This window comes from Macaca nemestrina, chromosome 3 (assembly GCF_043159975.1).
Source record: "Macaca nemestrina isolate mMacNem1 chromosome 3, mMacNem.hap1, whole genome shotgun sequence".
Classification (NCBI taxonomy): Eukaryota; Metazoa; Chordata; class Mammalia; order Primates; family Cercopithecidae; genus Macaca; species Macaca nemestrina.
This window is the reverse complement of record NC_092127.1, coordinates 157,802,250-158,021,328: the sequence shown is the minus strand read 5'-3', so window position 1 is coordinate 158,021,328 and position 219,079 is coordinate 157,802,250. Positions and strand designations below refer to the sequence as shown.

Here is a 219,079-nt window from a genome sequence, read left to right as displayed (position 1 = left end):
GTACTGTAAGGGACCCGACAAGCCAGGTATGCAGTAATAACATTAAACTCAGTAGTAGAGGCACAGTCTCTGCCCACCAGAACATCAGCTCAAAAGGCAGAACTGATAGCCCTGACAAGGGCCCTATTGCTAGCAAAAGACAAAAAAGTCAACGTCTGGCTGGGCGCGGGGCTCACGCCTGTAATCCCAGCGCTTTCGGAGGCCGAGGCGGGTGGATCACGAGGTCAGGAGATGGAGACCATCCTGGTTAACACAGTAAAACCCGTCTCTACTAAAAATACAAAAAAATTAGCCAGGCATGGTTGCGGGAGCCTGTAGTCTCAGCTACTCAGGAGGCTGAGGCAGGAGAATGGCATGAACCTGGGAGGCGGAGCTTGCAGTGAGCCGAGATCACGCCACTGCACTCCAGCCTGGGTGACAGTGTGAGACTCCATCTCAGAAAAAAAAAAAAAAAAGTCGATGTCTACATGGATTCTAAGTATGCCTTTGCTACATTACATGTTCATGGAGCTATATATAAAGAAAGAAGACTTTTAACTGCAGGAGGCAAAGAAATAAAGTACAAAGAATAAATTCTACAGCTCTTAAATGCTATGTGGGCTCCAAAAAAAGTAGCTATTATGCATTGCAAAGGGCACCAAAAGGCAGGAACACTAGAGGCCAAAGGAAACAGAAAAGCAGACAGGGAGGCAAAACGGGCAGAAGTGACTACCCTGCACTGTAAAGAGGAGATCTTAGCTTTGCCTCTCCTCCCAGAGCTTCCCCTGCCAGAGGCCCCAAATTATTCTCCAAATGAAAGGGCGTAATGTGCCCAAGAGGCTGGAAATTACATTGAAGGAGGATGGTGGAAATTCTCAGATGGGAGGCTAGCCATTCCTGAAATGGTAGCCCCTAAGTTTATAAAACAATTCCATCAAAGAACTCATATTTTTTAAAAATGGCATTAGAGACAGTACTTAGATGCCATTTCTGTGTGCCACGGCTCACTGTCATTGCCCGAGCCGTTTGTGAACAGTGTCTAACCCATGTTCAGAACAACCCTCGGCAGGGGCCTACCCGGCCCCCAGGATTTCAAGAAATAGAGGCCACACCTTGTGAAAACTTGCTTCTGTACTTTTCCGAGCTGCCCCTAGCAGGAGGCTATGGGTACATGTTGGCCTTTGTACCTTCTCAGAGTAGGTCCAGGCTTTCCCCACCCAGACAGAAAAGGTGCAGGAAGTAACTAAAGTACTGATAAGAGACATTATTCCCAGATTTAGACTGCCTCTAACTCTAGAGTCAGACAACTGGCATTTGTAGCTGAAATAGTTCAAGACCTAACATGGCTGTTAAAAATAAAATGGAAATTACACACAGCCTACCGGCCACAAAGCTCAGGAAAAGTGGAGCGCATGAACCAGACGGACACGCAAGCAGCTACTGAAGAAATATTGCCAGGAGACTTATTTGAGATTAGATCAAGTCTTGCCCATGGTCCTCCTCCGAGTCAGGTGCACTCCCACTAAGCAAACTGGGTATTTGCCCGATGAGATTTTGTTTAGCCGGTCACCCCTAATCATAGGTCAGATTAAAGGTGATCTCCGTGAGCTACGAAAACTAACTTTGAGAAACCAAACACAGGTTTAGGCATAGCCATGTAAACAGTTCATAGCTCGGTACATGAAAGAGTACCTGTAAGTCTAACAGACCCAGCACACCTATTTAAACCTGGGAGCTTTGTTTGGGTTAAAAAAATGGAATCCAACCACTTTGGGACCCATAAGAGATAGGCCCCATACTGTAATCCTGTCCACTCCCACTGCTATTAAAGTTGCAAGAATCATGCCTTAGATCCACCACAGTCGGCTGAAACCGGCGGCCCAAGACTGGTAGAGCAGCCAGCAAGATCCAGACCACCTGACCCGACTCATCCTGCGACAAAACCAAGCTGCCAGTAGAGACAGCAGCCCTGCTCTGGTCACTCCGGAAGCTGACCAGTCTACGCACGGTGGAAGCTGGTAGAAACAGCAGGCCTGCTCTAGTCACCCCAAAGGCCGACTAGTCTATGCACGGCTGAAGCCTGAAGAATCATCATCAGGGAAGTAAATGTAGCCAGAAATCTTAAGTCCAATGACTTTCCCTATAATATTAATTGTTTTGCTGTTGTTCTGTCGCTTTAGCCAACCCACTTCTCTGGGTAAACACCTCTTCTGTCCATGCTAGATAGAAGCATGCCAATCCTTGTTTTGCTCTTGCTAGTTCCCATATCTATGCTAAAAAGAGAAAGACTCACAGAGGAACGCCCGCACTGCCTGCTACCACATGGTTAAGAAACACAAGAGTTAAGACTTTATTGTACTATACATATTATGAGTGAACAGGAAACCATCTGGGGACTTGCATGCACAACTAGACAATTTATTCAGTCTGTGACCCAAGAGATGGCCAGCCTTATATATGCTATAATCCCAAGCTCATACCTGAAAACCAAGAGAGTCCCCAGACTCCCTCTTCAGAGGTTGGTTTTCGTCCTTTGGTGGATTTAAAACATAAATGGAAGTGGTGCTGGTTATATTAAGTGGTTGCTTAATACTCCCTTGCCTCTTACCCCTGCTTGTCAGAAGCATTCAATCGACTATAGAAGTCTTAGTAGACGAAACAACCACCACTCGACTAATGGCTCTAAGTACCAGCCATTGCTAACGGAAGAAAATTATGCTGCCATGAAGAATTAAATAATAGTGACGCTTTCTATTAAACTTTATTTATAAAAAGCATCAAAGGGGGGAATAAGGCAGAAATTAGAGAAAGAAAAAATAAAAACTAAAAGAGAAAAACAAGTTTTCCTGTATTAGGCTGTCTCATCCCAAAAAGCAGTAACAGACAGAGCCCAGGCCAAGGTACGCCCCTGATAACACTATGTAAGAAGTCAGGACCCAATAGTGCTGGAATTAGAGTCAGGAACCACCATGCCTGGCCCATTTTAACCATGTTAAAGTGTACAATTCAGTGGCATTAAGTACATTGCCAATGTTATGTAACCATCAGTGTCTCCATTTTGACAACCGAATGAAGTCCAAGCTCAGTGTAGAGTTCAAGGCCTTCCACAATTTGTCCTTGGTCTAATCTTCCAGTCTTCTCCAGCTATTCCTCCTCGTACTCCCTTCAACTCCAGAAAAAAGATAACTTGCGGCCGGGCGCGGTGGCTCAAGCCTGTAATCCCAGCACTTTGGGAGGCCGAGACGGGTGGATCACGAGGTCAGGAGATCGAGACCATCCTGGTGAACACAGTGAAACCCCGTCTCTACTAAAACTACAAAAAACTAGCCAGGCGAGGTGGCGGGCGCCTGTAGTCCCAGCTACTCGGGAGGCTGAGGCAGGAGAATGGCGTGAACCCGGGAGGCGGAGCTTGCAGTGAGCTGAGATCAGGCCACTGCACTCCAGCCTGGGCGACAGAGCGAGACTCCGTCTCAAAAAAAAAAAAAAAAAAAAAAAAAAAAAAGATAACTTGCTTTCCCTAAAAGCAGCCTGAATCTTCCTGCTTCCATCTTTTTCTTCCCATTGCTTCTGCCATGGACCTGCCCATTCGAACCCACCCTTCCCCTACTAAGATCATGTCTCTCCATTAAGATCCACCTCAAATGCCACCCTGCCTCTGGGAAGCCTTCCTGTTTTCCTCAGCTGGAGTAATCTTTACCTCTGTGCCCACACAGCATTTTAAAAAATCATTTATGGCTATTTTCTTGGTTGGGCCAGTTATTTGTGTACCTGCCTCTCTTAAGACCTCTCTCATTCATCTATGCCCTCTGTTTCTTAGCATCGCACAGTATCTGCCTTATAGTAGGTGCACAGACACCTAATTTGAAATATTATTTTTTGAGACGGAGTTTTGCTCTTGTCCAGACTGGAGTACAGCAGCATGATCTTGGCTCACTGCAACCTCCACCTCCCGGGTTCAAGCAATGCTCCTGCCTCAGCCTCCCAAGTAGCTGGGATTACAGGCACATGCCACCACGCCTGGTTAATTTTTGTGTTTTTAATAGAGATGGAATTTCTCCATGTAGGCCAGGATGGTCTTGAACTCCTGACCTCAGGTGATCCACCCGTCTCAGCCTCCCAAAGTGCTGGGATTACAGGCATGAGCCACCGTGCCCGGCCCTAATTTGAAATATTCTAAGTAGAGTTACTTAAAGGTGAGTACAAATGAACTTACTTTACACATTATACTTAGACCTTACCTTTGCCAGCTCAGTTGTCTTACTGAACCCTCCTCCACGTCCCCTATCCCAAACCTCCTGTAGAACCTCAGACCCTTTCTAATAGCTAGGAGTCCCCAGGAGGGTGGAGGCCACGTGCTCACTTCCATTTCAGCTGCTCTTCAAGCAATTTTGCTTTAGCAACCTTCTGATTACTTACTTATTCATTTATTTTTTGAGATGGAGTCTTGCTCTGCTGACCAGGCTGGAGTGCAGTGGCGTGATCTCGGCTCACTGCAACCTCTGCATACCCGGTTCAAGCCATTCTCCCGCCTCAGCCTCCTGAGTATCTGGGATTACAGGCACCTGCCACCAGGGCCAGCTAATTTTTGTATTTTTAGTAGAGATAGGGGTTTACCCTGTTGGCCAGGCTGGTCTCAAACTCCTTACCTCAGGTGATCCGCCCATCTTGGCCTCCCAAACTGCTGGGATTACAGGCGTGAGCCACCACGCCTGGCCAATTTTTGTATTTTTTTAAATAGAGACAGAGTTTCACCATGTTGGCCAGGCTGGTCTCGAACTCCTAACATCAACTGATCCTCCAACCTTGGCCTCCCAAACTGCTGGGATTGCAGATGTGACCACTGCACCCGGAGCAAACTTCTGATTCTTTCCTTGAGATGCTACTTCATTATTCTGTCTAAAGCCATTGGTGCTTGTTCTTCTCTTTTCTTCTACTTCTTCTTCTTCTTCTTTTTTTTTTTTTTTCTGAGACAGAGTCTCACTCTGTTGCCCAGGCTGGAGTGTAAAGGTGCGATCTTGGTTCACTGCAGCCTCCGCCTCCTGGGTTAAAGTGATTCGCCCTCCTTAGCCTCCTGAGTAACTGGGATTACAGGCACCCGCCACCATGCCCAGCTAATTTTTGTTTTTGCTTTTGTTTTGAGACCGAGTTTCACTCTTGCCGCCCAGGCTGGAGTGCAATGGCGCAATCTCTGCTCACTGCAACCTCTGTCTCCCGAGTTCAAGTGATTCTCCTGCCTCAGCCTTCCAAGTAGCTGGGATTACAGATGCCCACCACCATGCCCAGCTAATTTTTGTATTTTTAGTAAGATGGGGGTTTCACCATGTAGGACAGGCTGGTCTTGACTCCTGACCTCAGGTGATCCACTTGCCTCAGCCTCCCAAAAGTGCTAGGATTACAGGCGTGAGCCACTGTGCCTGGCCACTCTTCTTAATAATGTTATTACAATACCTCTAAAATTAGGGTATTTTCAGCTTCAAGTAAGAAATGTCCTATTCAAACGTGTCATTAAGAAGGACATTTATATCACCAAACAGGAAGTGGGCTTCAAGGTTCATTGATTTGGGGACTGAACAAAATAATTGAGGATCTAGGTTTTCTCCTTCTGTTGTCTCTGCCATCTTTGGTGTTGGCTTCACCCCGGTCTGGTAGGATGGTGGCTGTGGCTGTCACAACCAAACACCTGTTATCCAGGCACCATATCCAGCCATGACATCCAGAAGGAGGAGAGAGGGCAACTTTCCTTGTAGCTGTTTAAGGAATGTGTCCCAGGAGCCTTACAAACAAACCACCCCTCAATTCTCAGTCGCCAGCATTGGTCACAAGGTTGTTTCTGAAGCAATAATTGGCAAGAAAAATCATCAGCAAAGGAAATATGTTAAACAAAAGTAAGATGGACCATCCTTGGATCTGAAGGTGAGGTAAGCAGGTGGGGATGAACATCTGAACACTGGGGCTCTGTTAGGAATGAAGAAGGGAGAATGGATCCTGCTCGATGGGCAACCAACAAAGTCCCCCTAACATTTGTGGAGTGTTTACTGTGTACCACACCCTGTGCCAAGTGCTTTACACTCTTATCTAACGTAATCCTCACAAATGGCCTTCTGAAGCGTACTGTATTATCCTTGATTTATATATGAAGAAATTGACTTAAGAAAGTTGACATTCTGGGCCAAGGCCCCATTTCTACGAAGTGGTAAAAGCAAGATTCAAACTTGATCAAAAACTGGAAGCTACCATTGTCATAATAATTCAGACAGGAATCATTAGTAGATGCTAAAACCAGTGGATGAAAGTTTAAAGGAGTAACAATATTTTTGTTTGTTTTGTTTTGTTTTGTTTTTGAGATAGAGTCTAGCTCCATCATCCAGGTTGGAGTGCAGTAGCACAATCTCGGCTCACTGCAGCCTCAGCCCCCCCAGGTTCAAGCAGTTCTCCTGCCTCAGCCTCCTGAGTAGCTGAGATTACAGGCGCCAGCCACCACACCGGGCAGTTTTTGTATTTTTAGTAGAGATGGGGTTTCACCATGTTGTCCAAGCTGGTCTTGAACTCCTGACCTCAGGTGATCCACCCACCTCAGCATCCCAAAGTGCTGGGATTACAGGCATGAGCCACTGCGCCTGGCCTGTTTCGTTTTTTAGACACAGTTTCACTCTGTCGCCCAGGCTGGAGTACAGTGGTGAGATCTTGGCTCACTGCAACCTCCACCTCAAACGATCCTCCCATCTCAGCCTCCCAAATAGTTGGGACCACAGGCATGTGCCACCACACCTGGCTAATTTTTGTATTTTTAGTAGAGATGGGGTTGTGCCAGATTGCTTAAGCAATCTGCCTGCCTTGGCTTCCCTAAGTGCTGGGATTACAGGTGTTAGCCACTGCACCTGCCCTATTTCCTTATTTTTTAAGGAAATAAAACTCCAGTAGCCAACCTCCCAGATGGCTCCCAGTGATTATCACCTCCTGGTATCCTTGTCTCTTCAGACAGTGAATAGAACTATCTGGTTAAACAATAGGATCTTGTAGAAATGATGGGGTATGATTTCTGAGGCTAGATAATAAAAGACATTGGAGGTTTTGTCTTGTCCTCTATTGGTTTGTTCACTCTTGGAGATGCCAGCTTGCTGTGCTGTGTCATGAGGATCTCAAGCAGTGCTATGAGGAGATCCAGTTGGCAAAGAACTGAGGCCTCCTGTCAACAGCCAGCACTAACTTGCCAGTCATAGGAGCAAGCCATCTTGGAAGACAATCTTCCAGCCCCAGTCAAGCCTTTGGATGACTAAAGCCCTGGTTGACATTTTGATTACAACCAGACTTTGACCCAGAACCATTTGGCTAAACTGTTCCTGAATTCCTGACCCACAGAAACTGAGATACCCCTGAAGTATTTAGGAGAAAAGGGCATCATGTCTCCAACTTACTCTTTTTTTTTTTTTTTTTTTTAAGACAGAGTCTTGCTCTGTCACCCAGGCTGGAGTGCAGTGGCATGATCTCAGCTCACTGCAACCTCTGCCTCCCAGGTTTGAATGATTTTCCTGCCTCAGTTTCCCAAGTAGCTGGGACTATAGGTGTGCACCACCATGCCCGGCTAATTTTTTGTATTTTTAGTAGAGATGAGGTTTCACCATGTTGTCCAGGCTGGTCTCAAACTCCTGACCTTAGCCTCCCAAAGTGCTGGGATTACAGGCATGAGCCACCGCACCAGGCCTTGCAACTTAATCTCAAATTGTTCAGGAAAAAAAATTATATAAATATAAATTTTATGTGTGATGTATATAAGAAGGATAAAACAAAGCAAATATAATATTAATATTTACAGAATGTGAAGGGTATACAGAATTTTTTGTACTATTCTTTCAACTTTTCTGTAAATCTAAAATTATGTCAGAATTTAGGGTTTTCTTTTTTTAAAAACCAGCGATCTTTGATCTAGATCTGCCCTTCAAAGATATTTTGGTCTGTATAGTATAAAAATTTGTTTTTAAACATTGTGCCAACTCTTATAAATTGAGAGATTTTATATAAAAATCCAGATTTTTTTACAAAAATTAGTCAGGCATGGTGGTGGGTGCCTGTAATCTCAGCTACTCAGGAGGCTGAAGCAGGAGAATAGCTTGAACCTGCGAGGTGAAGGTTGCAATGAGCCAAGATTGCACCACTGCACTCCAGCCTGGGTGACAGACATTCCATCTCCAAAAAAAAATCAAACCACCAAATCCAGATTTTTAGCTTTTTCTTGAGAAATAGGAAGATAAGGCACCAGTGACAAGTACTGCATAACAAAGTATTGGCTTAAGTCTGCATGACAAGTATTGGCCCGATGGCTGGTTAACTCTTTGCATTTGAGAATGACTTTTACCTGGGCACCTTTATATATCCAGAGAAGCAGAATGACTAATATTAAGAGTTGGAGAGAAAAGTCACATAGTCTGTCCTGAATTCTGGTTCTGCCACTTATTAAGGTGTGACCCTGAGCAAGCTGCTAAATCTTTTGAGCCTTCTGCCTGCAGTCTGAAACACAGGATCAGAACTTACCTCAAAAGACTTAAATCAGTCCTAGAATCACATGGGGAAGTAAAAAATGAAGTGAAACAGAGACTTACGTGAGGAACAGATGAGAAAATGCACCTAAAGGACTTTGCACAGTGCCTGCCCAAAATGTTCAGTGTTCATTACTGTCCCTTTAGTGATTTCAGAGCCTACACGTGGTTCTGGTGCAGTGGGACCAGCTTGTTATGGTGCTAACAGGAGTGCTCATTGCCTGCCAGTCATTGTGCCAATAAGATCTTGGTGTAAACATTCATCTCATGTAATCTTTATAACAATTCGAGTTAGAGATGGATTATCTGTTTTACAGACGGGAAAAATAAGGCTTTCGGGTAGCTTAGCCAAGAAGTCTTAAGTGGAACTGTAGGAGAGAAAATTGTAGGAGAGAGATTTTGTTTATATATTCTTTTGTATCTATGTGAATGTCTTTTTATCATGTCCATATGTTATTTTCAGTTTTAAGTACAGTTAATAATCTTACCAATATTCATCTGCCCTACCAAAAATATATTAGCTAATAAAAAATCGAAACTTTTCCTGGGGGTAGGGATCAGGTATAAACATTTAAATATATATATTTTTAAAAACTGAAAGTTTGTATCATTAAAAAAAATTGTCTTTAACTGGTTGAGGAGAGAAAAAAGACTAACCATCTTCATTTAGCTTTTCACATGAAGGTCTCAAATTGCTATTAAGCTACATGCCTAATTACTGAGTTTTTCCTCCCATTTCAAACAGCAAGTTTCTCTGGCTCTATGAGCCCTCTTTTGCCCATTTTCCTCCATTTACCAGTAACTTGTTTTTATTTTGAGACAGGGTCTCACTCTGTCATCCAGACTAGAGTGCAGTGGTACAATCTTGACTCACTGCAGCCTTAACCTCCTGGGCTCAAGTGATCCTCACACCTCAGCCTCCCAATTAGCTTGGACTACCGGCACGCATCACCACTCCTGGCTAATTTTTTGTATTTTTTTTAGAGACAAGGTTTCGCCATGTTGCCCAGGCTGGTCGTGAACACCTGAGCTCAAGCGATCCACCCACCTTGACCTCCCAAAGTGCTGGGATTACATGCATGAGCCACCACGCCCGGCCAGTAACTATATCTTACAATAATTGTTTACTTATCAGTTCCAGGCATTGAAACATCTTGCAATTTAAAACATGTACCTATTTCTTTATTTTCTTTTTTCTTTTTTTTTTGATACAGAGTTTTGTTTTTGTTGCCCAGGCTGGAGTGCAATGGCGCCAGCTTGGCTCACTGCAACCTCCGCTCCCAGGTTCAAGCGATTCTCCTGCCTCAGCCTCATGAGTAGCTGGGATTACAGATGCGTGCCACTATGCCTGGCTAATTTTTTTTTTATTTTTAGTAGAGACGAGTTTCACCATGTTGGCCAGGCTTGTCTCAAACTCCTAACCTCAGGTGTCCCCCACCTCAGCCTCCCAAAGTGTTGGGACTACAAGCATGAGCCACTGCACCTGGCACAAGTACCTATTTCTTTTTTCTTCTTTTTGTAGTTCTTTCAAAGGATTTATTTGCTACAGAATTGCTTCATTCCACCAATGAGATGAACTCAGGATTCCTTTGTTTAAAAGGATTTTGCTTATTGTTGTATTTTTACAGATTCGGCAATATCCAAATAGCAATTCTTAGGCTGGGTGTGGCGGCTTGAACCCCGGGAGGCAGAGGTTGCAGTAAGCCAAGATCGTGCCACTGCATTCCAGCCGGGCCAATAAAACAAGACTCTGTCTCAAAAAAAACAAAAAACAAAAAACAAAAAAAAAAAGAAAAAAAAAAAGAAGCAATTTTTTTTGCCAGCATTTGGCATGTCTAGACAAGAGTAGAAAAAGTTAGAATCTATAGCATTAGATGTCTAAAAATAGAAAAAAAAAAACATTGGCCGGGCGCAGTGGCTCAAGCCTGTAATCCCAGCACTTTGGGAGGCCGAGACGGGCGGATCACGACGTCAGGAGTTCGAGACCATCCTGGCTAACACGGTGAAACCCCGTCTCTACTAAAAAATACAAAGAAAAACTAGCCGGGCGAGGTGGTGGGCGCCTGTAGTCCCAGCTACTCGGGAGGCTGAGGCTGGAGAATGGCGTAAAAACCCGGGAGGCGGAGCTTGCAGTGAGCTGAGATCCGGCCACTGCACTCCAGCCTGGGTGACACAGCAAGACTCCGTCTCAAAAAAAAAAAAAAAAAAAAAAAAGAAAAAAAAAACATTTAAAAATTTAAAATTCCTCATTTGGACAAGTGCCTAATTCTATCTGCTTTAGCATACATCTTCCTATATCTTTGGATTTACAATGCCTTTACTAGAATATAAAATTACTAAGTAAACTACAAGAATATTTTCAAGCAGAAATGTAAAGCAAATTCTAATTAATAAACTCATCCTCACTTCAAAGTCTTATGAGTAAAGGCTCACCTTATGTTCGAACTCTAGTATTTGTCTTTTTCAGAGGTATGCAGACTTTCCTAAAGGACCAGGTAGGAAATATTTTAGGCTTTGCCAGCCAAGAGGTAAAGTTGAGGATATTATGTAGGGATTTGTATAACCATTTAAAATGTTTGTGCTTTGTTTGTAGAAACGGGGTCTTACTGCCTAGGCAATAAGTTGCCCAGGCTGGTCTCAAACTGGCCTTAAGTGATCCTCCCTCTTTGGCCTCCCAAAGTGCTAGGATTACATGCATGAGCCACCATGCCTGGTCAAACCATTTAACATGTGACCATGTAAAAATATAACAACCATTCTTAGTTCACTCGTGGCTGGCCAGATTTGACCCATGGGCTACAGTTTGCCAATGTTTATTTGCTAAATTCCCTCCCTTTGTTGCATCATTTGAGAGAATATAATATCCTTTTCTCTAAAAAGTGAGGTGTCATTTTTTTTCCCCATCCAATGTCAGGCTGTCATGACTCAGTTACTTGTGCATTGACAAAAATTACACCCATACAGTTGTTGATGGAGAACGTTTTATTTATGGAATTTTTATCTGTACAGATGCTTCTGTCCTCATCTTTATATTTGTCTCCCTCTTCTCACTGAACTGCAAAATTCCTGAAGGATGAGACCTGGGCTGTTTAATGCAATCTGTACATTCTCAGCAGAGCACAAGTATCAAATGGACATCGGATACATTTTAATAATGATCTAACACAAGCAAAAATAATCACTGAAAATATAAAACTCAACAAGAGACATAAGAAAAAAAGCAGACGGAAAACAAAAAAAAATTCTTATTTTAGAATGATGCTATACGTAACTTGTAAAATATTTAAGTTTTTATACATGAGATTATATTGGTTTCCTTAAAGAAAAAAATTACAATTAAGAATGGAAATTAAAATGTAAAACCAAGATAAATATTTTTGGCTTTTGGACTTAAAAAAAAAAAAAGATTAGTGAGGAAAACCAAGAAATAATGGGGAGAGAAAGAAACACTACTACTAATTTTCTCTTTATGATTAAAAAAAATAATCTTTTAACCATATTTGGGGTGACTAGAAATTAACAGTGATGATCCTTTTGAGTTAAAAAATCAGTGACACATTTTATTAAAACAAAAGGAACAAAGGAACTTTAACCAGACCATACATGTAAAGGCTATTTAGCATAGCAATTTCATGGATTCAAAATACATCTTTAATGACAAGCAAACCAATAACCAGGAAAAATGAAGACTGTCCTTCCCTTTATAATGTGATATTAAAGTGCGGCCTGTGGACAATTTATAAAGTGTTTGAAGTTTAATTTTTATTTTACAAAAATTGACACTATTAAAACCAACATGATTATCTTTCATTCATCCAATAACTGAACTAACAGTATTATAAAAATATGTAAAAAAATTCTAGATTCATAATTACCAGATATGCTAATACCCATATAGCTAGTATAAATCTGATGATTAAAAAAATAGTTTTGTTTCCTTAAAAACACTTGGTTCATTTACCATTTAATATCAGATAGATATTTGCTATCCCGAAGTACCAAAAAAAAAAAAAAAATCACAAATAAAAATGGCAATCTCTACACTTTAGGTTTCTTGTTAGGTGGATCTTGAAGACTAAACTTTGGAATTTCACCAGAAGGAGCATATGGAATTCTCTTTGAAGACACCTTTTTGCCAATTGTTTCAATCTGAAAAAAAAATTTTAAGAGAACTATTAATTATATAAGTGTAAGAATTTACAATGTACCGAAATGGGAGCAGGGGGAATCTAGATTTTTTTCTTAGAAAAGGATTCTCAAGTTGTCTGGGTTGCTATGAGAGATCTTTGGTTTCTTCCCTATTTTTTGTTTCTAGAATTAATCTACACTTCATTTTTTTTTTTTTTTTTTTTTGAGACGGAGTCTCGCTCTGTCACCCAGGCTGGAGTGCTGTGGCCGGATCTCAGCTCACTGCAAGCTCCGCCTCCCGGGTTCACGCCATTCTCCTGCCTCAGCCTCCCGAGTAGCTGGGACTACAGGCGCCCGCCACCTCACCCGGCTAGTTTTTTTGTATTTTTTAGTAGAGACAGGGTTTCACCGTGTTAGCCAGGATGGTCTCGATCTCCTGACCTCGTGATCCGCCCGTCTCGGCCTCCCAAAGTGCTGGGATTACAGGCTTGAGCCACCGCGCCCGGCCTACACTTCATTTTAATATTCATATCTAGACTTTCTCACTCCTGCCATTCCCACACCTGACTCCCTCAAAGTCGTCAATTATGTGCCACCACTGTCTTTAGAAACATGCATGAAATTAACTGACCAAATTCCGGTGAGTTCATATTTTATTTCAAACTCCATTCTCATTTCAATTTCCCTTGTACTAAAAATCCTGCAAAAGCTAACAGCATAATCTTATTTTTTTTGAGATGGAGTCTTGCTCTATCGCCCAGGCTGGAGTGCAGTGGCACGATCTTGGCTCACTGCAACCTCCGTCTCCTAGGTTTAAGCAATTCTCCTGTCTGCCTCCTGAGTAGCTGGGATTACAGACATGCACTACCACGCCTCGCTAATTTTCGTATTTTTAGTAGAGATGAGGTTTTACATGCTGGCCAGGCTGGTCTCGAACTCCTGACCTCAAGTGATCTGCCTGCCTTGGCTTCCCAAAGTGCTGGGATTACCGGCATGAGCCACTACGCCCTGTTTGTAACAGCATAATTCTTTTTCTTTTCTTTTTTTTTTTTTTAAATCGAGTCTCACACTGTCGCCCGGGCTGGAGTGCAGTGGCGCGACCTTGGCTCATGGCAGCCTCCGCCTCCCAGGTTCAAGCGATTCTCCTTGCCTCAGTCTCCCAAGTAGCTGGGATTACAAGCGCCCGCCACCACACCAGGCTAATGTTTTTGTATTTTTAGTAGAGACGGGGTTTCACTATATTGGCCAAGCTGGTCTCAAACTCCTGACTTCGTGATCCACCCGCCTTGGCCTCCCAAAGTGCTGGGATTACAGGCATAAGCCACTGTGTGCTGCCAACAGCATAATTCTTAAGAATTCAGACTTCGGAGTCTGGAATCCTGACTGGCACTTGCTGCATTACCTAAACTCTCCAGGTCTTTCTTCCCACTTGTAAATTGTGTTACCACCACTTAACTCAAAGGGTTGTGGTAAGTATTAAATTAGGTAAAGTGCTTAGCATACAACAAGCCAGCCTTCACTGAATGATAATCAATTTTTGTTTTGCCTATTACATTTTTCATTTATTCCATATATTCAAAATCATCATCTTATTAAAAATACTACTTCAACGGTCATGAATTTATCTCCCCTCCACAGCAGAGATAAATATACTACTCAATTTTCTGTCTTTTGAATTATAAATTAATATTTAATTCTGACTCATACCACAAAAAAAGGGCTTCTGCTTTATATTAACCAGTTGTCTTAGTGACTTACACATTCTCCTCATTTAGTGATTCCATTCCTAATTGTTTTTTTAATCATCACTAGGAAAGTTAACTTTTACAATAACTTAAAATCATTTAAAATATGTATTTCTCTACATATGTTTCCCCTTAGATGAGTAAAACAGGAATGACAGAAAATGTGTCTATGCCTTGCAAATAACCTTTTAAAAATAACATTCCTGAGTTTAGTCATGACCGGGGAAAACCGTCATGCTGTTACTCACTAGGGAGGGGTGGAATAGAAGAGTCCCCAAGGTCTTGGATGGAAGAGTTCACAGACAAGGATGCCATTTGATTCTTTCCACAAGCAAATCTCTCATGAAGGAGAAATGGGCACTGAGTTCTAAATAAGGACCTTCACCAAGTTGGTGAGAGGTTTAAGAGAACCAGATCAGATATTTTTGAATAGCAGATTAGGCCTTACTTGTACCTCTCCAAGATAGCTGGTGCTGAGATGTGTATAGCAAGCTATCAAACACTGCTGCTTTTCTGCTCTGCGTGGGCACTACGTTGACTGCAACCCCCTGGCATATTTTTTTATTCTCCCTAACTTACTCCACCTCCCCATCCTCCTATCCCCATATACACACTGCTCTAAGGAAATGGAAAGTAGCTTCTTATTAATACTTTTGGGACTCCTTGGAGAACTGAAATAGATGTAACATACAAATACACTGTTCTGGGTGGAGGCTTCTCTCAGCTTTCCAAATGTTCCATAATTGACAAGCTGTTTTTTGTTTTTTGAGGCAGGGTCTCACTCTGTCACCCAGGCTGGCATGCAACGGCATGATCTCAGCTCATTACAACCTCTGCCTGCCGGGCTCAAGTAATCCTCCCACGTCAGCCTCCCATGTGGCTGGGATTACAGGCGCAGGCCACCACGCCCGGCTAATTACTATTATTTTTTTTTCCGAGATGGAGTCTTGCGCTGTCACCCAGGTTGGAGTGCAGTGGTGTGATCTTGGTTCACTGCAACCTCCACCTCCCAGGTGTAAGCAATTCTCCTGCCTCAGCCTCTGGAGTAGCTGGGATTACAGGCATGTGCCACCACGCCCAGCTAATTTTTGTATTTTTAGTAGAGATGGGGTTTCACAGTATTGGCCAGGCTGGTCTCGAATTCCTGACCTTGTGATATGCCCGCCTCAGCCTCCCAAAGCGCTGGGATTACAGGCTTGAGCCATCATGCCCGGCAATTTTTGTATTTTTTTTTAGAGACAGGGTTTCGCCATGTTGGCTAGGCTGGTCTCAAACTCCTGACCTCAAGTGATCCACCTCCACAGCCTCCTAAAGTGCTGGGATTACAGGTGTGAACCACCATGCCTGGCCAGTTGATAAACTTTGAATCAGAAGCGGGCCAGTACCATCGAAACTCCCATATATTTCATTCAGACCCCTCACAGCACTGGGACAGTGCTGAGTACTCAGGAGGTATAGGATGAACACCTGCTGATTGACCAAGACCTCTTTCTTTCTCTACCTTTAGATCACAAATTTAGGGAGGAAGTAGAATAGTCAGAAAAATCCCAAAGGGACTTCCTAAAGAACTGACATGTTGTCCCAGAGTTAGGTTACTGCTAAGGAAAATAAGAAAATTCTAAAACCCACACAATGGGTTTAAAAAGCATATGAGCACTTTCCTAATTGTTGAAATAAACTTCTGATATTGATTTGGTTCCCCAAAAGAACTGCCCTAGAACTTCCCTAGGTGTCATCTTAATCAGCCAAACATATTCTGACCTGCTGTGATGGTCTTTTGATGTCAACTTGACTAGATTATAGTCCCCAGTTGTTGAATCAAACACTAAAGACCAAACAAAAAGAAGAAAAAGGGTCCAGGATCATGATTACCTGGAAGCCAATGGTTTGTAGTTCATTGTGGAGCCCATCCAGGACACGCCGTCCATCGAAGATAAAGGCTGGCTTTAGCATTTTTTTATGAATGCGTTCATAATCCAATTCCTGTAAAGACAAACCATAGGAACAATTAAAACACATACATGAGCTGGGCGCAGTGGCTTATGCCTGTAATCCCAGCACTTTGGGAGGCCGAGGTGGGTGGATCACGAGGTCAGGAGATCGAGACCATCCTGGCCAACATGATGAAACCCCATCTCTACTAAAAATACAAAAAATTAGCCAAGCGTGGTGGCAGGCGCTTGTAGTCCCAGCTACTCAGGAAGCTGAGGCAGGAGAATGGCGAGAACCCAGGAGGCAGAGCTTATAGTGAACTGAGATGGCGCCACTGCACTCCAGCCTGGGTGACAGAGCAAGACTCTGTCTCAAAAAAAAAAAAAACACACATACATGAACACATACTCAACCTTAGCTGATAATGGAACACCTCTAGAATTTTCCTTAGTATCATTTCTGTTACCTTACCTTAAACATGTCCCACTCAGTGCAAATAACAACAGCATGGGCACCATCACATGCTTCATATGGATCCTTGGAAATGGTCACGAGGCGGGACACTGTAACAGCAACAACAAAAAAACAGAAATAAGGAGTTATTTGACATTACAGTAGTTTCCCCCTTATCTGCAGGGATACATTCCAAGACCCCCAGTAGATGTCTGAAACTGTGGAGAATACTGAACCCCTATATATACTTACACACATACTTGTTTTTTGAATCTGATTGCCAAAAGTTACTAAGTGACTAATGGGCGAGTAGCATGTGGAATGTGGATATGCTGGACAAATGAATGATAAATGTTCCAGGCAGGATGAAACAGTACACAATTTAAAACTTATGAATTGTTTATTTCTGGAATTTTCTTTCTAGTACTTTCAGACTGCAATTGACTGCAGATAACTGAACCCATGGAAAGAAAAACCACACATAAGGGGGATAGTACTATAGATACTCTAACACTAGGACTGCAGAAGAGTTGGGAATAATCTGATTTTAGCATCAGTGGGAGTGATGGTGGCAGGCCCCAAAATCTGCCTTGGAATCATCTCCTTGGAATTTTGGGGCTTTGTGGAATATGTTGGAAAAATCAATGGACCAATCCACAGCTGATCACTTCAAATCAGTGTTGATGACATTATGCCTAAGACTTTAATTTCAGAGAAATGAGGTTTAAAAGAAGGCCTACCAATGATATCAATGATAAAACTGAACAACCTAAGGTTTCGAGAAGATAAAAAGTTTTAAGGTCTGTACTCAAAATGATTCATGAGACTCAAAGCCTTACCTTGGTCATCCTCTGAAACACCTGGATGAGAAAGATCCACAACTATTTGTTCCCTAGGTACTTTTGGATCATATATATGGAGGTGTGCGCCTTCATCCATCAAATATTTGCTAATATATATACTAGAGGATTCTCTATAGGAAAAAAAAATCAGTATTGCTAAGCTTTACATGGCATTATATTCTAATACCAGGGAGTTTAAGATACAGGTAAAATTATATTTCCTTTTTTTTTTTTTTTTTGGAGACAGAGTCTTACTCTGTCACCCAGGCTGGAGTGCAGTGGTGCAATCTTGGCTCACTGCAAGCTCCACCGCCCGGGTTCATGCCATTCTCCTGCCTCAGCCTCCCGAGTAGCTGGGACTACAGGTGTCCACCACCACGCCTGGCTAATTTTTTTGTATTTTTAGTAGAGATGGTGTTTCACCATGTTAGCCAGGATGGTCTCAATCTCCTGACCTCGTGATCCACCCGCCTCCACCTCCCAAAGTGCTGAGATTACAGGCGTGAGCTACCACGCCCAGTCAGGTAAAATTATATTTCTTAAGCTGGTGGAGTGGTGAAGATATGGATGTTTATTTTTATTCTTTATATTATATATATACATGTATTTTATGCACACATCCACCAATCAAAAAATTAAGATGTACACATCCACCAATCAAAAAATTAACACAATCTCAAAGGGCTTGAAATATTTTAAAAAACTGATACCTCGTATCACCAGTGTCCTTTTTGAATGCAAATCCCAAAATAGCTATCTTCTTATCAGTTACTGTATTAAACAGACTGTCTATGATCCGGGAAGCAAACCTCCTCCTTTGGTAGTCATTCATGTCTATCACCTGAAATTACATGTACAATTGTGCAATGATTAGTTAAAAGAGGTACGGCCTATGACACACATTACTCAGAGTTTTATGGTGAGTGCTATTGTACAAATACAACACTTACATATAAACAGGAGGCAAAAATTAACCAAACTCTAGTGCCTGTGGATTTAAAACAAAACAACAACAACAAAAAAAGAATCACCCATCCCCTTCCTTAAAGCCATCCTAGGCCAGCAGTGGTAGCTCACATCTGTAATCCCAGCACTTTAGGAGGCCGAGGTGGGCGATTGCTCGAGCTCAGGAGTTCAAGACCAGCCTGGGCACCATGGTGAGACCCTGTCTCTACAAAAAATACAAAAATTCACCAGGCATGGTGGCATGTGCCTGTAGTCCCAGCTACTTGGGAGGCTGAGGTGGGATGGCTTGAGCACAGGAGGCAGAAGTGGCAGTGAGCCAAGATCATGCCACTGCACTCCAGCCTGGGTGACAGAGCCAGACCCTGTCTTAAATTAAAAAAAAAAAAAAAAAAAGCCATCCTAAAAATTTGTAATTTAATTTGGCTTGATTTTCCACGTATAAGGCTAGGATGGATGCAAAAATTGGAGTGCACAACCAAGTTTTAATTCTAAGCGCATTTCAGGTTCAGCTATGAGACCAGCCTAAATAAGGCACATAGGAAACCATATTCTCCTTAGCCCGTGTCTCTAAACTCTGTGGAAACAAGCTATAAGCAATCAAACCCCAAAGTATTCCTTCATTTGCTTGTGCTCCACTATTTACAAAAATTCAGTTTCAGTGGAAAGTGAGCAGGGAACAAACAATTATGGTTCTAGCTACCTCTGGATGAACCATACCACCACAAATATTTGACAAGGTTTTTAATGAACTAAATGTTATACGAGAAGAGTCTCCGATCACTTAATCTGTTAAATTTAGGTTGGTAACCAGGTAGGCAAAGCAAAAGAAATTTTTTTTTAAGGCTTTAAGCTTCCAGGGACCATCTCAATCAAACCTTGAGAGCTTAAGCAATTAGCCCAAAGTGCTGGAAAATCAAGAGTTTATCTGCAATTTTCACATGATGAACAGTGAGATAAAGCCATCATGATGGATTGACTGGAATGACACTAAGTGTATCTGTTTTCCCTTAAAAATGTGCATTTCTGGCTAGGCAGGGTGGTACGCCTGTAGTCCCAGCTACTCAGGAGGCTCAGGTGGATCACGTGAGCCCAAGAGTTGGAATCTAGCCTGGGCAACTCAGTGAGATCCTGTCTCTAAAAAGTAAAACATTTTAAAAAAAGAAACGTGCATTTCTTTAGATTCCCTCCCATATCTACTGCTGAAACCTGAAAAATTATAAACTCAGGGGGAAAATATTTGGGAAAGGCACATATACCAACTAGTAATTGGGACAAATTACTTAATATCTCTGTGTCAGTTCCCTCATCAAATAAAGGGGATAATGTTAGTGATGAGGATTAAATGATACTGTATGCGAAGTGCCCAAAAGAGTACCCAGTACAGGGTAAGCATTCAGTAAACATCAACTCTACTTCCCAGAGCTCACTTAATGCTTCCAATTTGGGAAGGGTTTCTAATTTTAGCTCTGTGAGTCTGAAAGGTTCAAAACAAATAACAACAAACACAAAACCACTTGAAAGCATGACAATATAGGTTCTGTTTGGTTTTTTGAGATGAAGTCTCGCTCTGTCATCCAGGCTGGAGTGCAGTGGCGCAATCCTGGTTCACTAGAACCTCCGCCTCCTGGGTTCAAGTGATTCTCATGCCTCAGCCTCGCTAGGCCAGTCTCGAACTCCTGACTCTCAAGTGATCTGTCCACCTCAGCCTCCCAAAGTGCAGGGATTACAGGTGTGAGCCACCACGCCCGACCAATGTTATAATATAGGTTCTTACTTTACTTTGATTTTATGCCTTTCAAGACAGAGAAGAATTAGGCTAGGTTCACTGGCTAACACTTATATTCCCAGCACTTTGGGAGGCAAAGACGGGAGGACTGCTGAGCCCAGGAGTTTGAGACCAGCCTGGGCAATATGGTGAGACCTTGTCTTTACAAAAAAATTTTTTTAAATAAAAAAATTCGCCAACGTGGTAGTGCATTCCTGAAGTCCCAGCTACTTGGGAGGCTGAAGTGGGAGGACTACTTGAGCACAGGAGGTCACTGCAGTGAGCAGGGATGACACCACTGCATTCTAGCCTGGGTGACAGAGTGAGATCTTGTCTCAAAAAAAAAAAAAAGAGAAGAATTATAATTAAGGATAATTGTTTTTGTTTTACTCTGGGAGCAAATTTAGCTATAAAATTAGAATACTGGTTTATCACAAACTTCCATCAACATTGATTAGCAGGAAAGATAAATTAAAAACACAGATACCCAATAAATAAACATAAAATAAGCAAATTGAATATACTAATGTTTGACTTCCTGGAATAAATAAATTCCATCAAAAATATTTCATGGACAAAAAGTGACATGCTTAATGAGAAGCTAAACAGAAATTGCTATTATTATTGCTATTACTATTATTATGTTAGAGACAGGGTCTCACTCTGTTGTCTGTGCTACAGTGCAGTGGAGGGATCATAAGTCACGGGAGCCTCCAACTCCTAGGTTCAAGTGATCCTCCCACCTCAGCCTCCTGAGTAGCTAGGACTACAGGTGTGCAGCACCATGCCTGGCTAATTTTTAAATTTTTTGTAGACATGGGGTCTCACTATGGTGCCCAGGTCAGTCCCAAATTCCTGGCCTCAAGTGATGCTCCTGCCTTGGCTTCCTAAAGTGTTGCGATTACAGGTGTGAACCACTATGCCTGGCTAAACAGAAATTATTACCTATAAAGATTAATACCTGCTGCCAATAACGAGCTACTTCTGGCAAATTCAGAGCCTCACAGAGATAAACCAAATTCAGAACATCCTTTTGGAAGCAGCTCCCACCAAACCCTACAGAAAGAAAAAAATAAACAGTATTTTCATGTAAGAACGAGAAAACTCAATCATGTGACAAATTTCTTTATACTAAATCAGAAACCTTATACTAAGATTTTTTAATAATAAAATTCAGATAGATAAATAATAGGCTTCTAAATTATGTAAAATTTGCAGGCAACAACTCCACAAGTAACTTCCAAATAATTTTCTAACTAAAGTTTCATTATGACTACGTTTAACTTTTTATATTGTTTCCTTTTATCTCCTATTTTTTTCTCATTCATCTAGTATGACTGCCCCACATTCTTTACTCCAGCAGAGGGTCAGCAAACTTTTTCTCTTTTTGAGACAGAGTCTCCCTCTGTCGCCCAGACTGAAGTGTAGTGGTATGAACATGGCTCACTGCAGCCTTGACCTCCCAGGCTCAGGTGATCCTCCTACCTTAGCCTCCCAGGTAGCTAGGGCTACAGGTGTGCATGACTAATTTTTTTTATTTTTTTGTAGAGCTAGGGCTTCACCATGCTGCCCAGGCTGGTCTCAAATTCCTGGGCTCAAGCAATTCGCCTGCCTTGGCCTCAGTCTCCCAAAGTGCTGGGATTGTAGGCATGAGCCACTGTGCCTGGCCTGGGTTAGCAAACTTTCATGGCAAAGGGCCAGACAGTAAATATTTCAGCCTTTGTGGACCATTCAGTTTCTGAGGAGACTATTAAACTGCCACTGTAGCTCAAAAGCAGCCATAGACAATATGTAGTCTAATGGTCATGGCTGTGTTCCAATAAAATTTATTTACAAAAACAAGCTGTGGACTGGATTTGACCCAAGGGCCATAGTTTGCCCACGCTTGCTCTAATGCAATGCAGTATGCAGTAAGGAATAATATGGCTTTGGAGTTAGAAACATCTGGTCACTCAGTTGCATGACTTCGAGCAAGTTGCACAAATTTCCCTGGGTCTGAAGCATCTCTAAAAAAGAAAATAACAGCATCTTCCTAACAGGTTATAAGGATTCAGTGAGATATATAAAGCACTGGTACCAGCAGATAATATGCCTTCAGTAAATAGTAGCTCTCTTTATTAGAGAAAAATTTGAATTTACCAACACTGGCTTTTAGAAACTTGTTTCCAATTCTCTGGTCCATTCCAATTGCTGTTGCTACCTCTTCTACATCAGCTCCTGTTGCTTCACACAGAGCACTTATGGAATTAATGCTGCTTATTCTCTGGGCAAGAAAAGCATTTGCTGCCTTAAAAAAAAAACACACACACACACACAGAGAAGAGTAAGATAGGCTAAAACAGCAATTTTACACATCTAGTTTATATTTCATTGCGTTGATGCAAATTACTGAGGGAGATACATGAGATACTGATGAGCTCAATTTGAGGAGACAATGGATGGGTTAGAAAGGGAAAATGTTTTAAATTAGAGAGGACCGATGATTAAGAAAAAGGGTAAAGAGAAGGAAAGAGTGATAAAAACCAAATTACTATTTTAAGATTTCATAATTTTTCAGAATATTTTATACCCTGATATATGATCTCCCTTGTGAAAATTATTTCATAATTTAAACGTGCAAGAATATGATCTTCAAAAGCATAACCTCTTACTACTATTAAAAAAGTATCTGTGTAGCTTATCAGGCTTAAAATAAATAAGTATTTGGCTTTAATTTAATGGAGAGTTGAATGCTATATACTAACCAGTTTGGAAAGCTCTGAAGACCAAGTATTAGTGGTGAGGATCTTTTCTCTGGGAACCCAGTGCTCATATACAGCACACAGGGCCTGCACAGCTCTCTGGCCCTCTGGAGTTTCATCCCCTCCAATCAGTACCCTGTCTGGGTACTTTAGGTCATTGATGGCCGTTCCCTCTGCCAGAAACTCAGGGTTGGACAGCACCTAGAATCCCAATGTAAAGGAAAGTTTTAAGCTAGAATTAATTTTGGGCAACTTTAACACATCAGTATTTACATAAGAACAACCAGATTCTAATGCTTCATTTTTTATACCTGTAGATTCAAGTTGGGTTTTGTGTTTGCATCAAATATGCGACGAATACTTTCTGCTGCCCGCACTGGAACCGTGCTTTTCTCAGTCACAATTTTGTACCCATTTGAGTTTTGCACAATGCGTCTAGCACAAGCTTCAATATACTTCAGATCTGCTGCCCGGCCTTTCCCCATTCCATAGGTTTTTGTCGGAGTATTCACCTGATGAAAGTATATGGGATAAAGAACAGAGTGCCTATGAGATAGGGATTTCAAGATATATCCTGAAGTCCTGGTTAAAGTGTGGAGTTAACAATCATTAGTAGTCCTGATTTAATCCTCTGTTAGTTCCACAGAAATAATACATTTTATAAATATAATCATCAGAAGAAATAGCTTGAAGCATCTAGAGAACTCATTCAATAAATTTTTGTTGGGAAGCTACTATCTATATGCCAGATAACTAGGGCAGGCAGATTCCAGGTAAGCCCCAAAGATATATAAATGAATGAGACAGTTATCCTAAAGGACTTCACAATCTGAAATGAAACATAAGCCTTTTCTTATTTCTTATTCTCTTTCTTTATTGTATTAATATATCATTATAGTCCTTAAAAATAAATTTAAAGTCTTTTTTTTTTTGAGATGGAGTCTTGTTCTGTTGCCCAGGCTGGAGTGCAGTAGTGCAGTCCCGGCTCACTGCAACCTCTGCCTCCCAGGTTCAAGCGATTCTCCTGCCTCAGCCTCCCAAGTAGCTGGGACTAGAGGCATGCGCCACCACACCCCACTCCTTTTTTAAATATTTTTAGTAGAGACAGGGTTTCATCATGTTGTCCAGGCTGGTCCAAACTCCTGACTTCAGGTGACCTGTCCACCTCAGCATCCCAAAGTGTTGGGTTTACAGGCGTGAGCCACCGCGCCTGGTCTCCTTTCTTATTCCCCTATTTTTATAGTCCTATATCAACAGTCTTTTAAAATATTGCAATATTATTCACAAATACTTTCTGAGCTCATTAAAGCTAGACATTATCTATCATCTTCAGGATACAGAATACTATGTGGACAAAGACTTCCCTTTTTTTTTTTTTTTTATTTTTAAGACAGAGTCTTGTGCTGTCACCCAGGCTGGAGTGCAGTGGCATGATCTCGGCTCACTGCAACCTCTGCCTCCTGGGTTCAAGCGATTCTCCTGCCTCAGCCTCCTGAGTAGCTGGGATTACAGGTGTGCCACCACGCCTGCCTAATTTTTGTATTTTTAAGCGGGGTTTCACCATGTTGGCCAGGGTGGTCTCAAACTCCTGACCTCAAGTGATCTGCCTGCCTCAGCCTCCCAAAGTACTAGGATTATAGGCATGAGCCACCACACCTGGCCAATGGACGAAGACTTTCCTTTAGAGAAAAAAAAAAAAAAAATCATGAGCCCAGAGTCTAGGCATTTAGTTTTGGATTACATGTAACCTTGGAGAAGTGTGGCTGCCTCTGCCTCAATGACCTCATTGGAAAATGAGGATAGCAGGCTCTCTAAAAACTAACACATGAATGTTATGATGCTCTGACAAAAATGAAAGTGCTCTGAAAAGTCTAAAACTTAAAGGGAATAGGAATTATTTTTGAACTAATAGTAAGTAGTACTAACTCTCTTCTCTTGATGAGATTATAACCCAATGGGAGACTAAATAAAGGAACCAAGTGAAAATAAATCAAAACTTGAAGATTGAGTTGAGGTATGAAAAGCAGGAGGAAAAAGTTGTTTATATGCATGGAACAACTTAGGGCAAGAGTTAGATGTAATGGTGTACAGAAAGGCAGACAGCTCATGATGTAGGGTGAAACTGGCTAGAGATGGGAGATGACCAGACAGCTTCCTCTGATAAAGGAGCTTTGAAAACAACAGTTGAAAACTGATCGCTACAAAATAATTCCTGTCTGGCATTCAAAAACAGATTATTTTTAAATGTCCTTTCTGCAGAAAATTCTTCTATTACCATTCCAGGCTCTGGTCACCTAAAAATTAGACTAAGTAACTCATTGATTTTTTTCCAGGTACCTAGCTACTCCAAAATATTTTCTTTTTTTTTTTTTTTTTTTTTTTTTATTTATTTATGCCTCTACTCTAAGTTTCTGCAAGTTTAAATAGCTTAAATAGGGGATGGGTAGGTAAATCATAGAAGCTGCATGCATCAATTTCTCTGAAATTATTAAGGAGGTCAAAAAGAAGAGACTGAATTTTTTTTTTTTTTTTTTTTGAGACAAGGTCTCCTGTCACCTAGGCTGGAGTGCAAGGTACAATAATGGCTCACTGCAGCCTCAACGTCCGGGGTTCAATCAATCCTCCAACCTCAGTCTCCCAAGTAGTCAGGACTACAGACACATAGCACCACGGCCAGCTAATTAGAGACAGGGTTTCACCATGTTGCCCACACTGGTCTCAAACTCCTACGCTCAAGCGATCCGCCTGCCTTGGTCTCCCAGAGTGCTGGCTGGGATTACAAGCATGAGCCCTTATGCCCAGCTCATAAAGATCTTAAGTCAAATAACACTGTCACTCAGCTTCCAACTGGTGATAGCTATATCATTACACACAGAATATTTGAACAGATGGTTACTAGGACAATAAGATGTAAGTTGCTTTGGTTCAAATAGTGGATTACTAGAGTTTAATCTCAAGTGTTGGTTCTGTTTTTTTCATTATAAAGCCACATTATGAGGTAAAGATGTCTGTTGGTTAGCCTGATAATCTAACCAACATATGCCAAGTTACAAACAATTAATGTAAAATTCATTTAGAGAGGAGATGCCTGTAAGTTTGCAAACTGATTTTCTTCATCTCACCTCTGCCAACCACTGGAAACAAGAAATAATGATAATATGAAATATATTATCATTACATGTGCTTTCATGTTACCAGAATTTCCTAGTTCTTTTTTTTTTTTTTTTTTTTTTTTGAGACAGAGTCTCGCTCTATTGCCAGGCTGGAGTGCAGTGGTGCGATCTCGGCTCACTGCAACCTCTGCCTCCCAGGTTCAAGCGATTCTCCTGCCTCAGCCTCTTGAGTAGCTGGACTGGCACACCACCATGCCCAGCTAAATTTTGTATTTTTAGTAGAGACAGGGTTTCACCAAGTTGGCCGGGATGGTCTCGATCTCTTGACACCCACCTCGGCCTCCCAAAATGCTGGGATTACAGGCATGAGCCACTGCACCTGCCCATTTCCTAGTTCTAAATCTCAGAACTTTGTTTGAGTTTACTTGTTCAATGACTTGAAATGACATATTTGATCAGATGATTATGGGGTTTTGTGAACTGTTAGATAAAGTCACAACCAAAATTCAACTGGACAACTCTATACTCAGCAATGTTGAGGCTTAATATCAATGGATTTACTATTAAAGTATGATGAAACTTTTATATAGACAAGAACACATTAAAATTCACACAGCAAAGGAAAATACTTACAGAAATAAATACAAGATCAGCTTCTTTGATGGCATCATCAATATTGGTAGAAAAAAATAGATTTTTTCCTCGACAGGATTCTACCACTTCTTTTAGTCCTGGCTAGAAAGAAAAAAGACATATAGCTTGCCAGTGATATGAGATAACCTAATAGTATAGAATTACATTTGTTAAAGGGGATGGTAACATTGTAATTTAGAGGTCTAGGTTGTGCTCAAATTACCTTTGTGGAAAAGTTAAGGATCATATACCAAAGGCCATAAGTGCACATCTCATTTTTTAAATAGGGACAGGGTCTCACTCTGTCACCCAGGCTGGAGTGCAGTGGTGCAATCTCAGCTCACTGCAGCCTCTGCCTCCTAGGCTCAAATGATCCTTCCGTCTCAGCCTCCCAAGTAGCTGGGACCACAGGAGCCACCAGGCCTGGCTAATTTTTGTATCTTTTTTTGGTAGAGATGGGGTTTCGGGGTTTCACTGGGTCGTCCAGGCTGGTCTCAAATTCCTGGGCTCAAATAATCCTCCCATCTCAGCTTCCCAAAGTGCTGGGATTATAAGAGTGAGCCACCATGCCCAGCCTATTTTATTTTATTTTATTTTATGAGACAGAGTCTCTTTCTGTCACCCAGGCTAGAGTGCAGTGGCATGATCTCGGCTCACTGCAACTTCCATCTCCCGGGTTCAAGCAATTCTCCTGCCTCAGCCTCCCAAGTAGCTGGGATTACAGGCATGCACTACCACACCAGGCTAATTTTGTACTTTTAGTAGAGATGGGGTTTTACCATGTTGGTCAGGATGGTCTTGAACTCCTGACCTCAGGTGATCCACCTGCCTTGGCCTCCCAAAGTTCTGGGATTACATGCATAAGCCACCACACCTTGCCTATTTTATTTTTTGATACAGGGTTTCACTCTGTCCCCCAGGCTGGAGTGCAGCTGCATAACAGCTCACGCAGCCTTGACCTCCCAGGCTCAGGCAATCCTTCCTGCTCTTCCTCCTAAAGTGCTGGGATTATAGGAGTTAAGTTACCATGCCCTGTCTCATAAGTATACTTTAGTAAATAAAGCAAAATGGAAATTGCCATTAAACTTGCTACAATCAGAAGAGCAGCTCATTTAATGCTTTGTCATTGTTTACCATGTGCCTTACTCATAAGAGTTAACTATTAACTGTGAGTATCAACACAATTTTCAGAAAATTCAAGGTCCTCTTTGATTTCAAGCAAATATATGATTTTGCATTGTCATTATGAATGCACATTTTTACTCCCAATAATTCAGGCCAATACAACTGGCTGTGAAAGTCAATTTACTCCATATATACTTAAATAAATATACATTTTTCTAAGTCCTTTTGCAAGGAACCCTTTAATTTTTAAAAAATTCCCAGTTTAACAGGAGATATATTTATGTTAAGAATATGGAGGGGTATAAAACCACTTAACAAATATTCTTAATTCAAGCCTAAATCTGATTGGACCTGTACCTTTAGACCTAACTACCAATTTACATTAAATAAAGAATAAGTTGAAAAACTCCAAGGAACCCAACCAGCAAAATCTAGACTGAAAAATTTCTTTTTTTTGAGACAGAGTCTTGCTCTGTCACCCTGGCTGGAGTGCAGTGGCACCATCTCGTCTCACCGTAATATTCACCTCCCAGGTTCAAGTGATTCTCATGCCGTAACCTCCCAAGCAGCTGGGATTACAGGCGCACACCACCACACCTGGCTAAATTTTGTATTTTTAGTAGAGACGGGGTTTTTACGTGTTGGCCAGGCTAGTCTCAAACTCCTGGCCTTAAGCGATCCACCCACCTCAACCTCCGAAAGTGCTGGGATTACAGGCATGAGCCACTGTGCCTGGCCTAGACTGTGATAATTTCTAGCCAATAAACAAACTGGTTTATTCAACCAATAGATATTGCTTGAAGCCCAACTATTGTGGGCTACCAGCCTGGGCAACATGGCGAAATCCCATTTCTATGAAAAAAATTTTTAAAAATAGCTGGGCATGGTGGCGCGTGCCTGTAGTCCCAACTATTCGGGAGGCTGAGGTAGGAGGATCACTTGAGTCCAGCAGACGGAGGCTGCAGTGAGCCAAGATCGAGCCACTGCACTCCAGCCTGGGCCACAGAGCAAGGCCCTGTCTCAAAGAAAACCAAAATTATCTTTTAGAGATACATGATAAAGTATTTATGGATGAAATTATAAGTAATCAGCATGGTGGTAGTTGGGAAGGGAGACTGGCCATGTAGATAACTGGTGAAACAAGATGATAGACACATAGAGATTCATTGTACTATTATCTTTAATTACATGCTTGAAATCTTCCATCATAAAAAGCAAAAAACAGACCTAAACCACTGAAGCTCACTCTTAGGGGAGAAACTTCAAACAATATCCATCCATAATATTATGGATGTTTAGAAAACTATATCTATAGCAAAGTGAAAGCCCCTTCAGGGGCCATAGGTCTGGCATTACATATAGAGGCAACTCCCTTTTCTTCAATGGTTCCAAGGTCTCTTAACATAAGTAACTGGAGGATGTGAAAAATGTACATTTGAATTTCCATTAGTTTGATTAAAATAACGGGACAAGCAAAATATATGAACCACTGCAACCATAAATATGATGTCACCAATCACAGTAACAGGTTTCCTTGGTTATTTTGGCTAGATTCTAGAAAATGAGGGAAAAGTTTTATAGAGTCGGGATTTGCAGAGAATAGAATTTAATTCAGTCCCGTGTATAATCTCCTAATATTTAAAGTTACTAAAATTAGAGCAATGCAGAATTCATATACATATAATAAAACTTCAATAAAGACTTACATAATTTTACTAAAATCAGTGGGATCTTTGTAGATCTCCAAAACGGATGCAGAAGCAGTTAATAATATAGGTTCTATCTGTTATTAGGTTCATTATGTAATTATCATAATTGGTATATAGAATGTATATGGTACTTTTAATGGAAGAACTCAAATTCTTTCACAGGGTAAAATTATCCTCAGTAAAATGAAAAAAAAAAAGGCAAATTATCCATTTTTTTTCTTTAAAGTAGTTATTAATTTTTTTTTTTTTTTTTTTTTGAGATGGAGTCTCTCTCTGTTGCCAGGCTGGAGTGCAGTGGCGCGATCTCGGCTCCCTGCAACCTCTCCTCCCACACTCAAGCAATTCTCCTGCCTCAGCCTCCCCAGTAGCTGGGATTACAGGCGCGCACCACTACACCCATCTAATTTTTTTTTGTATCTTTTTTTTTTTAATACAGACGGGGTTTCACCATGTTGGCCAGGATGGTCTCGAACTTCTGACCTCAGGTGATCCACCTGCCTTGGCCTCCCAAAGTGCTGGGATTATAGGTGTGAGCCACCACACCTAGCCTACACTGTATTTTTTAATGAACAAAGTTTAAAAAGCAATATCTATTCAATAAATATGGTAACACAAAAGGATGTGTTTTACCTGTTAAATATTAACAGAATCTACTATTTTCTCAGTAATTCATGTAATGAGAGAAGAAAGAACATTAACAGTAAGTCAAAGCCCACTGTATGCCCTCTCCGAGTCACTATTGTTCCCAAATTACCATCATGCTGACTTCTATAATCATAGATTAGTTTGCCTATTTTTGAACCTTATGCAAATGGAATTATACAGTATGTACTCCTTTGTGTCTGGCAACACTACTTTTGTAAGATTTTAACCATATTCTTTTTTTTTTTTTTTTTTTTTTTTGAGACGGAGTCTTGCTCTGTAGCCCGGGCTGGAGTGCAGTGGCCGGATCTCAGCTCACTGCAAGCTCCGCCTCCCGGGTTTAGGCCATTCTCCTGCCTCAGCCTCCGGAGTAGCTGGGACTACAGGCGCCCGCCACCTCGCCCGGCTAGTTTTTTGTATTTTTAGTAGAGACGGGGTTTCACGGTGTTAGCCAGGATGGTCTCGATCTCCTGACCTCGTGATCCGCCCGTCTCGGCCTCCCAAAGTGCTGGGATTACAGGCTTGAGCCACCGCGCCCGGCCTTAACCATATTCTTAAGTGCAGGAGTAGTTTCCTTGATTTTCAACACAGTAACAGTATTTTGTTGCAGTATTATACCATAATTCATGTAGCCATTCTTTTTGTTTGTTTGTTTGTTTTTTAAGATGGAGTCTCACTCTGTTACCAAGGCTGGAGTGCAGTGGTGCAATCTCAGCTCACTGCAACCCCCACCTCCCAGGTTCAAGTGATTCTCCTGCCTCAGCCTCCTGAGTAGCTGGGGCTACAGGCATGCGCTACTACACCTGGTTAATTTTTGTATCATTTTAATAGAGACAGGATTTCACCATGTTGTCCAGGCTGGTTTAGAACCCCTGACTTCAGGTGATCTGCCCACCTCAGCCTCCCAAAGTGCTGGGATTACACTCATGAGCCACTGCACCCAGCTTCATGTATCCATTCTATTGCTGATTAATATTTAGGTTGTTACTTCTGTCCTTTACTGCACATATGTATGCATCTTTGTTGGATATACACTTGGAATTGCTGGGTCACAGACTAATAGTTTTTTTTTGTTGTTTTTTCGAGAGAGGGTCTCACTTTGTTGCCCAGGCTAGAGTGCAGTGGTACCAACAGGGCTCACTGCAGCCTCAACCTCCTGGGCTCAAGTGATTCTCTTGCCTCAACTCCTCAAGTAGCTGGGACCACAGGCACATGCCACAATGCCCAGTTAATTTTTAAATATTTTGTAGAGACAAAGTTTCACTATATTGACCAGCATGGCGTCGGCCTCCAAAAGCGCTGGGATTACAGGTGTGAGCCACCGCGGTTGGCCTTTAAAAAAAAAAAGAAAGAAAAGGAACAGGGGTCTTGCAATGTTGCCCAGGCTGGGCTTGAACTCCTGGGCTCAAGCAATCCTCTCGCCCAGCCTTCCAAACTGTTGGGATTACAGGCGTAAGCCACTGCGCCTGGCCTTATTTTCAGCTTTAGTAGATACTGTCAAACAGTTCTGCCAAGTGACTGTACCAATTTATATTCTTACCAAGCAGAGCATAAAATTCTAACTGCTAAACACTTGGTATTGTCAGTAATATTATTTTAACTATTCTGATGGGTATCATTATTCTTATTTATTTATTTACTTATTTGGAGACAGAGTTTCACTCTGTTACCTAGGCTGGAGTGCAGTGGTGCGATCTCAGCTCACTGCAACGTCTGCCTCCCAGGTTCAAGCAATTCTTTCACCTCAGCCTCCTGAGGTGCTGGGCTTACAGGCATGCACCACCACACTTGGCTAATTTTTGTATTTTTGGTAGAAACAAGGTTTTGCCATGTTGGCCAGGTTGGTCTCGAACTCATGACCTCAAGCGATCTGCTCACCTCGGCTTCCCAAAGTGCAGGGATTACAGGTGTGAGCCACTGTGCCCAGCTGTATTTTTTTTTTCTTTTTATTTGGAGATGGGGGTCTCACTATGTTGCCCAGGCTGGACTTGAACCCCTAGGCTCAAGTGATCCTTCTGTCTCAGCCTCCTGAGCTGCCAGAACTAAAAAGCCATGCCACCACGCCTGGCTTATTTGTGAAGACTAGAATATACTGCTGGCAGAATTCATTACTGAATGTTTGGATATAAGTATGGCTTACAGGGTTTCAAATGACTTGCAACCCTGTTATCAATATCAGCATTACAGAACTCTCCATCAAGTTATCTTTCCAAAACATTTTTTTAAATTACCCTAAATCGAATATAGTAATATATATATATATTCTTTTTTGAGACGAAGTTTTGCTCTGTAGCCCAGGTTGGAGTGCAGTAGCGTGATCTCAGCTTACCACAACCTCCACTTCCTGGGAATAAGCGATTCTCCTGCCTCAGCCTCCCAAGTAGCTGGGATTATAGATGCGCGCCACTGCATCCAGCTAATTTTTTATATTTTTAGTAGAGACGGGCTTTCATCATGTTGGCCAGGCTGGTCTTAAACTCCTGACTTCAGGTAATCCGCCCGCCTTGGTCTCCCAAAGTGGTAGGATTACACTTGTGAGCCACTGCGCCGCCAATATTTCAATCCTAAATCTGATTCAGATATAATAAGTAAATCTGTGTTTTTGAGTGACTACTACTCTATGGGTGCTTTTTCATAGATTCCCATATCTTCTATTCCTATAGATAGCAGGCAGACCTATCTTAGAGATAAAACTGGATTGAGACTTTCCTTCTAAAAGTCTAAGGCAACTAAAGTCTATGGTTGATAACAGTCATAAATAAATAAGCTTTGGCTGGGTGCGGTGGCTCACACCTGTAATCCCAGCACTTTGGGAGGCCGAGGAGGGGCGATCACCTGAGGTCAGGAGTTCGAGATCACACTGGCCAACATGGTGAAACCTCATCTCTACTAAAAATACAAAAATTATCTGGGAGTGGTGGTGGGCACCTATAATTCCAGCTACTAAGGAGGTTGAAGCAAGAGAATTGCTTGAACCCAGAAGGCAGGTGTTGCAGTGAGCCAGGATCGGGCCACTGTACTCCAGCCTGGGCAACAAGAGCGAAACTCCGTCTCAAAAAACAAACAAAAAATAACCCAGCTTTTCTTGGGGAAAAAAACAAACATATTAATATTAGCTAGAAAATGCTACCATCAAATTTTCAAATGCTTTCCTGTTGAGTTTCAAAAGCATAATATGATGAACTCTTTTTACAGTGAAATATCAAAAATAAAAAAAAAAGGAAACCAGATAGCTCAGTAAAATAGTTAGAAGCATATTTTTCTAAATTCTGTAAATTCACAAAAATTTTGAAATTCCAGTTAAAAAGATTTGTGGCACCAAACTCTAAATATGAAAGATGCCATTTATCCATCTAAGGTTTATGTGATGTTAGTATAATAATCCAAAAATATATTAAACTTATATTAATATTATAAAAGTTTTATTTATTTTATTTTTACAGGATACCACTTTTTAACTTTATTATAATATGGTAATGATACTAACAGACAAGATTGGAAAATAGGGAAGGCGGCCAGGTGCAATGGCTCACACCTGTAATCCCAGCACTTCGGGAGGCTGAGGCGGGTGGATCACCTGAGTTCAGGAGTTCAAGACCAGCCCAGCCAACATGGTGAAACCCCATCTCTACTAAAAATACAAAAATTAGCTGGGTGTGGTGGTGGGCTCCTGTAATCCCAGCTGCTCAGGAGGCTGAGGCAGGAGAATTGCTTGAACTTGTGAGGTGGGTGTTGCTGTGAGCTGAGATTGCATCATTGCACTCCAGCCTGGGCGCCAGAGCAAGACTCTGTCTCAAAAAAAAAAAAAAAAAAAAAATGAAAACAGGGAAGAGAAAAAATTAGCCATAATCTCACTGCACTAATACAACCATTCTGATAGACTTCTTTCTGGTCATTTTTCCTACCCACATTACCCAAAGTAATGTGTTCTAATGTCCATATGTTTTGTATCCAGATTTTTTTCATTTAATTTCTTATCAGTTACAGTTATAGATTTTATATTAATAGTGCATATAAATTATTTAATAAAGAAAGTAAAAAAACAAAGAGCATAAAAACACAGAGTTGTTTAATAAGCTTACCTCATAAATAGGAAGTGTAGGAGAATTCCATGCATTGATTCTTGATTCATTGACATCAACAACCGTTACCCTGATTTCAGGACACATACGAGCAATGACACTACAGGTGGGTCCTCCAACATAGCCTGCACCGATGCAGCAGATCTTCTTAATTTCAAACATGATTGTACTAGAAGGAAAAAAGTAAGACTGTTCTAGTATTGAAAACAGAAAATTCAAAGAAATCATATTGTACTTTATAAAAACTGTCAAGGTGACAGATACCTGGAAAGATTTCCTAGATTCACTCTGAGGAATTATGAAAATAGTGATTTAAAAAATAACATTCCAATTGGATGACCTAGCCTGTTCTCAGCTGCACTAGCATGAAACATATGGAAATAATCACAGTAACTGATATTACTGAAAGGGAGCCACAAAGATTATAATGACCTAATATTTAGAAAGTAAAGAATCAAAGCAAAACATTCCTTAGAGCTATAATACACTAGGACAACCTTGATTGCTGACCGAAAGTTCCAGGATGAACATAACTGTACAATTTTTGCTTAAATAAATGCTAGTGTACAAAGATGTGTTTATAACAGGTTTAGATTACAATGATATGGAATAAGATTAGTTCCACAGTCCAGAATTGGCCTCTGAGATTATATGCCCTACACACTACTTTGGCTTTCAAAGTTTACTTTTAGGTACTAGGCAATAATCTTAAACTCCATTTCAACTTTAATCAGAAACCATAAGGTGGTTAAAGAAAATGTAATTTCTGTAATTACCAAAGCTGTTACGCAGATTTTTTTTCTTTCCAGTGCCAGCAGAAAAGTGGGTTACACAGATTTTGATAGATTTTCAAAAGCATTAGGTGAACTGATTCACACTAATCAACATGGCAAGGAACTGATTTATACATAACTATGCTCATTTATCTGTTATAAGGAGAACTGTCCAACTGATCAGATTCTTAGAAGCAAAGAATGCTTTTGCCTTGCCAAGACCTCAGACATCATCTAATCTAACCCACTCAGATTCCAAAGAAAAGGAAAATGGTAATCACAGAGTTTAAGAATTTTTTAGTGTACTCCTGTATGGATCAGAGAACACACTCTGGAAGGCTGGCCTAATTTGAAGCCCTGGCAAGAAGAATATCCTTATTATGAAAAAAGACAAATCATATACTTAAGATTATCCAATTCCTTTTGGTTTGAATCTGTATTAAACAATATTCTAAATTTTCATTTAGTTCTCTGGATAGATTTCCCTACTAGAAGAAAACGAGCTGACTAATCCATGTAAGCATCCTGGACTGTTTGTAGCCTGTGTTAATAAACCACTAATCTGGCTTATACATTGATCTTTAGTGGTACAGATATCAACTCATGGAGTCTGATCCCTCATGACTTTTTTTTTTTTTTTTTTAAATGAGACAGAGTCTTACTCTGTCGCCAGGCTAGAGTACAATGATGTGATCTCAGCTCACTGCAACCTCCGTCTCCTGGGTTCAAGCGATTCTCCTGCCTTAGCCTACCGAGTAGCTGGTACTACAGGCACACGCTACCACGCCCAGCTAATTTTTGTATTTTTTGTAGAGATGGGGTTTCACCATGTTGGTCAGGATGGTCTCGATTTCTTGACCTCGTGATCCGCCCGCCTCAGCCTCCAAAAGTACTGGGATTACAGGCATGAGCCACCCTGGTATTTATTTTTTTTGAGACAGAATCTCACTTTGTCACACAGGTTGGAGGGCAGTGGCATCATCTCGGCTTATTATAACCTCCACCTCCTGGGTTTAAGTGATTCTCGTGCCTCAGCCCGCCAAGTAGCTGGGACTACAGGTGCATGCCACCACACCAGGTTAATTTTTGTATTTTTAGTAGAGAAGCGCTTTGCCATGTAGCCCAGGCTGGTCTGGAACTCCTGAGCTCAAGCAATCTGCCTGCCTCAGCCTCACAAAGTGTTACGATGACAGGCATAAGCCACTGTGCCAGGCCCCTCATGATTTTTAAAAAACAATGAAAAGAAATAGAATTGGCCGGGCTCGGTGGCTCAAGCCTGTAATCCCAGCACTTTGGGAGGCCGAGACGGGCGGATCACGAGGTCACGAGATCGAAACCATCCTGGCTAACACGGTGAAACCCCGTCTCTATTAAGAAATACAAAAAACTAGCCGGGCGAGGTGGCGGGCGCCTGTAGTCCCAGCTACTCGGGAGGCTGAGGCCGGAGAATGGCGTGAACCCGGGAGGCGGAGCTTGCAGTGAGCTGAGATCCGGCCACTGCACTCCAGCCTGGGCGACAGAGCGAGACTCCGTCTCAAAAAAAAAAAAAAAAAAAAAAAAAAGAAATAGAATTTTGGTAAAATAGTAAAAATGGACAGAATTTTGAATCGTATGATTCAATTAAATAAAGCAGGCCGGGCACGGTGGCTCAAGCCTGTAATCCCAGCACTTTGGGAGGCCGAGGTGGGTGGATCACGAGGTCAGGAGATCGAGACCATCCTGGCTAACACGTGAAACCCCGTCTCTACTAAAAAAAATACAAAAATTAGCCGGGAGCGGTGGCGGGCGCCTGTAGTCCCAGCTACTCGGGAGGCTGAGGCAGGAGAATGGCGTGAACCCGGGAGGTGGAGCTTGCAGTGAGCTGAGATCCGGCCACTGCACTCCAGCCTGGGGGACAGAGCGAGACTCCGTCTCAAAAAAAAAAAAAAATAAATAAATAAAAATAAAAAAAAAATAAAGCAATATTCTTAGCCATATGAAATAAATTTTTAAAAATTATTTATTCTGGCCGGGCATGGTAGCTCACGCCTGTAATCCCAGCACTTTGGGAGGCCAAGGAGGGTGGATCACCTGAGGTCGGGGGTTCAAGAGCAGGATGATCAACATGGCAAAACCCCGTCTCTACTAAAAATACAAAATTAGTGGGGCATGGTGGCACCTGTCTGTAATGCCAGCTACTTGGGAGGTTGAGGCAGGAGAATTGCTTGAACCCGGGAGGCGGAGGTTGCAGTAAGCTGAGATCATGCCATGTTGCACTCCAGCCTGGGCAACAAGCATGAAACCCCATCTCCAAAAAAAAAAAAAAAAGAATTATTTATTCTGAGTAGATAATGTTCATATGGTTCAAAATTAAATCTTTTGTAACAAGGTATACATGAGAAGTTTCACTCCAACCCCTTCCTTATCTACTTTGCTATCCCCTACTTTGCTTCCACACAAGCAACCCGTTTTCTTGTACATCCTCCCAGCTACAAGTACATATACATATATTCTAATAATTTTGTTTTTCTAAATGCAATAGAATACCATACATACTATTAACACCTGGTTTTTTTCACTTAATTAAACCCAGCATATCTAGAATACCTAAAAAGTAGAATCTCAAAGTAATGTTGGACCAGAGGATCTTTTAGGGTTACCATTTAATCTCCTAGCCCAAAAGTTATTAGGGCAGCCTTTACCCTTAATCTCAACCAGGACAGGTTCTGCTAACACATTTATTAAATGAGAATCAGTGTCTACTCGTTCTAGTTCCTGGACTTAAGGAGTTCAAAGTTTAAGAAGGCACAGCCAGGCTAACAGTGATTGCTGCTGCTCCCTGCTGTATCCTTGACTCCTAGAATAGCAGCCTCTCAATGATTATTAATTGAATGAATGAGTAACTCTCCACACAGGCCTCTCTTTTTGAGATGAAGACTTCTGTGTAAACAGCTTTAGTTCAGATTGCCGATCATAGTATTTTTGCAGTAATTGACCAGAATACTATCAGGTTCTTTTTTTTTTTTTTTTTTTTTTTGACACAAGGTCTCACTCTGTTGCCCAGGCTGGAGTGCAATGGCACAAGCTGGGCTCACTGCAGCCTCCGCCTCCCAGGTTCAATCGATTCTCCCACCTAGCCTCCCAAGTAACTGGGACTACAGGTGTCCGCCACTATGCCCAGCTAATTTTTGTATTTTTTGGTAGAGACGGGGTTTCACCATGTTGTCCAGGCTGGTCTCAAGCTCCTGACCTCAGCTGATCCACCTGCCTCAGCCTCCCAAAGTACTGGGATTACAGGCATGAGCCATCGCACCTGGCCAAGTTCTTTTCCTGAGTTACCTAAAGAACTTCAGCATGTTTCCCCGGAGTTACTTCTTATCTGCCTTGATTGTGAGACCACATTTCAACTTGCTTTACATACATCAGTTGGGTTAGACTACTGATGGCCGGTGAACCTGTATCATAGAACTGGATATGTTTTACACAAGCTTTATTTGGGGTATTCTCACCTTGCTATTTCCCATGAAATACGGCTTATAGATGACAATGGGAAAATCAATGAAGAGGCTGATGTATGATCTGTGCAAGTCCAAATAAATGGTCACTTGGAAGTTTCAATAAAATCTTCAATAAGCTTTAACATGGAGTTTGACATAGTGTTAGTGACACATCTCGCATGACACAGATGTCTTCCAATTCCATTTTCTCTTTTTTTTTTTTTTTTTTTTGAGACGGAGTCTCACTCTGTCACAAGGCTGGAGTGCAGTGGCACCGTGTTGGCTCACTGCAACCTCCATCTCTTGGGTTCAAGCAATTCTCCTGCCTTACTCTCCTAAGTAGCTGGGATTACAGGCACCCACCACCATGCCTGGCTAGTTTTTATATTTTTCGTAGAAATGGGGTTTCACCATATTGGCCAGGCTGGTCTCGAACTCCTGATCTCAGGTGATCCACCCACCTCAGCCTCCCAAAGTGCTGGGATTAGAGGTGTAAGCCACTGCGCCCAGCCCCATTTTCTATTTCTACTTTTATGTACCCTCTGGCACTCTTATTCTGCTGTCAGAGACATGAGAGTGTCTCCTTATTAAATGGGTTATTTTGAAATGAGTTTTTACCTCTGTATTTTGGGAGAGTCACAACAAACCAAACCATTCCAAAACTACTCTTCATGTAAAATTTCATAAATTCAAATAAACATTTCAACCCAGAAGGGGTCACTAACAAATAACAAATGCCCTACTACAATCTAAACAGAAAATAATCCTTCTAGCCCCAGCTCTCCACAGCATACTTTGCATAGGTACCCAGGAGCTAACGATAGGCATTATAGTTGGATACATCAGCTTCAAACATTTTAATCATTTCCAGAAATTAAACAGTAAAAGACGCCTGAACAGAGAAAAATATTTAATCAGTAAGAAAGCCGGTATTAATTTTATGTCTAAGGGTTATCATGTAAAGCTGTGGAAGTAAACAAGAAGGAAGATGGATTATGCTTATCCAGTTAATAGATTTTGTTAGAAAAACGAGTACAGCAATGGGAGAAGAAATGAGATCTTTTCAACCAGGGTTGTCTATCCCTTACCTTAAACTGGATCCTGGCCACTAACAAGCACATCTCAGAGCAGACAGTCAGCTCTTTGATTTCCAGAATCCCCCTGAAGAAAGACTACTGTTCTCCATTTCTTAGGGGATTTGAAGAAAATCAAGGGTTCACTGTGTCTTTGAGGACTGTCGATAGACAACTACTGCTCTGTATGCCCATGAATAGATCCCTACCAGCGAACCCCTCTTTTCTCCATACTAGAATTCATAACCCTACTAAGTTATCTTCCTGTATATTTATAGGACGTATAATTTTTCAAGATCTCACACAAACATGGTCTCCCGAGACACCCAGGAAAGGCCTTCCCCGACATCAAACAGAGTAATTCTATGGTGTGGGGGTCCAACAATGGATTCCAGGACATCCCAGATACATATCACGATAGTCTCAGGATTTTGCTTTCAAGAGGGCTTTCTGGCTTCGTTTCTGTTTGGTTTCTTAAGAGAGGCGGCAAGAGAAAAGCAGGAGCCCCTCAGGTGAGCAGACTCTTAAACACAAACAAAAGACTACGATTCTGCGGCCAAAATGTGGTCCCCAACGAGAGAACCGCTTCCTGTGGTGGGCGTTCGGCTTTGGAGGCGGCAGGGAAATCTCATCCAAGTCAGGAAAGTGGGTAAAAGCAGAAAGAGAAGGGGCTGGAAGACTCGCGAGTCTTGAATAAGAAGCCCAGGCTACCCCATCCCTAGGACAGCAGTTCCAAAATGCGGTTCCCGCCCTAAAGCCCAAAGAGACGAAGGTCGTGAGTCGGGAAGCCCGGGACCCAGCGCAGCGAGCAACCGGGAGCAGCGCACACCCCAGCCCCGCTCCCTCCACATCCCGCCCAGACCTGGATCATCCCGCACGGGCGGCGGGGCCAGCCTGGGAGCGGCGCTTACCCACTTCCCAGCAGCAAGCGCAGGGACCGCTCTTATCCCGATCGTCCGGACAGCACCTTCCTATGGGCCGCGCTGCCGCAGCTTCTCCACCCGCGCCCAGCTCCGTCTGAGCTCCCTCTCGGCGAACGCCCCTCCCTCAGGCTGCCACGCGCTACACTCCTGAGTCCCGGGCCTCAGCCCGTATTTAAAGGCTTCTGCCTGAGAAGGCGGAGGCTTCATTCCCCCGCAGCCAGGCCCTCCTGGACTCTGCCCTCAGCCGCTTTCTAGCTCCCCCTCCCACTACACAAGGCCCAGGGCCGGGTCCCTATTTCCTACAGGGCCCAGGGGCGGGGAGACGGGGGCTGGTCCTGGCGGGGAGGGCCTGCCCCGCCCCTGACCGAGCTAGGCAAATCCGCTTGGGCCAGCTCAGCCGCTCCGCCCCTACCGCGAGCGGCGCTGGGCGGGACTGCGTGCGTGGCGTGTCCGCTGGACCAGGGGACTGGGGCAATCGGAGGTGTAGGCCCTTTGCTCGCCTACCCGGAGGTCGTGGGTAGCGGAGGGGTCAAGACTTGTTGTCTAGCAGCCGTCTCCCCGCCGCCCTGTCCTGGCCGAAGCAAAGGCCGCGTGCGGTCCGCGTCTGCCAGGCTTCAGGGCTGCGCGGGTACTGGGTGGGTGGTGGGCCGGGCGACCGGAAGATCCTGGCCGCCTTTCCGGTCGCCTCAGCACCCTGGAGCGCAGCCCTCGGGTTTCGGTCCCCTGGACTCTGCAGGTCGGTCCCGGTGGCGGATTATCCTCGCCCACAACCTCGAGGCCCCTGGGTCAACCACGCCTTCCGGGCCGGCAACCCAAGGTTTAGTCAGATTCCTCCAGACCCATCGCTTCTGGGAAAGAGGCGCCTCCCGTCAGGAGGATGCTGAGTTCCTCATGACTGGACCAGTGAGTGTCCACTCCCTGGTCCCTGGCGGGAGAGGCGGGACCCCCACGCCCTCCCGTTGCTCTTTGCAGAGATGTTCCTCAGGCCCAGTCCGGGATTTGGGATGTCTGTGCATGCTGTGGAGCAGAGAGTATGCAACATGTAAGTGCCATGCGTGAGGAAGAGTACAATTAACCTATGGAGTCTGCTCATTTTTAATATGGAGGGCATTTCTGTTCCTTTCTTTCGCCACTTCGAGGTCTTTTTAACTAAACCTCAAATCTAAGATATAAGAAAAAAAAGCCAGGCATAGTCATGGCCTTTTATTTCCCTCATTAAGGATTACATCAGGTGACGTAAGCCATTTTAACATACATCATGAAGAAAATGATTAGTAATTTATAAAGGCACATTAAAATACCATATAAGTCACGGTTTTCTTGATAGGATCATGATGGCGACTTCAAGAAAGTCGTTGAATGTGGATGAAACAGTTTGCTGTGGATTGTAGCACATGTAGCAGGATATGTAGGCTGGCTTGTTGTTTGTTTTGAGACGGAGTCTCCCTCTCGAAGCCCAGGCTGGAGTGCAGTGGCGAGATCTCCGCTCACCGCAACCTCCTCCTCCCGGATTCAAGCGATTCTCCTGCCTCAGCCTCCCGAGTAGCTGGGACGACAGGCTCCCACAACCATGCCCGGCTAATTTTTGTATTTTTAATAGAGATGGGGTTTTGCCATGTTGACCAGGCTGGTCTCAAACTCCTGACCTCAGGTGATTCGCCCGCCTCGGCCTCCCAAAGTGCTGGGATTACAGGTGTGAGCCACGGTGCTTGGCCAGTAAATATGTAGGCTTTCTACATTCTATGCAGTTCAGTTCATTCATCCAACAAATATTTAATGCCTGTTGTGTGTCAGACGTTATCCTAAAGGCTGAAGATACAAAAGGGATTAAGACTCAATTCCTTTGGCCGGGCACGGTGGTTTACGCCTGTAATCCCAGCACTTTGGGAGGCCATAGCAGGTGAATCACCTGAGGTCAGGAGTTCCAGACCAGCCTGGCCAACATGGTGAAACCCCCCCCCCCCGCCTCTACTAAAAATACAAAAAGTTAGCCGGGCAAGGTGGTGGGCACCTGTAATCCCACCTACTCAGGAGGCTAAGGCATGAGAATTGCTTGAACTCGGGGGCCGGAGGTTGCAGTGAGCCGAGATCGCACCACTGCCTTCCAGCCTGGGGAACAGAACGAGACTCCGTCTCAAAAAAATAACCAAACAAGAAAGACTTATTGCCTTCTTGCAAAGCTGACAGGTTGAGTGGAAGAGATATATAAAGTAATTGCAGTACATAAGTGCTATAGTAGGGCATCTTTTTGAACTTGGGACATATGTAGATTTAAGTTATCTAATACAATTTGCTTTGTAATAAAAACCACTTATCTATGATTAGTCCCTTCATTTTGAATTCAAAATTTTTCTATTTAGTATTCACCTCACTTTTTTTTTTTTTTTTTTTTTTTAGTATTTTGGTAGAATCAGACTCTTCAAAATGGTTAATAGGATTTCAGAAATTAAATCAATTATCAGTGCCAGCTAGAATGGACCTTTGGATTTAGGACAGCGGTTCTCCAAAAGTGAGCTGGGGACTGTAGACAATCTCCGTAGTTCTTTCTGGGATCCATGAGGTCAAAACGTTTTCATGTGTTGCTTGCTTTTTTAACTCTTTTCTCACAAGTGTGCAATAAAGTTTTGTGGAGACTATAATGTGCTATCAAAGCAGATAGAATTAAGCTGTTTTTTAAGTCAGATATTAGAGATTACAAAAATGTAAAACAATGACAATCTTATTTTTTGTTTTTAAAATATAGTAATTTTTCATTTAAATATGCTATTTATGTTAACACGTAATGGGCTTATTGTCAATTTTAAGGAATTAATCTTTTATATATAATCAGTTTTCATATTTAATATGGTAAATACCAATAGTTACAATCCACATGAAAAAAATTTGTTTGACTCTTCAATTTTTAAACATGCCAAGGGGTCTTGATACCACAAACTTTGAGAACTGCCAAGGTAGGCTAGTTATTTTCAAATCATGTTTCATGGAACCCTAAATCCTCTGGTAGTGTGTAAGAAATCTGTGAGGATAGAGAATTTAAAAAAAAAAAAAGGAGTAGGAAGTTAAAGACAAAGCTCTGGGTCCCCACATCTCCCCATCTTCCTCTAATGGCAGTTCAACTTTTCTCTGTTTATCTGGGTTTTTTTTGTTTTGTTTTTGTTGTTGTTGTTTTTTTCCTTGAGACAGTCTTGCTCTGTCACCCAGGCTGGAATGCAATGGTGCAATCTCAGCTCACTGCAACCTCCATCTCCCAGGTTCAAAAGATTCTCCTGCCTAGGCCTCCCAGATAGCTGGGACTACAAGTGTGCACCACCACATCATGCTCATTTTTGTGTTTTTAGTAGAGACGGGGTTTTTGCCATGTTGGCCAGACTGGTCTCAAACTCCTGACTTCAGGTGATCCACCCGCCTCGTCCTCCCAAAATGTTGGGATCACAGGCATGAGCCACCATGCCTGGTCTGTTTATCTGCTTTTTATATCAATTAGGTAGAGACTCGCAAACTTGAATTATTGACTACTGTGCACCTACAGGCTCAACACCAAGTGGAAGCTGACAACGCTTGGGGCTTCCACCCTCTGAAGCAACAGCCCAAGCTATACCTCAGCCCCTTTTAGTTACAGCTGGAGCAGCTAGGACACAAGGCACCAAGTCCCTAGACTGCACATAGCAGAGGGACCCTGGGCCCAGCCCACAAAACCATTTTTTTCTTCCTAAACCTCCAGGCCTGTGATGGGAGGAGCTGCCACGAAGATCTCTGACATGCCCATTTTCCCCACTGTCTTGGTGATTAACATTCAGACCCTTTCACTTATGCAAATTTCTACAGCCAGCTTGAATTTCTCCTCAGAAAATGGGATTTTCTTTTATGTCATGTTGTCAGGCTGCAAATTTTCCAAACTTTCATGTTTTGTTTCCCTTAAAAACTGAATGCCTTTAACAGCACCCAAGTCACCTCTTGAATGCTTTGCTGCTTAGAAATTTCTTCCATCAGATACCCTAAACCATCTCTCTCAAGTTCAAAGTTTCACAAATCTCTAGGGCAGGGGCAAAATGCTACCAGTCTCTTTGCTAAAACATAACAAGAGTCACCTTTGCTCCAGTTCCCAACAAGTTCCTCATCTCCATCTGAGACCACCTGACTGGATTTCATTGTCCATATAATTATCAACATTTTTGTCAAAGCCATTCAACAAGCCTCTAGGGAGTTCCAAACTTTCCTACATTTCCCTGTCTTCTTCTGAGCCCTGCAAACTGTTGCAACATCTGGCTATTAATCCAGTTCCAAAGTTGCTTCCATATTTTTGGATATCTTTTTAGCAGTGCCCCACTCTACTGGTACCAATTTACTGTGTTAGTTCTTTTTCATGCTGCTAATAAAGACATACCCAAGAGTAGGAAATTTACAAAAGAAAGAGGTTTATTGGACTTACAGTTCCACATGGCTGGGGAAGCCTCACAATCATGGAGGAAGATGAAAGGCATGTCTCACATGGCGGCAGACAAGAGAAGAGAGAACTTGTGCAGGGAAACTCCCATTTTTAAAACCATCTATTCACTATCACAAGAACAGCACAGGAAAGACCTGTCCCCATGATTCAGTTATCGTCCCTCCCACAACCTGTAGGAATTATGGAACCTACAAGATGAGATTTGGGTGGGGACACAGAGCCAAACCATATCAATCATAATAAGGTTTTGTTTGGGTAAAATGTAAGCCTTTCCCTCCCCTCCCCTCCCCTCCCCTCTCCTCTCCTCCCCTCTCCTCTCCTCTCCTTTCCTCTCCTCCCCTCTCCTCCTTCTCTTTCTTTCTTTCTTTCTTTCTTTCTTTCTTTCTTTCTTTCTTTCTTTCTTTCTTTCTTTCTTTCTCTCTCTCTCTCTCTCTTTCTCTTTCTGTCTTTCTGTCTGTCTTTCCTTTCTTTCTCTCTCTCTCTCTCTCTCTTTTCTTTCTCTTTCTTTCTTTCTCAGGGTCTCACTTTGTCACCTAGTTTGGAATGCATTGGCATGAACACGGCTCACTGCAACCTCAACCTCCCAGGCTGAAGTGACCCTCCAGCTCAGCTTTCAGAGTAGCTGTGATATGGTTTGGCTGTGTCCCCACCCACATCTCATCTTGAAACCCAGTGGAAGGTAATTGAATCATGGGGGCAAGACTTTCCTGTGCTGTTATTGTGATAGTGAATAAGTCTCATGAGATCTGATGGTTTTAAAAAGAGTTCTGGCTGGGCATGGTGGTGGGCACCTGTAATATGAACTACTAGGGAGGCTGAGGCAGAGCGAATTGCTTGAACCTGGGAGAAGGAGGTTGCAGTGAGCAAAGATTGCACCACTGCACTCCAGCCTGGGCAACAGAGAAAGACTGTGTCTCAAAAAAAAAAAAAAAAAAAAAAAAAGGAGTTCCTCTGCACAAGCTCTGTCTCTTTGCCTGCTGCCATCCATGTAAGATGTGACTTGCTTTTCCTTGCCCTCACTATGATTGTGAGTCTTCCCCAGCCATGTGGAACTGTAAGTCCAAATAAACCTCTTTCTTTTGTAAATTGCCCAGTCTTGGGTATGTCTATCAGCAGCATGGAAATGGACTAATACAGTAAATTGGTACCAGTAGAGTAGGGTGTTGCTGAAAAGATACCTGAAAATGTGAAAGTGACTTCAGAACTGGGTAGCAGGCAAACATTGGAACAGTTTGGAGGGCTCAGAAGAAGACAGGAAAATGTGGAAAAGTTTGGAACTTCCAAGAGACTTGTTGAATGGCTTTGACAAAAATGCTGATAGTGATATGAACATAAGATCCAGTCTGAGGTGGTTTCAGATGGAGATGAGGAACTTGTTGGGAACTGGAGCAAAGGTGACTCTTGTTATGTTTTAGCAAAGAGACTGGTGATGTTTTGCCCCTGCCCTAGAAATTTGTGGGACTTTGAACCTGAGGGAGATGATTTAGGGTATCTGGTGGAAGACATTTCTTTTTTCTTTTTTTTTTTTTTGAGATGGAGTCTCGCACTGTTGCCTGGGGTGGAGTGCAGTGGTGGGATCTCGGCTCACTGGGTTCAAGCAATTCTCCTGCCTCAGCCTCCCGAGTAGCTGGGATTACAGGCATCCGCCACCATGCCCGACTAATTTTTGGTATTTTTAGTAGAGACAGGGTTTTGCTATGTTGGCCAGTGGAAGACATTTCTAAGCAGCAAAGCATTCAAGAGGTGACTTGGGTGTTGTTAAAGGCTTTCTGTTTTGACCGGGTGCGGTGGCTCACACCTGTAATCCCAGCACTTTGGGAGGCTGAGGAGGGTGGATCAAGAGGTCAGGAGTTCGAAAACAGCCTGGCCAATATGGTGAAACCCTGTGTCTACTAGAAATACAAAAATTAGCTAGGCATGGTGGTGTGCGCCTGTAGTCCCAGCTGCTTGGGAGGCTGAGGCAGGAGAATCGCCTGAACCCAGGAGGTGGAGGTTCCAGTGAGCCGAGATCATGCCACTGACTGCAACCTGGGCAACAGATTGAGACTCCATCTCAAAAAAAAAAGGCATTCAGTTTTACCAGTTTTATAAGGGAAACAGAGCATAAAAGTTTGAGAAATTTGCAGCTTGACAATGCGATAGAAAAGAACATCCCATTTTCCGAGAGGAAATTCAAGCTGGCTGCAAAAATTTGCGTAAGTACCAAGGAGCCGAATGCTAATACCCAAGACAATGGGGAAAATACCTCCCGGACATGTCAGAGGTCTTCATGGCAGCCCCTCCCATCGCAGGTCCAGAGGCCTAGGAGGAAAAAGTGGTTTTATGGGCCAGGCCCAGGGTCCCCATGCTGTGTGCAGCCTAGGGACTTGGTGCCCTGCATCTCACCTGCTCCAGCAGTGACTGAAAGGGGCCAACATAGAGCTTGGGCTGTTGCGTCAGGGGGTGGAAGCCCCAAACCTTGGCATCTTCCATGTGGTATTGAGCCTGCGAGTACATAGAAGTCAAGAATTGGGGTTTGGGAGCCTCCACCTAGATTTCAGAAGATACACGGAAATTCCTGGATTCACAGGCAGAAGTTTGCTGTAGGGGTGGGGTCTTCATGGAGAACCTCTGCTAGAGCAGTGCCAGAAGGGAAATGTGGGGTCAGAGCCCCCACACAAAGTCACCACTGGGGCACTGCCTGGTGGAGCTGTGAGAAGAGCACCACCGTCCTCCAGACCACAGAATGGTAGATCCACCAACAGCTTGCACCGTGTGCCTGGAAAAGCTGCAGACACTCAATGCCAGCCTGTGAAAGCAGCCCAGAGGGAGGCTTTACCCTGCCCAAGACCATGGGAATCCACCTCTTGCATCAGTGTGACCTGGATGTGAGACATGGAGTCAAAGGAGATCATTTTGAAGCTTTAAGATTTGACTGCCCTGCCGGGCGCGGTGGCTCAAGCCTGTAATCCCAGCACTTTGGGAGGCTGAGACGGGCGGATCACGAGGTCAGGAGATCGAGACCATCCTGGCTGACACTGTGAAACCCCATCTCTACTAAAAACTACAAAAAACTAGCCGGGCGAGGTGGCGGGCGCCTGTAGTCCCAGCTACTCGGGAGGCTGAGGCCGGAGAATGGCGTGAACCCGGGAGGCGGAGCTTGCAGTGAGCTGAGATCCGGCCACTGCACTCCAGCCTGGGTGGCAGAGCGAGACTCCGTCTCAAAAAAAAAAAAAAAAAAGATTTGACTGCCCTGCTGGATTTCAGACTTGCATGAGTCCTGTAGTCCCTTTGTTTTGGCCAATTTCTCCCATTTGGAATGGCTGTATTTACCCAATGCTTATACCACCATTGTATCTAGGAAGTAAATAACTTGCTTTTGATTTTACAGGCTCATAGGCAGAAGGGATTTGTCTTGTCTCAGATGAGACTTTGGACTGTGGACTTTTGAGTTAATGCCGAAATGAGTTAAGACTTTGGAGGACTATTGGGAAGGCATGATTGCTTTTGAAATGTGAAGACATGAGATTTGGGAGGGGTTGGGGTGGAATGATATTGTTTGGCTCTGTGTCCCCACCCAAGTCTTATAGCTCCCATAACCCATGTGTCCTGGGAGGAACCTGGTAATTGAATCATGTGGGCTGGACGCAGTTGCTCATGCCTGTAATCCCAGCACATTGGGAGGCCAGGGCAGGAGATCTCTTGCGATCAGCAGTTGAGACCAGCCTGGCCAATGTGGTGAAACCCCATCTATACTAAAAATACAAAAACTAGCCAGGCGTGGTGGCGGGCACCTGTAATCCCAGCTACTTGGGAGGCTGAGGCATGAGAATCACTCGAACCTGGAGGCGGAGGTTGCAGTGAGCCCAGATCACACCACTGCACTCCAGCCTCGGCGTCAAAGTGAAACTTAGTCTCAAAAAAAAAAAAGAATCATGGGGGATGGGTCTTTCCCGTGCTGTTCTCATGTTAGTGGATAAGTCTTACAAGATCCGACGGTTTTAAAAATGGGAGTTACTTCTCTCTTCTCTTGTCTGTCGCCATGTGAGAGATGCTTTTCACCTTCCACCAGGATTGTGAGGCCTCCCCAGCCACGTGGAACTGTAAGTCCAATAAACCTCTTTCTTTTCTTTTTTTTTTTTTGAGACAGAGTCTCGCTCTGTTGCCCAGGCTGGAGTGCAATGGCATGATCTCGGCTCACTGCAACCTCTGCCTCCCAGGTTCACGCCATTCTCCTGCCTCAGCCTCCCGCATAGCTGGGACTATAGGCACCTGTCACCACACCTGGCTATTTTTTTGGTTTTTTTGGTTTTTTAGTAGAGATGGGGTTTCACCATGTTAACCAGGATGGTCTTAATCTCCTGACCTCGTGATCCATCCACCTCAGCCTCCCAAAGTGTTGGGATTATAGGCGTGAGCCACCACACCGGACAATAAACCTCTTTCTTTTGTAAATTGCCCAGGTATGTCTTTATCAGCAGCATGAAAATTGACTCATACAGTGATCCATTACCAAGGGTAAAATTCTCCTGAGTGCCAAACAAAGAGATAAACTACATTTGAGTTTTGGGTAAGTCCCCTATAATGATGAATCAAGAATCCTCAAATCTGTCTTGCCACCCATTTAATATGTATTTTTGTTAAGGCTGAAGTTTAGAGTTAGAATCAGGACATTTTGGCCTATTGAGAAGTTCTGAATTCCAACAGAAGATGCCATGTAAATCAGCGAATTTGATTCTTTTAAAAGGAACTTATAAAATTTACAAGATTTATTCAATAAAGCAGTTCAACTTTGGTATATCAGACCTTATAATGAACCATTTTTCCCACTTCATCTTATGCAATCTTTAATATTTTCTATTTTTGTCAAGGATATTAAACCTACACCTGGAAACATATTAAATGCCAACTTAAAATGTGAGAAGCTTTGGCAGAACTCAGACCCATTTTCCCAAATTTCCAAGCTGTTTAATCACACTGATTTAGACACTCTGGATAGCAGCTGGGATTGTAGTTATCTTTATGCTTTGAGCTCTCTAGTTTTGTTTGCAAGTCTTATAAAATATCTTGCTGTTTCTGCATTGTGACATTGCTGTCACTAGTGGCTTTACCCAAAGATTTGTTTACAGATAGAGCCAAGTTAGTTTAGGTGAAAAGGTACAAATCAGAGCTTAGTTTCCCTTGTCTGATGTTTGTTTTTGCCAAATAGAGATAAAGCAGAATTAAATGGCACCAATGGTTTGATTAGTTGAGCAAGTGATTAGAGTGGGAGGGACATATATGAATACTTGTTAATGGACAGCATCAAGATTGCTTTGCATTGCACTGCTAGAAAGGTAAAGAATTGTGTGAGGCAGTTTGTAGTTTTTAAAAATTCTGGTAGAGGTATACAAGCAAGACCACTTGCAGTGGCTCACACCTGTAATCCCAGCACTTTGGGAGGCCAAGGCGGAAGGATTGCTTTAGGCCAGGAGTCCGAGACCAGCTTGGGAAACACAGTGAGACCCCTGTCTCTATATTTAAAAAAAAAAAAAAGTATACAAGCAAAAAAGAAATTATGGGCCTAAGGTAAGCCAGTGGGAGTGGATGCTGCAGTTGTATGGAAAACAAGATTATTGGAGGATAGGTCAGGGACCGAGTATTGGAAGTATTACCTACTTAGATATTGATATCACCAAGAGTCACAACAGGAAGATTATTGAAAAGAGAGGCAGAGTTCAGTGCTAAAATCTTCAAGGAGTGAGGAAGACTGATACAGAGGTATACACAGTGGACCACTGAAAGATAGGATATCATGTGGAATACTCTGCCAGCATGAGCTCCAAACAAGTTGGAGAGTTTTAGGGAAGACAGAAGAATAGCAGCCTGGCAGCCAAAATAAGTAACAGATAATGCTTATGCTACCTCTACATTCTTTGTATAGCATTTGGGGAAAAAAATATAGCTCCCCTTTGAGAGGGCAGCGGGAGCATCAGTGCTGATAGGAGATGCCAGGTTTTGATGAAGAGAATATTCAGAGATTGCCTTTAATCTCAATAATTTGGGAGGTTGAGTTGGAAGGATCACTTGAGCCTCGGAGTTCCAGACTAGCCTGGGTAACATACTGAGACCTCCATATCTACAAAAAAAAAAAAAAATTAGTTTGGCATGGTGGTGTGCACCTGTGATCCCAGCTAGTTGGGAGGCTGAGGCAGGAGGTTCACTTGAACCAAGGAGTTTGAGGCTGCAATGAGCTATGATGCCACCACTGCACTCTAGCCTGGGTGACAGAGCAAGACCTTGTCTCAAACAACAACAATAAAAAGCTGTTCCCTCACCCTAGACCCATATCTCACTCAAGAGACTACCTCCATTTCTCTGCTCCTTTTGATTGTAAAACTTCCAATTACTTGTACTTTCTTTCCTTCCTTATCCTGATTTCTTTCATTAACTATTCTGGTGGATTTTCATGCCCATCACTCCACCAACACATTTTATTAAGTTCACCCACTAATAATTTCTGCCAAAATGTTCAATTTTCCATCCCCACGATTTGACTTAGCAGCATTTGATGTTGAACCCCGGCTCTCGGAGATTTGCTTTCTTTTCTGGGCTTCGAAGACATTTTCTTCTTTCACTGGCTGCTGCTTCTCAGTCTACTTTGTTGGCTCCTCTTCCTCTACCAGAGCTCTAAGTATTGCATCACCCTAAGTCCTAGTCCTGTGACTTCTTTTCTGTATCTTCACTCTCTCCCTAAGTGATTTTACCTAGTCCCAAAGATTCAAATACCATCTACATTTGGTTGGCCTTTTTTTTTTTTTTTTTTTTTTTTTTCTGAGACAGGGTCTTGTTCTGTCTCCCAGGCTAGAGTGCAGTGGCGCCATTTCAGCTTACTGCAACCTCTGTCTCCCAGGTTCAAGCAATTCTCGTGCCTCAGCCACTGAGTAGCTGGGATTACAGGCATCCCGGCTAATTTTTGCATTTAGTAGAGACGAGGTTTCTCCATGTTGGCCAGTCTGGTCTCGAACTGTTGGACTCAAGCCGTCTGCTTGCTGTGGCCTCCCAAAGTGTTGGGATTACAGGCATGAGACACCATGCCTGGCACTGATTGGCTCTTAATTTATATTTCCTTTTATGATGAAACCTTAGCTCCACACATTTCTATCCAACTCTCTACTAAAGATCTCCACTTGGCTGTCTAGCAGGCATCTCAAAATCATCACAGCCAAAAGCTGAATTACTGAGTTTCATCTGTGGCAGTGACTTTCAGCTGACCCCATGAACCATATATGTTCTTTCTCTAGTAAAAGAATCCCCAAATTTTGCTGCGAAGATATTGTCCCAAATGAAGACTACATTGTGCAGCCTCCTTTGGGTATTGTCTTGTGACTAACTTCTGGCTAAGGGGATAAGAAATGGAAGGGATATGTACAGCTTCTATGACAAACACATTGTTTCTATGACAAAACATTTAAATAATGAGGCCGACCCTCCATATCTCCCTCCCCTCTTCATCCTCCTCTAGCTGGAACATTAACCCAATAGATGTGGTGGTGAACTATCTTTGACCATGCAAAGAAGTGCAGCATTGGGTGGACCATGCACAACCAGTTTGAGAAGCACTGCTCTAGGGTTGGGGGAGCAATAATAGAAAGAGTGTAGGTTCTGAATACCTGAAGCATACATTTTAGCTCTAGACTGCTTATATTTTTGTTACGTGAAAGAGAACTTTTAATCTGGTTTAAACCACTGGATCTCTTTATTCCAGCCAGTGAATCTATATCCAACTAATATTTACTCCCAATCTGCTCTTTCCCACCCCTCATTCCCTTACTGTAAACCTTTTCTATCTCAATTTATATCATTAGTTGCTCTGCCCCCAAACCAGATGTCACTTTTGTTTTCTCTTTTCCTTCCCCTTCATAGCCAGGCCGTCACAGTGACGTATTGGCTGTACCTCCAAAATATATCCCAGATCTGATCTCTTCTTATGATTTGTACTGCCACAACCTTAGTCAAAGCCACTAACATCTCTTATCTGAACTCCAATGGTTTACTAGTTTTCTGCCTCTCTTCTTGATACAATGCATCTTTCTACATAGCAGCCAGAGTAAGATAAAATCATAAATCAGATAATATAACTGCCACTCCCTGTACCAATGGCTATATTTTATACTCAGAATAAAATCCAAAATCTTTATTTGGCTTCCAAGATCCTACACCTTACTTCTGATCTCATCTTGTACCTGTCATTTGATCTTCAGTCCCTTGAAAATGCCAAGTCTATTTCCATTTCAGGGCCTTTGTGCTTGTTACTATTGTTTTTTTCTCTTGGAAAACTGCCCAGATCTTTGCTTAGCTGAATTATTCAGAGCCCAACTCAAATATCATCTCTTTAGAAAATTCTTGGCCGGGTGCGGTGGCTCAAGCCTGTAATCCCAGCACTTTGGGAGGCCGAGACGGGCGGATCACGAGGTCAGGAGATCGAGACCATCCTGGCTAACACAGTGAAACCCCATCTCTACTAAAAAATACAAAAAAAAACTAGCCGGGCGAGGTGCTGGGCGCCTGTAGTCCCATCTACTGGGGAGGCTGAGGCAGGAGAATGGCGTGAACCCAGGAGGCAGAGCTTGCAGTGAGCTGAGATCGCGCCACTGCACTCCAGCCTGGGTGAAAGAGCGAGACTGCATCTCAAAAAAAAAAAAAAAGAAAAATTCTTTCAGAGCCAGGTGTGGTGGTGCATACCTGTAATCTCAGCTACTCAGGTGGCTGAGGCTGATGGATCTCTTGAGCCCAGCAGTCTGAAGCCAGCCTGGGCAGTATAGCAAGATCCTGTCAAAAAGAAAAAGTTATTTCACCATGATTATATTTTAATTTCTCTTCAGCAATTAGAAGTCACTGAAATTAATTTACCTTATTTGTTGGCATTTGTTGGCATTGTGCAAGTAATGCTTGCACCCAGGAGGCAGAGGTTACAGTAAACTGAGATCACACCACTGCACTCTAGCCTGGGCAATAGGGCGAGACTCAGTCTCAAAACAAATAAATACATAAAATAATTTTTGGAGACAGTCTTGCTCTATTACCTAGGCTGGAGTGAAGTGGCGTGATCTCGGCTTACTGCAACCTCCGCTTCCTGGGTTCAAGTGATTCTCCTGCCTCAGCCTCCTGAGTAGCTGGGATTACAGGGGTACGCCACCACGTGTGGCTAAATTTTGTATTTTTAGGAGAGACGGGGTTTTGCCATGTTAGTCAGGCTGGTCTCGAACTCCTGACCTCTGATCCGCCCACCTTAGCCTCCCAGAGTGCTGGGATTACAGGCGTGAGCCACCATGGGCCCACAAAGCTATTTTACTTAGCATTTCTTTTCCCGATGCTAAATTGGGAACTACTGACAATACTATTGACAATACTAAATATATTTTTAAATTATTTTACTTATTTTTGAGACAGGGTCTCACTGTGTCACCCATGCTGTAGTGCAGTGAACCATCACCCCTCACTGCAGCCTCAACCTCCCCAAACTCAGGTGATCCTCCCACCTCAGCCTCCTGAGTAGCTGGGACTACACGCATGCACCACCATGCCTGGCTAATTTTTAAACTTTTTTGTAGAGACGGAGTTTCGCCACGTTGCCCAGGCTGGTCTCAAACTTTTGGGTTCAAGTGATGCAATTGCCTCAGCCTCCTAAAATGCTAGGATTGCAGGCGTAAGCCACTGTGCCCAGCCCCCCCCTTTTTTTTTTTTTTTTTTTGAGACAGAGTCTTGCTCTGTTGCCCAGGCTAGAGTGCAGTGGCACAATCTCAGCTCACTGCAACCTCTGCCTCCCAGGTTCAAGTGATTATCATGTCTCAGCCTCCCTAGTAGCTGGGATTACAAGCGTGCACCATACGTGGCTAATGTTTGTATTTTTTGTAGAGACAGGGTTTTATTATGTTGGCCAAGCTGGTCTTGAACTCCTGGCCTCAAGTGATCCACTCACCCTGGCCTCCCAAAGTGCTTAGATCACAGGTGTGAGCCACCATGCCCACCAACCTATTTTTTATTTTAAAAAATTGACAGCATACTAAATGTTTGTAATGCAAATGATAAAATTGCTACAATGAAAACAGAAGAAGGTGAGAATTAGATGAAGAGTTGATTAAGGCAACTATGAGTCACTGTGTTAGGGCATGTATATTATGAAAATTATAGCAGAAGTGATAAAGGGTGACAATTGTTAGCTATCTTCAGTGAAAAGCTCTTTGAATACTTTCTTTTTTTTAATTTTACGAATTTTTTTTTTTTTTTTTTTTTTTTTTTTTACAGAGACAGGGTCTCACTATATTGCCCAGGTTGGTCTTGAACTCCTGGGCTCAAGGGATCCTCTTGCCTCAGCCTCACAAATTGCTTGGTTTACAGGCATGAGCCACAGTTCCTGGCCTCTTTGAATATCTTTAATGCTTTTAGAGATTAGCATCAGAGAATTATTAATACTAGAGGGCACAAGGAATTAGCCATTGCCAGTGGACACCTACATAGGTGTGACTATGTGACTCAGTTTTAAAAACATTTTGACCCAATGAAAAAATTCCTTGGATGTTATAGGGGACGAAAATTGTAAGTCCTATTCATTCTTTAATGGAGAAACTAAAATTTATAATATTACTTTATTTAGCCCAAGATTTTCTTAAGCTTTGCATTTTCTAATTCAGCTTTGGCTTGCAGAATCATGCTTGAAGTTTGAGACTGCCAGCTTTCAACAGGCAGTTACTAGTGAAACTCTTTGGAAAGATGAGAAGATGTTGACATAAGTGTAATGTGAGACAAAGCAAAGTAAAATGTAATTTTTAAGTAAACATTGCCGAGTGTGATGGTGGCTCATGTTGCTGTCGGTTGTTATGGGAGTGAACGAAGGGGGACGAATGCAGAAATGAAGACAAAGACAAAAAGAGTATTTTTGGAAGAAGGGGTCAGGGGGTTCCTTGCTTCTAGTGAGCAAGGGCCCTGAGCTTCTACAGCCATTCGTATTAGGTAGAAGGAGCAGGAAGGGAGAGGTAATGGTTGGTTAGCTGCTTGATTTATCACAGGTACACATAATTGCTTTCTTTGTACAACAAGCTTCAGATGTTTCTATAGATAATCACAAGGAACACTGCACTTGGGGCATGACTGCCCTCAGCACCCCTTCTGGTGGCAGACACAGTTGTTAGTTTTCCAACATCCTGCTTTCATGAGAACAGTTTTCTGTTTGCTCATATGGCCTCCAGTGGTATACTGAGTTGGTCACAACCCTCATTCTTTTGGCCTGTAACATCTCCCCCTTTTTGTTTTTTCATTATTCGAATAAAGGTAATTGCAGGTTGTGCAGCTCTCAATTGCCGTTTCGTGGTCCAGCTGATTTTGCAGACTATGAACAAAAAACAAAAACATAATATTAATCCCATAGTTACAAAAAAGACATTGAGGTGCTATTTGAAGTAGGTCCAAGGGTTAAGGCTCTCTAAACCTTGCTGGAATTCTGCCTAAGCTTTTAAAGAGGACTGAAACGCTTGAGTCTACTTATTCAAGTTAAGGATTTTACTTTGTAAATCATTAATATCAAAAGTAACATTGGATGTGAAAGCTCCCTGTAAATGGGCTTTTACAAGGCTCCATGGATATTCACTTTGGTTATATACCAAATTGGTCACACAAATATGAGTATGATTAAAATGACAATGCAATTGCTGCTGCAACTGCAAATTTTGTACTTGTTCTCCTAGCCACAGAACAGTAGTCTTTACATTGCCACTTCTGTGTGTATTTCGGTGTTAATTTTATTTTGAAGCATCCATCCTGGTCGGCTGTGCATGTCCAGTTTGCCACATATTGAGCTGTTTGAATGGAGCTGTGCATTGCTATTGAGGACATCACAACAGAGGTTATTAATGTAACTAAGGAGACTACAGCAAAAATGATCATGCCTAAGGCTCTATGAGCACGATGAGTAAGCTGAGTAAAAAGGAGTTTCATAAGCTGTAAAGCGGGGGTGACTGCCCAAGGATTAGATAAATTTATAGGAATTCATAATCTGGAATGCAACCTAGAATTCTTAGGGTGGATATGTCATATGTTTGTGTTGTGCTATAATTAAGGCGATATAGTTGACAGGAATCACAAGTGAATTGGGCATCATCTACCTGGAGTTGGTTCTTTTTTGCTGCTAAGAAAACATAAGGATTAGCAACACAAATTGTAAATTGAGTGGTAATATTTTCTACAAGGGTAACATTAAAACTGCATTTAGCACAATTACTGTTATTGGATTGTGTCCCAATCCAAATGCTGCCATTCATAAATGGGAGTGCTGCTTTCCATATTGACTCCTGAATTGGACCTCTCTTTCCTTGATAATGCCATTGAGGCAAAGGTGGGCTAAAGCCTGAGCTGTGTCAAGCAATTTGGGCAGCAGATTGAGATTGAATCCCAATGTGATGTAGTGAGGAGACGTTAAAGTTTTGCCACCAGTGCCAGTAAAGTTCATGCCATGAGGTCTGATGCTCATGTCTCCCAACCAAATGACCACAGGGACCCCAATCAATAATGTCTCCCATCAACATGGACTGTTGTCTAGCTAGGGAGCCAAGACACTGGGTCCAAGAATGGGGGTTAGAATTATCAAAGGGAGCCCATTCTGTATAATTAATACAATTTGGGTGATGGGGCCGGGAGTGATTAGTAACTACACCAGTAATATTAATAGAGCTAAGGCCCAATAGGTACATATATTTTTCATGGTAACTCAACCATGCCTGGGATTGAATTGCAAGGCAACTGCAGTTGAGTGATGTATCCTGGGTGATGCATAAAGGAAGTCCCACCCATGGAGTGGTATAATTGATACCATTGTTCTGAGAGTCTAATTGCTCTGTGTCAGGGGGAGTTAAGGGTCCTGGTGCCCATGCTCCTTGGTCATGATATATATCAGGAGGAGTGTCACTCCAGAGTACCAGTTGTACCACTGGGGGGGTTAGGAACGTATGCCCAGTATGTTTTTGCCTCTGCACAGGGAAAACATAGCACACAGGATATTACAGCTAGCATGGTCATAAACATGGAGTCAGGGGGTTTTGTCTGACCCTGATGCTCTAGCAGTTTCTCATCTTCTTGTGTGGTTTTCTTGATCTATAAAACACAAGCATACCCTTGTCCCCATGTCAGTAAATCTACCAGGCCTTTCCATTGTCCTTCTTCCAGGGATTTCCATAATACTTTAGAGGGAAACTTTCCTTTTTCCCTCTAACATTTGCCAGTGTCATCCTACCAGAGTCTTATCTGTACCAGGAGTTAAAACATTTAAAGTAAATAATGCTAAATGTAGTATTGTTTGAGGTGGTAACTGGTCTCCTATAACCCCTTTTTGTTTTTTCAACATAGGTTGTAACATTTGATGTGCTGCTCTGTAATTCCTTGTCCTCGAGGGTTATGAGGAATTCTTGTTTTGTGAGTGATTGCCTATAACTAAAAAATTTTGAAAAACGTGACTAACATAAGCAGGTCCATTGTCAGTTTTTAATTGTTTAGGGACCCCCATATGGGCAAATGACAACAGACAATGTCGTTGGACATGGCCAGCTGTTTCACCTGTTTGACATGTAGCATGCAGCTTATGAGAGTAAGTGTCTATAGTCATATGAACATAGCTAAGTTTGCCAAAGGCTGCTATATGTGTTACATCCGTTTGCCGGATTTCATTTGGAGCTAAGCCTCGTGGGTTACATCCTTCTACGGGTATAACACCAGCGACATGCTGACAAGTGGGGCAGGCTTGCACAATAGCTAGAGGCTGGCTTCGAGGCAGATGAAGCATATGAATAAGGGCAGAGGTGTTTTAATGCAGTAATGAATGAGAGGCTTGAGCTTGCTGAAACACAGAACCAATCAATTTATCTGCTGTATCATTACCTAGAAATAGTAGTCCAGGAAGTTGTGTGTGAGAGCGAATATGAGAAATATGAAAAAGGAGCAGCATGAAAGCGAACAGCTTGCTGAAGTCTTGGAAACAAGTTAAACAGTTCTGCTTTTAATAGCGGCAGTCTCAATGCGACTGGCTACATTTACAACATAGGCTAAATCACAGACAATAGGAGAGGAAACAGTGAGCTGTAAAACCTGAATAACTGCCATTAATTCTGAGCATTGAGCTGAAACACCAGGGGTTTTTATCATTTGAGTATGCTTAGGTCCATAAAATAGATGCTCAGCTTTGGAAGAGCCATCAGTGAAGTAAGTCCGGCCGCCTGGAATAGGTGGGTAAAAGGGTAAACTTTATAAAATTGCAAAACTTTGTCTGATGGATAATGATTATCTATAATTCCTTTGCTTCAGCCAACATTGTGGAGCGATGAAGCTCAGTTCCCACATCCTGACAAGCTTTGAGAAAATTTCCTAACCTTTTTGTACATCTCACAGGTGCTAGTGCACGTTTACAATCCGTGTTTGCATTTTCAAAAGCTAGTTAAGGTTAGCATTTCTGTAGCCATGGTATGAGGAATCTGACGCTTCACTGCCTCTTGTAATCTTGCAAGAAAATGTGTGTAGGGCTCCTGCGACCCTTGCATGATATGTAAAAAAGATTGTACTGGGACCCTTTCCTCTGGAATTGTGGCCCAGGCGTGTTTAGCAGCCAAGGCACACTGCTTATAAGCAGCGTCTAGGAGTGCCATTTGATGTTCCAGGTCTGAATAGGGGCCACTACCTGACAGCATCCTCTGTAATGTCTCCGTGTCCAGCAGCACGATTCTGTCTAGCCTGGTCTGCACACAGTTCTTGCCAATTTGAATTCCATGTCAGGTATGCACTAGCAGACAAACAAGTGCAAGCCAAATGCTTTACATCAAAGGGTGGAAGGCGCATAGTGCCAAATACAGATTCTAGCAATCCTAAAGTAAATGGGCTTTGTACTCCATTGTTAACTACACTAGCTTTTAATTCCTTCAGCAACTTAAATTCTAGTGGGGTGTGTTCATGTATAAGCTGCTGTGGATTATTTGGATCGGGCCTTACGGAAACAGGAAAAGCACAAGTTCCTAAGGGTTCTCCAGCTATAGCAGCAGAGTGTAAAATTCTTTGTATTGGGGTCTCTATTTCTGCTACTGAAGGAGGCAGTTTAGATGTTTCTGCTACTAGAGGGGGCAACACAGGCCAATTTTCATCCTCCTGCTTCTGTTTATTATTTTTAATTGGTGCTGTTGGGGGAAAAGATTATTTCAAATTTTTAGACTCTGAACATGACTCCTGCTGTCTAGCAGAATAAGGAATGAATAATGGCAGAAGAATAGTATGAACTAAACTCCAAATATAAAAAAGAAAAGAAGTAGCCAGATTCTTCCCCCATGTTACCCTGATTCAGAAACTTCTCATTCCCAGTACCTCTTTAGGGCACTGACTTTATATCAGCTGCCGGCAGACTCTTCCCAGTGTTTCTCGTTCTGGTTCTTCTTGTCAGTTTCACTTTCTCTGCTCTAGCAGACCTTCACTCACGTCCCTGTCCCGGGTGTGACTTGTCGCTGTCGGTTGTTATGGGAGTGAACAAAGGGGGACGAATGCAGAAATGAAGACAAAGACAAAAAGTATTTTTGGAAGAAGGGGTCAGGGGGCTGCCTGCTTCTAGTGAGCAAGGGCTCTGAGCTTCTACAGCCCTTTGTATTTATTAGGTAGAAAGAGCAGGGAGGGAGAGGTAATGGTTGGTCAACTGCTTGATTTATCACAGGTACACATAATTGCTTTCTTTGTACAATAGGCTTCAGATGTTCCTGTAGATAATCACAAGGAACACTACGCTTGGGGCGTGACTGCCCTCAGCACCCCTTCTGGTGGCAGATGCAGTTGTTAGTTTTCCAACATCCTGCTTTCATGAGAACAGTTTTCTGTTTGCTTATATAGAATCCAGTGGTATACTAAGTTGGTCACAACCCTCATTCTTTTGGCCTGTAACAGGCTCATGCCTGTAAAGCCAGCACTTTTGGAGGCCGAGGCAAGAGGATCACTGGAGCTCAGGAGTTGGATGGAGACCAGCCTGGGCAACACGGTGAAACCCCATCTCTGCAAAAATTAGCCTGGTGTGGTGGAGTACGCCTGTAGTCTCAGTTGCTCATGGGGCTGAGGCAGGAGAATAGCTTGAGCTCCAGAGGTGGAGGCTACAGTGAGCCATAATGGTGATGCTGCATTCCAGCCTGGGTGACAAAGTGAGACTCTATCTCAGGAAAAAAAAAAAAAAAAAAAAGGGCTGTTAGATGAAAATGAAGACAAACAACATTTTCAAGGATATAAATCTTAAACCATTTGTTGGGGGTATAGGCTTTAGTGTCAGATTTCCATCTGTCCTATATTTTGTAACCACAAATTGTCCTGGCTGGATTAATTGTAAGGAAGCCCCTTTAAACACATCTAGACTTCCAAAGTTTGTTTACATACTAATTAGTTGTCATGAAAAGCTGCATTCAACCCAGGGTCTGAGATGCCTTTTGTATATAAAGTGCTTCTCTTTTTGACACTGACTGAATTACATACATAACAGATTCATTTATTTAAAAACAATTTAAGAGGCTTTTTCTATAATGCTGAACCTGCTGTGTGGTATTTGTGTTTAATTCTGGTCAAAACTAATAAACACTGCAATTCAAAACCATTAATCATCAAGCATAGACCAACTATCTGAGGTTATGAGCACATATTTAAGAGGTTAGACTCTGGCATTCCAGATACTGCAAATAATACTTTTCTCATTTCTAAATTTCCTAGAAATAAGTGGAGATTTGTATAAGGAAATAATACTCTTTAAAAAATTTATTTTTGACTCAGGATCTGGCTCTGTTGCCCTGGCTAGAGTGCAGTGGTGCCATCACAGCTCACACAATAGCCTGGAACTACTGGGCTCAAGCCTCCCTCCCACCGCAGCCTCCCAAGTAGCTGGGACTACAGATGCAGGCCATCATGTCCTGCTAAGTTTTATTTTATTTTTGTAGAGACAGAGTCTGTGTTGCTCAGGCTGGTCCTGAACTCCTGGCATCAAGTAATCCTCCCACCTCCCAATAAAACATGTACTGATGGTCGGGCATGGTGGCTCATGCCTGTAATCCCAGCACTTTGGGAGGCCAGGGCGGGCGGATCATGAGGTCAAGAGAGCAAAGACCATCCTGGCCAACATGGTGAAACCCTATCTCTACTAAAACTACAAAAATTAGCCAGGCATGGTGGTATGCACCTGTAGTCTCAGCTACTCGGGAGGCTGAGGCAGGAGAATTGCTTGAACCCTGGAGGTGGAGGTTGCAGTGAGCCAAGATCGTGCCACTGCACTCCAGCCTGGCGACAGAGCAAGACTCTGTCTCAAAAAAAAAAACCCCAAAAAACCCGACAAAAACAAAAACCGTGTATTGATATGAAAGTTGTTTTATCCTGGCAGGGCACAGTGGCTCACGCCTGTAATCCCAGCACTTTGGGAGGCCGAGACAGGTGGATCACGAGGTCAGGAGTTCAAGACAAGCCTGGCCAAGATAGTGAAGCCCCGTCTCTACTAAAAATACAAAAATTAGCCAGGTGCGGTGGCAGGTGCCTATAATCCCAGCTACTGGGGAGGCTGAGGCAGGAGAATTGTTTGAATCCGGGAGAGCAGAGGTTGCAGTGAGCTGAGATTGTGCCACTGCACTCTAGCCTGGGTGACAGAGTGATACTATGTCTCAAAAAAAAAAAAAAAAAAAAAAAAAAGTAAGTTGCTTTATCCTTAAAACGACATACATTGTTTTCACCCCTACATAATCCTTGCCTCCCAGACATCTCCCCACTAACTTCAGGAGACATCTTAATTTGGCATCTGATGGTTTGAAATAGTTTCTGTAATCAAATCCTGAATAAAATCCATTTTAAAGCCTACAGAAAGTTAAGAAACAAGTCTAAAAATTTGTTGAAATGTTTACTGAACGAACATAATACATTTGTCTGAGAAGAGATATGCACACTAAAGTCCCCTACAAGCAACTAATGGGAAAAGATCACACTGGTAACTCCAATTTTTAAAAATATGGTCATGAAAGATAATTGTAGTTGGTGTTTATGAATCATCTTTTGGGGGAAAAGCCCCCAACAACTCTACAAATTGAGATCCAGAACTGAGAAAATCATCAGGTGAAATACCAGGACCAAAAAACTTATTTTATTTGAATTCCACTTTCTGAGAAGAAAACTAGTATTGTAGCAGTCATTTAATGAAAACTTACAGTTTCACTGAGGATTCAGATATCCGTTGACATGTACATAACAATCTTTAGATTGAATCATAAAAAGTTGACTGTCTACAAGAAATTATTTCACAAATTTATCTATTTTAAATAACACTTAAGTTATTACATACACACTGACATCAAAATCATGCCAGAGCAATGTTACTACTTTGACATGTTTATGAGTATTCATGATCTTTAATGTCTGGACACATTCTAGGTCACAGAACAGAAGCAAATTTTCACTTTTGTGTGTTTTTTGGTACAGTGACATGTCTAGCTCCTTTTCAGCAAGATATATCTGCTTAAATAATTAACACTATTGGATATTAGTCCCTCAAAGCAAATGTCTATTTTATCTGGTATTCTAGGAAGAGAGAGAGAGACAGAGAAAGAAAATAAACAAAGAAATGTGACTGCAATCTAATTTCCAAGAGAGAAGCTCTACTTCTGAATACTGGCCCCATACTACGTATTTTATAAATATTTTTCTCACAACTTTTCTTAAAACTTAAGTTCTCTCTTAGGAATGTCTTTAGTTAGGTCTTAAAAAGAAACTGTTTAATATAGGATGTTAACACCTACTAAGCAAAAGATGCTTGCTTCTCTTCCCACAAAAGCCAAACAGAAAACAAAGAGTGTTACTAATATTTTCTATTTATTCATTAATAAAAAGTGCATAGTACAAGCCCTTTATCCCAATCCAAGTACTCAGAAAAAGATTAACAATAGACCCTGGATGGCACAGACATGATTTAAACATATAAAAACAGTAATTAACATTTAGCATATCACACGACCACTTTTGCTTTTAACAAAGCAATCTTCACACATTTAGAAATATAAAACTAAATTTACTATTGCAAGAACAAAAATTTAACCCATTGAACTGTAAACTCTTCATTTTTCCTTCTTCAAATTACTGTTTTGTGTCTTAAACTGAGCTGGTCAAATTTGAGCACATAATTCATGTAGAGTGACAGACTTTCATTTGAGTGACAGACTTCCAAGGTTCCTTTGAAAATTTAAGATACTGGTAATTCCATAAACACTCCCACACCACATACCACAAAAACACTAAAAGTAACCATAGAATAGCTGTATTCAATAATTATTTTGGAAAATCCACATTGTAAAATAGGACTTGCTGACCATGGGACAGTGCTTGGATAGATAACATGAAAAAAATGAAAAACATTTTTTTTTTTTTTGAGAGGGAGTTTCACTCTTGTTGCCCAGGCTGTAGTGCAATGGCATGACCTTGGCTCACTGCAACCTCCGCCTCCCAGGTTAAGTGATTCTCCTGCCTCAGCTTCCCAAGTAGGTGGGATTACAGGCATGCACCACCACACCCAGCTACTTTTGTATTTTTAGTAGAGACGTTGACCAGGCTGGTCTCAAACTCCTGACCTCAGGTGATCTGGCTGCCTCAGTCTCCCAAAGTGATGGGACTACAGGCATGAACCACCATGCCCAGCCTGAAAAAAATCTTTTACTAGAAACAGTTCCAATGTTAACCTTTTCCACATGGAAAACAAAACAAACAAACAAACAAAAAACAAAACAACCTCCCACCATTATTGTGCATAAAACAAAATAAGCTTTTTTACTTTTTTCTTTTTGGCAGAGACAGGGTCTTGCTATGTTGCCCAGGCTAGTCTCAAACTCCTGGGCTCAAGCAGTTCTCCTGCCTCAGCCTCCCAAATTGCTGGGATTACAGGCATGAGCCACCATGACTGGTCTAAAACAAAATAAATTCTTAATGACGTTTGTGGAATATGTTTAAGAGTCAAAACTGTGAAAACGTAAGCTTTATCTTTCTTTTTTCGCAGATTATTTAAAAAGGATTGTAGCCACAATTCAGGTGAATGTTTACAGGCCAAATAATGACTTAAGAGTGCTCAATAAAAAGGCCACAGGTAGAAGCTTTAAGAATTAAATAGAATAATATAAATTACTAGGTCAACAAGAATATTTCATGTATAGTACACTGTTTCAGGAATGCAGAGAAATTTTACAAGAAACCCAAGACTAAATACTTCATTAAGAACACTGGTTACCAAGTAAATAGATGGTTCATGTAGGAAAAAGCTAATACACATAGACGTAATGTCAACTAAGTGCATGTGACAGAAATGAAGAACTAGGAATAAGAATCTAGATTTTCCAGTCAGGCACGGTGGCTCACGTCTGTAATCCTAGCACTTTGGGAGGCCATAGTGGGTGGATCACCTGAGGTCAGGAGTTTGAGACCAGCCTGGCCTACGTGGCGAAACCCCGTCTCTAACTGAAGATACAAAAAGTAGCCGGGCTTGGTGGTGGGCACTTACAATGCCAGCTACTCGGGAGGCTGAGGAAGGAGAATCGCTCGAACCCGGGGGTGGATGTTGCAGTGAGCCAAGATCGCACCACTTCACTCCAGCTTGGGCGAAAGAGCAAAACTCATCTCAAAACAACAACAAAAAAGAATCCAGATTCTTAGGTGTAATACTAGACATTCTGTGTCCAAGTTTCAGCCACTTCTTCCAATAAAGCCTTCTAAAGTCTTTTTTTTCTTTTTTTTTTTTTGAGACAAGGTCTCACTCTGTCACTCAAGCTGGAGTGCAGTGGCGTGATCTTGGCTTCCTGCAACCTCTGTCTCCCAGGCTCAAGCGATTCTCCTGCCTCAGCCTCCTGAGTAGCTAAGACTACAGGCTGTGTCACCAAACCCGGCTAATTTTTGTATTTTTTGTAGACAAGGAGTTTCACCATGTTGGCCAGGCTGGTCTCAAACTCCTGACCTCAAGTGATCCACCCACCTCAACCTCCCAAAGTGCTGGGATTATAGGCATAAGTCACTGCGCCCAGCCCCCAGAGCCAATTTTCAATTATTTGTGAGCCATAGATTCAGTGACTACATCAGTATCTCTTGCCAGGGATTGGCCTTCTAGCAGCTCAGAGAACAGATTGTTAGGATATATATATGGGCAAGCCTTCTAAGTTCAAGAGGCAAGAGCAGAAAATGGAATGCTATAGGGATTTAGCTCCATCTTAAGCCATTCTGGCCCTTTCTGCTCTACTTCACCAGCTGTAGAGTTAGGAAGGCTTCCAGTAGGCCACAAAAACCTTTATTCTGTGGGGCTCATTTATCCAGGATTTAACTTACCTGTGTTATGTTACCCATCTATTAACACACGTAATTCAGAGTTGGTTATATTATTTCAAGAAATTGAGCACAAAGCCAAGATGTGTACAAGGAGGAATTCAAACAATCAATATTGGATTATATAACTAAAAGATACCCTTACAATGTTTATGATCTAGAATGTAATCATAATAAAGGGGAAAAAATCTCTTATGAGTATCACAATTGTATCACAGACTATTAAACAGTACAATGATACAGAGAATTTATTCAGTTCATACAAGTAATTTACCAGATCTAAACAGTGAATAGACTGACCTAAGGGGAAAAAAATCCTTACATTGATAGCAAAATATCTTCTAGCCCCCATAAATAATCTGCAATCATTTGCTAGGAAAAAAACTTCATAACCACATGGGTCATGCAGACATTTTAATTAATTTATTTATTTTTAGACAGAGTCTCGCTCTGTTGCCCTGACTGGAGTGCAGTGGCACGATCTCAGCTTATTGCAACCTCCATCTCCCGGGTTCAAGCAATTTCCTGCCTCAGCCTCCCTAGTAGCTGGGATTACAGGCACACACCACCATGCCTGGCTAATTTTTGCATTTTTAGTAGAAGCGAGGTTTTACCATGTCGGTCAGGCTGGTCTGGAACTCCTGACCTCAGGTGATTCGCCCGCCTCGGCCTCCCAAAGTGCTGAGATTACAGGCGTGAGCCACCGCGCCCGGCCCATGCAGACATTTTTAAGTGCTATTGGTATTCACTTTATTTCAAACTGAGCAAAACAATACAACCTTTTACTTTTTTATACATTTCAAAATTTCTCTCATATTAACATTCCTTCCTACCCCAATCCATCCCATCACCAAACAGGAATAAGATAAGGAGTGAAAAAAAGATGTTTGTTTCTCATTTTCCTTCTTTTCCCTTGAAGTAAACCTGTTATTTATTAAAATTTTTTATAGGCCAGAGGATAACAAAGGACTCAATGGAGTAAATAAGTAAATAGGCATTCAAATATCAGTAACCTAACAGGCCCTAATACAGCTTTAAGATTTTATTTTTATTTTTATTTTTGAGAGAGAGTCTTGCTCTGTCGCTCAGGCTGCAGTGCAGTGGTGCGATCTCAGCTCACTGCAACCTTTACCTCCTGGGTTCAAGCAATTCTCCTGCCTTGGCCTCCTGAGTAGCTGGGATTACAGGCACATGCACCACGCCTGGCTAATTTTTCTGTATATTTAGTAGAGACAGGGTTTCACCATGTTGGCCAAGCTGGTCTCAAACTCCTGACCTCAAATGATCCGCCCACCTCAGCCTCCCAAAGTGCTGGGATTACAGGTGTGAGCCACCGCACCAGCCTAAGATTTTCATTTTAACAGGCAGTGTTAGAACAGAAAAGAAACTTCCCAAGAGGCACTCATTTTAAAAATAAATTATAGCTTAAATTATTATGTGGATTATACCAGCAAAGGCAGAAAGAATTAATGTTTTCCTCCTTTCATGAACCTTGTAAGGCTAGTGTTGAGTGGCTTACAAATGTTATATAATGGACTGTAAATCATCTGCCATATTGATCAATCATGTTTATTTAAGGTTTTCTTAACATTAGAGATTTTTAATGAGAGTATAAAATTAGTAAACAACCATTTCATTTTTTTCTCTCTTCCTATTCTAGCCACATAAGCCAGTTTAATCCATGACACAGATTTCAGCTGTAATTTGCAAAACAATCCAAGAGCTACCACAGTCCCCAAAACTACAGAAAACTGCCATCCACAAATTAACTACCAAGGTAAATGTAAATACAACGTGGTTCTAATTTTCTTTCATACAATCCCAGACAACCTCAAATAACTTTATAAATACCTCATGAAAAAAAGCAATTTAAAAAGCTATCAAATTTAAAATATATAAATGCAGACCTCTCAAATTTCCTTCAATCAGGCCAGAAATTATCACAAACATTATAATCACAGTTACAAACAGAATGAGTGGAATGTTTGTAAGTTTAGGACAACCAAAAAAGCCCCATGTAACTTTTTAAAAATATAATCATTCACTCAAATATACTGTAAATAGGAATGGCAGTAACACAGGAAGCAAAAATAAACTTGCAAGTGAAATTTCTAGAAGCTCATGAAAACAATACCATCCCATATTGCAGATACAAAAGGAAAAACAGTTCTAATGGGGTTAAGAGTACTCTGGTCATCTTCGTTCGTTTGGTCGTGCAAGGTGTTAACTATTTTCACTTCCCATATCACAAAGTTAGTCCACAGGAGGAGCTGGTGGATCTTGTCCCTGGCATTAGAAAGAAATAAATTATTTAACTGACTTTTAAAAAATTTAAAATTTTTAAAAATTTATTTTATTACTTTTTAAAAAATTGACTTATTAAATCCCAGTGCAACCAATCTAACACATAGAGAAAGAACTGAGCAGCAATGCCCCCCACCATCCCATCCCAAATATATGCTTATTTGGACTTTTCATATGTTTTTACACGAGGGAACACTAGATTAAATAACACTGTGATTTTCCACCATTTGTCTCATTTTTCCCTGTAGAATGGAAGAGAGAGGGAATCTGTATAACAGTGATGTTATCACTCCTGCCAGCAACCACATTAGCTGACACACAGTCTGCATTGCATTAATATGGTAATTTTCAAAGTGTCACAGATATAATACTTGCAGGATTATGCATTGACATCTTGACTGGTTAACCAGGAGAATGTAATGGTAAAATTTCCAGGCTTGCTAAACAATTCCGGAATTTTTTTTTTTTCTTTTTTGAGACAGAGTCTCACTCGGTCGCCAGCCCCAGGAGTGATCTTCAAACTAATGAAAGTATCTTCATCCCTCTTGCTAAGGTTGATTGGCTAAGCGAAGTACTGTATATTTAAAATGAAGCTAGGGACTTTTGTTTCTCAATACTGAATGTCTACGAGGAAGCATGTGGCTGCAGTTGCTTCTGGCAGTCATCCTATGACCCTAAGGGGAGCCCATGTTGGAATGAAGTTGATAGAGGAAAGAAACTGGGTCTTTGATGACACTGTTAAACTTTCTTAACACTGACTCTACCTCTGAATTTTTTTGATGTGTAAATCAATGAAGCCACTTGTTTTTTAAACCGCTTTGGATTGACTTTTGCTAACTTGCAATAGAAAGCAAGTGAACTATAAAGGAAAGATCAGAGTTTTTAAGATTCTCAAGATTTTATTTATTTACCCTGAAATGATGTATGAGGCCCGAGTTGGGGGTGATCAGTATTTCTACTTGGAATTAGTCTCAACACATTTTCTTACTTATTCCTAAGATAGTGGAACTACTATTCCTAGAAACACTGGCCTACAATGAATTAAGGTCCAGGAGAGTATAATCTTGCATTTCTGTCACTTTAATAGTTTCTTTTTTTTTTTTCCTTGAGACAGTCTCACTCTATCGCCCAGGCTGGAGTACGGTGGTGCGATCTCGGCTCACTGCAGCCTCCACCTCCTGCGTTCAAGTGATTCACCTGCCTCAGCTTCCCGAGTAGCTGGGATTACAAGCATGTGCCACCACGCCCGGTTAATTTTTTTTTGTATTTTTAGTAGAGACAGGGTTTCACCATGTTGGTCAAGCTGGTCTCCAGCTCCTGACCTCAAATGATCCACCCGCCTCGGCCTCCCAAAGTGCTGGGATTACAGGTGCGAGCCACCGCACCCAGCCCATTTTAATGGTTTCTAAATCAGATTATTGAGAATTCTATTTCTTTAGCTCCAAACATTGAGGAAGTTACTCTTTGATATGAAAGTAACAAAGCTATACAAAGAAAGTAAGAAAGACGGCTAGGGAATAAACACTTTATCAAGACAATATGCAAGCTGTTTTATAAATACTCTTTTCTCCAAGAAAAAACAAAAATACATGTAAAGCTTTTTATATAGTGCTAATAATGCCTTCTTTCTTTCTTTCTTTTTTTGTTTTTGAGACGGAGTCTCGCTCTTGTTGCCCAGGCTGGAGTGCAATGGCACGATCTCGCCTCACTGCAACCTCTGCCTTCTGGGTTCAAGCAATTCTCCTGCCGCAGCCTCCTGAGTAGCTGAGATTACAGGCATGAGCCACTGCCTCCGGCCTATAATGCCTTCTTTCTTAAAGTTAGCATGCTATGTATCTTTTTTGTGTATGTTTTTCTTTTCGATTTTTTTTCTTTCTATACTACATATGTTCCACTCCTTTAAAAACAAAGCAAAACACTGACTAATTAACACAGCATATTTGCTTTCTCTTATATAAAAAAATGAGTCTAACTGAACTTCTGATATCAACACCACAACATTGGAGAAAAGAAACAATTATTTCAGGAATTCCACATGGTAAAGGTTGGAAAAGAGAATTAGTGGGATAATTTGGTATTCAACAAGTGAATCTGGCCAGGCACGGTGGCTCATGCCTGTAATCCCAGCACTTTGGGAGGCAAATGCAGGCGGAGCACCTGAGGTCAGGAGTTCGAGACCAGCCTGGCCAAAATGGCGAAACCCCATCTTTACTAAAAATACAAAAATTAGCCAGTTGTGGTGACACACACCTGTAATGCCAGTACTTTGGGAGGCCGAGGCAGGCAGATCACCTGAGGTCAGGAATTTGAGATCACCCTGGCCAACATGGTGAAACCCCATCTCTACTAAAAATCCAAAAATTAGCCAGATGTGGTACGCACCTGTAATCCCAGCTACTCGGGAAGGGGAGGCAGGAGAATCGCTTGAACCCGGAAGGCAGAGGCTGCAGTGAGCCAAGATTGCACCACTGCACTCCAGCCTGGATGTGACAGAGTGAGACTCCATCTCAAAAACAAACAAAAAAACGAGCAAATCTATCATGGAAATTTTCCCTTTTTTTTTGATGCTCTATCATCTTATAGTTTTTTTTAATTTTAACATTTTATTTATTTAAATTGACAAAAATTGTATATATTTGTCATATACAACATGTTTTGAAATATGCATACATTTGTAGAATGGCTAAATTGAGGTAATTGGCATATTCATGGAAATTTTTTTTTTTTTTCTTTTTTTTGGAGATGAAGTTTCACTCTTGTCGCCCAGGCTGGAGTGCAATGGCGCGATCTTGGCTCACTGCAACCTCCACCTCCTGGGTTCAAGCAACTGTCTTGCCTTAGCTTCCCAAGTAGCTGGGATTACAGGCGCCCACCACCATGCCCAGCTAATTTTCGTATTTTTAGTAGAAACAGGGTTTCACCATGTTGGCCAGGATAGTCTTGAACTCCTAAACTCAGGTGATCTGCCCATCTCGGCCTCCCAAAGTGCTGGGCTTACAGGCGTGAGCCACCGTGCCCAGCCTCATGGAAATATTTTTAAAGAGATAATATTCAAATTCAATGTTAAAAAAAACACACACATAAATACTGGTTCTGAAAAGGATTAAAAGGAATCCTTTAACAGAGGTTCTTTTTTTTTTTTGAGACACAGTCTCACTCTGTAGCCCAAGCTGGAGTGTGGTGGTGTGATCTTGGCTCACTGCAACCTCTGCCTCCTGAGCTCAAACGATTCTCAAGCCTCAGCTTCCTGAGTAGCTGGGACTATAGGCGCACACCACCATGTCCGGCTAATTTTTTGTATTTTAGTAGAGACGGGGTTTCACCATGTTGCCCAGGGTACCATGTCCAGTTAATTTTTTGTATTTTAGTAGAGAAGATGGGGTTTTACCATGTTGCCCAGGGTGGTCTTGAACACCTGAGATCAGGCGATCTGCCCGCCTTGGCCTCCCAAAGTGCTGGGATTGCAGGTGTGAGCCACCGCGCCTGGCCAACAGAGTTTCTATTAAAGATAGTACTGAAAACTCCCTGTTGGGTCACTTTATCACAGTTTTAATTTAGAAGGTTCTAAAAATGGTTGTAATCATGACTATCAAGATTTATCAACATGAATGATTCTGACCTCTCCTTTTGCCAGCTCCGTTGATTTGTTGTGGTACAGAAATGGAAAATGGGTTTGAGAGAAATAGGATGGGAAAATGAGGAAAATAAAATCAGACAGGCTCAGTGTCTCTACTGAATAGCTAGGACAGAAGGGGGTCAAACATTTGAGCTGAAACTACTAAGAGTTTAGAGGCTAGAAGCATGAGAGGCAAGGGATCAACTGTGAGGTGGACAGAACTGAGTAGTGGAGGATTGAGATTTAAGCAATATTGCTGTGGATTATGAAATGGATTATTTCATAATGCTTCTCATGCGAGTAAAGATTGGAATTCAAGCCTGGGCAACCTGGCAAAACCCCATCTCTACAAAAAAAAATACAAAAAACTAGCCAGGTGTGCTAGTGCATGCCTGTGGTCCCAGCTACTCAGAAGGGTGAGGTGGGAGGATCACCTGAGCCTGGGAGGTAGAGGCTACAGTGAGCTAAGATCGCACCAATGCACTCCAGCCTGGGCAGCTGAGCAAGACCCTGTCTGAACAACAACAACAAAAAAATTGGAATTCATTTTCAAATTAATTTTCGGCTTCTGGTCTGTGCTGCTTTCTGCATTTAACTCCACAAAGATTAAGCCATCAATTAAATCTTGGAATTGCAAGATTTAATAGAACTACATAGGTAGAATACTCTATGAGTTAAATGTAATTTAACTAATATAGGTATTTTAGTCAAAACCAAGTCCTTCCCTGCCCCAGGTCACATACATTCCCTTACCCAAAAAGCATTTAAAATGTGCAATACTTACATTATGAGGACTGGTTGGCTTTCCAGGTAGGTTGGATCCTCTTAGATTCGGAGGTCTCAGTAAGAACAAGATCAATGCAATAACCATCCAGGCCACTAAGATCATAGTAACACTGATGCCATTATCACCAGAGGGTCCTGGTACTAAAGACAAACAAAAAATGTAGCATGCTCACAACATTGTTAAAAGTAAAAATAAATTCTAATGTTTAAATGTCAGTTTCAAATATTGTGTTAATATAAAAATTGTATTGATAAATTAAAGAAGTACATATTATACCTTCAATTTCCCTTTCCTCCAGTGAGAACATCTAAAAAGTAAATGATGTTAAATAGTCATAAACCAAAACCTAGTAAGTTTTTGTTGTTTTCATTTTTTGAAATGGGGTCTTGCTCTATCAAACAGGCTGGAGTGCGGTGGCTCAATCGTAGCCCACTACAGCCTTAAACTTCTATGCTCATGGGATCCTCTCACCTCAGCCTCCTGAGTAGCTGGGACTACAGGTGTGTGCCACCATGCCCCATGCCCCAAATTTTTAATTTTTGTTTTTAGGAGAAACACTGTGTTGCCTGGGCTGGTTTCTAACAATTGTTTGGTTTTTTTTTAGATGGAGTCTCACTCTGTTGCCAAGGCCGGAGTACAGTGGGATGATCTTGGCTCACTGCAACCTCCACCTCCCAGGATCAAGCAATTCTGCCTCAGTCTCCTGAGTAGCTGGGATTACAGGCATGTGCCACCACGCCCAGCTAATTTTTGTATTTCTAGTAGAGACAGGGGTTCACCATGTTGGCCAGGCTGGTCTTGAACTCCTGACCTTAGGTGATCCACCCGCCTTGGCCTCCCAAAGTGCTCGGATTACAGGTGTGAGCCACTGTGTCCAGCCCCACACCCCTAATTTTTTTTTTTTAATTTTTAGTAGTGATGACGTCTCACTATGTTGCTTGGACTAGTCTCTAATAAATTTTTTAATAGTACACTAATTCTTAATATTTTGGGGTAACAGAATCATTTGAGAATTTGATAAAAATTAAGAACGGTCCTTCAACAGAGGCCTTGCAAGGCAAGCTGGCCGTGCCATGTTTGTAGATTAGTGAGGCTAGGGGCCCTAACTTCCCTAAGATCTACTTTTCTAGCTACCTCTGCCCTGTGTCTGGCACCTACATCCTTCATGATTGTTCTTTTTGAGCCATTCTGGATTAAAAATAAATATGAAAAGCACTCATGTATACCAAATTCCACAATTTTGCATATAATTGTGGAAGGTTTAAGGACCCACAAAGCCACGAATCCATAGATTTGCTGAGATCTATGAATCTGAGTTAAGACCACAGAAAAAACACTCTCCTTTGGGGGGAAATCTGCATCTTAATTACAGAGGCATCATGAAAAAGAAAGGGAACATCCGGGCTGCATAATATATACATTAAAAGATCCCTTTAATTACAATCTCAACCAAAGAGATGACTTTGGCCTTCTTTTTCACACAAAGAAGTTGAATTCAGGTCTAGATATTTTAAAATTTAATCAGTTTTTATCTTCAATCAATTTTTTGTCTTCTATTTATCATGAGGAAAAAGCTAGACAGGGATGTATGTAAGTATACAGGTATCAGTTTTTCCTGGCTCCTTGACATAGCCATGTCTTATTTAATTTGAAATAACAAGTGCCTAGCACAGTGCCTGATATGAGGTTAACAAATTTCTAATAAATGAAACATAGATTTTTTATTGAAGTATATTAGAAAACTCAATTTTCAGAAATAAAAATGGCCGGATGCGGTGACTCACGCCTATTATCCCAGCATTTTGGGAGGCCAAGATGGGCATATTGCCTGAGCTCAGGAATTCGAGACCAGCCTGGGCAATATGGTGAAACCCCATCTCTGAGGGGAAAGAAAAGGAAAATCCGGCCGGGCGCGGTGGCTCAAGCCTGTAATCCCAGCACTTTGGGAGGCCGAGACAGGCGGATCACGAAGTCAGGAGATCAAGACCATCCTGGCTAACACGGTGAAACCCCGTCTCTACTAAAAATATACAAAAAACTAGCCGGGCGAGGTGGCGAGCGCCTGTAGTCCCAACTACTCGGGAGGCTGAGGCAGGAGAATGACGTAAACCCGGGAGGCGGAGCTTGCAGTGAGCTGAGATCCGGCCACTGCACTCCAGCCTGGGCGACAGAGCGAGACTCCGTCTCAAAAAAAAAAAAAAAAAGAAAAAGAAAAAAAAAAGAAAAGGAAAATCCGTTAGATAAACAGTTAAGGCTGGGCCCCGAGAAATGCTTGCCTGAAAAATCACAGCTGCTGCAGCTGCACAGTTAAGTCTGGACAGATAAGGAGCCAGTAAAGCAAAGAAGCCTTTTTGTTCTTTGTATAATTAGTGAGCTCCCAGGAAAAAGTTTCCTCACCTTTTCAGGCATATACACAGTGGGCTCCGTGGGAACTTGTACAGGGAGGAGTGGGGCTTACCTAAAAAACCCACAGTTACACAAACAAGAGAAGCTGTGCTTTGTGCTTAGAAACAATCCCACAGCTGGAAAAAGGGAGTTGCACAGACAGCTTTACTGATAAGAAAAATTACTCAATCAATTACAAGGAGGAGAGCAGTTTCTTTTTTTTTCTTCTTTCTTTTTTTTTTTTTTGAGACGGAGTCTCGCCCTGTCGCCCAAGTTGGAGTGCAGTGGCACGTCAGCTCACTGCAACCTCCACCTCCCGGGTTCAAGTGATTCTCCTGCCGCAGTCTCCCCAGTAGCTGGGATTACAGGTGCCGCTGAAAGGAGCTGGGCACATTCCTCAGCCCCGGGCTCAAAACTCCCTGAGCCTAGCACAAACACATCCCATCCTCCCATCCCACCACCATATATCTCTCAAACTCCCTGAGCTCAGTACAAACACCACCTGGAAAGTCTCCGATAAGGAGACAGCCGTACAAGGTTACTGAAAGCGCAGGAATTTCTTTGTTCCCCTACAACTTTCGGGCTATAAAAAGCAAACGCTCGCATTGTTCGGGGCCCTCTTGTATACTGTGTAAAGGAGGGACCAAGTTCGAACTTGTAGTAAAGATCCTTGCCGCTTGGCTTTGACTCTGGACTCTGGTGGTCTTCTTTGGGGAACAAACAGTCTGGGCATAACATCTGGGGGCTCGTCCGGGATTCCCCAAGCCCACCAGACCCCTGGTCAACGGATCTGCTAGGATCGATCTACTGATAGGTGAGCTGGCTCGTCTCCGTTTGTCTGTCTGTGTCTGTGTGTCTGTTCTGAATCTGAATCTCTGACTCGCGAGGTCTGAAACTGAGGCTGGCACAGTCCTGGCGGACGCGCTATAGGACAGCCAGTGGAGACCGGTGGGAGACGTCCCCTGGCTCTCTTCTGATTTAAATTGCGATCTGAGTTGCCGGAGCGGGTTCGCGATCCGGGCAACAGTCTGAATTGCCCCGGTCCCCGGGTGCGCGCCTGCCGTCTGAATTGCCCCGGTCCCCGGGTGCGCGCCTGCCGTCTGAATTGCCCCGGTCCCCGGGTGCGCGCCTGCCGTCTGAATTGCCCCGGTCCCCGGGTGCGCGCCTGCCGTCTGAATTGCCCCGGTCCCCGGGTGCGCGCCTGCCGTCTGAATTGCCCCGGTCCCCGGGTGCGCGCCTGCCGTCTGAATTGCCCCGGTCCCCGGGTGCGCGCCTGCTGTCTGAATTGCCCCGGTCCCCGGGTGCGCGCCTGCTGTCTGAATTGCCCCGGTCCCCGGGCTCCCGGCTTCCGGCGCGCGCTCCCGGCCCCGGTCCCCGGGTTCCCGGCTTCCGGCGCTCCCGGCCCGGTCCCCGGGCTCCCGGCTTCCGGCGCCACACTTCCGGCCCGGTCCCCGGGTTCCCGGCTTCCGGCGCGCTCCCGGCCCGGTCCCCGGGCTCCCGGCTTCCGGCGCCACACTTCCGGCCCGGTCCCCGGGCTCCCGGCTTCCGGCGCCACACTTCCGGCCCGGTCCCCGGGCTCCCGGCTTCCGGCGCCACACTTCCGGCCCCGGTCCCCGGGCTCCCGGCTTCCGGTGCCACACTTCCGGCCCCGGTCCCGGGGCTCCCCAGCTTCCGGTGCCACACTTCCGGCCCCGGTCCCCGGGCTCCCCGGCTTCCGGTGCCACACTTCCGGCCCCGGTCCCCCGGCTCCCGGCTTCCGGCGCCGCACTCCCGGCTAGCTATCAGTAATAAGTCAGATCAGATTTCCTCTATTGGGATTCTAACCCACATTCCTTTACAGGAAAGGACTACAAATCGTTACAGGATGGGCAATACCCAGAGTACTCCTCTATCTCTCCTTACAAATAATTTCAAAGAAGTTAGAGCAAGGGGCCATGATCTTGGTATGGAAATCAGGAAAGGAAAGCTAATTACTCTGTGTCGCTCCGAGTGGCCTGCCTTTGATGTGGGGTGGCCACCCGAAGGGACCTTCCGACTTGCTGTCATCACTAGGGTAAAATCCAAGATTTTCCTACCTGGACATGCGGGCCACTTAGACCAAATCCCATACATCCTCATATGGCAGGACCTTGTTGAAAACCCGCCTCCTTGGCTGTCCCCTTTCCAATTAGCCTCTGAACCCTCTAAGGCACTGGTTGCTCGACCACTAAAAACCAAGCAACCAACTGCCCCCTCCCATCCTGTTCTACCTGATAGCGGGGACCCACTGTTCACAGAACCCCCTCCGTACCCCTCCGGGCCCCAGGTTCCGGCCCCTCGGGCTGAGTCGCGGGAGAGAGCAGGCGGAGAGGAGGCGGCCGCCACTCACGGGCCTGCTGAAAGAGAAAGTAACTTTGAGGGGCCGGCGGGGCGGACGCGAGGGCGCACTTTGCGGACTAGCCCCCCCCAGCCGCCTGACTCCACGGTGGCTTTACCCCTCCGGGAAATAGGACCCCCAGATGACACAGGAATCCCCAGGCTCCAGTACTGGCCATTCTCCACCAGTGATCTGTATAACTGGAAGACTCAGAGTGCTCGGTTTTCAGACAACCCCAAAGATTTACTGTCTTTACTGGATAGTGTCATGTTCACCCACCAGCCCACTTGGGACGATTGTCAGCAGCTCCTCCGAATCTTGTTTACCACGGAAGAGCGAGAGAGAATACAGGTAGAAGCTAGAAAGCTGGTCCCGGGGGACGACGGTCAACCGACTGCCAACCCCGACCTCATAAACGCGACCTTTCCTCTGACCAGGCCGGCATGGGACTACAATACGGCAGAAGGTAGGGGACGGCTACGCCTTTATCGCCAGACTCTAATGGCAGGTCTCCGGGCAGCTGCTCGCAAGCCCACTAATTTGGCTAAAGTATATTCTATTCTGCAAGAAAAGACAGAGAGCCCAGCCACCTACTTAGAAAGATTAATGGAAGCTTTTAGACAGTACACCCCCATAGATCCAGAGGCTCCAGGAAGTCAGGCAGCTATTGTAATGTCATTCGTAAATCAGGCAGCCCCAGATATTAAAAGAAAACTCCAGAAATTAGAAGACTTGGAAGGAAAGCGGATTCAGGACCTCCTTCAGATAGCCCAGCGGGTTTACAATAACAGAGATACTCCAGAAGAAAGGCAATTTAAGGCCACTGAAAAAATGACCAAGGTCCTGGCAGCAGTAGTACAGAAAGAGCATCTACAGCCAGAGTACACCCAACCCAGGCGGCCCCCCAGGCATGATAATCTGAAAAAAGACCAATGTGCCTACTGCAAGGAGGCTGGCCACTGGGTAAGAGACTGCCCCAAAAAGAAACAACGAGGACAGGGACCCCCTAGGTCTACACCCGTACTAGTCACTCAAAATGAAGACTAGGGAAGACGGGGTTCGGATCCCCTCCCCGAACCTAGGGTAACTTTGCAAGTGGAGGGGTCCCCAGTACAGTTCTTGGTCGATACGGGAGCACAGCACTCAGTCTTAGTTAAAACTAATGGAAAATTATCCTCCAAGTCCTCGTGGGTACAAGGGGCCACAGGAGTTAAGAAATACCCATGGACAACACAAAGAACAGTAAACCTCGGAGCCAAGAATGTAACCCATTCTTTCCTGGTTATCCCTGAGAGCCCCTGTCCCCTATTAGGGAGAGACCTGCTAACTAAAATGGGAGCACAGATCCATTTCCTCCCTGAGGGGCCCATCGTGACCAACTCCCACAATCAACCCGTGTCCGTCCTAACTATAACCCTAGAAGATGAGTACCGGCTCCACCAGGAGCAACCGGCCCCTGACCAGGACATAGCAACCTGGCTCCAGCAATATCCAGAAGCTTGGGCGGAAACGGGGGGCTTAGGACTAGCAAAACACCGTCCTGCTTTATTTGTTGAACTTAAACCTGGGGCAGACCCCGTGCGGGTACGCCAATACCCGATGCCCCTAGAGGCCAAGAAAGGAATTGCCCCGCATATCCGCCGGCTCCTTGACCAAGGAATCCTCTGCTCATGTCACTCACCCTGGAATACTCCATTGTTGCCGGTACGAAAACCTAATAGTGGAGAATACAGACCTGTACAAGACTTAAGAGAAATCAATAAGAGAGTTGTGGACATACACCCAACTGTGCCTAACCCATATACCCTCCTAAGCACCCTAAACCCTAAACATCAATGGTACACTGTTCTAGATTTAAAAGATGCTTTCTTCAGTTTGCCTTTAGCCCCTCAGAGCCAAAAGCTCTTCGCCTTCGAGTGGAATGACCCTGATAGAGGCATAAGTGGCCAACTGACATGGACCAGACTGCCGCAAGGATTCAAAAACTCTCCTACCCTGTTCGATGAGGCCCTCCATGAAGACCTGGGTGAGTACCGACGCAAACACCCTGAAATAACCTTACTACAGTATGTTGATGACCTCCTGATTGCTGCTGAGACCCAAGAAGCTTGCATCCAAGGGACCAAAGGTCTCTTACAAGCTCTGGGAAATCTAGGATACCGAGCCTCAGCAAAGAAAGCTCAAATCTGTAAATCAGAGGTAACATACCTAGGATACCTGCTTAAAGAAGGGCAGCGCTGGTTAACAGACGCCCGAAAACAAACTGTTCTGCAGATCCCCAGGCCGCAATCCACCCGACAAGTGAGGGAATTCCTGGGGTCAGCGGGGTTTTGCAGACTATGGATACTTGGGTTCGCAGAACTGGCTAAACCCCTATATCAGGCAACACGGGGGCAGCAGCCATTTAAGTGGACAGACGAAGCCGAGTCGGCTTTCCAACAGATTAAAACTGCCCTACTCTCCGCGCCTGCACTGGGACTACCTGATGTTACCAAGCCCTTCCACTTATACATAGATGAAAATAAAGGTATCGCTAAGGCAGTAATAACTCAAAACTTAGGCCCCTGGCGGAGGCCAGTTGCCTACCTGTCAAAGAAGTTAGACCCAGTGGCTGCCGGGTGGCCCCCTTGTCTCCGAATGATTGCAGCCACGGCTCTGATGGTGCAGGATGCTGATAAGCTTGTCATGGGGCAAGAATTGCGGGTCGTTACCCCACATGCCATCGAAGGTGTACTCAAACAGCCACCCAATCGATGGATGAGTAACGCCCGACTCACCCACTACCAAGGATTACTACTAAATCCTCTCAGGATAACTTTCCTGCCCCCAACGACCTTAAACCCTGCCTCGCTGCTGCCCAACCCGGACCTGGACGCCCCACTCCATGACTGCACCGAGATACTAGCTCAGGTGCACGGAGTTCGAGAAGACCTGCAGGATCGCCCACTTCCTGACGCCGACCTCGTCTGGTTCACTGATGGGAGCAGCTTCATGCATCAGGGCCAGAGGTACGCTGGAGCGGCAGTGACTTCAGAGACTAAGGTAATCTGGGCGGAACCCCTGCCCCCGGGGACATCGGCCCAGAAGGCCGAATTAATAGCGCTCACCCAAGCTCTTACCTTAGGGGCGGGGAAAAAGCTGACGGTATATACAGACAGCCGATATGCTTTTGCAACAGCGCATATACATGGGGCCATTTACAGGGAGCGGGGGTTACTAACGGCTGAAGGAAAAGAAATAAAAAACAAGCAAGAAATCCTAGCCCTGCTAACAGCCCTATGGAGGCCAGAAAAGTTAGCCATTGTGCATTGCCCAGGGCATCAGAAACTAACTACTCCAACTGCTCAAGGCAACTTTCTAGCGGACCAAACTGCAAGAAAGGTGGCGAAGGCTCCCAGCCAACTCCTTGCACTCCAGCTCCCTGACCCGGGCCCCCGGGACTTGCCATATTTCCCTGATTATTCAGAACAAGATCTCCAGTGGATTGACAAGCTTCCCCTGAAACAGATCCAGAATGGGTGGTGGACTGATACTAATGACCAAACCATCCTACCAGAAAAATTAGGACAACAAGTGTCAGAACACATCCACCGAACCACCCACCTGGGTGCTCGGCGGATGATAGACCTGATCAGACGCTCTAAGCTCAAATTCAGACATACAGCCGAGATGGCCAGCAACATCGTGACAAGTTGCAAAGTCTGCCAGCTTAACAACGCCTACCCCCAATCCCAGGCTGCAACGGGAACAAGGCTCAGGGGAACCAGGCCCGGTATCTACTGGGAAGTAGATTTTACTGAGATAAAGCCAGGAAAATACGGGTATCGGTACTTACTTGTCTTTGTAGACACTTTTTCAGGGTGGACTGAAGCATTCCCCACCAAGAAAGAGACTGCTCAGGTTGTAGCAAAGAAAATCCTGGAAGATATCCTCCCCAGGTATGGCTTCCCCGTCCAGATAGGGTCAGATAATGGGCCGGCCTTCGTCGCTAAGGTAAGTCAGGATTTGGCTTCCATCCTTGGGGCAAATTGGAAACTACACTGCGCTTACAGGCCCCAGAGTTCAGGACAGGTAGAGAGAATGAATCGGACCTTAAAAGAGACCTTAACTAAATTGACTATGGAGACTGGCGCTAATTGGGTGGTCCTTCTCCCCTACGCTCTGTTCCGGGCCCGTAACACCCCTTACAGACTAGGCCTTACTCCTTATGAAATTATGTATGGCAGACCCCCACCCTTAGTTCCCGGCCTAAAAGATGATCTGCTCAAGTCCGAAACAGAAAATGTCTCTGAACTCTTGTTTTCCCTACAAGCCTTGCAGAAAATTCATCAAGAAATCTGGCCCAAGCTGAAAGAACTATATGAGACCGGTCCCCCGCCGACACCCCATCCGTACCAGCCGGGAGACTGGGTCCTGGTCAAGCGACACCGACAAGAGACCCTAGAACCCAGGTGGAAAGGACCACTCCAGGTACTCCTAACCACACCCACCGCCCTGAAGATAGAAGGCATCGCATCGTGGATCCACTACACCCACGTCAAGCCAGTGGACCCAACCTCTGATCTTCTGGGACCAATCACGGCGGCGGCTGAAGCACCGGACACGTGGACTGTGGACAGAGCTAAGAACAACCCCTTAAAACTCACCCTGCGCCGACAACATAGCTCACTGCAAACATGCAGTTAGATAGTCTAACCCTAATGTTAGTCGCCCTAGTGGCCGCTGGAGAAATCACAAAACCAGCTCATAATCCCTTTGTCTGGAGATTCTGGCTTTATGAAAACCGAACCCACCCTGGGCAACCTCATAAGCCCGGAAAATTATTGGCCAGTGCTGATTGCCCTTCCTCAGGGTGCAACAGCCCAATTCTACTAAATTTTACCGGTTTTCAAATAGCCAAACCTATGACACCAATAATATGCTTTGAGTTTGATCAGACTAAATACAATTGTAAACACTATTGGTGGCACCAAAATGCTGGCTGTCCTTATAACTATTGTAACATCCACAGGCCCCGTTATTGGGGAGAGAGAAAACAGTTAGACCCTAAATGGCCCTTCTATCGTAGACGGGATAAAGACTTTCCATATACATGGATAGTTAGAGACCCCTGGAACTCCCGCTGGACCACACCTCAACATGGGGCTGTATACTACTCCCCCTCCTCCACATGGCCTAGCAGTCACCTCTATCTGTGGCGAGGCCTAGTGCAAGTACTGCCCCTGGTCCACGGGAATATCCAACGACAGGAAAACAGACTAACACAAGACTTACGTCCTTTCTCCTGGTTAAAGTTATTACAAGAAGGACTAGAACTTGCTAACCTTACAGGACTTCATAGCCTGTCTGGCTGCTTCCTGTGCGCCACTCTAGGGCGTCCACCGCTAACAGCTGTCCCTCTGCCATGGGGACCCTCTACCTTTGCCCAAGCTAACAACCTCCGAAACCACTCGTATGCTCCTATCCTGAACGTGCCCCTATACCTAAACCCCAGTCAGGAGAAGTTTCCCTACTGTTTCTCAGGAACCAATTCCAGCCTCTGCAGCATCACTGCAACGCCCCCTAATATTACCTTAAGAGCTCCATCAGGCATATTCTTCTGGTGTAATGGAACCTTATCTAAGAACCTACCTAGTCCTTCTGTTAATAACCTACTATGTCTCCCTGTCACATTAGTTCCCCGGTTGACTCTACTAACTGCTGGCGAGTTCTTAGGGTATACCGGTAACTGGACTAGTGCTATTATTCACCCAGACCCTAGACCAAGACCTGCACGAGCCATATTTCTCCCCCTCATTGCAGGAATCTCCCTCACCGCATCCTTCATTGCGGCCGGACTGGCGGGGGGAGCCCTAGGTCACACCCTCATAGAAAGTAACAGGTTATACCAACAATTTGCCGTTGCTATGGAAGAGTCGGCTGAGTCCCTTGCCTCCCTTCAGCGGCAGCTCACGTCCCTAGCTCAGGTAACCTTGCAAAACCGGAGGGCCCTAGACCTACTCACTGCAGAAAAAGGTGGTACATGTATATTTCTAAAAGAAGACTGTTGTTTCTACATAAATGAATCAGGACTTGTAGAGGACCGGGTCCAACAGTTACGCAAGTTAAGCACTGAAGTAAAAACACGGCAGTTTGCTTCAGCTGCAGACCAATGGTGGAATTCCTCTATGTTTTCTCTGTTAGCCCCCTTCCTTGGACCCCTGCTAAGTCTACTATTTCTGCTTACCGTAGGACCTTGTGCTGTTAACAGAATTTTACAATTTATTAGGGAGAGATTTGACACCATACAACTCATGGTCCTCAGAGCCCAATACCAACCTGTAAACGCTGAAACAGAATCAGACTTATGAGACCCAAGATTGGCTCTGAAGATACCTGAAAAGAAGGGGGGAATGAAAGGAGCTGGGCACATTCCTCAGCCCCGGGCTCAAAACTCCCTGAGCCTAGCACAAACACATCCCATCCTCCCATCCCACCACCATATATCTCTCAAACTCCCTGAGCTCAGTACAAACACCACCTGGAAAGTCTCCGATAAGGAGACAGCCGTACAAGGTTACTGAAAGCGCAGGAATTTCTTTGTTCCCCTACAACTTTCGGGCTATAAAAAGCAAACGCTCGCATTGTTCGGGGCCCTCTTGTATACTGTGTAAAGGAGGGACCAAGTTCGAACTTGTAGTAAAGATCCTTGCCGCTTGGCTTTGACTCTGGACTCTGGTGGTCTTCTTTGGGGAACAAACAGTCTGGGCATAACACCGCCACCATGCCTGGCTAATTTTTTGTATCTTTAGTAGAGATGGGGTTTCACCATGTTGGCCAGGCTGGTCTCAAACTCCTGACCTCATGATCTGCCTGCCTCGGCCTCCCAAAGTGCTGGGATTACAGGCGTGAGCCACTGTGCCTGGCCGCAGTTTCTTATAAAAACATTTTGCATTCAGTTGTAACCAAGCAATCCACTCGGACTCCCCTCTCTGCAGAGAGCTTTCTCTTGCTTATTACATTTTCGCTCAAACTTCACCCTTGTGACCATGCTCCTTAATCATTTTGGAGGTGAGACAAAGAACTCAGGGTGATACCTCACAAGAGAAACTGTTATATTAAGGTGCATTAGTGAGACTGCAAAATCTCTACGAAAATTAGCCAGGTGTGGTGGCGTGTGCCTATAGTCCCAGCTACCCGGAAGGCTGAGGCACGAGAATTGCTTGAACCCAGGAGGCAGAGGTTGCAGTGAGCTCAGATTACACCACTGCACTCCAGCCTGGGCGAGAGAGCAAGACCCTGTCTCAACCAAAACAAAACGAAACAAAACAAAACCAAAAGAAAACAACAACAACAACAAAATGAAAAGAAAGAAAAAAAATTATAGATTAGATTTCTAGAGGAAAATGTAGTATCCCTAGGTGATTACTAAAATAGCTTGTCAAGACTACAGCTGTTTGGTTTTGATCTCCTTGACTCAGGAAAAAGTAAAAGAAATCCAGACAAGATGTTGAAACTAATCTGATACACTGCATTGGGGTCAGTGGGTCCAGGGCCCAATTCCACAAAAGGAAAGGAATTGGTGGCACTGCTGAGGCCAAAAGGCTAGTGATAAAAGGAGACAAAGTCAAGTTAAGAGTTGCACTGGCCCTGCTGCAAAGAAGTCTTATGGCAAACAAATTAGCACAAAATATACATAAAAAAGAGCTGAGCTGGCCCAAGGCAGGATGGACAGAAATGCTTGTAGCCTCTGTTCCAACCCCAGTCAGTTCCCTAGAAACAGCTAAACAGGCCGGGCATGGCAGCTTATATCTGTAATCCCAGCACTTTGGGAGGCCAAAGCAGGCAGATCCCTTGAACTCAGGAGTTTGAGACCAGCCTGGGCAACATGACAAAAACCCATCTCTACAAAAAATTTTTTTTAAAATTAGCCAGGTGTGCTGGTGTGCACCTGCGGTCCCAGCTACTCAGGAGGCTGAAGTGGGAGGATGGCTTGAGCCCAGGAGGTGGACGTTGCAGTGAGCTGTAATTGCACCAGTGCACTCCAGCCTGGGCAACAGAGCCAGACCCTGTCTCAAAACTGAAACAAAAACAAACCACTTTCTTCCATTGTCTTCTGTGTCATTCCCACTGTCTGATCTAACAGTTGGATACTCCTCCATCAATAATTCTCTATTTCTTTTTCTTTATATCAACAGTTCTTTTTCTCTCTCTCTCTCTCTTTTTTTTTCAAGATGGAGTCTCGCTCCGTCACCAGGCTGGAGTGCAGTGGCGCGATCTCGGCTCACTGCAACCTCTGCCTCCCGGGTTTTATTTGTAGTAGAGATGGGATTTCACCATGTTGTCCAGGCTGGTCTCAAACTCCTGACCTCAGGTGATCCACCTGCCTTGGCCTCCGAAAATGCTGGGATTACAGGCGTGAGCCACTGCAACTGGCCAACATCAAGAGTTCTTAAACAATGGTATACATCAGAGTCACCTGAAAACTTCTTAAAAATGCAGAAATCGAGGCCGGGCGCGGTGGCTCAAGCCTGTAATCCCAGCACTTTGGGAGGCCGAGACGGGCGGATCACAAGGTCAGGAGATCGAGACCATCCTGGCTAACATGGTGAAACCCCGTCTCTACTAAAAATACAAAAAACAAGCTGGGCGAGGTGGCGGGCGCCTGTAGTCCCAGCTACTCGGGAGGCTGAGGCAGGAGAATGGCGTAAACCCGGGAGGCAGAGCTTGCAGTGAGCTGAGATCCGGCCACTGCACTCCAGCCTGGGCGACAGAGCGAGACTCCGTCTCAAAAAAAAAAAAAAAAAAAAAAAATGCAGAAATCTGGGAAACACAAGGTCAAGAGATCACCCGGGAGGCAGAGGTTGCAGTGAGCCGAGATCGCGCCACCACACTCCAGCCTGGCGACAGAGCGAGACTCCGTCTCAAACAAAACAAAACAAAACAAAATGCAGAAATCCCACCTTCCATTTAACATATTCAGTACTTTAGTATTCCAAACAAAAATCATGAGCATCTCCCCCTGCCCTACCCCTTTCCACCCCAACTACCAAACTGGATTTCCATTCATCCAGTTGCCCAGGGCAGAAACCTAAGAAAACACCTTTTTTTTCTCTCAACAACCCTGTATTTAATCCATAATGAAGTTTCTTGCAATTTTTCCTCCTAAATATCACTTGTATCTGCCTACTTTTAGCTCCATGTCCCCTCCTGCTCAAGCTACCATCACCTCTTATCTGGTCTACTGCAGTGGCCTCTTAAGGGATCTCCCTATATCTACTCCTGCTTCCCCTGTGTTCTATATTGTCTCCAGAGTGATTTGTTTTTCTTTTTTTAAAAGCAAATACATGTTGAGTGTCCCTATGTGAAATGCTTGGGTATACAAGTGTTTCAGAATTGAGATTTTTTCAGATTTGGGGATATATGCAATACACTTACTGGTTCAGCAGCCCTAATCCTAAAATCCAAAATCTGAAATGTTCCAATGAGTATTTCCTTTGAGCATCGTGTCAGCACTGAATAAGTTTCAGATTTTGGAGAATTTCAGATTTTCAGGTTAGGGATATTCAACCTATACTATTATTTTTATTTTAAATAATAGTTCAGGCCAGACCTGATGGGGCTCATGCCTGTAATCCCAGCACTTTAGGAGGCCAAGGCAGGAACATCCCTTGAGCTCAGGAGCTCAAGACCAGCCTGGGCAAAATGGCTGGTGTTGAACTTCTGGCCTCATGCAATCCTCCTGCCTGGGTTTCCCAAAGAGCTGAGATTATAGGTGTCAGTCGGTAGTCATGCCCAGCCATGACTTTTTAATATTCTTTGCAAGTAAAAACTTCTGGAGCTTAAGAGAGTTAAACCTCAGATTCCAAGTTTACTAATTCATATTTCTAGACAAACGATACCTGATCCTTTTTTAGAATCTCATGCCGGGCACCGTGGCTCACGCCTGTCGTCCCAGCACTTGGGAGGGTAAGGCGAGTGCATCACCTGAGGTCTGGAGTTCAACACCAGTCTGGCCAACATGGTAAAAAACAAACAAACAAAAAGTCTCTACTAAAAATACAAAAATTAGCCAGGCATGGTGGCGCACGCCTGTAATCCCAGCTACTCGGGGTGTTGTGGTGGAAGAATTGCTCGAACCCAGAAGACGGAGGTTGCAGTGAGCCGAGATCATGCCACTGCACTCCAGCCTGGGTAACATAGTGAGACTCCATCTCAACAACAACAACAAAATAGTAATGTCCACTTCTTTTTTAGAATCTCACAATAGTAATAAGACTCTTAGTTCCCTTAACTATCTCCTAGCTTGGTTCCTATTGCAGGTTTTCCTGCTTGCTTATCGCTGCCAGAAAAGTCTGCTTACAACTGTTCTTGGCTGGGTACAGTGGCTCATGGCTGTGATCTCAGCACTCTAGGAGGCTGAGGCAGGAGGATCCTTGGAGCCCAGGCATTTGAGACCAGCCTGGGCAACATAGTGAGACCCCTGTCTCCACAAAAAAATTAAAAAATTAGCTGGGTGTGGTGGTGCAGGCCTGTAATCTCAGCTACTTGGGAGGCTGAGGTGGGAGGATCACTTAAGCCCAGGTGGTCAAGGCTGCAGTGAATTGTAATCACACAACTGCACTCCAGCCTGGGTGGCAGAGATAGACCCTGTCTCAACCCCAAAACAAACAAACAAACAAACAAACAATCCCCTCTGTTCTTAACACATCTCTGCTGATTAACGTGATAACTCAGTTTCCACTGCCTACTGTTTCAACTCTGGGTTTTTGTTTTTGTTTTTATTGAGTCAGTGTCTCCCTCTGTCTCCCAGGCTGCAGTGCAGTGGCACAATCACAACCCACTGCAACCTTTGCCTCCCAGGCTCAAGTGATCCTTTCACCTCAGCCTCCTGAGTAGCTGGGACTATAGGAGTATGCCACCATGCCTGATTAATTTTTTAATATTTTTAAAACTTTTTTTTATTTTTTAGAGACAGGGTCTCACTATGTTACCCAGGCTGATCTCAAATTCCTGAGCTCAAGTGATCTGCCCACCTTGGCCTCCCAAAGTTCTGGGATTACAGGCATGAGCCACCTCACCTGGCCCTAAGTTTTGTATTTTTAGTAGAGACGGCGTTTTGCCATGTTGCCAAGGCTTGTCTTGAACTCCTGAGCTCAAGCAATCCACCCACCTGAGCCTTGCAAAGTGCCAGGATTATAAGCATGAGCTACTGTGCCCAGCAATTCTAAATTCTTTAGCTCAGCCTTTCCTCATATGATTTGGCCTTACTCATCTAATCTTACCTCTTACCACTTCTCAGAAAATGCATCCGCTGCTCTAGTCACACCCCATACCTCTTCTTTATTTATTTATTTATTTATTTAGAGACAGAGTTTCACTCTTGCTGGCCAGGCTAGAGTGCAACGGCACGATCTCTGCTCACTGCAACCTCCGCCTCTCAGGTTCAAGTGATTCTCTTGCCTCAGCGTCCTGAGTAGCTGGGATTACAGGTGCGCACCACCACACCCAGCTAGTTTTTTGTATTTTTAGTAGAGACAAGGTTTCACCATGTTGACCAGGCTGGTCTCGAACTCCTGATCTCAGGTGATCCACCCACCTCAGCCTCCCAAAGTGATGGGATTACAGGCATAAGCCACCGCCCCGGCCCCTCTTCTTTCTTTAGCCAATGATTCCCTGGCCTGGCTATGCATCAGAATAGCCTGTGACAGTATCAACACCACAGATTCTAAGGCACTGCCTAAGACCATCTGATTCAGGAGCAGCTTTGGGGTGGGAACAGGAACCAACGATATTTTTTAAAAGCTTTCCAAATGAATCTGATGCAACAGTTGAATGCGAACTTGTCTGGCAGCATTTGCCAACTATGCAAATTCAGTCTTCCTGGGTTACTCATTATTTCCCTGTCTAGCATGTTGTTACAACTAACTCCATTTATCCACCTATATGCTATATCCCTCTTCCATAAAAATCTCCATTTCCTCCATCCACTTTTTCCTCTGCCTTCTCTGGACTAGTGTAGCATTTCTAGTTTGAAGGAAAGGTTTCCTGTCTCTCCTAATTAACTTTTTAAGAACTGAGACCATCTCATAGCTGTTTGACTATACCATCTCTTAGATATATAATCCCTGAGCCTCAGTTTCTTTTTCTTTTTCTTCTTTCCTTCTTCCTTCCTTCCTTCCTCTTCTTCCTTCTTCTTCTTCCTCTTCTTTTACTCTTCCTCTTCTTCTATTATTATTATTATCATTTTGAGACAGAGTCTTGTTCTGTCACCAGGCTGGAGTGCAGTGGCACAATCTTGGCTCACTGCAACCTCCGCCTCCCAGTTTCAAGTGATTCCCCTGCCTCAGCCTCCCGACTAGCTGGGACTACAGGTGTGTACCACCATGCCAGGCTAATTTTTTGTATTTTAGTAGAAACGGCTTTTCACCATGTTGGCCAGGATGGTCTCGATCTCCTGACCTCGTGATTCGCCCGCCTGGGCCTCCCAAAGTGCTGGGATTACAGGTGTGAGCTACTGTGCCCAGCCAAGCCTCAGTTTCTTTACCAGTGAAGTGGAAGTATTTCCATCATCTCAGAGCAGCTACGACAATTGAAATGGTCAATACATGACAAGCGGTTAGCGAAGTGCCTGGTACACAGCAGGTAGTCAATAAACATTATCCATTAACTTTGGGAGGCAGAGGCAGGCGGATCACCTGAGGTCAGGAGTTTGAAACCAGCCTGGCTAACATGGTGAAACCTCGTCTCTACTGAAAATATAAAACTTAGCGGGGTGTGGTGGCACGGGTCTGTAATCCCAGTCACTCGAGAGGCTGAGGCAGGAGAATCTCTTGAACCTGGGAGGTGGAGGTTGCAGTGAGCCGAGACTGCGCCACTGCACTCCAGCCTGGGTGACAGAGTGAGATTCTGTCTCCGTAAGAAAAAAAAACAAAAAACACCATATCCATTACCAGTATTAGGATCAATTAGAATACAGAAAAGTGATAACGGGATGGAAGGAGCACAACACTTGGTAACTAACTGGACTGGTGGGAGGAGGAGGAAGAAAAATTAGTGAAGGATGCCTCTAAAATTTTCTGAAGGGTAACAGCATGTGTTAGAATTTCTCTACTTAAAAAGCTAAATGGAAACAGTTTTCCTGACCTCCAAGGTTTGATAACATCATTTTCTCCTATCCTCCAGTAATTCACGGCCCATCTCAGAATAGGATATTAGGTGAACCAATTAAAGTAGAACTTCTTGGTCACAGCCAGTCGTTTTCTGTTTACAGCAGTCCCATGAAATTGAGATTGACTTTGGGATGTACTATCACATGGGCATAGCATGCAAGATTATTAACAAAAAACTGGAAACAAACCTAAACGTCTGCCAAGAGTGCCTGATTAATAAATTATGGTACATCTATACAATGAAATTATTATAAAGCTGTAAACAATTTTTGAGGAAAGTCACTATGAGGTATGCTTTTTTTGACACAAAAAAAAAAAAAAAAAAAAGAAAGCAGGTGAAGAATGGTGTCTAAAAAGGGGAGACAAGGCTGGGCACAGTGGCTCAAGCCTGTAATCCCAGCACTTTGAGAGGCCAAGGCAGGCGGATCACTTGAGGTCAGGAGTTCAAGACCAGCTTCGCCAACATAATGAAACCCCCTCTGTACTAAAAATACAAAAACTAGCCGGGTGTAGTGGCTCATGCCTGTAATCCTAGCTACTCGGGAGGCTGAGGCATGAGAATCACTTGAATTTGGGAGGCAGAGGTTGCAGTGAGCCAGGATGGCACAACGGCACTCTAGCCTGGGCGACAGAGACAAATAATTTACAGTTGCTTGTACATGTACAAAGACACTCTGGAAAGATACAGAGAAGACCAATAATGCCTGGAGAAAGGATCTGGGTAGTTGGGAGAATATGAGGCAAGACAACTCTTCACTGTATACTAATTAACTTCTTGATTTTTGAACCTTATGTAAAAAGTTAATAGAATTAAACAAAAAAAGTAACCTAAAGTATCTTGGGGTTGAAAACACTAGGTATCTGAACTGACTTAGACTCCTTAAAATATTTAGGGACAGGAAATAAGAGGGTCACTATAGGCTTTCTGTGATTATTCACAGTCCCTTATGACAAGACCTACTCTTTAGAAAGTCTCAGAACACAGGAAAACGAGACTTGGACTGGCCTACTCACACTCCCTGACACTGCATGCAGCTGATAAATATGAACATCAGGAGCGGCTTTTTTTTCTTCTAAGACGGGGTCTCTAGGAACTCCCTATATATTATTTACTTTAAGAAGTTAAGTATTTTTCACTTTATGGCCTGGAAAGATATCAAATCATAAAAATGTAGAGGGACTTTATACACCAAAATATAGCATTTCCTATTTTGCTTATGCATTAAGTTTTTGGTTACAAGCAAACATGAGTAGAGTTGATGGTCAGAGACCTCACAAATAAAATGCCAAATGGAATATTCACAATGCAGTCGTTAACTTAGCTGGACACCAAGAAGATGAAAAGGTAGAGACAGGCTCTAAGAGCTGACCCATCCCGAGAGATTATTTGTATAAACTTATATAGGTTTCCACTGGGGAAAGCAAAAACAGAATAGCAGTGAACATGGACAATACACCAGTATGCTCTAACCCTGTAATTTTTGGTCCCATATAGTAATTACATTGTCCTAAGCATAGCTACCAGTTTTCAAAAAGCTGAGTCAAGGGTGATCTCTATCATTCCCTAATGTAGATCTGTTATCCTACTACAGGCTGAGTATTCCTACTCTAAAAATCCAGAATGCTCCAAAATCTAAAACTTTTTTTTTTTTTTTTTTTTTTGAGACAGAGTCTCGCTTAGTCGCCCAGGCTGGAGTGCAATGGCGCGATCTCGGCTCACTGCAAGCTCCGCCTCCCGGGTTCACGCCATTCTCCTGCCTCAGCCTCCCGAGTAGCTGGGACTACAGGCGCCCGCCGCCTCGCCCGGCTAATTTTTTGCATTTTTAGTAGAAGCGGGGTTTCACCGTGTTAGCCAGGATGGTCTCAATCTCCTGACCTTGTGATCCGCCCGCCTCGGCCTCCCAAAGTGCCGGGATTACAGGCGTGAGCCACCGCGCCCGGCCCAATCCAAAACTTTTTGAGAGCTGACATCATGCTCAAAAGAAATGCTTATCAGAACATTTCACATTTTCAGCTTAGGGATGGTCAACAGGTAAATGAATCTAAAAAAAATGTGAAACCGAATACCCTTCTGGCTCCAAGCATTTCAAATAAGGGATATTCAACCTATACTTTCATATTGTGTTCTGCGAGGGTGCCCCCTGGTGTTACTTCAGATTAGTGTTTTTTAGAGAAAGATAACCTGAATGGAAAGCATCCTCTCTTTTGTTTAAAGGATTCTATTAAAAAAGAAATACATGACATTTTAAGCAGGGGGCTAAGGGAAGCCTCACTAAGAAGGCACTCTAGAGTAAAGAAGTAAAAGTGAGGGTGTCATTTGTGAGATTATCTGAAAGAAGCACATTTCAGGCAGAAGGAACAGTGAGAACTCCTGATTCAGGAGCCTGTGGGATGTTCATGGAGGCCAACGTGGCTGAAGTGGAGTGACCTGGGATTGGTGGTATAGCGAGGTGGGATGTAAGAAAAAGATTAGGCTGGGTGCGGTGGCTCACGCCTGTAATGCCAGCACTTTGGGAAGCTGAGGTGGGAGAATCACTTGAGGCCAGGAGTTGAAGACCAGCCTGGGCAACATAATGAGATCCTATCTCTACAACATAAAAAACAAACAAACAAACAAAAATCAGCCAAGTGTAGTGCCGCACACCTGTGGTCCCAGCTACTCAGAAGGCTGAGGTGGGAGGACTGCTTGAGCCCAAGGGGTTGAGGTTGCAGTAAGCCATGATTGCACCACTTCACTCCAGCCTGGGCAACAGAGTGAGACTCTGTCTCCAGAAAAGAAAATAAAAAGATTAAATCAAAAGAGTAACAGGATTCAGATCATGTTGGCCTTATAGGTCATAATAAGAACCTTGGCCTCTATTACATATTAAATAGAAAACCACTGAAGGGGCTTTTTTTTTTTTTTTTTTTTTTTTTTTTTTTTTGAGACAGGGTCTCACTCTGTCACCCAGGTTGGAGTGCAGTGGCTCAATTACAGCTCACTGCAGCCTCAACCTCCTAGGCTCAAGTGATCCTCCCAACTCAGCATCCAGAGTAGCTGGGCATAGGCACAGGCTACCATGTCTAGCTAAGTTTTATATCATTTCAACATGTTGCTCACGCTGGTCTTGAACTCCTGAGCCCAAGTAATCTGCCTGCTTTGGCCTCCTGAAATAGGATTACAAGTGTGAGCCACTGAGCCCAGCCACCTCTGAAGAGTTTTGAGCAAAATGCAGATGATATCTGACTCTCATTTTGACAGAACTACTCTATCTGTTGTGTCCTGAAGAAGGAGAAACAGAAAGACAGTGATATGGTTTGGCTGTGTCCCCACCCAAATTTCATCTTGAATTGTAACTCCCACAATTCCCATATGTTGTGGGAGGAACCTGGTGGGAGGTGATTGAATTATGGGAGCAGGTCTTTCCTGCGCTGTTCTCATGATAGTAAGTCTCACGAGATCTTATGGTTTTAAAAAGGGGAGTTTCCCTGTACAAGCTCTCTTCTCTTGTCTGCCACCATGTGAGACGTGCCTTTCACCTTCCGCCGTGACTGTGAGGCCTCCCCAGACATGTGGAATTGTAAGCCCAATAAACCCTTTTCTTTTGTAAATTGCCCTGTCTTGGGTATGTCTTTATTAGCAGTGTGAAAACGGACCAATACAGACTAATTAGACAGACTAATACAACAGAACCTGTTGCAATAATCTGTTAACATATGAGATGATGATGGCCTAGAACAGGGAGGAGGCAGTGCGATAGTGAGAAGTGGTAGAATTTTGGATGTATCTTCAAGGTTGTGCTTGCTGAAAGGTGACTGAACAGTGTAAGAAAAAGGGAAGCCAAGGATGAGTCTTAGAAGGATAGAACTGCCATTAACTGTTATAGGAAGGATCTCGAGAGGAGCAGAAATTCTTAAGATGTTGAGTTTGAGGCACCTTGTGAGACATCCCAGTGGAAATGCCCAAAAGACAGTCATCAGCATACACGTAATGAGTCATGAGACCAGATGAGATCACCAAGCGAGTGAGTGTCTAGAAAGGGAAATGATCCAGGGGCTGAGTCCTGGAGCATTCCAAAAATAAAAGCTAAGAGGTCAGGGGGACAGACAGAGGCACCAAGAAAGAAGACAGCAGGTAGAAAGACACAATGCAGCCAGGCACGGTGGCTCACGCCTATAATCCCAGCACTTTGGGAGGACGAGGTGGGTGGATCACCTGAGGTCAGGAGTTCAAGACCAGTCTTGGCAACATAGGGAAACCCTGTGTCTACTAAAAAATACAAAAATTAGGCCAGGCACAGTGGTTCACACCTGTAATCCCAGCATTTTAGGAGGCCGAGGCAGGTGGATCACGAGGTCAAGAGATCTAGACCATTCTGGCCAACATGGTGAAACCCTGTCTCTACTAAAAGTACAAAAATTAGCTGGTGTGGTGGCACGCGCCTGTAGTCCCAGGTACTCAGGAGGCTGAGGCAGGAGAATCGCTTGAACCCGGGAGGTGGAGATTGCAGTGAGCTGAGATTGCACCACTGTGCTCCAGCCTGGTGACAGTGTGAGACTGTCTCAAAAAAAAAAAAAAAAAAAAAAAATAGCTGGGGATGCTGGCACACGCCTGTAATCCCAGCTACTCAGGATGCTGAGGCAGGAGAACTGCTTGAATCCAGGAGGTGGAGGTTGCAGTGCGCTATCATGCCATTGGGCTCCAGCTTGGGCGACAAAAGCAAGACTCCATCTCAAAAGAAAGAAAGAAAAAAAAAATTAGCCGGGCATGGTGACATGCTCCTGTAGTCCCAGCTACTCAGGAGGCTGAATGGGAGGTTTACTTGAACCTGTAAGGTCAAGGCTGCAGTGAGCCGTGTTTGCTCCACTACACTCAAGCCTGGGTGACAAAGTGAGACCCTGTCTCAGAACAAAACAAAAAACAAACAAAAACACCCCAAACCATATTCAGTGCCAAATGCTAACGCCCAAATAGATTGTATAAATAAGAACATACGGGCTGGGCAAGGTAGCGCACCTCTGTAATCCCAGCACTTTAGGAGGCGGAGGTGGGTGGATCACTTGAGGTCAGGAGTTCGAGACCAGCCTGGCCAACATGGCGAAACCGCGGCTCTACTAAAAATACAAAAAATTAGCCAGGTGTGTTAGTGCATTCCTGTAATCCTGGCTACTTGGGAGGCTGAGGCAGGAGAATAGCTTGAGCCTAGGAGGCGGAAGTTGCAGTGAGCTGAGATCGCGCCACTACACTCCAGCCTGGGCAACAGAGCAAGACTCCATCTCAAAAAAAAAAAAATATATATATATATACACACACACACATTTATATATGTCTTCACCATTTACTCTTTGGTCTGTGTTTTAACAACGTTGAATCTACCCAGCAGCTGCTTCTAGGACTAAACGAATAAATGACATTTCTGATATCACAATGATTAAACACTGTTCTAAAACAATGGAATAACATCTGTGAAAAGGGGAAGAGTAAAAAAATAAGACAATGGAATGTATACAAAATAGAACTACAGAAATGAAAGGCAGAAGTGAACCAAAGTAACCAATGTAAAAAACAAGTCAGGAGAAGAGAATAAAACATATATTTCTTCAAGGCTTATTTCAATTCTTATGAAGCCTCCAATTCCCACAAGCTTAAAACACATATTTAATTTTAAAAAATAACTTTTTCCAATTGAATAGTAACACATGTATCTAAATATAAAGATAGCTACAAAATATATGTTTTATTATTTTAAGAAAAAAGTATAAGCTCACTGGAGAAAATTTAGAATATAAGAAAAATAATGGCCGGGCGCGGTGGCTCAAGCCTGTAATCCCAGCACTTTGGGAGGCCGAGACGGGCGGATCACAAGGTCAGCAGATCGAGACCATCCTGGTTAACACAGTGAAACCCCGTCTCTACTAAAAAATACAAAAAACTAGCTGGGCGAGGTGGCAGGCGCCTGTAGTCCCAGCTACTCAGGAGGCTGAGCCAGGAGAATGGCGTAAACCCGGGAGGCGGAGCTTGCAGTGAGCTGAGATCTGGCCACTGCACTCCAGCCTGGGCGACAGAGCTAGACTCCATCTCAAAAAAAAAAAAAAAAAAAAAAAAAGAAAAATAATTCTATCCCTCACAGTAAACTACTGTTTAACCATTTAAAAGCCTAGCTCTCAGAAAGGATTTTTACCAACTGCTAAAAGAATTGGAGGGAAAGAAAAACTTGCCGATATGCCTAAATGAACGTTCAAAGTTTCACCTTTCTTTTTAGAGTTAGGAAGTCACATTTTACCTACAGGAATGAATATATTTGGTTATAGGTGGGGCTGGTTCAAGAGTCACAAAAGCCGCACAGGTAATAAACACCTGTTTTCCCATGGGGAGGTTCAATAAAATTATTTTCAACTAGGAAAACAGGTTTTAGCTTTACCTGTTGAGGCAAATATTTGAGCTGTACACTGCAGGTTAATGAATGCTACTGGAGAAGTAACATAAAGAAGTCTGGAGGGAGGGAACCACCACCCATTGTCCTAACAATGCATGTTTCTATTGCTTTCTTGTCTTGAAGGCATATATATCATCCAAATGGACTAAGTTCTGACCAAAGTTCTACTTTAGGCTAGGCACTGCACTAGCTCCCACTTCTCTAAGTTGTTATATCTGTGGAATTTGATGGGACACCCAGTTCACAAAGTAATAAAAATCATAATGTATACAAGTCTCTTTAAGATTACCTTACTGTGTCTTGTTTTAGTTTCATATACATAATAAACTGGCAGCTCTGCTTCGGAGATGTTACATATCAGCAACTAACCTACTAATAAATGCAATTTGGCAATATGTAAATAGCCTTAAAATGTGTGAAGAAAACCAGAACGTATCACTCCAAAATATGCCTCTTTCACATAGAAATTATTTCTGAGAGGCCAGGCATGGTGGCTTATGCCTGTAATCCCAGCTACTTGGGAGGCTGAGGCACTAGAATTGCTTGAACCTGGGTGGCGGAGGTTGCAGTGAGCTGACACTACGCCACTGCACTCTAGCCTGGGCAACAAAGCAAGACTCCGTCTCAAAAAAAAAAAAAAAAGAAAGAAAGAAAGAATTATTTTTGAGCTGTAGGCAATTAGGAAGTAGCAAATAGAAGAAAAGCTTTCTCTATTCCCCTCTTTTCTGCCTAAAGGTAGGATACAAACTCTCCTTTATACACAACTCTACAGACTTAATAGCCCAGAGACAGCACCAGAGGAGTCTGCAAACAAACCTTACTCCATTAGTTTCCTCCCAAATATTTACTTTCCCAGTTTCTTTTTTTTGAGATGGAGTGTCGCTCTGTCGCCCAGGCTGGAGTGCAGTGGCTGGATCTCAGCTCACTGCAAGCTCAGCCTCCCGGGTTTACGCCATTCTCCTGCCTCAGCCTCCTGAGTCGCTGGGACTACAGGTGCCCGCCACCTCGCCTGACTAGTTTTTTGTATTTTTTAGTAGAGACGGGGTTTCGCCGTGTTCGCCAGGATGGTCTCGATCTCCTGACCTCGTGATCCGCCCGTCTCGGCCTCCCAAAGTGCTGGGATTACAGGCTTGAGCCACCGCGCCTGGCCACTTTCCCAGTTTCTTATCCTTCGAAGCCTAAAATCTCTTTCCTATGTTCTGCCCTTTTTCCACAAATGTATTGTTCTTTGTTGAAGATGCTACATAAGCCAGAGTTCTGAGCCACTGCTTTGAGTTACTTTGCACTGAGGTTTCTCCCACGCCACACACATTAAACTTGCTTTTCCCTTGTTCATCTATCTTTTTTTTTTTTTTTTTTTTTTTTTTTTTGAGAGGGTCTTGCTCTGTCACCCAGGCTGGAATGCAGTGGTGTGATCTCAGTTTACTGCAACCTGTGCCTCCTGGGTTCAAGTGATTCTGGTGCCTCAGCCTCCAGAGCAGCTGGGACTACAGGCACGTGCCACCACGCCCAGCTAATTTTTGTATTTTTAGTAGACACAGGGTTTCCATGTTGGCCAGGCTGGTCTCAAACTCCTGGCCTCAACTGATCTGCCTGCCTCTGCCTCCCAAAATTCTAGGATTATGGGCGTGAGCCACCACGCCCGGCAATCTATCCTTTGTTATAGGGTGTCTCAGCAAAGAACTCAGAGGTTGAAGAAAAAATTATTTGTCCTCCCCAACATATGCACACAAAGAATGTTCAAGTGTTGTTTATAATAGCAAAAAATGGATCAGTAACCTAAGATTCTAGTAAAAGGAAATCATTTAAACACTGGTGCTTCCCCACGATGAATTATTATTTAATCAGTAATTTTTTTCTTTTTGAGATGGGATCTCACTTTGTCATCCAGGCTGGAGTGCAGTAGCATGATCATAGCTCACTGCAGCCTCAAACTCCTGGGCTCAAGTGATCCTTCTGCCTCAGTCTCCCAAGTAGCTGGGACTACAGGAGCACGCCACAATGCCTGGCTCAATAAATAGTAAGACAAATATATGTTGATATTTTATAAGTAGTGAAAAATAACACATACAATGTGATCCCATTTCTGTAAGTTTATATGAAAAGTAATTATGCCAGGCTTCACCATCCTGTGAATGTCATACTTTCCTTCTTGCAGTCTTCTGATACAAGACTGGATTGGTTTAAATACTATTTTACTAGTTCCCCTTAAGGCATCTCTCAAAATATTTCTGAGTATCCTGAAAAAAGATGTGTCACATATTGGCCACCAAGTCTGTCACCTACATATACCATGCAGTATTCATCTTTCCACTGATTCTCACTTTACCATCACTACTGCCCATAAAGCCATGTGGAGAAACTTCTCCACTGCCAAATTCCCTGATACGCATGTGAATGTCAGAGCCAAAGGAATGAACTCCACAGCCACCCAAAGTTTCCACACATGGAAAAGAATGGCCTCCTCCCCTAAGAAGTTCTCAGTGGCCGGGCATGCTGGCTTACGCCTGTAATCCCAGCACTTTGGGAAGCCGAGGCAGAAGGATCACTTGATCCCAGGAGTTCGAGACTCGTGTGGGCAACATGGGAAGGCCTTGACTCTACAAAAAATTCTGAAAAATTAGCCATGCATGGTGGTGCATCCCTGTAGTCCCACCTACTAGGGAGGCTGAGGTGGGAGGATCACTTGAGCCTGGGAGGTCAAGGCTGCAGTGAGCCATAATCGCACCACTGCTCTCAGTGTGGGCGACAAAGTAAGACACTGTCTCTTAAAAAGAAAAAAAAGAATTCTCAAGCCTGCCAACAGATGCAAATAGATGTTAGGAAGAGAGTGAATGGTTTGCGCAAGCAGCTTTGATGCCCCAGTTACACCTGCCCACAGTGCCCTGTTATAGACATATTTACCAAGAAAAAAGACTAGCATATACCCGAATTTGTCAACAGTGGTTATCATTAAGTATTCTGGAAGTTCTTTCTTTTCCTTTCTTTCTTTTTTTTTTTTTTTTTGAGACAGGGTCTCACTCCGTCACCCAGGTTGGTGTGCAGTGGTGCCATCACAGCTCACTGCAGCCTCAACCTCCCCCGGCTCAGGTGATCCTCCCACCTCAGCCTCAGGAGTAGCTGGGGCTGCAGTTGTGCACCACCACACCCCACTAATTTTTGTATTTTTTGTAGAGACAGGGTTTCCCCATGTTGCCCAGGATGATCTCGAACTCCTGGACTCAAGCGATCCGCCTCAGCTTCCCAAAGTGCCAGGATTACAGGTGTGAGCCACCGCACCCAGCCATTTTTTTCCTCATACTTATTTTATAATGTTCTGCAATAAACAGGGTTTTTGAGTCATGAAAAAAAATTTTAAGTTAAAGAATGAAATAGACAAGTAGCAAATACATTACGGAGAACCATTTTCTTATTAAAGAGCAAACTATGAGAATAATTTCTTTCTTTTGTGTCAGTTTTGTTTTTGTTTTTGTTTTCTTTTTTTGGTAACCACCAGAATAGGCAATGTAAGAATACATTCTGAAAAATATTCACAGGCATCTGGCCTCTAATTCCGCCCCCAATGCCATCCTTCCTCCTGTCTCAGCGGTACTTACATTCCTGAAGACACTCTGTGTCTGTGCAGTAAGACTGGGACTGCCGTAACTACAATGAATAAGAAAGGGAAGTTAGCTATTAGACTTCAACAAAAGTGGACAAAAATTATTAGAAAGATCATGTTTTGGCCGGGTGCAGTGGCTCACGCCTGTAATCCCATACTTTGGAGGCTGAGGCGGGTGGATTGTTTGAGCTCAGGCATTCAAGACCAGCCTGGGTAACACAGCAAAACCCCATGTCTGCAAAAAATACAAAAATTAGCCAGGTGTGGTGGTGTGTGCCTGTAGTCCCAGCTATTCAGGAGGCTGAGGCAAGAGGATCACCTGAGTCTGGGAGGTGAAGGTTGCAGCGAGCCAAGATGGCACCATTGCACTCCAGCCCGGGTGACACAGTAAGACCTTGCCTGAAAACAAACAAAAAAAAATCATGTTTTGTTTTGTTTTGTTTTGTTTTTTGAGACAGGGTCTCACTCTGTTGCCTAGGCTGGAGTGCAGTGGTGCCATCCTGGGCTCAAGTGATCCTCCTGCCTCATCCTCCTGAGCAGCTGGCACTACAGGTGTGTACCACCACACCTGGGTAATTTTTTTAAAATCATTTTGTAGAAATTTTTAAAAAATCATTTTGTAGGGTCTTACTATGTTGACCAGTCTAGTGACGAACCATGTTTTGGTTATTATTATTATTATTATTAGAGTTTCACTCTTGTTGCCCAGGCTGGAGGGCAATTGTGCGATCTCAGCTCACTGCAACCTCTGCCTCCCAGGTTCAAGCGATTCTCCTGCCTCAGCCTCCTGAGTACCTGGGATTACAGGCACCCACCCCCACACCCAGATAATTTTTTTGTATATTTAGTAGACATGGGCTTTCACCATGTTGTCCAGGCTGGTCTTCAACTCCTGACCGAAGGTGATCCACTTGCCTCAGCCTCCCAAAGTGCTGGAATTACAGGCGTGAGCCACCACACCTGCTCACCATGTTTTGGTTTTTAATGAATGCTGTCCAAGAGTGTATCTTCAAAATCATACACAAACACAGAATACTCTGAGGGACTGTCTACTTTTTTTCCTACCCAAAATAATTTTCAAATATACTGTGATCTGTTGCAACTGACCCATTTAAATTAAATGATTTTTAAAAAACCACCCATGACACAAATTCTTGCTACCAATATATAATTAGGCATCCCAAAAGGAAAGTGCTGAACCGTAGAGAACTAGAAGAGTAAAACCTTTGTTAAAGAGATTTTTCTTCTCATTGAAAATTAGAAGCAGATAAAGGGAAAAAAAAACCCAGATTCTATTTGTAGAAAATGCATCTTTTCATTGAAAGGAAGCACAAAGAATCAGTGGTTGGATAGATAAGAAACCAATAAAAGGAGTTATGAGTGAAGGTACAATGGGGGAGTAGAGAAGAGTGACAGAAATAGAAGCTAAATTTTTCAATGTCTATCTTTTTATATAGTTTTAAAATCATGTGATTATCAATTTTAAAAAGAAAGTTAAAAAAGAAAAGGCCCATCTATCTATATTATAAACCATCCTTTTATGAGCATACAACCTATGCTGACAGATTTTAGGATGTCTAAAAATGAAAATCTCATAAACCTTAATATAGAAATGAATAAATAGTAAAGAGAATGAGGGGCATATAACTTTCCAAGTCAGTCTCATTACTAACTACACCCTCTCCATTAGAGTAGTAAGCCACACTTGCAATTGTTTGGGACGGCAACTATGGTGCAGTAGTGCTTAGCTGGTTCAGCATGACTCTGCAGAATGACAGGCCTAGATTTAAAGTCTGGTTCTGCAACTTTTTTTTTTTTTTTTTTTTTTTCTTTTAGAGACGGAGTCTCACTCTGTCGCCCAGGCTGGAGTGCAGTGGCACGACCTCAGCTCACTGCAACCTCCACCTCCCGGGTTCAAGCAATTCTCCTGCTTCAGCCTCCCTACAGGTGCATGCCGCCATGCCCAGCTAATTTCTTTTGTATTTTAGTAGAGACAGGGTTTCACTGTGTTGCCCAGGCTGGCGTCGAACTCCTGAGTTCAGGCAATCTGCCTGCCTCGGCCTCCCAAAGTGCTAGGATTACAGGTGCGAGCCACAGCACCTGGCCCTGCAAGTTTCTAAGTTTCAAGACCTTCGGGCAAGTAATTTAACACCTCTAAGCTTCAGTTTCCTCGTCTGGTAAAATGGGGATATAATATCACCTATATCTTTTTTTTTTTTTTTTTTTTTGAGACGGAGTCTCGCTCTGCCGCCCAGGCTGGAGTACAGTGGCCGGATCTCAGCTCACTGCAAGCTCTGCCTCCCGGGTTCACGCCATTCTCCTGCCTCAGTCTCCCGAGTAGCTGGGATTACAGGCGCCCGCCACCTCGCCCGGCTAGTTTTTTTTTGTATTTTTTAGTAGAGACGGGGTTTCACCGTGTCAGCCAGGATGGTCTCGATCTCCTGACCTTGTGATCCGCCCATCTCGGCCTCCCAAAGTGCTGGGATTACAGGCTTGAACCACCGCGCCCGGCCAATATCACCTATATCTAAGAGTACTAGTGAGAATTAAAATGGGTAACAGATGTGAAATGCAGTAACCACTCAAGAAATGTTAGCTTTTATTACTGTGCCATACAAATTACGACCTCAACTAAACAAGTATTGGAATTAACAACTAAACGAATCATTTTGTAAATTATTCGATGTTTGGAGCCAGGCACGGTGGCTCGTGCCTGTAATCCTAGCACTTTGGGAAGCTGAGGTAGGAGGATCGCTTGAGCCTAGGAGTTTGAGACCAGACTGGGCAACATGGCGAAACTCTCATCTCTACAAAATAGAAAAATTAGCCAGGCCTGGTGGCGGTAGACCTTGTTTCAAAACAAAAACAAAAACAAAAAAACTAGTCTTGTTTGAATAAGAATGAGAAAGCATTTTTTTTTTTTTTTTTTTTAAAGAGTCTCACTTTGTTACTCAGGCTAGAGATGAGTGGCGGAATCACAGCTAAAACAATCCTCCTGCCTCAGCCTCCCAAGTAGTTGGGACTACAGGTGCCACATTTTTGTACTTTTCGTAGAGATGGGACTTCATCATATTACCTAGGCTGGTCTTGAACTCCTGAGCTCAAGCGATCTGCCAGCCTCCACCTGCCAAAGTGCTGGGATTACAGGCATGTGCCACCAAGCCCAGTGAAGAAAATATTTTTTAAAAAATTAATTTTAATGAAATAGAAACAGGGTCTATGTTGTCCAGGCTGGTCTCAAATTCCTAAGCTCAAGCAATCCACCCACCTTGGCCTCCCAAAGTGCTGGGATTACAAACAGAAGTTAATGTGGATTTACTCACTGCCTTAATACAATTATCATTACTATGTATTCTTTTCTAGTCTTAAGATATGCAGACTTCCACATAATCGCAACTGTTGCAACAATTTTTTAAAATTATTTATTTATTTTTAGATACAGGGTCTCGCTATGTTGCCCAGGCTAGTCTCAAATTCCTGGACTCAAGTGATCCTCCTGCCTCAGCCTCCTGAGTAACAGAACACAGGTGTGCACCACTGTGTTGGGCAATTGTAATAAATATTTCTGGGAACTTGCTATATGCTAAATACTATACTAACAACTTTAATTTATTATCTTATTTGGTCCTCACCATGTTGGTCAGGCTGGTCTTGAACTCCTTACCTTGTGACCCGCCCACATTGGTCTCCCAAAGTGCTGGGATTACAGGTGTGATCCACTGCACCCAGCCTGTCACTCAGTAGTCTTTTTTTTTTTTTTTTTTTTTGAGACGGAGTCTCGCTCTGTCGCCCAGGCTGGAGTGCAGTGGCGCGATCTCGGCTCACTGCAAGCTCCGCCTCCCGGGTTCACGCCATTCTCCTGCCTCAGCCTCCCGAGTAGCTGGGACTACAGGCGCCCACAACCGCGCCCGGCTAATTTTTTGTATTTTTAGTAGAGACGGGGTTTCACCGTGGTCTCGATCTCCTGACCTTGTGATCCGCCCGCCTCGGCCTCCCAAAGCGCTGGGATTACAGGCGTGAGCCACCGCGCCCGGCCGTCTTTTTTTTTTTTTTTGAGACTGAGTCTCGCTCTGTCGCCCAGGCTGGACTGCAGTGGCACATCTCAGCTCACTGCAAGCTCCGCCTCCCAGGTTCACGCCATTCTCCTGCCTCAGCCTCCCGAGTAGCTGGGACTACAGGTGCCCACCACCACACCCAGCTAATTTTTTCTATTTCTAGTAAAGACGGGGTTTCACTGTGTTAGCCAGGATGGTCTCGATCTCCTGACCTCGTCATCCACCCACCTCGGCCTCCCAAAGTGCTGGGATTACAGGTGTCAGCCACGGTACCCGGCCGTCACTCAGTAGTCTTTAAGATGAACATGACTAGTGTTTTTCTTCAGCACTAATCTCTCCTCCTTCTACCAGGAAGAGGAGGAGCCTTCCCTTTGATGCTAAAAAAAAGAGTAATGTATCTATACTCTTTCCTGCTATATAAGTATCTATAGAACCAATTACTCACAATTGGTAATTAGAGAAATGATGCCAGTTTAATATGGAAAGTATGTTGGTTCTTAAGTATTTTTCCTAGGTAAAGGGAGCTGGAAAAGCAGGAGTCAAATTATGCCTTTCAGTAGAAAAGGATACAGTCTTTAGCTCACTGCTGGATAGACAGGAGCCTTTTTAGCCTTTTTTTTTTTTTTTTTTTTTTCTGAGACGGAATCTGGCTCTGTGTCCCAGGCTGGGGTACGGTGGTGTAATCTTGGCTCATCACAACCTCCGCCTCCTGGATTCAAGTGATTCTCCTGCCTCAGCTTCCCAAGTAGCTGAGATTACAGATGTGCACCATCATGCCCGCCTAATTTTTGTATTTTTAGGAGAGATAGGGTTTCACCATGTTGGCCAGGCCGGTCTTGAACTCATGATCTCAAGTGATCCTCCTTCCTCGGCCTCCCAAAGTGCTGGGATTTAGGTGTGAGCCACTGTGCTTGGCCTCCTTTCAGTTTTAAACGAAAAATGAGTGCCTGTGTACACATACTCACAAACACAATCAAGAATGAAAGAAATTATCAGGATCCTGGCTAAGAAAAGCAACTTCATCTCAGACCAAGCTACGGTGAGTCTTTGAGACATCTTGCCAAGAGCTGGTGTTGGATCCTTCTCTTCTGTGCTTGACGGCTACATTCCTCATATTCACAAACAGGCTAGAGATGAGTGGCGTAATCACAGCTAAAACAATCCTCCTGCCTCAGCCTCCCAAGTAGTTGGGACTACAGGTGCCACATTTTTGTACTTTTCGTAGAGATGGGACTTCATCATATTACTCTAGGCTCTGAATAATGAAATGCCAAAGTATCACAGCCACATTCCTAGTCCAGGACTTAAGGTGTTTGGCAAAGCAAAGTGTGCTGGGATATATATTCAATATGTTGAATTCAAACACCTATGACAGGTAAATCGTAGTCTTTTAAAGCATTCAGAAACTATGTATCCAGTATCCAGTAAAACAGGAGAATTTTAGTTTTGGGGGGTTTTGTTTGTTTTTTAAGAGACAAGGTTTTGCTCTGGTGCCCAGGCTGGAGTGTAGCAGCACAATCACAGCTCACTGCAGCCTACACTTCCCCGGCTCAAGCAATCCTCCCACCCCAGGCTCCCAAGTAGCTGGTACCACAGGTGTGTGCTACCACACCCAACTTGAGAATCTCACGGTTTTGATGCAACTCTTAAGCAGAGAGGCCTAATTTACAATGTATCTCAATTTTCTCTTACTTGGAGAAAACAGTGGTACTAGTGATGCTGATTTTGTCTACTCCAAAGGGAAACACTACCTTTAGTGTTCTCTTGTGAACTTTCTTTTTGTTATGTGGACAGGCTGAGAATTTTCCAAATCTTTAAGTTGTGGTTCCTTTTTGCTTAATAATTCCATCTTTGATTGGCTTCCCTCTTTTCAATTTTTGCTATAAACAATCTGGAGGAACCAAGCTATTCCTTCAACATTTTGCTTAGAAATCTCCTCAGCTAAATATCCAATTTCGTCACTCACAAGTTCTACCTCCCACCTAGAAAACACTAGAACACAAACATAATTCAGCTGAGTTCTTTGCTGCTTTGTAACAAAGATTGCCTTCTCTCCGTTGTCCAGTAACGTTCTTCATTTCTAAGACCGTATCAGAATGGCCTTTATTTTCTACTAAAATTCGGTACATGATTATTTATGTATTATGTAAGATGGAAGCTTCCTCTACCATTCTCCTCTCTTCTTGCTGAGCCCTCTCCAAAATTACCTTTAATGCCCTTATTTCTACCAACAGTCCCTCACAGCAAATATCAGCTTGTTCTAGCATACACTTAAAAACCCTTCCGGCCTATATCCATTACATAGTTGCAAAGTCACTTCCCCATTTTTAGGTATTTGTTATAGTAGCATCCCACTTTTTAGTGACACTTTTTGTCTTAGTTCAGGCTGCAACGACAAATACTTTGGGCCAGGTAGCTTACACACACACATTTATTTCTGACAATTATGAAGGCTGGGAAATCCCAGATCGAAGTTCTAGCTGATTTGGTTCCTGGTACGGGTCCTCTTACAGGCTTGCAGATAGAGGCCTTCTTGCTCCCTCCTCACATGGTAGAGAAGAGGATCATCTCTTTTCTGTCTCTTCTAATATGGGCACTAATCCTATCACAAGGCCTCTACCCTCATGAACTCATTACCTTCCAAAGGTCCCACCTCCAAATGCCAGCACGTTGGGAATTAGGGATTCAACATATGAATTTTGGGGGGTAGGTACACAAACATTTAGTCCATAGCATGTATATATACTATGATGCCTTCTATGTAAAACAAAAATATAAACTATATACATACGCATATGCATATTAAATTTCTAGAAGGAGTTGGGCGCGGTGGTTCACGCCTGTAATCCCAGCACTTTGGGAGGCCGAGGTGGGTGGATCATGAGGTCAGGAGATGGAGACCATCCTGGCTAACACAGTAAAACCCTGTCTCTACTAAAAATATAAAAAAATTAGCCGGGCGTGGTGGCAGGCACCTGTGGTCCCAGCTACTTGGGAAGCTGAGGCAGGAGAATGGCATGAACCTGGGAGGTGGGGCTTGCAGTGAGCCGAGATCTCGCCACTGCACTCCAGCCTAGGAGACAGAGCAAGACTCCATCTCAAAAAAAAAAAAAAAAATTCTAGAAAGATGTATGTGTCTATCTATATTTTCCAAAAACAGCCACAAAAAACAGACACAGAATTATTTTAAAGTCAAACATGCTCTTCTAGAATCTTGCCACTCCCCATTGAGAGGTGAAATCTAGCCAGACTCTGTGGCTCGTGCCTGTAATCCCAACACTTTGGGAGGTCAAGGCAGGAGGAATGCTTGAGCCCAGGCTATGGTTAAGCCATTGCACTCCATCCTGGGTGACAGAACAAGACCCTGTCAAAGAAAGAAGAAACGAGGAAGAAGGAAGAAGAAAGGAAGGGGGGAGGAAGGAAGGAGAGAAATCTATTTGCCCTCCTCTTGAACCTGGACAGGCTCGTGACTGCTACACCAAGAATACAGGAAAGGTGTTGTGACTTCTTAGACTAAGTTCTCTCCCTCCCCCATCTCCTCTCAGGAGGGATGCTCTCCCTTGGAACCAAGCCACCATGCTGTGAGGAGGCCAAGCAGCCACATGAAAAGGCCCTATGTAGACATTCTGAGAATACCGGCTAAGGTTCCAGCCACTCACCAGCATCAACTATCAGACAGTGAGTAACCAAGCTTCCAGATACTTCCTGCCCTCAACTTCTATGTCTTCTAGCTAAGAACACAAACAATGATCAGCAGACAAGCTGTATGAATTCCAGACACAGTCTGTCAGCTTAGTGAACGAAGTTAGTTCATGAACTTAGTTCTATGGAATTAAGTTTTGGGGAAATTTGTTATACAATAATAATAATGGGAATAATACACAAGAAACTGTTGGCTGAGGGTGGTGACTCACGCCTATAATCCCAGCACTTTGGGAGGTCAAGAAGGGAAGATTGCCTGAGGCCAGGAGTTTGAGACCAGCCTGGGCAACATAGAGAGACCCCATCTCTATTCTAAATAAATAAATAAAACATAACTTTACATCCTAAATACACAGTTCAAAATTGGTAAGACCAATTGTATTGCTAACCGTAGAAGGCTATGTGCCTTCTATGTCTTCTAGTGCCTGGATATTGATTTTAAAAAATGATTAAGATTTGAAACAAAGTAGTCCACTGAAATTTCCTTACTGATTAAAATAAAACTCGAAAGTTATCACACGATTAAAAAAGCTATCATAGCAACATGAAAAATGCAAAATACTATTAAATTGAGGAAAATATACATATTCCATAGTATCTAAAAACATATTTCTTAAAAAGATCTGGGAAAATACAAACCAATTCATCTGGGAACGTAGGAAATAAAAGCTAAGTATGGAGAAGGGAGTTCAGCCTTACTTTTAATGTACTGATATTTTTTGAAAGTACATGTTCATATATTATTTATATAATTAAATATTTTAAAAATAGAAACAAAAACAAAGAAAGAAAAATATTTTACAAAAGTTTTAACATAACTAGCAAAAATACATTTGCTGCATAGAGAACTCTCTCAAAGAAACCTTCCAGACACAGATATTTTTCTTCCAGGAAAGGTCCAACGGGCCTTAAAGTGACTTACGTAAGTATAGTAGACATCACAATTTACAGGGCATTCAGGCCTATAAAAAGGCATCTGACCAAGGGTCTCCCAAATCACATGTTTTTACAGTACTTTATTACAGAAACAAATTTATTTTATTTTTTCTTGAGACGGAGTCTCGCTCTGTCACCCAGGCTGGAGTACAATGGCACAATCTCTGCAGAGTGTAACCTCCGCCTCCCGGGCTCAAGCAATTCTCCTGCTTCAGCCTCTCAAGTAACTGGGATTACAGGTGCCCACCACCACATCCGGCTAATTTTTGTATTTTTAGCAGAGATGGGTTTTCACCATGTTGACCAGGCTGGTTTCAAACTCCTGACCTCAAATGATTCGCCCACCTCAGCCTCCCACAGTGCTGGGATTACAGGCGTGAGCCACTGCGCCTGGCCCAGAAACAAATTTCAATAAAGATGTAAAAGTTTTAGTTATGCTGTTTAGATTAAGAGTTGAAATACAGAGCTCAACAATTAAAACATAAAAATAAAGAAGATTACTTGCATTCCAAAATCTTAGATTCCAACAGAACAGGAAAAACACATGAGCATAATCCAAGTTCACATTTCTAAATCCATCTGCTCTCTCTTTCTAGAATTCTTATCATTAATAGAAGAAACTATATACCAAGACAGCCAGTGAAGCAGAACAACAGGAGAAGAGGGTGAAGCCAGAAGCAAATTATTTCAATGGAAGAAAAATCTCCGCTCCAGGTTGTTTTCATTGGTATAAGGATATGAGTTACTTTTTTAAAAAGAATAGTAGGCAGCCGGGCATGGAGGCTCACGCCTGTAATCCTAGCACTTTGAGAGGCAGAGGTGGGTGGATCACAAGGTCAGGAGTTCAAGACCAATCTGGCCAACATAGTGAAACCCTGTCTCTACTAAAAATACAAAAAATTAGCTGGGTGTGGTGGTGTGCACCTGTAATCCCAGCTACTTGGGAGGCTGAGACAGGAGAATCGCATGAATGCAGGAGGCAGAGGTTGCAGCGAGCCAAGATCGTGCCATTGCACTACAACCCAGGTAACAGAGTGAGACTCCGTTTCAAAAAAAAAAAAAAAAGAACACTAAAGTAGTTACAAGGAAATACCTGATTTTTCTTTTTCTTGTTTTATAAAGAATACCAGACAACTTAAAAGAATAATTTATGCCAGGCATGGTGGCTCACACCTGTAATGCCAGCACTTTGTGGGGCCAAGGCGGGCAGATCACCTGAGGTTGGGAATTTGAGACCAGCCTGACCAACATGGTGAAACCCCGCCTCTACTAAAAATACAAAATTAGATGGGTGTGGTGGCACATGCCTGTAATCCCAGCTACTCAGGAGGCTGAGGCAGGAGAAGTGCTTGAACCTGGGAGGCGGAAGTTACGGCAAGCCGAGATCACGCCGTTGCACTCCAGCCTGGGCAACAAGAGCAAAACTGACTCAAAAAACAAAAAAGAATGATTTATGATTAGACAGGGATTTTGTGTAGGCAACTTTCTATACTTATACTAGTATTCTACTACTACATCACTAAAAATCCATAGTTAGCACCTGGGCGTGGTGGCTCAGGCCTGTAATCTCAGCACTTTGGGAGGCTGAGGCAGGCGGATCACCTGAGGTCAGGAGTTCAAGACCAGCATGACCAACAAGGCCAAACCCCGTCTCTACTAAAAATACAAAAATTAGCCAGGCATGGTGGCAGGCGCCTGTAATCCCAGCTACTTGGGAGGCTGAGGCAGGAGAATTGCTTGAACCCAGGAGGCGTAGGTTACCGTGAGCCCTGATAGCGCCATTGCACTCTAGCCTGGGAGACAGGGCGAGACTCTGCCTCAAAAAAAAAATCCATAGTTATCACGGGGCATTTTCCCTATTAAATAACACAGAATTATATGTAACATGATGAAGATACCCAGATTGTCACTGAAAGAGATTCACTGTCATTGAAAGAAAGAATTCATCTATTCTTATCTACCTTTTTGAGTCCTTTTAGCCAGTATTATAAAGCACTAAATCTCTAATTAAAGTACAGTTATCCCTCGGCATCTACAGGGGCTTGGTTCCAGGAATCCCCCTCAGATTCCAAATCCAGACACTTGAATCCTTTATATAAAATTGTATAGTATTTACATACAATCTATGAACATCCTCCCACAGACAAATTGTCTCTAGGTTACTTACAATACTTAATACAATGTACAGGCTACGTAAACAGTGGTTATGCTATTGTTTTATTATTTGTATTATTATTTTAAAAATATTTTTGATTTACAGTTGACTAAATCCACGAATCCAGAAAGCACAGGTACGAAGGGCCAACTGTATAAGATTAGGAAAGAAAAAAGTCCATGATGTGAGATAATACCTCAATTTTTTAAGTGTTTCTGAACATTCCTGAGACAAACAGAAGCATACATACACCTGGCAAAATACAACTGCATTAAGAATAGTCTAACACTCGCTGTAACTCAATGATGTAATTAAATCATAGGAAGGACCCATGCCAAGTGAGTAAAATCTTGTCACCAGCACCCCAAAACGGGCATTCTTTGTACTGCAATCATATCAGTCTTGAACTTAAACACTATTAGTTTATAACATGTACTTTTTTTTTTAGACAGTCTCCCTGTCTCCCAGGATGGAGTGCAGTGGTGTGACAGCAGATCACTGCAACCTCCACCTCCCAGACTCAAGTGATTCTCATGTCTCAGCCTCCCAAGTAGCTGGGATTACAGGTACCTGCCACCATGCCCAGCTAAATTTTGTATTTTTAGTAGAGACTACTAACAACAGGGTTTCACCATGTTGGCCAGGCTGGTCTCAAACTCCTGGCCTCAAGTGATCTGCCTGCCTCAGCCTCCCAAAGTGTTGGGATTACAGGCGTAAGCCACCCCACCCGGCCCTATAATGTGTACTTTAAAATACCCCTATAATAACATAGAGAAGCTTAGTGAGGTGGCTCACAACTGTAATCTTAGCACTTAAGGAGGGTGGAACAGGAGGAAGCTTGAGGCTAGGTGTGTGAGACCAGCCTAGACAACACAGTGAGACCCCATCTCTACAAAAAAAAAAAAAAAACAAAAATTAGCCAGGCACAATGGTGTGTACCTGTAGAACCAGCTACTCCAGAGGCTGAGGTGGGAGGATCGCTTGAGCCCAGGAGTTCAAGGCTGCAGTGATCTACTATCACACCACTCCACTCCAGCCTGGGTGACACAATGAGACCCTGTCTCTGAAAATAAAAATAAAGGAAAAATACAGATAGATCAGAAAGATAGTCATTTGCCTCCCTTTTTTCTTTTGAGACAGGGTGTCTCACTTTGTTGCCCAGGCTGGTTTCTAAATTCTGCCTTCAAACAATCCTCCCGCCTCTGCCTCCCAAAGTGCTGAGATTATGAGCGTGAACCCAGCCAGATTTATATTCTTTGTACTAAAACTTACATATAAGCAGTGATGAGTGAGTAGTAAGAGAAGTGTCAACCACTGTTAGTGCCCATAAAGCTTCATGAGAGAATACTTTGTTTTATTTTTATAGATTTTTAAAAACATTCTGATGAGAACAAATCCTACCAATGTATAAATCAAGGTAAGGAGAAGTTTTATAAGAATTGTTGAACAGCTACATTGTAGTGTACATATAACTATGGTGCATTTAAAGATTTTTTTCTTCAGTGAAAAAGTTTTCTGTAACTACGATTTTTTTTTTTTTTTTTTTTTTTTTGAGACAAAGTCTCACTCTGTTGCCCAGGCTAGAGTGTAGTGGCACAGTCTTGGCTCACTGCAACCTCTGCCTCCTGGGCTCAAGCCATTTTCCCACCTCAGCCTCCTGAGTAGCTGGGACTACAGGCACACGTCATCACACCTGGCTAATTTTTTTATTTTCTGTAGAGAAGGGGTTTTGCCATGTTGCCCAGGCTGGTTTCAAACTCCTAGACTCAAGCGATCTGCCTGCCTCTGCCTCCTTTGGGAAGAGTGCTGAGTTCACAGGCATGAGTCACCATGCCAGGCCTGTAATTACTAATTTTTGTATATATCTGTATAAGATGCTTAGGAAGTTTTATTTTTAGGTTAATTATTTGAGTGGGTAATACATTCATATGGTTTTAAAATATAAAAATACAGTGAAGAGTATGCCTCCTGTTCCTTCCTCCTATTCCTCTACCCCACCCTTGATTGCATATATAGTGCTTTTTTTATTTGTTTTCTTTGAGTTTAGCTCTTATTGCCCAGACTGGAGTGCAATGGCGTGATCTCAGCTCACCGCAACCTCCGCCTCCTGGGACCAAGCGATTCTCCTGCCTCAGCCTCCTGAGTAGCTGGGATTATAGGCATGTGCCACCATGCCTGGCTATTTTCTCCACGTTGGTCAGGCTGGTCCTGAACTCCCGACCTCAGCTGATCCGCTCGCCTCAGCCTCCCAAAGTGCTGGAATTACAGGCGTGAGCCACTGGGCCCAGATGCATATATAGTGCTTTTTAAGGTGCTTAAAGGAGATCAACCGAGAAGAACACGATGCTGAAGAAACAGCCTGAAGCTAAATGGTCAGGATTGAACATGTCTCTGCCACTCTCTGGTCAGTTCCAACACCTGGGAAAAGTAACTTACTTCAGTTTCCTCATCTGTAAAAAGAAATCCTAGTTCTTACATCAGAGGTTTTCAATGGACTAGGCCCCCTTCAAACCCTCCCCACTGTAACCCCTGTCTGAGGTATAGCCCTTTGAACCTTTTTTATGTATTTACAAACACATTGTACTGACTTCAACAATACACACGCCTGCAAAGGCTTTTTATGGCACTCGCTAGCATTTCTCTGATACTTCTAAAATATCAGTTTATCAAATTCTCTTTGTATTTCTAATAATAGCTTTGTATTCTCACTGTCACCCAGGCTGGAGTACAGTGGTGCAATCACACCTCATCGCAGCCTTGCTTCCCAGGCTCAAGCAATCCTCCGACCTCAGCCTCTGAAGTCGCTGTGACTATAGGTGTGTGCCAACATGCCCAGCTAATTTTTGTAATTTTTGTAGAAACGGGATTCTGCCATACTGCCCAGGCTAGGCTCAAACAATCTGCTTTTCCTTGGCCTCCCAAAGTGCTGGGATTACAGGCATGAGCCATGGTGCCTGGCCCAGGTTTCCTTTTTTTTTTTTTTTTTTTAGCCTGCTTCTCCTCTCACTGGTTCCCCTATGCATCCAAATGACTCCCTTAGGGTATTCTGGACATCTGAGAAGCAGGTTTTTGGTTGTTGTGATTGGCTTGCATCCTACATGGCTTAAAAATGTCCTACTAGACGTTCACAAAAATGAAAACCCTGAGCCTATAATCTAACCTCATCTGACAGAAAAATATAAAGTAATTTTTAGATGGTATTGACTTTTCAAGGAATTTAACTGGACTTTAGCATTTAAATCAGGAAAAATTGTACTTAGTTTTATTTAAAGCTCTACCAAGACCTGTCCTCCATTTCAGAAAGTCATTGTCACTGGTGGTTTTTGTTTTTTGTTTTGAAACGGAGTCTTGCTCTGTTGCCCAGGCTGGAGTGTGCAGTGGCATCATCTAAGCTCACTGCAACCTCCGCCTCTGGGGTGCAAGCGATTCTCCTTCCTCGGCCTCCCGAGTAGCTGGGGTTATAGGTGCCCACCACCACACCCAGCTAATTTTTGTATTTTTAGTAGAGACAGGGTTTCACTATGTTGGCCAGACTGTCACTGGAGGTATTTAAACCCAACAAAACAAACATGTACGAGTCTGCATTTATAACCATAATGTTCATGATTTTTCCTGTTTGTGAGTATTTATTTCAGCTTGTCTTCTAACTACATCATGGTCCTTTTATTTTCTTCAACTACGTTGCCTGTTTTTCTGCTCACATTAGTGAAGGACTAGCTCAATGAACAGTTAGGGTATACAGACAGCTTCCCTAATCAAGGAAGTACGCAGGCAGGCTAAAGAGCCTCTTTTTTTTTTTTTTTTTTTTTTTGAGACGGAGTCTGGCTCTGTCGCCCAGGCTGGGGTGCAGTGGCCGGATCTCAGCTCACTGCAAGCTCCGCCTCCCGGGTTTACACCCTTCTCCTGCCCCAGCCTCCCGAGTAGCTGGGACTACAGGCACCCACCACTTCGCCCAGCTAATTTTTGTATTTTTTAGTAGAGACAGGGTTTCACCGTGTTCGCCAGGATAGTCTCGATCTCCAGACCTTGTGATCCGCCCGTCTCGGCCTCCCAAAGTGCTGGGATTACAGGCTTGAGCCACCGCGCCCAGCCCTAAAGAGCCTCTTAACTCTCAAAGTAAGGAAGACTTCATTACAAGACTTTATAGTACATTTCATTCCAAAACCAAGCGTTTTTTCTCTTCCTTCCTACTTTATTTACAGCCACTGTAGAGAGTCTGGGGTTTCCTTGGTTTCCCTCTTGGTCCTTAACATACAACTAGGAATCCTCCCCCAGAAAAGTTTTCTACTTGTCTTAGACAACAACTCTTGTGGTTTTAGCCTGGTAGCAAAGGCCTAAGCCAGTTACTTAATATTGCATAGAAGGGAAAAGAGGTACAACAGATCCAGCTACTCAGTAGACCTATTCCTCCTTTTTGCACACACTGAAAGGTTTTGCTTTCTGTTTTGTTTGGTAGTTTTAATTGTTTTAGTTATTCATGTACACAATTTAGAGTCAAACAGTTCTGTAAGGTTTGTTCTGAAAAATAGTAATTTTTCATCCTCCTACCCACTTCTGCCTCCAGAAGCAACCATTTTCAACTTTTAGCTGATTGTTTTACTGCTTACCTCCATGTCTTTTATATATAAATATGCATTATTGCAACTTCTTGATTTTTCCATGTTAAACAATATCCACAGACGTACCAGTACAGAGTGTGAAGATCTACTTCTCCCTGACCTCGTGTATACTTTCCATCCCCTAATAATGGTTGTATCATAAAGTTGTTTAGTTCAATACTCAATTATCACATTATTATAACTATATAAATGTTCTTCACAGTTGAGCCACACAGTAAACTATACTGTAATTACTTTTTCTTTTCTGTACTACTTCATGTGTTTCTTTAAAGTTAGTACATTTTTTTGCATGTTTCTATGACTTTTCAAAACTTGTTCACAGTTCCCTAGATCACGAGATGTCTAGACTCACCAGGTATTGTACCAATCCATCTTTCTTTCTTTTTTTTTTTTTTTTGAGACGGAGTCTTGCTCTGCCGCCCAGGCTGGGGTGCAGTGGCCGGATCTCAGCTCACTGCAAGCTCCGCCTCCCAGGTTTACGCCATTCTCCTGCCTCAGCCTCCCGAGTAGCTGGGACTACAGGCGCCCGCCACCTCACCCGGCTACTCTTTTGTATTTTTTAGTAGAGAGGGGTTTCACCGTGTTAGCCAGGATGGTCTCGATCTCCTGACCTCGTGATCCGCCCGTCTCGGCCTCCCAAAGTGCTGGGATTACAGGCTTGAGCCACCGCGCCCGGCCACCAATCCATCTTTCTAAAGAAGTCTCTCCCAGAGCCATGTGACCCCGCTCCCCCGACTCCCCCCGCAACTAAGCCAGCTCCCTGTAGTCCTGATGCACAGCTGCCACCCTGGGATGTCCCTTCACCATCATCCTGAAAGGTACTTTGTTTCTCATCTGTGCTAGATCTGCTTTCTATACTCAAACTCCTAGTCTTCTTTCTTGGCTTATGCCTTCATTTCAGTGAAAAATAGTTCATCCTCTAGGAACTTTCTACAAAAGCATACTCCCCCAACTTGATTGAGAGATTGGCTGGATACAGAATGCTGGATTGGTAATGATTTCCCTTCAGGATTTTGAAGCCACTGTGCCAATGCCTTTTAGTTTCCAGTTTTGCTGTTAAGAAATCTAAAGTCATTTAGATTCTTGACCCTTAGTATGTGACCTGTTTTCCAGGAACAGCAAGCGGGCCAGAATTGTTAGAACAAAGTGGGCAAAGGAGAAGAGTAGGGTGGAAGGGGACAGATCACACAGGGCCATGTAAATTTTGTTTTTTTACTCTGAGTCTCATGGAAGATACTGTAGGAATCTGAGCAAAGGAGAAACATTACTGACTTCACTAAAATGGATCACTTCAACTGCTGTAGTGAGACTAAACTTGAAGGGGCTTGGGGGTAGCAAGAAGGCAGAAACAAGGTGATCCATAAAGTGGCTAAATGCAGCAATCCAGGCAAGAGATGACGGTAGATTAGACCAAGGTGTTGCATTGGAGGTGTGAAAAATGGCTGGATTCTGGATGTATTTTTAAGGTTGACCCAAAGGATGATTCTGCATCAGATGTGGGTTGAAAGAAGAGGGTAGGCCGGGCATGGTGGCTCACACCTGTAATCCCAGCACTTTGGGAGGCTGAGGCAGGTGGATCACGACATCAAGAGATTAAGACCATCCTGGTAGTTTTGGTGAATACTACCAATATGGTGAAACCCCGTCTCTACTAAAATTACAAAAATTACCTGGGCGTGGTGGCACACGCCACCACACCCAGCTGAGGCAGGAGAATCACTTGAACTCAGGAGGCAGAGATTGCAGTGAGCCAAGATCGTGCCACTGCACTCCAGCCTAAACAACAGAGTGAGACTCCATCTCAAAAACAACAATAAAAAAAAAAGAGAGAGAGAGAGAGGGTAAAAGATAATTGAACCGAAATTGTTACCTGAACATTCAGAATACTGAAATAAATAGGGAAGACAGAGGAATGTAAGCTTAGGGGCAAGATAAATTTGGTTACACACATGTCAAATTTAAAAGCCTATTAGTTTCCAAATGGAAAAGATGTGTCAACATCTGGATACACAAAAATCTGGAATCCAGAGGCATAAGCATCTTAGCCCAGCTGGCATTGGGGCATGACTTTGGTTCTAGTTTTGACCACTTACCCTGCCTTTTATCCTATTTCCCATGCCAGGCTCTCCAATGTGAGCTACAAAATATTCTTTAATAACTCCTTTCTCAAACTCCTGGTCTCAAGTGATCCACCCGCCTCAGCCTCCCAAAGTGCTGGGATTACAGGCATGAGCCACCGTGTCCAGCCTAATCATCCAGAATGTCTATTACTCATAATGAAGAACCTTAACTGGTAACACTATTAAATCAGGAAAAGGGCCAGGTGTGGTGGCTCAAACCTGTAATCCCAGCACTTTGGGAGGCCTAGGTCACTGGATCACCTGAGGTCAGGAATTCGAGACCAGCCTGGCTAACATGGTGAATCCCCATCTCTAGTAAAAACACAAAAACTAGGCCGGGCACAGTGGTTCACGCTTGTAATCCCAGCACTTTGGGAGGCCAAGGCGGGTGGATCATCTGACGTTAGGAGTTTGAGATCAGCCTGGCCAACATGGCGAAACCCCGTCTCTACTAAAAATACAAAAATTAGCCGAGTGTGGCGGCTGGCGCCTATAATCCCAGCTACTCGGGAGGCTGAGGCAGGAGAATCGCTTGAATGCGGGAGGCAGAAGTTGCAGTGAGCCGAGATGGCGCCATTGCACTCCAGCCTGGGCAACAAGAACAAAACTCCGTCTCAAGAAAAAAAAAAAAAAAACTAGCCAGGTGTGGTGCCATGTGCCTATAATCCCAGCTACTCGGGAGGCTGAGGCAGGAGAATGGCCTGAACCCGGGAGGCGGAGCTTGCAGTGAGCTGAGATCGCATCACTGCACTCCAGCCTGGGGAACAGAGTGAGACTCTGTCTCAAAAAAAAAAAAAAAAAATTTAACATAAGAGATTTATGTATCATACTCTTTACTTGAGCATTATTTATAGTAGTATATAGTATACTTTATTATTTATGAAAAGGAACTAATAATAAAATCCTAACTGCTCCTAAGTTGTATATATTCCTTGGCAAAGCTCATCCATTTCCACAGAATAGGCAAAACTAAACCACAGCCCAGCATACAACTAATGAGCTAATCTGTAAATAATCATTAAAATCCTCAAGTATCTCCAGGTGTCTACTTGCTATAAGAACTTCAAATTCTGAAAAAGTGATGATACTCTGGCCTTCAAAAAAACCCAATTACATTACATGAGGTCAACAAAAAAACCCCAAAATTCCAAACTAGTACTTGAAATAAGATGTTACTCTAATATAAAGATAAATTAAATGTCCATTTTCAGAAAATGAGAATAAATCTGTTCTGTCGTCATACTGTATCAGTAACTACATCTGTGAGTTTCCTAAGCACACAGGGATTTAAATTCTCGTAGTTATAACAAACGGCAAAAAAGTATAACCGCACATAAATTGCTTTTAAAATACAGACTGCCATCCTGGCTAACACGGTGAAACCCCGTCTCTACTAAAAAAATACAGAAAACTAGCCGGGTGAGGTGGCGGGCGCCTGTAGTCCCAGCTACTCGGGAAGCTGAGGCAGGAGAATGGTGTGAACCCAGGAGGCGGAGCTTGCAGTGAGCTGAGATCCCGGCCACTGCACTCCAGCCTGGGCGACAGAGCGAGACTCTGTCTCAAAAACAACAAAAAAAATTCAGACTGGGAGTTAACTTAGAGTTCTATAGAGCTGTCAGACAACAGGTACTAAGAAAAAAGGCCCTCTGAAGTATAAAAGTAGAAGATAACGGATGAGGTGGGGTGCAGTGGCTCATGCCTATAATCCCAACACTTTGGGAGGCTAAGGTGGGAGGATCACTTAAGGCCAGGAGTTCGAGACCAGCCTGGGCAACCTGGGGAGATCCCATCTCTACCAAAATGTAAAAAATTAGTTGGGCATGGTGGTGCATGCCTGTAATCCTAGCTACCTGGGAGGCTAAAGTGGGAGGATTGCTTGAGCCCAGGAGTTCAAGGTTGCAGTGAGCTATGACCACACCACTGCACTCTAGCTTGGGGGAAAGAATAAGACCCTGACTCAAAAAAAAAAAAAAAAAAAAAAGGCTAGTGCGGGACTCAGGCCTGTAGTCCCAGCACTTATTGAATTCAGGAGTTCAAGACCAGCCTGGGCAACATGGTGGAACCCCACCGCCTCTACAAAAAAAAAAAAAAAAGTTAGCTAGGTGTGGTGGCTGGTGCCTGTGGTCCCAGCTACTCAAGAGACTGAGGTAGGAGGACTGCTTGAGCCCGGGAGACAGAGGTTGCAGTGAGCAGAGATCGTGCCACTGCCCTACAGCCTGTGTGACAGCAAAATCATGTCTCAAAAAAAATGATGATAACGGATGTATGAGAGGTTGAAAAGCCTATCAGAAAAGAATATTGGCTGGGCACAGTGGCTCACGCCTGTAATCCCAGCACTTTGGGAGGCCAAGGCAGGCAGATCACCTGAGGTCAGGAGTTCGAGACCAGCCTGGCCAACATGGTAAAACCCCATCTCTACTAAAAATATAAAAAACAGCTCGGCGTGGTGGCAGGCACCTGTAATCCCAGCTGCTCGGGAGGCTGAGGCATGAGAATCATTTGAATCCAGGAGGCGGAAGTTGCAGTGAGCAAAGATTGGGTCATTGCACTCCAGCCTGGGCAACAGAGCGAGACTCCATGTCAAAAAACAAACAAACAAAAACTATCGGCTTGTTGCTTCATAAACAAATATTCTCTCCTTAGACTCATCTATTTTTACATAAAGTTATCAGAGCCATCACATTACCATTATATTTCTATACCCTCAAGAATCTGATTTAATGTATAAGTTCTTATTTTATTCCTTTCCTTCTGAGGCATTCTTAAGGATTCCAAGTCCTAGTGCATGCTGACTCTAAAAAAGTACCTCACTGACAAGAAACACATTTCTGATCACTACATGTAGCAACACTGAGCCAGCAGAAAACCTGCTTATTAGTTATTGACAACTCAAATATTTGAGCAAATGTTTGTACCTACCTTTATTAACTGACGTATATACAAGAGTATTCTAAAACAATAAAATGTTGTTACAGGTTGAGTATCCCTAATCTGAAACCTTCAAATGCTTCAAAATCTGAAATTTTTTGAGCACCAACATGATGCTCAAAGGAAATGCTCTTTGGAGCATTTTGGATTTTCAGATTAGGGATGTCAAACCAGTAAGTATAATGCAAATATTCCAAAATGCTTTAATCCAAAACACCTCTGGTCCCAAGCATTTCAGATAAGCGATACTCGACCAGTATAATGTATAATATAAGAATATACTTCACTGTAAATAATGGTCAAATTTTTCCTTTTGCACATAAAAAGTATAAAGTATAATATAAATGGCCCTGTATTTAAGCTTATAGACTCCACTACAATGGACTCAATGAAACTATTCAAATCCTGTTGTTCTGAAATCTACCTCTGTCAAATAACTGATTTGTTTTCAGAAATGCTTTACATAATCTGGGCTCAGTGGCTCACGCCTGTAATCCCAGCACTTTTGGGGGCTGAGGTTGGCAGATCACCTGAGGTCAGGAGTTCGACACCTGACCAAAAAAGCGAAACCCCGTCTCTACTAAAAATACAAAAATTAGCTGGGCGTGGTGGTGCGCACCTGCAATCCCACCTACTTGTGAAGCTGAGGCAGGAGAATCACTTGAACCCACGAGGTGGAGGTTACAGGGAGCTGAGATCGCACCACTGCACTCCAGCCTGGGTGACAGAGTGAGACTCTGTCTCAAAAAAAAAAAAAAAAAAAAGAGAAATGCTTTACACAGAGCTTTGTATTGTCATGCCGTATGCTGGTGTCGGATTTGAACTGTATCATAACAGGAACTGTCAATAGCAGCTTAGCAGGCAAACAAGCTCCACACAGCTAAAAACAATTTTATTTGTATTGATATAAAGTAGAAAAGGCAACATACGTATGTGTTATCTACCCATGATGGCAAATTTCACCAACATAAATCTGCCATAAAGACAGGAGTCTGGGCTGGGGAGGTGGATCACACCTGCATTCCCAGTACTTTGGGGGGCCAAGGCAGGCAGAACACTTGAGGTCAGGAGTTTGAGACCAGCCTGGCCAACATGGTGAAACCCAGTCTCTACTAAAAATGCAAATATTAGCCAGGCGTGGTGGCACACTCCTGTAGTCCCAGCTACTTGGGAGGCTGAGGCAGGAGAATCGCTTGAACTCAGGAGGTGGAGGCTGCAGTGAGCTGACATGGCACCACTACACTCCAGCCTGGGCAATAGAGCGAGACTCCATCTCAAAAAATAATAGTAATAATAAAGACGGTAGTCTGTTTTCATCTCTAATGAAATAATTGCTAGCAAACCTTTTTTTTTTTTTTTTTTTTTGAGACGCAGTCTCATTCTGTCGCCCAGGCTAGAGTGCGGTGGCATGATCTCAGCTCACTACAACCTCCGCCTCCTGGGTTCAAGCAATTCTTGTGCCTCAGCCTTCTGAGTAGCTGTGATTAAAAGTGTGCGCCACCATGCCTGGCAAACTTTTATATTTTTAGTAGAGATGGGGTTTTGCTTTGTTGGCCAAGCTGGTCTCAAACTCCTGAGCTCAAGTGATCTGCCCACCTCGGCTTTCCAAAGTACTGGGATTACAGGTGTGAGCCACTGTACCCGGCCACATTTTAATCATTACAACTTAAACAAATGTGGAATTTCAATTATGAAATACTTTTTAGTGACCATCAGATGAAAACTCTCCAATAACCAGTATTTTCATGCAAAGAGGATACAAGGGATACAGATCAGTTCAGAATAGGATTGTCCTATTCATCTCACCAGATTGATCAGTCTTCTCATTGCATGTTCATGAGAGCAAACACATTCACAGGGATCGAATCCACCTTCTGCCATGATTACCCAGCTTGATTTTACTTGGCTGTTTAAATCTGGTAAGAAGGAAAAAATACTGTAAGTCTACTATTCAGAATTACTCTTTCTCTTGAGCTGTGAAAAATTCTGACATTGTATACATTCACAATTGTTTTATTAAACTATGTATAGTTTGTATTTCTTAATGACCTGTATCAATTTATTAATCCTATATGAATTATGAATTTATACAGGTGATTGGCTACCCCTTCTGCCATCAGCCCATAAATACAAATGTCTTTAATGCTCTAAACTGGCCCCGCCTTTGATGCTGATGATGCTAGAACCTACTCTGCTTAATTACTCAATTATTTGACTTTATTAGCTCCAGTATGCAAATAATTTAAACCGGCCTTTACCCCCACCAAGAAAGACATGTGAAAAGGTATCTAAAATGATACCAAGGTTTATGGGGGGAAATTAATGGCATAGCTAAGAAATAGCTAGGTAGATTTCGAAAAATAAAGAGAAACAAATGAGAGGTCAAGATGGAGTATTGGCAACCAGATTTACTGTTCTGCCTAAAACAATTTTTTAAAAACTAGACAAAATACATGAAACAATTATTTTTATACATACATACATATATATATATATATATATATATATATATATATATTTTTTTTTTAGACAGAGTCTCACTCTGTCACCCAGGCTGGAGTACAGTGGTGTGATGTCGGCTCACTGCAACCTCCGCCTCCTGGGTTCAAGTGATTCTCCTGCCTCAGCTTCCTGAGTAGCTGGGATTACAGGCGCACACCACGCCCGGCTAATTTTCGTATTTTTAGTAGAGATGGGGTTTTGCCATGTTGGCCAGGGTGGTCTCAAACTCCTGACCTCAGGTGAGCTGCCCGCCTCGGCCTCCCAAAGTGCTAGGATTACAAGTGTGAGCCACAATGCCTGGCCAGAAACAATTGTTTTTAAGACATTAAGGCCAGGCATGATAGCTGACTCCTGTAATTCCAGCACTTTGGGAGGCTGAGGAGGGAGGATCACCTGAGCCCAGGAGTTTGAGATCAACCAGAGAAACCTAGTGAGACCTCATCTCTAAAAATAATTTAAAAATTAGTCGGGCACTGTGGCAGTGGCACACACCTGGGTCCCAGCTACTCAGAAGGCTGAGGTGGGAGGATTGTTTGAGCCCAGGCAGTCAAGGCTGCAATAAGCCATGATCATGCCACTGCATTCCAGCCTGGGCAACATAGTGAGTTCACATTAAAAAAAAAAAAAAAAAAGGGCCAGGCACGGTGGCTCACACCTGTAATCCCAGCACTTTGGGATGCCGAGGCGGGTGGATCACAAGGTCAGGAGATAGAGGCCATCCTGGCCAACATGGTGAAACCCCGTCTCTACTAAAAACACAAAAATTAGCCGGGCATGGTGGCGTGTGCCTGTAGTCACAGCTACTCAGGAGGCTGAGACAGGAGAATCGCTTGAACCCGTGAGGCAGAGGTTGCAGTGAGCCAAGATTGCGCCACTGCACTCCAGCCTGGCGACAGGGCAAGACTCCATCAAAAAAAAAAAAAAAAAAAAGACATCAAACATGAGGCTACAAAGAATAGTAATACCTCAGAGACAGAAAAACAAATGAGGTGAGCCCTATCACTGGCCCAGTTTACTGCCTCAAGGAGACTCTAGGCCCAATTACGGGGTGGAAAAACCCGAAGAAACTAGAAGAATGACTATATTAAGGAGAGACATTAAAGATAGTAAAATTATCCAATTGGACTTGTAGAGATTAAAACAATAGTGTCTGAGATGAAAAATATACCAGATGGGTTTAACAGCATATTAGACATTACAGAAGAAAAGATTACTGAACTTGAAGACATAATAACAGTAGCTATCAAAAATGAAATAACAGAAAAAAGGGTGATAAACCAGTAGTCCCAGCTACTTGGGTGGGTGGGACAGGAGAACCATTTGAGCCCAGGAGTTCAAGGCCAGCCTGAGCAACAAAGTGAGAACCCATCTCTGAAAAAATAAACAAAAACATACATAGGCCATTAGTGAGCTGTGGGACAACTTCAAATGGTCTAATATATGTGAACTGTGGCCACATCTATCAAAACTTATCAAATTGTATATTTAAATGTACATAGTTTATTGTTTATCAATTATATCTCAATAACAAGTAAAATTAATGCTTATATACAGCATTAGTCACGGAAAACCATTCTGGTTAAAAGGTGGAATAGGCCGGGCACGGTGGCTCAAGCCTGTAATCCCAGCACTTTGGGAGGCTGAGGCAGGTGGATCACGAGGTCAGGAGATCGAGACTATCCTGGCTAACATGGTGAAACCCCGTCTCTACTAAAAATACAAAAACAACTAGCCGGGCGTGGTGGCGGGCGCCTGTAGTCTCAGCTACTTGGGAGGCTGAGGCGGGAGAATGGCGTGAACCCGGGAGGCGGAGCTTGCAGTGAGCCGAGATCACGCCACTGCACTCCAGCCTGGGAGACACAGCGAGACTCCGTCTCAAAAAAAAAAAAAAAAAAAAAAAAAAAAAAAAAAAAAAAGGTGGAATAGGCAGATCAATAAAACAATTCATAAATTAACTTAAAGGAACTTAGTTCATTCACTCAAAAATATTTAGTGCTTGTGCTAGGCCTATTAGAAATTTAAAAGTAGGCTGAGCATGGTGGCTCATACCTGTAATCCTAGCACTTGCGAGGCTGTGGCAAGAGGATCACTTGAGCTCAGGAGTTTGAGAATAGCCTGAGCAACATAGTGAGACCTCATCTCTATAAAAAGAAAAAAGAAAAAAGAAATTTAAAGTAAGCAAAAACTGATAGTTCTTACCCTAATAGTGTTCACATTCTAGTAGTAAAGATACTAATCTAAACGTTTTTAAAATTATAAATATAAACTGATAAATGCTATAAAAGATAAATGAAAGAGTGAAAAAGACAACTCCCAGAATGGATATTTGCAAATCATCTGTCCGATAAAGGTTTAATATTCACAATATATAAAGAATTTCTATAACTCAATAACAAAAGATAAGCATTTTAAAAATGGCAAATAACTTGAACAGACATTTATTCAAAGAAAATATACAAATGGCCAATAATTATATTAGAAATGCTTAAAGTCAGTAATCATTAGGGAGATGCAAATCAAAACCACAGTTAGATACCACTTCATACCTACTAGTATGGCCATAATCAAAATGGAAAATAAGTAATGTGAAAAATTAGAACCCTCACATAACCCTCATGTAAAATGGTGGTGTGGCTGCTGTGGAAAATAGTTTGACAGTTCCTCAAAAGTTAAACACAGATTATCTATCATAAGACTCAACAATTCTACTCATAGGTATATACCTAAAAGATTTGAAAACATGGACTCAAGATTGGGCATGGTGGCTCACGCCTGTAATCCCAGCACTTTTGAAAGCCGAGGTGGGAGGGTATTTTGAAAATACCCAGGCAACACGGTGAGAAAGACCCTGTCTCTATTTATAAACAATAACAAAAAAAGAAAACGTGAACTCCAACAGATACGTATTTACCAAATAGTCACAGCAGCATTGTTTGCAATGGGCAAGAGACAGAAACAACCCAAGTGTCCATCGACTGAAAAATGGATAAACAAAATGTGGTGTACACATACAATGGGGATATTCAGCTGTAAAAAGGAATGAAGTTCTGATATATGTTACAACATGAAGGAACTCTGAAAACATTCATCAACCTGAAATTAGCCAGACAAAAAATAATATGGTATGATTCAATTTATATGAAATATCTAGCTAGAATAGGCAAATTCATGGAGACAGGAAGTAGAATGGTGACTTCCAGGGACTTAAGGAAGAAAGAAATGGGGAGTTACTGCTTAACGAGTAGAGTTTGTATCTGTGGTAATAAAAAAGTTTTCAAAATGATGGTGATGATTGTACAACACTGTGAATGTAATTAATGTCATCAAATTGTACACTTTAAAACTGGTTAAAACTGCAAATTTTGTTATATTTTACCCCAATAAAAAAATCACTCTGGCTGCCTAGAGCTGGAAAGGAAAAGGAAAATTGCAAGGAAAATAGGGAGTGACTGCTAACATGTATAGGCTCTTTTAGGGGCTGAAAAAAATGTTTTATGGTGATAATCACACAACTCTGTGAATATACTAAAAGCCACTGTACTGTACATTTTATTTTATTTATTTATTTTTTTGAGATGGAGTCTTGCTCTGTCACCCGGGCTGGAGTACAGTGTCATGATCTCGGCTCACTGAAACCTCCACCTCCCGAGTTCAAGCAATTCTCCTGCCTCAGTCTCCCGAGTAGCTGGGACTACAGGTGCGTGCTACCATGCCTGGCTAATTTTTTCTATTTTTTTTTTTATAGAGACAGTGTTTCACCATGTTAGCCAGGATGGTCTCGAACTCCTGACCTAGTGATCTGACTGCCTCAGCCTCCCAAAGTGCTGGGATTACAGGCATGAGCCACCATGCCCGGCCTGTATTGTACATTGTACATGGGTGCATTGTATGGTATGTGAATCATATCTCAAAAAAGCTGTTATGTAAATGGTGCCTAGAGAGCACATACACATTCTAAACTCATCTGGCGTGTCAGGGAAGATTTTACTGAAGAATTAACTAGGAGTTGAGAATGGAGGAATGAGTTAAATACATTAGGGTGAGGTAGAGGTAGAAGGTGTGAGACTTGGGGGTGGAGGGCATTCTAGACACAAAGGGAAAAGTAATACAAAGGTCCTTAATGATTAAGAGTATGACACATTGGAGGAACTGAAAGAAAGCCACAATGTGCTAGAATCCAGAGAGCAGAGTGGTTTAACATGAGACAGGACAGGTCAGAGGGAGTCATGCCACAAAGGGTCTTTCAGGCCATGTTCATGATTAGGTCGTTACCCCAAGAGTAATGTGAAGAACAACGTGAAGCAATGTGCTTTCATCCTGGTATGTTCTAAAAAGACCACCTTGGCTGCACGATGGAAAACTGAGAAAAGGGAAGCCACAGTATGTAGAGGGAACCTAGTTAAAATGCTTTTTCAACAGATCAGTGACAATGGTGGGGCTCCTTGGAGAACGATATTTTAACAACAGCATATTGAATCACTGGAAGGAAGACAAGTTATTTCCTAAATCGTGTTAGCTCCCTCCCTATTCTCATTCTTTATGCCAAAATAAATTCTAGACACATGAGTGATTTAACTTTTTATTTTGAGACAAGGTCTCCCTCTGTTGCCCAGGCTGGAGTGCAGTGGCGCGAACACCCCTCACCGCAGCCTCAAACTCCCAGGCTCAAGTGATCCTTCCCTCTCAGCCTCCCAAGTAGCTAGGACCACAGGTACACACCCCACCTTGCTAGTTTTAAATTTTCTACAAAGATGGGGTCTCCCTATGTTGCCCAGGCTGGTCTTGAACTCTTGAGCTCAAGTGATCCTCCCTCCTTAGCCTTCCAAAGTGCTGAAATTACAGGTGTGAGCCACCGCACCTGGCCCAGTTTAACTTTTAAAAATGAAGTCACACATAAAATTAGTCAACTACAGCAACAGATTAGAATACAGTATTCACAAACTGACCCATGATTTTACTGAAATTTAGAATATGCAAAAGGTGCCATTTAAAAACATGGATTATTTAATAAATGGCAGGGTAATTGTCTTTTTTTTTTTTTTTAAGGTAAACTGTGACACACACATAAAGCACTGGAGGCCTGAGCAATATAGCAAGACCCCATCTACAAAAAATTTTTTTTTAATTAGCTGGGTGTGGTGGCGTGTACCTGTAGTTCTAACTACTCTGGAGGCTGAAGTGGGAAGATTACTTGAGCCCAGGAGTTTGAGACCATTGTGAGCTATGATCACATCACTGCACTCCAGCCTGAGTGACAGAACTAGACCTGGTCTCTTAAAAAAAAAAAAAAAAACTGAAAGAACATACATCAGACTTAATATAGGGGAACAGAGTTTCACTGTCAATTTTTACATTTCTTATGAGCATGTATTTATGTATTAAGACTTCTAAAATACAAATTTTAATTTTAAAAAGCCACACATATATAATTACAAGAAGATGACTGGGATACATATAGAATATAAGTCCAAGAAACCATGAAGGAAAGGACTAATAATTTTAACAACCAAAACCAATAAAAGTTTCTATAAAACCAAAAATATACCATAAAATGAAAAGACAACAAACTTGAAAAACCATGTGTAATATCAGGGCTAGTTTCCTTAATTTACAGAGAATTCTGAAAAAATCAGTATGAAAATGGCAACCTAGTAGAAAAGTGAGCGAAGATTACATTCACAGGAAAACACAGAGCCAATAAGCAAATACAAAATGGAAATGTAAATCAACACAATCTTACACGTATCAGGAGATTGATAAAATTAATTCATCCAGCCAGGCACAGTGGCTCACGCCTGTAATCCCAGCACTCTGGGAGGCCAAGGCAGGCCTGACCTGAGGTCAGGAGTTCGAGACAAGCCTGGCCGACATGGCCAAACCCCATCTCTACTAAAAATACAAAAATTAGCTGGGCACGGTGGTGGGTGCCTGTAATCCCAGCTACTCGGGAGACTGAGGCAGGAGAATCGCTTGAACTCAGGGGGTGGAGGTTGCAGTGACCCAAGATAGTGCCAATTCACTCCAGCCTGAGCAACAGAGCAAGACTCCATCTCAAAAAAAAAAAAAAAAAAAAAATTAGCCAGGCGTGGTGGTGTGCGCCTGTAATCCTAGCTACTCAGGAGGCTGACAGGAGAATCGATGAACCCAGGAGGTGGAGGTTATAGTAAGCCGAGATTGCACCACTGCACTCCAGCCTGGGCAACAGAGCAAGACTCCATCTCAAAATAATAATAATAATTCAGCCTAGTTAATTTGAATATCCATATTCAAACAAGCATGCAAAATTTCTGTACAGCATGTTTACTGGAATACCGTAACAGCAAAGAAAAAAGTAATGCAAAGGATTTATCAGTGTTGTTTCGATTAAATGATGCAATGAGTACATAAGATCCTATACAGCTGTTAGAAAAATTAAGGTAGATTTCTACGTGGTGATTTGGTGAAACAACCAAAATATATTGAGATGAAATCAAGCCATAAACAGGGCAAACCTTTCCATCTAATATCCTTCTAGATCTGCCTGCCTGAGCTAAAGGTAGAAGGGGAGGTGAGGATTGGAAGGGGAGATGGAGATGTGGCCTAAGCTGGAGAGGCTCACTTTCTGGAAGGTAAGCAAACCATGTGTAAACTCTACTTCACAGTTTTGTCTGAGGCCACTCTGTCCACACCTTTTTTTAAAAAAAAAAAAAAAGCTGATTAGCTTTCACGTTTGATTGTATATATCCAACACAGAAAACTCTGACAGTAAATATAACCTACCCTTATATATAAAGTTCACCGGTATGCCGGGCACGGTGGCTCACGCCTGTAATCCCAGCACTTTGGGAGGCCGAGGCGGGTGGATCACGAGGTCAGGAGATCAAGACCATCCTGGCTAACATGGTGAAACCCCGTCTCTACTAAAAATACAAAAAATATCATGCCACTGCATTTCAGCCTGGGCGACGGTGAGACTCTGTCTCAAAAAAAAAAGTTCACCGGTAAATTTCTGTGTCTCAACTGTCTTTTCTTTTTTGTTGTTGTTTTTTCTTTCTTGAGACGGAGTTTCGCTCTTGTTACCCCAGTTGGAGTGCAATGGCGCAATCTTGGCTCACTGCAACCTCCACCTCCCAGGTTCAAGCAATTCTCCTGCCTCAGCCTCCCAAGTAGCTGGGATTACAGGCATGCGCCACCACACCCGGCTAATTTTTTATTATTAGTAGATACTAATAATACTGTGTTGGTTAAAATGAAGATATTTTACTAAGATTTTCTTATTTTTTAAAAATTTGAGACAGGGTCTCACTGTGTCACCAAGGCTGGAGTGCAGTGGCACAATCACAGTTCACTGCAGCCTCGACTTGCCAGGCTCCAGCTATCCTTCCACTTCAGCCTCCCTAGTAGCTGGGACTGCAGGCACCTGCCAACATGCCTAATTTTTATATTTTTGGTAGAGACGGGGTTTTGCCATGTTTCCCAGGTTGGTCCTGAACTCCTGAGGTTAAGAAATCCACCTGCCTTGGCCTCCCATAGTGCCGGGATTATTGGCATGAGTCAACAAGCTGGCCTTTTACTAAGGTTTTTATAAAACAAATTCAAATACAGAAATGACCACCTCTGTAGCCTCTGAACACAGAACTTTAAGAAAGCACAAGCACACTGGCTTTCATAAAGAAAGGGAGACTTGTTTTTATCACTGTATTACCCACCAAAATTGTAAAACATGGCTATTTTAAAATCTCTTTTTAATTCATTAAATTAACAAAATCAGACTCCACCACCACCCCTAAAAAAAAAACAGAGCTTCTGGAGGGCAGAAATCTTAGTCATCATCTCTGAACACCACCTATACTGCTTAGCCACAGCACTCACAGAATAAATATTTACTGAATTCTTGACAATGTTTATTTTCTCTACATCTATATGTGCCAGGAACAAGTAAATCAACTAGAATTTTAAATTATACTTCAGTCTTAATTAGCCTCCAGTAAAACGAGAAAGTATATTTATAAATAGGACATTCCTCAATAGTGCTACACTTCTGTGGAACTTTCTTCCTGTAAACTTGAGCTGTTTTAAGTACTACTTGGTTTTCAGTTAACAGTTTCCATTTTAAAATCACTGGGGTTTTTTTTTTGAAAATAGGATGAACACAGTTCTCTTTTGATGAAGACCCAAAAACAAGTGTCAACACAAACCAGCAGCTAGGCACCAGAAGAAAAAAACTTAACCAGTCCCACCGCACATTTAAATCCCGTGGTCTCCAGAGACATTAAGCTGCTCTATCCTAGGCAAGACAGAACAGTGTGACTGAATCAGAACTTTAGTAAATCTGCCTCAATAAGGTCTTTGATAGAAAGTAATTTAAAACAATGTTTCATCTTGTATGTTTCACAGACTTGTTCATCTCCCCAATATATATCCCTAATGTTAGAGAACAATGCCAATACCAAAGTCACGGGGGGCTTGATCCTTGAGGACAAGCAGCTTCAAGACTTGTTTCTCAAAAACGTGCAACAGGTTATAAAGGTCTAAGTCATGAAAACATAAATAGTTTACTAAGAAAATTCAAAATAGCCAGGCACGGTGGCTCACACTTGTAATCGCAGCATTTTGGGAGGCCAAGGAGGGTGGATCACCTGAGGTTAGGAGTTCAAGACCAGTGTGGCCAACATGGTGTGAAACCCAGTCTCTACTAAAAATATAAAAATGTGCTGGGCATGGTGGTGCAAACGCCTGTAATCCCAGCTGCTTGGGAGGCTGAAGCAGAATTGCTTGAACCTGGGAGGGTTATAGTGAGCCAAGATGGCACCATTGCACTCTAGCCTGGGCAACAAGAGCAAAATTCAGTTACAAAATAAATAAACAAATAAATAAAAGGAAAGTCAATAGAATCGAGGAGCAGTAAGGGAAGCAAACATAGGCATAGATGCAATAAAAGAGACAGTAAGTTGATAATTATTGAAGTTGTGTTATAGGTTCTGGGGAGTTCCTAGGCTACCTTTTTTTTTTTTTTTTAGATGGAGTTTTTGCTCTTGTTGCCCAAGCTGGAGTGCAGTGGCGCGATCTTGGCTCACTGCAACCTCTACCTCCCAGGTTCAAGCGATTCTCCTGCCTCAGCCTCCAGAGTAGTTGGGATTACAGGTGTGCGCCACATGCCTGCCTAATTTTTTGTATTTTTAGTAGAGATGGAGTTTTGCCATGTTGGATAGGCTGGTCTTGAACTCCCAACCTCAGGTGATCTGCCTGCCTCAGCCTCCCAAAGTGCTGGGATTACAGGCATGAGCCACTGCACCTGGCCCCTATGCTACTTTTCAAAAATTTTTTTATATTTCCATAATAGTCACTGAATTTGTATGTCAGCATTTTCCCATTTTTGTGATAGCAATCTGACTTCAGGTATATATTAAGCAACATGGTTTATAAGTGACTTTTTATGTAGCATTAAGGGCAAAATAAACATGTCTGAAGCTCTCAAACAATTCTTAGCACAGAAAAGCAGGGAAATAACATGACTGTTGAGAAGGCAAAAAGCAATTCCCCTTATTCTGCAGGTGCAGGTCACTTTCTCTCCTCTACAACTAACACCTTTCCTGGTAGAATTTGGCAGGAATAACTCAGCTGAGTCATACTGTTGCTACATGTGGTGAGGGAATTTTCCAGTGCTGTTAACCAATTTATCATTGCTGTTAGAACCTTAAGCACTCCAGCTCATGCAAGCTCATGAAAGAGATAAAGGGAGTTAAAATAGCCGATAGAGTCTCTAAAATGTTTTTTTATTTTTTAAAATTTATTTATAGAGACAAGGTCTTGCTATGTTGCCCAGGCTGATCTTGAACTCCTGGGCTAAAGTGATCCTCCCACCTTGGCCTCCAGAAGCATTGGGATTACAGGCGTGAGGAACAACATCCGGCCCGAAAGTAAGACATTAATATTAGGGGAAGCTGGGTGAGGAGTATATAATAACTTTGTATTACCTTTGCAACTTTTCTGTAAGTCTAAATTTATCGCAAAATAAAAATATTTACTTAAAAAATGTCAAGTCCAACAGACCTTTAAAAAATAAATAAATGGATGGAGGGATTTTTAGGGCAATGAAACAATTCTGTATACTACTACAGTGGTAGATATGTGTCATTATACATTTGTCAAACTCCGTAAGATGTACAATACCAAGAGTGAACCCTAATGTAAACTATGACTTTAGGTAAAAACGACTTTTCAATGTTTGGTTCGTTGACTATAACAAAAGGTTAACACTCTGGTGTCTGATAGTAGGGAAGCTATGCATGTGTGGGGGCAAGGGATATATAAGAACTCTATACTTTCTTTTCTTTTTTTTTTTTTTTTTTTGAGACGGAGTCTCTCTCTGTCACCCAGGCTGCAGTGCAGTGGCCGGATCTCAGCTCACTGCAAGCTCCGCCTCCCGGGTTCACACCATTCTCCTGCCTCAGCCTCCCGAGTAGCTGGGACTACAGGCGCCCGCCACCTCGCCCGGCTAATTTTTTTGTATTTTTAGTACAGACGGGGTTTCACCGTGTTAGCCAGGATGGTCTCGATCTCCTGACCTCCTGATCCGCCCGTCTCGGCCTCCCAAAGTGCTGGGATTACAGGCGTGAGCCACCGCGCCCGGTGAGAACTCTACACTTTCTGCTCAATTTTCCTGTGAACCTAAAACTGCTCTAAAAAAAATGACATTAAAAAAAAATAAACTAGGCCGGGCGCGGTGGCTCACGCCTGTAATCCCAGCACTTTGGGAGGCCGAGGCGGGCGGATCACAAGGTCAGGAGATCGAGACCATGGTGAAACCCCGTCTCTACTAAAAATAGAAAAAACTAGCCGGGTGAGGTGGCGGGCGCCTGTAGTCCCAGCTACTCGGGAGGCTGAGGCAGGAGAATGGCGTGAACCCGGGAGGCGGAGCTTGCAGTGAGCCGAGATTGCGCCATTGCACTCCAGCCTGGGCGACAGAGGGAGACTCCGTCTCAAAAATAAATAAATAAATAAATAAATAATAAACTAAAAACCTGGATGTGGATCAATGAAACAAGACTGGCCAGGAGTTAAAGACCATTGAAACTGGATCATGGGTAACTGAAAATTGTTGAGTCCACTTTTGTGTATATTTTTTAAACCTATAATAAAAAGTATTTTTACAAAGCTTGTACCCTTAAGAATTACATTTCTATCACTCTGTTCTAAGGGACTGTCTGAATTGTGCATTACTGAATATTCAAAAAATTATAAAGAACCCAAATGTTAGTAATTAAAGCTATGGTACATTCGAGCAATGAAACATACTATGTAGTAACACGGTATAGCTAGCAAAACTGGCCTCTTGCTAACAGCATCTCTATAGTAGATTTGGCTTATTCTACTAGGCTATTCCATTGAAAATAAAGAAGGGACATCCCTGAAAAGGGTTAAACATTCCCAATTTTGTTGTTGTTGTTGTTGTTTTGAGGCTGAGACTCGCTCTGTCACCCAGGCTGGAATGCAGTGTCGCCATCTTGGCTCACTGCAACCTCCACCTCCTGAGTTCAAGTGATTCTCCTGCCTCAGCCTCCCAAGTAGCTGGGAACACAGGCGTGTGCCACCACACCTGGCTAATTTTTATATTTTTAGTAAAGACAGAGTTTCACCATGTTGGCCAGGCTGTTTCAAACTCCCGGCCTCTAGTGATCTGCTCCCTCAGACTCCCAAAGTGCTCAGATTACAGGAGTGAGCCACCGTGCCTGGCCACATTTTATAACTTGGGAGTTTCTGACTCTTGCTGCTCAGAGTCCATGGTCATAACAGACAAAAACTGAATGCGTGACGTGGAAAGTTCTCTTTCCTTAAGTTAATCCTCCCTGGCACCCACATCAAAATATAACAGAAATGTGTAACCTGACTGTGAGCTTATCTTCTCTATACATCTTCCAATCCATTCCTTACATTTAAAACAGAAAAAAGAAAAGCAGTATTCTAAGGACCCAGAATTACTGCAACTGGATTTTTTCCTTATTTTTCTCAAGGCTGTAGTATAAAAATATGCACCCTTATTAAACCTCTCTACTCTTTTTGCCAATCCCTGGTTTCCTCTCTCCTTCAAAAAGGTTAGTTCCCCACTCCTTTTCCAAGAGCAACAATACTAAGAGATTCATTTCCCTCCTAAGAAATGAGTCAGAATTCCAGTATGCTCAGTGTGAAATTCCCGTGATTCAGGTTTTTAAAAATACGTAGAATTACTACCTACCAAGAATTTAAACTTGGGGAAAAATTATTATACATTAAACTCATTACACTGGTTATTGTTAAGATGATCAGGTATTGATTTTTTTTCTTATTTTCCTGTTTCTATACGTATTACTTTTTAAACCAAATTATATATTTGCATATGTGTAAATATTTACATATATGTGCAAATTTGCATACATGTGTAAACAACAGATACTACCCAAAATAAAAATAAAATGCTGCTGTGGAAACTCCAATAACATTAGGAACTTAAGGCTAAGTTTTTATCAATGGAGAGATGTTTGCAAATAGTCCCAAGCTTTTAGTGTTTGAAAGAGGACCTAGGTGGCCTGGAGGCGGAAGTAGTAAGGAGACTTTTTGCTGCATATGATTGTGTTTTCTGAAATTACACCATTTGAATATTTAACTATTCAAAGAGTATTAACTTTGTAAAAGAATAATCTTGAAGTTTCTTGTTCTTCTATCCACTATAACCATAAGCTCTAGGGATAAATAATTCTATATCAATGTACTCGAACTGAATATGTTAAATTGTCTTTCTATCATCACTGAAGTTGTTGGTTAGAGATAATATCTCATAAAAGGGATTGTAACTCTGTAGGTAAATGTTACAAAATTAACCATATCCCATCATCAATGAAGATATTAAAAAGTATATAAACAGGCCCTATCATGGATACTTCTAAAGTCAGCCTTTGACCTAAATCTGAGGCAATCATTGTTTGCAAAAATCAGTTTTCAAAGTTTACTTTTCCCTTCCCTACTTACTCTCTCTCTGGTGGAAGCTTTAACAGCTGAAGAGAATCTAAACAGTGAAACAGTGTATCTGAAACAGTGTATCAACCGTAAACTACTAATATTGGTATAGTACTTTGTTAAATTAAGTTTAAAATAAAAGCAAATGGAAATTCATTTTTAAATTCCTTTTAAAAACACATGTAAGACCGAAAAAAATCAGGAAAATGACAATGCCTAGTTTTGTTTTTTATCTTTTCCCAAGGTGCATCTGCAATCAAATACATCATCTGGATGCTTACCATAGTTGAGATGACAAAGGAAAAAATGGTAGAGAAAGGAGAGAAGTAAGAGAGAATATTACTCCTGCCAAAGCAAGTACACTTCTTCAGAAATAACAAGTGGAGCCAACATAGAAACCTAAAACTATCAGTGACATCAAATCATGACCACTCAAGTCTTGGCAAATACAGAAAAGGCCCCCAAAACATCAAGAGAGGAATCATCACCAGGAGCTGCTGAGGAGAACTTACACCATCAAGAAAAAGGAAAAATTCACTGAAGCCCAACTCATTTGAACACCTTGATACTGAACACTGCAACACGCATGGGAAAAACAATGATGAGCAAGATGTGATCACCTCCAGATAACCTCAGTCTAATAAAAATGGGGCTCCAGGAACTGCACTTAAAAGCCCCAGAGTATTGGGAGGCTAAGGCAGGTGGGTCACAAGGTCAGGAGTTCAAGACCAGCCTGGCCAAGACGGTGAAACCCCATCTCTACTAAAAATACAAAAATTAGTCAGGCATGGTGGCGGGCGCCTGTAATCCCAGCTACTCAGGAGGCTGAGGTAGAGAACTGCTTGAACCCGGGAGGTGGAGGCTTCAGTGAGCCGAGATTGTGCCACTGCACTCCAGCCTGGGCGACAGAACGAGAGCGAGACTCCGTCTCAAAAAAAAAAAAAAAAAGCCCCCAAGTAATAAAACTCACTCATTCTCATTCTCTTTTACCCACTGTCACTGATTACACTTCCCAAGCAGCAAGTATCGTTGTATAATAGCTTTTATATTTTTTAGGTCTGGTAATTTACAGAAAGGACTGCACACTTTTTTCAACCTGCATGTTGGACCCTGAAGGGCTGTCAAGCCCCTCTCTTGAGAAGAAAGTGAGTGTGAATAGACTCAGTGGGAAGCAGCATTATGGAGTAGAGATTTGGGCATAAAATAGCAGCAGGGATGCATATACACCACATACCCACCTCTCCTGGCTGTCAGATCCTTTATAGTCCACAAGCCTGTCTTTGGAAAATATATGATATATTATCTCTAACCAACAAATTAAGTGATGATAGAAGGTAAGACCGTGTTTAGACAATTTAGCATATTCAGTTCAAAAGAAAATTGAAATATAATTAAATATATATTTTGAGAAAATTGAGATATAATTAAATATATATTTTGAGAAAAGAGATAAACTTTCTCAAAATATATACAAATATATATTTTTAATTAAATATATTTATATTTAATTATAAATATATATTTAATACATTTATTTATATTTAATATATATTTATACATATTTAATATAATGTATTTGTTTAATATATTTAATACATAAATATATATTTTAAAGAGAGAGGGACTCACGCTCTGTTGCCCAGGCTGGAGTACAATGGCAATCACAGCTCACTGCAGCCTCAAACTCATGGGCGCTCAAGTGATCCTCCCACGTCAGCCTCCTGAGGAGCTGGGACTACAGGCGCACGCCACCACACCCAGCTGCTTAAAAAAATATTTTTGCTGGGCATGGTAGCTCATGCCTTTAATTCCAGCACTTTGGGAGGGTGAGGTGGGAGGATTGCTTGAGCCCAGGAGTTCAAGACTGGCCTGAGAAACAGCAAGACCCCATCTCTATTAAGAAAAATATATATTTAAAAATAAAAATAAATTTTTTTGTAGAGACGGAGGTCTTGCTATGTTGCCCAGGATGGTCGACATAGCAAGGCCAGGCTGATCCTCTGGCCTCAGCCTCCCAAAGTGTTGGGATTATAGGCGTGAGCCATTGTGCCCAACCTGGAATATACTGAATATAAAAGTGCTTGTGAGCTGCTATGTACTATAGGAATGTAATGAAAATGATATTTTACTATTACTGTTTCTACAACAATCCACTTTTATGTGGGAAGTGGTGAGTGAGTCCTGATGACCCTGTGTTAAATTTTTAAGGCCAAATATCTTCCTTGTCCTGGCAGGAATAAACAAGTTTTTTTTTTTTTTTTTTTTTTGAGATGGAGTCTCGCTCTGTCGCCCAGGCTGGAGTGCAGTGGCCGGATCTCAGCTCACTGCAAGCTCCGCCTCCCGGGTTTGCGCCATTCTCCTGCCTCAGCCTCCCGAGTAGCTGGGACTACAGGCGCCCGCCACCTCGCCCGGCTAGTTTTTTGTATTTTTTTAGTAGAGACGGGGTTTCACCGTGTTAGCCAGGATGGTCTCGATCTCCTGACCTCGTGATCCGCCCGTCTCGGCCTCCCAAAGTGCTGGGATTACAGGCTTGAGCTACCGCGCCCGGCCGGAATAAACAAGTTTTTTAAAAAACAGTGTGCAGCCGGGCGCGGTGGCTCAAGCCTGTAATCCCAGCACTTTGGGAGGCCGAGACGGGCGGATCACGAGGTCAGGAGATCGAGACCATCCTGGCGAACACGATGAAACCCCGTCTCTACTAAAAAGTACAAAAAAACTAGCTGGGCGAGGTGGCGGGCGCCTGTAGTCCCAGCTACTCGGGAGGCTGAGGCAGGAGAATGGCGTAAACCCGGGAGGCGGAGCTTGCAGTGAGCTGAGATCCGGCCACTGCACTCCAGCCTGGGCGACAGAGCGAGACTCTTGTCTCAAAAACAAACAAACAACAACAACAAAAAAACAGTATGCAAACACACACACACAAACACACTTACGACCAGCAAATCAGATTTATAGAATTGTCTGAACAAATTCCCCTCAAAATATATTTATTTATATTTATATATCAAAATTGGAATCACAAATAAATGGGGAAGGGATTCTAATTTCAATAAATTCAGTGCTAGGAAAACCTACAGTGTTATAGCTCTTTCAGAATTTGTCTAATAGACTTTCCAGTTTTTGCTGGAAAGCTCCCCAGAAAAAATTCCAAACAGAAAAAGAAAACCTACTAGCAGTTAAGGAAGAAAAAAAAATCAGCAATTCTACCAGAGAAGTAAGGTTAACATTTATCTGATATTCAGAGAAGGACTTCCTACAGATACATACAAACTTTGCATCCATTAAAGTACAGATAAAACGCAAAAAAGATAAATACCATGAAAAATATCAAATTTAGGACACAAGACTGTGCATTTAAAAAAAAAATCCCAAGTAAAATTTAAAAAGCAAAAGAATTAGGGGAAAAAAACTCCAAACATTCCACTAATATGGCTGGCAAAGACATTTTAAAAATAAAGAGCAAATGCAAACCAATTCTTTAGTAAGATGCAGCCATTTATACACTGCATTGGAAATTACAAACTATGATAACTTTTCTGGCAATACAAATCCAGATGTTAAAAAACGTGCATGCCCTCTGAATAAGTCCAGTTCTAAGCCTATCAAGGAAAATAATCTGAAGTACAAAGATTTATATACAAAGACGGTTATCATGGCTTTAAAGTAGTGAAAAATGGGGATAATCTAAATATCCAGCTAAAAAGAAATATTTAAATTGTGATGCACACTGTAAAGTATTATACAGCCAAATGTTTCTTTTTTTTTTCTTTTTTTTTTTTGAGAAAGGCTCTCGCTCTGTCACACAGGCTGGCATGCAGTAGAGCAATCATGGCTCACTGCATCCTTGACCTCCCAGGTTCAAGTGATCTGATCCCAAGTGGCTGGGACTATGGGGGCACATGTTACCATGCTTGGCTTTTTTTTTTTTTTTTTTTAAGTAGAGACGGGGTCTCATTATGCTTCTCAGGCTAGTCTTGAACTCCCAGGCTCAAGTGATCTTCCTGCCTCAGCCTCAAGCGATCTTCCTGCCTCAGCCTCCCGAAGTGCTGGGATTACAGGAATGAGCCACCACATTCAGCCTCATTTTCTTTCTTGATAATATGAAGGAATGATCACAACATAATGTTAAAAGCATATTAAAAATGGCATAAAAATAAACATAGCAAATGCATGTTTTAATTTATTTTTATTAATTTATTTTTTGAGACAGAGTCTCCCTTTTTTGCCCAGGCTTGAGTGCAGTGGCACATCTCGGCTCACCGCAACCTCTGCCTCCTGGGTTCAAGTGATTCTCCTGCCTCAGTCTCCTGAGTAACTGGGATTACAGGTGTGTGCCACCACACCCAGCTAATTTTTTTTTCATTTTTAGTAGAGACAGGGTTTCACCATTTTGGCCAGGCTGGTCTTGAACTCCTGACCTCAAGTGATCCGCCCGCCCCGGCCTCCCAAAGTGCTGGGATTACAGGCATGAGTCATTGTTCCTGGCCTGCAAATGCACATGTTTTTAAAGGCATAGGAACACACATACAAATGAAAAGGCTGAAAGAAAACATAACACTTTAACATCTGTTATCTCTGGGTGGCAGGGTTTTACTTTTCACTTTGTACAATTTTCAAATATCATATAATGGTTACATATTGACTTTTATAATCAGGAAAAAAATTTTTGGATGCAGCAGCTAAATCCAGGGAATGTCACTCAGTTTCTTCAACAAATAAATGGCAATAAATAAATAAATCTTAAGAGATGGCAGGGGAATGGTTACAGATTAAAACTAAATTAAGAGATACCAATCCTGATTCAAACCAACCTAGTAAAAGGACATTTATGAACTATCACGAACTTTGAACACTGTTGAAATGACATTGTTACATAAGTACAATGTCAATGATCACATCCAAAAAGAGTCCTTATCTCTTAGGGATCTCACTAAGTATTTTCAGTTAAAGTGATACAATGCCTGGGGTCTAGTTTAAAATAAACCTGCCAAGAGGGGAGAGGTATGGATGAAACAAAACCACCATGAGTTTAACTGTTGAAGGCAAGTGATGGGTCCACAGAGATTCATTACACCATTCTACCTTTTAGTGCTAAAAATTTCAAATTATTAATACATAAAAGTTTTTTTAACGATACATTTTTATAGAAAAACAATTATCTCCCCCCCTTCTCCCCCACTCCATGCAAGCAGAGCTCTTCCTGAGAAGGGGGGGAACAACACTGGCTAATTCAAGGCCAGAATATGAAAACTCTCTTTATTGTGATTTTAAAGAACGTGATTTATGATAAAGTTACTTTTCACATAGCCAGCCAAATCTTCACAGTGATGAAGAACAATATCACAAGTCTTTCCATGTTAAAAATAGGCCAGGTGCAGTGGCTCACACCTGTAATCCCAGCACTTTGGGAGGCCGAGAAGGGCAGATCACCTGAGGCCAAGAGTTCAAGACCAGCCTGGCGAACACGGTGAAACTCCATCTCTACTAAAAATACAAAAAAAAAAAATTAGCTGGGCGTGGTGGCACACGCCTGCAGTCTCTGCTACTTGGGAGGTTGAGGCAGGAGAATCACTTGAACCCAGGGGCAGAGGTTGCAGTGAGCGGAGATTGCGCCACTGTACTCCAGCCTGGGTGACAGAGCAAGACTCCATCTGAAAAAATGAAAAAATAAAAATAAAAACCCTCAGCAAGAAGAAAATGTAATAAATGCAATGCAATCTGATGTGCTAAAAGAGAAGAAAAAAAAGAAGAAGAAAATGTACAGTAACAATTTAGAAGGTATGCAATTATTCATAACCATTGCCTGCTCAGTAAAAAAGAAAAAAAAGGTTTAAAAAAATAGAATGTATGCAATTAGTTTTTATATAACAGAAAATAGAGATACTGGTCAATGAAATGGGAGGCCAGAGGAAGCATTCTATGCATTTTTATCTTAAAAAGCATCAATAAGTAGTTGGGATGACTTTTATCAGATTACTCAAAGTCTCAGTATAATGAGATGTTCAAACATACTCATACACAATACTTTTTACAAAATATTCAAAGCTGATTATTCTTTTAACACAAATGGCTCTCAAATATTGCCACACCTAGTTTATGTTCTAATGTAGCTTTACTACTTTCACATCTTAATAAGAGCCCTTCTGATAAAAATCAAAGCAGGAAAATTTTGTTTTTAAAATGAGGAACACAGCCCCAGCTAAGGTAGTAATTTCACCAAGATCACACATCTAGTATATGACAGATCTTATACAGGAAGTCACATTGTAAATTCCTGACCAGGACTCATTCACCATCTGCCAGATATGACCAATCATGCTAGTTATGTTTGTTTCACCCTTACAAAGACAACTTTAGGGCAGTACAGAAATTAGATAACTACCAATTAACTTCATATTAGTTCATCCGGGTGCAGTGGCTCATGCCTATCATTCCAGCACTTTGGGAAGGCAAGGGAGGCAGATCACCTGAAGTAAGGAGTTCAAGACGAGTCTGGCCAATATGGTGAAATCCCATCTCTACTAAAAACACAAAAATTAGCTGGGCATGGTGGCGCGCCCCTGTAATCCCAGCTACTTGGGAGGCTGAAGCAGAAGAATCGCTTGAACCCAGGAGGCAGAGGTTGTAGTGAGCTGAGATCACACCATTGCAATTGTACTCCAGCCTGGGCAACAGAGCAAGACTCTATCTCAAAAAAAAAAAACAAAACTTCCTATTAGTTCTTAGCAATAAAATACTTTTCTCTTAAACTACATTTGCATCTGTAATGGTAAGTAGGCAAGAAAAGGATGCGGACTCGGCTGGGCATGGTGGCTCACGCCTATAATCCTAGCACTTTGGAAGGCCAAGGAGGGCAAAAAAAAGACTGGTGTAGTGGCGCGTGCCTGTAATGCCACCTACTCGGGAGGCTAAGACAGGAGAATTGCTTGAACCTGAGAGGCGGAGGTTGCAGTGAGCTGAGATCACGCCATTGCACTCCAGCCTGGGCAACAGGGCGAGACTCTGTCTCAAAAAAAAAAGGATGCAGACTCAAGTTCAAATTGGTCAATTACTGTTTGCTAAAAATTATTCTAAAGCTATACTTGGGAGAAGTTAAAGACATACAAAATTTAAATGATGAAATAAACCCCATTATATGCCCTTAATATCACAATTCTCTGTGATCAAAACTCACTCAGGATTAAAATTCCCTGAAACTCATCATTACAAATTTTTGTTTTTCTTTTTTGAGACGGAGTCTTGCTCTGTTGCCCAGGCTGGAGTGCAGTGGCACAATCTCGACTCACTGCAATGTCTACTTCCCGGGTTTGAGTGATTCTCTGCCTCAGTCTCTCGAGTAGTTGGCACTACAGGTGCGCACCACCACACCCGCCTAATTTTTGTTTTTTTCAGTAGAGATGGAGTTTCACCATGTTGGCCAGGCTGGTCTCGAACTCCTGACCTCAGGTGATCAGCCTCCCAAAGTGCTGGGATGGCAGGCATGAGCCACTGCACCCAGCCCATCCCTGAAATTCTTATACAATATTTTTACAAGAAAGCAAAAGCTTAAAGACACCCTTTTCAGAGGGCATACTATTCAAAAGGAAGAAACTAGAGCAGGCGAGAAGGGACAACAGAAGTTTATTTTCCACAGAGTACAACAGGAATATATAGAATAAACTAGGTCAGCATGGCCAGAGGCCTATGCAAGATATCACTGTATAGATCAAGTATAGATTAGTACAGGAGTCCCCAAACCCCAGGCCATGGACTGGTGCTTGTCTGTGGCCTGTTAGGAACCTGGCAGCACAGCAGGAGGTGAGGTGCGGGCCAGTGAGCATTACCACCTGAGCTCTGCCTCCTATCAGATTGGCGGTGGCGTCAGATTTTCACTGGAGCGACTGCACGCGAAGGATCTAGGCTGCACGCTCCTTATGAGAATCTAATGTCTGATGATCTGAGGTAGAACAGATTCATCCCAAAACCATCCTCCCCCCTCCGCCCACCCCCGCCCTGGCCCACTGTCTGTGAAAAAACTGTCTTCTATGAAAATGGTCCCTGGTGCAAAAAAGGTTGGGGACCACTGGATGACAGTATACCAACTCTTCATTTATTTATATTCAACAAACCACAACTTCAAAAGTGGCACTATAACAACTTTGGAGATACAGCAGTTCTCACCCACTCAATTAAAGAGGAAAGGACTGAGGCTCTGAAAGCTTCAGTAATTTGCCCAAAGTCACACAGCACAGGAGGTGGGATTCAAACGCCCTGTCTTCTCTCACTTCTCCTTTCTTGAAAAGGATGTATCTAACAAGCTCTCAGGGGACTAAGTAACCAGCAAGAGAGTTCAGAGGAGGATACAGAAGAAACAAAGGTAGCTTTTACCATCAAGAGCTTGCAATCAAGTTAACTGTTAATTTAAATAATAATTGCCTACCAATATATAATTAACAACTAAATAAAAGTTACAAATTACCTTTGTGATCACTACTCCAGAGAATGCTCAAAACTCAAGAAAAGGAGAACACTCTTCCCCTTAACCATCTATTCCATTGCTACTATGCTTAACCCTTCAAGGTCAGAGAGAATTTCCTCATCTTAATGTTTCCATTTCTCTGCAACACATGATTCTGTTCAAGATTCACCCCCCAGGGTGCCACCATTTTTCTAGAAATTCTCATTAAATGTGACCCTATGTTCTCAGGTGCCTTAGTCTATTGGGCTGCTTAAACAAAATAACACAGACTGGGTAGGTTACAAACAACAGAAATTTACTTCTCACGGTTCTAGAGGCTAAGAAGTCCAAGATCAAGGCACTGGTAGATTCAGAGTCTGCTGAGGACCCACTCTTTGGTTGGTAGATGGTGCCTTCTCACTGTGTCTTACTATGGTGGAAGAGGGCGAGCAGCTCTCTGAGCCCTCTTTTATAAGGGCACTACTCCTCATCATGAGGGCTCCACCCTCATGACTTAATCACTACTCAAAGGCCCACCTCCTCCTAATACTATCACACTGGGGGTCAGGATTTCAAATATGAATTGTGGGGAACACAAGCATTCAGACCAAAGGACTGTCTTAAACATTACCCTCTCTTTCCTTGGTGACCTTTTTTTCTTTACCTATATCTGACTCCTATTTTAGAATCACTTTAGACTACACTTGCCAAAACATCATGGGATAGCAGAAAGAACATCCTTAGACAAAGAACTTAAGGCAGTACTGAGAAATATTAATAGATAAATCACTTAGCCTCGTTGTGACTTCAGTTTATCCATAAAACAGAAGTGATAATTGAAACTATTCATTTTAAACACTTGTGCAAAGATCAAGTGAGAATTTGTAACAGTACTTAATAAACTGAAAAAGTTTTAAAACTTGGGGTCAGTTGAAGACCAAAGTATCTTTAACCCTTAGCCAAAGTTCTCTGTATAGTGCTCTGGAGTGTGTATGTTTCACTGGGGCCAAAGCTATCACTCATCTGCATAAAAGGGAAAGAGAAGAAAGAGGTCTTCTATTCTTAATCTTGGTCTCTCACCTACTAATTTCCTGTCCTTTCCTGGCTGCAGTTTACTCTTATACAATCCTAAGAATTCTCTCTGCCTGGTCAAGGTCTAGGGTTAAAACTGATCATAAATAGTCGAACAAAGGAAAGCTTTTCAATTAAATCATCTTTGTTTGTATTCAATATTATAACCATAAGTTTCATAATTTGAAAACGTTTTCTAAAATTTCCACCCCAGAGGGCACATGTCATCAGGACCTCCTGTGTCACGCAGAGAAAATTTTTAAATCCTAAAAAAAAAAAGCCAGGCATGGGGACTCACACCTGTAATCCCAGCAGTTTGGGGGGCCGAGGCGGGTGGATCACAAGGTCAGGAGTTCAAGAGACCAGCATGCCAATGTGGTAAAATGCTGTCTCAACTAAAAATATAAAAATTAGCCGGGTGTGGTGGCGCGCGCCTGTATTCCCAGCTACTCAGGAGGCTGAGGCAGGAGAATTGCTTGAACCCAGGAGGCAAAGGATGAAGTGAGCCAACACCACACCATTGCACTCCAGCCTGGGCAACAGAGTGAGACTCCATCACAAAAAAAAAAAAAAAAAATTATACCCAAGAATATTTACTAGTCATATTCTAAATTTTAACATTGTAAACTCAGGAAAATATGGCCGAGTGCCGTGGCTCATGCCTGTAATCCCAGCACTTTAAAGGAGGCTGAGATGGGCAGATCACAAGGTCAGGAAATCAAGACCAGCCTGGCCAATATGGTGAAACCCCGTCTCTACTAAAAATACAAAAAAAAAATTAGCGGGGCATAGTGGCGCACGCCGGTAGTACCAGCAATTCGGGAGGCTGAGGCAGGAGAATCGCTTGAACCCGGGAGGCGGAGGTTGAAGAGAGCCGAGATCGCACTACTGCACTTCAGCCTGGGTGACAGGGTGAGACTCCATCTCAAAAAACAAACAAACAAACAAACAAATACTCAGGAAAATGTTTTTCTTTCTTTCTTAGAGCAGGAGTCTCCCTCTGTCGCCCAGGCTGGAGTGCAGCAGCACATTCTCAGCTCACTGCAACCTCCACCTCCTGGGTCCAAGTGATTCTCCCAAGTATCTGGGATTACAGGTGCCTATCATCACACCCAGCTAGTTTTTGTATGTTTAGTAGAGACAGAGTTTTGCCATGTTGGGCAGGCGGGTCTTGAATTCCTTACCTCAGATGATCCACCTGCCTCAACCTCTCAAAGTGCTGGGATTACAGGCGTGAGCCACTGTGCCCAGCTAGGAAAATTTTTTCATAAATCAGAAACAGAAAAATTTCAGGCCAGGCCTTGTAATCCAAGCACTTTAGGAGGCCAAGCTGGGTGGATCACCTGAAGTCAGGAGTTCGAGACCAGCCTGGGCAACATGGCGGAAACCTATCTCTACTAAAAATACAAAAATTAGCTGGGCGTGGTGGTGCACATCTGTAATCCCAGTTACTTGGGAGGCTGAGGCAGAAGAATTGCTTGAACCCAGTAAGCAGAGGTCGCAGCAAGCCAAGATCACGCCACTGCACTCCAGCCTGGGTGACAGAGCAAGACTCTGTCTCTTTAAAAAAAAAAAATCCATATTATGTTGATCCCATATAATAGTGGATACAAGTTACTCATAAATGATTTTTTTTTTTTTTTTTTTTTTTTTTTTTGAGACAGGGTCTCTATTGCCCAGGCTATAGTGCAGTGGCGTAATCATGGCTCATTGCATCCTTGACCTCCTAAGCTCAAGGCATCTTCCCACCTCAGTCCCCCAAGTAGCTAGGACTACAGGCGTGTGCCACCACAATGGCCCCACTTATAAATGTTAAGAAAGCAGTAGGTTTTTGTTTGGAGATAGGGTCTCTGTTGCCTAGGCTGGAGTGCAGTGGTGTGATCACAGCTCCCTGCAGCCTCAGCCTCCCCAGCTCAAGCAATCCTCCCACCTCAGGCTCCGGAGTAGCTGAGACCACAGGTGCGTGCCATCACACTCACACAATTTTTTTACTTTTTTGTAGAGATGGGGTCTCGATGTGTTGCCCAGATAGGTCTTGAACTCCTGGGCTCAAGTGATCTCCCCACCTCAGCCTCCTATATTGCTGTGATTGTAGGCACGAGCCACCATGCCTGGCCAGAAAGCAGTTTTTAACAGCTGGATTACAAAATACTAGTGCGTTCTAAACTTGAGAGGTATATTACAAGCAATGGTACTAGTTTGTTAATGATGCATGTTATCTAAATAAATTACAACAGAATCAAGACTTTTCCTTAATATTTCATTCACATGCTTGTCTATATGATTTCTCTGAGCAGAAAGAAGCAGAGTGCTGAGGGCAGTGACTCACACCTGTAAAACCAATACTCTGAGGGGCTGAGGTAGAATGGCTTGAGCCTAGGAGTTTGAGACTAGCCTGCCAAGGTGGTGAGACCGTCTCTATGAAAAACTTTAAAAATTAGCCAGGCATGCTGGCATGTGCCTTCTTATGTAGTAGTCCCAGCTACTCAGAAGGCTGAGAAGGATCACTGGAGCCTAGGAGTTCAAGACTACCGTGAGCTATGATCACACCATTGCACTCCAGCCTGTGTGACAGAGACCCCATTTCTAACTAAAATAAAAATGAAAGAAGCAGAGTATGGCTACTGCTCTCCAAACTATGTAACGCACAGCCTCCTTCTTCCATATCATAGCTGAGATGACATGTGCACAAAGACGTGCATAAACATCATTAGTCATATTGGGAAAAATGCTTAGAACTACCATGATAAAGAAAGCAATTATTGGGCCAGGCATGGTGGCTCACGCCTGTAATCCCAACACTTTGGGAGGCCAAGGCAGGCGAATCACCTGAGGCCAGGAGTTCAAGACCAGCCTGGCCAACATGGTGAAACACTCTCTCTACTAAAAATACAAAAATTAGCTGGGCATAGTGGCGAGTGCCTGCAGTCCCAGCTACTTGGGAGGCTGAGGCAGGAGAATCACTTAAACCCAGGAGGTGGAGGTTGCAGTGAGCCAAGACTATGCTCTGTGCCATTGCACTCCAGCATGGGCAACAAGAGCGAAACCCTGTCAAAAAAAAAAAAAGACAGAGAGAGACAGAAAGAAAGAGAGAGAGAGAGAGAGACAGAGAGAGAGAGAGAGAGAGAGAAAGAAAAGCAATTGTTAACAAATAAAATGAATAAACAGATTTTAAAAGTCTGTTCAAAATTTCAAGCAAGTCAGTTTCTTCTACATTACCTTTCCTAAGAGTAACAAAGCAGCAAAATATGTATTGTATAAAAAGCAAACTTGTTTTTGCCAGGGCATGGTAGCTGTAATCCCAGGACTTTGGGAGGCTGAGGTGGGCAGATCACTTGAGGTCAGGAGTTTGACACCAGCCTGGCCAACAGAGTGAAGCCCCGTCTCTACTAAAAACACAAAAATTAGCTGGGCATGATGGCAGATGCCTATAATACAACTACTCGGGAAGCTGAGGCACAAGAATCGCTTGAACCTGGGAAGTGGAGGTTGCAGTGAGCTGAGATCGTGCTGCTGCACGCCAGCCTGGGTGACAGAGTGAGACTCCATCTCAAACAAACAAACAAAAAGAGTAAACTTGTTTATAAAAACTATATTGTAGTCGGGCGTAGTGGCTCACACCTGTAATCCCAGCACTTTGGGAGGAAAAGGCGGGCGGATCACAAGGTCAGGAGATCGAGACCATCCTGGCTAACACGGTGAAACCCCATCTCTACTAAAAATACAAACAAATTAGCTGGGCATGGTTGCGAGTGCCTGTAGTCTCAGCTACTCAGGAAGCTGAGGCAAGAGAATGGCATGAACCTGGGAGGCGGAGCTTGCAGTGAGCCAAGATCCTGCCACTGCACTCCAGCCTGGGCCACGGAGGGAGACTCCATGTCAAAACAAACAAGCAAGCAAACAAAGAAAAAAACTATGTTGCAAGATAAAACATGATAGCAGCCAGAACAATGACCTCTAAGTCTGGTGCATATACCAGGAAGATGCTTACTGCATCCGTAATTCGATTTGAAACACCTTTATTCACTATTAAATTTTGAAAGCTCTGCACTTGTAATACTTGTCAATGAGTGCAGTCAAGCATAAACCAGCTTTATTCTGCCATTCTGTATTTTTACAAAGCTGAGACACATCTGTGCTTTGGCCTAAATTTAAAAAAAAAAAAAAGGAAATGAAAATTCAATATGAAAATAAGCAATAAGAAGGTAACTTTCTCCAAAACAAAAGAACAGAAGTCTTAAATGTTATCAAAAACATATATAAGTCCTACTATACACCTAAAAATTGGTTTAGAAAAATATACTTTCCCAGAGAGTTAATTTTTAAAAAATAAAATATACATTTATAATTTAAAATTTAAATACCAAAAGTTAAAAAAAAAATGGAAAAAAGGAGGTACTTTCCTCTCCTCAGAGACAGCTTCTATTAAAAACCTTCATGTCGGCTGGGCGCAGTGGCTCATGCTTATAATCCCAGCACTTTGGGAGGCCGAGGTGGGCAGATCACATGGTCAAGAGATCAAGACCATCCTGGTCAACATGGTGAAACCCTGTCTCTACTAAAAATACAAAAATTAACTGGGCGTAGTGGCACGTGCCTGTAATCCCAGCTACTTGGGAGGCTGAGGCAGGAGAATCACTTGAACGCGGGAGGCGGAGGTCACAATGAACTGAGATCAGGCCACTGTACTCCAGCCTGGCGAAAGAGCGAGACTCCGTCTCAAAAAAAAAAAAAAAACCTTCATGTCTGACTGGCACGATGGTTCATGCCTGTAACCCAGCACTTTGGGAGGCCGAGCCAGGTGGACTGCATGAGCTCAGGAGTTTGAGAACACCCTGGGCAACATGGCAAAACCCCAACTCTACAAAAAATACAAAAATTAGCCAAGCGTGGTCCCAGCTACTAGTGAGGCTGAGGTGGGAGGGTAGCTTGAACCTGGGAGGTAGAGGTTGCAATGAGCCGAGATCGCCCCACTGCACTTCAACCTGAGTGATAGAGTGAGACTCCCGTCTCACAAAAAAAAAAAAAAGAAAGAAAAGAAAAAAAGACAAATCTTTATGTCTCAGGAAGATTTTAGAATTCGAAAAATACCAAAAACAAACAAATAAATAAAAATGTTTAAAAACTTCATGTAACATTTTCTAAGCATATGCAAGTATATATATATGCTGTATATACTTGTTGAATTATGATTAAAATCATTTAAGAAGTCTCAGCCGGGAGCAGTGGCTCACACCTGTAATCCCAGCACTTTGGGAGGCTAAGGCGGGTGGATCACCTAAGGTCAGGAGTTCAAGACCAGCCTGGCCAACATGGTGAAACTCTGTCTCTACTAAATATACAAAAATTAGCCAGGCATGGTGGCGCATGGCTATAATCCCAGCTACTCAGGAGGCTGAGGCAGGAGAATTGCTTGAACCCGGAAGGCAGAGGTTGCAGTGAGCTGAGATCACTCCACTGCACTCCAGCCTGGGCAACAAAGTAAGACTGTGTCTCAAAAAAAAAAAAAAATTATGAAGTCTTTAATATACCTTCTATTTGTAATTAGACTGGCTGCTGTAATTATTCAGTTTTTAGGTTAATTATTTAAAGCCATGGTTCACCATAATATTATTTATAATTGTGGAAAACTGGAAACTACATTCATGCCCAATATTAAAGGAAAACTTCAAGTAAATCTGTTTATTTAAAATATCTTTGGATGCAGTGGTTCACGCCTGTAATCCCAGCACTTTGGGAAGTCAAGGCAGAAGGATCATTTGAGCCTAGGAATTCCATACCAACCTGAGCCTGTCTCCACAAAAAACAAACAAACAAAAATTAGTGTGGTAGTATGGCCTGTGGTCCTACCCACTCAGGAAGCTGAGGCGGGAGAATCACATAAGCCCAGAAGGTTGAGGCTACAGTGAGCCATGGTCGCGCCACTCAATTCAATAGTAAAACACAAATCAAAGGAGAAAATGTAGGAAGAACTCTGATGATTTGATCAACACAAAGTAATAGGTTTTGTGTGTGGGGAATGAGCAGGTAATACACAAGTAAGAAGAAAATGCTCCAAAATTACTTGAAGCCTGGTGGGCTCTCAGCACTCAGTACAACAATGCAAGACCTAGGAGTCTTTGCAGAATGTTTTTTGTTTCTTTATTTTTTTGAGACGGAGTCTTGCTCTGTTACAAGGCTGGAGTGCAGTGGTGCAATGGCTCACTGCAACCTTCTCCTTGTGAGTTCAAGTGATTCTCCTGCCTCAGCCTCCCGAGTAGCTGGGATTACAGGCATGCATGACCACGCCCAGCTAATTTTTGTATTTTTAGTAGAGAAGGGGTTTCACCATGTTGGCCAGGATGATCTCAATCTCTTGACCTCGTGATCCACCCGCCTCGGCCTCCCAAAGTGCTGGGATTACAGGCATGAGCCACCGCGCCATGCCACAGAATGTGTTTTAAAGTCATCTCCTGTTTGTGCAACTTCAGGCAAAAAGACCAACAAAACAATGGACTTCATTAAGGACAGGATTGGAAAAGGAACAGAAAACACTACCATGTCCTGAACAAAAACACGGCCTCTCTTAATGTACTGAACACAATTCTAAACTCTGTAGTTCTGAAGCAGTAGGGTACAGTGATTAAAAAGACTTGGGTTACAAATTCAAGTTTCCGCCATTTACTGTGTCTCATTGTCTTCATTTGTATGATACCTACATATCTGAGTTGCTTTGCAGTTATATGAAAACATGTAATAGTAATTTTTAGCATAACGTTTGACATATAAAGCAGAGTTCCAAAAAAATGGTAGCTATCATTACTACTATAAAGAATCAATCTTCCGGCCGGGTGCGGTGGCTCACGCCTGTAATCCCAGCACTTTGGGAGGCCGAGGCGGGCGGATCACAAGGTCAGGAGATCGAGACCACGGTGAAACCCCGTCTCTACTAAAAATACAAAAAATTAGCCGGGCGCGGTTGTGGGCGCCTGTAGTCCCAGCTACTCGGGAGGCTGAGGCAGGAGAATGGCGTGAACCCGGGAGGCGGAGCTTGCAGTGAGCTGAGATCCGGCCACTGCACTCCAGCCTGGGCGACAGAGCGAGACTCCGTCTCAAAAAAAAAAAAAAAAAAAAAAAAGAATCAATCATCCAAAGAAAAGCCACTAAAACATTGAGAGATTCTCAAAGTTTGATATGCATTAATATCACCTGATTTATTGAAAATACACATTTTAAAGACCCATTTCTCCCAGAAATTAATTCCACAGGTCTAAAGTAGAATATAAGTGTACTCTGACCCAAACACCAAAGAGAATAAGGCACTGCCCTATAAAAAGAGGCTGAAAATTAGGGTTTTTTCATGGGGAAAAAAACAAAACAAAAAAACAAAAAAACGGCCTACGATAGACAGTATGTTCAAGAGGAATACAGACATTTCACTAAGTTCATTTATTCAACCAACATTCACTGAGTACCTACTGTGCAGTGAAAAGGACAGACAAGGTCTCATATTCACAGAGCTTAATTTCCAGGGTAGGAGACAGAACATTTTTTAAAAATTCCATATATTGATAAATGCTGTGAAGAAAATAAAATACAAGGGAGAGATTGGTCAGTCTCCTTGAAGAGGCAACATCCGACCTAACACCTGATAACACAATGGTATCAACCACAGCAAGATCTGGGAGAAGAGTACTGAAGCCCCAGGGTGCAGCAAATGCAGACGCCCTGCAGCAAGAACCAGCTTGGCAACTTCCAGGGACAAAAATGCAAGTGGGATTGATACACAGGAAGAAACTCACGTGGCCAGGCTCCAGGGTACTGAACTAAGTAGAAGGAAACAAGGTAAGGTAAGAGAGGAAGGCAGTGCCGAAACTTGTAGCGCCTGGCAAGCTTTGGTAGAGTTTAGATTTTATTTTGAATATGGATGGAAAACTTTCAACAAGGGGGTGTCAAGGTAATTTACATTTTAAAGGATCTCTTAGGCTAGTAAGGGAAATGCACAATAAAAAGCCAAAGTGGAAGCAGGGAGACCAGGAGTTCCTGCAATAGATCAGGTAAGAGACGAAGATAACCTGGCAAAGCTGATGGCAGTAGGGATGGGAAGAAGTGGACAAATCTAGAATACATATTGAACACTATAAGCCAAATCAAAGAAAAAGAAACTAGGTTGTATAATGAGTAGTAAACATCTAGGACTGCTCATCCAAGCGCTGCAAAATGAAAATAGAGATTTAAAGATTTCAGGTAAGTTTATGAGGCTCAAACTCAAAATAAGTTATTAGCAGATTTAGGATAGTTCATGGCATGTACTTATCCTTTGAAGTTGAGATGAAGAGGACATTTCCTTCCATAGCAGGCTCTTTTGGTGCCAACTGGTAACTCAATGTATATTAAGTGTGATGTGGGCCAGGGGAAGTGGCTCACACCTGTAATCCCAACACTGTGGGAGGCCAAGGTGGGCAGATCATTTGAGGTCAGGAATTTGACACCAGCCTGGCCAACATGGTAAAACCCCGTCTCTACTAAAAATACAAAAATTAGTCGGGCGTGATGGTGTGCACCTGTAGTCCCAGCTATTCAGGAGGCTGAGGTTGGAGAATTGCTTGAACCCGGGAGGCAGAGGTTGCAGTGAGCTGAGATCCACCACTGCACTCCAGCCTGTACAATAGAGCAAGACTCCATCTCCCCCCCCCCAAAAAAAAGTGTGATGTGTAAAGTTAAAATCTTCCAGGACCTTACTGCCTGGATCCTGAACATCTGATCAGCATTTGGAACAGGGTATAACTACGGAATAGAACTAAATCTTTACCCAAATCAAACCACTGAGTTAGCAAAAACTACTTAAACTTTCATATTATCCTCAGGCTGTGCTTTCTTTCCCAAGAGCCAAACAAGTGAGGCCTTACTTTGCCACACAATGCATATTAATTTCTTAAATCGTGCATTATCATAGAGATTTGTCAGGAAACCTTTTAAAACCATGCTTTTAATAATTATGGTTTGCCAAACATAGAAGTCCTCCATTATCCACAAGGGATACATTCAGAGAAACCCAAGTGGGCTGGACCTGGTGGCTCAGCATGCCTGTAATCCTGGCATTTTGGGAGGCTGAGGCCGGAAGATCACTTGAGATCAGGAGTTTGAGACCAGCCTGGACAACACAGTGAGATCTCGTCTCTATTAAATTTTAAAATTAAAAAATTATAAAACAACCCCCTCGTGGATGCCTAAAGCCCATATAGTGAACCCTATATATGGACTGTTTTTTTCCTATACACATCTATGATAAAATTTATAAATTAGGCACAGTAAGAGATTGACAACAGTTAATAATAAAATAGAACAGTTATAACAATATACTAAAAGTAATGTGAATGTGGTCTCTGAAAATATTATTGTATTTTCGAACTGTGGTTGACCACAGAAACTGAAACTCGGGAAACCCCTAAAAGTGAAACCACGGATAAGCGGGCACTACTGTACAGTGAATACTCCCTAAAATTTAAGGTCCGAAGTCCATGTCTGAAAACTTTAAATTATTACTCAAAAAAGAAGTATTAGAATGTGAAAAAGCAGGTTACGTACTGAAAAGCATATGTGGTATGATACCACATTTGTATAAAATATATAAATGCAAAAAAGTAGTTTAGAAGGGTATAAACTAACATTTTGGTGATCTTTGGGTGGCAGGATTGTTGATTTTTTTTCCCATCTGCTTTTATCAACATTTTCTCTATTACACAAAGTATTTCGTATAACCAAAAATATTAGTTATAGGCTAGCATAAAAGGTAAAAAGCTGAAAAAGAACTTCAAGAAATTTTTCCTTCTTCTAAATCAGAAGGATTCCAACTGCAGTAGTAAGAAAAAAAGATCTCAATGGCAAACACTGAAGAAAAGATTGGTTAAGAGGTTCATGTTATACCACAAGGACATACCCTTCAAGGAAATAATCTAAACTCGTAACTCTTACTGGTTTGATAAGGAGCAATTAACTATCACGTACTGTTGTTCTTTCTTGCTGTTAACCACACAAACACCTCAATTAATGAGTTCTCGGGGGCGGGGGTGAAGCGGTGTTCTTTTTAAAAACCATGTTGGAAAAAAGAGGAAAAAAAAGTTAGGACAAAAAGGTTTGGTTTTCTGGTCGCAGTGCTGTGGAGGGCCGCGGAGAGCGGCAAGTTCCGAGCAGGCTACACTAAAGGAATCTGCGCGGCCAGCCACCCTAAATGGAAGGGAATGCAAAGCCTCCTGCAACCTCCACAGCGCCGGGCGGCGAGAATGCCTCCTAAGCGTCGCAAGACTCCAACACCTGGAAGGTCTTACGCTTTCCAAGTTATGTGTACAGCTGCTAACTGTTTCTGACAATAACACACAAGAACTGGAAGGACTCTTCTGCAAATGTAGCTATTACGTGTGTGAAGCTCAACCAACTCTCTCGATGCAAAAGTAAGACATTCTAATAAGGCCACAGCCTCGGTTTTGCCAACTGGGGTAACTGAAAACATCCTACCGACTCTCTACAGCTAACAAACCGTCTCTGCTAAAATCCTGGCACATATAAACAGCCACTTTGGTGAAGTCTGCCTTTAAACAGCAACACGGGACTTCGGGTACAGCTGGTAACCAGTTTATCACACACTATTAGTTCCAATAAAAGGTGCTGCTACCTCTTCACTGTCAGCCTTGGTTCCACCTACTGAACAAACAGAAAAAGGGGATCCTTTAAATTCGCGACACAATAGGAGCTAAAAAGCTCTCGCTTTCAGGGTGGCAGCTTTCTTGTCTCACTTATCACAACAAAGGATGCATCCTAGTGACTTCACCGTACCCAGAAAGGGCTGAGGGAGACGGTAAACAAGATAGTGTGGATTTCGGGATTTGTGAGTTTTTCCTTCCAGCTACGACTCTCTTTTTACTCCATTATACGTCTCCACCCGTGTCGACAATCTGATCCTAAAAATAAAACCATCCGTGGCTACCTTGCCCTTTCCTGCCAAGCACCGACTCTGACATCCTGCAGAGAAAGCCCAATTGCAGACTCTGCGGGGGGCGCGGGCTCGGCAGCAGCGGAGCTTCTCCCAGTGCAGAATCGCCAGCCCGGCCGGGGAATCGCTAAGCCCGAGAAACAGCCCTGTTCTGCCGCAGCCGCCGCAGTCCCCGAGAGCCTGGGGAGCCCCCAGGAAAAACTGGGGCGAGGGGAGGGTGAGCCAGCAAACGCTGGTGGGAGAGGGGGAGACACTCACCCGCCCAGACAACAACCGATGGGGCGGGGAGGATGGGGGCCGGGACCGAGGCTCGGCAGAAAGACCGCCTGGAGCTTCCAGAAGGCTGCGGCTGCTCCGGACGCTGCTGCCGCTGCCGCTCCTGGCTGCCGGCTTCCTCCCCCTCCTCTGTTTTGATTCGAGTGACCACGTCACTCTTAGCCACAAGACCCGGATCTGATGGCTCCCGCGGGCGGCAGTGCAACAGATGGCAGCGCCTGGAGACTCCAGCGGCCCCGCCTGCCGAGCATGCGCACGCCCAGCGCCTGCCTTGTGCGTCTCGGGAAGCCGGGCGGGAGCCTGCGGCTTCAGACGCCTACGACACGCTGTGCGTGGGGGCGCGGAGCGCGGGGGATGTAGTTCCGGTTGGGAGGGGTGTGGCTGAGGACTGTGAAGCAATCGGGGCGAGGCCGGTTGTGTGTTGAACTCTTCCGCGTAGCCTGTTTCGTCGGCGGCGGACAGTGTTTTCAAATGTGTCTCCCTTTGCCCGAGCTAAAGGTTTTCCTCGACGGAGTCTTTAGAATACCGTGGTAGATGTAGACGTGGTTACAGATTGAAGTTTGTTGAGGCAGTCTACCCCTATAGAGTGCTTTTGGTTACTCAGGCCCGGATGGAAATTGGAGATGGGGATTACAAAAATACATCAAATGTGGCAGTTATTGGTTTCCTTTACCCTAACATGTTTGCACCGGAAACGACCAAAATTAAGTTCAACAGGAATATTAGTAAAGGAAATATGTAGTCGGGCTTGGTGGCTCATGCCTGTAATCCCAGCACTTCGGGAGGCCGAGGTGGGCGGATCACTTGAGGTCAGGAGTCCGAGACCAGCCTGGCTAACATGGTGAAAACCCATCTCTACTAAAAACACAAAAATTAACCAGGCGTGGTGGTGCCCGCTTGTTGTCCCAGCTACTCGGGGTGCTGAGGTGGAAGAATCGCTTAAACCCGGGAGGCGGAGGTTGCAGTGAGCCGAGATCGCGCGCGCCACTGCACTCCAGCCTGGGTGATAGTGAGACTGTCTCAAACTACATAATTAAAGATATGTGACCAAAGATGACTTGCTAGTCAGGAGATAGTAGGGAAGTAGGAGGGAATGCTGTGGCTAGGCAGCCAGCCGGCCCAAGTCTTCGTTGGTTTGGTTGTAGAGCTGGAATAAGGGTGCTGTTTCTACCCAATTTTCTTTTTAGAGCAAGTTGGTGCTTCCTACTCTCCCATTCTAGCCTCTGAGTCTCCCCGCTAAATTTTGGGGACCCTGGAAATTAACCAATTTGGCAAAATGCAGAACTATATTGTTTTCTTAGGTCCTTCAGTTGGCAAACTTTAATTAAAATGGGACAAGTGACGAAGTAAAAGTGAGTCCCAAACAAAGATTTCACAAATGTGCCTCTTTGCCAGTCTTGACGGAGAGGTGAAAGCTGCAAGCTTTCTTAACTCAGATTTGATGACTTTTTCACCTACCCAGACTTCCACCTCAGCTGTTTGGTTAATTACCCCTCAACAAGCTGAATCACCTTCCCCAAATTAGTATAATTTACAAGAGATTTTTACTTAAAGTGGATCTTGAACACAGGTAAAGGTTTCTAGAAAATTAGAGGTTTCTGGTAAAACTTGAAGTGTTTCCCAGTTAACTAACTACAAAGTAGGTATAAAGAATAAAGATTTGGGTCCTTAATCTGCAATCTTGAACTCTGCTTACTCAAATTCAGAGTTTGAGATGGAATCTGGTGCCCTAATGAGCTGACACTGTAGCAAAGGGTCTTTAATTTGTGGAACTCCAAACAAAATCTGTTATGCTGGAGTGCACCCATGTCCACGTATGTGTTTGAGAACACAGCTGTGTTTAAGAGAACAGTATGGTACAAAGTAGAATTGTACTGGTTGTTGCAACATTCTGAGTACTTGCTTTTTTTTTTTTTGAGATGGCATCTTGCTCTGTTGCCCAGGCTGGAATGCAGTGGTGTGATCATAGCTCACAACAGTCTCGAACTCCTGGGCTCAGAGTGATCCTCCCATCTTAGCCTCCTGAGTAGCTAAGACTACAGACACATGCCACCACACTAAGCTATTTTTTTTTTAATTTGTTATAGAGATAGGGTCTTGCTGTATTGTTTAGGCTGGTCTTGAACTCCTGGTCTCAAGTGATCCTCCTGTTTCAGCCTCCCAAAGTGTTGGGATTACAGGCATGGGTCACTGTGCACACGCAGTACTAGCTTTATAAATTACAGGAAAACCAAGATGTTAGGATTAGCCTGGCGGGGTGCTGTATGCCTGTAGTCCCAACTACTCAGGAGGCAGAGACATGAGAACTGCTTGAACCCTAGAGTTAGAGGCTTTGATTAGCCACTGCACTCCACCCTGGGCAACATAGCAATACCTTGTCTCAGGAAAAAAAAAAAAAAAAAAGATTTTGGGATCCTTGGTAGTCAGCCTCTAAGATGACCCCTAATGATTGTCACTTCTGGTGGTCTGCATCAGCCCTTTGAATCAGGACTGCTGTGTTTTACCAATAGAATACAGCTGAATGTGTGTGACTTCTGAGGCTGGGTCACAAAGGCACTGATTGCAGTTTTCCCTCTCATTCTCTTTGATTGCTTGCTCTGGGGGAAGGCAGTCTCCACACCACTCTGCTCGAATAGCTCTATTAACAGGCCTATGTGGAGAGGAGAAAAAGCCTCCACTAACAGCCAGCACCAACTTGCCAGCCATGTGAGTGAACTAACTTGATTGATCCTTCAGCCCTAATCAAGCATTCAGATGACTGCATCCCTGCCCAACATTTGATTGCAAGTTCATGAGAGCTAGAAGAGGCTGGCTCTTACCCACAGACACTGATATGGGATATCATGTGCTTTTTTTGTTCTGATCTTTAAGTGCAGTTTTTCCTTTTTTTTTTTTTTTTTTTTCTGAGTCTCTGTTGCCCAGGCTGGAGTGCAGCAGTGCAATCTCGGCTCACTGCAACCTCCACCTCCTGGGTTCAAGCGATTTCCTGCCTCAGCCTCCCTAGTAGCTGGGATTACAGGTGCACACCACCACGCCTGGCTAATTTTTGTATTTTTAGTAGAGACAGGGTTTCACCATGTTGGTCAGGCTGGTCTCAAACTCTTGATCTCAGGCGATCTGCCCACCTTGGCCTCCCAGAGTTATGGGATTACAGGCGTGAGCCACTGTGCCCGGCCCATAAGTGCAGTTTTTCAAAACTAAACGATGGAAGAACTAAAAAGTGTGTAATTCTATATGTAAAGAACAACATAGAATTCCTACCATACAACCAAGAGCATAGTAAACATTGGATAAATATTTGTTGAATGGACACAGAATTAAAAAAGAAACATCAATTGGAAAATTTGGAATAAATACTGATAGATAAAGGAGAAATACCATAATATATAAAGGATTCATACAAATCAATGGGGAAAATTAATGCCTGCCACACATGTATAGGTTTATAGTATGAACGGATTTATATACTTTATAGTATGAACAGATGGTTCACACACACAAAGGAAATACAAATGTTTGAAAATCTTCTAGTAATCAAAGGTAATTACAGTCTAGTAATCAAAAATTCCAAATTAAAATGATTTTCTTTTTTGGCTACTACATTAAGGAAACATATTTATTTACTTATTTTAGAGATGGGGTCTTGCTGTGTCACCCAGGCTGAAGTGCAGTGGCTATGCACAGATGTGACCATAGCACATTGCAGCCTTGAACTCCTGGGCTTAAGCAATCCTCCTACCTCAGCCTCCTGAGTAGCTGGGACTACAGGAATGCGCCACCCAGCTTTTTTTCTCTTTTAATAGACAGGATTGTCACTATGTTCACAGGCCAGGCTGTTCTCCAACTCCTGGCCTCAAGGGAAATGCAAACTACTGCACCCAGCCTGGGTAACATGGCAAAACCTTGTCTCTACAAAAATAAATAAATAAATAAATAGATAAATAAATAAATAATAATTAACCAGACCTGGTGGCGAAACTTTGTCTCTTAAAAAAAAAAAAAAAATTAACCAGACGTGGTGGTGGTGCCTGTAGTCCCAGCTACTCAGGAGGCTGAGATGGGAGGGAATGGCTTAAGCCCAGGCAGTAGAGGTTGCAGTGACTCAAGATCACGCCACTGTATTCCAGCCTGGGCGATAGAGCCAGACCTTATCTTGAAAAAAATTTTCTTTTTTTCGTATTTGAAAATAGAGATAGGGTCTCACTATGTTGCCTAGACTGGTCTCGAACTCCTGGGCTCAAGTGATCCTCCCGCCTTGGCCTCTCAAAGTACTGGGATTATAGGCATGAACCATCACACCCAGCCTATTTTATTCTTTTTGATGATATTATAAATGGAATTGCTTGCTTTTTGTTTTTGAGACAGAGTCTTGCTCTGTCACCCAGGCTGGAGTGCTATGACATAATCTCAGCTCACTGCAACCTCTACCTCCCAGGTTCAATCAATTCTCATGCCCCAGCCTCCTGAGTACCTGCGACTACAGGTGCGTGCCACCACCCTGGCTAATTTTTGTATTTTTAGTGGAGACAGGGTTTCACTATGGGCTTGAACTCCTGGGTCTTGAATACCAGGGTCTTGAACTCCTGGCCTCAAGTGATCTGCCCACGTCGACCTCCCAAAGTGCTGGGATTACAGGCATTGAGCCACATCACCTGGTCGCTTTCTTAATTTCCTTTTTAGAGTGTTCATTGTTAGTATGTAGAAATGCAGGTGATTTTTGAGTGTTGCTTTTGTAGCCTGCAACTTGGCTGAATTTATTAGTTCTAAATTTTTTTTTGGTGGATCTTTAGAGTTTTTTACATATAAGATCATGTGATCTGCAGAGATAACTTTACTTCTTCCCTTCCAATTTGAATGCTTTTTTCTTCTTCTTTTTCTCTTTATTTCCTTCTTTCTCTTTCTCTCTCTCTGTCCCTCTCCCTCCCTTCCTGCCTCTCCCTCACTCCCTCCCTGCCTCCCTTCTTTCTTTCTTTTTCTTTTCTTCTTTCCCTCTTTCCTGACTAATTTATCTGGCTAGGAACTCCACGGATATGTCAAACAGAAATAGTAATTACTCCGTGTTGATTAGTAGTAGGATCACACCAATGAATGGCCACTGCACTCCAACCTGGGCAACATAGCAACACCCTGTCTCTTAAAAAAAAAAAAATCATTAAATAATTTGAAATTACAAATACCCTACAGCACATGGAGAAATGTTATGGACATACTGTTAAGGGGGAAAATGATACAACTTGCACACTATGATTACATCTGGGTAAAAAATATTTTGCAGGCTGGGCACGGTGGCTCACGCCTGTAATCCCAGCACCTTGGGAGGCCAAAGTAGGTGGATCACCTGAGGTCAGGAGTTCGAGACCAGCCTTACCAACATGGAGAAACCCTGTCTCTACTAAAAATACAAAATTAGCCAGGCGTGGTGGCACATTCCTGTAATCCCAGCTACTCAGTAGGCTGAGGCAGGAGAATCACTTGAACCGGGAGGCAGAGGTTGTGGTGAGTCAAGATTGTGCCACTGCACTCCAGCCTGGGCAACAGACTAAGACTCTGTCTCAAAAAAATATACATACATACATACACACACACACACATATATATTATATATACACATATATATCATCTATATCTATTATGTATATATAATATATAGTATATATAACATATAGTATATATATAATATATATAGTATATATTATATATAGTATATGTATATTGCAGATGGATAAATGCTAAAGAAGGCAAGTGAAAAATAGGCAATGAGATACATCTTCATTTTATCATGTTTGGATTTTTTTGTTTTGGTTTGGTTTTTTGTTTTGTTTTTTTTTTTTTTTGAGACAGAGCCTCACTCTATCACCAGGCTGGAGTGCAGTGGCACCATCTCGGCTCACCGCAACCTCCACCTTCCAGGTTCAAGCAATTCTCCTGCCTCAGCCTCCCGCGTAGTTGGGATTACAGGCGTGCGCCACCATGCCCAGCTAATTTTTTGTATTTTTAGTAGAGACAGGGTTTCACCATGTTGTCCAGGATGGTCTGATCTCCTGACCTTGTAATCCACCCACCTCAGTCTCCCAAAATGCTGGGATTACAGGTGTGAGCCACTGTGCCCGGCCAGATTTTTTTTTTAACTTTTAGTTTGGGAGTCCATGTGAAGGTTTGTTACATAGGTAAACACAGGGGTTTATTGTACATATTATTTAATCACCCAGGTTTTTTGTCTGTTGGTTTGGTTTGGTTTTTTTTCATATGGAGTCTCACTCTGTCACCCAGGCTGGAGTGCAGTGGAGCAATCTCAGCTCAGTGCAACCTATGCCTCCCAGGTTCAAGAGATTCTCCTACTTCAGCCCCTCAGCCACCCGAGTGGCTGGGATTACAGGTGCACGCCACCATGCCCGGCTAATTTTTTTTGTATTTTTAGTAGAGACAGGGTTTCCCCAGGCTGGTCTCGAAGTCCTGACCTCAGGCGATCCACCTGCCTCAGCCTCCCAAAGTGCTGGGATTACAAGCGTGAGCCACAGCACCCGGCTCATCACCCAGCTATTAAGTCCAGTACCTAATAGTTATCTTTTCTGCTCCTCTCCCTCCTCCCACCTGCCCCTTGGAATTTTAAAAATATTTCAGTTGCTGAACTGTAGTTGGGACTTAGCATTAAGAATTACTGAGTTTTGGCCGGGCGCGGTGGCTCAAGCCTGTAATCCCAGCACTTTGGGAGGCCGAGACGGGCGGATCACGAGGTCAGAGACCTCCTGGCTAACATGGTGAAACCCCGTCTCTACTAAAAAATACAAAAAAACTAGCCGGGCGAGGTGGTGGGCGCCTGTAGTCCCAGCTACTCGGGAGGCTGAGGCAGGAGAACGGCTTAAACCCGGGAGGCGGAGCTTGCAGTGAGCTGAGATCCGGCCACTGCCCTCCAGCCTGGGCGACAGACCGAGACTCCGTCTCAAAAAAAAAAAGGAATTACTGTGTTTTGGCCGGGCGTGGTGGCTCAAGCCTGTAATCCCAGCACTTTGGGAGGCCGAGACGGGCAGATCACGAGGTCAGGAGATCGAGACCATCCTGGCTAACACGGTGAAACCCCGTCTCTACTAAAAAATACAAAAAACTAGCCGGGCGAGGTGGCGGGCGCCTGTAGTCCCAGCTGCTCGGGAGGCTGAGGCAGGAGAATGGCGTGAACCCGGGAGGCGGAGCTTGCAGTGAGCTGAGATCCGGCCACTGCACTCCAGCCTGGGTGACACAGCGAGACTCCGTCTCAAAAAAAAAAAAAATTACTGTGTTTTTAATAGTAATATTCTAAGGTATTGGTTATCATTCTTGAAATTAATCCCCTCTGTTCCAAAGAGTATATGAGACTGATGTTTTATCTCAGACCTAAAGGATTTTTCTTGTTGTTGTTTAGAGATGGGGTCCTGTTATGTGGTTCGGGCTGGACTCAAACTCCTGACCTCAGGTTATCCACCCACCTTGGCCTCCCAAAGTGCTGGGATTACAGGCATGAGCCACTGCACCCGGCCACAAGACTTTATATATTCATTGTTTGCTGTATAATAATAGACGTTATTGTTTACCAACTTTTTAGAAAGTAATAAAATTAAGCTAAACCAGTAATAAGAATAATTCTTCAAGCTTTTTTATAATAGAAGTTGAAGGGCCAGGCGCGGTGGCTCACGCCTGTAATCCCTGCACTTTGGGAGGCCGAGGTGGGTGGATCACTTGAGATCAGGAGTTCGAGACCAGCCTGGCCAACATGGTGAAACCTCGTCTCTTCTAAAAATACAAAACTTAGAAGGGCATGGTGGCATGTCCCTGTAGTCCCAGCTATTCAGGAAGCTGAGGCAGAAGAATTGCTTGAATCTGGGATGCGGAGGTTTCAGTGAGCCGAGACAGCACCACTACACTCCAGCTGGGGCAACAGAGCGAGACTCCATCTCAAAAAAACGAAAGTGAAGGAGACAGGACCTAATGAGGGAAAACAGGGAAGACACCAGTGGTTTTATGGGGAATTTTTTTTTTTTTTTTTTTTTTGAGACGGAGTCTCACTCTGTCGCCCGGGCTGGAGTGCAGTGGCACAATCTCAGCTCACTGCAAGCTCCATCTCCCGGGTTTACGCCATTCTCCTGCCTCAGCCTCCTGTGTAGCTGGGACTACAGGCGTCCGCCACCTCGCCCGGCTAGTTTTTTGTATTTTTTAGTAGAGACGGGGTTTCACCGTGTTAGCCAGGATGGTCTTGATCTCCTGACCTCGTGATCCGCCCGTCTCGGCCTCCCAAAGTGCTGGGATTACAGGCTTGAGCCACCGCGCCCGGCCAAAATATTTGAAAAAGAAAGACACTTAGGATGAGAAAAATAAAAGACAAACTATTTGTCCCCTGACTTTGGGGATCATGTTTAATATGTAAGTGTGGAGAAGTAGGTATGATAGCTTCAGTATAGTTCCCGTCTGCTCTTCAGCATTTCTTTCTTTTCACACTCACACATGCAATTTGGGATTATTGAGTTCTGGCATCCACTAAGGTACATCACTTTCCCCATTTCCCACCTGACACTCCACAAAGATATTCCTGTCTCTTTCTCTAAAGTTTAAAAGACATCACTTCTGCTGTTGGAATATTCTCTTATTCTCTTTTCTAATGCGATATTTAGGATTGTGAATCTTGAAGGTGCCCCAAGCATTGTAGAAGGACTTTAAGTGCTCCTCTCCTGTTCTAGCTGTTGTAGTATGTCTTCATCTGATTAAATCTATAAACCTTTTAGCTTCAGCCGCAATTCAAAATATCATACTAGCAAAGATTTTAAAGTTAAAAAGAGAAGGAAATAAGCCAGGGAGGAGCTGAGAAGTGCAGGAATTCCACTGGGCCCCTTCTATGGACTCTTCTATGGACTGCCTATCTGTCTTACTCTTAGTAGTGGAAACCAGCAGCTCTATGATTTGGAAACCAGCTATAAATTCTAAGATGCACACTGTTCTTTTTTCTTTTTCTTTTTTTTTGAAGCTTACCCACAGCTGACACACTTTTAAAAAATCATGTAACCAAGATAAAGGTAGGTATGCAGATGGTACAAAGTCCTGTAGTAGATTCCAAATGCAATTGTTAAAAAGAATCTAAGGCCAGGCGCGGTGGCTCACACCTGCAATCCCAGCACTTTGGGAGGCCCAGGTGGGCGGATCATGAGCTCAAGAGTTCGAGACCAGCCTGGCCAACATAGTGAAGCCCTGTCTCTACTAAAAATAAAAAAATTAGCCAGGCATGGTGGCACACACCTGTAGTCCCAACTACTCGGAAGGCTGAGGCGGAAGAATCACTTGAACCCAGGAGGCGGAGGTTGTGGTAAGCAGAGATCACACCATTGCACTGCAGCTTGGGTGACAAAGTGAGACTCTGTCTCAAAAAAAAGAAAAGAAAAGAAAAGAATCTAAATGCCAAATTAATGGAATACTGAAATAGATGAAGAGATGTTCCTTTTCTCAATGGGTTATAATCTAGGATTAACTCTCAATAGAGGTACTTTGGTTCTCAAAAGAAGCTATGCATCTTAAAGAGGTTAATTGGAAAGTAATGCCCTAGAAGGTTTCAATGTACCCTCTGGATAGGATCATGGGTCAGCAACAGACCAGGCATTCAGTTAAGTGACACAGTATGAAAATGCTCTGCAAACAGTAATGAACTAGAAAGAACACAACCAATTCTGAGACATTTGTAAAATTTGTCTGATACACATATTTGCAAGTCTCTACCACAAAACATGTACTTATGCTTCTAATTAAATGAAATAGTGTGGATAAATTCAGCTCATATAATTTTCTATGTCAGAGATTATTTAACTTTATTTATATATTTTTTATTTGTTTGTTTATTTATTTATTTTGGACAGAGTCTCGCTGTCGCCCAGACTGGAGTGCAATGGGGAGATCTTGGCTCATTACAACCTCCACCTCCCGGGTTCAAGTGGTTCTCCTGCCTCAGCCTCCCGAGTAGCTGGGAGTACAGGTGCGCACCACCACATCCAGCTAATTTTTGTATTTTCAGTGGAAATGGGGTTTCACCATGTTGGCCAGGCTGGTCTCGAACTCCTGACCTCAGATGATCTGCCTGCCTCGGCCTCCCAAAGTGCTGGGATTACAGGCATGAGCCACCGTGCTTGGCTTCACTCTAAATAGCATCCTGGGCCAGGCACAGTGGCTCACACCTGTAACTCCAGCACTTTGGGAGGCAGAGGCAGGCAGATCACCTGAGCTCAGGAGTTTGAGACCAGCCTGGCCAAAATCATGAAACCCCATCTCTACAAAAAATACAAAAATTAGCCAAGTGTGGTGGTGTGCACTTGTACTCCTAGCTACATGGGAGGCTGAGGTGGAGGTTGCAATGAGCCAAGATCGTGCCACTGCACTCCAGCCTTGGCAACAGAGTCTCCAAAATAAAAAGATTAAATGGGTTGGCTAGCTACTTTCATAATTTCTAATTCATTTTAAAAACCCAAATAAGTCCAGGCAAGATGGCTCACACCTGTAATCCCAACACTTTGGAAGGCCAAGGCAGGAGGATCATTTGAGGCCAAGAGTGTGAGACCAGCTTAAGCAACATAGCAAGACCCCATCTCCACAAAACTTTATTTAAAATTTAGCTGAGCATGGTGGTGTGTGCCTGTAGTCCTAGTTACTCAGGAGACTGAGGCTGGAGAATTGTTTAAGCCCAGGAGTTTGAGGCTGCAGTGAGCTGTGATCGTACCACTGTACACCAGCCTGAGTGACGGACTAAGACCTTGTCTAAAAAATATGTCACAAAAGAAAACCAAATAGATCAGAGGAGTTAAAGTTAATTGTGATTATCATAAGATTTTATGCATCTCAAGGCTAAGATGATCATACTTGTTAGATAACATAATCTAGCCGGGCGCAGTGGCTCACGCCTGTAATCCCAGCACTTTGGGAGGCCAAGGTGGCTGGATCACGAGGTCAAGAGATAGAGACCATCCTGGTCAACATGGTGAAACTCCGTCTCTACTAAAAATACAAAAATTAGCTAGGTCTGGTGGCGGGCACCTATAGTCCAAGCTACTCAGGAGGCTGAAGCAAGAGAATCGCTTGAACCCAGGAGACAGAGGTTGCAGTGAGCAGAGATTGTGCCACTGCGCTCCAGCCTGGTAACAGAGAAAGACTCCATCTCAAAAAAAAAAAAAAAAAAAGAAATAAAAGAAAAGAAAGGTAACATAATCTTTAAATTTTTACATTTTTAGTCAGATCCCTAATTTCCTTATTTTATTTTTATATATCGGAGACAGAGTCTCACTATGTTGCCCAGACTGGTCTCGAATTTGTAGGCTTAAGCAATCCTCCTCCTCAGCCCCACAAAGTGCTGGGATTACAGGCATAAACTACCTTGCCCAGATCCCTAATTTCTACCTCTTTTATTTAAACTAAATCTTTTTGCTCAGACTTTCTTTCCATTACACACTAATGGACCTGAACCTGAACAGTGACTTGTAGACCACCGAACAAACTTAGAAACAGTAATCAACTCAGTGGTGATAAGCACCGCAATCACCCTGATTATGGTCTCTGAAGATGATTTCCCACTGAACTCCTCGCAAGCTTAGGGAAGGAAATGTGCAAGGTGGGCCCAAAACATTTTATTATACCGTGAAGCTATCAAAGCTATCAAGATCATGTTAAAAAGACATAAGGTCCAACTTGAAGGGACTCACATTGACCAAAGATTTGTCAATTTGAGAATTAAAAAGCAGAATAACTTTTGGCCAGGCTTGGTGGCTCACGCCTGTAATCCAACACTTTGGGAGGCTGAGGCAGAAGAATTGCTTCAGCCCACAAGTTCAAGACTAGCCTGGGCAACATAGTAAGACTCCATCTCTACCAAAGAATACAAAAATTAGCCAGGTGTGGTGGTGCACTCCTGTAGTCGCTTGCACTTTCAGAGACTGAGGTGGAAATATTGCTTGAACCCAAGAGTTGAAGGCTGCAGTGAGCTTTTTTTTTTTTTTTTTTTTTTTTTTGAGATGGAATTTCGCTCTTTGTTGCCCAGGCTGGAGTGCAATGGCGCGCTCTTGGCTCACTGCAACCTCTGCCTCCCGGGTTCAAGTGATTCTCCTGCCTCAGCCTCCCGAGTCCCGAGTAGCGGGGATTACAGGCACACGCCACCATGCCCGGCTAATTTTGTATTTTTAGTGGAGACGGGGTTTCCCCATGTTGGTCAGACTGGTCTCAAACTCCTGACCTCAGGTGATCCGCCTGCCTCGGCCTCCCAAAGTGCTGGGATTACAAGCGCGAGCCACCGTGCCCAGCCTGCAGTGAGTTATTATCACACCACAGCACTCCTGTTTGGGTGACAAAGTGAGGCCCTGTTTCAAAAAATAAAAATAAAAAAGACATGAGATTTTTCAGCATTGGTTTAAAAAAAAAACAAAAAGCAGACAAAATAATTTTTTTGGATTGCAACATATATATTAAACTCTGTGTGTTCCTAATATTAAAACATTTCAAAAACTTTTTTGGTTGCCTTTGTGAGGGACCAGGGAACAAACCCATTCTGAAATTTAAATAAGCATAAACAATCAAGTATTTGTCCTGACTTTCCTGTATTAACTACACCCCAGAATAAATAGTTGGTAAAGGAAAGTAATTCCAGCTTAAAAAATAAAGAAGAAATGACAGAGTTAGAATGTTGCCATTTTGCAACCCCTAATGAAATAATGGAGCCAGACAATGGTTATCAATGACTGCTAACACACTTACGTAAAAAGCTGATGGGGGGCTGGGCGCGGTGGCTCACGCCTATAATCCCAGCACTTTGGGAGGCCGAGGTGGGTGGATCACTTGAGGTCAGGAGTTTGAGACCAGCCTGGGTATCATGGTGAAACCCCATCGCTACAAAAATACAAAAATTGGCTGGGTGTGGTGACACATGCCTGTAGTCCCAGTTGCTTGGGAGGAGGATTCAGGAGGCTTGAATCCAGGATGTGGAGGTTTTAGTAAGCCGAGATCACACCACTGTGCTCCAGACTGAATAATGGAGTAAGACTCTGGAGGGCTTTTTTTTTTTTTTTTTTGAGACTTCATCTTAAAAAAAAAAAAAAAAAAAGACATATCTTACACCAGACACGGTGGCATGCACCTGTAGTCCAAGCTACTTGGGAGGGTGACATGGCAGGATGGCTTGAGCACAGGAGTTTGAGACTAACCTGGACAACATAGCAAGGTCCCCATCTCTAAAAATAAAAATAAAAATTTAAAAACAACATCTTACGTTTCTTATACATTTTGTGTACCTTATTATTTTCTTCATTTTTAGTTTGTTTTATTTGGGACAGTCTTGCTCTGTCACCCGGGCTGGAGTACAGTGGCGCAATCATAGCTCACTATAACCTTGAACTCCTGGGCTCACATGATCCTCCCCTCTCAACTTTCCAAGTTGCTAGGACTACAGGCATGTGCCACTATGTCCAGCTAACTAAAAATAAATTTGTAAGGGTGAGATCTTGCTGTGTTACTCAGACTGGTCTTGAACTCTTGGTCTCAAGTGATCCTCCTACCTCAGCTTCCCAAAGTGCTGGGATTACTGGCATGAACCACTACATCCAGCCCTATTTCTAGTAGTTTTAATTACATATAATTTTTAAACACTCAGTAACCTTAGTGAAACTGCCTTTGCAAAGATGACAGAGAAGTCTAACATGGTTGACTCCATCTTATTGCTAGCCTTGCTGGCTATCTTTGCTCATTCCTGGGCAAAAGTCAAGCTAACTATGGGAGGAATTTAGTTTATAGTTTAACATGGATGTCCAGATCTCTATCACTCAGGATTACATAAAGCTGTGCCCTGAGGCAACATGGCTCTAACTGGGCCACAGGAACCCCTTGTCAGGTTGCTGGTTTGGCTGGCTGCTTGGTGGGAACCATGGAGGGGGAGCACCAGGAGTGTGGAGCCTGTCTGGTGGCACTACTGTTGCAGCAGTTTCGGTGGAACTCCAGGCTCCTCAGGTGCCAGCTGGTTCTTTGGCTCTGGGTGAAGAGTGTGTCTGCTTCTTTTGTGGGCACCCTGGGCATATCAAGAGGCACTGCTATGGATGTCAGCCATGGCTGCGATTGAATCCTGGAGAGGCTTGTCCACCTGGACCTTTACAGTGGCTGTGGAGCTGCTCTGGGAAAATTCTGTGGACATTTTTTGTACTTGGAGCTGGTCCTTTGGGAGAGCTGGAGGTTGCTGTCGCTGATGAGACTGTGAAGTTTTAGAGGTGGCTGACAACCACTGTTTATGGTGGATGGTCATCGCTGCAGGGGGCTGCTCTTTGTGCATTTGTTTAAGAACAGCGCAGTCTGAACGCTTAGATGTCTTTATGGCAGGTGTGCTGTGAAGGCACTGTGCAGCCCAGTGTCGTGGTGTTTCCCTCTTTTGGGGGACTTGGGATTCAGTATAGGGATAAAGTCCTTGATTTTTAAAGGCCTGGATGTTCTGCCTTTCAACTGTTACTATTTTTCACATATTTGGATTGCTGGGCCCTAAAAGCTCCAAGTACTTAATTGGCCCTGTTCCTTAATGGGTTCTGTCTAGAGCTCAGTGGTCCAGTTGGAGAAATAGGCTGAATTAAAAGCTATTTATCTAAAGGAAGTTGGTCTCCTTGTAGAGTCCTGTGGTGAATTTCTGTGAGTTGTGTTGCCTTGGCGTCCTTTCTTAGTCGTCCACTAGCACACCCAGACTCCTTCTTGAAGACACTTGGATTCTTTCTCTCCCTCTGTGCTTTGAGATGTGGATTGTGCCTGGGCATGATGGCTCATGCCTGTAAATCCAGCATTTTGGGAGGCTGAGGTGGAAGATCTCTTGAGGCCAGGAATTCAAGACTAGACTGGGCAATAGAGTGAGACCTTGTCTCTACAAAATGATAATAAAAAGAAGAGATGTGGATTGCTGTTCTGATTTCTCTGGGGCTCAGTGAGGACTTGGGCTGTGTGGGACAAGTGAACTTTGACCTGTTCTCTTTGCAGGGGCATAGTTTGAATCCAACTGACCTTTTGGACTAATGAGTTTTGCCAGTCTCATGGCTAGAGTTTTGAAATCAAGGCTGTAGAGTCTTTTTTTTTTTTTTTTTTTTTTTGAGACGGAGTCTCACTCTGTCGCCCAGGCTGGACTGCAGTTGCCAGATCTCAGCTCACTGCAAGCTCCGCCTCCCGGGTTCACGCCATTCTCCTGCCTCAGCCTCCCGAGTAGCTGGGACTACAGGCGCCCGCCACCTCGCCCGGCTAGTTTTTTGTATTTTTTAGTAGAGACGGGGTTTCACCGTGTTAGCCAGGATGGTCTTGATCTCCTAACCTCGTGATCCGCCCGTCTCGGCCTCCCAAAGTGCTGGGATTACAGGCTTGAGCCACCGCGCCCGGCCGGCTGTAGAGTCTTTGCTTGCATCTCTCTGTATCCTTTTTTCTTTCCCCTCATGCAGGACACAACTGTTTGTATCTTTATGTGTATATGTGTGTATGTCTGTTTGTATATTGTCTATGGTACCAAATGGGCTTATAAATAAAGAAGTGCTCATAAATTAAGCAAATAAGCCCAAATGCTTTTCAAGTGTGATTTTAGCAATCTTTGGTAAATGAACATAGTTTTGTTTTCTCTTTCTTTTTTATTTATTTTTTATAAATATGAACTCTCGCTATGTTACCCAGGCTAGTCTCAAACTCCTGGGCTCAAGAGATCCTCCCACTTCAGCCTCCCAAAGTCGGTAAATAAGGTTTTTAATTGTTGGTAGAATAAAATAAAAACATCTTCAAATTTTAATTCCGATATTTTTTGCCTGGGTCTATTGGTTAGGTAGGCTTATGCTGTCACTGCTAGATGTTTTAATGCCATAAAACTGTTGCTTCTATGATATTTTTGATACTTGCTTATGAAGACATGAAAATGTGGTTTTTGTTAAAGGGAAGGTAATTTTGTATGATTTAGAGGTGGTTTGTTTTTTGTTTTTGGGGTTTTGTTTGCGATGGAGTCTCACATTGTCACCCAGGCTGGAATGCAGTGGTGTGATCTCGGCTCACTGCAACCTCCGCCTCCCATGATCAAGTGATTCTCCTGCCTCAGCCTCCCAAGTAACTGGGTTATAGATGCATGCCACCATGCCCAATTGATTTTTGTATTTTTAGTAGAGAGGGGTTTCACGATGTTGGTCAGGCTGGTCTCGAACTCCTGACCTCAAGTGATCTGCCCGCCTCAGCATCCCAAAGAGCTAGAATTACAGGTATGAGCCACCATGCCCAACCAGTTTAGAGGTTTTTAAAAGTTGTTTTAAAACTGAAAGAAAATATGATAAGACTAAATACATCTAAAAGTTGTGGAAAGACAAAAATAGTCAAAAATTTGTAAGAGGATATAAATATAAATAAACCAACTGCTAAAAAAATTTTGAGAAAGTTGGGGAAATATGAACACTGACCAGATATTTACTGGTATTGAAGAAATATTGTTTTTAAAAACGATAATAGCTTTGTGATTTTTTAAACTTTTCTTTTTTATGTTTTTTTTTTAAGACGGCGTCCTTCTCTGTCACCCAGGCTGGAGTGCAGTGGTGTGATCTTAGCTCACTGTAACCTCTGCCTCCCAGGTTCAAGTGATTCTCCTGCCTCAGCCTCCCGAGTAGCTGTGATTACAGGCATGCGCCACAATACCTGGCTAATTTTTGTATGTTTATTATTATTTTATGTATTTGTTATTTATTTATTTATTTATTTATTTATTTTTGAGATGGAGTCTTGCTGTGTCGCCTAGGGTGGAGTGCAGTGGTGTGATCTCTGCTCACTGCAGCCTCTGCCTCCCAGGTTCAAGCAATTCTCCTGCCTCAGCCTCCTGAGTAGCTGGGATTACAGGTGCCTGCCACAATACCCGGCTAATTTTTGTATTTTTAGTAGAGACGGGATTTTGCCATGTTGGCCAGGCTGGCCTCGAACTCCTGACCTCAAGTGATCCGCCTGTCTTGGCCTCCCAAGGCAGGGAGCCTGCTGGGATTACAGGCGTGAGCCACCATGCCCAGCCAAAATGTTTTAAATGTTTCTATACCACCATCTATGTCAAAGATCAAATGGCCTCTCTGCAGCTGGAACAGCAAAAACTCAAAAGGTCCACACAGTAGTTCATACCTATAAGTCACCAAACCTAAACTAAGTTGTTATCTGACCTTCTGGAAGTGAGGAGAAATAGATAAATACTAGTTTCCCAAACAGGCCAGTTTAAATCTTCATGTAAGCATGATAATGAAGTTCTCTCTGATTTAATACTTCCACACGAAAAAGTAGCCTTAAAGAATCAGATATTAACTCATCAGTTATTTTTCTATCATTTTGTCTTCCTGCCCCCACTTTACAAGAAAAGTAACTTTGAGAGGACTAATACATTATTTGTTTTTTGCTTCTGCTTTCTTCAGCTCTTCTCTGTCTGTAAAGCCATTTGCACAGCTCACTGGAACACTTATTTTTGTTTCTATTTTTATTTTTTGAGACACTGTCTCACTCTGTCACCCAAGCTGGAGAGTGGAGAGTAGTGATGCAATCTTGGCCCACTGCAGCTTCAACCTCCTCGGCTCAAGTGATCATCCTGCCTCAACTTCCCCGGCAGCCATAACTACAGCCTTCCACCGCAATACCCAGCTAATTTTTTTTCTTTTTTTTTTGAGATGGAGTCTTGCTCTGTCCCCCATTCGGGAGTGCAGTGGCGCGATCTCGGCTCGCTGCAAGCTCCGATTCCCAGGTTCACGCCATTCTGCCTCAGCCTCCTGAGTAGCTGGGATTACAGGCGCCTGCCACTGGGCCCGGCTAATTTTTTGTATTTTCAGGGTTTCACCGTAGTCTCGATCTCCTGACCTTGTGATCTGCCCGCCTCGGCCTCCCAAAGTGCTGGGATTACAGGCGTGAGCCACCGCGCCTGGCTCCCAGCTAATTTTTAAATTTTGTTTTTGTAGAGACAGGGTCTTGCTATGTTGCCCAGGCTGGTCTCAAACTCCTGGCCTCAAGGGATCCTTCTGCCTTGGCCTGCCAAAGTGCTGGGATAGAGTAAGTGTGTCGGAGCCATCATGCCCAGGCCACCACACCTGGCCCACTTATTCTATTTTATGGAATGAAGTGTTACCCAATTCTGGCTTTTTTGGAGACAGGGTCTTGCACTGTTGCTCAGGCTGGAATGCAGTGGCACAATCTTGGAACACTCCAACCTCCACCTCCAAGGCTCAAGCGATCTTTCCACCTCAGCCTCCCGAATAGCTGGGGCCACAGGCATGTGCCACCATGTCCAGCTAATTTTTGTATTTTTTGTAGAGATGGGGTTTTGCCATGTTGCCCAGGCTGGTTTGTTCTCAAACTCCTGGTTTCAAGCCATCCACCTACCTCGGTCTCCCAAAGTGCTGGGATTACAGATGTGAACCAATGTGTCCAGCCTATTTTTTTTTTTATTTTTTTTAAGACAAATTCTGGCTCTGTCACCCAGACGGAGTGCAGTGGCACTGTCTTGGCTCACTGCAACCTCCACCTCCGAGGCTCAAGCAATTCTGTCACCTCAGCCTCCTGAGTAGCTAGGACCACAGATGTTCACCACCATGCCTAGTTAACTTTTGTATTTTTTGTAGAGACGGGGTTTTGCCATGTTGCCTATGCTGGTCTGGAACTCATGAACTCAAGAGATCGTCCCACCTCAGCTTCTCAAAGTGCTAGGATTACAGGTGTGAGCCACGGCGCTTGGTCTGCCCAATTCTAGAACCGCAATAAAGTCAGGTGAGATCTTTGCATTTGTTGTAATTTTGTCCTTTGACCAGGATGATACAGGAACTTGAATACAAGACTTTCCTAGTTTATTTTTCAGTGCTACTCAGTGGTCGCTGGACTGGGTCTATAATGAAGAGTCCCAGAGGTTTGATAGTATTCTAAGACAATGTACCATGTCTATTCATTGGAACCTAAATACAAAAATCCTAAAGGGATTGATGAGACAGAGTATTCCTTCCCCAGTCTTGTAAAGTTGGAGCTAACTGTGCAAATGTTTTGTTGCCTAATGGAGAGGATAGCTGCATTTTCTCCACTTATCCAATGTGCCCTCTATGATTGAGAATGGACTGGAAGGGAACTCAGTGTATATCTCATCTTACTACCAGACATATGGACTAGTCCAGTGGCTGAACCAGAGGGACCTACTTAGGGGAAAATGTTCAGATTAAAGTTAATGATTAAGGAAAGAAAGGTGAAATTGTTGCTGAAGGAAAGTCAATAAATGTGTTGTATAAAAGGAAAAACCAGGGGGGAGGGGGGAGGGATTGCATTGGGAGTTATACCTGATGTAAATGATGAATTGATGGGTGCTGACGAGTTGATGGGTGCAGCACACCAACATGGCACAAGTATACATATGTAACAAACCTGCATGTTATGCACATGTACCCTAGAACTTAAAGTATAATTTAAAAAATAATAATATTAATAATAAGGGTTTATCAAAGTAAAAATAAATAAATAAATAAAAGGAAAAACCTAACAATTTTGGTGAGGCATAAAGAGAGGCTTAGAACAGGAGAATAGTCTTAGCTTGGACTCGGATGTTTGTTGGGGAGAAGAACTCTAGCAAAACAACTTCTTTTGAAGAGCCAAGAAGTAAGCTGAATGAAAGCAACAGCAAAAATTATCAGAAGTAGTCTATATTTTCTTTTTTTTTTTTTTTTTTTTTGAGACGGGGTCTCGCTCTGTCACCCAGGCTGGAGTGCAGTGGCCGGATCTCAGCTCACTGCAAGCTCCGCCTCCCGGGTTCACGCCATTCTCCTGCCTCAGCCTCCCGAGTAGCTGGGACTACAGGCGCCCGCCACCTCGCCCGGCTAGTTTTTTTTTTTTTTTTTAGTAGAGATGGGGTTTCACCGGGTTCGCCAGGATGGTCTCGATCTCCTGACCTTGTGATCCGCCCGTCTCGGCCTCCCAAAGTGCTGGGATTACAGGCTTGAGCCACCGCGCCCGGCCTTATATTTTCAAGATGAGTGAAAAAAGGGGAGCTCCAACTACGACTATAGAAAATGCTAATGTAGGTATGTCTTTTGGTTTTTGTTTCACAGGACATTATCGCTGTAGAGGAGAATTTGCCTAAGGAATATATAGACTTGGTTAATGATAGGTTATGATTCCCCTTTTTTTTTTTTTCTTTTTTGAGATGGAGTCTTGCTGTTGTCTCCTAGGCTGCTGGAGTGCAATGGCGCAATCTCGGCTCACTGCAAACTCTGCCTTCCGGATTCAAGCGATTCTCCTGCCTCAGCCTCCCAAGTAGCTGGAATTACAGGTGCCCACCACCAAACCTTGCTAATTTTTGTATTTTTAGTAGAGACAAGGTTTTTCAATGTTGGCCATGCTGGTCTTGAACTCCTGACTTCAAGTGATCCACGCGCCTCGGCCTCCCAAAGTGCTGGGATTACAAGTGTGAGCCACCGTGCCCAGTCAGATATTAATATTAACTAAAAATATGCTAAGACAATATGGGCATGCAGTTGGATTATCATCAGTGCCCTGTTTAAAAGATTTAAAAAGGCTAGGCTCATGACTATAGTCCCAGCACTTTGGGAGACTGAGACAGGAGGATCACTTGAGCCCAGGAGTTTGAGATCAGCCTGGGCAACATTGTGTCTATTTTTTTTTTAAAGGAAAACACAAAAAAGGATAAGAAACAAAATATATTAAGGATATAATGTTACTTAATTTAGGGGGAAATGGAGAAAAACTAATAAGCAGAATATTTTGACTTCAGAACCCCACTACTTAACAGGGAAGTCAAAACTGGCTGTTTCAATTCCAATTCTAACCATCCTCAACACATAGCAGTTTATTTGACATTAAAATACTTGGCTACACTTTCTGTTGCTGTGATATCAGGGTGTGGTTGGCCAAGAGTGTGGTCAGATTCCAAAAAATGATGTTATGATAGTCAAACATACAATATAGTTTAAACATAATCTAGAGTCTCCTCTAACTCCAAGCTAAGGGTATCATGGTTCATATCTAAACTGAGAGCGTAAGAAGATGTAAGGAAAAGTGTTCATGGATAAATTGGTGTGTTTTGTGAAATATTTTGTAGTATCCACCATGAATTGAAATGGGAAGAAGTTGGAAACAGAAACTTCCCAAGAAATAATTTTTAGTTCTTGAGTATAAATTAACTAGGGCCAGAGCAAAAGTTTTGAGAGAGCATAAGATCAGTTGAATCCAGTAAATATGAATGAAAAAGAGATGACATTTGGCAATATTTTGAAAACATTGTATATAAGCAGTCTTACCTTAAAACTATAGAAAACCATAAGTTAATATTTGTATTTGGACTGGGGATGAAATCTATGACAAAAATTTCCAGGCAGAATGATCTATAATGGGTGGAGGTCTGCTTTTCCTACTGGAAGACTGACTTTGCTTACAAACATAACTTAAGACCAGATACCATTTTCGATGATTAAATCATAGAACTACTGAGTAATATAAGGCCAAGGACAGACACTGTGGTTATTTAGTGATTGAATAAACATGACATAGAAACAGAACACACAGTACTTGGCTTTGATAAATAGTTCTCCACCCAAATACTGAAAATCATAAGCAAGGACTGCCATTAAATTATGGGTGACTCTGCCCGCCAATTATTTGCAAGCAGAGTAGATTTGTCATCAGGGACAGGGTAAAGTGAAACTTAATAGTCATTAGCCAGCAATAGTTGAGCAATTTTTTATTTATTTATTTATTTTTGAGACAGAGTCTTGCTCTGTCACCCAGGATGTAGTGCAATGGCACAATCTTGGCTTACTGCAACCTCCACCTCCCAGGTTTAAGTGATTCTCCTGCCTCAGCCTCCCTAGTAGCTGGGATTACAGGTGTCCACCACCACACCTGGCTAATTTTTTTTGTACTTTTAGTAGAGAGGGGGTTTCACCATGTTGGCCAAGCTGGTCTCGAACTCCTGACCTCAAGTGATCCACCAGCCGCAGCCTCCCAGAGGGCTGGGATTACAGGCGTGAGCCACTGCACCTGGCCTTTTTTTTTTTTTTTTTTTTTTTGCTTTTTTTTTGAGACAGAGCCTTACTCTGTCACCCAGGCTGGAGTACAGTGGCATGATCTTGGCTCACTGCAACCTCTGCCTCCCGGGTTCAAGTGATTGTAGTGCCTCAGCCTCTTGAGTAGCTGGAATTACAGTGCGCACCAACACACCCGACTAATTTTTTGCATTTTTAGTAGAGATGGGGTTTCGCCATGTTGCCCAGGCTGGTCTCGAACTCTTGAGCTCAGGCAACCTACCCGCCTCAGCCTCCCAAAGTGCTAGGATTATAGGCGTAAGCCACTGCCCCGGGCCATCTTGAGCAATTTTGATGTGCCAGGTCTTGTGCTATGTGTTGGGCATAGTATGTAATTCTCCCAATAATGCTGTAGCTCAGCAGTCCCCAACCTTTTTGGCACCAGGGACTGGTTTCCTGTAAGACAGTTTTTCCACCGGCTGGGAGTGGGGTGACAGGGAGGGGGATGGTTTCAGGATGAAACTGTCAACCAGAAATCATCAGTCATTAGATTCTCTTAAGGAGCATGCAACCTAGATCCCTCACATGCACGGTTCACAATAGGGCTCATGTTCCTACGAGAATCTAATGCTGCCACTCATCTGACAGGAGGCGGAACTCAGGCAGTAATGCTTACTCGAGACGGGGTTTCACCATGTTGGCCAGGCTGGTCTCAAACTCCTGACCTCAAGGGATCCGCCTGTCTTGGCCTCCCAAAGTGCTGGAATTACAGGCATGAACTACTGCACCCAGCCAGCAAAATGTTATTGGAATCTCAAACGATTGCCTAGGCTCTTGGAATTCTCACTATTCTGAGGTAAAGCTAGAAGCCACATGTTTGATTTGGATACATCTGTGATTTTCAAGTTCTGGGGATTTTTTGTTTTTTCTTTTTCCCCCTTAAGTTGATTAACAAAGATGGACTAATAAAAGTCAACCTCAGGTTCTCTCTTGAAACCTAGATCAAATCCTAAACAGCCAGTTCTCTGCTGCCTCCTCCTGGTTTCCTTTAATTGTCAAGAATTAAAAGGTGTAGAAGGCATTTCTTAGAGAGAGAAGGGGAGAGGGAGAGAGAGACGAAGTGAAAGTCAAGCTACTATGAAACCTAATCATAAAGTTCCATGAAGTTAAAAAGAAAAAAAAAAGGCCCTAACCAAGTAGTCTATTTCTCCATCACTCAGAATCTCTTCAATCACTTTGTAAGTCTCACCCAAGTAAGTGTCCAGACATGACCATGGAGGGAAGAAAAAGCAGGAATTTGTCTACTTCTACTTTCTGCTAGACAGTACTTTCAAAATAACTTTTGCATTTCCACAGTAACTCCAAACCCCTCATCCTTGTCTTTACTCCATTATGGTCCTGATGCACTTCCAGTAACCTTCCTGAAAGGTGTGGTTGAGAGAAATAGGATGGGTGAGATTGGAAAGTGGAGGCAATGCAGACCTAGAAAACCACTAATTAATTATAAATTAACATTTTCAATATATGACATAGGGCTATGACATGGAAAACAGTTCCCATATATTATATTGTATGGAGGAAATTTGTTTCTACTTTGTTTTCTTCTCATTATCCCTTTTTTCCTTTACCACCTTTTACAGCTTATTTTTTATTTATTTATTTATTTATTTATTTTTTGAGACAGAGTCTCGCTCTGTTGCCCAGGCTGGAGTGCAATGGCGTAATCTCAGCTCACTGCAAGCTCTGCCTCCTGGGTTCACACCATTCTCTTACCTCAGCCTCCCAAGTAGCTGGGACTACAGGTGGCCGCCACCATGCCCAACTAATTTTTTGTATTTTTAGTAGAGATGCGGTTTCATCGTGTTAGCCAGGATAGTCTCGATCTCCTGACCTCATGATCCGCCCGTCTCGGCCTCCCAAAGTGCTGGGATTACAGGCGTGAACCACCGCACCCAGCCAATTTTTTGTGTTTTTAGTAGAGACAGGGTTTCACCATGTTAGCCAGGGTGGTCTCGATCTCCTGACCTCATGATCTGCCCACCTCAGCCTCCCAAAGTGCTGGGATTATAGGTGTGAGCCACCCTGCCCAGCCTACAGCTTTTTTTTGTTTCTGTCTTTTTATTGGATTTACTTTTTTTTTTTTTTTTTTTTTTTTGAGACGGAGTCTCGCTCTGCCGCCCAGGCTGGGTGCAGTAGCCGGATCTCAGCTCACTGCAAGCTCCGCCTCCCGGCTAGTTTTTTTTTTTGTATTTTTAGTAGAGACGGGGTTTCATGGTGTTAGCTAGGATGGTCTTGATCTCCTGACCTCGTGATCCGCCAGTCTCGGCCTCCCAAAGTGCTGGGATTACAGGCTTGAGCCACCGCGCCCGGCCTGGATTTACATTTTTAAAATATGTCCTTTATCTCACTGGTCCTCCTTTTCATTTTTCTTTCCACTGCTTATTACATTGTATAAATTTATATTTTAAAATTTGCCACACTGCACTTTTTGTTCTGTGTCTTTAATAGAAATTGGGCAAGAGGAGAAGTTTAAGATAACAGAAATTTGTGTTAGGTTCATTTTCTGCCTCTGTAGAGAAATAGTGCCTTCTAGTGTTTGCAATAACATTTGGGGTTTTTGTTTGTTTGTTTTTGTTTTTTGTTTTTTTCAAGAAGGAGTATTGCTCTTGTCACCCAGGCTGGAGTGCAGTGGCGCAATCTCGGCTCACCACAACCTCCACCTCCTGGATTCAAGCGTTTCTCCTGCCTCAGCCTCTCTAGTAGCTGGCATTACAGGTGCCTGCCACCAAGCCCAGCTAATTTTTGTATTTTTAGTAGTAGAGACAGGGTTTCACCACGTTGGACAGGCGGGTCTGGAATTCCTGATCTTGTGTGATCTGCCCACCTTAGCCTTCCAAAGTGCTGGGATTACAGGCGTGTACCATCATACCAGGCTATTGCAATAACATTTGTATTTACAACATTTCAATTCATCTGAAAAGTAAAATAATATTGTTTAGAAAAAAAAAACATACTTTTTGAAGTTCTGCCATATTTATTAAATATATGCATACCATTATTATCTCCATTTTAGAGATAAAAAGCTAGAATGATAAAACATTTATTTAGGGGTTAGGCACAGTGTCTCACTTCTGTAATCCCAGCATTTGGGGAGGCCAAGGCAGGAAGATCACTTGAACTTAGGATTTCGAGACCAGCCTGGGCAACATAGGGAGATGCTATCTCTACAAAAACATTAAAACATCAGCTGAGTGTGGTGGCACACACTGTCTCAGCTGCTCAGGAGGCTGAGGTGGGAAGATTGCTTGAACCCAGGAGTTTGAGGCTGAAATGAGCCATGATTGTGCCTCTACAGTCCAGCCTGGGCAACAGAGAGAGACCCTGTCTCAATCAAAAAACAAATTTATTTAATAGTGAGTTGATGATAGCACTTAAACCAAACATACGAAAGGGTTAAAAAAAATGTGGCCGGGCACAGTGGCTCACACCTGTAATCCCAGCACTTTGGGAGGCCAAGGCAGGCAGATCACCTGAGGTCAGGAGTTCAAGACCATGCTGGCCAACATGGAGAAACCCATTTCTACTAAAAATACAAAAATTAGCCAGGCATGGTGGTGTGTTCCTGTAATCCCAGCAACTCAGGAGGCTGAGGCATGAGAATCGCTTGAACCTGGCAGGCAGAGGCTGCAGTGAGCCAAGATTGCACTACTGCACTCCAGCCTGGGAGACAGAGGAAGACTCTGTCTCAAAAAAAAAAAAAAAAAAAAAAAAAAATGGTTGGGCGCGGTGGCTCACGCCTGTAATTCCAGCACTTTGGGAGGCCAAGGCGGGTGGATCACGAGGTCAGGAGATCGAGACCATCCTGGCTAACACGGTGAAACCCTGTCTCTACTGAAAAATACAAAACAAACAAACAAAAAAAAACCTAGCTGGGCGAGGTGGCAGGCGCCTGTAGTCCCAGCTACTCGGGAGGCTGAGGCAGGAGAATGGTGTAAACCTGGGAGGCGGAACTTGCAGTGAGCTGAGATCACTTCACTGCACTCCAGCCTGGGCGACAGAGCGAGACTCCGTCTAAAAAAAAATAAAAAATAAAAAAAATAAAAATAAAAATTTATTTCATGTAAAACATTCCCCGCTCAGCTGCCATCAGTCACCAAATGGTGAGAAGACAGATCACAAAAATATATTGCCAAACCCACAAAGATGATGCCACAGATAGCGAATTGCAAAAGCTGATTGTTGGAGGACAGTTGCGTGAACAAGAAATGTTATGGGAGGGTTGCTAAAACTCTAATCTCTCAAGGTAACCCTCTTAGGAGTGATTGAAGGTATGTCTTCTTTGGTTCTGCCGCTCCTGAGTCACCTTTATTTCTCCTAGAACTGTCATGTTTCTCTGGAAAAGAACCATGCTCTCAGAGAAGCAGACATATTCCTTAAGAGATTTACCAAATATAAGAATTTAGTTGTAGCCCTGTATTTCCCAGCTTCCTATGGGTTTGTATAAGCATTCCCTGAAAGGGAATCTCACTTGTCGACTATCATGAAAATGTAAGAAGAGGTATGTGTATGTTTATATCCGTAGCATTAGGCAGGGTTCCCCAGAGAAAAACAACTAATAGGGTGTGTATATACATATATATGCATATATGTATGCAGATATATAAAGAGATTTATTAAAAGGAGTTGGTTCATGTGATTGTAGAGGGTGATAGGTTTCATGATCTACAGGATGAGTTGGCAAGCTGAAAAGCTGATGGTGTAGTTCCAGTCAGAGTCTGAAGGCCTGGGAACCAGGACAACAATGTTTCGGTTTGAGTCTAAAGGGAAGAAAAATTATCTTATATTTGAGATAGTTTTTTTGGTCAGTTTTTTTGGTGAATTTTTTTGTTCTGTTCAGGCCTTCAACTGATTGGATGAGACCCACCCACATTAGGGAGGGCAGTCTGCTTTACTCAGCCTGCAGATTCAAATATTAAGTGTGTGTGTGTGTGTGTGTGTGTGTGTGTGTGTGTGTGTGTGTGTGTGTGTGTTTGAGACGGAGTCTTGCTCTGTCGCCCAGGCTAGAGTGCAGTGGCATGATCTTGGCTCACTGCAACCTCTGCCTCCCCGGTTCAAGCGATTCTCCTGCCTCAGCCTCCCGAGTAGCTGGGATTACAGGCGCCCACTACCACACCAGGCTAATTTTTGTGTTTTTAGTAAAAACGGGGTTTCATCATGTTGGCCAGGCTGGTCTCGAACTCCTCACCCCCGATCTACCCGTCTCGGCCTCCCAAAGTGCTGGAATTACAGGCATGAGCCACCACGTCCAGCCTGTTTGTTTGTTTTTTAAGAGACAGGGTCTTGCTCTGTCACCCAGGCCAGAGTGGTGCAGTGGTATGATCCTTGCTCACTGCAGCTTTGAACTCCTGGGCTGAAGTCATCCTCCTGCTTCAGCCTCCTGAGTAGCTGGGACTACAGGCCCGTGCCACCATGTACGGCTAATTTTGTTTTAGGGAGACAGGATCTTGCTGGGTTGCCCAGGCTGATCTTAAACTCCTGGTCTTAAGTGATCCTCTTACCTCAGCCACCCAAAGCACTGGAATTACAGACATAACCCACCTCACCCAGCCCTCAAATGTGCCTAGAAACACTTTCATAGACACACTGAGAATGTTTTACCAAATATCTGGGCACCCCATGGCATAATCAACTTGATACATAAGATTACCCATGACCAGGCGTGGTGGCTCATGCCTGTATTCCCAGGACTTTGGGAGGCCAAGGTGGGCGGATCACCTGATCAGGAGTTTGAGACCAGCCTGGCCAACAGGGTGAAACCTAGTCTCTACTGAAAATACAAAAATTAGCCGGGTGTGGTGACATGTGCCTATAGTCCCAGCTACTCAGGAGGCTGAGGCAGGAGAAATGTTTGAACCCGGGAGGTGGAGGCTGCAGTGAACTGAAAATATAGGAAAATAAAAAAAAAAGAAGCTTGTCATTCCATAATTAGGAGAAGGAGAAAACCATCTCTGAAATTTTGCTGTTTGGGCTGGGCATGGTGGTTCAGCCCTGTATTCCCTGCATTCTGGGAGACCAACCTGGGAGGATTGCTTAGGCCCAGGAGTTTGAGACCAGCCTGGGCAATGTAGTGAGACCTCATCTCTATAATTTTTTTTTTTTTTTTTTGAGATTGAGTCTGACTCTGTTGCCTAGGCTAGAGTGCAGTGGCATGATCTTGACTCACTGCAACCTCTGCCTCCCGTGTTCAAGCTATTCTCCTGCCTCTTCCTCCCAAGCAGCTGGAACTACAGGCGCCCACCACCACGCCCAGCTAATTTTTGTATTTTTAGTAGACACGGGGTTTCACCATATTGGCCAGGCTGGTCTCGAACTCATGACCTTGTGATCCCCTTGCCTCGGCCTCCCAAAGTACTGGGATTGCAGGCATGAGCCACCACACCCGGCCTATAATTTTTTTTTTCTTTTTTTTTTGAGATGGAGTCTGGCTTAGCCGCCCAGCCTGGAATGTGGTGGCACAATCCCAGTTCACTGCAACCACTGTCTCCCATGTTCAAGCGATTCTCCTGTCTCAGCCTCCTGAGTAGCTGGGATTACAGGCACCCGCCATCATGCCCAGCTAATTTTTTTTTTTTTTTTTTTTGTATTTTAATAGAGATGGGTTTCACCATGTTGGCCAGGCTTATCTTGAACTCCTGACCTCAGGTGATCCGCCCACCTTGGCCTCCCAAAGTGCTAAGATTACAGGTGTGAGCCACCGTACCCGGCCAATTTTTTTTTAATTAGCTGGGCCTGGTGCCCAGAAGCTCAAGGCTGCAGTGAGCTATGATCATGCCACTGCGCTCCAGCCTAGGTGAAAGAGTGAAACCTTGGCTCAAAAAGAAATTTTGCTGTGTTTGCCTTATACTTCTGACCATGGTGGAACAATTGATAGTGGATTAGTTCTCCCCCTGAAATCAACTGTAAAACTGGACAAAACATATGCAGCAACTATATTCTGGCAGTATAAAGTAAACAGCAGAAGACTGCAATTTCTGAGAGAAAGGAAACTCATGAGGTGAGCCCCATGATTGATCAGCTGTCTGCCTGGGGACAACTCCCTAACTATAATGCAGAGGGCTTGATTCTGAGCAGAGCATAGCGGTCCTGCTGACCGAGGTGGTAGATACGAGAGTCTGGGACCGCTGAGCTAAGTGAAATCTCTGGGGCCAGGCATTAGAGAGGAACCAAGCTATGCAGAAAGGTCCTTATCTATCAACACAGAAAAAGCATTTGACAAAATTTCTTTTTTTTTTTTCATTTTTTTCCCCACGCTACACAGGTGCTTTTTTTTTTTCTTTTTCTTTCTTTTTTTTTTTGAGAGAGTCTCGCTGTGTCACCCAAGCTGGAGTGCAGTGTCATGATCTTGGCTCACTACAACTTCTGCCTTCCAGGTTCAAGTGATTCTCCTGCCTAAGCCTCCTGAGTAGCTGGGACTGCCGATGCCCACCACCATGCCGTTAATTTTTTTTTTATACTTTTAGTAGAGATGGGGTTTCACCATGTTGGTCAGTCTGGCCTCGAACTCCTGACCTCAAGTGATCCACCCACCTCGGCCTCCCAAAGGGCTTGGATTAGAGGTGTGAGCCACTGCACCTGGCTTTTTGTTTTGTTTTGTTTTGTTTTGTTTAGAGAGAGAGAGAGATGGAGTCTCAGTATGTTACCCCCAAGTTGGTCTAGAACCCTTGGGCTCAAGCAGTCCTTTCACCTCAGCCTCCCAAAGTGTTGGGCCTACAGGCGTGAGCCACCACGCTCAGCCCAACATTCAACAAAATTTAATAACCATTCATGCCATAAATTCTCAGGGAACTAGGAATAGATGAGCACTTCCTTTGAAGTTTAAGTAGAAACATGTACAAAAATTACAACTAGTATATTTGATGGTAAAACAGTGAAATGCTTTCTCCTCGAGACTGGGAATGAAGCTAGGATAACCACATTTACCACTTCCATTACATTGTTTCAGAGGTCTTATCGAATGTAGCAAGACAAAAATAAAGATACGAAAATTCAAAAGTCGGCCGGGCGCGGTGGCTCAAGCTTGTAATCCCAGCACTTTGGGAGGCCGAGATGGGCGGATCATGAGGTCAGGAGATCGAGACCATCCTGGCTAACACGGTGAAACCCCGTCTCTAGTAAAAAATACAAAAAACTAGCCGGGTGAGGTGGCGGGTGACTGCAGTCCCAGCTACTAGGGAGGCTGAGGCAAGAGAATGGCGTGAACCCGGGAGGAGGAGCTTGCAGTGAGCTGAAATCCGGCCACTGCACCCCAGCCTGGGCGACAGAGTGAGACTCCGTCTCAAAAAAAAAAAAAATTCAAAAGTCCTGGAATTTGAAGACCCTAAGAACCAGGAGCTCCAGTGTCTAAGCATGGGAGAAGATGAATGTCCCAGCTCAAAAAGAGAGAGAGTGAATTTGCCCTTCTTGCCCACCTTTGTGTGTGTGTGTGTGTGTGTGTGTGTGTGTGTGTGTGTGTGTGTGTGTGTGACGGAGTCTCACTCTGTCACCCAAGCTGGAGTGCAATGATGCGATCTCGGCTCCCTGCAACCTCTGCCTCCTGGGTTCAAGCAATTCTCCTGTCTCAGCCTACTACATAGCAGGTACTGCAGGCGCACACCACCACACCCAGTTAATTTTTGTATTTTTAGTAGAGATAGGGTTTCACCATGTTGGTCAGGCTGGTATTGAACTCCTGACCTCAAGTGATCCACCTGCCTCAGCCTCCCAAAATGCTGGGATTACAGATGTGAGCCACCACGCCTGGCCTCTTCTTCCACCTTTTTATTCTATTTGGTTCCCAATGAATTAAATGATGCCCACCCACATTTATGAGGGCAAAACCTCTTTACTCAGTCAACTGATACAAATGCTGGTCTCTTCCAGAAACACCCTCACAGACACACCCAGAAATAATGTTTTACCAGCCATCTGGGCATCCCTTAGTCCACCCAAGTTGACCCCAAATTAACTATCGCACCATCTTACCAGCTCCCTTTCCCACATCCAAATAATCACTGAATCCTGTTAATGTAACTTCTAAGTCAGCTTAAGTTTTGGCATTCTCTCTTTTTCGGTACCAATTCTTAGATCAGTTCCTGGACTAATAAAATAATATCTTAACTGGTGATTCTGCCTAGAGTCAGCTCTTCACAAATAATCCTCTGTGTTGTTGCCAGGGTGTTCTTTCTAAGATCTTTCTCTAACTATGTCATTTCCCCATTTAAAACCCTCTGCAGTACAGGACAAAGTTCAAATTCCTTTACATCTGAATCCCATTCTCCACCTTATGCATTGCACTAGAACATCGTACATCTCTTTATTTCCTGCACACATCATGCTCTTGTATATGGTGTTTCTGCTGCCTGGAATGTCCTTTCCACCTTGACTTCTTGCTGCATACCTATTCATCCTTTCAAATCTGATGCCCGCAACACTTGCTGGTGTTCTGTGACACTTTCCTGAACCTCACAGTGAGAACATCCTCCTCTGCACTATTTCACAGCCTTGCACATAGTTCAGTTGTTTCACACATCACACACTGTTGTGTTATGTATTGACATGGCTGTCTTCACAACTAGGCTCTGAGCACCTTAAAGGCTGGGACTGACTCCAGTCAGTCTAATGCAAAGGACAGTGCTGTTATGGAAACGTTTATTGAACTGAACTGAAAATCCTGCCACATAAAGAGAGCTTAGGAAGGACAGAAAAGAGAGAGAATGCTGAAAATGCCAAGCATAAACTTTGCAGTGGCTGAACTGTAAGAAGTTCACCCAAAGAATCAGCTCTGAGTCATCACTCTTGAGGTTCAAAATCACACAAATGAAGCAACTGAACGTAGAATTTAACCACTTACTTTGAAGAGGGTTTCTTGCTAGCCATTCAGGAAAACACAAAATGATGCAAATATCTTTTTAAAATAAAGAATATGTAGAAATTCAAATCAAGTATTAAAATGTAAAACTAGTTCACCTCCTCAGAGAGAATGAATAACTTGGAAGAGGAAAAAATGGTCTAAAAATTTCTATTAGTATAGTATCTCTTCTTTCTCTTGCATTATCATTTTGTATTTTCTAAGAGATAGAACTCACTTTCTGTTCCTACCGTTTTATGAGGGCTCTATTTTAGCAGTAAATTGATTGAATTACTGCCTGAAACTCTACATTTTAGACGAAATATTATAAATAGGATGTTCTGTGAATTGCGGTTACTTGTTACATAAAGGAACAGCTATAAAAATGCATCCGAATAGGTAAGACATTTTGAAAAGCAAGATTTTGTATTAAACTGTCTGTGATGCACTGTAATAGGTTAGTCCAAAAATATTAACTTGTTTTTTTTTTTTCTTTTTCTTTTCTTTTTTTCTTTTTTTAGCTCAAAGGACCTGGCATAAAAATATTAACTTGTAATAAAAGTGTTTAGTAGCACTAATATGTGATGGCAATTTCAGGAATGTCAATGTTCTGAGCAAGAAGAACAAGGAACAGAAGGTATAATGATAACAGATGACAGAGGAAAAAGCAGACTCAATCAACTCCTACTTTTCCATCATTTTTCCATTACAGAGAATTATCCTCAAATTAGAAAGAGTAGGACCTACGTGGTAAAGAAAAAATTTACGTGCCAGGCAGATGAGGAAGTAAGACAGCATCCAGCCCCTTCACACAACTTCATTCTCTGTCTTACTGAAACAATGTGAAATGTGGTGGCAACTTTACTGGGGACAGGAGAGGTGCCAGAAGTTTGAAGATGGACTAATGTCCTCGTTTTCTAAAAGAAGAACCTATAAGTCTCTGAGCACATTTTTCCTTGGCAAAATTCTGGAATGCATAATTAGACAAATGGTTTGTGAATCTTTAGAAAAGTGGCAAAAACAAGGCACAGCATAAATTCACTGAAAAATAAGTGGACCTAAACTAAGCATTCTTTCTTCCTGATAGGAATCCTACTTTCCTTGATCTGACACCTGCAGGGTCGAGTATGGGCCTTGGAGTCAGCTGAGGCTGAATTCCAATTCCAGTTCCACCACTCCAAAAGTGACACTTGGACACCAAATTCTCCGAGACCCTCCTGTAATGCGAGTGCAGTGGAGCTACCTTGGGGTTAGCGCGCTCTCCCCCAGGGCCTTCCTTGAGACCAGTGTCACACATGGTCTCATTACAAAACAGTAACAACAAAAATCCCAACTTTGGAAGCATTAATAAATAATGGGGGTTATATTATACATAACAAAGCAAAATCTTCATAAAAATCATCTTCTATAACCCGAGTCTGGCCGAGTGTGGTAGCTCACGCCTGTATTCCCAGCACTTTGGGAGGCCAAATTGGGCAGATCGCTTGAGCCCAGGAGTTCCAGACCAGCCTGGGTGACATAGGAAAACCCCATCTCTACAAAAAATACAAAAATTAGCTGGGCACGGGGTGGGTGCCTGTACTCCCAGCACAAGGGAGTCTAAGGCAGGAGGATCACTTGAGCCCAGGAGTTTAAGACCAGCCTGGGTAACGTAGTAAGGCCCCATCTCTTCCAAAAATAAAAAAATTAGGCCAGGCACAGTGGTTCACGCCTGTAATCCCAGCACTTTGGGAGGCCAAGGCAGGTGGATTACCTGAGGTCAGGAGTTTGAGAGCAGCCTGGCTAACATGGTGGAACCATGTCTCTACTAAAAGTACTAAAATTAGCCAGGCGTGGTGGCGGATGTCTGTAATCCCAGCTACTTGGGAGGCTGAGGCAGGAGAATCCCTTGAATCCAGGAGGCAGAGGTTGCAGTGAGCCAAGGTTATGCCATTGCACTCCAGCCTGAGAAACAAGAGTGACACTCCGTCTCAAAAAAAAAAAAAAAAAAAATTAGCTATGTGTGATGGTGGACACCCATAGTCTCAGCTACTGGGGAGGCTGAGGTGGGAGGATCACTTGAGCCCAGGAGGTCAAGTCTGCAGTGTGCCGTGATTGCACCACTGCACTCCAGCCTCAGCAACAGAGCAAAAAATAGAATCTGACACCTTCCCTAAAATTCTTCCCTTAGGAATCCACATCATTTCCTTCACCTCTTAACTCCCTGAAAACAACAAAAACAAAACAAAACAAAACAAAAAGCAACGACTACTTTCTCTACAACTTCTCCAGGCATACTTCTCTTTCTCTCCCAATGGTCATTAAAAGAAAAGGCAGCCAACAATATGTGGAAAAACAAACATGTGGTTAGCTAAAACTAGACCACACTCATGTATGCCTTACGGGTCCTCAATTCTTGTCCCGTAATAAAAATTAAAACAATAATACCTCAGAAAGTTTTTGAGGGGACTAAGTTAAAAGTAATCTATCAAGTTTAGGTGTGATGGCTCACACCTATAATCCCACCACTTTGGGAGGACAAGGCCGTAGGATGGATTGAGGCCAGGAGTTCAAGAGCAGCCTGAGCAACATATCAACACGTTGTCTCTACAAAAAAACAAAAATAAATTTTTTTTTTGAGACGATGTCTTGCTCTGTCAGCCAGGCTGGAGTGCAGTGGCACGATCTTGGCTCACTGCAAACTCACCTCCCGAGTTCGAGCGATTCTTGTGACTCAGCCTTCCAAGTAGCTGTGATTACAGACATGCACCACCACACCTGGCTAATTTTTGTATTTTTAGCAGAGAAGGGGTTTCACCATGTTGGCCAGGCTGGCCTCAAACTCTGATCTCAAGTGATCCACCTGCCTCGGCCTCTCAAAACACTGCGATTACAGGCAAGAGCCACTGTGTCCAGCCTCTACAAAAAAATTTTTAAAATTAACTGGGTGTGGTGGTATGCACTTGTAGTCATAGCTACTTGGGAAGCTGAAGCGAGAGGATTGCTGGAGCTACAATGAGCCATAACTGTGCTATTGCACTCCAGCCTAGGTGACAGAGCAAGCAAGACCCTGTCTCAAAAAAACCCCCAAACACACACACACACACACACACACACTCACTCACTCTTAAAGCTTGACCAGGCCACTCAATAAATGATAGTTTTTATTATTCATTACTATTCTTACTACTGTAGTAGATCAAGAAAATGGTGTGGAACCTATGTCCTTCTTATTTAGAGGCATTTGACAAATCTTCATGAAGAAGGAGGGCTGGATAATAGCACAGTTTATTGGAAGCTGAGATTATGCAAAGGTTGAAATAGAAATTTCTAGCAATTTGTCAAAGGCCTCTATGACCCTTTACTGTTAAACCTTTTTATGAATGACTTGGCATGAACAAGCATGGAGGAAGCATGCTTGTCAAATCTGCAGATAATACAAAATGGGCTTGATGGGTCAACGGCTGAGTGACAGAATGCGCATTTCAGGAGATCTAAACAGGCTGAGCCAAGAAGTAATTTAACCTAAAGCTGAGTGTGTATGCTTGAAAAACATAACTACTGCATAAAAACAGAATGATGAGACTTGGATTTACTAGTATTTCAAGTGAAAAAATACTGGAACATCTTGTTGACTACAAGCTCAAAAATGAACCATCAGTCGTTGTATAAAACCTAAATAGCAATTGCAACAATGATGGCCCTACACAGAATATTTCCTTCTTTTTCTTTTCTAAAATAATTTTTAATTAAAAAGGAAATACAGATGGGGTGTTCTTATGTTGCCCAGGCTGGTCTTGAACTCTTGTGCTTAAGCAGTCCTTCCGTCTCGGCCTCCCCAAAGTGCTGGGATTACACATGTGAAGCCACGATGCCCAGCCTATGTTCTTATTTCCCTACAGCATCAAGTAGTGATGTCATAGCCTGAAGATCCCACGTTCTAGTCTTGGCTCTCCAGCATTTACTAGCTGCATGACCTTGGGCATGTTGATGAATCTTTCTGAGTCCTAATCCCGCAATTCAAAAGATGTAGGGAGGGGAGTTTGGACTAATTTATTACTGTGTGTGTGTGTGTGTGTGTGTGTGTGTGTGAATGAGACAGGGTCTCACTCTGTCACCCAGGCTGGAGTGCAGTGGTTCAATCATAACTCACTGCAGACTTGAACTCCTGGGCTTAAGCAATCCTCCTGCCTTAGCCTTCTGAGTAGGTGGAGCTATAAGCATGCACCACCATGCCTGGCTAATTTTTTTTTTTTTTTTTTTTGAGACAGAGTCTTTCTTGCCCAGGCTGGAGTGCAGTAGCATGATCTTGGCTTGCTGCAACCTCCACCTCCCAGGTTCAAGCAATCCTCCTGCCTTAGCCCCTCTAGTAGCTGGGATTATAGGCACATGCTGCAACGCCTGGCTAATTTTTGTATTTTTAGTAGAGATGGGGTTTCACCATGTTGGCCAAGCTGGTCTCGAACTCCTGACCTCAGGTGATCCATCCACCTCAGCCTCCAAAGTGCTGGGATTACAGGCATGAGCCACCGTGCCCAGCCACGCCTGGCTAATTTTTTTTTTTTTTAATTACACTTTAAATTCTGGGATACACGTGGAGAACATGCAGGTTTGTTACATAGATATAGACACAACTTGGTGGTTTGCTGCACCCATCAACCTGTCATCTACATTAGGTATTTCTCCTAATACTATCCTTCCCCTTGCCCCCATCCCCTGACAGGCCCCAGTGTGTGATGTTCCCCTCCCAGTGTCCATGTAATTTCATTGTTCAATTCCCACTTATGAGTGTGAACATGTGGTGTTTGGTTTTCTGTTCCTGTGATAGTTTGCTGAGAATTATGGTTTCCAGCTTCATTCATGTCCCTGCAAAGGACATGAATTCACCCTTTTTTATGGCTGCATAGTATTCTATGATGTGTATGTGCCACATTTTCTTTATCCAGAAAATGTGTATGTGCCATATTTTCTTTATCCACATTTTCTTTATCCATTGATAGGCATTTGGGTTGGTTCCAAGTCTTTGCTGTTGTGAACAGTGCTGCAATAAACATACACACACATGTGTCTTTATAGTAGAATGCTTTATAATCCTTTGTGTAATGCCCAGTAATGGGATTGCTGCGTCCAATGGTATTTCTGTTTCTAGATCCTTGAGGAATCACCACACTGTCTTCCACAATGGCTGGACTAATTTACATTCCCACCAACAGTGTAAAAGTGTTCCTATTTCTCCACATCCTCTCCAGCATGTGTTGCTATCCTGACTTTTTAATTATTGCCATTCTTTTTGTTTTTGTTTTTGTTTTTGAGACGGAGTCTCGCTCTGTTGCCCAGGCTGGAGTGCAGTGGTGCAATATTGGCTCATTGCAAGGCTCCACCTCCCAGGTTCACGCCATTCTCCTGCCTCAGCCTCAGGTGTAGCTGGGACTACAGGTGCCCACCTCCCCACCCGGCTAATTTTTTTTTTTTTTTTTTTTTGAGACGGAGTCTCGCTGTGTCGCCCAGGCTGGAGTGCAGTGGCGTGATCTCGGCTCACTGCAAGCTCCGCCTCCCGGGTTCATGCCATTCTCCCGCCTCAGCCTCCCGAGTAGCTGAGACTACAGGCGCCCGCCACCACGCCCGGCTAGTTTTTTGTATTTTTAGTAGAGACGGGGTTTCACCGTGTTAGCCAGGATAGTCTCGATCTCCTGACCTCGTGATCCACCCGCCTCGGCCTCCCAAAGTGCTGGGATTACAGGCTTGAGCCACCGCGCCCGGCCAATTTTTTGTATTTTTAGTAGAAATGGGGTTTCACCGTGTTAGCCAGGATGGTCTCGATCTCCTGACCTCGTGATCCGCCTGTCTCGGCCTCCCAAAGTGCTGGGATTACAGGCGTGAGCCACCGCGTTCAGCCTTTTTTTTTTTTTTTTTTTTTGAGAGGGGGTCTCGCTCTGTTGCCCAGGCTGGAGTGCAGTGGCACGATCTCAGCCCACTGCAAGCTCTGCCTCCCGGGTTCACACCATTCTCCTGCCTCAGCCTCCTGAGTAGCTGGGACTACAGGCGCCTGCCACCACACCTGGCTAATTTTTTGTATTTTTAGTAGAGACGAGGTTTCACTGTGTTAGCCAGGATGGTCTCGATCTCCTGACCTCATGATCTGCCTGCCTCGGCTTCCCAAAGTGCTGGGATTACAGGTGTGAGCCACCACGCCTGGCCCTAATGATTGCCATTCTAACTGGCGTTTTGATTTGCATTTCTCTAATGACCAGTGATGATGAGCTTTTTTTCATCTGTTTGTTGGCCACATAAATGTCTTCCTTGGAGAAGTGTCTGTTAACATCTTTTGCCCACTTTTTGATGGGGTTGTTTGTTTTCTTCTTATAAATTTGTTTAAGTTATTTGCAGATTCTGGATATTAGTCCTTTGACAAATGGATAGATTGCAAAAATTTTCTCCCGTTCTGTAGGTTGCCTGTTCACTCTGATGATAGTTTCTTTTGCTATGCAGAAGCTCTTTAGTTTAATTAGATATTGTTTGTCAATTTTGGCTCGTGTTGCCATTGCTTTGGTGTTTTATTCATGAAGTCTTTACCCATGCCTATGTCCTGAATGGTATTGCCTAGGTTTTCTTCCAGGGTTTTTATGGTTTTAGTTCTTATGTTTAACTCCTTAATCCATCTTGAGTTAATTTTTGTATAAGGTATAAGGAAGGGGTTCAGTTTCAGTTTTCTGCATATGGCTAGCCAGTTTTCCCAACACCATTTATTAAATAGGGAATCCTTTCCCCATTGCTTGTTTTTGTCAGGTTTGTCGAAGATCAGATGGTTGTAGATGTGTGGCGTTATTTCTGAGGCCTCTGTCCTGTTCCATTGGTCTATATATCTGTTTTGGTACCAGTACCATGCTGTTTTGGTTACTGTAGCCTTGTAGTAAGTTCGAAGTCAGGTAGCGTGATGCCTCCAGCTTTGTTCTTTTACTTAGGATTGTCTTGGCTATACAGGATCTTTTTTAGTTCCATATGAAATTTACAGTAGTTTTTTCTAATTCTATGAAGAAAATCTATGGTAACTTGATGCAGATAGTATTGAATCTATAAATTTCTTTGGGCAGTATGGCCATTTTCACGATATTGATTCTTCCTATCCATGAACATGGAATGTTTTTCCATTTGTTTGTATCCTCTCTTATTTCCTTGAGCAGTGGTTTGTAATTCTCCTTTTTTTTTGTAGCTCTCTATTATTGGTACATAGGAATTCTTGCGATTTTTGCACATTGATTTTTGTATCCTGAGACTTTGCTGAAGTTGCTTATCAGCCTAAGGAGATTTTGGGCTAAGACAATGGGGTTTTCTAAATATACAATCATGTCATCTGCAAACAGGGACAATTTGACTTCCTCTCTTCCTATTTGAATACCCTTTCTTTCTTTCTCTTGCCTGATTGCCCTGGCCAGAACTTCCAATACTATGTTGAATAGTAGCGGTGAGAGAGGGCATCCTTTTCTTGTGCCAGTTATCAAAGGAAATGCTTCCAGCTTTTGCCCATTCCATATAATATTGACTGTGGGTTTGTCATAAATAGCTCTTATTATTTTGAGATACATTCCATCAATACCTAGTTTATTGAGTGTTTTTAGCATGAAGGGGTGTTGAATTTTATAGAAGGCTTTTTCTGCATCTATTGAGATAATCATGTGGTTGTTGTCATTGCTTCTGTTTATGTGATGGATTACATTTATTAATTTGTGTATGTTGAACCAGCCTTGTATCCCAGGGATGAAGCTGACTTGATCGTGGTGGATAAGCTTTTTGATGTGCTGCTGGATTTGGTTTGCCAGTATTTTACTGAGGATTTTCACATCAATGTTCATCAGGGATACTGGCTTGAAATTTTCTTTTTTTGTTTTGTCTCTGTCAGGTTTTGGTACCAGGATGATGCTGGCCTCATAAGATGAGTTAGGGAGGAGTCCCTGTTTATCTATTGTTTGGAATAGTTTCAGAAGGAATGGTACCAGCTCCTCTTTGTACCTCTGGTAGAATTTGGCTGTGAATCCATCTGGTCCTGGGTTTTTTTTTTTTTTTGCTTGATAACTACTTATTACTGCCTCAATTTCAGAACTTGTTTTTGCAGTGGCTGGTACCGGTTTTTCCTTTCCATATTTAGTGCTTCCTTCAGTAGCTCTTGTAAGGCAGGTATGCTGGTGACAAAACCTCTCAGCATGTGCTTGTCTGTAAAGGATTTTATTTCTCCTTTGCTTATGAAGCTTAGTTTGGCTGGATGTGAAATTCTGGGCTGAAAATTACTTTCTTTAAGAATGTTGAATATTGGCCCCCACTCTCTTCTGGCTTGTAGGGTTTCTGCAGAGAGATCCACTGTTAGTCTGATGGGCTTCCCTTTGTGGGTAACCTGATATTTCTGGCTGCCCTCAACATTTTTTCCTTCATTTCAACCTTGGTGAATCTGATGATTATGTGTCTTGGGGTTGCTCTTCTGAAAGAGTATCTTTGTGGCATTCTCTATATTTCCTGAATTTGAATGTTGGCCTGTCTTGCTAGGTTGGGGAAGTTCTCCTGGATAATATCCTGAGGAGTCTTTTCCAACTTGGTTCCATTCTCCCGGTCACTTTCAGGTACACCAATCAAACGTAGGTTTGGTGTTTTCACATAGTCCCATATTTCTTGGAGGATTTCTTCATTCCTTTTCATTCTTTTTTCTCTAATCTTGTCTTCACACTTGATTTTATTAAGTTGATCTTTAGTCTCTGATATCCTATCTTCCACTTGATTGATTCGGCTATTCATACTCATGTATGCTTCATGAAGTTCTCGTGCTGTGTTTTTCCACTCCATCAGGTCATTTATGTTCTTCTCTAAACTGGTTATTCTAGTTAGCAATTCCTCTAACCTTTTTTCAAGGTTCTTAGCTTCCTTGCATTGGGTTGGAACATGCTCCTTTAGCTTGGAGGAGTTTGTTATTACCCACCTTCTGAAGCCTACTTCTGTCAATTGGTCAAACTCATTCTCTGTCCAGTTTTATACCCTTGCTGGTGAGGACTTGTGATCCTTTGGAGGAGAAGAGATGTTCTGGTTTTTGGAATTTTCAGCCTTTTTGCATTGGTTTTTCCTCATCTTCGTGAATTTATCTACCTTCGGTCTTTGATGCTGGTGACCTTTGGATGGGGTTTCGGTGTGGACATCCTTTTTGTTGATGTTGATGCTATTCGTTTATGTTTGTTAGTTTTCCTTCTAACAGTCAGGCCCCTCTGCTGCAGGTCTGCTGGAGTTTGCTGGAGGTCCACTCCAGACCCTGTTTGCCTGGGTGTCACCAGTGGAGGCTGCAGAGCAGCAAAGATCGCTGCCTGCTCCTTCCTCTGGAAGCTTCATCCCAGAAGGGCACCTGCCAGATGACGCCTGGCTAATTTTTCTTAAGTTTTTGGAGAGATGGATTCTCCATATGTTGCCCAGGCTGGTCTTGAACTCCTGGCTTCAAGGGGTCCTCCTGCCTGAGCTTCTCAAAGTGTTGGGATTACAGATATGAGCCACTGGACCTGGCCAGGACTAAATTATTTCTGAAAAAAACTTCTGGCCATGAAATTATATTTCAATTATTTAATTCAAAGCCAGTAGTTATTTTAAGCAATTTAGTTTAGCAGATTAACTGATTGCCATTTTAGATAAGGGATACATTAGTTGTTGTAAATGGTATAAATCCAATTCAAATTATTTCAGGCAAAACAGGATTATATAGGCTCTTAGAATTCAACAAATGGTTAAGCAATGAAACAGTGGGAAGGACAGAGATGCAGCTGAGCCTTGGGAACCCTGATACTCACACTAAGATAGACCTCAGTTCTAAGAGAAGTAAGATTTGAAATTGGTTACTTGATTTGGCTGTGAAAGCCAGCCTTGGCCGATGAATTACAGAAAGAAGAAGGGAGAGGAGCAGGAACCAAGCTTTGTTGAATGTCCACTATGTGTCAGGTTCTGTGCTAAGTAATTTCAAGAAATCTCTTTTAATCCTTATCAAAAAGTATAGAAACTGAAGTTTAGAGTGTTTTAAGAAACTTGCCTAAAGTCAAGTGGCAGGGCCAGATGCAGTGACTCATGCCTGTAATCCCAGCACTTTGGGAGGCCGAGGCAGGCAGATCACGAGGTCAGGAGATCGAAACCATCCTGGCTAAAATAGTGAAACCCCATCTCTACTAAAAATACAAAAAAAAAAAAAAAAAAAAAATTAGCTGGGCGTGGTGGTGGGCGCCTATAGTCCCAGCTACTCAGGAGGCTGAGGCAGGAGAATGGCGTGAACATGGAAGGTGGAGCTTGCAGTGAGCCGAGATCACGCCACTGGACCCCAGCCTGGGCAACAGAGCGAGACTCCATCTCAAAATAAATAAATAAATAATACAAAATTTACCCGGGCATGGTGGCCCTCTCCTGTAATCCCACCTACTCAGGAGGCTGAGGCAGAAGAATTGCTTGAACCTGGGAGGCGGAGGTTGCAGTGAGCAGAGATCGTGCCACTGCACTCCAGCATGGGCAACAGAGCAAGACTCTGTCTGGAAAAAATAAATAAATACACACAAAAAAAATTAAGTAAACTCAAAGTAGAACCAAAGAAGTGGCAGTGACAAATAATTTTCCCTGGTTTGGTTTAATTATGCTCAGCTAATAATACGCTTCCAAATATTTTTTCTTTTCTTTGTTTTTTGTTTCGTTTTTGTTTTTATTTTTGTTTTTCAGACAGTTTCGCTTTTATTGCCCAGGCTGGAGCACAATGTTGTGTTCTCAGCTCACTGCAACCTCGGCCTCCTGGGTTCAAGCGATTCTCCTGCTATAGCCTCTCAAGTAGCTGGGATTACAGGTGCCCACCACTATGCCCAGCTAATTTTTGTGTCTTTAGTAGAGACAGGATTTTGCTGCGTTGGTCAGGCTGATCTCAAACTCCTGACCTCAGCTAATCTGCCCGCCTCGGCCTCCCAAAATGCTGGGAATAGAAACATGAGCCACCACGCCTGGCTGCAAATATTTCTTAATAGTGGTAGCAGCCGGGTGCGGTAGCTCACGCCTGTAATCCCAGCACTTTGGGAAGCTGAGGCTGGCAGATCATGAGATCAGGAGATCGAGACCATCCTAGCCAACATGGTGAAACCCTGTCTCTACTAAAAATACAGAAATTAGCTGGGCATCAAGAGGTGGAGGTTGCAGTGAGCCAAGATTGCGCCACTGCACTCCAAACTGGGCGATAGATTGAGACTCCGTCTCAAAAAAATAAAATATATAAATAAGCTGGGTGTGGTGGCGTGCACCTGTAGTCCCAGCTACTAGGAAGGCTGAGGCAGGAGAATCTCTTGAACCCAGGAGGCAGAGGTTTCAGTGAGCCAGGATGGTGCCACTGCACCAGCTTGGAGGCAGAGCGAGACTCCGTCTAGAAAAAAAAAAAGTGGTAGCTAACAGATTTAGAGTGCTTACTGAGTGACAAGAGCATACATAAAGTTAACCTTTCAATAATTTTTTTTTTTTTTTGAGACAGAGTCTCACGCTGTCACCCAGGCTGGAGTGCAGTGGCGCAATCTCAGCTCACTGCAACCTCCGCCTCCTGGTTCAAGCAATCCTCCTGCCTCAGCCTCCTGAGTAGCTGGGACTACAGGCGCGTGCCACCATGCCTGGCTGATTTTTTGTATTTTTAGTAGAGATGGGTTTCACCATGTTGGCCAGGCCGATCTCAAACTCCTAACCTCAGGTGATCCACCCGCCTCGGCCTCCCAAATTGCTGGGATTACAGTCGTGAGCCACCATGCCCAGCCAACTTTTTAATAATTTTTAATTTTTTTTTTTTTTCAGACAGTGTCTCTCTGTCACCCAGGCTGGAATACAGGGGTGCAGTCTCAGCTCACTGCCACCTCTGCTGCCTGGGTTCAAGCAATCCTCCCTCCTCAGTCTCCCGAGTAGCTGGGATTACAGGCAGAAACCACCATGCCCGGCTAATTTTTGTATTTTTAGTAGAGACAGGATTTCATCATGTTGCTCAGGCTAGTCTTGAACTCCTGAGCTCAAGTGACCTGCCCACCTTGGCCTCCCAAAGTGCTGGGACTTCAATTTTTAATTTTATAATAATTATAGATTCACGGGAAGTTGCGAGGTTCCATGTGCCCTTCACTCAGTTTCCCCCAGTGGTTACCTCTCACATAAATACAGTACACTATCAAAACAGGGAATTTGACATTGTTGTAATGTGTGTGCATAGTTCTATGTCATTTTATCACATATGTAGATTTATGTAACCACCACTACAATCAAGTCACTGGTTCTGAGATTTTACCTTATCTCTCTTTACATCCCTTTACCCTCCCTCATTTATCGTTTAATTGTCTTAAGTATTTCCTCTATGTACATCGAGAATTAGAAAGGGTTATTATTTTTGCTTCAACTGCCAAACATAACTTAGAAAATGCAAGAGAAGGAAAGTCTATTGTATTTACCTACGGTTTTCTTCTTTCCTTTTTTTTTTTTTTTTTTTTTTGAGACGGAGTCTCGCGCTGTCACCCAGGCTGGAGTGCAGTGGCCGGATCTCAGCTCACTGCAAGCTCCGCCTCCCGGGTTCATGCCATTCTCCTGCCTCAGCCTCCCAAGTAGCTGGGACTACAGGCGTCCGCCACCTCGCCCGGCTAGTTTTTTGTATTTTTTTTTTAGTAGAGACGGGGTTTCACCATGTTAACCAGGATGGTCTCGATCTCCTGACCTCGTGATCTGCCTGTCTCGGCCTCCCAAAGTGCTGGGATTACAGGCTTGAGCCACCGCGCCCGGCCCGGTTTTCTTCTTTCCATGTTTTATCTTCCTTCCTGATGTTCCAAGATTTTTTCTTTTATTATTTCCTTTTTGTTTAGAGAACTTCTTTTTTTTTTTTTTTTTTTTGAGAAGGAGTTTCACTCTTGTTGTCCAGGTTGGAGTGCAATGGGGCAATCATTGGCCACATTGGCCATTCTTTCAGGGTAGGTCTACTAGTGACAAATTTTTAGTTTTCCTTTATCTGAGAATGTCTTAATTTGCCTTCATATCTAAGGATATTATCTCTGGATATAAAATTCTAGATTGACAGTTAATTTTCTCTTAGTAATTCAAAAGTGTTGTGCCATCTTCCTTCTGGCCTCTGGTTTCTGATGAGAAATCTGCTGTTATTCAAATTGGTTTTTTTTTTTTTTTTTTTGAGACAGAGTCTCGCTCTGTCGCCCAGGCTGGAGTGCAGTGGCCGGATCTCAGCTCACTGCAAGCTCCGCCTCCCGGGTTTATGCCATTCTCCTGCCTCAGCCTCCCAAGTAGCTGGGACTACAGGCGCCCGCCACCACGCCCGGCTAGGTTTTTGTATTTTTTAGTAGAGACGGGGTTTCACCGTGTTAGCCAGGATGGTCTCGATTTCCTGACCTCATGATCCGCCTGTCTCAGCCTCCCAAAGTGCTGGGATTACAGGCTTGAGCCACCGCACCCGGCTTTTTTTTTTTTTTTTTTTGAGAGACGGTGTCTGGCTCTGTTGCCCAGGCTGGAGTGCAGTGGCGCGATCTCGGCTCACTGCAAGCTCCGGCTCCCGGGTTCAGGCCATTCTCCTGCCTCAGCCTCCTGAGTAGCTGGGACTACAGGCGCCCACCACCGCGCCCAGCTAATTTTTTGTATTTTTAGTAGAGACGGGGTTTCACCGTGGTCTCGATCTCCTGACCTAGTGATCCGCCCGCCTCGGCCTCCCAAAGTGCTGGGATTACAGGCGTGAGCCACCGCGCTTGGCTATTCAAATTGTTTATCCCCCTGGGAGGTAATGTTTCATTTGTCTCTGACTGCTTTCAAGATGTCTCCTGGTCTTCAGTTTTCAGAAGTTTAACCCTAGCGTGCCTTGCATGGATTTCTTTGACTTTATCCAGTTTTCAGTTCAGTCAGCTTTAATCTGTAGGTTTATGGTTTGTTTGCCAAATTTGAACATTTTCAGTTATTATTTCTTCAAATACTAGTTTAGCACTGCGTTCTTCCTCTATGAAACTTTTATGAGATGAAGGTTAGATTTTTTTTGTTACAGTCCCACAGGTCCCCAAGTTTCTGTTAATTAACAAAAATCCATTTTTTCTCACTTGTTTAGACTAGATAATTTCAACTGCTCTGTCATTAAGTTCACTGATTCTTTCTTCTATCCTCTCCATTCTTTCTGTTGAGCCCACTCATTAAGATTTTTATTTGTTTTTTGTTGTTGTTGTTGTTTTGTTTTGAGATGGAGTCTCCCTCTGTTGCCCAGGTTGGAGTGCAGTGACACAATTTAGGCTGGCTGCAACCTCTGCCTCCAAGATTCAAGCCATTATTCTGTCTCGGCCTCTCAAGTAGCTGGGATTATGGGCACCGGCCACCACATCTGGCTAATTTTTTGTATTTTTGGTAGAGACAGGGTTTCACCACATTGGCCAGGCTGGTGCTGGTCTCGAGCTCTTGGCCTCAAGTGATCCGCCCGCGTCGGCCTCCCAAAGTGCTGTGATTACAGGCATGAGCCACTGCATCAGGCCTCATTTTTTCAGTTCTAAATTTCTACTTGGTTCTCTTTTATATACTCTATTTCTTTTCTAAGATTTCCTATTTATTTGCTAAGACTTTCTATTTTTTCATTTGCATTAAGCATGCTCATAATTGCTTGTTGGAGTATTTTTTTTTTTTTTTTTTTTTTTTGAGACAGAGTCTTGCTCTGTTGCCCAGGCTGGGGTGCAGTGGCCGGATCTCAGCTCACTGCAAGCTCCGCCTCCTGGGTTTAGACCATTCTCCTGCCTCAGCCTCCCGAGTAGCTGGGACTACAGGCGCCCGCCACCTCGGCTACTTTAAAATCCTTGTCAAATAATTTAACATCTGTGACATGTTGGTGCTGGCATCTATTAATTGTCTTTTTCTCATTCATTTTGAAATCTTATTGGGTTTTGGTATGATGAGTGACTTTTTAATTGAGACCTGGGCATTTGGAATAGATCTTATTTATTTAATTATTTAAATCTCATGTTGGGATCAGCCCTACCTCTGACACTGGGTGGGTAAAGGTGAAACCAGGTGAAAGTCCCGGTTCTCCTCTGTTGATACTATGGGTTGAAGAAGGGACATTTCATTACTGCTGAGTGGGGGTGGAAGTGCTGGCTCCCTACATGGTCTCCACTGAGACAGTAAGGATATGTGTGGCCTTGTTACCACGGAGAGGTGGGGAAAGGACCTAATGGTCCTGACTTTCCACTAGGCTTCCTCTGACATCACTTATAAGGAAGAAGGGTGCCTTGGATGTGGACTGAAGTCCAGGCTCCCTATGTGGTCTCCACTGACACCATGGGGCATTCAATATTCTTTACCACCAGCCAGAGATGAAAGTCCAGGCTTTCCATTTGGCTTTCTCTAACACTACCCTACAGGAGAGCTGGGCTGACACCTCACAGCTTGGAAAGAATGGAAGTCTACGCTCTCCAGTGGGCTTTTGCTGCTAATCATGTAGGTGGCCATGGTTTGGGTTTTTTTGTTTTTTGTTTTGTTTTGTTTTGTTTTCTGTTATGCTTTAGTAGAGTAGAGCAACTATTATCTAAAGCAGTGGTGTCCAACCTTTTGGCTTTCCTGGGCCTCACTGGAAGAAAAAGAATTGTCTTAGGCCACACATAAAATACAATAACACTAATGATAGCTGATGAGCTTAAAAAAAAAAAAAAAAAAAAAAAGAGGAGCCGGGTGTGGTAGCTCAGGCCTGTAATCCCAGCACTTTGGGAGGCCGAGGCAGGTGGACCACATGAGGTTAGGAGTTCAAGACAAGCCTGGCCAACAAGGCAAAACCCCGTCTCTACTAAAAGTACAAAAATTAGCCAGGCGTGGTGGTGGGTGCCTGTAATCCCATCTACTTGGGATGCTGAGGCAGGAGAATTGCTTGAACCAGGGAGGCAGAGGTTGCAGTGAGCCGAGATCACACCACTGCACTCCAGTCTGGGCAACAAGAGAGAAACTCCGTCTCAAAAAAAAAAAAGAAAAAAAAAGAATTGCACGAAAATATCATAGTATTTTAAGAAACTTTACAAATTTGTGTTGGGCCACATTCAAAGCTGTCCTGGCCTGCAGGTGGCCTGTGGGCTGCGGGTTGGACGAGCTTGATCTAAAGGTTTTCTGTTTGCTAGGCTACTCCTTTCCTGATCATTTGGCCCTTGGTTAGAGACAGCAGACTTAGCCAGATGCAGTGGCTCATGCCTGTAATCCTAACACTTTGGGAGGCCGAGGTGGGTGGATCCCTTGAGCCCAGGAGTTCGACACCAGCCATGGGCAACATAGCAAAACCCAGTCTCCACAAAAAATACAAAAATTAGCTGGGCATGGTGGCTTGCACCTGTGGTCCCAGCTACTCGGGAGGCTGAGATAGGGAGGAGGAGTTCAAGGCTGAAGTGAGCTATGACTGTGCCACTGCACTCCAGCCTGCATGACAGAGTGAGACCCTGTCTCAAAAGAAAAAAAAAGAGAGGGGAGGGTGGGGCTTGTGCAGGCTTTTCTTATGCCTTCTTTTTTTTTTCTTTTTTTTTTTTTTCTGTCTGTGGCCATTGCTGTTTCTAGGTTGCTTGCTTTTTCAGTATCCAGTGTGGGAAATATGCAGTAAAAGAAAATGAAGGGAATTCAGTATCATGTTGTTCTTTGGGTATCAAGGTCTCTAGCTGGTCTGCTTTCTCTGCTAGACTTTTACTTGTCTTCTTACATTTTGTTTTATATTGAATGTCCAAGGATCTTAGTTGCAACTAATAGAAGAAATAGGGAAAAGTGCATCTATTCGATTTCTTCCTAGAAGCAGAAGTCTATGTTAACTTTTTTTTTTTTTTTGAGACGGAGTCTCATTCTGTTGCCCAGGCTGGAGTGCAGTGGTGCGATCTCGGCTCACTGCAAGCTCCGCCTCCCGGGTTTACGCCATTCTCCTGCCTCAGTCTCCCAAGTAGCTGGGACTACAGGCGCCCACCACCACGCCCGGCTAATTTTTTTGTATTTTTTAGTAGAGATGGGTTTTCACCGTGTTAGCCAGGATGGTCTCGATCTCCTGACCTCATGATCCGCCCATCTCATCCTCCCAAAGTGCTGGGATTACAGGCTTGAGCCACCGCGCCAGGCCTGTTAACTTTTATTTATTTATTTATTTTTTTATTTTTTTGAGATGGAGTTTTTCTCTTGTGCCCCAGGCTGGAGTACAATGACACGATCTTGGCTCACTGTAACCTCCACCTTCTGGGTTCAAGTGATTCTCGTGCCTCAGCCTCTGAGTAGTTGGGATCATAAGCACTCACCACCACACCCAGCTGATTTTTGTATTTTTAGTAGAGACAGGGTTTCACCATGTTGGCCAGGCTGGTCTCGAACTCCTGACCTCAGGTGATCCATCTGCCTCGGCCTCCCAAAGTATGTGAGCCACTGCGCCCAGCCTATGTTAACTTTTAAAATCCTCCTAATATTCCTATGTAGTAATCACTATTAGACCCATTGTAGATGGGGAATCTAAAGTATAGAGAAGTTAATTTATTTGCCGAAGATCACACAGCTAGTAAGTAAGGAGATAAGATTCAAACTGAGGCAATCTGGTGTCAGAGCCCATGGCCATGACTACCACATGGGCTGTTGATAGCCTTTCATTTATTTATCACTTTATACCCTCAAAGTACCATCACATTTAATTTCATTCATTATTAACCCTATCATATCAAATGCTTACTGAGCACTCATTATGATACACTTTGTACTAGGTATCAGGATACAACAATGAAAAGACTTGGTCCCTGATTATAAAATGCTTACAGCCTAGTAAAGGGTACAGAAATATGAATAAATACCTGCAACAGAACATTATGAGTACTATAGCAGAGATATGTGGCAGATGTTGTGGCTACATGAAAGAGGATGTAACTTTGTTTGCAGAAGTCAGGCAAGTTTCACAGATTATTTTTATTTATTTATTTAGAGACAGGGTCTCACTCTGTTGCCCTGCCTGGAGTGCAATGGTGAGATCACAGCTCTCTGCAGCCTTGAACTCATAGGTTCAAGCTATCCTCCCACCTCAACCTTCTGAGAGGCAAGGACTGCAGTAGTGCACCCCCATGCCCAACTAATTTTTCTAAAAAAATTTTTGTAGAGATGGGATCTCACTGTGTTGCCCAGGTTACAGATGACTAATTTGGATCTTAAAAGAAGGACACGCTTTCAACAGGGGATGAAAGGGAGAAAAAATTCCAAGCAGAGAGAACAGCACAAGCAATGGTATGGAAGCATGAAAATAGCATCTCTGGTAATGTCTAGTAAGCAGTAAACGCAATGACATAGCCATTGTGCAAGGTGCACATTATAGGGTGGAAGATATGGTTGGCTTGCCCAAATTATCCTAATACTGCTTATTAAACAATTCATTATTTATCTACCAAATTTAAATTCCACATTTATCACATGTTAAAATTTTATTAATGGTGACTCTGCCTGTTCTGGCTACATTGTCTGGTTTGATTCTTCTTTTTTTTTTTTTTGGAAACGGAGTCTTGCTCTGTTGCCCAGGTTAGAGTACAGTGGGGCGATCTCAGTGCACTGCAACCTCCACCTCCTGAGTTCAAGCAATTCTCCTGCCTCAGCCTCCTGAGACTCTGGGACTACAGGCCCGTGCCACCACACCTGGCTAATTTTTTTTTTTCTTTGTATTTACTTTAGTAGAGACGGGGTTTCACCATGTTGGCCAGGCTGGTCTCGAACTCCTGACTTCAGGTGATCCCACCACCTCAGCCTCCCAAAGTGCTGGGATTACAGGCGTGAGCCACCGTGCCCAGCCCTGGTTTGATTCTTAACAGCTTTAAAGTATACCTTGATATCTGGGCGTGGTGGCTCACGCCTGTAATTCCAGCAATTTGGGAGGCAGAGGCGGGCAGATCATGAGGTCCGGAGATCCAGACCATCCTGGCTAACATAGTGAAACCCCGACTCTACTAAAAATACAAAAATAAAAAAATTAGTCAGGCGTGGTGGCAGGTGCCTGTAGTCCCAGCTACTCAGGAGACTGAGGCAGGAGAATGGTGTGAACCCGGGAGGCGGAACTTGCAGGGAGCCAAGATCCCACCACTGCACTCCAGTCTGGGCGACAAAGCGAGACTCCATCTCAGGAAAAAAAAAAAGTATACTTTGATATCTAATAATGTGTTTCTTTTTTCTTCTTTTTTTTAAGAGCTGGGTTCTCACTTTGTTGGCCAGGTTGATCTTCAACTCCTGGTCTCAAGCAATCCTCCTGCCTCAACCACCCAAAGTGCTGAGATTACAGGAGTGAGCCACTGTGCCTAGCCCTTTTTTCTTTCTTCTTCTTCTTTTTTTTTTTTTTTTTCCTGAGACGGAGTCTGGCTCTGTTGCCCAGTCTGGAGTGCAGTGGCACAATCTCGGCTCACTGCAAGCTCCGCCTCCCGGGTTCCCTCCATTCCCCTGCCTCGGCTTCCCGAGTAGCGGGACTACACGCGCCTGCCACCACACCTGGCTAATTTTTTTGTATTTTTAGTAGAGACGGGATTTCACCGTTTTAGCCAGGATGATTTTGATCTCCTGACCTCGTGATCCGCCCGCCTGGGCCTCCCAAAGTGCTGGGATCACAGGCGTGAGCCACCGCGCCCGGCCCTAAAACTGATCAGTGTTCTAAAGGGCAATAAAACACAACCTTTGTAAATGGTCATCCTCACTACCAACAGAAAGGAAAAAAAATTATTGCATCCCTGTTCATTTCTATAAATTAAGCTCTACTGTTAGAGGATTGGAAGGCATCTGGTCCCTAATCAATTATTAGTCAGTGTTAGATTTTCTGAGTCAGATGATCCTTGGGCAGCCTTGTTTTAAAATGCTCTAAAAAATGCTCTAGCACAATACTGAAGAAGAACAAAGTTGGAGAACATAATTGGAGAAACACTTAAAGACTTTAAAGACACTTCACCGGGCATGGTGGCTCACGCCTGTAATCCCAGCACTTTGGGAGGCCAAGGCGGGCGGATCACAAGGTCAGGAGATCGAGACCACGGTGAAACCTCATCTCTATTAAAAATACAAAAAATTAGCCGGGTGCTGTGGCGGGCGCCTATAGTTCCAGCTACTCCGGAGGCTGAGGCAGGAGAATGGCGTGAACCCGGGAGGCGGAGCTTGCAGTGAGCCGAGATTGCGCCACTGCACTCCAGCCTGGGCGACAGAGCGAGCCTCCGTCTCAAAAAAAAAAAAAAAAAAAAGACTTTAAAGACACTTAAAGACTTACCATAAATCTACAAGGATTGACAGTGTGGTTTTGGAGAAAGAAAAGGCAAATACATATATCAGTGGAAGAGAATAGAGAGTCCAGAAATAGACCCATGCAAATACAGTAAACTGATCCTTTTAAGGAGCAAAGGCAACTCAGTGGAAAAAAGATAGTCTTTTCACAAATAATGCTGAAACAACTGGACATCTTGTTGTAAAAACATGCACTTAGACACTAACCTTACATCTTTCAGTACCATAAAACTTCTAGAAGATAACATAGGAGAAAATCTAGGTGACCTTGGGTTGGCATTAAATTTTTTTTTAATTTTTTTTTTTTTTGAGACAGAGTCTCTCTCTGTTGCCCAGGCTGGAGAGCAGTGGCGCGATCTTGGCTCACTGCAAGCTCCGCCTCCCGGGTTCACGCCATTCTCCAGCCTCAGCCTCCGGAGTAGCTGGGACTGCAGGCACCCGCCACCATGCCCGGCTAATTTTTTGTATTTTTTAGTAGAGATGGAGTTTCACCGGGTTAGCCAGGATGGTCTCCATCTCCTGACCTTGTGATCTGCCCACCTCGGCCTCCCAAAGTGCTGGGATTACAGGCGTGAGCCACCGCGCCTGGCCTTTTTAAAAAAACTTTTAAGTTCAGGGCTATACATACAGGTTTGTTATACAGATAAACTTATGGCATGGGGTTTGTTGTACAGATTACTTCATCACCCTAGGTATTAAGCCTAGTACTCATTAGTTATTTTTCCTGATCCTCTCCCTCCTCCCGCCCTCCACCCTCTGAAAGGCTCCAGTGTGTGTTGTCCCTGTCCATGTGTCCATATGTTCCCATCATGTAGCTCACACTTATAAGTGAGAACATGTGGTATTTGGTTTTCTGCTTCTGCCTTAGTTTGCTAAGGATAATGGCCTCTAGCTCCATCCATGTTCTTGCAAAGGACATGATCTCATTCTTTTTTATGGCTATATAGTATTCCATGTTTTCTTTATCTGGCATTGAATTTTCATTTTTATTTTTTATTTTTAGAGACAGGATCTTGCTTTGCAGCCCAGGCTGCAGTGCACTGGCATGATGATAGCTGCTGTCTCCACCACACCTGGCAAATTTTAAATTTTTTTGCAAAGACAGAGTCTCACCATCTAGCCCAAGCTAGTCTTGAACTCCTGGGCTCAAATGATCGTCCTGCCTCAACCTCCTGTAAGTGTTGAGATTACAGGTGTGAGCCACTGCACCTGGCATTTATTTATTTATTTATTTATTTATTTATTTAGGGGACAGGGTCTTGCTCTGTCACAGACTGGAGTGCAGTGGTGTGATCATGGCTCATTGCAGCCTAGACCTCCCAGGCTCAAGGGATCTTCCTGCCTTGACCTCCTAAATTGCTGGAATTACAGGTTTGAGTCACCATGCCTGGCAAAATTTTAGATACGACATAAAAAGCACGGTCTATAAAAGAAACAATAGATGAATTGTACTTCATTAAAATTAAAATATTTTGCCCTGTATAAGATACTGTTAAGGGAATGAAAAGTCATAAACTGGAAGAAAAATTTGCAAAACATATATCTGATATAACAGATACATTGATATATTGTATACATCTGGTATCTTGTATCTAAAATACACAACCAACTTTTAAAACTCAGCAATAAGAAAAAAATTCCAAAGTAGCCAGGTGTGGTGGCTCACACCTGTAGTCACAGGTACTTAGGAGGCTGAGGCAGGAGGATCACTTGAGCCTGGGAGGTCAAGAATGGAGTGAGCTGTGAGGGCACCACTGTACTCCAGCCTGGATGAAAGAACCAGACCCTGTCAAAAAAGAAAGAAAGAAAGAAGGAAAGAAAGAAAGAAAGAAAGAAAGAAAGAAAGAAAGAAAGAAAGAAAGAAAGAAAGAAAGAAAGAAAGAAAGAAAGAAAGAAAGAAAGAAAGAAAGAAAGAAGGAAGGGGAGGGAGGGAGGGAGGGAGGGAGGGAGGGAGGGAGGGAGGGAGGGAAGGAAGGAAGGAAGGAAGGAAGGAAGGAAGGAAGGAAGGAAGGAAGGAAGGAAGGAAGGAAACAAGATAATTTTGTCCCGTTTCCTGATCATTGTAATTTGGAGCACTGAAGTTAAGGGTGTAGGCTCTGTAGTCAAAAGATCTGTGAGAATTCTCTTTCAGTCCCTAGTGCTTAACTTGGGGTTGGGTAAGTTACTTGCTTTGTTTCAGTTTCCTCATGGCAAATAAGGTTATTGTGAGTTTAAATGAGTTAATTTACATTTTATAACTTAATACATATGCATAGCACTTGGAAGCATGTTTGACATTAAATGAACACTCAACAAATGTTACTTTTTTTCTTGGAATTTTGAACTGTATAGAACTTCAACATTGTTAAATAGTATTCTCATGGTCATGAGATGGCTGTTGCAGTTTCAGCTTGATATCCAGAGGCAGGGAAAAGAAATAACTCTGTTTTGTGTTCTGGAAGCCTTCTTCTCTTATATGAGTCTCCCGTCAGTTTTCTTTTCATGGCTCCCTGGCCAGAATTATGGCGCATGCTCATACCTAATTTAATTACCTACAAAAGTACTTAAGACACCTATGATTATTTGGCCAATCAACATTCACCTTTGGATCTTGGGAGGGGGGTCACATGGAGAATGAACACATGAACAAACTGGGCCTCTGCAAAGAAGGGGGATGGGCAGGTGGTGGAAATGGATTTGGGTAGGCAATTAACAGGATTTGCTTCATGTATCAGCTCAAAATGTATACAAATTTGAATTCCTTGTCTTTCCTCTTACACCTGCACCTCTTCTTATCTTTCCTATTTCTGTTAATGATTTCAAAAGAAACCTGTGCATTTTCTTTGCTTCCTTCCTTACCCTTGCCCTTTAAATCCAAATAGTTGGCAAGACATACTGGAAATAATCTGCCTACACATCATAAGCTTTTCTCTATTCACTTTATTGCCACCCTCTTTCAGGTACTCATAACTTGTCGCCTAGAGCAGTGCTTCCTAAATGTTTCTCTGCATCAGAATCACCTGGAGAATAAAAATGCAGATTACTGGATCCCAGAACTAATTCAGTAGTTCAGGAGTGGGAACCAATAATTTACATTTTTAACAATTTCCTAGTTGATGCTAGTGCTGTTCTAGAATATTTTAACAGAAACCAGGCAGGCTTTCTTCCTCCAATTCTTCTCCATTTCAGTCTAGCCTACTGAGAGCTGCCAGTATTAATCCTCCTTAGCAGAGTTTCAGCACATAATCAAAAACTTTGGGGATTCTATAAAGCTAAGGGAAACAGCTCATTTGGTCCAGACAATAGTTGTTTATGGATTACTGGTTGGTATTTTTTTTCTTTTCTCCTTCTCTCTCTCAACTACTTTATTGAGATGTAGTTCGCATACAATAAAATTCACATTTTTTTTAAAGAAGTGATGGGGCTGGGTGAGACTTTATTTTTATTTTTAATAACACCTTCATTGAGATACAATTTACATACCATACAAGCCATCTATTTAAAGTGTACAATTCCACCCGGGTGCAGTGGCTCACGCCTGTAATCCCAACACTTTGGGAGGCCAAGGTGGGAGGATCACCTGAGGTCAGGGGTTTGAGACCAGCCTGGTCAAAGCGGGAAAACCCCGTCTCTACTAAAAATACAATAATTAGCTGGGTATGGTGGCACGCACCTGTAATCCCAGCTACTCGGGAGGCTGAGGCAGGAGAATCGCTTGAACCCAGGAGGCAAAGGTTGCAGTGAGCCAAGGCACTGCACTATAGCCTGGGCAATAGAGGAAGACTCTGTATCAAAAAAAAAAAAAAAAAAAGTGTACAATTCTGTGGTTTGCAGTATATTTACAGAGTTGTGCAACTGCCCCCATAATCAATTTTAAACATTTTTAATACCCCGAAAAGAAACCCTGTACCCATTAGCAGTCACATCACTTTCTATTCCTACCCATAGCCTAGGCAACCACTAACCTACTTTCTGTTTGTATGAATTTCCCTATTCTGGATATTTTATATAAATGGAATAATACAATACAATACGTGGCCCTTTGTGATGGCTTCTTTTACTTAGGATAATGTTTTCAAGGTTCATTCGTGTTATAGCATGTATTAGTACTTCATTTCTTTTAATTGTTGAATAATGTTCCATCATATGGATATACCATATATTCATCATTGCTAGACATTTGGGCTGTTTCCACTTTTTGGTTATTATAAATAATGTTGCTATGAACATTTGCGTACATACTGATTGGTATCTTTCCTTTTCTTTTTTTTTCTTTCTTTCTTTTTTTTTTTTTTTTTTTTGAGATAGGCGCGATCCTAGCTCATTGTGGTCTTGACCTCCCGGGCTCAAGTGATCCTCCCACCTCGCTCCCAAGTAACTGAGACTACAGGCACACACCACCACACCTGGCTAACTCTCTCTCTCTCTCTCTTTTTTTTTCTTGATAGAGACAGGGTCTTGCTGTATTCGGTGTCACTGGGACCACGCGGAGCCTCTTCTGTATTTTTTTCAGCCCCACCTTCAGTTTGCTTTCTCTAGACTTTGAGAGGCAGTCACTGTTGCCTTCGGTAATACTTCCTCCTTTTCTTTCTTTTTCTCTTTTTTTCTTTCTTTCTCTTTTTCTTTTCTTTTTCTAGAGAGGGAGTCTCGGTCTGTCGCCCAGGCTGGACGGCTGTATATTGCCTAGCCTGGTCTAGAACTCCTGGCCTCAAGCAGTCCTCCTGCTCAGCCTCCCAAAGTGCTGGGATTATAGGCATGAACCACTGGGCTCAGCTGATTGGTATCTTAATTCACAAAATTGGCCAGGTGTGCTAGTTCATGCCTATAATCCCAGCACGTTGGGAAGTCGAGGTGGGTGGATCACCTGAGGTCAGGAGTTCGAGACCAGCCTGGCCAACAAGGCAAAACCCCATCTCTACTAAAAATACAAAAATTAGCCGGGCGTGGTTGTGTGCACCTATAATCCCAGCTACCCAGGAGGCTGAGGCAGGAGAATAGCTGGAACCCAGGAGGCAGAGGCTGCGGTGAGCCAAGACTGTGCCATTGTACTCCAGCCTGGGTGACAGAGCAAGACTCTGTCTCAAAAAAAAAGAAAAAAAAAATATATAAAATATATATGTATACACACACGTATGTACAAAATCCATTATTAAAATCACAACCTCTGAACTCCCAGGACACACAATTTCTTTGCCACTTATTTAAAAATTGGCATATGCTATCCTGTATTTGTCTTACAATGAAATGTTCTATCTCCTCCAATAAACTAGGTTTTTCTTTTTTCTTTTTTATTTTTGGGTGGGTGGGGGACAGGATCTCACTCTGTTACCCGGGCTGGAGTGCAGTGGTGCGATCATAGCTCACAGCAGCTTCAAACTCCTTGGGCTCAAGCCATTCTCCTGCCTCAGCCTCCTGAGTAGCAGGGACTATACGCACACATCATCATGTCTGGGATGGGGACTCACTTATGTTGCCCAGGCTGCTCTTGAACTCCTGGACTCAAGCAGTCCTTGTGCCTTGGACTCCCAAAGTGCTGAGATTACAGGCATGAGCCACTGGGCCCAGCCTCCTGCAATAAATTCTTTTTTTTTTTTTTTTTTGACAAAGTCTCACTCTTGCCCAGGCTGCAGTGCAGTAGTGTGATCATGGCTCACTGCAGCTTTGAACTCCTGGGCTCAAGTGATTCTCCCACTTCAGCCTTCAGAGTAGCTAGGACTACAGATGTACACCACCACACCCAGCTAATCTTTAAGTTTTCTGTAGAGATAATGTCTCAGTATATTGCCCTGGCTGGTCTCAAACTCCTAGCCTCAAGTGATTCTCCCACCTTGGCCTCTCAAAATGCTGGGATTACAGGTGTGAGCCACTCTGCCCAGCTCCTAATAAGTTATTAATTTCATAAGCAGAGTATGTATTTTATTTCTCTGTGCACTCCTAGCATCTAACATAGTGACTTGAACTTCCATAAATGTTGATAATTACAGCTGCTTTTCTTCAATATAAAGCTTTGTCTGGGAAGAAAAGATTACAATAACTTTCTGTATTAAAAGCTTGGGATGGGGCCAGGCGCAGTGGCTCACGCCTGTAATCCCAGCACTTTGGGAGGCCGAGGTGGGTGGATCACCTGAGGTCAGGAGTTTGAGACCAGCCTGGCCAACATGGCGAAACCCCATCTCTACTAAAAATAGAAAAATTAGCCGGGCATGGTGGCATGCACCTGTAGTCCGAGCTACTTGGGAGGCTGAGGCAGGAGAATCGCTTGAACCCAGGAGGCGGAGGTTGCAGTGAACCGAGATCCTGCCACTACACTCTAGCCTGGGTGACAGAGCGAGACTCCACCTCAAAAAAAAAAAAAAAAAATTAAAATGGCAGGGCGCCTGTAATCTCAGCACTTCGGGAGGCTGAGGCAGGAGAATCTCTTGAGCCCAGGAATTCAAGACCAGCCTGGGCAACATAATGAGACCTTGACTCTACAAGAAATTTTTAAAAATAGCCAGACATATTGGTGTGCACCTGTGGCCCCAGCAACATGGGAGGCTGAGGAAGGAAGATCACTTGAGCCCAGGAGGTTGAGGCTACAGTGAGCGATGATCATGCCACTGTGCTCCAGTCTGGGTTGACAGGGTAAGACCCTATCTCTAAAAAGGAAAAAAAAAAAAAAAAATTAACTCCAAATGGATTAGAGGCCCAGTGTGACGTCTTTTACCTGTAATTCCAGTGCTTTGGGAGGTCAAGGTGGGAGGATTGCTTGAGCCCAAGAGTTTGAGTCTGCAATGAGCTATGATTGTGCCACTGTACTCCCACCTGGGTGACAGAGTGAGACTTTGTTTCAAAATTTAAAAAAATTTTAAAAAGGATAAAATATAAATCTTAGAGGCATTTCTGGAACTGGGGTCAATTGGAAGTTAATGTGGCAGATTAGCATCCAAGATGGAGCTGCTTTAGTCTCCACTAAGTTTAATAAAATTAATAATTCCTACTGTTCCATTAAGACATTCCAAAGTGAAATTGGCAGTTTTTTAAACAGTGAATGTGTTACATTAATTGTTACTAGTACAGTAATTGTATAGTACTATTGCTTTACAGTATTGGTGCAAATGTCAAAGTGGGAAAAAGGCAGATAATGTCTTAGTATCATTATAATAGTTTAAGCATGGGCTGGGTGTGGTGGTTCACGCCTGTAATCCCTACACTTTAGGAGGCCGAGGTGGGTGGATCATGAAGTCAAGAGATCGAGACCATCCTGGCTAACACGGTGAAACCCTGTCTCTACTAAAAATACAAAAAATTAGCTGGGCATGGTGGCACCCGCCTGTAATCTCAGCTACTCAGGAGGCTGAGGCAGGAGAATCTCTTGAACCCTGGAGGCAGAGGTTGGGTAGATTGACTGCCTGAAAACATCTCAGGGATTCCCCAGGCGTCTGCAGACTATAGTTTGAGGTTAATTCTCTTCATCCCTGCTAAAATGTAAATTCCACACTTGCAGGGATTTTAATCCCTTGTTCATTGATGTGCCTCCAGGGCCTAGCACATAGTAGGCATTCAATAAATATGTATTTAATTATTTAGTTAATGAAGTTAATCAGAATTAGAGCATATTACTGAAGAGCTATGTTCTCCATGATTGGAAACACATTTTTTAAAATTTGTTTTTGGATGGATAAAATATACAGCAGGAGACATGGTGAAAATTCTCCCACTTTGCTTTCCCCAAAGTACGTAAGTTCCTTTCTGAGAGGTAATCACTGTTATCAGTTTCTTCAACATTTTTCCAGTGATATTTTATGGTTCACAAGCATCATATACACAAGCATATTCCTTTCTCTCCTCACAAATATGGTGGCATACTATATACATATGGGCTGTGTCATACCTTTTAATAAGTAAACTTTTTCTTTTGGAATAATTTTATTTACTTTTTTTTTTTTTTTTTGAGACGGAGTCTCACTCTGTCGCCCAGGCTGGACTGCAGTGTTGCGATCTCAGCTCACTGCAAGCTCCGCCTCCCGGGTTCACGCCATTCTCCTGCCTCAGCCTCCCAAGTAGCTGGGACTACAGGCGCCCGCCACCTCGCCCAGCTAGCTTTTTGTATTTTTTAGTAGAGACGGGGTTTCACCGTGTTAGCCAGGATGGTCTCGATCTCCTGATCTCGTGATCCGGCCATCTCGGCCTCCCAAAGTGCTGGGATTACAGGTTTGAGTCACCGCACCCGGCCTGGAATAATTTTATTTTATAATTTTATTTTATTTATCTTTTTTAGAGGCAGGGTCTCACTTTGACGCCAGGTTAGAATGCAGTGGTGCAATCATAGCTCACTGCAGCCTGAAACTCCTGGGCTCAAGCCTGCCTCCCACTTCAGCCTCACAAGCAGCTAAGACTACAGGCATGTGCCACCACCCTTGGCTAGATTTTTACATTTTTTGTAGAGATGGGGGTCTTTTTTTTTTTTTTTTTGAGACCGAGTCTCGCTCTATCCACCAGGCTGAAGTGCAGTGGCACGATATCGGTTCACTGCAAAACTCCACCTCCTGGGTTCAAGTGATTCTCCTGCCTCAGCCTCCTGAGTAGTTGAGATTACAGGCATGCACCACTACACCCGGCTAATATTTTGTATTTTTAGTAGAGACGGGGTTTCACCATGCTGGCCAGGCTGGTCTCAAACTCCTGACCTCGTGATCTGCCCAACTTGGCCTCCTAAAGTGCTAGGATTACAGGCATGAGCCACCGCACCTGGCTAGAGATGAGGTCTTTCTTTTTTTTTTTTTTTTTTGAGACGGGGTCTTGCTCTGTCACCCAGGCTGGAGTGCAGTGGCCGGATCTCAGCTCACTGCAAGCTCCATCTCCCGGGTTCACGCCATTCTCCTGCCTCAGCCTCCCGAGTAGCTGGGACTACAGGCGCCCGCCACCTCGCCCAGCTAGTTTTTTGTATTTTTTAGTAGAGATGGGGTTTCACCGTGTTAGCCAGGATGGTCTCGATCTCCTGACCTTGTGATCCGCCCGTCTCGGCCTCCCAAAGTGCTGGGATTACAGGCTTGAGCCACCGCGCCCGGCCGAGATGGGGTCTTTCTATGATGCCCAGGCTGGTCTAGAATTCCTGGCCTCAGGTGATTGTCCCACCTCTGCCACCCAAGTTGCTGAGATCACAAGCATGAGCCATCACGATTGGCCTTGGAATAATTTTAGATTACAAGAAT

The 219,079-nt window shown here is 43.3% G+C and overlaps 2 protein-coding genes, 1 long non-coding RNA gene and 1 other non-coding gene across 8 annotated transcripts; 2 read left to right on the top strand and 2 right to left on the bottom strand.

The window, feature by feature from the left end:
* Window positions 1–11,373: 11,373 nt before the first annotated feature.
* On the bottom strand, window positions 11,374–40,921 carry LOC105487965 (UDP-glucose 6-dehydrogenase). Of its 2 annotated transcripts, XM_071093711.1 has the most exons (13): window positions 40,623–40,921; window positions 38,651–38,775; window positions 34,390–34,558; window positions 26,832–26,933; window positions 23,397–23,597; window positions 23,089–23,286; window positions 22,484–22,631; window positions 21,306–21,400; window positions 18,324–18,454; window positions 17,611–17,744; window positions 16,790–16,881; window positions 16,259–16,369; window positions 11,374–12,662 (listed from the first exon to the last, which is right to left on the bottom strand). In XM_071093711.1, exons 3-13 carry the CDS (start codon window positions 34,549–34,551, stop codon window positions 12,552–12,554), a joined length of 1,485 nt encoding a protein of 494 aa, XP_070949812.1. In that variant the 5' UTR covers window positions 34,552–34,558; window positions 38,651–38,775; window positions 40,623–40,921; the 3' UTR covers window positions 11,374–12,551. The 2 variants fall into 2 exon arrangements, with proteins under 2 accessions (XP_070949812.1, XP_070949811.1); XM_071093710.1 differs by lacking the exon at window positions 38,651–38,775 and having other exon boundaries at window positions 11,378–12,662; window positions 40,623–40,920.
* A 25,251-nt stretch (window positions 40,922–66,172) lies between these two features.
* On the bottom strand, window positions 66,173–158,022 carry LOC105487728 (small integral membrane protein 14). 2 transcript variants are annotated; one of them, XM_011751349.2, is made up of 5 exons: window positions 157,758–158,022; window positions 123,358–123,467; window positions 101,032–101,080; window positions 73,125–73,267; window positions 66,173–68,706 (listed from the first exon to the last, which is right to left on the bottom strand). In XM_011751349.2, the coding sequence occupies exons 2-5, from the start codon at window positions 123,430–123,432 to the stop codon at window positions 68,674–68,676; spliced, it is 300 nt and encodes a 99-aa protein (XP_011749651.1). In that variant the 5' UTR covers window positions 123,433–123,467; window positions 157,758–158,022; the 3' UTR covers window positions 66,173–68,673. The 2 variants fall into 2 exon arrangements, with proteins under 2 accessions (XP_011749651.1, XP_011749652.1); XM_011751350.3 differs by lacking the exon at window positions 157,758–158,022 and adding an exon at window positions 145,780–145,879.
* Window positions 140,097–140,158, top strand: LOC112427748 (U7 small nuclear RNA). The gene has a single exon (XR_003019478.2). It is a non-coding gene; the product is annotated as a U7 small nuclear RNA (small nuclear RNA).
* A 55-nt stretch (window positions 158,023–158,077) lies between the features above and the next one.
* Window positions 158,078–191,015, top strand: LOC139362434 (uncharacterized). Of its 3 annotated transcripts, XR_011621348.1 has the most exons (5): window positions 158,078–158,273; window positions 160,383–160,481; window positions 176,384–176,528; window positions 177,943–178,068; window positions 190,187–191,015. It is a non-coding gene; the product is annotated as an uncharacterized lncRNA (long non-coding RNA). The 3 variants fall into 3 exon arrangements; XR_011621347.1 differs by lacking the exon at window positions 160,383–160,481 and having other exon boundaries at window positions 158,087–158,305; XR_011621349.1 differs by lacking the exons at window positions 160,383–160,481; window positions 177,943–178,068 and having other exon boundaries at window positions 158,097–158,305.
* Window positions 191,016–219,079: the final 28,064 nt, after the last annotated feature.

Bases quoted from the DNA above. Each gene is read 5' to 3' on its own strand.
- LOC105487965 (XM_071093711.1), bottom strand. From the start codon at position 34,551: ATGTTTGAAATTAAGAAGATCTGCTGCATCGGTGCAGGCTATGTTGGA. The intron at 16,882-17,610 runs GTAAGGCTTTGA...TTGCTGTTACAG, and splicing joins TGTTTCAGAGGATGACCAAG to TGTCCCGCCTCGTGACCATT. The intron at 16,370-16,789 runs GTAAGGTAACAG...TTGTCTTTACAG, and splicing joins CTGAGTGGGACATGTTTAAG to GAATTGGATTATGAACGCAT.
- LOC105487728 (XM_011751349.2), bottom strand. From the start codon at position 123,432: ATGGCAGAAGGTGGATTCGATCCCTGTGAATGTGTTTGCTCTCATGAA. The intron at 101,081-123,357 runs GTGAGATGAATA...TATTCATTGTAG, and splicing joins TGAGAAGACTGATCAATCTG to TTACGGCAGTCCCAGTCTTA. The intron at 68,707-73,124 runs GTAAGTATTGCA...TTCTAATGCCAG, and splicing joins AGCCAACCAGTCCTCATAAT to GGACAAGATCCACCAGCTCC.